The 235,358-nt window shown below is 40.6% G+C and overlaps 6 protein-coding genes and 1 pseudogene across 12 annotated transcripts; 6 read left to right on the top strand and 1 right to left on the bottom strand.

The window, feature by feature from the left end:
* The first annotated feature begins 34,775 nt into the window (after positions 1-34,775).
* SIKE1 (suppressor of IKBKE 1) lies at positions 34,776-45,708 on the top strand. The gene is made up of 5 exons (XM_024570646.4): positions 34,776-35,034; positions 35,246-35,351; positions 36,420-36,562; positions 37,817-37,930; positions 39,993-45,708. Exons 1-5 carry the CDS (start codon positions 34,876-34,878, stop codon positions 40,092-40,094), a joined length of 624 nt encoding a protein of 207 aa, XP_024426414.1. The 5' UTR covers positions 34,776-34,875; the 3' UTR covers positions 40,095-45,708.
* Positions 45,709-49,839: 4,131 nt separating this feature from the next.
* CSDE1 (cold shock domain containing E1) lies at positions 49,840-82,540 on the top strand. 5 transcript variants are annotated; one of them, XM_045203492.2, is made up of 21 exons: positions 49,840-49,969; positions 57,552-57,958; positions 60,526-60,672; positions 62,343-62,541; positions 63,526-63,635; positions 64,037-64,129; positions 64,746-64,843; positions 67,784-67,865; positions 68,439-68,567; positions 68,668-68,793; positions 69,388-69,600; positions 71,106-71,246; positions 71,331-71,495; positions 73,717-73,824; positions 74,406-74,581; positions 75,189-75,301; positions 76,509-76,628; positions 79,001-79,179; positions 79,792-79,955; positions 80,707-80,839; positions 81,227-82,540. In XM_045203492.2, the coding sequence occupies exons 3-21, from the start codon at positions 60,535-60,537 to the stop codon at positions 81,272-81,274; spliced, it is 2,535 nt and encodes an 844-aa protein (XP_045059427.2). In that variant the 5' UTR covers positions 49,840-49,969; positions 57,552-57,958; positions 60,526-60,534; the 3' UTR covers positions 81,275-82,540. The 5 variants fall into 5 exon arrangements, with proteins under 5 accessions (XP_045059427.2, XP_024425757.2, XP_045059428.2 ...); XM_024569989.3 differs by lacking the exon at positions 60,526-60,672; XM_045203493.2 differs by lacking the exon at positions 64,037-64,129.
* Positions 82,541-82,654: 114 nt separating this feature from the next.
* Positions 82,655-93,123, top strand: NRAS (NRAS proto-oncogene, GTPase). The gene is made up of 7 exons (XM_024570311.4): positions 82,655-82,807; positions 83,298-83,425; positions 85,660-85,838; positions 87,940-88,099; positions 88,883-89,006; positions 89,347-89,388; positions 89,495-93,123. Exons 2-5 carry the CDS (start codon positions 83,315-83,317, stop codon positions 89,000-89,002), a joined length of 570 nt encoding a protein of 189 aa, XP_024426079.1. The 5' UTR covers positions 82,655-82,807; positions 83,298-83,314; the 3' UTR covers positions 89,003-89,006; positions 89,347-89,388; positions 89,495-93,123.
* Positions 93,124-100,057: 6,934 nt separating this feature from the next.
* On the top strand, positions 100,058-119,817 carry AMPD1 (adenosine monophosphate deaminase 1). 2 transcript variants are annotated; one of them, XM_024570313.4, is made up of 15 exons: positions 100,058-100,218; positions 104,876-105,056; positions 106,287-106,452; positions 108,816-108,981; positions 111,286-111,505; positions 112,223-112,352; positions 113,333-113,527; positions 113,803-113,934; positions 114,610-114,773; positions 116,130-116,256; positions 116,439-116,602; positions 117,287-117,407; positions 118,588-118,761; positions 118,939-119,049; positions 119,410-119,817. In XM_024570313.4, exons 1-15 carry the CDS (start codon positions 100,197-100,199, stop codon positions 119,566-119,568), a joined length of 2,232 nt encoding a protein of 743 aa, XP_024426081.1. In that variant the 5' UTR covers positions 100,058-100,196; the 3' UTR covers positions 119,569-119,817. The 2 variants fall into 2 exon arrangements, with proteins under 2 accessions (XP_024426081.1, XP_053771226.1); XM_053915251.2 differs by lacking the exon at positions 100,058-100,218 and adding an exon at positions 101,671-101,682.
* A 2,269-nt stretch (positions 119,818-122,086) lies between these two features.
* On the top strand, positions 122,087-194,792 carry DENND2C (DENN domain containing 2C). 2 transcript variants are annotated; one of them, XM_053915820.1, is made up of 19 exons: positions 122,087-122,194; positions 159,720-160,742; positions 161,318-161,454; positions 161,881-161,993; positions 162,608-162,778; positions 166,770-166,866; positions 171,852-171,896; positions 173,723-173,910; positions 177,084-177,193; positions 179,072-179,141; positions 179,633-179,710; positions 180,260-180,400; positions 180,821-180,969; positions 181,449-181,626; positions 186,438-186,479; positions 187,388-187,493; positions 191,318-191,554; positions 191,800-191,886; positions 192,901-194,792. In XM_053915820.1, exons 2-19 carry the CDS (start codon positions 159,910-159,912, stop codon positions 192,930-192,932), a joined length of 2,814 nt encoding a protein of 937 aa, XP_053771795.1. In that variant the 5' UTR covers positions 122,087-122,194; positions 159,720-159,909; the 3' UTR covers positions 192,933-194,792. The 2 variants fall into 2 exon arrangements, with proteins under 2 accessions (XP_053771795.1, XP_053771794.1); XM_053915819.2 differs by having other exon boundaries at positions 191,315-191,554; positions 192,901-194,791.
* LOC139440406 (ferritin heavy chain-like) lies at positions 126,948-127,691 on the bottom strand (annotated as a pseudogene).
* Positions 194,793-197,489: 2,697 nt separating the features above from the next.
* Positions 197,490-209,501, top strand: BCAS2 (BCAS2 pre-mRNA processing factor). The gene is made up of 7 exons (XM_024570599.4): positions 197,490-197,729; positions 197,837-197,929; positions 200,693-200,763; positions 202,887-203,048; positions 207,163-207,213; positions 207,852-207,932; positions 208,992-209,501. The coding sequence occupies exons 1-7, from the start codon at positions 197,637-197,639 to the stop codon at positions 209,116-209,118; spliced, it is 678 nt and encodes a 225-aa protein (XP_024426367.2). The 5' UTR covers positions 197,490-197,636; the 3' UTR covers positions 209,119-209,501.
* The last annotated feature ends 25,857 nt before the right edge of the window (positions 209,502-235,358 follow it).

The raw sequence follows: 235,358 nt of genomic DNA, 5'->3' as shown, positions 1-235,358 counted from the left end.
CTATGCCTCCGTCACTGCTTCCGGAGAGACTAAAAGGATGGACGCGGAGTTGGGTAGACAGGGAAGCGAGGAAAGCGTATTCCTGGCAGAAGGAAGGTAAGCACAGGCGCTGGAATTGTGAGAGAGAGTGGAATTGTCCAAGAGTGAGTGGGTCCAGGAAGCGTGGTGTAGGTTGTGAGGACGAAGTGGGAAATGGCAAGAGATATATGAAGACCTTGCAAAGACTTGGATTTCAGCGCCTAGAGATGGGAATCTTGAAAAATCTTGAGCAAAAAGGGAGTCATGAGCAAGTTCAGGCGAAAATCTGTGGTATGAAAATGGCTCATGAGACTGGAGTTACGGATACAGTTTCAATATGCTGGATGAGGTGTGAGGACCTCAGCCAAGACCGTGGTAATGGAGATGAAGAAGAGATCAAATATGAGAGGTAGGAACTAAAATGAATAGGATCTGATGATTTTTTAATAGCAGCGAAAGAGAAGAGTCTAAGGTGACTGCCTGGTTTCAGGCTTGGAAGACTAAATATAATAAATATTGTGGTGCTAAGTACCACATTTGAGCAATAAGATGAGTTTCATTTTGAACATATTGTGCTTCCTAATGTTCTCCATGTATATAATATAATTGTTCCTTTTCCAAAGGACTTTAGCAATATTTTTAAATAACCCATTTTGTTTTATGTAAATTTAAACTATCAGACACACTAATTTCTGCTAAAATTACAAAAATTTTGAGCTGGAAAGGATGATCAAGTGTTACTCATTTTGCACTTTAAGAAAACTGAGTCTAGGTACCCTAAATAACATAAAATAGTCCCTCCAAGTAATGACACCAAGAATGTGCATGCCCAAGGTACCCCCTGGAGGTAAAACAATAGTGCCACCATAGAATTCCTCACTTTCACATGAAATTTATTTTTAATGAATACCTATCTTATCTTTTTCATCCTCACACGAATGAAAATATTTGTGGAAAGTTTTTAAGAACTTCATTTTTTTCTACACAAGGTGTTGAAAAAAAGTAAAAATATTTTTCTATCAGAATGAGAGAAAATTGTGCTATATTTCCCAATATATGTTAAAATGTTTCAGTGATTTTTCACTTTAATTTTTTCCAGTATCTTGCAATCACAAAGTTTTAAATTTGAGCTTATAAAAGATCTTTTTTAAAGGCATTAAGAAAAGGTAAGAGTTGAACATATCTGTTTTCCTCTTTAATCATAAAATACTATAGCAGGAATGGGTTTTAAATATTAGTTAAATTGGGCATTAATGAGGTTCACAAACTACCTTTACCCTTACTACATTATTTTCAATACATAGCCTTTTTCATGTCTATAAGAAATCCATATATTTTCATTTAATTTTATACTAAATGAAAAAAGTGGTTTTTTCAGGTAAGAACTCTACTTAGCATTATTCCCTTTTGAAGGAAGAAAGCAGTAACAACCATTGCTTCTTTGAAGAGTTGAATCCTGAAATCCTAGATGTCCCTCTAGTGGTAGTACTGAACTCCGCAAAGTTTGATGGTCCCTGATGATGTAAGTCCATTGTATGGTCAAGAAACATTGGTAACATAGCAATGCCGTTCTTGCCTTTCAAATCAGTCGTCCTATAATGATACAGTAGACAATGGAGATTTAGGTATTTTAAGACAAACTGCAATATTCTACAGATTCAGCAATGAGAATATAGATTCCATTTCTCAGAGAGAAAACTAGCCAATTTCAGGTCCTTTGTTTTCCAAATGCTAAGTATTTCTGAACGGCTGTGATTGAGTGTCCTCAGTTCAGTGAGCCTCCTTACTAGACAAGCAAAACGCTGTAGGTCTTCTGGATGATTAATTTTTTAATATTTGTACAAAATTTATAAAATTGGTTCTTGTAAACTGTCCACATGTTGCTTATTTTTAAGACATGGACAAGCTGAAAAAATCATATACTAGAAAATGGTAAAAGGTAATGAATTTTAAACAATGCAGTTTTAAATAATAAACATAGCAAATAGTTACTGAATCCTTAATATACGCCAGAAACTATGCTAAGTAACTTGCAACTATCTATGCAGTATCTTACTTAATCTTCATAATTCTCTATGAAGAGTATTTCTTAACAGTTAGGCTGCATTCATTCGTCCAGTCATTGCGTTGGACACACAGCAGTGAACTTGGCAAAATCTTCTGCCCTCAATGAGCTCATATTCGTGGTCTGGGAGGAATAGAGGAAGAAAGAGACATGTACACATTTTTTAAATAAAAATATGACAATGATAAATGTTATAGAAAAATGAATGAGAATAAGAATATAGGGTAGAGGGGAAGTAGCTATTTTTAAAAAGATAATCAGAAGTAAATGACATTGAACAGAGAGATCCAAGATGGTAAAAGGAGGGAACCATGTAGCTATCTAGGAAAAGAGCTTTCCAAGATTTGTCAAGTACAGTACCTGTGGCAGGAACCTGCTTGAAATTTTCAAAGAACCTATCCACCAAAAGCAGCAGAGGTGGTAGTAGGCAATGACGGAAAGAATATTGGCTTTAATCTGTGTAAAAGAGAAAGCCATTGCAGGGGTGTCCAGCCTGCAGCCCACGGCCACATGTGTCCCAGAATGGCTATGAATGAGGCCTAACACAAACTCGTAAATTTACTTAAAACATTATTAGATTTGTGTGTGTGTGATTAACATGCCGTGATGTATTTAATGTGTGAAAGAAGACACCTCTTCTTCCAGTGTGGCCCAGAGGCCCCAAAAGGTTGGACACCCCTGCAAAGGGTTATAAGCAAAGGAATGATATGACCTGGCTTGTTTTCAAAGAACCACTCTGGTTACTGGATAGAGAATAAACCTAGGGAGTCAAGGGCAGGAATAGGAAAGCAGGTTAGGATAGCAGTTTTGATTTGGGTAGCAGGGACAGAGTAACAGTTCTGGATATATTTTGAGGTGAGAGCCAATAGGATGTGTTGCATATTTAATAGAGGTATAAGAAAAAGATAGAAGTGAAGGATGACCTCAAGAATTTTGGCTTATGCAACTTGAAGGATGCAGATGCCATTGAGCAGAGATGAGAAAGATACAGGATGATCAGAGAGGAGAGCAAGAGTTCACCTTTGGACACATTAGATTTGAAATCTTGAATAGGAGTTTTAATGGAGTTAAGGGAAACAGTCCAGGTTGGTATTTAAAGTTTGGGCATTGTCAGCATGAGATAGGATGAAATTTCAAAGAAAGTGAGTATAAAAGAAAGGAGAACTGAGCCCCAGGACACTCTAACATTTATCAGTGTGGAAGATGAGGATGAATTAACAAAGGAGACCAAAAGAGCAGCTACTAAGGAAGAAAATCAGGAGAGAGTGATACTCTGTAAATCAAGGGGGGGAGGGGCGGGGAGCATGGCAAAGAGGAAGTGATCAACTGAAGCCAAGTAATGAAGGTAAGTGTTTGTTCTAACAAAGAGAGAGTTAGTTATCTGCTCTGTTAAATGCAGCTAATGGGTCAAATATTAGATGAAAAAATGGAGACAACTGTACTTGAACAACAATTAAAAAAAAAAAAAAAGATGAGGACTGAGATATGACCAGTACCATCAGCAATGCCAAATCACTTAAGATCTTCAAAAGTTACAGAGGGTGGAAAGAAAAGCCCAAAATCTGACTGTAATGAGAGGAGTTCGGGAGTGAATGAGAGGAGAGAAATGGAAGCAGGAGTGTAGACAACTCTAAAAAAATTTTAGGAATGTGAGACTAGCTGAAAGGGGGATATGAGGTCAAGAAGCTATTTTTCAAGAGGCAAGAAACTACAGCATGTTTGTAAACTGAAGGGAATACTCTTACAGAAAAGACAATTTTGATGAAACAAGATTGGTACTTTGGCATCAATGAATAATGTAATAACCACAAACTTCATGATTTAATAGCCAAACTTAATCCAGATTTTTACTGCTCAATGGTTTTTACCTGAAAAAAAACACAGTAGTTGCTGCAAGCAGAGCATATTCAGTATTAGTAATATTAAACTCACTCATTCTTCTGTAGAAGTGGAACAGCTGCCAATAAACTCTCAGTAATACCTAAGATTAATATCACATGTAGTTTCATCAGAACATCGTGCAGACTCACATGTATTGCCATTATCATTTTTCCAAAGAATGAAAAAATAAAACGTTATATCTGACCAATCTTTTTCTATCTAATAAATATTTTGTATTGTATGTTGCATCACCAGTCAGCACAGTAGGAGGGACAGCCTTTGTTGCAAAATGTTTCCATAGAATAAATAACACTTCCATCACCACTAGGGTTGTGACAATTCAGTGAGTGATCTGAATCATATGATAATCTCACAGTACCCAGTAAAAGGGAAAAATATAAATTCTGATTTTTAAAAAATCTTTATGTAGATAGTAAAATCAATCTCTCTAAACTCTGTTATATAGAAAATGTTCCCAATGAAAGGTAGCTCTCTAATTTTTATTATTAAAACATAACACTAGATAAATACAAGATAGTTCATATTTTATGTAAAGATTAATTTATAATTTTATAATTTATATTAAAATTAATTATAATTTTATATAAAGACCCTCCAAAAATATTTTTCCATGATGCTATATAATAAAAGTGACATTCTTTAAAAAAATAAAAATTAAAAAAGCAGACGATCAGACGAGATCGGGCGCGTTCAGGGTGTTATGGCCAGAGTCAACTGTAGAGAATAAAGCTTCCTTTTTCACTCATTCAAAAAAAAAAAAAAAAGCAAAAGCTAGACCAATAAATCGGAATACTATAAACAGCTAGTATGAAGTACTTATTCCTACCCTAACTAGTAAAATTAAAATACAATAAGAAAAAATAGTTCAGTATTATAAATTCATTGCTAAATTTAATAGTAATTAGTAACATTAAGATTGAGTTAATTGGTCTTTTTCCTTTCAGAAGCTGATGAAAAGCATTCTTTGTAAAGTTGGGCCGCGTGAAGGAACATCACTTCAGTTTTTGATACCTTCTGTAATGCAGTGTCATCCTCATTTGTCAAATTTTTAAATCCTTTAAGAAAAAAATACATAATTGTTTGAAATAGATAATGAAAAGATAATTTTCAAGTATAGGATTTAACATTTTATGTTATTTGTTTAGTTATGGTGTAAATCTCAAATGTTCCCTTAGAATAATCAAGATATGTAATTTCAAATCTAAATAAAATTTTTGATTCCACACAGCAATATTTTGGGGCACTTTTATCAGAAATGGATAATAATACATTCCTATAGCAAGAGCAAATTAAATATACTTTAGCCTTGAAGAATTTATTTTTACAGTGAGTTATCAGTACATGTAAGTAGATAGCTGAGTTTTAGGCTGTTTTGATTGTTTATATTGCATAGCAAATTTTGTGTTTCATGTTTTACCTAAAAAACAAAAACAATTTATTTCCAAAAATAAAACCTACAACAAGTCACATTAGTTATCTTAAGCATAAGTTATCTTGAAATCATTTGAATAATATTTTTAAATATTTCTCTTAGCATAATGCTCTCTAGTTCCATCCATGCCATTGCAAAAGGTATAGGCTCCTTCTTTCTCTCTGCTGCGTAGAATTCCATTGTGTAAATGTACCATAGCTTTTTGATCCACTCATTTGCTGATGGGCACTTAGGTTGCTTCTAGTACTTGGCTATTGTAAATTGTGCTGCTATGAACATTGGGGTGCATAGGTTCTTTTGGATTGGTGTTTCAGGGTTCTTACAAAATATAACCAGAGACATTGAAGTTAAGAACAATGTAACAATAGCCAGAGGGGAGTGGGGAAGGGATAGTGGGGAGAGGGGTCTATAGGAGCTACTATAAAGGACACAAGGACAAAATGGGGGGGGGGAGGGTAAAGTGGGGGGAGGGAGGTGGGACTGGCTGGGGTGGGGTGGAAGGATGGGGAGAAAATGCAGACAATTGTAACAATAAAAATTTTTAATTTTTAAAAAAAAATTTTAAATATTTATAGTTTACCCACCTGATTGATTAAAGCAAAAAAAATAAACATGTTTTTTGCATTTAGAAGCAGTTTCGAAGGGAAAATAGAGGTTTTTGCTTTCCTAAAACGTCCCCTTCCTTTAAAGCAGGGAACTTTTTAAAATTTGTTAACTTTAATTTTTTTTCCAAAAATAGATTACCTGGAAGTGTCTGGTAAAATCCATTAACCCCTGTATGTGTAGGACTACTGTCTCTGAGAATCACAAAAAGCTCAGTTCAAGATTTGCATATTCCTGTAGCCAGCCAAGAAAAAGAAATAAAACTAATAAAATGTTTATTTTCTTTCAAATAACTATTTAATGTTAAGCTTTTATGCTGTTATTTTCTAACATAATTAATTACACATTATGTTATGCCAGTAATGAACCACATACAGATTTCTTTGTTTCCTCTAAAGGAATTGTGTTTTTTTGATGAGCAGCAACAATGTTATTAATAAGCTGATGTTCCTCTTGAGTTAGTTCCATGCCCTCCTGGATCTATAAGAAAACGTAGTGGGGGGACTATAATGCACAGTTGTTAAACAAGACATCGTCACTAAAGAAACAAGAAATCTTAGAAGAGTCTTGCCACTTTTCCAAAGATAGTGGTGGATGATATAAGCCTGTTGTCTACTCCTTTCTCTTCCTCTTTGACGTCAGAGCAAAAACCATTCTTCTGCTTAAAGTTCTTTCAAAGTTTCTTTGATTTGCATTGAATTTCTGTGAGCAAACCTGTGATATTACAAAATTCATATAAGATGTGTGGGTACAGCAAAAACAATATAGAATTTGATGAAAATTGTCTTATATTGTACACATGTGTGATCACAGACTTGTCTTTTTACAAAGAGCCTTTCTTGATAAGTATGTACATAGCAATTAAATTCACTACATTACTTTCTCCTTTTCTTTCCACAATACCTGTCCACTTAAAGTACATAGTCATCCTAGACTTAATTAGAAATTAATGTTGTATCTCCAAATTATAAATTGAGACCTTCTTATGTTAGGGAAATTTCCACATTAATTATATATTAAAAGCAACACAGAATGTCAAGTGGTAGAGCAGTTGAACAACCTTACCTATGGGCTTTTATCCTTGATTAGCCAAAAGAATATCTGGTGGGTTTTCTTTTTTAATGGGTTAAGTCCATTTTTTCCTTATAAGACAGGACAATGGTATTTTGTTATGGCAGCTGGAGCAGATTAAGACAGGGATACAGTAAAGGATTCAGTCTGGTTGGACAGGATAACCTAAAAATCTTCAACCTTGGAATTTTAAATAACAGAAATCCATTTTGGTAAAGAACTTTGACTGAACAGTTTGGATTTGATTATAATAATCAGTATAACATAAACAGAATAGTGCATTGGGCTTTATTGAATAAGAGTATAACTTAATAAAAATTGAAGATTATTATAGCAGTTGAAAGCAGATTGAACTGAAAAGAAAGAATGGAGAAATGGCCATGAGACTAGTATGACAGTATACACACAAGAGAAGAAGAGCTTGCGCAAGGCTAGATTAGACAGGAAAATATTAATAGTACAGAGAAAAATGAATTTTAAAGTTACCATGAAGTTTTGGGCCTTGGGGAACAGGAGAAACTGAGGAAATAATGCCAAAATCTTCATATTACTACTGTATCAAATGATATCATGTAATTGATTAAGCTAAAAAGACAGTGAATATGGAAGGAACTGAAAAAACTGAGGTACTCTTCTGCCCATTGAGTTGGGTTTTGACCCCTACATGTGAATTGTTAGTAGGCTTTACACACCCAGGTATGATGTAGGCTTCTAGAGATACAAGACTGAAGAAGGGGCACTAATCATGGAAATTCTGCTCCTTCTAGATGCATTACATAACTTAGGTTAAGTACTACAAAAATACAAGGATTTCCTATTCAGAGAATGATTATTACCAATATTAGAGCAATGTAGTATAGAACAGGATTTATGAAAGTAATTACCTGGATTGGTAACTAACTGGCTATCCTAATTTAGCAGATGTTAGAGAAATAGCTTAAACCCAGGCACTGTTACTCCAAAATCACAACTTGAAGAATATATTAAGTTCTCAGTAAGGTGAGATAAACTACTATCTCCCTCAAAAAAAATGCCATTTACATTCTGCCAGTATTCCTACTCCTTACACTTTTCCAGTCCGCACTCTCGACGTTTTCTATGCACATACCTGTCCGTTTCACAGTGGCCACCATTCTTGCAACTACACACTGTATTTTTAGCAATGCTATGGAGACAAAACCTAACAACAAACAAATTTTAATTTTACTATTAGGTACTCAGTTATTTGTTTTTATATACCTTCAAGGTATATACCTTATATACATTATATACCTATTTATATACCTTATATACCTATTATTTCTTAATATATACCTTCAAACCCTGGCCCAGTAGCTCAGTTGGTTAGAGCATCGTCCTGATATGCCAAGATTGCAGGGTTCAATACCCAGTCAGGGCACATACAAGAATCAACCAATGAATGCATAAATAAATGGAACAGCAAATCAATGTTTCTCTCTCTCTCTCTTTCTCTCTCCCCTTCCCTCCCTCCCTCCCTCTCTCCTTTCCTCTCCCTCTCCATCTCCCTAAAATCCATCAATAAAAATATTTAAAAATATATTTTTATATAAAATATATACACACACACACATACCTTCAAGTAGAGTTAAATAATCAAGTTAACTAAATTTTTTCAATGTTTTCCCCCTCAATAAGATTTGATTTAATATACATTTTCCTGGATAATTATTTTAATCCTCTCCTATTTAATATATTCTATGTCAAGTTTGTTCCTGTCAGTAATCACATTGAAAATTAAACTAAATAGCTCCATCACATTAAGACCACTCTATTTCACTATGGTTATAATATATTATCTAAACCCATTTTTTAAACTATGTTGTGCAGACTATCACAATTCCATGAAATGTCTTTCAAGAATGTGTGCTTATGGAAAATAAAACTATAAGGTAAACCTCTTTTTTTCTCTTCTTGCATTTTTACCTCGACCTATGAAGGAAGAGATATTCTCCCAAACATATTCCTCTCTCTCCTCCATTTTAGCACTTCCCCAGGTGAAAGGGTGTCACTAGTTTATTTGACGGAGGTGCGAATGAGCCGTGTTTTGTGTGCTTGTATCTATACAACGGGGCAGGGGTCTACATTCTCTCTTTCACTTCCTGAACCCATGCATAGCATACCTCTTCCCACTTCCTCTTTGATACCTCTTCCCACTTCCTCTTTGACTTTCCAATTTTATGCAGTAATCTCTGCTATCTTCCTCTTACTTCGTGCCCATCAGTGAAGTTGGTAAGTTTAGTCAATGCCCCCTTAGAGACCCAACATACCCTCTTTTTCTGTAGACACATTTGAGAGTAGGAGTTTCATGACTTCGATTCAAAAAAGGGAGTAGAAAACTCAGCTTAGGCTTCCAGAACTATGCCTCATTCTTCAACCTGGTTTTAACAGCAAGGACTTGCCTTTTAAGATTAAGCAAACACTGGCCCAGCTAATTTGTTCATAAAGCTGGAACCTCATTTCCCTTGGTCTTCATCTGGCTCTCTCTTGTGAGGGATGAGTTGCGAGATTCTGACAGTAAAACTTTACCCTGAACTTCTAACAAACATGTTTACCTAGTGCTGTATCCAGGGTGTCCAGCCTTTTGGCACCTCTGCACCACACTGTAAGAAGAGTTGTCTTGGGCCACATATTGAATACATTGCGACACATAATCACCAAAAAAAATCTCATAATGTTTTAAGTAAACTTATGATTTTGTGATGGGCCACATTCACAACCAACCTGCGCTGCATGTGGCCCAAAGGCCACAGGTTGGGCACCTCTGGAAGTTCTTCCTAACATTGCATTTGTGAATAAAAACAATGCAGAAGTGTTTCAAAACCTCAAAACTTCATCGAGGACTATTTCACTCTTTGAAAATTCCATTGTCAATGATTATTTTTACTTGCAGACCTCCCACTAGTTCTCAAAAAAGCATTCAAAAAAATAGATAGAATCTAAGAGGTCATTTAATTCAAATTCCCTCCTAATGCATGAATTATATCAACCACAGGAAAAGATGTAATAGTTAACATTTGGATCTTTTTAAAAGTCATTTTCTATTCCAACATCATGTTCATCTAGGAACATGAAAACTGTTTTCCTGCCATATAAATATATTGAATTTTCTATTTAAATGTAAGTCTTTATCAATAACGAAAAAAACTGAATCAAAGCTTTATGACATTCCATTTTCATGTATTCTACCCCATAGATTGATCAATAGTTCTCCCTACGTTTATTTTTCACACTGTAAAAAGAGTACATACCTCAAATCTTGTGCCTTTTCAGTAAACACTAGGATTTCAGTTTTGCTTTAACTTTATCCTTACCTTTGCAACCTTCACAAGTAAGTGCATTATAATGATATCCTGACGCTTACAAACCATGCAGAGTTCTTCCTGTCCCTCAGTTCGCATGGAAGAATGAGTTAATCTAGACCATTTTATTCCAGGGTATCCATCTTCAGCATCATGGGCAACCACGTAAGTGGATTTATTTAATTCACAGGAACCAAGTCGATACCCCCCACCTCTAAACTGTGGGTCCAAGCAGTCAGTGTTGAAATGACTTTGTAAAGAGGGGACTGTAGAGCTGGAGGAAACTGGGTAGTAGAATACTGGCAATAAGGTGATTCTTGAAAATCAGTGTCATGCAGCTGGTAATCAATTTGTTCTGGCAAAGATCTAGTTTTCTTAACATAAAAAACAAATGGTAAAAAGTCAAAATTTCGTATTGTTTTTAAATTTCAAAGGGTTTTATCTTCAACCAAGTCCAATATGCCCACATCATCTCGGGCCTGCTGCTGCCCAGCACGAGGGGCAGACAGTAAGCTGAACTGCAATGTGTGATAAATGCCGCCATCCAGAGGGAGGCAGAGGTTGCTCAGGGGCTGGGAGAAAGGGTAAGAGTTGCTAATGGCTGACACACCAATCCAGTCTCCTTCCTCCAGTGGAAATGAAAATTTCCCAGTTTGGAACGAAAGGCTTTCCCCATCTTCTGCATTTCCCTTGTTGAGGATACAACTGTTTTCAGTGCCATCTGTTCAGTAAAGAGGTGTGTTAATAAATGATCCCACCCCTCCAGCCAAGAAAAATGAAAATACAATAAAATACATTATTACCAGTTATCTGGTGTTAAAAACCGTAAGCCCAAAATGGAATCACTTGTGCTAAAGCATATGACACCAAATCTAGACTTAATATCTGACCTAACTGCAGTTTCAACCTTCTCCACAAATGTCATCTTAATACGCCTGTCAGAAATATTTTGGTCAGTACCAATGAGGCAATCTCTCTCGTGAGCCCTTTCCATCCTCTGCCCCAAAGGAAACTGAGGAAATCTGTCTGATAAGACCCGTGGCTTCTCCTAAGGAATAATCCTTTCTTTTCTTTTGCTAATAACTTTCTTCTCCCACCTAGTTTCTGCCTATAAAAGCCCTCCAAATTGTACAGCTTCTTGGGCCTTCTCTCTGCTTGCTAGATGAAGAGCTGCCCAATTCATGAATGGCTCAATAAAGCCAATTAGACCTTCAAATTTACTCAATTAAATTTTTGTCCTTTAACAGCGATTATTTCAAGCAAAAAAAAAAAGCCTGTTTGAACTCCCCAAATAATACACCTTAACACCCTCCTTTGCCTCTTGTAGACCTGATTTAAATTACTAGGTTTTTTTTTGTTCTGTTGTCCAGCAATTCTAACTACCAGTTATCTAGAGATAAATTCACATACTTCCCAGGATTACTGTAAGAATGAAATAAAATATCACATGCAAAAGCATATATAAAATATAAAATTATGTTTAATGAATATCATTTTTATTACTTATTACTTTTATATTATTATCAGAAACTCCCAAACATCAACTTACTTTATGCCTCCAGGAGAATTACTGAATCTAAATGTAGAAAACGGGCTCCAGAAGGACCCTGGGATAACTTAGCTGCTCTTTGTAACTAGTAATATCTGTACTTTCCCTGATGCTGACTCAACAGGTGATTAGATTTATTCTTGCCCTCAAAATTCTTCCACGAAGATTGATAAACAGTATAATTTTTATTAATTCACGTGAGTCATTTGCAATCTTAGAGCATCCAATCAATGCAAAGTATTGAATCCATACTAAAGACAGGCTGATGTGAGAAGAAAGATCATTGGTAAAAATAACGTAACTTTGTTTCAAAAAAGAGGGCCCTGCCTGGAGGAGTGTCAAGACTACAGAAAGCTGGGTGATGTGCCCTTTGAGTGGAAACGAGTCCAAACTCTAAAAGAAAGCCAATTGAAAATTAGATTTATACTGCAGCTTTAGTCTTTTGGAGAAAATTCTTATTGTCTCCTGAATTCTGTTTTGTATCTCTTTCCCTTTGATAAAAATCTCATATTAAGATTGAAATTTCAAGTATATCGAATTACCTTTACTAAATTACATGTAAACTAGCTTCAGCTAATCCCTAAAAATAATTTCTATTTGTGTGTTAATTCTATTCTTTAAATTGAATACAACTTTAAACTATTGTGCTTTCTCTTCTTTACATTTAATTCTGGCTTACAACCTTCTAGTATTACTGATTTTTGAAATTAATTGTTTTCTCATATGAAATAATTTAAGTCTGTGCTTTGTTTGTTAATTAAAATAAAAACTGTAATTAACCATAATCCCTCCCAGCCCAAATGTCTTAAATTTCATTAAAATTAGCAGTAAGAGTGGCTATTCAACTGAAATGTTTAATTAAATTTAATAATGTTTACTAACTATTATACTGGTTTTTTTGGTTACATACCATAGTATTGCACTGGTTCAGAAAGACAGTACCCACCAGATGTGGTGACACAAGTGTTTGCCATTCTGTGATCCAATTCTCAACGTCATCGGTGGATGCTGAAATAGAACCTGAAGGAAACAAAAATTGTGTAGACTATTTGAAAGTATAATTTGATAAAAGTAAAATACTATTTTGAAAAAATAAAGAATTTATCAGAATTTATGCATGAAAAATTTATATTTACACTTTAACTAAAATTGATTTTTCATAGGTCTATACACCATCATTTAATTCTGCCCATTTCTTATTGCTCAGCTCTTTACAAATAACTTAACAAATCTTAGTAATAACCATTGCAGCTTTTGAAAGTGTACCAAGCTTTGGAGTTAGGCTTCACACACTGCTCTCTTACCTATTTATGGGTCATTGATTAAATCTCCCTGAACCTTGGTTTCTTCCTTTGTAGAAGAGAAAAATAAAAACCCTCCTAGCAAAGTTGTCGGGAGAGTTGAATTAATGTGTGTAAAATCCAACACAGTTCTTGACTTAACTGATTCTTGTAACTTTTATTCTAATAGTTTCAAGATCTCAGTGTTCTAAATTTAAATAAATTAGGAAGAAAAATTAGACTTTTTTATTAAGGAAAGTCAAGAGTAGGAAAAGAATAGCTTTCATAGCACTTTTTTTTTTATTCCAAGTCCATTGTAAATATTTCTCATTGTAAAGCACTGTGATATGCCAAACTTTAAAACATTAATTTTGGGTGTGCTTGACTAATGAAAATAGTTTGTTGATTACTGAAAAAGTGTTTTATATTTTAATAAAGCCTAAAAATCATAAGCTGTTATGAGAAAAATTATTCAAAATCTAAGACTATTCTTATGGGGAAAACTATTTTTGTTATTTCCTAGGAAGGAACTCTAAAAATAATGCATCTTTGAATAGACTTAAACAGGAAATCACAGTTTAAGAAATTGAAAGTTATTAGAAGAAAATAAAGGTCACTCAAGAGTCATTTTATACAGCTTTATCCTGTCTGTTAGAAGATAAAGACTGTTTTCACCTTTGAAAAGAACCAAAAGAGAAGAAAATGGGTTTAAATCATACCCAAAGATATAAATGACAAGCCTCTGAGATTGTTTTGAAAAATCTTTTATTTATTACTCATGTGATAAGTTTATGGCTAAGGTTTCTATATCCATGAAGGTGATTCAAATGGTAATATCTCTGAAATTTGTCTTCTCTATCATCTAATAGCATTTAGGTTCCTTTAAAAAGTACTAGAATCTGCCCTGGCTGGTGTGGCTCAGTGGATTGAGTGCCAGCCTGCGAACCAAAGAGCCGTGGTTTCAATTCTCACTCAGGACACATGCCCGGGTTTCAGGCCAGGTCCCCAATTGGGGGCATGCAGGAGGCAACATATTGAAGTATCTCTCGCACATTGATATTTCTCTCCCTCATCTTCCTCCCTCCCCTCCCCTCTCTCTAAAAACAAATAAATAAAATATGTTTTTTAAGTACTTGAATCTCCCACTCTTCTAACAGAATAGCAGCAATCGTATAGTGAGGATCTGTACAGAGAGATGAGGAAAAGCTGTGCCCCCAAATAAGTACGACTTCAATATGAAGTTTTCCTTGAAAAGTGAGGACTAAAATCAACAGGATCCACCAGGATATACTTCCGTTTTTCCAATATTACAGCAGATCAACTGGCTCTAACTATAAAAGGAACTCTGAATGCTATCGGTTTAAATTGTGGGATACTTTTTAGCAATAGTCCTGTTTGATTCTTTCCAAACTTCCCTTTTTTTTCCAAATTTCTCTTTTAAGTCTCAATTAGATTCTAGAAAGTTACAAATGCATGTGAAAACTTGAAGTTGTTAATCACCCTTTTTAAAAAATTGCTGCATTTATCATTAGGCTTATAGAATACTAAATGTCTGAAGATGACTGAAAATTAAAAAGCATTTGGTATTGCTTAGATACAGACTTTGCTGAGTGAGAGTTCACTTGAGAAATAATATAGAAGGTGGGACTTCATCAATTAAAAAGCATCTGCATGCCTAAAGAAGACATCAGCAAAAAAAAAAGGGGTACCAACCGTATGGGAAAACATATAATGCCAATGATACCTCAGACAAGGGTCTGATCTCCAAAATATGTAAAGAACTCACACAACTCCACACCAGGAAGACAAAAAACCCAATTAAAAAATAGGCAAAGACCTGAACAGACACTTCTCCAAGGAGGACATACAGAAGGCCCAGAAGCATATGAAAGGATGCTGAACATCACTAGCTGTCAGAGAGATGCAAATTAAAACCACAATGACATACTACTTCACACCTATCAGAATCTCCATCATTAACAAATCAACCAGCAACAAATCCTGGCCAGGATGTGGAGAAAAGGGAACCCTAGTGCACTGTTGGTGGGAATGCAGACTGGTGCAGCCACTGTGAAAAACAGTATGGAGTTTCCTCAAAACACTAAAAATGGAGCTGCCTTTTGACCTGGCAATTCCACTGCTGGGATTAGACCCTAAGAATACTGAAACACCAATTCCAAAGAACCTATGCTCCTCAATGTTCATAGCAGCATTATTTACAATAGCCAAGTGCTGGAAACAGAAATGCCCATCAGTAAATAAATGGATAAAAAAACCGTGGTCCATTTGCACACTGGAATACTATGCAGCAGAAAGAAAGAAGGAGCTCCTACCCTTCACAACAACATGGATAGAACTGGAGAGTATTATGCTAAGTAAAATAAGCCAGGTGGTGAAAGACCAATACCATATGATCTCACCTATAAGGGGAACCTAATCAACAGAATAAGCAAGTGAAATAGAACCAGAGACAAGGAAATAAAGAACAAACTGACAGTGACCAGAGGGGAGGGGAGAGGGGAATCACAGGGGAAAAAAGGGGAAGGGTCATCAAAGAACATGTATAGAGGACCCATGGACAAACACAAGGGTGGGGATTGAAAGTGGGAGGTAGGGGTGCGTAGGGCTGGGGACAGTAATGGGGGGGAAATGGGGACAACTGTAACTGAACAACAATGAAAAAAGGGAAAAAAGAAATGTACTCTAAGGAAGAGAAGCAAAAAAAAAGAAAAAAATAATAATATAGAACAAACCAGAGGTAGCACATTAAATCAAAACTGGTAATATCCTTACAAATACACAACTAAAATAACACCACTGTCAGGGTTTCTATCACAAACAATGCTCTAAAACCAATTCCTTCCAGTACTGACAAATAAATGTCTAAAAATATGTTGTAAAGCAGACCCATTTTTATCAGTTTATGGACTAGTCATATTTCAGGGCATAAAGGGGCAAATAGTAATAGTTACATTATTTTCTATATAACATTTTTCACTAATTATGCTTTTCTTTAGACTTTTAAATGTTTAATAGAAGTATTAAAGTAGGTATGCATAGTAAAAACAAACCTTTCAGAAATAGTGTTCATAAAAATTAGTTTTAGCCCTGACTGGTGTGGTTCAGCAGGTTGGGCATCACCCCTCAAGCCAGAAGGTCACTGATTCGATTCCCAGTCAGGGCACATGCCTGGCTTGTGGGCCAGGGCCTTGGTTGGGGGCGTGAGAGAGGCAACACACCAAGGTTTCTCTCCTTCTCTTTCTCCCTACCTTCCCCTCTCTCCAAGTATAAATAAACAAAATCTTTAAAAATTTTTAGTTTTAAAACATTTAAGTAAATTATTAATGACAGAGAGGTATGTAATCAAAAATGTTCTATCCTGTTAAGGAGAAAAGTTACAATGGGCCTGAAACGATTCTCTTTTGTTATTTTTCCTAGTAAATATTTATTTTAAAAAAATTTAGTTAAGAGAGAAGCTTTTATCAAGAGGATCATTTTAGCACAAGCGAAGTCTATAGTTTTTCTTGAGCATATATAACTTAATAAAAAACCTGTATTTTTTAAGATTATAATAGCTAAATATATTAATAGTTATTCTACTGAAAAGATGCTTAATTGCATAAACAAAATTGCATCTCCTCTACTTTAACCATAAATTGTTTAGTAAGTCTTTATATATCTAGAACTTTAACAGAAAAATAAACATTGATTCCTGAGAACTACATTTATATGTTAAAGAATTCTATAGTTTTTATATTTTTACTATTATAATATCATTTCAATCACAAATAATGCATAGTCAAAATTGATATAATTGAAAAGTAGGTTGCTTCACAAGAAAACACTTTAATGTTCATAAGAGCCTCTACTAAAAAATGAATGACAGTGCTGTATGATACAAAATTATAAAAAGATATTTCATAGGCTTCTATGAGCCAAAATTCGCTGATCTTATTGGAACCAAGGAAAATAAAAAGGCTATATTTGAATAACAACACAAAATTAAGGCTTCTTAATTCCTTAATAAGAATCTATCTTTTAACTTCAGAATATAGGGAAAACTTTACACTGTGAAGTCCTCACAGAGTTTTATTATACAGTTTTATTGGGATGTAATTTATATAACATAAAATTTATTCTTTTAAAGTGTACAATTCTACAGTTTTTAGAATATTCATAAAGTGTGCAACTATCACCACCACGTAATTCCAGAGTATTTTCATCACCTCAAAATGAAATCCCAAAGCCCTAAGCAGTCACTCCGGTTCCCTTCCCTCATCCCCAGTCTCTGGCAACCACTAATAGACTTTCTGTTTCTATGGATTTGCCAACCTAAATAAACATCTTATATAAGTAGAATCGTACAATAGCATGCAGAGTTTTAAATGAAAAACTATTCAATTAATGTTACGTCAAGTTATTTTCACAGCGTAAGAAAGAGAAAAAACATTAAATATTTTTAAAATTCATGACTATGAAATTAACAGTTTATATACTTCAGATGTATAGAAATATATTTTGTGTCTATTTTCATAATTGGGAATAATTTGTATAATTATATCATCATACCATTTTCAATAGAAGTATAAATGTCCAACTACATCTTTATCAGAATATATTTCAACTTGTTTTAAATTTACAATATAACCTGTTATTTCAAAATATGAAATATTGTTAATAAGGGTTTTTTTTAAGATTTTACTTATTTATTTGTAGAGAGAGGGGCAGGGAAGGAGAGAGGGAGAGAAACATCAATGTGTGGTTGCCTCTTGCACATCCCCTACTGGGGACCTGGCCTGCAACCCACGCCTGTGCCCTGATTGGGAATCAAACTGCTGACTCTTTGGTTCACAGCCCACGCTCAATCCACTGAGCTACACCAGCCAGGGATAATAAATTCTTAACTTTAAAAGTTTCATAAACCATAACAATGAATATCATCATTACATCAAATGTCAAGTTCAACTACAGTCCAAAATTATCCTGTCATTCTTTAGGATAGAACCAAATTACCACATAATTAACTTAATTAAATTTCTTATTTTCAAGGAGAAAATGCTTTTTATAGTTTGACTATCATAGTAACAATTGTCTTACTCACTTTGCAAATGTTAAATTAATGATAGAGCAAACTAAAAGTCTCAAAAAATACCCTTTTATTAACATCTTACAGTTTAAAAATAGTTTAAAGTAAATTGCCAACAAAATTAATATTCATAGTTAATTTAGATGTCATAAAATTATGAAATTTTCTTATTTTTGAAAAGACAACATACTCACAGTTAAATGATATTACTGGGAGTTGTCCTTTTGCTCACAGAATGAATATAAATAAATTCGGCAATGACTCAACCTTCCAGAGGGAGCAAAATGGGCCTCTGCCCTGTCTTTCAAGGAGCAGAGGGGGCACTCTGCATAGCCTGGGCTCCAGACACTGCAGAGCAATGCGTCAGCTCCATCTGAGACACACTGCCCACACAGTCCCTCTGGGGTCGAAACAAGGGCAGTCACAAGCTGACATAAATAATAACCAGATCATCAGGGACAGAGGCCTTTGGGACCTTCAGGTTGCACTTTCCCAGAGTTCCTTAGTGTTTATTTAATAAATATTTTGTTTTTTTGATTGAATTTGACATTCTCCCACTTGGTTACAAAACACTGGGCCTCTACAAACTACTAAGCAACATACACAGGAAGAAAGACACCCTCATTAATTCAAGTTCCACTAACACAGGTGCTACAACAATTCGTTTCATTAGCTACAAAAACAGAATTTGTTAACACCAATTACAAGTGTGAATAATAATTTGTAGGTTGGTACAATATGAGATGTGTGGAAGTCTTCTAATCCAATCCTCTCGTTTTTTGGCCAAGAAAAACTGCAGTACAAACAGAAGCTACTCCGCATTCAAGTTCTCACAACTAGTTAGGAGCAGAGATAAACTCAATGAAAATCCAAGCAGTTGAACGGGATATATAAATAACTTCATTATGATTTTTTTAAATGTCACCCACTTACATAAACAAAGTCTGTTGGATGCATAGTCTCATCGCTGTGAGGCATTTCTAAGGAAAGGTTACAAGCACGTCCCTCCACTAAACTCCTGTTCTCCTGGTCCCACCTCCTCTGACCTGATGCCTCTCCTGTTTTTATCTGACTCTCGGTTCTGGTCTCAGTCCTACTTTCACATAACACAGCACAGCTTCAATATACAACTTGACCTTTCCTGACACACCCAGTTTTTGACTTCGCTGAATTCTTCAAAGGTCTGTGTCAACTACAGGGTAGAATTAAGGATAGAATCTGCAAGTCATGTCACATAGAGTTTTGTTTGCTTTTTTAAATAATAGGCCCTGCATCTGTGAATTTTAATCAGTGAACCAAAGAGTAATAATCACAGAATTATAATTCATTTGTTTTAATTCTAAATTATTCCAAAACCGGGCTCCAAATTATGCCTTAAAAGGAGAGACACTCTTTGGAAAGCTTACATTAAAAGATACCACAGCAGACAAATAGTACTTGATATTTTTAAAAAGCAATGCTTAAGTTCTAAATATTTATCAGGAACATTTATTAACAGAACATATTTTTAAAAGAACTTCAGCCCCAAATCCCTGCCAGGTAGCTTAGTTACGTAGAGCATTGTCCTGATATACCAAGGTTTTGGGTTTGACCCCGATTCAAAACACATACAAGAATCACACAATGAATGCATAAATAAGTAGAATAACAAATTGATGTTTTTTCTCTCTCTCTTCCTCTCTCTCTCAAATCAATTTAAAAATTTTTAAATTAAAATTAAAAGAACTTTAGCCCTTTCATTATAGTATACAGGAATAATTTATAAATTAATTTTATTATTGAATAATTCCCAATTTTAACCTCTACTTATAAGCAGAATTATAAGTTTCTGTATTCAAATTGATAGGGAAACTCAAAAGCTAAAGATTTTAGCTTTAGTCATAGTTGGTAGGCTTAAGGGATTAATGCATGTGGAAAGCTGTTATTCCAGGAACTAGAATGCATGACCTATGTCAAAAAGCAATTCAACCTTTATGCCCCCAGGGATCGGTAAGCCATGGAGGTTGTATCTGAGCCACTGTGTTCCAGGGAGGGAAGTCCAGTGACTCAGATACAGAATTGTTGACTATGTTTGTAAGAAGATGGGAATGATCACAGAGAAGAGGGGAGAGACTAATAATGCAGAGAGGAAGGAGAAAGGGTAAGATTCCAAACAGATGATGTACTATGGAATTTTACAACTGAAACCTATATTTTATTAACCAATGTCACCCCAAATAAATTCAATTATAAAGTAAAATAAAATAACACACACACACACAAAAAAAACAGCCCTCAAAATGATTCAATGCCCTAAATGCAGGAGTTAAAACCATAAAAACCTTAGAAAAGAACATATGGGCAAATTGTCATGATCTTGGATTTAGCAATGGTTTCTTAGATATAACACCAAAAGTATGAGTAACAAAAGAAAATATACATTGTTGGACATCATCAAAACTGAACACTTTTGTGCTTCAAAGAACATTACCAAGCAGGCAAAAAGCAAATCTACAGAATGGGAAAAATATTTGCACATCATATATCTGATAATGGTATAGTGTCCAGAATATATAAAGAACACTTATAGCTCAACAACAAAAAGACAAAAAAAAAATCCAGTTAAAAATGGGCAAAGGACTTGAATAGACATTTCTCCAGAGAAGATATACAAATGGCCAACACACACATGAAAAGATGCTGGACATCACTGGCCACCAGTACATGTAAATCGAAACCATGAGATACCACTTTACACCCTTTGGGATAGTTATAATGTTTTTAAAATACACCACAAAACAGAAAATAAGTGTTGACAAGCACGTAGAGAAAACGGAGCCCTCTTACATTGTTTATGGGTATGTAAAATAATTCAGTGTTATGAAAAAGTTTGGTCATTCCTCAAAAAAGTTAAATAGAATTACTATATGACCAAGAATTCTTCTTAAGTACATTACCCACTGAAAACAGATAATCAAACAAATACATATCCATAACAGCACTATTCACTTTAGCCCAAAGATGGATATAATATAAATGTTCATTAATAGATGAATGGATAAACAAATTGTGGCATAAACATTCAATGAAATGTTAAGTCATAACAATGAAATGATGATATATGCTATGATGTGGATGACCCTCAAAAACATTAAATGAAAGGTAGATACAAAAGGTCACATACTGTATGACTCGTTTACATGAAATATTCAGAATAGGAAAATCCATTGAAGGCGGAACACACATTGGTGGTTGCTAGGAGCTGGGGGTGGGTGAATGGGGTGTACTAGCTTAGTGGGCTTGAGCTTTCCTTTTGGAATGATGAGAATGTTTGAGCACTAGACGGAGGCGGTAGTTGTACACCACTGAATGTACCAGGTACCACTGAAACGTTCACTTCAAAATTGTTAATTTTATGTTACATGACTCTCACCTCGTTTCAATAAAATAAAAAGCCAGTCTCCACAGTTGGAGTTTATATTAAGCAACCAAAAAGAATGCCTCTTAAACTAGTACTGATTTTCATTTTATGTTACAATCAAGTGAATTCCACTTTGTGTTTTGGAGCTGCTTCATTGAATTTGAAAACTAAACCAGATGTGGCTTTCAATTCCAAGCAAAGCAGTAAGAAATAAAGTTACAAGATAAATGGTTTAGCTGGGGGGGTGGGGTAAGTGTTTTTAAAATGTCTGAGGTTTTTAATAGTAAGGAAATCACATTTAGTACAGCTGGATCATTTCTACATAATTGGCTTTTCATTCTTGATCTAGTCTTTAAACTGTTTACTCCAGTTTAGCAATTAACCATTATCAGCTTCATTAATGAAGCAGAGACCACCTCCTGTAATCATTTATAAAACTCTTATCAACCAAAATTTAAACAAAGAATAGGATCTGGGCAAAGTAACAGCTTTTAAAAAACTACCGCAAATAATTATGGGAGTATTCTAGTTACTTTGTTATTGTGTTCCATTTATTATGAAAGAATCCCGAAGACCTACAGCATTTTTCTTGGCATCGTTAGCTGAATTCTTTTATACAAGGGTAATTATCTTAACAATACTTTTTAATCCACTGATGTGAAAAGCAGAGTTTACATCTGTTTATGTCTACAACTTATAAAAATCAGATTCCTATTTAATGAAGCCACCTTTAGAAGCATTATTTTTATTCTATTTTTTTTAGTTGACTAAGTGAAAAATAACATGGGAGACAGTATACAATATATTTCTTAGTTTAAAATATACTTAAGAAATTGCACAAGAGTAATTATCAGCTTGTGTTTGCAAAAACAAAATTAAATTTAAAATTTAATTCCAAAAGATTATTCCACTGGTACTTAATGAAAATGCCACAAAGTTTTAAGTGATTTATAAATAAAAAAATGTTTCACTCTTCTAATACTCCCCCCTAAAGACTTCACACTTCATAGAATTGAGAATATTACTAATTTAGAGAAATAAGGCATAAAATTAGAATGATAATTCAAAAATATAAAGACTAATGAGGAGATGTAAGCTTTACATATATAAGTGATGCTAATGGCTGATCATCAATTGAGCATGTTCTTTGAGCTTTTTTCTAGTTCTTCATTCACTTTGCTGGCTAAAGGGGTCAATCTGTAGCTGTAGAGCAGGAAAAGGCCCATAGGGTGATTCAATCCGTGATCTTTTATTCATTATTATTCCACTAGACTCTTGGTCTGCAGCTATCCTCTTCATTTTTGTCCTCCCATAACCGGGCCTGCCTCCTAACAGATGTTCAATAAGTGTATGTGACTGAATGAAGGAAGGACAGCTGCTAGGCTAACCAACTGCGCTAACACCTGAGAGATTCAAAGTAAAGACGTGATAAAGTAACGCCTCTGTCATTCAAGAAAATCAGAATACTTAAAGAGTTTATTACCTTGCATGTTCTGTTTTAAATTCAAGATTGGTTCTTCCTCATTTTATAGAAGGAAAATTGAGCACTAGTAGGTAACACTTTGTTTACACCTCCATTAGTGCTTTATCTCCCGGGGCTATAATTGTTTTCATTCAGATTCATCTAACAAATTAATCATGTATACCTCATAAACAGAGATCATGTTCATTTTTAGTTCCCTGATGCTTAATCAATTGACTTACTTATATGGGTTACTCAATAAAGGGTTGTTGAACCCAAAATGGATGATTTTTCTAAAATATTTTCCTCTCCATTGTTATGTTGTTTGTAGCACAGACCTTTCACAATACAGAAATCTGTAGATAATGTCAGGGATAATTCTACCTATTTGTACCTACTTAATATATTTTGATATTTTATTGATAGCACTGGTTTATGAAGAAACAACTCCAAATATTTATGGCTACTTTTTTTTTCAAATGCAAGAAAAGTTTATTTAGAAAGTCACAGAGGTAGAACCATGGAAGTGAACCACGGAAGACGTGAGCCAGCTGGGCTGTGCGGGCTCAGGAAACAAGTTACGGAGGCAGAAGAAGGGCCCTTGGAGCTTAGAGGAAAGAAAGGCAGAGCGAACACACCTGGGGAAGGGTGGGGGGAAGACACGGGTGTGATCCAGAGAGAGAGAGAGAGAGAGCCTCGAACTTCTAATTAGCATTAAATAATATTTTATAAAGTTTCTTGATTCCACTTTTGCAGAAATTATACATTTTTAAAAGATTTTATTTATTTATTTTTAGAGAGAAGGAAAGGAAGGGAAAGAGAGAGGGAGAGAAATATCAATGTGTGGTTGCCTCTCATGTGCCCCCTACTGGGAACCTTGCCTGCAACCCAGGCACGTGCCCTGACTGGGAATCAAACCGGCGACCCTTTGGTTTGCAGGCCAGCACTCAGTCCACTGAGCCACACCAGCCGGAGAAGAAATTATACATTTTTTTTTAAATCATAATAAAATAACCAATGTGGAAATATAGCAATCTCAATTTCAAGGGCAGGAAAAATTTCTTAAGTATTCTAGTTACAATTTTTCTATTGAGAGAACTTGGAAAATTTTACTGCCTAATATTTCTGCAGAGGAAAATATTACTTTTTTCCCAAAGTGAGAAAGATATGGGAGCACCTGTTGAGGGTCCTTATTTTGAGAGGGAGGAAATCACCTGGCTTAAACAGTCTTTGTGTGAATTAAAGAACTGAATACTATCAGGGAGAATTTGGGAGTCACCATTTATAATACTGACTCCTTACCTGGAAATTTTCCTGTTGGTTTTAGACTGCCAATATTTTGAATAAGCACACCTTAAAATATAGAAGTAAATACTCTAAGACTTCTCTTCATTATGCTGCCCCTCGTCCTTGATCAATATTATGTTTGGCATGATGTTATAGAAGTGCACGTGGTTTGTGCACACTCTTTTTTGTCATCGTCAGTCTGTTTTGCGTAATGGGCACTGACGACCAGCTCAGGCTCTAACAGTAAGGATAAAAAATTACACTTTTAACGTGGTGTTTGCCACTGCCATCTACACTAATGCCTAAGTTAGAATGAATATTTTAAAAATTATCTAGGGAAGAGGATAGCTGCTTTTTCTTGGTTTTTTACTTTCTTGTTGTTAAATTAAGTAATTCTTTATTAGCTGCTCTGCTGAGTGCTGCCAGAATGAACTTGTATCATTTTGACAAGATGCAGAAGTAGCACCAATAGTTATTAAGTGCACGAAAACATTACCCTTTAGCTACCTCATTTTTCACTTGGTACCCACATTTAAGTATTTTATCAAACTGTAGTTCAACACTGGAAATTAGAGCGAACAACTGATCTGTTCTCTTCAGCCTAAAAAATATATATATGAGAGAAAGTAAAGGCATTAGGGGGAAGAGACAGTGTGGATAGTTGTTTTCATGTTAATTAACATACTTCTAATCACTTATGGCTGGTGGAACTAAAGTGTTAGAGAGGGAAGTGTTCTAGAAACATTCACTATAATTATTTAATTTTCAAAATTTCAATATTATAGATTTGATAGTATCAGGACTTGATTTATTAAATATTATATGAGAACTCTATATTGAAGAATTTTCAGATCAGAAAATTTAAGATATCAACCTCTCTAATCACAAATTTAATCAGATCAACTGACAGCCACTCATAGCACACCTTAACAGGAGGTTCTCAACAAGAATGAATGACTACTCCAAACCTCTTGCCACACGACTCAGAGTGAGCACTTCGCTGGCTACTAGAGGAATGCAAAGATGCGTGCAACGTAAGTAACTCTCTTCTAGGTGGTGAGTAGGACTTGCAGTTCAATAACCACCACATGGAGAAAGTGGTAAGTGCTATGTAGACAAAGAATCAGGACGACAAAGCAAAGGAAGAAATAAATAATTAGCATATCCCACAACGAGCATTTGTAGATGACATTTACCATTCGCCCTAGCCACCTGGTATCTGAAACTTTTCACTATGTTTGTAAACTTCCCTCTCCTTATGGTAAGGCAGAGACCTACTTCCACTATGGAAACTAAACGTGGCTTTTTCATCCTCTCTTGTAGCCGAAACATGGGTCCATGACTTAGGCTCAACTGACCGGACATCACCCCCGCCCCCAGCCCAGCTGTGCCCAAGAGCAAAGACCGCACAGAACTCTCTCTGTGGTAGTGGCTGCAATTGCAAGTGAAGTTCCCAGAGCCACTGCCGCGGAGGTGTCCTATCTGCAAGGCAAGCTGGAGCATCTATGGCTGAGGACAGTGGTTGTAATGTCCTCACTGGGCAGGTTCTGCAACATGATTTTGAGTATCACTCCTGGTTGTACAACTGTGAACCCGATTCTTTATTCACCCTAGTGATTTTGAAGGCAACCCAATATCCTTACAATAAATGATTCCCCTTCAAACCAACCAGAATTTGTTTCTACAGCTAGCAATTAAGAACCTTGGTGGGGCGCTCTCTCTCTCTGTATGTAGGAAAGGCCTTGTAAGGACACAACCAGGAAGAAGGCCTTCACCAAGAACCCAAACAAGTTGGCACCCTGATCTCAGACTTCCAGGCTCTAGAACTGTAGAAAATAAATGTTTGTGGTTTAAGCCGCCGCTCCCCAAAAAAGAATCTTCCTGGGCACAGCACTTAATAAATAGCAGCTAGCTTTTCTTCTGTCTAGTTGTACCAACTGACCCAGCCCAGGATATCAATCAGTACACTCCATCCCACACAATGGCCTGACAGCAATGGTCCCCACATCTGGCTAGCCATCAAAATCAAACTGAGGAGCTTTTAAAGGCAAGTTAATTGGAATTTCATCAGGAGAACTGGGTGGCATCATTCATTCATTCCACCATATTCACTGAGTACGTATGTACTTGCTAAGTTTCAGGCACTCTTCAGGTGCTAATGATCAATGGTAACAAAACCAAAATTATTTCTTCTCTCATGGAGACTGCTGTCCTGTGGGGAAGCAGAAAGTACTCTTATAATCATCATCATAAATGACACAAGTGTTTTCAAAGAACACAATTTTATGACAGTATGTGACAAAGAAACCTAACTAAAACTGAGAAGTTTCAGAAGGATGCTTGACCAGCGATCTGAAGGACGAGAGACGTTTGATTTAGGCCTTGAAGGACTTCAAGGCAAAAACGCAAGAATGAAAGTGTCAGATCAGAGATCAGATTAGATGTCTAATCTCCTGGAACTATGAGAAAATTGGAGACCGAGAGAGCAGCCAGCCACCTCTTTTTTTTAAATGGTTCTTCATTGTTATTGTTATGGAGATATAATTGACATACAACACTATATCAATTTCAGGTGTATAACATAATGACTCGATACATATATACATTGCAAAATGATCGCCACAATAATCCAGTCAACATCTATCACCACATATAGTTATAATCTTTTTCTTATGATGAGAATCTTCAAGATCTACTCTCTTAGCAACGTTGAAATATATTAACTATGGTCACCAGGCTGTACACTACATCCTTAGGACTAATTTATTTTATAACTGGTAGTTTGCACCCCTTGACCACCTTCATCCATGTTTGGCCCCCACCCCACCTCTGGCAACCATAATCTATTCCCCCACCAGAACAGTACATTTGGTATAACAAATGAACCTCTCTATTGACACGTCATTGTCACCCAAAGTCCCTACTTCACATTAGGGTTCATTCTTAATGCTGTACATTCTATAGGTTTTGACAAATATATAGTGATATGTATCTGCCATTATAGAATCATGCAAAGTCGTTTCATGCCTTAAAAACTCTCTGTGTTCTGCCCATTCATCCCTACTCCCCAGTTCCCTGGCAACCACTGATCCTTTTACTGTCTCCATAGTTTTGCCTTTTTTGGAATGTCATAGCCTTTTCAGATTGGCTTCTTTCAATATGTAATAATCATTTAAGGTTCCTCCATATTTTTCATGGCTTGATAGCTCATTTCTCTTTATTGTTGAGTAATATTCCACTGCCTGATGTACCACAGTTTATTCATTTGCCTACTAAAATACATCTTGGTTCCTCCCAGGTTTGGGCAATTACAAATCAAGCTGCTGTAAACATGTGTGGACATGTTTTTACCTCCTTTGGGTAAATAGCAAAGAGCTCCGCCCACTGCTCGGTTGCACGGTAGGAGTGTGTTTAGTTTTCTGTCCTTTAAGGGATGCATGAGTGGATAGTTTGAAACCCTTTTGGTCAAGGACGTTGTCTCTGATCTAAACTCATGGAAGTTTAGTAGTTGGTTGGTATAAATGATCTTATGTACAAAAAGAAAACTTTAGAAAGTTTGGGAACACAACAGATACTCTTTACTCTTCTTTATCTCAGAAAATGCTGTGAAGAATAAATGTACTAGTATCTGTAAATCTTAATATATGCCAAAAACATTGAGAGCATTTAATAAATGTACATTATTGTTGTGATTATTAAAGGTGTTTTATTTTTGTTTTTTGCTGAATGTATTTGGTTTAAGTCTTGTTGTTACTTTTATCCTATTTAACAAAGGTTTTCCATTAAATCAAATTTACCAAAGAATATCTATAGCACATTTTAAAGAGAAAAAAATATGTCTAATGGTATCTGAAATTTTCACATTGTTTAGAAATGACATATTACAATCCTACCTTTTTATTAAAACATATACAACCTTATAAGTGGAAAAGCAGAAACCTTGGCATCAGTCCAGCGGAGAAGCCAGCTGCGCAGTCACTAGCAACCCATTTGGGAGTAACAAAGCTAAAGTTACACCCCTGCCAGTACTCCTCACACACACACACACACACACACACACACACACACACCACTCACAACAGAAAGAAGAGGAAAAAATACAGCAAGCCTGCTTATCTAGTCCAACTTTTCAATTTATTAAAAACTGAAGGCACTGTCTTCTTGGGAACTTTGGCTTACATCGTGTGTAAAATGTAAGAAGCTAGTGTATCGCTAGCTTTTGCCCCCACATGCTTTTCCAAGACCCTAGTCTTCCAGTCAAATTCACCCTCATATTTATGGATGTCCTAAAATGCGCATCACGGCCCCACTAAAAGCAGATCTGTTGGGTGCCTTCTACTGGATGGTTCCGCTCCTATCAAGCACCACTGCCCCCGCAGCTGGCTATCACACTGTCCACCAACTACCACCTCCCTAGGCTTACTGCCACCTTCTGCAGCTAGGCATCATTACCAGTCCCCAAAGGCCTCACTCTCTTCCACCTCTAATACTACAATTGGCCCCTAAGAAGCTGAACCATGCTCCAGAAAATTGTAAAACCATGAAATTATGCCACCACAAAAGTATAATTTCCTTTTTTAGCCAGACCCCTAACACCTCTCATTTACCTGTAAGCATCAGTACGTCTCTGTCCATGGTAGATTGCAAAAATTGACACGCATTCTTTCCCTCCCATAAAAAAAAGTGGAATCTATTCCTCCACCCCTTGAACATGGGCTGGCTATATGATGTGCTTTGGCCAATGAGACATTGTAGCATACGTGAAGGAGTAAGCAGAGACTTGAAAAAACACTTGCTCACTGGGGTTTAGAATGAGTTTGAAGTCCCAGAGTCATGTGTACAAGACATGGCTAGTTTACTAGAGGATGAGAGACAGATGACCCAGTCACCCCCATCACTCTAGTTGTCAGTGGGCCTACCACCAGACACATGAGCGAATCCACTCAGGACCAGCTAGACCCCTGCATACCAACTAATCACAAATCAGAATCAGAGCCTGACCCAGACTGGAAGGACTCCCCAGCACAATCTTGAACAAAATAAGTGGTTATTGTTTTAAGCCACTAAGTTTTGGGGTAGTTTATTAGGCAACAATAGATAAATGACATGCCCTCTGATTCATTTCAGTAATTACAAAGGTAATTCCCAACCCTGCAACATTCAATGATCACCCCCACTACCATCCTTAGCACCTGCTTTCACCTCCTTTTTCGGTAAGAACATACTTTACTCCCCAACCTGCCCTAATGCTACACTGTAGCATAGTGGTAAAGAGTACTTGTGGTTTCAGGACCAGGACCATCCATCTTTCTGTCTCCTCAACATTTTGATAATACCTAAAATGCCCATTTCTTGGGCTCTCTTCCATTAATTTGAATGAGATTAGATTCTTTGTTTATTTAAAAATTCCACCACTAGCCCTGGCTGGTGTGGCTCAGTGGATTGAGTGCCCACCTGTGAGCCAAGGGGTCACCGGTTCAATTCCCAGTCAGAGCACATGCCTGGGTTTCTGGCCAGGTCCCCAGCAGGGGGCGTGTGAGAAGCAACCACACATTGATGTTTCTCTCCTTCTCTTTCTCCCTCCCTCCCCCTCTCTCTAAAAATAAATAAATTAAAACAAATTCCCTAGCCACTGCTTTTATTTGTTTTCAATTTTTATACATAAAGGGTAAGAGAACCAATGATGTTCTTGTGATTTAATTTTTAAAAAATTTTTAATCCTTACCCACGGATATGTTTATTGATTTTAGAGAGAGAGGAACATCGATTGGTTGCCTCCCATACATGCCCCAACACAACCTAGGTATGTGCTCTGACTGGAGATTGAAACAGAAACCTTCCGGCACACGGGACAACACTCCAATCAACACAGCCCCTGGCCAGGGTGAGATTTCAATTTTTTTAAAAAACATGTAGGTGTGTATCACTTTCCTAGGACTGTCATACAACAGAAATTTATTCTCTTACAGTTGTTGGGGCCAGAAGTCTGAACTTAAGATTCTGAGGAAACCCGTTCCGTGCCTCTCTCCTAAGTTTGGTGGCTGTAGGCAACCCTTGGTGTTCCTAGGCTTCTAGACACACCCCCAATCTCTGACTTCATCTTCACACACCCTTCTTCCCTGTGTGCCTTTGTGTGTCTTCTCCTTTTCTGTCACTTTTAAGGACACCTGTCATTAGATTTAGGGCTCACCTCAATCTGTGATGATCTCCTCCTGAGATCCTTGTCTTAGTTTCAAACACAAAGACCTTTTTTCCATATTCACAGATACCAGGAATTAAGGCATGGGCATATCTTTTGGGAAACACAATTCAGCCCACTACATAACATATTTAAACCTTTTAGAAAATAAGGATGTCAATTTAAATATTATTACCAGGGCAACAAATTAAGTAAGACAACCAATCAGAATTACAGACTTTTTAGATGTTAAGTTTATTTTCATAGGCTGCAGCAACAATCTCTAAAGTCAGGGTGTCCCTTAATTAGAATTAACAGTTTCAAGGAAAGTGTTGTAATACAAACTATTATCTGCTTTTCTTACTTTCTAGAAGACTAAATAATTCTCCTTATCTTGATGAGATTTCTTTTACCATAATTACGAGCATCTGTGGTTTTTCAAGGCCAAGTTCTAGAAAGCCATTAGTTAACAGCAACAGGAAAAAAAACAGGTCTGAGAGCTCAAAACTTACCATATGGAGAAGGAAAAGGGAGCAAAATAGGCTACTTAATAAATGCAATATGGAACATGTAATGCTGTGCACGTATGCTTCCTAACAGTAGATTCTAAATGTCTATAAAGATTTGCATTTTGAATCATTGCACAATTTTTCCAGAAGTATCAAAAACTTGACATCAGCCAGGTACAGTATAGCTGTGTAGACAACGGGTGAAGGAAGCCGTGGGGGTGCTATGGACCAGGTAAAATTGAGTGACTCTTCCCTGGTCTCTGTTGTGGACCATTGCGTCCACCATCTGCGCCCTGAACTCCTACAGCTCCGAGCAGGGCATCTCAGGTCCAGGGACAAGAGTTAGACTGCTCTCCTTTCTGTGTGGTACAGCTACAGCAATGAGAATGGTATCAGAGAGAGATTTCCAGTGAAATGTCCACGTCTCCTCCTCACTGAAATTCATGTAAGTGTGGCAGGAATACTGCCCTGTGGGTCAGATTTGGCATTTGGATTATTGGAGGAACCCTGGGATAAAGGATATACTCTGAGAGAGTCAGGAGTAAAATTGCTGATAGAGCCATCTGCAAGCTGAGAAAAGAGGTAGAGAGACCCAAAAGTGCCTCATGGCCCAAAGAGTAAGAAAAAGTGGAGCCAAGAAACAGGAGCCAGAAAGAAATTAGGTCAGAATAGAAATAAGTCAGAACAAGCAAAAGACATGTGGGGCAATTTTGTGCTACCCATAAACAACACTAAAGTCGCCTGAGCTTATCTTATTGGCTTACCAATGGGATACACAAGTGTTAGGATGGTCTGAAAATCACAGCTCCCTTCAACTTCACGTTTCTCTACTTAGAATCTATATTTGTACACATTGTTTTTATTTTCCTTCCAATTAAAAAGAATGAAATGTCTCTCATTCATTCAAGTCCAGCATATTCACCTTTGTTCTTAACCCATCGCCCATCATCCTAATCAATATTCAGCAGGTTTATCAAGTAGCTACTATGTCCCTTCTCCTCCTGGTTCTTCCTCCTTCAAAAATCCCCCTATTCTCTTGTATTTCTTTTTCAATTGCATCCTTCCTCTATAAAGCCTATAAACATGCCCAAGATGTGTTCATAAAAGCAAAAGCAAAACAGAAACAAAAACCCTCCATTACTTCTGTATCTTTTAATCACTATTAATATCATAGGACTGGTCAAAGGTTGGAATTCATGCTTGCATTTGTATTTAAGGGAGCAATGTGAATAAATTAGGGATGCTAGAAAGATAATGGTTCAGATTTCTGAACCATTGTAACAGCCCAGTCTGATCAGGGAAAGAATGTCAGACCACTTGAGAAGGGTCTGACAGGTAGGGAGAATATGGATATACTCAGAAATCTAACAGCTGGATGGTCAAACACACAGTAGTGGGAGAAAGGGTCACAAGAACTAGATAGATTGAACCAAATGTTTGCAGCCAAAGAATTAGGTATTAAAGCTTAACATTTCTGATGAGCAACAATTCTTGGTGAACAATCAAGGGTCTGGCTACGGATAGCCAAACTAAACTGAATGTTTCGAGAACTGCTGAGGCCAAAGAAGAATAGAACATTAGATCAATTGTCCACATGAGCATGTGTATCACCCAAGAGGAAAGCCATGAATGGATTAATCAAAAAGACTGTAAGCTCACTCCTGAAGTCTTCTACGAATAAAGGAGAAAACCCAAAGTAGAAGGTCAGTAATTGGAAAGCCCTAAGGAGGGCGAGAACATTCTTCAGCTGGGTGATACAAACGTCAAATAAAGTGAAGGTTTTACACAAGCAAGAGTAATTGTTTGTCAGTGGCGCTGTGGAATTAGTATGACCAGTCTAGTTCTCAGTCCTAATGGGGTGGGGCATAGAAAAATAATTACCTGCCACTGAAAGGGCAGCAAGTGGTTGTGCTATCCTTGAGGGAGAGCTATTAAAGGAGGAGATGACGAGGTAGGCAGAAGAGGTTAGAGGGGGAGATGACAAGGTAGGCAGAAGACGTTAGTGGGGGAGATGACGAGGTAGGGAGAAGACCAGCTGGAAGAGCAGCCTCATCTGAGTGAGAAACAATGATGGCCCTGGCAGTGAAAATACAGAAAAGAAAATATGTTCTAAAGATACAAAAGAGATAGGTTGCTTTGGTAACTGATTAAGTGAAAAATAAAGGATGACTTTCGGGATTCTGTTTGGGGCAGATGGGTGTACGAATGTGCTCTTTACTAAAACAGGAGGAGGAGTGGGTTTAGAAGCCAAGATAATGATGCATTCCCAGACACTAAACTGTTCTTGAAACAAAAGAGGCTCTCCAAAAATATTTACTAAAATAATAAATAACAAAGAACAAAGTTTGACATACAAGATTGACAAGGTAAATTCATAAACCATTGTAAGAAACAGCACAAGTCATTGCTGTTCTGGTTAAATCTATCCTCATGTTATTAACTGAATTAAAATAGAAAAATAGGCAAGCAGAAAATAACAGCTCCATCTCACACCCATTGAGATGGTTATTTAAAAAAAAAAACGAAGATAGCGAGGGTAGAGAAAAATAGAAAATATCAAGGATGTGGAGAAACTGGAACCCGTATGTATTGTTGGTGAAACTGTAAAACAGTACAGCCACTGTGGAGAATGTTATGGTCATTTCTCAAAAATTTAAAAATAGAGCCCTGGCCAGGTAGCTCAGTTGGTTAAAGCAGCATCCTGATATTACAAGGTTGTGGATTTGATTTCCTGATTGGAGCACACATAAGAATCAACCAATGAATGCATCAATAACTGGAACAAATCGATGTTTCTCTCTCTCTAAAATCAATACATTTTTAAAAAATTAAACGTAAAAATAGAATTACCACATGACCCAGCAATTGCACCTCTGGGCATACACCCAAAAGGACTGAAAGCAGGGACTTAAAACAGACTTTTGTAGACCTGTGTTCACAGCAGCATTACTCTCAATAGCCAGAAGGTGGAAGCAACTCAAGTGTCCATCGATGATGAATAAACAAAATATGATTATATATATATAAAATATTTTCAGCCTTAAAAAGAAATTGCTATGTGCATGCATCAGTCCTGAGAGCATTATGCTAAATGAAATAAGCCAGCCACGAAGTGACAGATACAATTTGTATGAGTCCACTTATATGAGGTTCCTGTCTCTAAGAGACAGAAAGAGTGGTGATTGCCAAGGGCTGGGAGGAGGGTAGAAGAAGTAGCTAATGTTTCATGAGTAGAGAGTTTCAGTTTTGCAAGATGAGTTTCGAGGATGTATGGTGGTGATGGTTGCTGAACATTGTGAATTCTCTTAATACTTAATTATACATTTAAAAATGGTTAAGGTGGTGTATTTTACCACAAATTTTAAAAATCTAAAAAAAAAAAGAACGAATAACAATCAACATCAAAGCCAACAGGGAAAGGAGAAACGCAGACGCCCAGCAAAACGCAACTTGCCCACCAGACTGTGGGAACTGAAAGCCAAGGGCGTGCCAAGGGCAAGCCTCCGCCTCTGGGCGGGACAGGACGGCTGGGAAGCCGCGGGTTTGAGCCGGTCTCCCGCGGACTCGGCAGCCACTGCGCAGGCGCAGAGGCAGGCTGTCCAGACGCCTTTTAAGCATACCCGGAAGTGACGTCCGGGACTGAGACAGGTTCAGGGAGCATCAGAGCTACTCGCTTGAGTAAACAGTGCTGGGGAGGTGGTCTGGCGGTAGCTATGAGCTGCACTATCGAAAAGATCCTGACAGACGCTAAGACACTGCTGGAGAGGCTGCGGGAGCACGACGCGGCCGCCGAGTCGCTGGTGGATCAGTCCGCGGCGCTGCACCGGCGGGTGGCCGCTATGCGGGAGGCGGGGACAGCGCTTCCGGAACAGGTCAGGCGGAGGGCAGGGGTCGGTGCCCTCACGTTCTGGGTACTTGACGGGTGGAGGGCGAGGTCAAGTGGGACCTCGGCCTGGAACTTATTCCTGGTCTCAGGGTGCGGCGGTGAGACCTTTCTGCCCTGGAGCCCTGACTCCTGCCTCTTCGAGTTGCGTCCGCGGCTGTTCTGTTTACGGTGCACTTAGTCTGTCTCTGTTCGTCTAGTATCAAGAGGAAGCATCGGATATAAAGGACATGTCCAAATACAAACCTCACATTCTGCTGTCCCAAGAGAATACACAGATTAGAGACTTACAGCAGGAAAACAGAGGTTAGTCAGGCCTTTTTGTGTAGTTTTTATTATTTTTCTCATACTCGGTAATATTTCAAGTTCTTGCAAAACTGCCCAACTGTTCACTAAATTGCATATCCTATATGTATTTCCAGGTCGGCACTTTCAGTAATAGAGTTATCCTCTGCTGGCCCAGTAAACTAAAATTTGTTACATTACCCTTTTCAAAGTTGTCTCCTTGATTTTGTATTTCTAGGCATCTTGTCGAAGCGGTGCTTAGTAGAGTTGAATTATTGCCCGGCTTATTTGGGCATTCCCCAGATGGAGGCTTGCATAACAAGAGTTAATATCCTCAAGGGATTAAAATTTAAAGTTTAAATATTCAAATATACTAAAGTTTAAATATGCATATATCCTAAAGTTAAGATTGAAGTGGAAGAGCTGAAGTTTAGGATATATAGTCTTAAGGTTGCTAAGTACGTTATTAACGATAACAGTATGAACAGTTACTTGTATACCAGTTTACAGAGGGCTTGCACATACAGGGTCTGGCACAGATAACGCCCCTGTTTTATTACAAAATCATAAGCATGTCATTCTGTAACATAATAGTATCTCACTCAAGCACACCATTTGACGTTTTAGGTGAAATGTTTAAATTAAAACTATAAATTATTACATCTGTATTATTACCTTACCAACCACACTCAGACAGGCATTACTTTTGCCGGACCCTGTGTATCATTCCATTGTATTCTTGTGTTTTCACATTAAGGAGCCAGGTAGTGGTTATTACAGTGCAGATAAGAAATAGACTCAGAGAGGTTAAATGATTTGCTTAAGAGTATTAAGCTAGCAACTTGCAAAACTGAACTCAAACCCATGCCTTCTGTTTACAAATCCCACATTTCTACCAAACTATGCTGCCTCTGTCTAGAAAGTTGTTTCACGTTGACCTTAACCACTGTGTTTTGTGACCTTAAACACTAACTTACAAATTTTGAATCACAATATCTCATGGAGTGTCATAAAATTCCAACTATTAGAAGTTTGGCCTTGAGAGCTCTCTCTCAGACATTACTGCCAAGTTATTTTATTTTTTGATAGAGCTATGGATTTCCTTGGAGGAACACCAGGATGCTTTGGAACTCATCATGAGCAAATACCGGAAACAGATGTTACAATTAATGGTTGCTAAAAAAGCAGTGGATGCTGAACCAGTCCTGAAAGCTCACCAGTCTCACTCTGCAGTAAGAGACTTTGATGAATAGATTCTAAATGAACTGAATTGAAATCTTGATATTGTTTTAGCTTGTGTGCCTGTTTTTTTGAAGAAAAGTAACTTTGTTTTCCTTTCATGTTTTTATCACGGTGCTGTTGGTTTTGCTGTAGCTTTGTAAAGATGTGAATAGAAAGAAGGGGTAAGAGGCTGTTAGGTCCTTTAAATTGAGTAGGAGGACTAAGGTTCCTTCCTCTCTTGTCAAGATCTGTTTCCAAAATGCTATTCAATGCTTAGTTCTTCCACCAAATGTAACTCCAGTAAGTGTCAAAGGTGCTCAGTAAATACTTGATTGTTTATTGTACATTTCACTAAATTATATGCTCTTGGTCATAAGGAGTATGAATTCATCTTTTATCCCTAACAGTACTTGGCACATAGCAGGCAGTGAGGAAATGTCTGCTATTAAACTGAACCACATAATGTCATACTCGTTAGGAGAGAGAAGTATGGTTTAATTTATAAATATGTATGTGTATGTATGTATGTATACACACACACACACATATATGGCAGAGTTCTACTGGTTGATTATGATGACCAGTAACGATTCTTATATCTGAGGGAGACCCAGGAATGACTCTTATACCTGAGGAGTACTTGATAGCTTCATTGTACATTCACATGTCCTGGATCATGTAATCCTGGATTAATAAGTTGGTCCCTCACTATTTGCTATGGTGGAACTTATGAAAAATTTCATCTTAGATTCCACTGAAAGCATTTTACTGACTTAACACAAAAGTCTTAAAAGACAGGAGTATTTTAAATATGTGAATGGCTTTCACCTGGAAGAGAAAAATAAACTTTATTTTCTTTAGTCTGGAGAAGAAAGCTTGAACCTTGAAGGAGACAGATTTTAGTTCATGTGAAAAACATGTTGAAAGATAATTCCAAAGGTGGAGTAAGGTAGCTTGGAATGTGGTAAGCTTCTTGCCAATAAAAATATTCAGGTCAAAGTTAATAAGTGCTTAGGGATGTTGTCCAACATCCAGTGAGTGACTAGACTAGAATCAATCTTTGGAAAACAAATTATTTGTGGATATCACAAGATAACTTTATTATGGCTTTACACCTGACGACTCAGGTTATAGTGAAACTCTTGCGTAACCTCTCTAGCATCGATTTAATGAACTTTTTAACATCATAATGTACATGTTCTCATGAACTTTGTGTTTGTAGAAAAGATGACCTTTTCACCTTCTTTGCGTTAATATCTTCACAGGAAATTGAGAGTCAGATTGACAGAATCTGTGAAATGGGAGAAGTGATGAGGAAAGCAGTGCAGGTGGATGATGACCAGTTTTGTAAGGTTCAGGAAAAACTAGCCCAGTTAGAGGTAAGATTGTTGCGATTTTAGGTTCACAGTATTTCAGGGCGCTTTCAGAGTCTGGAAGGTACGCCATTGCTACCCTGTCACTGCAGTGTGTTGTGTTTTCTGTGTGCTGGTGACGTAAAAGTAAAACTCCATGCCCTCTTCAAAAAAGGAACTGTAACCAGCAGCAAACAATGAAAATGCCTACTATGTACTGGCTAGAAATTGAGATATCATCTTATCAGGGGGGCTGAATGTGGAAGGGACAAATTACATGTCAGTTAAAAATCTCTTGGTGGGGAGGGGAGTATAAAAGGGATAAATGGTAATGGAAAAAGTACAGTGGAAAAAAAGGAACATTTGTATGTCCCCATTTTGTTCTTTTGGTTAGTATTTGTTTATACTATATTCAGCAAACTGTTGTACAAAATCATGAAAAACACTCTCTTATCTTTTTTTGTGTATGGATTTTGACCAATATTGTGATGTTGGCTTCTTTGTTAATATGGGTAATACTTTAATACAAGTATTAATTATTGGGAAAAAATAAAAATAAACAATAAAATCTCTCATCTGCCATAAAAGGAAGTCACCTAGATAATGTCTAAAGTTGATGAAAAAAGATAGCAATACAGGCATATTATTTAAAATTATAGAAGTATATACTAAAGAAATAGATAAAAGTATTAAAAGTGGTTGCTTTTGAAAACAAAGCCAAGGGACTACTGTTTATTTTATAAGGCTTGTAGTTTTGATTTTATTTTTTAAAGCTATTTTCATGTACTATTTTGATTAAAATGGAAATAATCCACAAAGACCTGGGGTGTTAGTGCGCCCATAAAATTGTTAGGGAGAAACATTATTCTAGATGGTTGCAATGCTGCGTATCACCAGATGCTATCACAGGCCCTCTGAGAAACACCAGAGAAAAAGAAAGTGAGGATCCCTGCTCAGAGGCTGGGGGAAGGAGTAAGACTAGCACAGCAGGTCCTCGAATGACTTCACTTCATTCACCCTCGTTTCATTCCAGCATTGGTGAGATGCCATAGGAGCTTAACTCTTCTTTGTACTGTTTAGCCTGTGGTGAAATTGGTTTCTTTATACAATGTTTTTGCTTAAAGTCACAGTACCTATTGATGACGTTAAGTGAGAACTTACTGTACTTATATGATATGAAATGGTATATAAATGCTAGGAGAGAGACCCAAAGTACGGGGGAAAGCACTTTATATGGTAGAAGATTTAATGACCGTAGGCTCTGACTTTTCTTGAAGCCTGAACACACTATGGTTTAGCAGAATTTCCTGCAGAGAGAATACGGATGAAGAGTGCTAACTGCCCGATTTGGAAATAAAGGGGGTAATAAGGCCCTAAGGAGGAGTTAGGAGTTAGCTCAAATGATACAACAACTTACGTCATGGAAGCAGTCCTAAGGAAACGTGAGACAAATTTTACTTATTACTTAAAGTGGAAAAACACATGGGCATTGAATCAGCAATACCATATCCCAGTTGTCTGATTTTGGACAAGTTTTTGGACTTTTGTGAGCCACGGTGTCCTCTTAAAGAGATATGATGTAGGAATAATACCTACCCTACAGATGGTTGTGAGATAATATCTGCAGGACACCCGCATGGTACCTGGTTATGTGGCCAATAAGTAGTTTCTTCTCTCTCTTTCTTTCCTTTCTCCAAAACTATGGGCATCTAGGAGAGGAGATTGAGCGCAGTGAAAATATTACCAGGAATTTGAAAAATAGAAGAAACAGTGGTAAAGCTTGGGGAAACTGTGAAGAATATGACAAGCAGTGAATTCCTCCAGTGGAGAGGAATCTTGTTCTTTTGTTTGTCTTTTGTTTTTTGTTGGTTTGTTTTTGTAGTCCTAACAGGTAGCATATAAAAATTGCTCATTAAATATTTTTTCAAAGAGTAAATAAGTAGTAGATTAGGAAATTCTTATTTTGTTTTCTTAAAACTTTAAAAATTAAAATAATACACTTTCTGTTCCTGGACAAAATGATGTGTTCTGATGTAGTTTGAAAGTCAAAATACGTGAAATAAACATACACTTTCTTTTTTTTTTTCAGCTCGAAAATAAGGAACTTCGAGAATTATTGTCCATCAGCAGTGAGTCACTTCAGGTCAGAAAGGAAAACTCAATGGACACTGCTTCTCAAGCCATCAAATAACTTCAGCTGCTGAATGACAGCTGGAGATTGTTTATTAAGGAAAGAAGTTATCTTTCTATTTGAACATTGTCCTTGCCTCAGGCTTGATTTAGTGTTGATTAAAGAAATCAGGTGGCAGTTTAGAATTGGCAGTCAGAGTTGGCTGTCCACAAAATAGTTTTTGGGTGCGTTGGTGAAAATACGCACTGAATTTCACCATTCCCTTCTCTAAGAGACAACGTTTAATTTTCATTTCTGGGACCTCGATTTCTATAAACTGGGTTTTCAGTTCATTTTTGTTTTTTCACATCTCTGAATCTTTGAGCATTGTATTATAAGGCAGTGATTTGATTTTACATAGGATTGTAAATCACATTATGAAAAACTTTAAAGAGATTAACTTTTTAAATCTATTTGGCATAAACCTGGATTATTTTCCATTTGAGAAAAACAAAATTCTGCAGAACTAGATTGGCAAATTCTCTGATTTGTAATGTCATTCACCTTCTATGAAGTTGTAAGTCTCTCTGGTGCTAAGAGTCCGCACTTCATGGCCTGTGTCTTTACTCTTAATTTGAGAGAACCTACTGCTAGTCTCCAGGAAACACTTGAAAATAAGTCAGGTGGCCCTGGCTGGTGTGGCTCAGTTGGTGGGAGCGTTGTCCCATAACCAAAATGTTGTGGGTTCAATTCCCCGTCCAGATGCACAGGGGGCAACCAATCGATGCTTCTCTCTCGCATAGATGTCTCTCTCCCTTCCTCTCTAAAAGCAATGAAAAAATGTCCTCAGGTGAGGATAAAAAAATAGTAAGTCAGCTGCTTTTTTCCAGTGGTAGGATAGTCGTATGTTCAAAGAATGCTGAGAAATTTGTCCTGTGTATGTGGACATACACATGCATATTTAGTTCAAATACTAAAAGCTTTTATTTGTTCTCTTAGATATTCGTAATCAATTTTTTCCTACTAGGAAATCTTAAACTTAGGTGGCTTACCTAATGTGAAGAGCATATAATAGGTTTATTCACAGTTCTCAGGTACTACATTCTACTATTTAATTTACATATAACTTCTGTGTATAATTAAGAACCATCATTTACTTGGAAATCTGTCATTACGAGTACCAATAGCTGGCTTCCATTTTAGATCCATTTTTCACAAGGAAGCAAAGTTTTATCACCTAATGAGAGTTACCACATTCACAGTGCTGTGTAGACAACCAAGCAGTGTTGAGATTCAAATGCTGAGTAGTTGGCCGGGTTCATTCATCAATTCATTCCCCCATCTCAGTTTACTCACGTTACTTCATGTTATACTGTCAATTTAGGTTTGCCCCCCAAAAACTGAAATAATGAATGCTAAACCTGTCAATATTTTCTAATAACATTAAGCATCATAGTGAATGGGAGAAGCACAGTATTAAAGAGTTCTGTGTTACTGTTTTGTGTGATGTAAAATTTCTTTTGTACTGCCATAAAAAATTAATTCCCACTAAAACAACAGGATCTCTCCAAGATACCCTAACAGCATCTGTCCCATTAGTCATACTAATGGACTTTGCTTTCAGTGGTGGGCTTTAATGAATATGTATATGTTCTTTTAGAATTTGTCAAGTTTCTATTCAAAGTCCTACATAGAATTTGAAAAAAAAAACATGTCTACCCTGAGTGTGGGCACCTTTATCTCACTTCCCAAGAGGTAAGTAAACTTTCAGCCCAACCATTTGCCTTGGAGTATACACCCTAAGGCCCACCACATGTCCTACAATTCCAATTTGGAAGGTAGGTACCCTCTGCCATTTGTCAGCTGCTATGGCCAGTTTTCAGTGAAAGTGGTAGTCAAATGGCCCATTGAAGTGAAACATGGTGTTCCTTTATCTGTCTTAGGTTCTTTTAAGTTGCTTTTAAAGTGCTTTACATCAGTGTGTTAACTTTTCCCCTGGCAAATCAAAAGCTTTAAGTACGAGTGAGTCTAGCTCTCAGCACTATACATGATATAAATTCTGGCTGGTGTTAATGCTTTGAAGATAATGTGTCATTAAAATGCAAAGTGAAAGAATGTTTTTTCGCTTTGATTTGCGGGAATATTAGTGTTTCCTTTGTAGTGGATGGAGGGACTGGACTGGTTTGCAAAATCTTAGTACAAACTTATCTTTCTAGTAAAAACCTGATTTAGATAATGTCAGCTAATTTTAGTCAGTAATGAGTGTAATTATTAGGAAGTGCAAAGGTTTATTTTTCATATGGATAGCAACCTGTTAAGTAGACAGCGTTTTCATAAATATTTTGTAATTAGCACAATGTAGGCAGCAGTTAACTCTATGAAGTTGTTTTTGAAATGGTTTTAGAGATTTCCTTGTGATTAGAAATCAAATTATATGATTCCAAATCAAATTATAAAATTGAAATTAATTTGGAAGTATCTTGAAAATGCTTAAATATTACCGATATTTACTTTTATTACCTTGACTTATATCCTTAGACATAATTTGATTCAAACAGTGAAGATCTAGTTCAGTGTTCCTCAAAACGTGGTTCATCGACCTACTGAAATTGAAATTTGGAAGTGGGATCCAGGAATTTTTATTTAATAATCATCCCAGATAACTTCTTTTTTAAAATATGTATATTTTTTATTTATTGACCTTTTGGGGAGAGAGAGAGAGAAACATCAATTTGTTGTTCCATTTATTTATCCATTCATTGGTTAATTCTTGTATGTGCCCTCATGGGGAGTGGAACCCACAACCTTGTTGCATTGGGACAACACTGCAACCAAATATTATACATTTTTAATTTATTGATTTGAGAGAGAGACATTGATTTCTTGGTGCACTTATTTACACATTCATTGGCCGATACTTGTACGTGCCCTGACCAGGGATCAAAGCTGCAACCTTGGTGTATCAGGATGACTCTAACCAACAGCTACCCAGCCAAGGCCCAGATAACTTCGAAGGACACTTAGGATGCTGTACCTTTTGTCACTCTCCAAGAATGCTAAAGAGGCAGAATCTTCAGAGCTTTGATGAAATACAATTCACTCTATAGTTCATATAGCCTCTTAGAAATACATGTGGAATTGACCGAAGTGAATTTCTGCATTTTCCTAATTCTAGGATTCATTTTTATTTCATATTTTAACATCTCTGAAATTGGGATATGTGCTATACACATAGGGGTTGTGGTGTGGTTGATTCTACGCATAGGCAAAGTTGGTTTACATCCCTGGTAGCATGACTGGACAAAGGGCAAGCACTTGGTATTTCGATCAACAAACTAAGAACCATTTGAGGAAGGAATAGAGTTTTAGTAGTTTTCTATGAATTTTCCATTAACACTTTCGTAAGATCAAACGAGTGCCAGCATGAGAACTTGGAGGACAGCTGTATGTTTTCTATTGCTGTATAATAAATCACCACAGATTTAGCAGTTTAAGGCAACATCCATTTATTATTGCGCAGTTCTGTAGGTCAGAAATCCACGCAGGGCTCAACTGGGCTTCTTTCCTCAGGATTTCACAAAGCTGAAATCAAGGTGCCAAACGAGGCTCTGGATCCTCTCAAACTCATGGTTGGCAAAATTCATTTCCCTGCAGGTATTGAACTTGTAAGCCTTCAAGGCCAGCAGGACAGATCACAGGAGAGATCCTACTTCCCTTATCTCCCACCTCCAGACTCCTTCTGAAGAGCTCACCTGACTAGGTTAGGCCTAATCAGAATATTCTCCCTCAGATTAATCCAACTGATTACAGATCTTAAATAAATTTTCAGTAATACCTTTGCCAGAAGGGAGATAAAAGTGATATCCTCAAATATCCACACGTCCAGCCGACGCTCAAGAAGCATGTGCAGCAATTCTGTGATTCCCATGTGAGGTGGGAATCACAGAATTCTGCCTACCACAGTGACTTCAGCAGCTTGGAATAAAATCCTGAAGACAACAATGAGGCACTCTTAGGAAATGCCGCGTTACCCTTATTATTGGTGGGCCAAGAATAATTCTGAAAGGAAAATAACCTGCGCATCCATGAGCCAAAAAGAAATCCACCAATCTATGCTAAAATTAGTGGACTAAAGTCTAAGCAGAAGAGGATATTTGCTTTTTTAGTCTCTGCATTCGTTTCCTAGAGTTGCCATAACAAGTTACCTCAAACTGGATGGCTTAAAACAAATGTATTCATTCTCTCTCAGTTCTGGAGGCTGGAAATCTGAAATCAAAGTGTTGGCAAGGTGGGTTCTTTCAGGAGGCTCTGAGGTAGGATGTTTTCCATCCCCTCTTCCAGCTTCTGGCCATTCTTGGTGCGCCTCCACTTCTAGATGCATCTCTAGCACCTGCCTCAGTCTTCACGCAGCGTTCACCCTGTAGGTCTCTTGTCTGAATCTCCCTCTTCCAAGGGCACCGGTCACTGACTTACGGTCTACCCTAATCCGGCGTGACTTCACTCTAACTTGCTCACATCTGCAAAGACCCAATTTCCAAATAAGGCCACAATTCTGAGGTTCTGAGCAGATGTGAATTTTGAGAGGACACTATTCAAACAAGTATGGTCCTGAAGTGTCCCCCAAATCTATAGTAATTATAAAGGGAAGAATAGTAATTTTACTATGAAGAATCCTGGCAGACATCACTGTACCCAATTGATTAGGTAATGTGACAAAAGTGGGGGGGGGGGGCTCTATGGAAAATAACCTCACATGGTGATGTGATATCATAAATTCCTAACTGGGCATGTCATGGTTGGTAGTCACACCTCAGGCACATACCTTCTTTAGTAAAAGGCCTATCTTTGCCTTAAGCAAGACTTGTCCATTATTTCTGTGCACCTAGGTTAACATGCCGTTGAAATGCCCCATTTCAGACCCTTCCTTCTAAAGCATAACTCACCCTAAGATTAAGTACATAATCTTAACTGTCCAGTAATCAAATCCCCGCCTTGCTTTCTCCCACCTTCATGTAATCCTTACGTTCTCTAATTTCAAGGACATAAAAGAAGCTGCACTCATTCTCTGTCTATTGACATCTTACTTCCAGGCACATCTTCTGTTTGACTTAAATTTTTATAAACTCAACAGGTTTGGACATTCTTATGTCAACAGAAAACATTAATAGGGCATTTCAACATCATACACCCCCTAAGAATGCAATGAGTAGAGTATATCACCTCTGTAATATTCTTTCAAATAATGCATAACCTCAATCTAGTCAGGGAAACATCAGATAAAGCCAAGTTGAGGGACGTTTACAAAACAACTCACCAATATTGTTCCAAAGCTTCCAGGTCCTGAAAGACAAGGAAAGACAGGAATTGTAGGAGGGAGGAGGCTAAGGAGGTAGGATCCTGGATTTGACTGTGGGGGAGAAATGGGTATTAGAAAACTAGTAAAACCTGAATATATGTTGTAGTTGAGTTAATATTGTGTTAAGGTTAATTTTCTAGTTTTGAAAATTGTTCTATGGTTAGGTAAGATTAACACAGGAAACTGACTGGGTCAACGGTTTATGGGAAATTTCCATACTGTTTTTCCAATTGTTTTGTAAGTAACATTATCTCAAATATGCATTCCCCAATTAATGAGGCTGAGCATAATTTCAAATGTTTATTTGTACAGGTTTTTAAAATAGAGACATTTAAGTCATTCCCTCTTTTTTCCTTTTCTTGAACTTACTGATACGTACTAATTTAATATATATTCATGATGCTAATACATTGTCAGTTTTATATGTTACAAATATATATTCTTATAATCTGTTGACTTTTATTTTAGGGTTGCCTCTTAGTGGAATTTTTAAAATATGGTCAGATTTATTAAAATATTCAGAAGAGTTGGACTTTGCAGAGAAATTATAGGGATACCCTAATCCAACTTACTTTGCTTTTTTTTTTTTTTTTACTTTATACACAAGAGAGACACATAAAAAACGCAGATCTAAATAAGTTTAAAAGAGCTCTTAATATAAAAATTCTAAGTAATAAAAATGTCAGTAAAAATGTCAGCATTTTCTTTAAGTCTTTGTCATTTGTTTTCTTTTTTCTTTTATTGTTTATGCTACTACAGTTGTCCCAATTTTCCCCCAACACATTTTCTTCTTGTGGTGCATAAATAATGTTTCATATAATCAATACTGTTTTAGATTTAATTAAGTGTAATTCATGCAATGAATATTTATTAAGCACTTATTATGTCAGTCACTGACCTAGATGTACAGGGTACAATGATGAACCAAACAGAACTGAAGCTTATGCTAATGTTCAGAAGAAGGGCAATAATTAAATTCATAAATGTGTTAATTTTGGATGGCGATACATGTTATGAAGACAATAAAACAAGCTAGTATTTTTTAAAGTGATGATACTAGTAGGTACTTTAGAAAAGATCTTTGTAAGGAAGTAACAGTTGAGCTGAAATCCAACTGAGAAAGTGACAAATACTGTGCGTATTTGATTTGTACAAATACGTACTGTATGATTTGGGGAAAGAGCATTCCAGGCCAAGGCAATAGTAAATGCAAAGGTTCTGAAGTAGAAATGAACTTGCAATGTTCAAGGAACCAAAACAGCAGTGGAATTGAATCACAGTGAATCCGGGGTTACAAACCTAGTTAGGACTAGGTCATTTTGGATATTGTATGCCATAGTAAGAGTATGGATTTTATTCCAAGTGCAATTGGTTTTCACGAAGACCTAATTTAAGGTTACTTAAAAATATTCTTTTGCTTCACCCTTCCCTCTGGCTGATTGCCAGAGCCAAAATCTTAGGGTGGTTACTTTTACCACAGCAGCTTAGCATGTCCAACTAATTCTAACATTAAATGCAACGTTGACATTTTTAGAGGGAAACATTATATAAATCTTTTGCATTCTTAAATTTGAATATTTTATTACATAATCATTATTCTTATGTATTTTAACTGTTTGGAGGCTTGTTAATGAATAAAAAGTTTTGGAGTATTGCCCTGGCTGGTGTGGCTCAGTGGATTGAGCATTGGCCTGTGAACCAAAGGGCATTGGTTTGATTCCCAATCAGGGCACATTGATATTCCTCTCCCTCTCTTTCTCCTCCTCTTCCCCTCTCTAAAAATTAAATAAATAAAATATTTTTTTTAAGTTTTGGAGTATAAGCTTCTAGGACTAAATTTTAATTATATACATTTTTTGGAAGTAATTATTCTTTTTAAAGTTTTTGCTTTAAATTGTTTCCTGTCCTGAAATCTCAAATGTGGATCCTTTTACCTTCTACTATTATCATAATTTCATAAACAAAATTCCCTTTAAATTCCCTAAATAGGAAGGACATTATGTCAGAATAAAAAGTCCTTAAAATCTTAAATGAATGTAGCCTAATTTTTTAAAATCTCTACATTGACCTATTTTTTCTCATGTCACAGAGAACTGACAAAAATCTCATCCATCACTTCTCAAGAAAACCTTGTAAGTGTGTAAAGGATGCTTTTGATTCTCAAATAGATGCCAGAGAAGTGTGTGTATTGAGATTATAGAGGGGAAAAAACAATTTCAATTTCATTGTTGACTTTAGTTTCTCAGAGAAGAAAAGTTATGATAAAAACCAAAAATAATATATGCAATTTTTTTGTTCTGATGGTTATTCTTAATAGACTGAATATCTTTTCCAAATCCATGACTACCCTATTGCATTGGAAATGGTTTCCCAGTAAATTCAAAAGTTTCTGCTTTAACTAACTTCAGTTTTGTTTTGTCTTTTTAAATGTAAAAAGTCCTGATCAGTTTGGCTCAGTTTATTGGGTTATGTTCCACAAAACAAAAGGCTGCCTGTTCAATTTCTGGTCAGGGCACATGCCTCAGCTGCGCGTTCAGTCTCCAGTCCTGGTGCTTTCGAAAAACAACTGATCGATATTTCTCTCTCACATTGAGGTTTCTCTCCCTCTCTTTCTCTCTCCCTTCCCCCCTCTCTAAAAAAATAAATAATTTTTAAATGTAAAAAGATAACTATATTTTGTTTTTACTCAACTTCAAAATTAATCTAGAAAAAAAATATTGCCTTAAATTATACTGATTTTCTAAAAATGAAACCTACCACTCATGGGTAGTACCTGTAAAAAGGATAAATCATTTAAATTAGTGATTTACGTCAAATGACTCTTTTACTTTCTTTTATGCATTGGAAGGTAAAATGTATGCTTCTGGGTTTATGTATATTTGCAACTTGTTAAATGTAAATTGATACAAAGCATGGATCTAAGGGGAATTTAAAGGAAGTTGAGACATTCGGAACAAGGATGATGAAATGGTTATATGATTTAAGGTCTTTAGGAGCCATAAGTAATGGTAGAAATCTAGACTTTATTCTTTCTTATTAATAGGAATTATACTTATAGAATATAGTGAGACTATTATTTTTTACATTTACCGTTGCTGTGATACTTGAGAATGTATGTTCTTAGACCGATTTCTGCTTTTAGCCCAGCTCCGCATGAGCTTTTAGAGCAAGAGCCCAGGGCAGTTTCTCTGTAATATTAGCTTAGAATATTCAGACTAGAGGTATTGCTGGGAAAGAGAGATCTCAGTTTAAAAATCGGACAAAGGAGCCCTGGCTGGTGTGGCTGGCTCAGTGAATTGAGTACCCACTTGCAATCCAAAGGATCCTTGGTTCAATTCCCATTCAGGGCACATGCCTGGCTTGGGGCTAGATGCCCAGTAGAGGGGCCTCAACAGGCAACCACACATTGATGTTTCATCTCTCCCTCCCTTCCCCTCTAAAAACAAATAAAATTTTTAAAAAAAAATTGGACAAAGGAAACAAAACAGCTGCTTTGATATGCTGACATTCTGTATTTCCCCAACAGAACATTCCAATTTCTAACAACTTCTAACCCTGTCGTTCAGTGCTATTCATTCAGCAAGCTTTTGAGAGATGTCTATTGCTAGGCACTGTCAGGAACCAGGGATGCAAACATGAAGGTCACAGGCCCTGTCCCAAAATATCATTAGCTAGTATAGACTAATAATCCCAATGGAGGGAGCTATGAAAGTGTTGAAAGTGAAGCAAATATCTGTGCCTAGGCAAGCGTGGGAAGGCATCAAACAGAAAAAGAGGCAGGCTGGAGGTGGTATCGGATTGGATCAACAGCAACTAAGGTGGTGAGAAAATCTTTGAACATGAGAAGCAAGATACTGCCTCCTCTTAGAACTCAAGATGGTTTGCTCTGATTTCAACCTTTTGGTTACTGATTCAGCCTCTTTGATTACTTGATACACTACAGATCACTAGAAAGGTCAGTTAAAGGAGTCTGTTCCTGTTTTTAATGATTATGCTGCCTTGCCCGTCTGTTGCAAGCAATGTAGTTTCTAGGCGACAAAGGTCTCACCTAAGACTTCAACATTACCTTGTTAAAACCGTGACCTATACTAGTGAAAAGTCCAGTCTAATATAACAGAAAACAGAAAGAAGGTTTGCACTGTGAGGAGAAACTGGGGCTTGGGGGCTTCTGGATCATTGATGGGAAAAGAGAAATCCTTTATATGGCATTGCTGGATATGCCCTCTAAATTATTCGTCCTCAAGGTTTACCCAGGTCTAGCTGCTTCAACCATATTCCGGTTAGCAAAGATCAGAAACACCAAAAAGTCACCTGCCACCCCGTCCCGAGAGTCCCAGCATCGTCAATAAACACCAAGATTGCTTCCCCCAGTTTATTGGGGCGGAAACGTAGTGGAACGCAGCCACCATATTGGTTAAGCAAAGCGTACTAGCGGGCGTCATTCTGTCCTGGTACGCAAGCGTATTAGAAATACGCTCCCCTCCCCTTCCTGTGCACGCGCTTGGAGCCCGCAACTCTCGCGAGAAAAGCGAGATTTATTCCTACGTACCGGGCCGTGCTGCTTATGGCGGCGCTGGAGAGGGGGCGCTGAGCTGTTGGGGTGAGTACGACCCTAGGGTCCAATTGTGGGTAGCAAGAAGCCAGGCTAAGGGCGTATGAGGAGACCAAGATTAACGGGAGAGACTTCTAAGTCAAAGTGGGTCATTCTAAAGCTCCGGGTAGGGAAAATATCACCCTGAGTCTCTGCCTCGGGCTTTTACACCCGGCCCTCGTTCAGCTCTAGGCCTCACGTCAGGCCTCAGAGCCGAAGCGGGAAGTCGAGGCCAGGCGGCCGCGCGTGTTGGCGGTGGCAGTGACTAAAGGGGAGAGAGGAGCGAAAATGGAGGCTCCGACCGCAGCCAAGATGGAGGCGGGGTGCGGGGCTAGGTCGCGGAGGCTGCTGGGAATTGTAGTCTGGCCGCTTCCTCCTCTGCGGTTTGGAGAGGGAAACGGGAACTACAAGTCCCGGCGGGCGGGGCGAGGGGGTGGTGGCGCGGTCCTTTGTGTGAGGCTGGAAGAGCCGGAGGCAGAGGAAAAGGGCCTACCCTAACTCAACCCTATAGATCCCAGCTGTCAACCTGGTTGAGGATCTGACGAGTACCAGAGCGCAGTGCGGCAGTGGCGCCTCCTTTGTGTATGGGCTAAGGCCCCGCTTCATCCCAGTGCCTAAAGACACCTCTTTTCCCCAGCCACGTTTAGCACAGTAGCGCGGCCGAGTTGTCATCCTTATTTCCACTGCACCCTGCCTTCCTCTCTTCGGCTGATCGAGAAAGGGAACCAGCCCCTAATCGTAGGCACATGGCACTCACCCTTCTATTCTGAGGTTAGGGCGTGCTCTGTGAGAGCTTAGTGGAATCCGTCCTCCTCACCATCCACTCTAGCTGGTATGTTGCAAGAGCCAGCCCCACATTGTGCAATGGACGGCTTGGCTTCGTCGTTGTAGAGTTGATTTTTTTAGAGCTGTGATCGGAGACACTTTCTAGGCGTTTACCATCCGGTGTCTTACCAGTACGAAGTCTTAGAGACACGGTTCTTTTGCTTCAAGGTTTTTAGAAACATCCAGATGGTTCCTCTCGTTTGGCTCAGAAGTGAGGCAGGGAACGCCACCTAAAACAGCATCCCAATCTGCAGACACAAAAATCGGAACATTGTTGTGCTAGGCAATTTCCTTGTTTTGCACCTAAAGTGAGTGAAAGCATGTAGTCCTCTTTAAACAGTTGGGAAACAGGGTGGAGGGGAAGGGAGAACAAGGGTAGTTAAATCTCTTTCCTTTGAGAGACTTAGCTTTTTATCAAGACGCTATGAACTGGCAACTCTCTTCCAGAGCTACCGGTCTGTAAGATGTAGGTACTAAATTACAGCTCACTTAATATTAGTTATTCTAGATCAAACTGAGTAATTTTCATTTTGGGTTTCTAGAAGGCACGCATTCTCAGTGCTACATTGAGGGGCAATATACCTTCGTGTTCTTCAGATACTAACCAGTAAAGTAAAGGGTATTCTTGGTGTGGGTAAGCGGGGGGCTTACACACTTGAACAAGCATATGCCTGAGTCATAAAATCCAGATAAATATTCAGCCTTGTTTCTTTTTAGCTCTGGGCCCGAAATAAAAGATGATAGTGGTTTGAGTGGAAATAAAAGAGATGGTAGTGATTTGCAGCTGCTCTGGATGTTTACCATGGAGATGAGTATTTATAGCAGCTGAGTTGAAAAGTAAAGTATTTGAGACTGGAAGATAGGTTTTCTTTTTTTGTAAATAAGTTTCTGACTTAACAAGAATGACCTTTAGAATGTGCTTGAAAATTCTAGTAAATCCTAGCAAATCAAAAATGAGTATGAAAACTGACATGCAGTCATGTTTTATCCTACTCCTGTTTTCCTCTCATTCTACCTAAAGACACACTGTGTGGGCCTATCCAACATTTTTTAAAAATATTTTACTTTATTAAAATAAAAGATTTTAATAAAATAAAATATTTACATGCAATAACCATTTTAACCTTTTAACAGATGTACAGTTCTATGGCATTTATTCACATTGCGAGAGGCATGCTTTTGATGAGGCAGTTGAAACATACAAATGCGTTTGGATAGATTTTTAAGGAGTTGAATTTTGGAGCTATATTAAAATTTTTTTTTTAATATTGTGATCTTGTTAAAGAAATACAAAGAATTGATTTGTCTTTTTAGCTCTCTTTTCAAAAAGCAAGGAAATTACTTGGAGACCTTTGACCCAAATTATCTTACAGATAACTAAAACTTGTAGGACTTTTTTCATAATAATTACAGCTAGAATTATAACTGTATTTTTAAAGACTTAATCGCTGGAATGTCTGCAGTGGTGAAACTGCTGTGCTACGAATGACCTGTTTTCTTGAATCCGATCATCTCTTGTTTTTAAATCCTTTCTGCCAAATCAGGAGTTTTAAAAATTTCTTTATCTTGAGATTAGAATGTTTTCCACTTGAATGTGTGATAACTAGTTAAACAAATCAATACAAAACTTTTTTCTTTTAAGTTTGTACTGCCAAGCCTGAGGAATTCTATTATACTACATTTTTCATTGTGGATACTAAACTGAATATGGTATTCTCTAGGCAGTATTCTGTTCAGAAGTATTGAATGGTAATTTTGGTTTGGGAGCATTTTTATATAGAGTGTGTCCTTTTATTATTCTGAGGTAAAACATGAGTGTGTAGTTGAACGTAAACTGATCAGCAGTTTTCACATTGAACATGCGGGCTATCCACGGGTTTGCAGCTACAGCCAATACACAGTCAGCTAGTTAACGTACTTCTGCTTCTCAGATGTAAGTACAAACTCTTGGCCATGGCCAAGTTTGTTAGGTCTTGTCCGCCTCCTTTTTTTCAGTGGAGGTCTTTGCCTACGGGCCTTATACTTGGTATTGTTTTATTGTGCATGCCAGTGCCTTTTCCTCTTACGAGTCTGTGCTTGCTCTGACCAGTGTGGTGGCTACTAGCCTTGTCTGGCTATTTATGCACTTGAACTGTGCACAATTTTGAATTGGAATGTGCTGTAATTGTAAAATAAATGTCAGATTTCAAGGAATGTAAAACTCATTTTTTTAGATTGATTACATGTGGAAAATGGTAACATTTTGGATATATTTACTTAAATAAGATACATAATTAATTCCACCTGAATAGTTTTACCTGTTTCCACTTCAATAGGATTGCTAAAAATCTTCAAATTACATATATGACTTGCCCTATATTTCTTTTGGACAGTGCTGGTTTACACAATTACCTAATTTTGTGTCTGAAGCATTTCTTCAGCTTTTCCCACACTGGCATTTGTCCTGTTTCAAAGTATTCGTGTATGTGGAAGCAGTTAAGTGATAGATGGATATATAATCCCTAATAATTTAGTAGCTGGTAAGGTACCTAACATACCAGCATCATTATTATTAAGCATGCACAAAAAGGTAGTTGGAGCAATTAGATTTCCTAATTTCCCATCCAACGTGGTGATGACAAAAGTCGTTTGAAGCTGGGTAATTACTTTCCTTAGACGCCACAGTAAATTAAAACCTGTTAAGCACTTCAGTTACACAGATTATAGCAACATGTGATATACTTTAACTTGAGTTAATGCACAAAGATATGGGAACTATAAAGTTAAAATCAAGAATATTATTCATAAAAAATCAGCAATAGAGAGAATCTTTTCATTCCTGTGCTGCCTGTTTGGGTCTTTGCCCTTCTCACAGGAAAAAGGTACTCTGAAAAAAGTGGGTTAGTTGGTGGGACAATTTTGTAGACTTTCATTAACATTCTCCCCAAGTGTGTGCTTGTACAAACTTTGAGGATAACTTACGAAAATGGTAAACTGGGTTATGTGATACATTTTCGATTGATTACTGAGATCACATAAATTGTTTTAGTTCAACATTTATTAATTTGGTGCCCACTGTGCTTGGCTTCTGCTAGACTTTTCATGTAAATTGGCAAATTGAAAGAGCTAGTAAAAAACAAAACAGGTGATGATAAATTTAAGACAGGTGAAATAGGGATTAACTGTTTGTCTTTTCAGTTCAAGAAAAGGGATTAGCTTTAACTCCTGAAACAACATGACATAATAGTTGACAATTAACTAATGGTGATACTGTTTACTTATGGAGCAAAGGAGAAAGGAGTTGATTTCTTAGCAGTCAGGGAGAGGGATCCACATTTAAATTGTTCCTTAGTTTTTTTATTGGTGCTCTGTGAATCACGTGACTTAGGTGCCTAGGTTTTGGAGAGGTAGAACTGATGCACTGAGGTTCAGAGGGCTAAGGCAAAAGTTGTCGTTCGTACCATCCATGAGCGTTAGTGATCTTGGCATGCGTGGATAGCCAATTTTATGAAAATGCCCGACAAATACCTTTATAGTGTTTGAATAAGTGTTAATTTGATTGAAAAGCATTTAGTTAACGATGGAAGTCTCAGCTGGGAAGATACTAATGAAATGAAATTTAGCCACTCTCAATTATTCATGAGTTAGTGGGTTTGTTTGAACTTTGATATATCCTAATAGGCTTTATTAATGCCCAAGACTGGCCCTGCAGTACTTGGGGTTTTAGATTCTGGAAGTGTCTTGTTTCTGTGTTACTAAGTGACAAACCTGGCCGTTCTTAACATAATATTGTACAACACCCTAGACTGGGTTAACTCAGTTCAGGTTTTTCAAGATAAGTTGTTTTTCTTGATTCTTTGTGTCAATACATACAACCTTGTTAGTAGTTTGAAATTCTCATCAGTGTCATCAGATAGCAGTTCTGAGGTCTTTGGGTTCATAAATAGACCTAAGCTTTTGAGGTTAAACCAGTGTTCCAAATCCATATTTTTAAAAAGAAAAGGTTATTTCTTGATTGGGTTGGCCAGAAAGTTCATTTATTTTTGCCGTAAGATGGCTCTAGTAATGCTTAGTTGTCTTTAACTTCATTCAAAACAGTTCGGTTAAGATTGTATTGTGACAGCTGTCATATCAGCGTGCCTTTAAAAAAAACACCAAAATTGGTGATTTTTTTGTGCAGCCATTTTAATATTGAAGATGCAAGAAAATTTGCAATATTTTCTGCATATTTTTTATTTCAATAAAGTAAAAATGCAACTGAAAAGCAGAAAAAGATTTGTGCAGTGTATGGAGAAGGTGCTGTGACTGATCGAATGTGTCAAAAGTGGTTTGTGAAATTTCTTGGTACTATGACCCTGGCCAAATAATTCCTTGCTGTGGGGCTGCCTTATGCATTGGAAGGGGTTTAACTCCCCTGGCCTCTACCCACTAGGAGCCAATAGCAGGAGATAACTGACATACTCAAAATATCCACATAAATAAAGTTATTGGTAAAAATGAAAAATGTACCTTTTATTTTATGGGGGAAAACCATACGAACTTTCTGACCAACCCAGTAGGATAGAGACACCTTGAGTGGTGGTTCTTAAACCCTGGTTGCAATTCAGAGACAGCTTGGGGAAGGGGAATAAAGAACATATACCAATTCCTGGGACCTAACCTTAGTGAAGTTAAATTACAATGTCAGAGTGGGGTTCAGGCTTTGAATTTTTTTAAAGTTACCCAGATGATGGCTGGGTTGGATATGCAGCCAGAATTAAGAATTTTCCATCTAGCCCTGGCCGAGTAGCTCAGTCTGTTAGAGCATCATCCAGATATGCCAATGTTGTGGGTTTGATTCCTTAGTCAAGGCACATAAGAATCAACCAATGAAGGCATAATAATAAAAATTAAAAAAAAAAAAAAACTCCCTATCTAGGGTGCTGGAAAAGGCACTGAGGATTTTGGACAAGGAGATGAGATGAAATTGGAGTTTTAGATCAGTCTGGCACTGTTATTTCGTAGCAAATGGAAGGGATTGACACTGGAAGTTAACAGATGCGTTAGATACCTGGACTAACATGATTTCATTTAGGACAAAAGATGAATATAAAAGATCTTTAAAGACTATTGTTAAGATCCACAACATTGGGTGTGGAAGTAACCTTACTTCAGGCCAGTTCAATTACTCTGTGGAAAGTGGGCATAGGTATACTTTAAAACTTCCCAAGTGACTTGAGAACCCTACATGGAAGAATAAGAAGTAGCTAGTCTGGGTAATAGGAGAAAGATTTAAATAAAATTGTGGCCAGAACAAATGTAATATTTGAAGTAACAATGTAACATCATGGAATGTTAGATACAGTCACCCAAAAAAAATGGCCACAGTGATCCCTTGGCAGCACATACACTAAAATCTGAACGATACAGATAAGAGGGAAAGGCCACAAATCAATTGCTACCCAGTTTTCATTTTGCACATGAAAAACTGAAATTTAGATTAAATAATTTCACTTGTTCCTGGAATTTTGCTAGTAGCAGTGATTAGAATTGAGCTCTGCTAGTTTAAGCTATCTCACCACCTCGGACCTCTCTCCTTATAGTTTTTATTTGTGATGTTTTCCAAGTATTCTATTCATCTTTCTCTGTATCTCAAACCAAATCTTTCTTTTTCTTCTCCCCAGATAAATCATTTTAGTTAACACTCAAGTCTATGTAAAATAATTTTTATAGCTAATACAAGACACAATTCCATAGTTTTATTTAGACATCTATTTCATTTCTCTTTCTGTTTTATCTCATCTTAATTGTTTCTATTCTATAGACATTTTTCATCTGTTTGTGGCAACAGCTCAATAACATTTATGTTTCCTTCACAAAGTCATCTCCCAAAGGATTCAAGACTTAATACTCTTATATCAAGAACTAATACTGTATTTCCTGTTACATCGAGGTGAAAAGCTTAATAATCTGGCTGCACTACACCTGTCACAGCCCATATCCCGTTTCACCTGAACCCAGCCCTCTGTTCTAGCCAGACTGGCCTATTGATTCCTCTGCAGCAACAAGCCACACTTGTTACACAGTCATTCATGCAATCGACTGCCCTGAAGGCTGGGCATAGAAAATCTTGTGAATGGTCCCTGCTCTCAGGGAACTTAGAATTTAGTGGCGTATTAGGCCTTGGCTTATGTGGTATTTAATGCCTAAAATACTCAGCTGTTTTCTTTCTCTTAAAAATATGTCTGTTTCTCCAAATTAACCTCAAATTCTACTTTTTATTAAAAAGCTTCTTTGACTTTTCTCACCATGTTGCTTCGATGCCCATACAGTGGTGATTAAACAATACACACAGTATCTCTACTATGTGACATAATAGGTACCCAGTTATTAGTTGAGCAAATTATTTTTTGACATTTTGTCCTATATTCTGCTTTTTCTCAGCAAGCATGTAACCTCCCCTAGTGGTGTGAATTTCTTTTATATTTTCCACAATACTTAACACAGTGCTAGCTGTTTATAAAAACCTTGTACTAAATATCAGTATTATACTGTGTAACTTAGAGCTTGAAGGGGGTGTCAACAATGACTAAAATTTCTTGTTTTGAGTGCGTGATGCTAAAGGAGGCATGTACTAACATGTGAGAGATGGTTCACATAACAGCAAATGAATATGCTTCCAAGTTCCCTGTGTTACTTGCTTGACCGATGATTCTAAGTTAATGAAATGAGTTTGTCTCTCTGTGCACGCTCTGTCCCAGATTCTTTTATGGAAGTTAAACTTAATGTCTTCATTTTTTATCTCTAGTATGAAGTGTAACAGAACAGACTTTACCACCTGAAACTGCTGCTTCAAGTTCAGATCAGGCAAAGAACAAGCCTTGAAACAACCAACAAGACCAAAGAAGAGTACACTTAAGTTGAAGACACAACACTTGATCTGAAACAAGAAGTTTGTGCCTACTCAACAGCTTCGAAAGAGCACTTCCCAACGCTGCTAGTAGTCTTTGCTTTCTTCAGTGCTGCACTGTGAGATTGCCCGGTGCAGCAGCAGTTGTATTCTTCAGTAGCTTGATAGATCATTTTCTCTTGCTCTTTCTTTCTTTCTTTTTTTTTTTTTTTAAATACTAGCAACTTTCATCCTTTGAAACGTGTGCTGAAAAAGAATACTCAGCAAATACTACTGAAAGTGCAATATTTGATTATCACTGCGAGGTAGGTCTGTAGTTTCCTGTTGGCAACGATCAGTTTATAATTCTGGATTTCCTAATTATTTGGCCAGATACAGAATATTTTTAATTGGTTCTTTTCTGAAAGTATTATGAAAACTATATTCTCAACTGTTTTGTCTGAAAATATCGACCCTAGATTATTTTATTTAATTTGTTGTCTCTTGTTAGATGGGGGCAGTATTTATGGCCTAAACTAAAATTGTTCACATAAGATTGTATTTATTAGCATTGATTTATTGGTCTCTTAGAAAAACTCCATCTGTACTATTTAGAAGTTAGGATTTCAGATTGGAATGCCCACTGTAGTCTTTGATTGGGGCCGGGGGTGGGGGAGTGTTGTAGCCGAGGATAAAGAAAGCCTGCAGAGAAGGGACGTCATTAAGAGGTAGAGTTGGGAAGGTAGCAGTAGAGTCAGAGAAGTGAAAACACATGCGACCAGAGTGGAGAACACAGTTTGTGGGGTGGGTGCATGTTCTGAAAGGGCTCACTATATTTGACTTTATTCTGTAGCAACATTGCCGGGTGTTTTTAAGCAAGGATTTAATGGATTATGCATTTCAAAATTGACATAGCTTAAGATTTTAAAGTAACACATTCAGAAGTATATCTTTAAAAAGAAATGGTGCACTTTCAAGAGTTGGGCTGAGGGTAGAAAGACATGTTAAGAGCAATGGCTAGAGTTTACTAAGAAAGGTAAACGCTAGGGTATAGTCAGGGAGGTAGACACAAGGTGTTCTAATGGTAGAAGTGATAGGACTTGGTGCCCAGTTGAATGTGAAGATGAGCCTGAAGGGAATTGACTTACAGTCTATCCAGTTGTCCAAGCTAGAAACTTGTTTGTAAAAATGGTGAAGTTTAGCTGGGGGTTTCCTGGAATTAAAATAGGTTGTGGAAATTTATTGTGTTCATTAGCTAATAATCCTAAATTGAGAAAATGTGATAGTATGCAATGTTAAACAATGGAAATTTTCAGAATGTAGAACTATAAAGGGCAATTTTCCTTTTTAATCTTTAGTTTCTCAGTTTTCTAAAGTGGATAGAAATAAAGGTTTGGAATTCAGAAAGGAGTTAATCAGTTTATAGTAATAGATGATGAAGTGCCAAAGAAGAGAATGTATTGTACCATTTGCTTTTACTTGTATTTACCTCCTCATCTGGTTTTCTAAAAATCAATTTTGACTGATTAGATAAGATAATGCAAATTGACTAGCATTTTGTCTTTATTCAATAGGGTAAAAGATAAGATTACAAGGTTTCCACTTCATTTCATTGATATAAATTGTAGAAATGGATTTAAAGTGGAAGTGCTTTTTGTTTAGCCTAATCTTTGTATTCTGAATATTAATTTACTGTGTAAGTTTACCTCTTAACAATGCAGAAACTTTCCACCCTCACCAGAAATCGATTTGGATACTTCATACTATCATGAATTAATATCTGAGGGATGAAATACATGTAGTATTGTTTTATTGCTGCTAATGTAAGTCTGTATCATAGTCTTGGTCTTGGCACACTAGTCAGATCTCATTAGATGGTCATTAATTTCACAACGTAGAAGTTAAAGAACTAGTACAAGGATTCAGAGTGTCAGCTTCCATACTCTTTGCCTGTGCTTGCCCTATTAGCATTCCCTTCTGTCTGGAATCTTTTGGGGAAATCTGTTTGTGAGGGCAGTTAGGTTAAACTAGATAGCTATATTTGCATGTCCACTTAATTGGGCAATTATAAACTGAGAGGCTAAAAGGAAGTGAGGGGGCAGGGCTTCATTGTCAACCTCTTTTCTGAGTTTTCCACTCTTCTCTCAAAACCTAGGTAATAAATGTGATGTGTGGTCTGACTTAGCAATCAGCAAGGCCTCTCCTGTAAATACATAATAAATATTTATAAAAGTTAATTTTTATCTCTGGGCAAAAAAATACAGGGTCTGGCAGAAGTGAGGCCTGCCTGAGTGAGTGTGGTGGGTAAGGTAATAATATGGGTGTAATGATTTATAGTTGTCATTTGAACATTTCACCTAAAATGTCATGTGGTGTGCTTGAGTGTGATATCATTAGGTTACAGAATTACATGCTTATGATTTTGTAATGAAGAGGGGCATTATTTGTGCCGGACCCTGTGTGTGTGTGTGTGTGTGTGTGTGTGTGTGTGTGTGTGTGCGCGCGCGCGCGCGCATCCATATCCCTCTTCCCCCTTTGGCCTATCCTGTGTGTACCCGGCTTTAAGGAGACAAATGATTGAGAATATTGGATTCTGTGTAAAGTTGTGGTCCATTGAGAAGAAATTGGACTGAATTGTTTCAGTGTAGCAACCACTAGAGAATCCTTTGGGAATTTTAAAAATTGTAAAACTTACAGATTAGGGAATGTGAAAGAGCTTTAAAAAATACATTCCAGTTTGATGCTGTAACTTATTTCTTTAGTCAACAGAAATCTGATAAATTATATATTGCTAAAGTAACTTTATGGTAAATCTGTAAAGATACACAGGTTGACTGTTGATAATGGATTAATTTGTTATCGCAGTTATAAACATTGTGCTATGTTATCACAGCTGTTTGAGATGGAGAATGTTTTCACTGTGCCATCAGATCCTCCTCCCCCTCCTACAGCCCCTCCTTCACTTTCTGTACCTTCATCTTCATCTTCTACCTCATCTGGGACAAAAAAACAAAAGAGGACCCCCATGTATCAGAGATCTGTAAGTCAGGGAAGCAGTTGTCCCAGCTTGTTTTTGCTTTGTGTTAAGAGCATGGCTTAGGAGGGCCAGTTTGGTTGAAATACCCTGCAGACTCACTTTCTAACTTTCCTAAGCATTTCCTTCACCTTAAATCTTGAAAAATAAGTTTAGTAGTGTAGGGCCTTGTTCCCCAAAGTGTATTCAAGAATCAGAAGCATTGGTATCACTTTTGGAGCTTGTTAGAAGTGGAGAATCTCAAAATCCCCACTGAATCAGATTTTGTATTTTAACCAAATAGCTAGATCTCCAGGTAATTTAAGTTTGAGAACCTGTAGGTGAGTGTCCAGATTGTAGACATAGGCCTTCTTGGTTTGACTACTCTTATCATTTGACTTTGGCAAGTCATTTAGCCTATCTGTGTCTGTTTCCTCATTGTTAAAATGGGGGTAATATTTCTCGTGGGCTTTTGTAAAAATTGAATGAGTTAATGCATGTCAAATAGAACAATATTTAGCGTGAAATAACGAGAACTTAACCACCTACAGATGTGAACTTTGGTTTGCATGATCTGGCCATCCCACACACTGAAGTATTTATACTTGGCTTTATCTTTCTAGAAATTTGGTGATTTTTTTCCTAATGAAAAATATTTTTATTAGTGGTGTTCAACTTCGGACTTAAACAAAAATGCTTACAAACTAAATTTTAATGAAAGGGCTTAAAACTAGTTGTAAAGCTTTGGATATCTTGCAGCCATAGTAAGTGAAATAGAGACCTAAGCTTTGCTATGGATTTTGCCCAATTTTAAGATTCACTTAGTAAAATAATTTATTTTTATGGCTAAATGAAATATCCAATGTGAGGACAGTATTTGATGATCTAAGCAGGTTTTGCTGCATCTAAATAGTTCCTCTTTTCACTAAGGAACGTTTCCTTTGCTTTATCTGATCATAAAAACAAAAAATTTAGAGATTTTATCAGTGTCAGAAACAGGTGAAGACTTCTTAAAAGTCCCTGTGAAGGCATTGAACAATTTTAGAATTGAAGAGTTATTAATTTTCTTGGAATTTTATGTTAGAAAACTCTTGTTTTCTAACTCACTATTTTGGGTTGCTTTCCTTTAAAGGATTTAAGCATGCATTATTCTGATAGTTTTTAGTTTGAAATAAGTATTGCATATAAAGTTTGTTGTTTAATCACTACTAACTTATTGTCTTTAAGATGCATGGCTTACCAAATAGTATTAAAGTTTCTATTTAAATTTCAAAATAGGTGTTAATAAATTTCTTAAGGAATTGTGCTCGTAGTTCGGGTTGCCATCTCTCGAATATTAGTTACCGTTGTTTTGAAATTATTGTTTTAAGTAATTTAAAGTTAAAGTTAGCTTTTACTTATGTAGTTGGTTTACCTTACTACTAGCCTCTGGAAATTCTGTTTGTCTTGTAAGCAAAAATTCTACCATAAATTGGGGCAATTTCCCAAAGTAACTCAATTATTTGCTCTGAAATGTTTTATTACCTAAATTAACATTTCAAAAATAAAAGCCCATAATCTTCCCTTTACCTATTTTACCTTTATTTTCTTTGCCTTTTTATAATATATTAAAATCGTAGTGATTTGTTCATCAGACCTATGCTGTGGAGATAATGTACAGATCTGTATATATTGCATTCTTTTTCTTTTTAAAACAGATGAGCTTTGATCCAAACCTTCTCCACAACAATGGACACAATGGGTACCCCAATGGTACTTCAGCAGCACTGCGTGAAACGGGGGTTATCGAAAAACTGCTAACCTCTTACGGATTTATTCAGTGTTCAGAACGTCAAGCTAGACTTTTCTTCCACTGTTCACAGTATAATGGCAACCTGCAGGACTTAAAAGTAGGAGGTAATCTGCTGATTCTCCTTTATAAAATTAATCACAAATTTCTCTTCCATATCAACTTGCTCCTGAGAGTATTAGTCTTGGTCTTTTAATTCTACCAATTACTACAGTATGTCTATAAAAAACTTAGTGGACTAGCAGAATTTTGATTTCTTTGTAATATTGACTTTTTGAGGGATAAAAGATTAACTGATTAAAATAACTTGAATATTTTTTAAATAAATACTTGGAAGATTTGACTATTATCCCCCCCAATAATGACTCACTATACTGTATTCCATTTTGGGCCCATGAAAATACTAAATTTTATAATGTTAGTTTTGATTTTACTAGATATGATGTTGGTAGTACCTGAAAAAATAACTCTTGCAGTGTCGCCACTTGCACAGGTATGAAAATTCACCTTGGCTAGCACCATAGAAGCCACTTTTACATGTGAAAATGTATGGCTTATTAAAGCACCGAAGTTACCAGGTATCAGTGTGTGTTTCTTGTAAACATCTTTGAGGGGAAAAAAGTCAGAACAGTGGTCAGCATGAGTATTTGGTGTACTACATACTCTAAGCCCAATGAGACTTATTTTGGTGAATTCTCATTTTACCATGAGGTACAGAAGGGTTTAAAAAACTTGCCAAAGGTCATGATTGTTATAATGCCTTATTTGTAGTACGTGTTTATGCCATGAAAACTAAGACATGGCTTGGTCTAAAGCAATGGTTTTGAAACATGAGTGTATATCTGGAAGGTTTGTTAAAACATAGATTGCTGTACTTCGTGCCCAGAGTTTGTCTTTGAGTGGGTCTGGAGTGGGGCCCAGGAATTTGTCTTTCTGCTGAGCTTCCAGGTGACGCTGCTGCTGGTCCAGGAGCCACACTTTGGGGAGTCACTGGTGTAAGGCAGCTCAAATGCTACGTGAAGTTTAGCTTGAAAGTCAGAAACCATTTTACCAAAATTAGTACAACAAACACAGCACTTTCTTTATTTTAGATGATGTTGAATTCGAAGTATCATCTGACCGGCGGACGGGGAAGCCCATTGCTATTAAGCTGGTGAAGATAAAACAAGAAATCGTCCCTGAAGAACGAATGAATGGACAAGTTAGTGACTTTGATGTTTTATGTTTTCTTCGGGCCCTGCATTTGCATACCTTTCACATTAGAAAAGGAAGATATCCCCCATCTCCTCAGCTTGCACGCAAGAGAGCTACAGTATATAAAGATTACTATTTTAAAATTATATCAGAAGCACTGGCATTTCTTGACCTGAAATACAAATATGGTCAAGACTCAATTTGGGTTTTTATAAATAACCCAAAATTTACACTTACAGTCAACCTGTGTACTGTAAGTTTGAAACTTGGCAGCATGACATCCTCTTGTGGATCATACTAAAATGCATCTCTGTTTATAGTATAGAGGATATTAAAATTCATTTTATATTGCACAGTGCCGCTCCTGAAATGATTAGCAATGGAAATTTTTTTTTTTTTGACTGGTAGGTTGTGTGCGCTGTTCCTCACACCTTAGAGAGTAAATCTCCAGCTGCCCCGGGTCAGAGTCCAACAGGGAGTGTATGCTACGAACGTAATGGGGTAAACTTGTGTATTTTTCTTAAACCTTTGCCTGATCCACCATGTGATCTATAAGCGTACTTTAAAATTCAAAATAGAAAACGTAAGCTGCAGTTGATAAAAATCAATTTTAAATTTGGTTTCTAAGGCTTCGAGTGCAGCATAATCAAAAAATTAAAACCAAAATTTATAGGACTTCCAAGTGTCTTAGCTTGCCCAAGTGTGACCTTAGTTAGAACATTAAGGTAAAATGCTCCTTTTTTAACTCACTTTTTGGGGGGTTGTGGGAGATCTTTTTTTCTGGTTCCTTTTAAGCACTAACTCCGGCTTTTTTGTTTGGAATGCCGTATATAAAAATTGGTTTTTGAAATGTAACTACAGTCTTTGGGCAAATGCTTCCACGTGTGTAAGCTTTTTGAAGTTGGATTGCTGCTCAGCTGTGGACTCGCAGAAGTCATCAGCATCATGGAGGGGAAGTGTGTGTTTACGTAATAAAACAGTGTGCTTCTTACAAAGCATTTAATTTTAAGAAATTTGGCTTAAAATGCCAGTTTAAGAGGTATTTAACAAAGTAAGTCACAGTATACAGTAAACGTGCATCCTGCCCATATAGTAACAATAACTCATTAATTTACAGGAAGTGTTTTATCTGACCTACACCCCTGAAGATGTGGAAGGGAATGTTCAGCTGGAAACTGGAGATAAAATAAACTTTGTAATTGATAACAATAAACAGTAAGTTTTTCTACGTAGGTGATTTTTTTTTTTTACAGTATGAAATTTGAAGGGAGTTAAAAACCTAGCTTGTAAGTCTGGATAATTTTTATGACCTTTTAAACTTTTCATTAATCAGCTAATCATTTTGAGGGCCTATTCCATGATGGGCATTGTACAGGGTGTCAGAAATAGGAAGATAATTAAAACAGCTTTCAAGGAGCTAGCTGTTCCAGAGGTCAGTGAAGGTTTTGCAAAAGCAACACTGTTGTAAGTTTTGAGGGAAGGTCAGGTGGGGGGAGCATTCTGGATAGAGAAAATAATTTGAGTTGATTGAATTGACTGGATCATGGGAAGATAAAGCCTAAGCACTATCCCATAATCAGAGAAGTCTTTGAATGATTTTAAGTATGTTAATTTTAGATTGTAGGAAGTGGTGGAGATGGTAAACTTTTGGAGAGTAGGAATATCCTGACTCAAGGCAGTTATATGAGAGTTAATATGAAAGATGAGGGGCCAATACAGGCAGGCCAGGGGTGGTCCAATGGAGAAGTCAGGTCACATTGAGAAGATAAAGTCATCAAGCATTGTAATTGATTCAACAGAAGTGTGTATTGGAATTAAGAGATGTCCCAAGTGCCATTTTTCTTGCTTGGGGTACTGGATGATGATAGCATTGACTGAACTAAGGAGATATAGCAGAGGGAGTATTAAGGTAAGGGTGGGAGAAGAATTCTACTTATTTTGACATTTAGAATTTGAGGTGTTTGTCAGTATTTCTGGATGAGGATACTGAATATGCGGTTACATGTATAGGTCTAAGACAAGCTAGTAATGGGCAGGAAATAGAGCCATCAATTTCCACAGCATAAGCAGTTAAGGAAAGTGTAGTTAGGAAAGCCTAGGATGTTTGTTTATTTTTATTTTGGAATGGGTAAGATGGGAGATACAAGTACAGAAGGAAGTTAAAAATAGGAAGTTGAGAAAGTGCTAAGAAAGGCACTTTATAATGGCAAAAGCCCCAAGTGCATGTGTAGAATTGTTAGCCTTGAACATTGCCTCTTGTAAGACTAGAATGAATTAGATCGAGGTGAAGGGATGGATATTTACAAATTTTCATCTGAATATCTCAGTTTAATCTCAAGTAGGAATCTAGGGGATAGGGATTGAGTTTGAGGAGGGAGCCAGTGAAAGGGCTTTGCTTAACCTTTTTTTTTTAAGTTCTTACATGTGCCAAGCATTGTATTAAATAGCTGTTAATCCTCAGAACAGCCTCACCCAGTAAGTAAATTTCTTCATTTGTAAAATGAAGTATGTTCTCATGAAGTAACTTGCCTACAATTTTTTTTTTAAGATCTTTGGGACTGGGGGGGAAGAGAGGGAGAGAGACATCCATTGGTTGCCTCATATACACCCCCAACTGGGGACCTGGCCCACATCCTAGGCATGTGCCCTGACCAGGAATCGAACCAATGACCTTTTGGTTCACAGGGAGACACTCAATCTACTGAGCCACACCAGTCAGGGCAACTTGCCTAAAATTTTAAATAGCATTTATTTAAATCCCAATCTGACTCTAAAGCCTGGGGTAAGTTGCAAAGGCGGGTGAGATTTTTTTCAGTGTCTTTGTTAGTCTGCTCAATTTTTGAAATAAGTACAATTGTGTTAAAATTTGTTCGTGAAGAATTAAGGAAGTAATTGCTTGGTCTGCAGCTCTTAAGACAACTACATCAATAAATACATTGCATCTTAAATACAGTCTGCCAACTTTAAAACAAAATCATATTTACATTGCTGCTCAAAGATGGGGACAGTATAGCAACATAATGGTGTATCTAACTGGTTTCAGTGAAGGTGAATCATTTTTTAAAGGATAGCAAATTTTTCCTGTAGTTATTGCATTTACTCATATTTCTATTATGGCTGCTTAATCAGAAAAAAATTAATAGGGTAGTTGCTATTGGGTTGGTCAAAAAGTTCGTTCGTTTTTTTCTGTAAGATGGCTCTAGTAGCACTTAGTTGTCTTTAACTTCATTCAGAACAGTTTTGTTAGATTGTATTGTGACAGCTGTCATCAACCTGCATTTTTAAAAAAACATCAAAATTGGTGAGTTTTTGTGCAGCCATTTTAATATTGAAGATGGAAGGAAATACACATTTTCGGTATGTAATGCTTTATTTTTTCAAGAAAGGTAAAAATGCAACTGAAACACAAAGAAAGATTTGTGCAGTAAGAAGTTTCCGTGACTGATCACATGTGTCAAGGTGCTTTGTGAAGTTTCATGCTAGAGATTTCTTGCTGAATGATGCTCCCCAGTCGGGTAGACCAGTTGAAGTTGATAGGGATCAAACAGAGACATTATTTGAGAACAATCAACGTTATATCGCATTGGAGATAGCTGACATACTCAAAATATCCAAATCACTAAGTTATTTGTGAAAATGAAAAATGAGTCTTTTAATTTATGAAAAAAATTAAACAGACTTCTTGGCCAACCAGTAATTCAGTAACTGCAAACAGGGACAGTCTCTTACTCATCTATTTCCAGTACCTTCGCTTGAAGCACATGAAGCCTACTCAAATGTGCGTTTAATGAATGACCTTCCCAAAACGAGCATTCCTTATCTTTGGTTGCATGCAGTTTGTGCCTTTCTTTTGTTTTAATGGAAAAGGAGAATAGAAGATCGTGTTCCCATGGTGTTATTTTAACATGCCAAGAGAAAAATGATCTATATATGCACTTTTCATTTAGAAAGCTAGGGATTTTGAGCAAAACTTTTTTGTATGTGAAGCCATATAAAAAGGGTCATGTGTCATAAACCTTATGTTTTCTTTCAGTGATAGAATTCTTGAGGCCTCAGGAAACTAGTTTATTGTTTCACAAGACTCATCTAACCAATGCATTTGTCACCCCTCTTTGATTCCCCTCCTGCCCCACCCCCCCAACTGCTCCTTTCTAGTACTGGTGCTGTGAGTGCTCGGAACATTATGCTGGTGAAAAAGAAGCAAGCCCGCTGTCAGGGAGTAGTTTGTGCCATGAAGGTATGTGTCATCAAATTTAAGAAACTTGAGTTTTTTCTTTGACTTTTTTAAGTCTTATACTTCAAACCTAAGCCTTTTGTTTTTCTTTATGTTCCCTTTACAAATGTTTCACTGTTAACCTTAAAAGTTACCCTTTAAGATTCTTTGGTTACTTTATGTTTGGTGGGGGTTTTTTTTAAGATTTTATTTATTTTTAGAAAGGGGGAGGAGAGGGAAAGAGATGGAGAAAAGGAAACATCAGTGTGTAAGAGATATACCCATCGGTTGCCTCTCACACTTCCAACTGGGGACCTGGCCTGCAACCCAGGCATGTACCCTGACTGGGAATCGAACCAGTGACAGTCCACTGAGCACACCAGCCAGGGCTAATTCATTATGTTCTTTTTAAAAGGGTTAATTGAGAATATTAGACTTTATCAAATATATCGTTTCCGTGGCAGTATAATTTTTTTTGGTCATCAGCTTATATTTCTTGAGCAGTATAATTGTTTTGAAAAGTCTTAATTGATTGTAAATTGTCATCATACACATATGCTTGATGGTACATAATTTTTGGTTTTTGTTTGGCTTCAGGAGGCATTTGGCTTTATTGAAAGAGGTGATGTTGTAAAAGAGATATTCTTTCACTATAGTGAATTTAAAGGTGACTTAGACACCTTACAGCCTGGAGATGACGTGGAATTCACAATCAAGGACAGAAATGTAAGATAGTTAACTAATTTCATCCTTGACCTTCTAAGATCAGCAGTGAATTAGGAAACACTTAAAATTACAATCCCCACCTCACTCCCTTTTGATTCAGGGTAAAGAGGTTGCAACAGATGTCAGACTACTGCCTCAAGGAACAGTCATTTTTGAAGATATCAGCATTGAACATTTCGAAGGAACTGTAACCAAAGTTATCCCCAAAGTACCCAGTAAAAACCAGGTAAATGTTATTTTTCTAGAGAGTCGTCTTTGCCTCATCAGTAACAGAAATGTTACTCCATTCAATGAATGTAATTATATGGTAGTGGAACAATGAAATACTTTATATGTATACCTAAACTAAGTAAGAAACCATTGACTTATCTGTGAGTGTGGTTTGTTGTTTTGTTGTTTTACTGGTCAATAAGGGGAAAGGGACAAAAGAAATGCTTGCTAAATTGGAAAAAAATACAGTTTGGGGATCCACCACCACCCACCGCACTGCTAGTTTGTTTCTTCTGTGGGGAAATGAGGTGATGAGACTGGGGGCTATTAAGGCTAAGGAAATGCGAAACATAAAAGACTAAAATTCTTTCCTTAAATAAAACCTCTCAGTATCATAATGCAGGATCTTAACTGCCCCGTTGGGATTTTATGGCTGTGTCACATGACCACAGAACACAAAGCTTTCAAAGTGGACTTAGGTTGTCAACCCCTTTTTTCCCTTTAGGAAACTGTCTGTTAAAAATAACATGGGTTTGCTGTGTGTTCTTGTTTGACTTAGCGCTAGAAGGATGGGAAATCTCCAGCTAAAATAGTTTTTCCTTCTCATCAGAATGACCCGTTGCCAGGACGCATTAAAGTTGACTTTATGATTCCTAAAGAATTTCCCTTTGGAGACAAAGATACAAAATCCAAGGTGACCCTGTTGGAAGGCGATCGTGTTAGGTTTAATATTTCAACAGACCGACGTGACAAATTAGAACGAGCAACCAACATAGAAGTTCTATCGAATACATTTCAGTTCACTAATGAAGCCAGAGAAATGGTAAGTGTTAGCTATTATTAGATAAGTATCCAATGGGGGGAGGAGTATTACATTCAGATTTGTAAATACTGTATTGAAAATTCTTTTAAGTTAATGATATTGGGCAGTTACCTTGTTGAGTTAATTAACACGGAGTGTGCGTCTGTCTGGGTGTGGCCTCTGGCTCTGTCACTTGACATAGATGTGAAAAAGTTCTAGAATGGAAGTTGGGACAGGATGATTTCTAAAGTCTTTTGGGAGTCTGATTATCTGGCGCTTAGATTCAAGTCTGTCATTAGAAAGTAGATTTTCCCAAACTGTTTTTGTAAGATATTCAGTGAACACTAGATTAAACAAAGTCAAGTAGGTTTGTTTTTTCTGTTTTTACAGTGAGATTTTGGAAATTCTTTTAGTGGGTAAATGTTGAAGAGTGACATAGACCAGAATTGTTTGGTACAAGCTCGGTTTTCATGAATTAACTTTTTCAAATGTAATTTACATTAGTTCTATTTGGGTTCATAACATCTATAGTATATTTCAGTGGAATTGGAAACATTCAATGAAAGTTGAAGTTTCTTGGTACTTGTTTAACCTTTACCTTTAGAGAACTGATCTTGTTTGACACTTGCAGTGTGCTTTTAACTAAATCTGGAGATCTAAATGTGTGGGGGGTTTAAAAAAAAAAAACTTTCAAGCAGATTTTGTTTCACTTTATAGCATGAAATACATTATTGAGTAGTTTAGCTAACATCAGGATTTAGCAAACATTAAATGTCAATATTTAGGCTATTTTCGAAGCTGGTTATAGCATGATGTCTATAATCTGTAAAAGTATGCATTGTGTAAATCATTGGTAGGTACATAATAATTGTGCTTCAGTATACATTTGAGTACCATTTCCTCTGGGTGTAATGTCCTCACAGAGCTGATAATTTAGTGAAAAGGAAAAAGGAAAGGATTTCTTTTATTTTCGTCTTCAGACCTAAACTAAATCCTTCCTGTGCCTAAACCCATAAAATATTTGAGACACAGAACAGAGAGTTGCCTTTAGTTGACTTTTGAAGCTCTTGAAGTACAGGCCTGTGGATTTTTAACACTTCTGGAAGTTAATGTTGTCATTGAGCTTGGACTGTGTTTGTAATCCTGTTTTCTGCCGTTTATAGCTGTGTGCTTTGAACAAATTGTTTAGCCTCTGTCAGCCTTGTTTTCCTCACCTTGCAAAAACGTGATAATAGTAAGTCTAACAGAATTGAGAATTAAATGGAGTACATTGTATACAGTTGTTTACATTCACATACAACTTTTTCTAGTGCATATTGGTGAGGAGAGTAGCATCTGGTGAGTTTCAGTTGCTTAGAAGTTTATTTACAACGAATTTGTAATTAAATGGAAAAATTACAATGTAGATACAGAATTTGGGTCATTAATACAGAGAATTCCTAATGAATTTAACTTGATCATGTTTGGATGCTTGAATGTTGTTTTGAAAAGCTTCACAGCCAGTGAAAATATTTTTTGGGTTTCAGGGTGTAATTGCTGCCATGAGAGATGGTTTTGGTTTCATCAAGTGTGTGGATCGTGATGCTCGAATGTTCTTCCACTATAGTGAAATTCTGGATGGGAACCAACTCCATATTGCAGATGAAGTAGAGTTTACTGTGGTTCCTGTGAGTAGGTTTTGTGGGGAAAAGGGGGGGTGGTTCTGGATGCTTCCTTTTTCAGTTTAAGTTACTTTTGTTTATCATTTGTAGGATATGCTCTCTGCCCAAAGAAATCATGCTATTAGGATTAAAAAGCTTCCCAAGGGCACGGTTTCATTCCATTCCCATTCAGATCATCGTTTTCTGGGCACTGTAGAAAAAGAAGCCACTTTTCCCAATCCCAAAACCACTAGCCCAAATAAAGGCAAAGAAAAGGTAAGTTTTACATGATCCAGATGACTTCTGTAGCTCTTTATTCCTTTTCTGCCTAAAGGCAGCCGCTGTCCACAATAATACACAATAATGGAGTGTTCTCTCTTTCGGAATTCCCAGTAATACTAACAGTGAACTAATTGAAGGCAAGGTTTTTTAATCTCAGCATTATGGACATTTAGGACTGGATAATTCTTGTGGGGGTGGGGCTATTCTGTGTACTGTGGGGTGTTTAGCTGCATCCCTGTCCTTAACCCACTAGAAGCCAGTATCTTTCTTCTCCCCCTGTGTGACAGCCCAGAGGGTCTCCAGATACTGCCAGACATCCTAAAGTAACCCCCCTGCTAGGAGCTGCTCTTCTAAAATGGTAACTTTCTTCCAAGCAGTTTAAAACTTCTAAATTTGGGTGGATTTACTTCACACATTTGAACTTCATTTATTTAAAAAATCCACTGAACAGGAAGTATAAAGAGTCTAAAATAATGGCTTCTGCTATCAAGTAAATAACACATTGAGACTTTTACAGAAATAAGTAATTCATACAGAATATAAAATATTTCACTCTGGGAAATTCGAAACTGGCAGAATCGGTGGTGGCTTCACTACAGCATTGACATTCCTCACAGAGCGGAGGTACAGAGGGAAACATTCAGCGTTTCCTTAGACAAGAAAGGGTACTTTTTCTTTGGTGTGGGGATAGGTAGGGGAAATTAGGATGAAAAATCAGGAGACTGGTAGATGAGGAGGTGTTAATTGCTACTCTGAAGAGTTTAGACCTTGTTCTGCACTCAAAGATTTCTGCTGGAGAGTGACATCCGGTGTGCAGTTCAGGGAGATCATGGGAATAGTGCGAACCCTAGATGAGGTGGAGAAAGACAAAGGATGGAAAAGGCTTGGTAGGAAATTAACAGTTTAGTTAGTCCTTGAACTGTAGACAGAGATCATGGATGTAGACAAGAAGACGTACATTAGAAAGATACTGGAAAGCAACATGATTCTAGAAATAACTACTTAGCAGAAGGAGCAGGGGCAGCATCTTGATTACCACTTATTTTGTAGCTTGGGAAGTCCCTTTACCCCTGCTTCATTTTTTAAACTTAAAAATATGATTGTGTCCTGTTTGGTTTTTAAAAGCCCTCACAGTGCCTAGTCCGTGGTAGGAATTTCACAAGTGGCAGATGGTGCTATTAATAATAATAAAAATAAAGTTCAATGGGCCTTAGTTTTAACAGCTGTTAGCTTTCAGAATGCCCTGCTTCCCAAATGTCTCTTGCAACACTGGCTTGACCAAGACCGTCTTCGAGTGAGGCTTTTCTTGGCTTTTTATTTTCTTGTTAGGCCAGGACTATGTCCTAGCAAGTCTTTTCTGTCATTGTACTTATTACAGTGTTTTACACTTAACCATTTTACCAATCTGTCTGTTCTACTAGACTGGGCTCTTTGCCAGCAGGGATTGTCTTACTCTATTTAATGTACTTGGTGTTTGCTGTGTTGTCGGACGTTGATTGGCTATTGAGGTTAATGGGTAGAAAGAGTCAGAGCAAACATAAATGCTGAGATTGTGGCTTCGGTTAATTGGTCAAAGAACTGATGCCATTGGAGACAGACCTGAGTTCACTGCCATCACTTCACTTAACCCAAGTCAGATCCTTTCTGGCCTCACTTCTGGTATTTGACAGTGACTTAAGTGTGACGATGAAAACATTGGTGTGTTAGCGACCTGAATATCAAGTGTTCTGAATGGTGCTAGATGGGTACCAAATAAAATTCTCATGCATTGGTAGATATATGGAAACATTATGTACAAAACACTGTGAGTACTATGGGAGATTCAAAGTCAGTGATACAGAAACTTCCTACCCTACAGAATGTCCACCTGTTTGAAAATACACGCCCAGTTTGATTTCTCATTGGTATGAGAAGTATTGAATGGGCATGTAAATGTTCAGTAAGGTGTCCCTCCTTAACAGCAAAAAAAAATAGGTTCTTAAGACTAAGGGACCCAATTACAGCAAACTGAATCTGTTCTGGCTTAAGGCAAGACCACCTTTTATTCATATGAAAAAATTTATTGTTACAGACAATCCTAGATTAGGAGATTCCTACCGCTGTGCCACTTCTTTGGCTCAAGGGTCTGTAAGAACTATAGCTGCTATTATATTGCTTTTGTTGTTGTTGTTGTTGCTGTTCTTGTCTCCTTCCATTATATTCTCTTATTTTTCAGGAGGCTGAGGATGGTATTATTGCTTACGATGATTGTGGGGTGAAATTGACTATTGCTTTTCAAGCCAAGGATGTGGATGGATCTACTTCTCCTCAAATAGGGGATAAGGCAAGATAATTTTGCTTATTTGAGAGAGGGAGGGTTGAAGGCTGTAATCTTAATCATCAATCCTGCATAATGGTTTCTTTAAACTTCATCAAGTTTTGCTCAAAATTTTGTGTGCTTACAAGTTTACTATATGAACAACTTCCTATTTAAAAGTTTATTCAATTACAACAGGGTCTAGCAAGCTCTTTGTTAAGCTTTTTGAGGAGCCAATATTTAAGATATGCCTAAACCAATTAGCTTAGATAAACTTAGTATTGGTAAGAAAGTTAAAACAACCACTAAAACATTAAAGTAAAACCCCACCAATGATTTTACATTGCTGTTCATTTTTCTCATACTCAGTGTGTCTGGTTTCTGAATGTCCTCCTATAGAGAAATAAGAATTTATAAGGAATACATACTGAAGAACAAAACTTGATCCTTTGTGAAAAGTGGGATGGACAGACCAGGGTTAGTTCTGGTGAATATCTGTTTCATCAGAGCATTTACAAAGGATAATTAGAGTGGAAAGCATGGGCTGAGTTAAGGAGCTCGTGTGGAAATGACATGGTGTTAATAATGAGCACCCTTATTTCTCACAGGTTGAGTTCAGTATTAGTGACAAACAGAGGCCTGGACAGCAGATTGCAACCTGTGTGCGACTTTTAGGTCGTAATTCTAACTCCAAGAGGCTCTTGGGTTATGTGGCAACTCTGAAGGATAATTTTGGATTTATTGAAACAGCCAATCATGATAAGGAAATCTTTTTCCATTACAGGTGAGGAATGCCTTTTTAGGAGCTTAGAGCTTACTATTCATTTGGATTTTGGAGTCAAAAACATATAATATTGGGTGGCTACCTATGTTTCAATTCTAAATTTCGGATTGATGAAAAGTTAGTCATCTACCTTTATATAGAGAACATGTGGCCAAAAGACGTAGAAAGGCCTGTACCTGCTTTGAACGTTGGGTGGGAGCCTTTCTGCTTCGATGAAAGGATACTGTTTCACATGTTGCTACCAGAGAGCTGTGCATATGATTTGGTGTGATGAGATAGCATAGAGTTACCTCTTTGGGTTCCTAGAACTAGACAGTTCCTGTCTGAATCCAGGCTCTGCCACTTGCTACCTGTGTAACATTTTTAATCAAGTGAAATTAACCTCCTGATATCTTAGTTTTATTATCTTGAAGCCGGGGATAATGGTACCTTTTCATCGGGTATTTCTGAGGACTAAATAAGTCAGTATGTATAATGTGCTTAAAACAGTATCTATCATAGGTAGGCACACCATGAATGTTTTTGTATGAGAAAGAAAGGCTGCTTGTTACTGTTGTTATTTTGTGGTGGTTGCTTATTGAAATGTCCCTTTCTTTCCCACTTGCAGTGAGTTCTCTGGTGATATCGATAGCCTGGAACTGGGGGACATGGTGGAGTACAGTTTGTCCAAAGGCAAAGGCAACAAAGTCAGTGCAGAAAAAGTCAACAAAACACACTCGGGTAATTTATTCAGTCTATGTCCTGGGTGGGAGAGGGAGCAAAAATCCAGCTGTTCCAGATCAATGGTTCTCCGAGTGTGATCCTCAGATTCAGCGGTATCACCTGGCCACTTTTTAGAAATACAGGTTCTCTGAGCCCACCTCAGACCTCCTGGAACTCTGGGGACGGACAGTCTGTTCTAAGAAATCCTTCAGGTGATTCTGATGTTCTCCTACGCTGAAGTTTGAGAACCACTATTCTATGTATCTTAGGTTATTTGCTTTATTTTCAATTCATTTATCTCCTTTTAAAAAAAATAACCCCAAGATATAAATCTCCATGGTTTGGGGGAGAGGGCCTTTCCTCTAGAAAACCATTTCGGAGAAGATTTAGTCTAAATGTGAAAAGTAATGGGAACTTAAGTAAATCATTGATACTTAGCATCTCCAACTTTTAAAAAACCTGCAAACTTAACTTTTGGCTTTTATCCAAATTCCCCAAATAACACTTTCTCTTAGACTTAGAGAAATGACAGCCAAGAGTGTTCATTTCAATTCAGTAAATATCTTAAGTGCATGCTATATTTTGGGTACTGGAGGCAGAGTGGTGAAGAAAGCAGCAAATCCCTGCCTTTGATGGGGTTTTTTTTTTTCCTGTTTTTGTTAGGTTTTAAGTAGAGAATACAAGTAAACGAGATGAATAAAAATATTGTGTGTAGTATGTTTAGAAAGATAGCAATACATATTATTAAGATAAAATAAATCAGGAAAGAATAAAAGTATTGGGGTTGTCATTTTAGGGACCAGGGAAGGCCTCACTGAAACGATGATATTTGGTCACCTGGAAAAGACAAGAGGGCCAGACATGTTTTATGTTTGAGTGCCATCAGACCTCAGTTGCTGAACAAAAACTTCAGGTCTTGCTTCTCCACACAACAGCCCACAAGCTGATGCCTGTATGATCAGTCACATGTCACTGAGTCAACAAAGGAGATTTGGTTTTTAAACAAAATGCCTCTTGAACAGTTTTCTGGAATGAATTAAGTTTGAGGGCTGAGGCTCCACTGTACTTCTTAATTCCTTATACAAATTAGATTTATTATAAGGGTAGTTTAGAAGTAAATAGCAACCATCTGTTAGCATTTGTTCTGATGATTTTTGCTTTCTTTCCTGTGGGATAGAGTTTAAATAAAATTGTCGAGTGAGGTATGCACACTTGTGTTTTGCAGTGAATGGCATTACTGAAGAAGCTGATCCTACCATCTACTCGGGTAAAGTTATTCGCCCCTTGAGGAGTGTCGATCCAACACAGACTGAGTACCAAGGAATGATTGAGATTGTGGACGAAGGTAAGAGGGTCTCTCTCAGATGGTTTGAAATTTGCCCTAACTCAGATGAGCACTTTGAAGATTTGAAAATACAAAGGTTTTTGTTACAGTTGTTTTCAGATCCCTTAAAAACTTAACCAAGGAAATACATGTCTGTCTTTCCCATGCTTGGTTTTTATTTTTATATCCCTTGGAAAAGAAATCAGCCTGGATTTAAGTAGTGAACAAATGATTACTGGGTGAGTATGAGACTGATAAACACTTGATAAACGTTCACTGTATCTATTCCTTAATAGCTAAGGTTCCAAGGGGATTCTACAAATTACTTGTCTCTAAGCCAACGCTCCCTATGTTTTGCATTTTCTGCTTTTTTTTCCTCCCCATCTTCAGTAACTCCCTGAGTTCTGGTACCCCCTCACCACCAACAGTTAACACTCGAAAGGCCAACTACGCATAAAATAAGTTTGCAATAGAAGTGGTAGTAGGGAAAACTGTATAATTAGGATAGCAAAATTACCATAATAATTGGGTTGAGGAGAGGGTTTGAAATTCCAGGCAATGATGACAGTTTGGCTCACAAACAGAATAAATCTTGTGCTGTCTAGGGGTCAGAGAGAACATAGAATGGGGAAGAGCAGGGTATTTGATGGAAAGCAGTGAACCATTACAACATGTTCCTTTATCTCATGAGGTTCTTAGGAATTTCTGTTTTATGTAGGCCCAGTACCCCACTACACACACCTCTCCAAACATAAGTTAGTTTTATAGCAAACCAGTCTTTCAAACGAGTGCCACAATGACCTCTGAAAGGGCCTTAGGGATACGGCACCTAACTTTAGCTCATGAGGTAATATTAAGTGTCCCCAGTGTCACTGTTACTTCCTTTTGCATTCCCAACCCTTTGGTCCACTTACTCTTCAACCCTGACTATAGGATATAGTCCAGAGTAAGGATTTTGAGGAAAAGGAATCTTTTCTGAAATCTCTTAAGTCTAGAGTTGTCCGAGAATTGGCAGGCCACATTTTCCCACTTGGTGAGACCAGCTCTTTATTTAGGAGTACAGCTGTAACTCAGGATAAGACCATGAGCTTTGGAGTTGGTAGACCTAGATGTGAAAATCAGCTCTTCCACTTGTAGCTGTGTAACTTTGGACAGATTGACTTCAGTCTTCCCTAGCTCAGTTTCCGTCTGCAGACCGGCACTCATCCACTGAGCCACACCAGCCAGGGCTCTAGTATTGAATGTATGGAAGTTCATGTTAACACCGCTCCATCAGACCACCTGTCTAACCCTTCTGCATGACTTAATCTGTTGGAAGTATCTCCTCAAAGTTTGTGGATCCTCTGTGTTTGAAAATTCTTACCTCCAAAATCAACAGAACGGTTAAATGGATTTGCAGTTCTGAAGCTCCCATTTGCACCTGAACTTTTTTCTCCTTTTCTCCACCTTCTTTGGTTCGGTGGATTCAGCATCCAGGTGAATTGATGATAAGCAGCTGAACTCTTTAGCCCGGTTTTTATCTACAACCTGCACAGACCTCCAGCCAACTTTTTACTCTGGAGCAGACATCAGCAAATACGGTGGCTTGCTTTTAGAAAGTTGTTTTGAAACAGCCATGACCACATGTTTACATATGGGGTAGACAAAAATAGGTTTACAGTTGTGAGTGTGCAAAACAGAGCTTATGGTATTACTTATTCGTTACTGTACTATTTTCTATACAGACAACTGTAAGCTTTCTTGTGCCTGCCCCGTGTTGTCTTTGGTTGCTTTCTGACTATAGCAGCACAGTCGAGTAGTTGTGACAAAGACAGGATGGCCTGTAAGCCTAAAATATTTACTGTTCAGCTCTTTAAGGAAAAGTGTGCTGAGCCCTGATTTAGGAGAAAGGTGCCTGTTGGTTTGAGGGAACCACAATCAGAACAAAGAAAGGGAGTGAGAGGGCAAAGAACTGTATTCACATTGTCTTTGCCTGCTCCTGGCTTATTGTTTCATGCCCAGTTGGGTATGGGTCAGAAATATTTTTGGCTGGTGGGCTCATATTGTGAACTTGAGAAAAAGATAATTAGTGAGTCATATTAGCAACCCATAGTGCTTAAAAAGATCAGATACTTAGGTAATGAGATTGTGAGCAATAGTGTTGTTTTTCATTTTGTAAGTATTATTTAAAACTCTTCATTAGCTATTAAGGTAATAATGAGCTACAGGTTCTTGTTGTTCGCTGTAGTATTTAGCATTTAGGATTTCCTTTTAGCTTGAAAGTAGAATGTCTGGGGTGTAAAAATACATATTTTAGGGAAACTTAAGACATTTTTAGCAACTTATTAGGATCATCAAGAGAGGGCTTTCATGAAATACTAGCTTTTAGTCTTTGTACCTATCTCTTCTTACAGGGGATATGAAAGGCGAGGTCTATCCATTTGGCATAGTTGGAATGGCCAACAAAGGGGATTGCCTGCAGAAAGGGGAGAGTGTCAAATTCCAATTGTGTGTCCTGGGCCAAAATGCACAGACTATGGCCTACAACATCACACCTCTGCGTAGGGCCACTGTGGAGTGTGTGAAAGATCAGGTAAGTGGTGGTATCTCTGGGTCTGAATTTGATCCTTTTATAAGTTGGTAATAACCAGATAATAACCAAAACCTGAAATTTTTTCAGCCAAAGTTGGAACTGTCAACCATTTATTTGGTTTTTATTTCCACTTTACCCTTTTTTCAGTGATTTGAGGTGACATATAAAAACATGAAGAACATCAGTGATACAACTAACATTACATGATGGGGCAAATAAACTGAGTTTGCAGACTTGAAAGACTGTAAGACTGTACACTTTAAACCTCAGAGCTGCTTCTGCAGACCACGCTAAGAAAGAAACCATGTGTAAGAGTGTTTGTGAAGCAAGCTTAGGGCGAACAAAGCTATTCCTGGTACTTAGATCTCAAGAAAACCCCTGTGGGTCCTCAGAACATTTTCTTAATGTCAGTACTGTGAATACAGTATTTGTATGGCTGTTTTTTGTAATACCATAAACTGCCTTAATAATTCCAGAAGGGATCAAAACCACACATAGGCTTATGTAACAGTTCCTTAATGATTTTATGTAATTCAAAATTTAGCTCATATAATAGATGAAGGCACAAGGCAACCTTTATTTGTTTCAGCCAGGCTTTTTTTCTTATTCCAGTTTGGTTTCATTAACTATGAAGTAGGAGATAGCAAGAAGCTCTTTTTCCATGTGAAAGAAGTTCAGGATGGCGTTGAGCTACAGGCTGGAGATGAGGTGGAATTCTCAGTGATCCTTAATCAGCGCACTGGCAAGTGCAGCGCGTGTAATGTTTGGCGAGTCTGGTGAGTTTTTGCTGTTGGATTAGCAGTCTCCCTGGGCTGTCTCTTGTGCTCTCGACTTTATCACATTTCTTCACTTTTCCATCTGTGTTTTTTCATCCTCTTCTGCCACTCTGGTTATTGCTTGATACTTCCTGTTTTTTACCTCTAGTCTTCATTGTGTAAACTCTTGGTCTCATAAATCTGGCCCAGTGAAATATTAATCGGGCACTTGCTACATGATATATCCTAAACGTAAAGATTGTGTAGTCCTTGTTCTTAAAAGATTCTGCTTATCTCTTTTTTTATCCCCCCTTTCATTACACCACTTCAAGGTTATATGGTGCTTAAAAGTCTCATTTCGTAGTTCAGCAGTTCTGGCTCTTTGCGTTTTTTGGTTTTTTGACCTAAAAAAATAGTAACATTGTTACTATGCAAGGAGCTGGCAGTCTCTGGAAGTATTTGTGTTTTACCCTTGTAAGGTTTTTCACACCCACTACCTTGTTTTATGTTGTCTGTGGACCAATCTAGGGATGATCCTCACCCAAATGATTCTTCCAGCTCCTGTATAGTAATCAGCCTTGAGTTGGGAATAAAAACACAAACAAACTTGTCTGTCCTGTCTTGCTAGCTAGCTAGCTGGCTAAATGAGGCAAGAGTTGCCCTCTCATTAAAACTGAGTCATTTGGGTAGTTGTGTGGAAAACATGCTCCTGTGAGTAGTTCCTTTCTTCCCACCAAGTGTTGCTGCTTCTCATTTCTTGACTTTGTTACAGTGAGGGCCCCAAGGCGGTTGCAGCTCCGCGGCCTGACAGGCTGGTCAATCGTTTGAAGAACATCACCCTGGATGATGCCAGTGCTCCTCGCCTAATGGTTCTTCGTCAGCCAAGGGGACCAGATAACTCAATGGTATGATGACATACACAGTTTTGGGGGCTGGGAGGGACACTGACAGACCAGCATAATAAATACTTGAGGTCCTAGTTCTACATATCTCAGAGAGCTTAATAAGGAACATCAGTGTTGTTTTATAACCAGTTGGGAGTCCCTACACATTGGTGCAGCCCCCAGCAGAATGGTTGCTTACCTTTAAGAAGCACATTTCTTGGTTTTCATGATACTTTGAACATAGTTTTAGGTAGTAGATCAGGATGGTTTACTATAGATTTCCTCTAGGAAAGAATTGGTAATGGCTAAGATGATTAAAAACAATGCTTTGTAGTGTGTCTTGGACTTGTGAATGAGCTGTGATTATCATGCACTCAGATCATTAACTGCAATTTTACTCTTTCACAGGGATTTGGTGCAGAAAGAAAGATCCGTCAGGCTGGTGTCATTGACTAACCACATCCACAAAGCACATCATTAATCCGCTATGATCAAGCTGGGGGGGTTCTGGTGAAGGGTCTGAATATCTCCCTCTTCATCCCTCCCCAAAATCTGGAGTACTTATTCTATTGAGCTATTACACCAATTTTAACACCTTCCTCGTGTTATGTTTAAAAAAAATAAATAAATTTAAGAAAACCATTTTAAAATTATGCACAGTTGCAGCCTGGAAAACTTAAGGTGGCGCCTTGTAGTATCAATTTTAGGAGCTTTATTTGGTGCATATAACGCAACTGGTAACTGCAAAATCCACTTTGCCCGTGTTAAGTGAAAAATAATAGACTGTTACCTTGTTGGCCCTATGAAATTCTGCACTTGATATTTAGTATATATTCTACCTTCATTACTCTGGCAAGATGTCCTGCCTTAGCACTCGGTTGCATTCTTTATCTTTTCTTTCTTGTTCATTATGCTTTAATTCTGAGGACCATATGAGGGTAGACTATATTAATTGCAAAAATTTGTATCGGCAAACCATTTCCTTAAGTTGATGGCCAAATGTTAAAAGTGTTATTTTTCATATCATTTATAATCTTGTCACAGTCCACTTAATGAAAGTTTTGTTAGATTTCAATGAAAATTATCTTCCAGAGTAGTTTTTTTTTTTTTTTTCCCCCTGGGATGGGGTGGGGAGGGTAAATTTACTACAATTAGTATGTATGGTGCAGAATTTCATGCAAATGAGGTGTGCCAGGAGTGTGATAATTTAAACGTATTTAAACAAAGACGAATGCACAAATTTGCTGCTGCTTAGATCACTGCAGCTTCTAGGACCCAGTTTCTCTTACTGATTTAAAACAAAACAAAACAAAACAAAAAAAATAAAAAAAGTTGTGCCTGAAATGAATCTTGTTTTTTTTATAAGTAACCACCTGGTTCCTGTGTCCTGTAAAATACAGGCACTTGACCCTTGGTGTAGCTTCTATTCGACTTTATATCACGGAAACGGATTGGTCTGATTTCTTGGCCGTCATCTTTAATTGGCCACATACAGGGTCCCTGGCCAGTGGACTGAAGGCTTTGTCTAAGATGACAAGGGTCAGCTCAGGGGATGTGGGGGAGGGCGCTTTTATCTTCCCCGTTGTCGTTTGAGGTTTTGATCTTCTCTGGGTAAAGAGGCCATTTATCTTTGTAAACACAAAACATTTTTGCTTTCTCCAGTTTTCTGTTATTGGCGAAAGAATGGAAGCGAATAAAGTTTTACTGATTTTTGAGACACCAGCACCGAGCGCTTTCATTATTGAAACGTCCTAAGCGGGGAGGGGCGGGTCTGGGTGTGGCCAGCCACTTGCCTCCTGGGTTGGGGCCCACGTGGCCAGGGCGGGGACGCAGCAGGACGCAGCGCTCTGGGCGCCGACTGATTACGTAGCGGGCGGGGCCGGAAGTGCCGCTCCCTGGTGGGGGCTGTTCATGGCGGTTCCGGGGTCTCTAACATTTTTCCGGGTGGTGGTTCTAAATCCGTTCGCAGCGGAGGCGCCAGGGCTGGAGGTAAGGCTCTGGCGTGTGTCGCGTTGGGCTTTGGAGCATACAGGCATCTGGTCGTTGCCGGGAATTGAGCGGAATTTGTGAGCTGGAGACAAAGGCCCCGGGCGGGGGTCCTTCTGTTTGAGTCCTACCACGACCATCTTTGGAGACAGGCGGGGGAACCTGAAGGAGGAGCGGCTTGAAGGCAGCCCTCCAGAGTTGAGAAGCCTGGCGGAAGGAGCAGGAAGGGGGGTTGCCTTTACCTTAGGCCGAGGGCGGGGCCCAAAGACTGCTGAAAAATAGATGAGGGTGGCGGTATCTAGAAGACTAATTAAGAATTCGGAGACCCACGGTAACTTGTGTTTTTGCATTCCTGAATCACTCTGAGAACCAAATGAATAGTCACGTGTATGGCACCGACACCTTTCCAACTCTGGCTTTCCTTACTACTGATGTACTTTGAAGGACTGTAGTGGTGGCTCGCCAGTTAACCGTAATTGCTGCTTTCCCACAGGTTCTTGCTGGTGTGAAATGACTGAGTACAAACTGGTGGTGGTTGGAGCAGGTGGTGTTGGGAAAAGCGCGCTGACAATCCAGCTAATCCAGAACCACTTTGTAGATGAATATGACCCCACCATAGAGGTGAGGCCCAGGGGTAGTCGCTGACCCTGCTTTCTTTCCGTCTACCCTCACCCGTACCCTTTAGCTATTCTTTAGCTGAGAGAAGGCGGAAAGTTATTTTGTGTACTGCATTCATTAATACAGTAAATAAAGTTTTCCATGTTTGTGGAGAAGAGTTCATTTTTATGAGCTGCTGAAGATTTTCTAAAAAGTTCACAGTTTTTAATAGTTCTGTAAAATTTGCAAAGTTAGTGTTGAACTCATTTCGTTTCTTCATACGTGACAGCTCTGTTTTTTAAAAATACACAGTCTATAGGTAGAGCAGCTGTCTGAATAACAAAGGAGGATGGAGAGAAAGGATTCGGAGACCGGGGTGCTCTACAGTTTTAATTTCTTAGCTCTCTGAAGCTGCAGAGACTGTGGGGTTGGAGTAGAGAGAACATGAGATTTTGAGTTGCTGTGCCTAGGATTTCAGTCCCCGTTTTCAGTCTGTTCAGTTATGTGATAGTGGGCAAATCACTTAATTTCTCTGAGCCTTGTTTTCTTCATCTATTAAATTACTGTTAAGAAGCATGTCCTGCCTTCCACACAGGGATGATGTGAAAAATCAAATGTGTTTAAACTTTTTGTGAATGGTAAAGCCCTGGATAAAAAGTACTTATTTAAAGATCCGGTTGTTTTCATGGGAGTTCATGTTACAGATTGACATCAGTGAATGGCAAAAAAACATTAAATAAAAGGCCTTGTCATTTTATCCAGTTTAGAAATGTATAACTATTTATTGATTTATTTTTTTTATTTTTAGAGAGAGAAACATCGATTTGTTGTTCCACTTATTTATGCGTTCATTGATTGAGTCTTGTATGTGCCCTGACCAGGGATTGAACCCACAACCTTGGCGTATCCAGGCTATGCTCTGACCAACTGAGCTACCCAGCCAGGGCCTAGAAATGTGTGACTCTAGAGATTATTTTATTTTAATCCACACCCTGGTCTTCCTACCGCCCAGCCACTGAGCATTTAATGTGAGCTAACTCTAATATAGCCATTATTAAAAATTATTCATTAGTTCTTTGCAAAAATCTTTTATTTCAGGCTTACCAACTTTAGTATTAATAGTTTGAACCCCTTAATCTTTTTTGGCGTTTTAGTTATTGTGGGGTAATTTCCATATAGTAAAATATATAAATGATATATATGCACCTCGGTGACTTTTTAAATTCGTATATACTTACGTAATAACCACCACTCAGATAAAAAATAATACTGTTTCCTCCTATGCCCTAGAGAGTTCTCAGATGCCCTTTCCAGTCAGTAACTCCTTTACCCTGCTGGGAAATAACCACTTCTGACCTCTGTTATAAAACAGTTCGACTAAAACCCATCTTTACAATTTTTATTTTGCTCATCTCCTTAAGTCAGACACTTAACATGCTCTTAAGAAGTTTTGGCGATGTGAGTTCCGTTAGTTGAAAGTACAGCCCCGCAATGGAGTGAGAGGAACTCACTGATCGATGGGCTGGGAAACGAGGCCGAATTCTATTTCTGGAGCCAGATCTTTTACTAAGTGTGATGGGTTGTTTTTTTTATTTGACTCGAATTCCCAGAACACAAGTGTTAAAATATAAGTAAAACTTTTGCCTTCGTGCTAAATCGAAAGTACTTTTTATATGATTGTCCATGTGTCTCTCTGAGGATTTCTTTATGTCTCTACCTTCTTGGTAACCTTTAGGAAATTGATGGAGGGATATTGCCCAAAGGTACAATCTGTGATGATGACAAAAGTATTTTTATATTATGACCTCGTCTGAAATAAAAAGTATTTGTATGTTTAATTGTAAACACAAGTGACACTGTAACCAGGGCCAGGTTATAAATAAAGGAGGTATGTTTAGAATTTCAAATGTACAGAATTTTAAAGTTCAGTTCATACCTCAGTAAAATACACTGTGAGTAATCTCTAGTCCAACTGCAGTACAGCTGCCTTTTGAATTTCTACCTTATTTTCATCTTTTCCAGGAACAGAGTGTTCACATTTTCCTTTCTGCAAGCCTATAGAATTTGGGGCTTCTTTCCTAGGAAGACATGAATGACTTCCTGTTTGTGATTATATATTAGCAGTTTGAGGGACAAACCAGAGAGACAGAAATGGACTGGAGTAGGAGCTTACTTAGCCTTGGCAATAGCATTGCATTCCCTGTGGTTGTTAATAAAAGTGGACTCTCCCCCTCACCCTCCCCACACCCTGCCCCCAGGATTCTTACCGAAAACAGGTGGTTATAGACGGTGAGACCTGCCTGCTGGACATACTGGATACAGCTGGACAAGAGGAGTACAGTGCCATGCGAGACCAGTACATGAGGACAGGCGAAGGCTTCCTCTGTGTATTTGCCATCAATAATAGCAAGTCATTTGCAGATATTAACCTGTACAGGTACCAGGAGTGTTATTTTTTCTGAAAGGATGGTCTTTAAGTGTGTTCTGAGGCTTTGCGGGGCGCGATACCACGCTAGGAAAGGTACAGCTTTTTTAATTTTGAGAGGGGTTGGTTTTAGGTTGTTGAGCATTGAGAATCTGGGGTAATTACTGAAAATTAATGCTGGAATTTATTTTATATAATGTAATATGGCTAGAACGTGGGATAGTGTATCATCAAAGCTTTTTAGTGAGAGTGATTCAGAACTGGAGGGGTTATTGGTCACAAAGGAATTTCAGAGAGGCAGACACCTGAGAACCATTCTTCAGTAGGTCATAGAGATGATGCTAGGAAGGAACAAATTGGGGGGGTTAGATAAAGCGGGAAGAACAACATTCTGATTTTACAGAATCAGAAATAGAGTCGGGAAGGTGGCTCATTAGGTGTCTGGAGTCACGACTGTTGACTAGTAGCAGAGTCAGGACCAAAAATTCGAGGTTCCTTTTCTTGGCTCCATGTTCGTTTAGCAGAATACGGTAATGGTTCAGAATATAGATGCCTGGGTTGAAACTTGGCTCCATCAGCCCCGGTACTTTGGGGCAGACTACTAAATCTCTGTGTCTCAGTTTGCTCATCTATAAAATGGAGATTATAGTACCTACCAAGGATTGTGAAAATCAAGCGAAGTAATGAATATGTAAATCGCTCAGAACAGTGTCCTCCGTCCACATAGTGGAGCCTGTGCTGGTGTTCTGCCGACAGCCCTGGGTCCTGGCTTATGCCCGTCCATGTGAGGAAGTCTGCTCACAAGGCAGACTAGTTCAAAACTGGATTCAGTGTGTGTTTGTTTTTGCCTCTCCTAAACCTGCTCTGCTTTCCACTTCCTCTCTGGAAATAATAGCAGTACTTAATAAAATGCCCAGCACTTGGCAAGCACCTATTTTCTGAATTTCTAGAAATCATTTTTCTTTTTAGGCTGTCTTTTTTTTTTTAAGATTTTATTTATTTACTTTTAGAGAGCAAGGAAGAGAGGGAGAGAAATACCAGTGTGTGGTTGCTTCTCACACGCCCCTTACTGGGGACCTGGCCCACAACCCAGGCATGTGCCCTGAGTGGGAATTGAACCAGCGACCCTTTGGTTCGAAGGCCGGCGCTCAATCCACTGAATCCACTTATAAAGTGAAAAATCTGTTCCTTGGCCATATTAGACACTGACTTCTTCAGTATTTAGTAGCTACAGGTGACTAGTGGATGTCGTTGGGCAGCAGAGATACAGAACATTTCCGTCGCTGTAAGAAGTTCTGTTGGCCAGTGTTGGTCAAGAGAATCTGAGCAGTGTTTTCCAAACTGCTCTGTGGTGTGTCTGAAATGTCACTGAAGGGGGTGCTGTCCCTGTTGAGAGTTCCAGGTACTTTAGACCCCCTTTAATAGAGCAGTTCTGCGGGTTTCTTTTATATCTGGGACTCTCAGCTCTAATTTTGTTTGAAGGAAACACGGGGACCTGCCCACTTCTCTTTACCTAGAGAAGTAGGTAAATACCATCACTCTTAAGGGAAGCTCAGAAAGTCACTTTATTTTTTTTGTACTTTGGACCTTAATCTAGAGCAGGGGTGTCAAACTCATTTTCACCAGGGACCACATCAGCCTCACAGTTGCCTTCAAAGGGCTGAAATAATTTTAGGGCTGTATAAATGTAACTACTCCTTAACTATTAAGGAGTTGAAATTACATTCGGTCCTTTGAAGGCAACTGTGAGGCTGTTGTGGCCCCAGGTGAAAATGAGTTTGACACCCTGATCTAGAGGGTGATTCAGAGTTGCCAGTTAAACTCAGAGCCAAGTTCTTTGGAGAACTAAGGAGCCCGACAGGGGCCTGTTTCAAGGCAGATTAACCATCCGTCTCCACTAGAAGGTGAACTGGGACTTGGCACTCCTGTGGCTGCTGAATCAGTCTAAACCAGCCTTACTATGCATGCAAGGTCTTTTATAAGTAGTAGGGGGAAAAGTGAAACTCCCCAGTAGATGTTAAGAGGACTAGATTAAATTTGCTAGATTCCTTTTTGCCCTAGCTGTTTATTCCTTCTGAAAAGCTTATTCTTATAATATATTCCCCCTTTTTAGGGAACAGATTAAGCGAGTCAAAGACTCAGATGATGTACCTATGGTGCTAGTGGGAAACAAGTGTGATTTGCCGACAAGGACAGTTGACACAAAACAAGCCCATGAACTGGCCAAGAGTTACGGGATTCCATTCATTGAAACCTCAGCCAAGACCAGACAGGTAGAGTACAGCTTCCGGCATCTGGCAAGAGTTTGTTTTAAGGCTGAGAAGTTTGATTGACTGACTCTTTGCTAGAGGTGCGATGCACAGTCTTTGTTGTTAGGGATTTTTAATAGTGTTCTATTTTAATCTTTGGTTTGAACCCAAAATGAACTTGTTCACATTCTGCTGTAGAATTTTTACTCCCCCATTAGCATGCACAGGTATGACTAAATGAAGACCTTGATTAAAGATAAGCATTAGTCTTTTCTCTGTCAACACCAGCCCCTGCGTAGGGTTTAAGTTCTTTGGAATGGAATCGCTAGATCTGGTGGTTCTGTATGACCCACGTTACCAGTTTTCCTTTGCTCGAGTGCTATTTTTGCAAAATGTGCCAGATGTATATCAGCCTGTTAATGTGATTCAAGAGGAATACTAAATTTAGTGTTCTTTCTAAAGTAACCTATTTTTTTTTAATTTTATTTATTTTTAGAGGGAAGGGAGGGAGAAAGAGAGAGAAACATTGATGTGTGAGAGATACATCAATCACTTGGCTCTGGCACGCCCCCAGCTCGGGACCTGGCCTGCAACCCAGGCACGTGCCCTGACTGGGAATAGAACTGGGGACCTTTCAGTTCACGGCTCGGTGCTCAGTCCATTGAGCCACACCAGCCAGGGCTACGCCGCCTTATTTTATCAGCTAACAATTTAATAATTGGAATTCTAAATCCACATAAAGAAGTGAGAGAGCGCTTACAACTTGGATTGTATCTGTTAGGCTATCTTTATCATTTTCTTTCCTAGGGTGTTGAAGATGCCTTTTACACACTGGTAAGAGAAATCCGTCAGTACCGAATGAAAAAACTCAACAGCAGTGATGATGGGACTCAAGGTTGCATGGGGTTGCCTTGTGTGGTGATGTAACAAGGTGAGCACGTGGTCTCCTGACATAATTATAAATCAGGCAATTTGCAGGAGTGTTGCTGTTGTTATCTCTCACGTTGTTGTTTGCCTGAGAATTTCTGCTCACTTACAACGATAAAATGTTTTCCTTCGGGTGCCCTTCCTGAGAGTACTGAGCTCTAAACTATTTTTAAAACATTTAATTACTTCGCAGACATTGTTACATTTTCAATAATATGAGAAATTAGAAGACATTGGTGATGAAACATGTGACTGCCACATTCTTGGCACCGCCCAAGAGTCTGAAGAGGCACTGCGTCAAAACTCGGTGCTGCCGACACGGTGTGTCTTTTTTTTTTTTACAGATACTTTTAAAGTTCTAGCATCAGAAGAGAGCCATTGTCAAGGTAGGACAAGTTTGGAAGTGAACGGATTATCATTCGTGTTGATTTCTTCAGATTGTTTCTCACACTCTCGAAGTGACACTTACACCCACATTCCATCTCCTTTCAGCTGCACTGACACCCTGGTCCCGACTTCCCTGGAGGAGAGAGAAGTATTCCTGTTGCTGTCTTCAGCCTCACAAAGAAGCCCCCGCCGCTTCCCTGACTCTCAGTAGATCAGTACATTATTCTCTGTTTGAGAAGTTCGCGGAATAACTACCTCCTCACTCGGTTGTCTGACCATAGAAATGAACCTCTTGTTACTGCTCCCCAATATTTTTCCACTCTGGGTTCTTCCCAGACACACCTCGGTCACCCCAGGTTTCTCGTCTGATAAGTAATTCACACTCTGAAACAGAACCAAACTGTAGACATTAAATTCTCTAGAAAACAGTGTCTTGAGCTCTAATGTAGCAACCGCTGGAGATTTTTTTTTTTTTCTTTTTTCTGTTGAACTTGGAACTATATTGGTTTTTGGAGAAATGTCATAACTGTTTTGCTGAGAATATAGTTAATGTTGGTTTGGGTTGTTTGTAATGTTACCAGCTATATTCTGCAAGCTGGCCTCCGCTCTGGATTCGTAAGTGCAAAAGTGAATACAGGCTTTTGAGTCTATCCTGGCCTTCGCAACTTTCATGCATTTAAATCTAACTTTCACAGTGAAGTGCCTTTTCCCTAGGAGTGGGTCGTGAACTTCCTTTACAATACTGCAGTGGAGTGGGTGTCTCAAAAACCATTATACGTGACAGTGAATGTCTGAGCTATGAGTAGGACCTGTCTGCCTTTGAGAGAAAGATAATACATACCAATATGATAGCAGGTGCCATTTCTTATATTTGTGAAGTATGCTTTCTGGAGACCTGTTTTTAGGTTCTCCCAAGAGAAAGATGAAACTGGAAATAAGTATAAATAATTTCACTTAATTTTTACCTGTGCTCCACTTTTTTTTTTTTTTTTTTTTTTTTTTTTTTTTTTTTTTTTGTAGGTTACTACCTATCAAATGTATGTAATTTGTTTCTTCTAGCTTCCTGGTAATCTAATGTTCAATGAACTTCCGTTCGTGTTTAAATTTGGGTTATATCAGAAGGCTCTACATTTGCAGGTGTGCGAAATTGTAAAGATTCGATGCAGTTTCATTTAATGTTGTGATCAATGATTTTCAAACAGTATATTGACACACATTTTCAGTGCATATCATGGTATCTTAATGATGTACGTATCCATAATTGCCCTCGGTCCCTCGCCCACTGCAGTTTGATTATTTCACCCAAGTATAAAGCGTGGTGCTAAATGGCCAGATCACCGTTTCAGAACTGGAGTGAGCCAGTTAGCATCACGGAGGGAGAAATCTTCCCCACGTGCTCACTGCACTGGCAACCCCAGCTGGTAGCTTTGTCAGACCTGGGCTGGTAGTCCTGCGGGGAAGGAAGAGGCCAGTTAACACAAGTCCTCCATCATAACTGGGAAAGCTTGGTATCCTGAGGAGGGTCAGCCTAGCGGTCTTATAAATAAACTATCTAGACTCTTTTTAGATAGAAACTAAATGATGCCAATATTTTTTTCTCATGTTTTTGAGGATGAGGGTACCTCAGATCAATTTTTTTTTGAAGTTTTGTTTTTTTAATCCTCACCAGAGATTGTGTTTATTGATTTTTAGAGAGAGGAAGGGGGAAGGGGGTGGAGAATAACATGCATTGGTCACTTCCTATACATGCCCCTGGCTGGAGATGGAACTTGCAACCTTCTGGTGCTCCAACCAACTGAGCCTTCTGGCCAGGGCTCAGATAATTTTTTTTTTTAATTTTCTTTATTCTTAATGTTCTTTAAAGGTTTTAAAACAAGATGTTGATTAATTTGTGCATAAAAGATAACACATGGAAATGCTGAGTTTGTTCAGAACAAGAAGAAGCCTTTGGATTAGAAGGCTTGTTAGTTAGGAGGATTTGGAGGCTTGACTTTGCCACATGCAGATACTATCCTGGTGATTCTAATGAAACATAGATAACTTGGTAAAAGCCTAGCCTAAAACAGCCACTTGCTGTCCTGGTCTGTTAATATGTAAATGCTTACCGAGGTCCTCCACCTTCTAATACAGATTTGCATTTACTGGGCACTCCCCACATTGCCTGGAAGTGAACTCAGAGGAGGGGAAGGTGTCGGGGCTGCGCGCAGAGAGTGATACACACAGAGTTGCACTCCTCGGCCTCGTTCTGAGTCTTCACAGTGCTGCCGGCTCCTGTGGGCAGGGACTCTGCTGCTCTGTCCCTGCTGCTTCCGAGCGTCGCTCCCCCTGATGAGGCTGGATTGAAGCTGGTCACCTCAGCTGTCAGCCTCCTGGTCTTCGTCGTCCTCCTCTTGTCCATGTGACTGACAGTGTGATTTTTTTCCCTAACGTCAGATTCAGGGGGGAAAGTAACCGATGTGGGGTCTGTGCCCCTGCCGGTGTGTGGGTGTGCCTGATCGTTTCCTCCAGTGTGGTCTGAGCACAGGAGTGTCCACAGGGGCCAAAATGCGGGCTTGAGAATGTTCTTTTAATAGAGTCTTGAGAAATTACACTTAGGTGTGAATCCTGGCACAGTGGAGTGACAGAGTGGAATGCTGAATAGCTTCAGCTAGTGCAGTGTCAGAGGTGCTGTTCAGAATATGTTTGAAATTGCTGAAGATAATTCTAGTTTACCTCAAAATCCGAACGTCTCTTTCCCCGAATTAAGTGCCTGGCCAGCTGTCATACATTACACATCACTTTGGCTGTTTGTTTTTCAAAGGTTGTACGTTCAAGAGTGTGAAAGTACGATGTTCTGTCTAACGGCTGCCGTGCCTGATCTGTAAGTGCTGTACTTGCCCCCAACAGCCTTCTGTCGAATGTTACTTGGTAATACGGTATCATACTTGTTACAGTGTTCACTTTAGGAGTGTAATGGGTAAAGTTATTCTCAGTGTATATTTTAGTGGGGCCCATGTGTAGTCGTTCATCATCCTTTAAACTGCTGTGAATTTTTTATCTTGACTTGAAAGCAAGAATAGAGAAACACTTTAAAGAGATACTTTCTTTTTCCCATTCCCGAGCTGGTGAGCATAACCATCTTCTGCTTTACATTTACAGTCCAGAACTCTTCTAAGCTGGCAGCTACGACCAAGAACCAAAACATGGTGCACTCGGCTTCTTGTAATTCATCTCTGCTAATAAATTGCAAGAAACAAGGATAATTAATTAGGGAAAATATTTTATTTGGGTGGATTCCATAAACGAGGGACTGAAGCTCTCATACATTATTTCTCATCTTGGCGCTGTGCCACAAAATTATTTTAAGGTGTTTTGTATTATTGTTTGAAAAGTGTTCTTATCAGAGTAGTTGTAGATATATTTCAGATATAACTGGCAATTTTCAAAAGCCTGAGTACTGACCTCAGAAGCAGTCGTCTGAATTCTGCCCTGGAGGGAAGGGACGATCTCAGTGGACCGTGTGTGACCCTGACGTTGCTGAGCTGTGGAACGGAGGCAGAAGGCTGGCTGGCTGTGCGGTCCTGCTGTTTAAGCGGGAACAGTGGGCCGCCGTGGCCCTACACGGGAGGGCTGAGATTTTAAGTTGCCTACTTTATTGTAAATTGATCCACCCTAATTTTTTAAAAATTGGTTGAATGTTTTTCTTTTTTAAATGTTCAAACAATAAAAACTGGAAGTTCTTGGCTTGCTTATAATTTTTTCCCACTGCAGTGCCTTCATTGAAAAGATTTCAGACTTTGGGATGTGAGTTTCGGGTGGCTTTGGGAGATCTGAGGTCCTCATGTCATCTCAGTATAAAATGTGTCAAAGCCTGCTTTAAATGGTTATTTGGGGGTGATTCATTGCCATGATTCATAGCTCTGTCACGTTCTCTCGCATTAATGCGCAGTGACTGGAGCTGCCCCTGGCAGTCTCCCGTCCTGTCTTCGCGTTACCGCAGGTAGTCTACCCGTCTCGGTCCCGTCGGAAGAGCTTCGGTCTGGGAGCCAGAGGACATGGGTTCCAGCTGTAATTTTCTACTCCAACCCCTGGTTTCCTCACTTGCAGAACAGGGAAGTTGAATTTGGATATATCAGTTTTCCCAACCCTGATTAATGAGACATGTTTATAAAAGAATGATTGCAAACCGAGGCTTCTCCACCTAACACTGGAAAACTGTGATTATGAGGACCTTGGTTTATTCTACCAAGATGTCAATTTTTTTTTTCATCTTATTCCTTAAAAGGGGGAGAATGGAGGGGGGTCATTAATATTTGGCTTAATTAAGCTTAAAGAAATGAAATTTAAGTGACAGATACTGTTTCTACATGGGGCAAAGAAACAATCATGGACTTTGTGTATCTGAAACAAATTTCTCCCTGATAATCAGTCACCATGCTTCGTACCAGATGTTTTATCCTGCTAGTATTTCACCCCTCAGTATCCGAGACAGGGGAAAGGGTGTTTTCCTGAGGATAGCTGCTATTCCCAGCAAAGTGAAGCTGCAGAGAGACAATGAGAAAGTAGCCCAAGAAGCTTGTTTAGTTGGAATACGAGGGAACCGCCTCTGTGTGCTATTAATACTGGTTTCTGTTCTCATTGCAAGCCTTCCTGAAGGTCATTAACGGGCCGGCACAGTTGTGTAAGTTATTTGATACCCAAGAGGCCACACTAGGGATCGTTTTGCAGAGCTGCTCCAGACAACCAGACACTGTCCAGCCCCATGACTTGAGAACACAGAGAATGTCCAGTATCCAAGTGGCAAAGGTGTGGTGGTGGTGCTTTGAAAATAACTCTGGGCAAGGAAATGTCCCATGCCTTAACGAGAGAAAACTGGAACTCTGGGGACATGCAAAATGCAGGTAGCAAAAGCCCTCTGCAGTGCCAAAAGGAACATAAAAGTTTGTGACTCGAGAGCTGAAAGTAGACGTAATGAACTGATGTTCTCACCTGGAGGCTTTTGGTACTCGCGACTTCACACTGGCACCAAAATAGTTTATCTATTGACCTACTGGAGGGTGTGGGGGCTGTGTTATTTTTCACCTTAGAGGAATGATCTTAGTCTCTCCTTAAAACTGGTGTAAGTACAGATTGCCACGAGTTTATAGGAGGCGTATAAAGAGAGCACCTGCTACACCGGGGTTAATATCAACTGTTTCTAAAGATAGAGGCAGCTACATGCCCAACAGTCGCAGTTGGAACGGAGCAGCTGCCTCCCAGAGCTTGCAGATGCGGGAGCCTGAAACATCACCCAGGTTAGGAGAAGCGATCTGGAGTGGCCTCTGTGGACGCAGTAAAACTGGCCCTCGCGGCACATTCCGCGGGAGCTTGAGATACATGAATGATGTGTGATATTTAGGCCTGACAGAACAAGCACGTTATTTTAAAACACTGTTACTAAAAATTCACATTTAGACCTGGATCCCAACATCCCTGATAGGAATGTTGCTGTTGTTTTTTAAATCTGTGGAATGAAGCTGAAAGACATTTTGAAAGTTAGATCAAGAAATCTCAGTTTATGCTCATTTTATAAATCTGAGGGGTTTGACACTTAATATTAAAGTCCCAAATGAAACCAGCACAGCATCTGAACTGGCATCGCCGAGGCCTGAGCCCCTGCCGCCCCATGCGTCTGTAGCTGCTGTGACCTTTGGGCCCCACTGTGAGCAGAGCCACGTGCCCTCGCGAAACGGATGTGTCTCGTCAGCCCGGTGGACTTTCCTTATGGCTTTCCTTCCCCGTTCGGTCAGCAGGTTGTCCCCAAGCACCCACTCCGCGCCCAGGCACCGCGCCGCTGAGGGCACGCAGCAGGGAGTCAGATGGACAGATGTTCCCTATTCATCTTGTGTATTCAGTTGAGAAATCGCCAAAGCAGAATTTTTAAGCTGTGATCCGGTGATTGTTTCAAAGGAGAAGGATGCCGTTTACTCTGAGACATAACTTGGTCAACCCCAGTGTTCCAGCCGCCACCCTCTTCATACTGCCCAGGGTCACCCCTTCCCACTTTTTCTGAGGTTACTCGTTGCCTCATTGCATAAATAGGTGGACTCATCTCATATTTGAACCCAGGTCTCCTGACTTCAGATCCTGTGCTCTTTTTGCTTCCCTGCTTTTCAACCCAAGCTGCTCAAGGCCGCTGGAGAGTCAGAGGGAGGTGTTTGAGAAAGTCTGAGCGGATGAGGCCCTGCTCTTCCCGCCTTGTGCCCACCCCCTCACCGCAGCAGTCCGACTTTCACCAATGAGGCTTCCAGTCCAGATTTCAGTGGAAGATTTCTTAAGTTAAACTTTAAATACCACTTGACTTCAATCAGCTCCTACAACCATATGTCAAGCCGTGAATCACCGTATGGCCTCCTGTCTAGTCCAGAACCCACCCGCCCCCAGGCAGACTCCTGGTCAGTGCCCCACCAGGCCACGGTGAGGCCAAGCGTGGCCCAGCAGTACCAGGACCCCTGGACTCAGAGCCCACCTCTACCACTTACTAGCTGAGACCCCGGGCACATCGACCTGTTGTACCCGCATTTCCTCAACTGTAAAATGGAGATCATAATTCCTCAATTTCTATAACAACAGTTCCTCAAAAAACCACTGATATGAAAATTAAATGATTAACATACTTAAAAACAACAACACCCTTGGAAGAGTGCCCAGCATTGTTACTGCGTCGACCCCATAGCTCGCCTCCCTCTCTGCCCACAGAGCTTGAAGTTTAGATTGTTTTGCTCAAAGCAAATCGCTGAATTTCAGTTCCATTCAAGAGACAGGAAATAAAGTCAGAGTGTCTCATGGAAAAAAGATGAGTCTTATAAATTTGACTTTATTTTTAGGTATGTTTGGGAAACTATTACTGACAGGAAAATGGAGCTGAATCCACAAAAATACCATAAAATTCCGCAGGTTTAGTTACACTCCAGCGTAAACTCTCCTTCCTCGGGCAGAAGATAGACTGTTACACGTCTCTAATGGGGGTGGGGGGAGGAAGAGTCCGTAGCTGCTGCTGGCAAAAGGGATGTATTCCCAAACCAGAAGTTGTAACGAACTTGGACTGCCTCCCACTGCGGCCATGTAACAAAAGTTAATCCTGGAAGTGTGGCAGCCAGGAGCCCCATAGAGCCCTGAGTGACAGGGCGCTGAGGGGGTGGGGTGAAGAGCAGGTTGGCTGGAGGGGAGCCAGGGTCCACGGCAGGGAGGGAGACCTCCTGTGGCCGAATAGAAGGGCTGTCTGGGTAAAAGAAGGCAGGCGGCACTGACCCAGGCACAGCTTGTTTCTGTCAGGGCTCGTCTTCCCACAGAGCCCCAGGTTATGGAATCTCTACCTTGGTGAAAGACAAGAAATCTCCCCTTAAAAAAACATGTTTGTCCCTTGAAACCTATATAATTTTATCAAACAATGTCACCCCAATAAATTAAAATAAAAAAATTTTTTAAACACATTTGTAAATTTGTTATTTGGAACTCTGAATGTTTTCCTTTGGAGTAACATTCTAAACAATGGTTAGGATCCCAGGTTAGCTCCAAAGAATGTAGTCTGTAATACAGCTAAAATAGTCACATTAACAATTTTTTTTAAAGATTTTATTTATTTATTTTTAGAAAGCGGGGAAGGGAGAGAGGAAGAGAGGGAAACACCAATGTGTGGTTGCCTCTTGCACGCCCCCTACTGGGGACCTGGCCCGCAACCCAGGCATGTGCCCTGACCGGGAATCGAACCGGCACCTCATTGGTTTGCAGGCTGGCACTCAGTCCACTGAGCCACACCAGCCAGGGCACATTAACAATTTTTAAAAGGCGCAGGAAATAATACTTTTCTTTTGCTAAAAACTAAGGCAAAAAGTAGAATTGAATGAGACTAGTTTGTGTTAGGTCCTGATGCTTAAAGAAAAGCAAGCTCAGTTACAGGAGGGTGACTAGACAGGCTTGTCCCACTGAAGGAACGTTCTGGGCGAGTTCCCTGAAGGACTGGAATTTCTTTTGTTTTGCTTTGCTTTAAATTCATGTTTTGTTTTGGGTTTGTTTTTTTTTACAATAGAAATAATACTTGTTTGTGGTAGAAAATTCAAATAAATCAAAAGCAAAAAAGATCGCCCTCATCCCATACCCAGATGGAACACTGGTATAAGTCACCTAGGCTCTTTTTATTGTTTATCGTGATATATGAATTAAATGCCTTTCCACCCTTTTTTTTTTTTTAGCAAAACAAGATTATATTGGGTATCCATCTTTGCAATAGGCTTTTTCATTTAATGAAATTGTTGAATGCTTTCCATGTGAAAATATATTCATCCCCTTCATGTTACGGTTGTGTCAGAACTATGACAGATGTGTCAGCTCTGCCTACCTTTATTTTGGCTGTTGTTGTAATGGTTCGGCGACAAGGTTCCTGAAATACATCTTTGAGTACTTGTATAATAATTTCCTTCAGAAGAAGTCATGAAAATTAAATCGTATCAATGGATATGCACATTTTTAATGTTTTTGATAATTATATTGCCAAATTTCCTTCCAGAAAGGCTAAAATCTTAAACGTCTACCAGTCACATATAAGAATGTCTATTTCCCCATATACTAAACATTGAATAGTATCGAGAAACTAAGCCCTGGCTGGTGTAGCTCAGTGGATTGAGCGCAGGCTGCAAACTAAAAGGTTGCCGGTTCGATTCCCGATCAGTGCACATGCCTGGGCTGTGGGCCAGGTCCCCAGTTGGGGCCCTTGCAGGAGGTGGCTGGTTGATATTTGATGTTTCTCTCCCTTCCTTTCCCTCTCTATAGAATCAGTAAAGAAGAAAATAAAATAAATAAAACTTCTGCAACAGTGCGGTGGCCACAGAGGTGGGAAAAGAGGCTTTTAAGTCATTTTTGTCAAACAACTTTGATTTTTTAAATTAAGTTTATTTGAGTAATACTGGCGAATAGCATGCTGGCATGTACTTTCCAGGTGCACAAGATTATAATCTGACATCTGTGTGCTCTATTGCACGCTCCCCACCTGAAGTCTCGCTTCCTCCCAATACCACATATTTGATCCCCTTTACCCCCAGACCCCACCCCCCTGATTACCACCGTCCCGTTGTCTGTATCTAGGAGTTTGTCTTGTCAGATTTTTACTGTTTGTTTTATATCCCACATATGAGTGAAATCATATGATTTTTGTCCTATTCTGTCTGAATTCACTTAACTAATACTTTCAAGATCCATCCACATTGTTGCAAATGATAGTAATTCATCTTCTTTAACAAGTCGTCTGTCCATGGACCCTTCATTGTTTCCGCGGCTCGGCTATTGTCAGCAATGCTGCAATGAATATAGGGGTGCATGTGTCTTCACACATAAATGTTTCCATGTTTGGCGGGGCACACACCCAGGAGAGGCATTGCCGGACCACGTGGTGACTCCAGTCTTAATTTTCTGAGGGGGCCTCCACCCTGCTGAGAAAACAACCATTGAGAAGACAACTAGGTCATCTGCCATGACTAGAATGGGAAAGTTTGGGGGTAACATATAAATATAAGAATCACTGAAGGAGGAGCTGGTTTGGGGAGGAAAATGTCTGGTTTGGATACATCCATTTGTGGATACCATTGAGGAATCCAGGCAGAAATGTCACAGAAAGGAGTTGGGAAGGAACGCCATATGTTGGCTTCATAACACTTTGTGTCCCAGCATTGCTGACTGCAAGGAGATGATGGCCACAAAGCTAAGCAATAAAAGAGTCAGGTTTTGCCAACAAAAAAGCTTGTTCCAATTTTCCATAGTAAGTGGTTAATAAAATAAATAAAAGATCATTTTATTTTGTGCCCATAATGGTTCCAAAGCTGAAGTTCTAACCTGTTGCTACCGTCTTGAACATAAGCTGTTACAATTCATAAATTCTGCTGAGTCTTTCTTTACCTAACAGTAATTATCACACATTTAGCCATAAGGAAGACTGTGTTATTGTGGGAAATCATGATATTTTGGTTTAGAGACCCTTGGCTTTGCCATTTATGAGCAGATGACTTTGGGCAAAACACTTTACTTCTCAGAGCCCTGGCTTTCTTGTCTGGAAAGCAGGAATAAGGTACAAGATTGTAATTAGGATTGAATAAATAATTTTTGCAAAGCAACATATAAACCACAAAATGTGATACAAAAGAAAGGTATTATTCCTTTTATAACAATATATAGAGTAGGGGTAGTTGAGCATTGTAGATGTCACTTGAGTTTCAATAAGATTTCAAGTAAATTACTATTTAACTGGTTAAATAAATTCTGTGGAGTAGACTTCTGCTAAGCCGGGGATATTTCTAATGAAAATGTGTGTGCGTGTGTATGTGTTAAGAGCTTGATGAATAGAGCAGCATGTTCACCAACCACAGAAAGCTGTTCTCATCACTGAAATCCTGAGCACCTCGACTTTCCAGGAGCCTAGAAGATTCTGCTGTATTTCATTAGGGTGAAAAGTAATCTTCAGTGGTCAACTCACGTAAGAAAGCTACCCTTGAAGAGAATTCAATCCGTGGGAAGATTTAGAGAGCACGGAAATGCAAATCCTGGGCTACCGCAGTGCCTTTTCTGAAGTCCCAGAGTGAAGATTTAAAGCTTCACATGTTTTTTGCTGGCTATTGCCTAAACCTATAAATAGGTCTAAAGCTCATCTGTCTCCTTTTAGCAGAGAAGGGTCAGATTACAGGGGCGAAGCAAAAAAAGTAAAATAAAAGTCAGGCTCTTTGATATTGCCAGCCAGTGCCCCCACATTCTCCTCTCTCTTCCTTCCTACTGTGCTACCCTAGAAGCAAGGACCCCAGCAACAATGCCTCTGTTGAAACTTCCAGGTAGGTGTGCAGACGTGTTTGGAGAGCACAATGCTTTTCATAGGCAGCCATGCCCTTGACTCTCACGTCAGATCTGGTGGTCCTTTATTTAGGATTTATAGTAGCCTTAGGAATACATTTCAGGGAGAGGCAAGACACAGTTTTCAAGTTTTGTTTTGGGTTTGGTTTTGTTTTGTTTTGTTTGGGGAGGGAGGTAGTTTTCTAAAACTGTCAGGTGGTAGCAACTTTGATGGTCCCAGTAGAAAACTAAGATATTTAGTATCTATCCTGCTAGACACAAAACCTGTGCTGCCACACTTCCGAGAAGGGTCTGTACAACGTCACTAGCTACAGTATCAGCTGAAAATCAAGAGCATAATGGAAATATTAACCCAAGCAGTGTATTCTGTTGGTTCACAACCCGGGTCTGTACACGGAGTCAGTCTTTTTCATTATAAAGGTAACATATGTTTCACGTGAAATAAAAAGAGAGATTACACTGAAAGACAAAAGTAATAAACACTCATTTAGAGAAACTGGGAAATTTAGGAAAGTAGTAACACCAACAAAAAAGCAACCCCAGTTCCATCATCCAAAGATACCACTTTTAACAAGTAAGTGTTTTTAAAATACTTATTATGTATTGATTTTAGACAGAAAGGGGGACAGAGAGAGTGAGTGACGCCGATTTGTTGTTCCACTTATTGATGCACTCATTGGTTGATTCCTGTACGTGCCCTGCAACCTTGGCATATGGGGACGATGCTCTAACCCACTGAGCTACTCAGCTACAGGCATTAGTGTTTTTCTTTTCAATCTATGTTCTTTGCAAATATAAAGATTTTTTAAACACAATTGTAATATATTACACATCACTTTATATCCTGCCTATTTCTTTTTTTGCTTAACATTATAACTTAGTCATTTATCATGGTCCTCCAAACCCTTTCTAAACACCATTTGAAATGGCTGTATAATATTCTAAGTTTCTTACCTAATCCCTTAGGTTCTTTATAGTTTTTTGTAAGTATAAATATGCTCTGAGAATGATAGTTGCACCTGAAGCTTTTCCCATGTTTAAAGATCATTTTAGTAGCATAGGCTCTCAGGAATGGTTGGTAGATGGTGCTCAGTTATTTACCACGTGAGCTGTTCTAGTTCTCCTGCCACCAGGATCACATAAGACTTTCCATTCCTCTTGAACAGGTGTTGTTTTTTTTTTTAATCAGATTTTTACAGAGTTCCGCTTTATGATTACGAATTTAAAGAGACATGTTAGAAAGGGGGAGATGTATAAGGATGAATATTCCCAGGGTTTTCTAAAGGCAGCAAGGTGTGGGTCAGTGGGAGTGTGAGCTGTAATAACACATCCACCGCGCCCTTTTGTGCCAATTCCAAAGCACTAGTTAATAGCTGCTATGATTTCTGAAAGTTGTTCATATATTTTATCTTGTTTTATTTTACTTGATACAGCTGAAGACAAACGTGAGTATTTTGGACTCTTTTTCCTGCCACTTGCCAAAGTATCCATTTTTAAAGATACTATTCCTTAATTCAGAAACATGAGTGTTTTTCAGCAGTGTTTAGTAAATGATACCATGGAAGGCCAACCAAACTTAATAATAACCACAGACATATGCCATAGCCTAGCAAATGAACTCATGGGTTTTTCAGACTCAAAAAAAAAAATCCGTATTTTTAAAAGAGAATCTCATGGGACATGCATTTGATAATTTGAAATAAAATAATGTTCTTCTTCAGACATAGATTAGCCAGGGGGATCTATGGAGGCTTGCTCTAGTAAACCCTCAACTCCAATGCAAAAACTAATGTGGTGACTTTTTGTGATCAGACAAAATAAAAACCCATTTTAGATAAAACTGTGACTTTAAACATAGGTTCCCCTGCGGCTCGAATTAGACCCGTCCTTCAGCTGAGGGTTCGCAGGCCTGCCTGTGAGTCCGTCCCTGAGACGAGATGTGGGAGGGGAAAGGCCTGCCACCTGTCTTCCCTGCCCAGCACTGCTGAGAAATAAGCATGCTTTTCTGGATCTGCCGGGTGAAGAGCAAGCATGGTATCCCTCTTCTCAAGTCTGCGCTCCTGTGTGAATGATAATAATCACCAACTTCTGGCTAGGAAGGTGTCGTTTTCGCAGTATTTCTCAGTTAATCTTTTTTTTATTGCAGTCTACATTCCATATTATTCTGTTCTTGTTTAATCTCTGTAACGATTCTCTGAAGTTGACATTATCATTATTAACACTCGCCTTTTATGATGATGAATACCGAGGCTCTTAGACGTCACGTGGTTTGCCCAAGGCCACCCGGCTGTCGTGGACAGTTTTCCTCACTCCCCGTCCCGTGTTCCTCCCGCCTCCCCCTCTACTTCTTGTTTCTGTCCTCTTGTCTGCTCTCCATCTAAACGTAGATGGCCTAGCCTCGAGACGGTCCCACGGAGGTGCTCCATCCTCTCAGACCCAGCCTGCAGGAAAAAGCTCGGCGATTAGCTGCACAAGCCCTTGGCGCCATCTCTCCTTTAGTCTGTGCGCTCAGGTTTTCACCAAATCTTACCTACTCATCTTTTGAAATACAAGTTTCCCTCCTTCCTTTCCATAATCGCCACCGCTCCCTGAAGTATTTTTAAAGGCACAGCTCTTGAATTACGAGTCAAATTTCAGCTGCGGTTACACGAAGTCAGAACAACTGGCTGATTCAGTGGAAGGCAATATCAACCATATAATTTCTGGTGGTCACATAAACGACTTCTCGAGAGTAGAGTTTCTTTTCAACTGTTTCTGCTTTAGGAAGACACCACGTTGGTAAAAACAACAATGTTTAAAAATCTGAAACAAATGGATGTGTGCGGCCCCAGATTTAAAAAAAAAAAAAAAAAATGCTTGTTCTGGAAGAGCCAGATCTCAACCAAGTAGGATTTGGTTCCTGGGCATCCATTTCATACGGTCCCTCGTGAGGCCTCCAGCAGCACTGCCACCAACCGGGAGTTGCATCCTCATCCTCATCTTCATCATCATCCTCATAACCAGCTGGCCTACTATCATTTGCCCTTCGTGATGCATGGAGCCTCTCCTAACCCCTGCCTGCCATTCATCCTGGGGACGCATGTGCTTGCTCGTGATGCTCAGGGAGGAATGACCTGGGGGTCAGCTGGCAGAGGGGTGGGGAGGCCTTCTCAGGCCACCAGATGTCCCTACTTAGGTTGTATTTGTTCCTTCATGGGTCATGGTGCTTGCCACAGAGCTACTCACAGCACCCGGGAGGGGCTTGAGTTTCATGGAACAGACAGAGGCATGAAGTTCGGCCAACGCAGTGGCTTCTCTGTTTCTCAGCTGAGACAAGCCAGGTTCTGAAACCCGGCTGGCCGACTGTTAGTGTTGGTGAAGTTCCGAATCAATTACTGTCGTTTCCGACGTGTGCTTCAGCCTATACTAAGTCACATCATTTATCGATTCCTTAGTAGCCCAAAGCTAACCCAAAATACCGATTATGTGTCTGACCAAGGCTCCCAGGTTACATCACTCAGTTTCCTTTGTTTTCCTCCCAGCACTTCCACACACATCGTCTCTCGGTGTCACGACTGCCTTGTGAGGGAGGATCGGTGGGCGTCTGTGTTCTCACTTCACAGATAAGGACCCTGAAACAGAGGAAGGCGAAGGGGCTGGTCAGTGCAGAACAGAGACTGGGACCCATTACACCTAAGTTAGAACTGACAACGCGGCATTTTGGGGACCTGTATGGGCGCGGATGGGCCAGGGTGGGGGGATCTTTCTCTTTGCATGCACCTTGCTTCGCCGTCTTGTGGAGAATGGTTCTGTCTCCGACCGTCGCTCCAAATAGCTGTTTGACGTTTTTTTTATTTGCTACCTGCATTTTGCTGGAAAGAACAAGACACATTTAAAAGTATTAGAGGGAATGACTCTTCAGATGGAAACTGGGTATCTGGAAGACACAGGGGAACGTTTGGTGGCCATTACCACCCTTTCTTATGGCCTGAGAGTCTTGGGAAGAATGGAACAACAAAAGCATGTGAAGTAAAAGTAGCTTTCCAAGGCACGCTCTTTATGAAAGCCACATGTCCACAGAAATGGGACTCCCAGCACTAGGTAGTAAATTTCAGAGGCCCCTCCCCTCCCCACCAGTATATCCCCAAGTTGTCAGGATTTGAAAAAAAATAAGGTGGTGATGTGTGAGAGAAACATAATATCTAACCTATGCTGAAGAAAGGCCCCAAAGAACCCTTTTTTTCAGAAGTACTCAGAGCACTGGTTTTCTTTAGGAGGAAAATCTCCAAGGACCTACAGCCTTATGTACACCGTCAAAACCATCAGATGTGCATATGTACATATGCCGCTGGTTACTGCAGTGTCAAACCCAGCCCTGCCAGAAAAGGCAATCTTACACTAAGTGCTAGTCCTCCAAGAACCCAGGCCCGTCTTTAGGACCCTCCCCAAAGGTGCTCTGAGAATCTGGCCTGTGTTTCTGAGAGTGGGTCTCCAGGCCACCCACACAAAGCCACCGCAGAGAGAGCCGCGGGGGCTCCGCGAGTTTCTGGGACACTGATCAGGGAGAGGGAGCGCGGTGCAAGCGGGGCAGGCCCTGGCGCTGGGCCTTGCCCCGGGCGGCCGAGGGGCTTCCATTCCAACGTGTGACCCCTCTTCTAGAAATCGATGAAGCAATGCGGAGCTTTGCGGAAAAAGTGTTTGCCTCCGAAGTCAAAGATGAGGGGGGCCGTCAAGAGATCTCCCCCTTTGATGTGGACGAGATCTGCCCCATTTCCCACCTCGAGATGCAGGCACACATATTCCGCCTGGAGACCCTGTCCGCCTCCACAGCAGGCAAGAGGTCAGTGCGGCGCGGGGCGCCAGTGCGCGGGCACGCGAGTGGGGGAATGTCAGGGCAGGGGGGGGCCACCGCATCTGAAAGACGCTTCTGCTCGGGGGAAGAACTCTCCCCCGAAATGAAAAACTCTCGCCCACACCCCCTCCATGTACACCAGGGTAAGGTAACGGGGACTACAACGGAAGGAAAACAGGGGTCCTCCTTCCCTCGCTCCCAGCTCCCCAATTCCAAACCCAGGCGGCGGGTGGTCTCCGAGCACACGCTCACCTTGCCCGATGGGTAAGGAGCTGGGACTCGGGGGCTGGTCTCCGCCAGCCTCCTGCGCTGCTACTGCTGTGAATCCCGCCCTCCGGCCAGCTGGGCCCCCTCCTGTGTCCCCCACGGACACAGCCCTCCGTTTCTGCCCTCGGGCCCTGCCCATCGACGCCCATGAGGCAGAATTACTGCCCCGCACCGCCCTTCCTGCTCCCTCTGCACAGATCCCTTCATCTTCCCCTGTTTGAACGACTCTGCTTCTCGGTGTCCGGCATGATTTAGTCCTCATCCCAGATGGGCCACTTACCTGGAACGCCCCTCACAGCAGCCCCCCACCCTCCCACCCCAGCTGCCCAGGAGAATCGTTCTGCTGTCTTTCCCTTGCTTTTCCGTCTTTAAGGAAAGAACAACAACCCACCTTCTTTGACACCCCCCACAGTACCCAACATCCGGCGTGGGTCGAAGTAAAAACTCATTGAGTGCTTGTTGATTTGAAGAAGTAATATTGATTAAGCAACTTAGAAGTGCCAGGTTTTGTGCTAGGCATTTTATGCACGTGAAAGCTTCCAGGGATCCAACGAGGCAGGCGCTATTACATCCTATTTTGGGAACGGGGAGACAGAGGCTCACAGAACTTAAGAAACGCGCCACATGACACAGGTAGAGACTGTCCTAACCTGTGCTTACTGCAGTCCCCGAAAGCCTATTCTGCTGGGAGTGGACGCCTGTGAAGAACATCGGGCCGACAAACTTCTAGCATGTTCCCTGAGGCCCACTAGTCCAGGGAGAAGGGAACCTTGTCACGTGATATCTCCTCCCAATGGCCAGGTCCTGTTTCTAACACCCAACCCACATTTTAATTGTCACTTTTTGTCCTCAGAATGAAATTGTATAGTGAAACATCAATTCAGCACAATGAAATTTCCAAGGATGACAACGATAAATCCTTTTAATTATTTATTTTTATTTCAAACCTAGAAAAAAGCGTTTCTTCGGACGGAAGACTGTTAATCTGTCCGTTCCAGAAAGCGAGACGTCTTCCACCAAAATGTCCCACATTGATGAGTACATCTCTTCCTCTCCGACCTACAAGACGGTGCCAGATTTCCAGAGAGTGCAGATCACCGGGGATTACGCCTCTGGGGTGAGTCCTGCCTTGGCCCCAGGATGCAGCTGCTGGGGTGACAGTCGGGTGGATTGTTTCAGCTTCGTGTCTTCCTCCCCTTCCTTTTGAAGGAGGAGTTAGCTCACCTGCCCTTCGTTGCCCATTATTGCGTTTCAACACCAACACACCAGGACCTATTCCTGTCTTGCTTTCATCATCCCCCATGATTTCTCTTCCTTTATCTCATTTCTTGCACATGGGGAATACGCAGTACTGTGTGTGTGCTACTGTGTATGTAACACAGTGTATGTGTTACAGAATACGGGGGACAGATTTGTGCAAAAGAACCAAAGAGAGCGGCTGCTTTTTCACGGAGCAGGAAAGGGAGCCTGCAGGCGGCTCCTAGGCAACGATGAGTCCAGGGCAGACCTGGAACAGAGAGAAGGGCGGCAGGCAACACCAACCGGTCCAAGGAAACAGATCGAGAGGAAGAAGGGGGGAGAGAAAAGAAAACAGAGGGGCCAGAAAAAAAGAAGGGATATGAGAAAGAGCTGAGAACATTCTAACAGGATTATTGCGTCGTAACCAACTGTCCTCTCCAGTTTCGTAGCAGATGCTTACGTAATAGCATATTGCTTGGGGCAGACTCTAGGACGCCACAGGGAAAGTAACGTCCTGTCACAAACAACTTGACCTGCCTGTTCTGCCCAGAACAGTTGGTCAGTTAATAAATCTCCACCGCCTGGACTTGCAGAATCAGCATCGCATTGGAGAAACTGCTGTGTAGTCATCCGTCTGTGCTCCAAATATAGTTTTCATGACCAGTACTGACCCACTTAGAGTCAGTCCTGAGATATTTAAAAGCGACAGGGCAGCACAATGAAATGAACGCTGTTGTTTAGTCATTTTTTGTACGACAATACAGGTGTTCTGCAAGTGGCAGGGCATTTAGATGCTAAATGACTGAAATAAAATGTTTCGTAGTGACATGGAAAATGAAATTTGGAGAACTGTAGAGTTCAAACAAACATAGAAATGAGGAGATAAACTTGATACCTAAGTGCTTGCTAGGAATGAAACCAGGAAAAAAGGAAGGACATGGGAGGAAGGACAAGGTGCACAGAAATCAGGGAGACTCCTTCCTCCTCCTCTGGAAGCTGGAGAGCACCCGAAACCTCGGCCTGGAGTCTTTGGAGAACCCCGTGTGTCGTTCCACCTGCTGCATGGATGTGGCTGAGCTGCTGAGTGACACTCCCTGAGCATGCCCTGTACCCACATCAGCCTTCACCCTGTGAATGGAACAGAGAGGTAAAGGGCTAAGTTCTCAAGGCCCCCAGTCCCCGATAATGACTGATTCCGTTCAATCACTTCTCACAGAGCACCTACTCTGTGCTAGGTGTCATGTGCTAGGTGCTGAGGACACAAAGGGGAGTGAGATCTAGCTCTTGTCCTTTGGGAGCTGATAGGCTGGTAGACATTAAGTGGCAAAACAGGCACGCCAGTGAAAGCAGGCACTCAGACCTAGCACCTGTGCCGGGCTCTCTTGGCCAAGGTCAGCAAGTCTTTAAAAAGAGTTCAACTGATTAGAATCAATATCTGGACCCCAGATAATTGGGAACAAGCTTACATTGGTCCCGGGAAGTGTCTGGGCTCTGATGATGAGCACGCAATGGCTTCGAGTCATAACTGCTCGGGCACGTCGGGCCCAGCCAGGAGTCAGGGGTGGGGCAGGGGACAGAGACCAGTCTAGGAAATTCCCAGTGGTTCCAGACTTACTCTAGAATCTCTCTACTTTTAGCCACAGATAAAGTTCTCTTTAAAACCACCCAAAAGAATGACTTCTCACAGGATGATGTTCTGATCCATTTAAAGCTATAGAAGGCCCTGTGTGCGTGGTAGGATTTGAGGGATGTGTGACACCCTACTCATCCCAGAATACTCCCTCCCTGACCAGCAAGTGGTTTGAATTCTCAAGTGAGAGCCATATTGTCTTTCAGTTGTGATGTTGTTTTCACATGCCCATCTTTAAAATGTTCATATGTTACCTGGAAGGAAGGAAGGAAAGAAGGGAAGGGGGGAAGATTTTTCACGTTAATGGGTTCTTTTTATCATATTTGCCAGATAATCACTGCTCTCTAGCAAAAACCAAAAACATACACAGGACTGTAAGGCAAGACTTGTCCAACAGGCAAGTTTTGGTAGAAGTGGAAGAGGGAGAAAAACTTCAGGACCTGCTCCGGGAGGGAGACCCGGGGCCCAAGTCAGTTAGGAAGCAACCATGTGGGCAGGTGGGGCTCAGTGTGGGCTACACCCAGGGCAACTGGCAGGTGCCAACGACAAGCTTTGTCCCGGTCTCCGATGTTCACAGGAGCGATTCTGATAGCCTGAAATGTTCTTGGCAGGTCACGGTTGAAGATTTTGAAATTGTTTGTAGGGGTCTGTACCGAGCACTGAGTATACGGGAGAAATACATGCAGAAGTCCTTTCAGAGGTTCCCCAAAACCCCTTCCAAGTACTTGCGGAACATCGAGGGTGAGCCTTGGGTAGCCAATGAGAACTTCTACCCAGGTAGGTAATTTTCTTCTATAATGTATGGAATACATCTTTACATTTAACTACTAACTATAAAACATGCCCCTACATGATAAATAATCCAGGCTAAAAATATCACAGCCACCTTTGGCCCTATTCTTTCCCCTGCCCATGCGTCCAATCACTTCCTTCAGTCTGTCCAATAGCTCTCAAAACTTCCTCTCTCTTTGCCATCCTCCAAACCGAATTAAAGCCTCCTTTCTCCTTGTCCACATTGTCGCAGTGGTGTTCCAACCACCCTGCTAAATTCTAATCTCACCCCCTTTTGGTTCCTCCTCACTTTGGAGCCAGTTATGAAAACTCAGATCGGAGCTCGTCCCTGTCCGACAAGAACCTTGAGCTGCTCCCCACCACCTACAAAGCCGAGCTCCGGTTTTAGCCTAGCGTTCAAGGCTACCACCATCCAGCCTTCCAACTCCGTTTTGTTTACCCATTTCTTTTTGGACTTTAGCACTCCACTTATTTATAAACTCACCCCCTCCATTCCACCTTTGAGCTCTGTTCTGATCGAAGTCCCTCCTGTGTCCCCTTTAGTTGGGCGCTCTCCTGCAGCTATACTGCGGCCATGCTGTTCCCTGTGTCTGCACTGCCCTTCCCTTCACTTTTTCGCCGTGTCTCCAAATACTCATATCCAACCTCATGCTTCCACATGCGGCCCCAATACTCTCACTCCCCACCTGCCTCTGGCCTCTGGACAAAAGTGATCGACATGTTTTGACTTTCTGCGGCCCTTTATTTACACACCTCACGTTTTACTTTCTGCTTTGTATAAAGTCAAGCACATATTTTTAAACAATCCAATTTTAATAATTTCACAGATTTCTGTTGTATAACTGTATCACAATTTATTCAACCAATTCCCATTTTAGGCATTTAGATTTCTGACTTTTAAACCTCATTTCCAACAAGGCTGCAATAAACATCTTTATACCTTTAGGATTATATTTCTAGAATTGAAATTTCACAGGAGACAAATACTAAAGGTTTTTGAACTTTCAAAGTTTTGTATTGTTAAAGATTTCCAGTCCTACAACTTCTTCTCTGTAATTCCTTTTAATATTAAATTATATTAAACATGAGTCCAGATGGGTGACACAAAATTAGTTTGTCTTCTAAAATAATGACATTTAGGATGTTTGACTTGACTTTCTTTCTCCTAATTATACTTTATCTCTCTAGTATGCTTAAGTTAAGGAAAACGGCTATTTGATGTAGCAACGTACTGTGTCACTTCTCTTGTGTTCTTTGCCACCCACTTGTGAATAGAAAAACGCGCAAACGTTTTCTTTCTCTATTTTTCCTCACTCTGGCTATCTTAGTCGTCACTTAGAGACGGGGAGAGTTGCTGCTGCATTGGGAGCGCACTTGTTGAAAGTACAAGGAGGAGCACCTTCAGGGCCGTACCACTGCCCTCTCTGTTTCTGACCCTCTTAGGTTAAAACTGTGGCAGTGGAAAGGAGGAGTCATTTATCCCTGTGATCCTTCCTCAAATCCTTTAGCTTTAAAAGGTGGGAAATATAGCCCTGACTGGTGTGGCTCAGCTGGTTGGGCATCCTCCCGCAAACAAAAGGTCACAAGTTCGATTCCCGGTCAGAGTACATGCCTGGGTTTCCGGCCGAGTCCCAGGTTGAGGTGCACGCAAGAGGCAACTGATCAATGTTTCTCTCCCTCTCTTTCTCCTTCCCTTCCCCTCTCTCTAAAAATAAATAAATAAAATATCTAAAAAATGATGAAAATTACAATAAGAATTATAATTACTATTTCCTGTTTTTTAATTTTAAAATATAATAATCTAAAACTACTCTGATGATTCCATCGATTAAAAAGTAACCACTCTAAATTTAGACTAACAGAGAAGATTGGTTTAAATAAGGAAATGATCCAAACTCTACTTTTTAACTGTAGTTTTACTTTTATTTCTATGCAATTATCTCATAAGCTAATAAAAATGCTCTAAATAGGAAGCCTCTGATAACCAACTGTAGTAAATAATTTAAATTATTGGAAAGTAATATATCAATTATGTAAAGAGTACTTCTGAAGAACGTGACAATTCTTATCACACTAGATAAAGTATTACAGTTATTTCATACCACTAATTAGTCACCTTTAACAACAATGTAAAAACAAAGCTTTAGCTCAGCTCTGGGTAACAAATGACACCCTATCATGTACAGGACTGCCAACAAATGAGATTTTACGGTATTTCATATTTTGCTTATTTTTCTGTGGGCGTTCACCCTCTGTGCTGATATATTACTCTGTGTTTTCCTGAAAAAGTCTTCACTCCTCCTGTCAAGAAGGGAGAAGACCCCTTCCGAACAGACAACCTCCCGGAAAACCTGGGCTATCACCTCAAAATGAAGGACGGTGTCATTTACATCTACCCTGACGACGCGGCAGCCAGCAGAGATGAGCCTAAGCCGCTGCCCTACCCTGACCTGGACTCCTTCTTAGATGACATGAATTTTTTACTTGCTCTGATTGCCCAAGGGCCTGTGTGAGTGTCCAACGAGACCTAACCTACTGTTGCCACTACTGATGGTAAAAACAAGCGTTTACAGCCCTGGCTGCATGGCGCAGTTGATGGGAGCATCATCCTGTACACTAAAAGGTTGAGGATTCTATTCCAGTCAGGGCACATACCTAGGCTGCAGGTTCAATCCCCGGACAGGGTGCGTACGGGAGGCAATCAATCGATGTTTCTCTCTCTCTCTCTCCCTTCCTCTCTCCCTCAAATCAATGAACATATCCTTGAGTGAGGGTTAAAAAAATAAGTATTTATTAAGTGCCTATGATATTTAAATGCTATATTAAACCCTCCATGTACGTGATTTCTTTTAGTCCTCTCAATTATCCTAGTGGGCATTTTTATAATTCCAGTTTTATCAGCTGAGTCTTTGATGGGTCAAGTAATTTGCCCTAAGGCACATAGCTGACTGACTCAGGACTCGAGCCCGAAGCTGCCACCTCCAAAGCCAGGCCTTCACTGTGGGCCACGGAGTCTCCCCTGTCTTGGAAATGCCTTCCCAAGTCCTCTCCTATTATTATGTCGGATGTTGATGAAAACATAAGCCCTTGGAGCCAGAGTACACCAAAATGTTTGTTCTAGTAATTGTTTCCTGTAGTGTGAAGGGTCCTCGTAGTTTTGAAATTGTGACTGTTTTTCTTAAATGTCTGGAATTTTTTTACAATCATGTGATTTAATTTTTCACAGTAAGACCTATACCCACCGGCGCCTGAAGTTCCTGTCCTCCAAGTTCCAGGTCCACGAGATGCTCAATGAGATGGACGAGTTGAAGGAGCTGAAGAACAACCCCCACCGGGATTTTTATAACTGCAGGAAGGTAAGTGTTTCGCTGCTCATTAACCCAATTAGTATTTCTTGAGCAGGACAAGAAAGATACTGTTTTTTTCCTGATTAATGTAAGGTTTCTGCAGATTTAGTGGAATTTAGTGAAAGCAGGCAGATGATGTCTAAAAGGTTATAAGCCTTTGTATGGGTTTTCACAAAGAAAAATTTACCACATTCTTGCCATAAAAAATTGTAATCTTCAGCAATGAAAGTGACAAAAGCAAATAAAACTTCAAAACCCACATTTCTGGGATTTGAAAAATCTTCATTCTAGTCCTTTTTCTTCTACTTCGTGACTGCAAGACACCGGGGGAAGTGATTAATTATTTGTGAGTTCCATATTGCCCATCAGGAAATAGAGCTGCTCAGTGTAACTCACGAAAGGATTGTGGATATGCAGTGAGCTAATGACTGTGGAAAACTCATCAACCAGAAACACTTCCAAGATGTGTCCTGATCGTTTAAGTGGCTGCAAGGAAATAGGAATAGGAAACATATGAGCAGAGATTTGGGACCAAATCCTGCCTCGGCCACCTATATAACCTTGGGCAAATAATCTATCAAAACTTCATCTGATGAAATCGTAATTATAAAAATGTCTAGCCCACGCATGTGTCACTGAGCCCTCGCTTCATCACTTCAATCCTTTCGCTCTTTGGGGCTGAAAACTGTGGTAGCTACTTCACTTCCAGATGTATCTCAGCATAGAGAATGGTGCCCCAAATTTTGTGGGGATCAAATGTAAACTGGAAGTAAATTGGATGTACTGTTACCCAAGAGAAGCAGGCACTATTACTGCATCAGCCTAAACTTTCAGATCCTTGCAGGGACACAGAAAGGTGCGAGGGGTCACAGCCCTGTTGCTGCCCCCGCCCGCCCCCACCACAGAGGGACGTGCAGGCACCATAGCCTCGGACAGAGCGGTGGAATGCAGCTGATCGTGGGCTTTTCTCTCTCTGAATGTGCACACAGGTGGACACCCACATCCATGCCGCTGCTTGCATGAACCAGAAACACCTTCTGCGCTTCATTAAGAAATCCTACCAAGTGGACGCTGACCGAGTGGTCTATAGCACCAAGGAGAAAAAGCTGACCCTAAAGGAACTTTTTGCTACATTAAAAATGCATCCCTACGACCTGACTGTTGATTCTCTGGATGTCCATGCTGTAGGTGGAAAAGATAATGTCGTTTTCACTTGAACACTCCCAACCCCGCGCCTTTCTCCTACAGACTCCACCTTTCAGAGCCTGGGTAGCTGACCATGTTGACTGAAAGCACCACGGGCCATTGTGAGATTCATTCGTCATCTGTCCCAGATTCCACTCTTGGAGCCCAGCCCCTTCACTTGCCACCAGGCCCCTTTCCTCCAAGCCATTCCCAAGCTCTCTGTGTCCAGGCAGCTCTGGTAATGTTACACTTGTGTTCCTGTCTCCTGATTCAGGGGCGCCAGACCTTCCAGCGCTTTGATAAGTTCAATGACAAATACAATCCTGTAGGAGCAAGTGAGCTACGCGACCTCTACCTGAAGACAGACAATTACATTGATGGGGAATATTTTGCCACTATCATCAAGGTGAGAAGGGACCACCAGATCTATGGTTCCTGGCCTGGTTCTTGAAAAGGGGAGAGAAGAGAAGGTGGAAAGGAAGGAGAGAAGAGAAAGAAGGAAGGATGAGAGGGAGGGAGGGAGGGAGGAAGCTTGTTATCCTTGGCACCAAGCACTACACAATTATAAAAATTCCTTCTGAAATGTCCACTGTCAGGATTTTAAAAGACCTCTCTTCCCAGGAGAGAGAAGCTAAAGGTGTGGATTTGGGATTAAGGACCTGGCTCTCTCAGGCTTTGGCAGTTGCAAATTCAGGAAGAGCTGGGATTGGAATCTGCCCTCATCTTCAAGATGCCTGAGCACTAGGAAGCAGGAAGGACGTGTGGAGTTGGCAGCTGTGTGTTTGGGGAGGTGGGGGCATATGAAAAGCTGAATTTCTTTTGCAAGTGCCTTGGAGATCTCATCACACTTAGTCTGATTTTCTCACTCTCTAGATTTCGTGATGTCCTATCAGTCTTTTACCCCCACTTAGGTCCGTTCCCTTCAACTCCGTTCCCTTTGATCTTAACCTGGATTGTTTTCCATCTCTCACATTTCCTCCATTCTTCTTAGCACCCTTCTCCTGTCCAAGACCCCACAGGCTTAGACCCCTGATTCACTTGTGGGAATTCCTGGCTTTGGACTCCTCTCTTGGCTTTGCAGGAGGTGGGTACAGACCTAGTGGAGGCCAAGTACCAGCACGCTGAGCCCCGCCTGTCAATCTACGGCCGCAGTCCTGACGAGTGGAGCAAACTCTCCACCTGGTTCGTCCGCAACCGCATCCACTCCCCCAACATGACGTGGATGATCCAGGTCCCCAGGATCTAGTACGTAGCTGCTCATCAGAAACCCTAAAGCCTCCCCTCCCCTACACAAACGAGGAATGCGCAGCACATCTAGACAGAAACAAGCTTTGTTAAACAGCCCTCAATTCTGGGCACTGGGGCCTGCGGGCCTGGATTCGTTCACTCTGGGTTCAGCACCCCCGACCACAGACAGAAGTTAGGAAGATCATTTCAGTGCCATTTTCCAACCAGATGGTTTTTTGGTTTTTAAAATGCAGGACTTTAGGTAGATCACAAACTAACTTATTGAGAATGATTAAAACTGAGCTAGGATAAGAACTGCATATGTTTTACTATCCATTGTCTTTCTCCCGCTTTTCTTCTCTGTTCACGCTTTCCCATTCTCATCTGTACTGGGACGTAGCTTTCTTGTGTCGGGACGGCTTCCGCCGTCTGCCGATTGTCTCGTCAGCAAGTGCTCCAGTTCTCAGCAATCAATGGGTATTTATCAATGGTGTTACCACCTGCTAATTACTCATGGCCCTCAGAGATGTTCGGTGTCATTGAATGTTTATCTAACTTAAGTGTTTATATATTTTCTGACCACCTACCTTCATATTCTGTGTGCCCTGTGACAATGCAAGAATTGTATCCTGTCTCTTTAGCCAAAAAAGTAACTTTTTGACCAGGATAGTACTTCCCATCTAGCACTATTAAGGCAGAGACGCAGTAGGTGTGGTGGTTAGGGGCATGAACTCTGGGCCCAGACTGGCTGTGCTTGAATCCTGGCCCTACCACTTACTAGCTGTGTGACCTTGGGCAAGTTACATGACCTCTCTGTGCCTTGGTTTTATCATCTTTAAAATGGGGTGATAACAGTACTTAACTTACTGAGTTGTGATGAGGATTAAATTAGCTAATATTTCTGGCCAGTTAGAAGAGCGGCTGCCATATGCTGAGTGCAACTCCAAGAGTTCATTAGATTGCCCTGGCTACAGCACATCAGAGTCGTTCTCGGTAACTGTTCCAGGCTCACCCCTGTACGCCACATGGATGAATGACAGAATCTTTTATGGTATAGAGTCCCTATACTCCTCACCCTCTACTGGGTTTAGCTGTGAAGGTTTGCTTTTCTTACCATCAAAGGATTTGTAGAAGAGATGGGGGCATGTTGTCCACCAAGCAATTGGTAATTCCTACACCCAGCCCCAGCTGAATCCCTCGTTATGAGCAACCAAGAAAAGTGCACCAGCATGGATCTAGGATGAACACATGGGTCCTCTCCTGAACACGGTGTTTGGTCCTCCTGTCCCCTCATCCTGGGCCAACCCGTCCTAACAATCTTCCCGTCCTAACAAGCTTCCCGTCCTCTTAAAGTCTCTTCATTCTTGCCTCCAGTGATGTGTTTCGAGCTAAGAATTTCCTTCCACACTTTGGAAAGATGCTGGAGAATATTTTCATGCCAATATTTGAGGCCACCATCAACCCGCAGGCTCACCCAGACATCAGTGTCTTCCTCAAACACGTAAGCATGGCCCTGACGGCCTTCGTCTGGCTGCCCACGAACCAGCCCGCTGCCCGGCTGTGGTTAATCCTTGCTGCTTGTCTCTGACGTTCGGTCCTCGCCTTTGGGAGCTGAAGGTTTGTCTGAGGGCTGGGACCCTCCAGTTGGACTGAACCCCTTGCTTGGCTCACTTTTCCTGACAGATCACTGGCTTCGACAGTGTGGACGATGAGTCCAAACACAGTGGCCACATGTTTTCCTCCAAGAGCCCCAAGCCCCAGGAGTGGTCGGTGGGCAGTAACCCATCTTACACGTACTACGCCTACTACATGTATGCAAACATCACGGTGCTCAACAGCCTGAGAAAGTGAGTAGACAGAACTGCAGCTGGGAGCGCCCATCTGACGCACCTCTCTCCTCGTGCGCACCGCCCGGGGAGCCTGCACTGCTTTGCTGGGGCGCTCCCCGCTGGCCCCAATCAGAAATTTCTTTCCCCGACTTTTTCTTCAGTTTCTTTAGTTTTATTTATTTAGGGACAGGAATGGACATTTTGGAACCTTCAGTAAAATTCACAGTTCTTTTTCTTCGGGTGTTAACAGTAATTTACAGTAATCTCTGTGCAATTGATCGTAGAACTCCATACATTTTCCCCTTCTTGATAGATCGAAGTAAGAATAGAGGAATATAATTATGGGGCTTTCTGGAAACCTTTACCCCCTGCAGTGTGAGTAGGAGAAATGATGAAATGCTGATGCTGGTGAATTTCCTGTAGAAACTGAAGATGTTTCTGTTCAGGAAATCAAACCCTGGCTTTCCTCTGTACCTTCATATCCTCTGCTGCCTCTTTTTCAAAATTCTGTGTTTAGGGAGAATTGAGGTTAAGATTTGGAATTGCTGGTTTCACCGAATCCTTTGAATGCCTATGTTAACACCCTTCCAGGGAGTTCATTTTCCTGCTGAATTTTCTCGTTGACCACTCTGTGCCCAGAATCGCAGCCAGGCCCTGGTCAGCTGCCTGCCTGCGGCTCCTATAGCAGTTCCATTTCCCTAGGGAGCGAGGCATGAACACGTTTCTGTTCCGACCTCACTGTGGGGAAGCCGGGGCACTCACCCATCTCCTGACGGCTTTCATGACTGCAGACAATATTTCTCACGGCCTGAATTTAAAAAAGGTGCGTCGGAAGCTCTCTTCTCAATAGTCAAGTTTTTAAGCGAACAAACAAATTGAAACACACTCATAGATACAGAGGACAGTCTGATGAATGCCAAAAGGGGAGAGGTCTGGGGGACTGGGTGAAAAAGGTGATGGGATTAAGAAGTACAAATCGGTAGGTATAGAATAGTAAATGTACATACGCGGGAATGTAAAGTACATCATAGGGAATGTAGTCAATGATATTGTAACAATTATGTATGGTGCCAGGTGGGCGCTGAAAATACTGGGAGAGAACACTTTGTAAGGTGTGCGGATGTCTAACCACTATGCTGTATACATGAAACTAATACAAAATAATATTGTGTGTAAACTGTAATTGACAAAGAACATTTTTAAAAATATTTTATTTATTAATTAAAGAGAGGGGGAGGGCAGAGAAAGAGAGGGAGAGAAACATCAATGTGTGGTTGCCCCTCGCATGCCCCCAAATGGGGACCTGGCCCACAACCCAGGCGTGTGCCCTGACTGGGAATCAAACCAGCAACCCTTTGGTTCACAGGCCCGCACTCAATCCACTGAGCCACACCAGCCAGGGCAGACATTGCTTTTTAAAAAGTAACTTTTCACTGGAGCTAGTCACCGGTCATTATCAACAGTGACATCAGAGTAAAGCAGGACAAAAGTGTTTGGGGGGATTGTTCAGTGCCGCTCACTGTACAGAGGCCCAGAGCAGCAAAGGCACTCGCTCAGGATCAGCTGGCTGGCTGGTGGCAGAGACGAGTCAGTGCAGATCCCTGACTTCCACTGGGAACCCTGACAAGGGATCACTCGGAGGCAGCACGGCTCACCTGAAACTAGTTTTTTGCCAGATTTCTTGTTATAGCATGTTTTTAAATGCCTCTCATCACAGTCAGAACTTCCTCGTAGAGAAAAAAAATAAATGTTTCTAGGTGAAGTCTTTTGCCAGAGACAGACCATCTAACTCAATCATCTGCAAATTGATGATCCCAAGTCATTTTATTCTAAATAGTATTTACATGTAAAAAACGTTCCTCTTCTTCACCAGGGAGATTTAAAAAATAGGTGTTCGTTTGTTGAAAGCTAAAGCTTGAGGTAGACCATGGGGCTCTATCATTTCTCGTTTGGATTCCTTTTTCAACATCCTTAAATAATTTTTGTTTCCTTTTCCTTCTCAGAGTCCCGTGTTACAGTACCTGTACTTCTTAGCCCAGATTCCCATCGCCATGTCGCCATTAAGCAACAACAGCTTATTCCTAGAGTACGCTAAAAACCCTTTTTTAGATTTCCTCCAGAAAGGGCTGATGATCTCACTATCTACAGACGACCCAATGCAGTTCCACTTCACCAAGGTAGGCAGCCAATGGAGTGGTGAGCTAGCTGTACACGCCTGTTGGCTGGGCTGCTCTTTCCCACCCTGAACTTAAAAACCAAATCAAGTTATTTCATGACTCTTTTTGCACAAGATGTCATTCTTTTAATGCATTTCTTTTCCTTTCTTTTCATCTCATTTAAATACATAACCGAAGGAGCCCCTAATGGAAGAATACGCCATCGCTGCGCAAGTCTTCAAGCTGAGTACCTGCGACATGTGTGAAGTGGCAAGGAACAGTGTCCTGCAATGTGGAATTTCTCACGAGGTAGACCTGTCTTTGACTGGTTGCCTTTCTAAGTTTAGATCTGGTCACGTGAATATTGAAAAATGACTTGGGGATACACGTGGAAAAGAATGATCCCGCAAATCATAGGCAGTTGCTGTGGACAGGAGCTAGAAAGAATTATCATGTTTCCCCAGCCATGTCTTTTGGGCAAGGGAAGCAAAATGCACTGTGTCTCAGAAAACCATGCACACTGAGGCCGTGGAGAATTGCTTTTAATGGTTTGGTTTTTTCCTTTTGCCAATGGCTAACCTAAGGAAGGAATCTTTGTGGAGGATGTAATTATTGTCTCTATCAGGGTAAAAAGAGACAACAGTCATTCTGCTTACTTTTCTCTTACAGGAGAAAGCCAAGTTTCTGGGCAACAACTACCTTGAGGAAGGCCCTATTGGAAACGATATCCGGAGGACAAATGTAGCCCAAATCCGCATGGCCTACCGCTATGAAACCTGGTGTTATGAACTGAATTTAATTGCTGAAGGCCTTAAATCAGGAGACTAAAATAAATAAACCAAATAATAATATGGGTGAGCTTTTCATTGTAGCATGTGAATAATAGTGGTTACGAGTTACTGAATCCCTACCATAAGCCCAGAATTATATTATCGTTCCACTGACATCATGTCATTGAACTCTTTTCACAACTTCAGGAGGTTGGTATTATTATCTCCACACGGGGAAGATGAGTAACCCAAAGTTAGTGAAGTTAATAACCCGCACCAGGGTACACCTAAGTGAGCAGTAGCAGTGGGGACCTAGGTATGTCTGATTCCAGAATCTCCGTGACTTTCAAGCAAAACAGTTATTGAGGTGGGGAAAAAAATACAAGCAATGACATGTTATTGGGAGAACGTAGGCTTTTGGTTTATAGAATGAAACTTGGTTAAGGCACTTGGCTCATTAAAAAGTTCTTTTGATGGACTATAACTGAAGAGTGGTTTTCTTAGACAAAAATAGAATGGGTGTAAATATAGAAAATCTGTACTTATGGGTTATTATACTTGGTGAAAATTTATCTTACAAAAGGATTCTTAGCTTTCAGGATTTAATTGACAATAAAGTTATAGCCAGTTGTAGTGACACATTTTAAATGACTTTACTTATCAAAATAAGATATAAGGTAACTTTCTAGAAATTGCCTGTTACACAAGCTCAGATGAAATTCCAATTAGCTGGCTATACTTACGCACATACAATTATGTTGCCATCTAGTGGTTGGGCTGATACTTCATTCAAATTATTCAATAAACAATTACTGATCAAATATCAAACGTATCAGGTACTATTCTAGATATCAAAAGTATAAAGAATAAGATTTCATTCCGACTCTTAACTAGTTCACAGTGTGAGGTTATGGGATCAGCGGATGCAAATGTGAAAAAGAGCATTTTGTGAAACATCCCAGAAAGTAATGACGTTTCAAATGGAAAAAAGATAATAGCAAATTCCTGTCTGTTTCCACATTCTGTACAGGTAACCGTAAGCATGGGTGTGATCCCAGAAGCGTGTCTGTACTAGCCCTAGTGAGAGTCCCCTCCCTGGTTTCTGAAGTTGAAGTTCTGTTAGCTGAGTATTTGTAAGTCCTTCAGAGAAGCTCATTTTATTTCACCTTGGCCTTCTTGTTATCAAAATAATACAAACTACTAAAGGAAACATTCCATTCTCAGACTTAAAAAGACATAAAATGGATATATCTCCATTTTACCCATAGAGGGCAGTAGAATACATACATGGTAAGTCGTTTATTACATCTATTGAACCGGTACCAGATTTGATTTCATACTTGGTATATGTACTTACTCTGCCTTATTTTGCCAAATAATCTTACTGAATACAAAGTTCGAACTTTGAAATAAATTTGAATTTTGAAATAAATTTCAAATCCACACTATGCTAGCCCAAAATTTCATCTTAGAGAACAGTTTGGGAAGTTTTCAAAATATGTAAGGACTTGGTGTGTGTAGGGGGGGGCAGTCCGTAAAGATCACTGTTCAAAATTTACTACAAACTATACATTTATTTTCTCGTTTAGTCGTGGTTTTATAACTGTCTCATCATGACTGGTTTTTTTGGTCACAGAAAGTGACTCCTGTTTCATTGTTCACAACTCAGTCTCCCAGCGGTTTGGGATATGCAGCGTTTACTGCTGTGGCTAAATTAGCTTGTGACAGTCATCTGTGATGTGTAACCAAACACCCCTCTTTCTGGCAGTCTTCTATTTTGGTACCTCTACGTGAACAGATGTGGGGAGAGTTTGGTCTGGCGGAGTGGGTGGAATGGGGAGGGACGAGGCGGGTGGGGTGGTTAGCGAGTGCCTGGGGAACAGGCTCAACTCATCCCTGGCTCGCAGCTTTAGTGAAACTGGGCTGCCGCTCGCTGTAGGCACAGCGCCCTACACATACCTGAGCAGGAGCGTGTTGCAGGCGTAGCGCTTCTGCATGGGTGTCACAACAGGGCGTGGGGCCGACCTCAGGCTCTGGGAGAATCAAAGGCACCCCTGCTCTGGGATTTCAAGGCTCGGGTGTTCGGAATGCTATTTGCACCTACGTTTCAAGTTAGCACTACACTGCAATTGCCCGGGAAATGTTTCCCTCTTGAGCTCAACCAAAGAAACGGGGACCCCAGGCCTACTGCGTCCGGTGGCAGGAGACAATTCCATGGTTTCCTTGAGCGGGGTGCCGTTTGGATTCACGGATAGGCGTGAAGTTATGTAAAGTCCAGGTCCGTCGCGGAGGGCCCGTCGGACCCCAGGCAGGGCGAGGACCCTGGTGCTTTTGCTAGAGGCCCCGGCCGGGCGACTGTGGCGACGGTGGCCTGCTGCGGGGGTGCCACTGTCGCGACACCGAGGTCCCGGACTAGGTTCTGGCCGGTGCGCGGACTAGAGCGGGGGTGGTTCCCCTCACTAAGCGTCGGGGCGGTGCCGGGGGCGGGCCCGAGCGTGAGGGGTGGAAACAGCATCCAATAAGAAACTGACTTGGCCGAACCGGGGCGGGGCCTTCGTCCGGGCCTGCAGGGGTGGGACCGAGCCGCCCCTGTGGGGCCGACAAGACCTAGCACCTCGGCGGAGGAACTGACGGGGACCTCGTAGCCCAGCCGCAGCGGCGGCGTCGCGGCCCGCCCGGGGCAGGTAGGAGCGGGGTTGACGCGGGGCGCGATCCGGGGCCGGGGCTTCGGGAGCGGGCTGCGGGGCTGCCGTGAGGGCCAGGCGGGAGCGTGCCGGCGGGGTGTCGGCCCCGGCCCGGCTGTCTCGGCACATCCCGGGCCTCGAGGGACGCGCGGGTGTCCAGTCTCGCGGACGCCCGCCTTGGGGAGCCCCGCCTGTCGCACGCGGCGGTTGTGGCGGAGCCGGAGTGAGAGTTGCCTCGCCGATCTCCTCGGGGGCGCAGGGGCCGTCGACGCGGCGGCGGCCGGGGGCCCTCGGTCCCCCAGGGGGCGAGAGAGGGAGCGCCCGGCGTGTCAGAGGAAACGCGGGGCTTCGGCCAGGATGAGCCAGTTTTACTGTCGACAGGCTGAGATGAGGAACTTTAAAGAACTTTTGGTGTTTGTGTTTTGATTCTTAACAGAATCTGACAAGCACAACGCAGAAAGTCAAGTAGGGTTTTGATTTAAAAATCTGACAATGGAACATCTGAGAGCTTTTGAGTAATTAGGATGGCAGAAGATTAGATGATGAGTCAAGGGCTCGAGTCTTGGCCAGGACCCACGGACAAGCAGTGATACCGCGGTCAAAGTGACTTTTCTGGGCCTCCATCTCCTTAGCTGTAAAATTGGGATGCTCAGGGGTATTTAGAGGGTGGAAGGAGATTAGAGTATTACACAAATATTAAGTATTGTTATTTGATTGTGCACCAGCCTCGTGCACATTAACTAACTGCCAGGCACATAGTAGGAACTCTGTAAACCTTTACCCTAAAACTAGAGATTGACCTAAAGTGTTTTAGGTAAAGTCCTAAGTCTCTGTTTACTGCGAAAGTAAATTCTTTAAGCCCATTTTCCACAAAATCACCATTGTTTGAAGTGTGGTCCACGTTTAACTAATTACTAATGAATTTTTCTAGAACAGCACATGTTATCTGTACGCTGTTACAGAATCGTTTACAATGAAGCAGGCAAATAATCTACTTTGTTTTAGGTATATAGTTGTACTTTAATTTACCTGGTAAAGTAAGCTGGGAGTGTTTCTTCAAATCAAGACTTCCATTTGTTTTTTTAAGACTTAAGTTCTCCAAAACAAAATTAATGTTGCTTTTTCTGTACAGCCTTTATTATAGACATTTGCAGTTTGTAACCAGCAGACTTGTACTGGGGTTACTTTTGGGCGTGTTCTGAATTAGTTTCCCAGGCAGAAACCAGGAAATGTAGTAATTGTGTCTCTTGGCCTTTTATTAATTTTTTTTGTGTTGAACGTGGCAATGGATTTTTTTAATGCAGATATAAAGGAAGAATTTTTTTCTGATGTGACAATAGGTAATTTTCTAAAGCTGGAAATTATATTTACAGATGAGAATTTGAGGTCACTGAATACTGAAATCAAGTTAAATAGAGGAATAAAAGGGAAAGGTCCTAGTGAATATAATTTTGTGTTGCTTTAAACATTTTACATATTTCAAAGGTTCAGCGGGAGATGGATATTTTGAAACTACTTTAAAACCCCAATTTTAAATATGTACTCCACATATAAATGTTGCTGTGATTTATAACTTGTTGATATTGGAAGTCTTAAACCTCACATTTGCAATATTTCCTGAGCACCTGTTATATTCCAAGGCACAGTTTTAGCACTTACATTGTATAGTACTCAGGTATGGGCAGGATATAACTTTTCTACCCTGGAGATTGCACTGTAACCAGTGGGCTAAAATAAGTACCAAGAAAGCTGTTCTTAAAACTGATAACATCCACCAGCATTAATTGGGACCCACTCTGAGCCAGGCAGTGTTCTAAATTCTTTACAGGCATTAGCTTACTGAATCCTCACACGGCACCATGAGGGGTATTATTATTATGAGCTTCTGGCTGAGAGTCAGAGAGGTTGAGTAACTCACCCATATCCAACAGCCTAGGTAGCAGAGCTAGGATTCAAACCAAACATTTGGGCCCCCCCAAAATCCTGATCTTAACCTCTTAACCTCTATATACTGAGATTCAAATTCTCGGAGATACAAATGAAATGAAATGGGTATTTAAAAGAGTTCTGTAAAGAAAGTCTTCAAAAAGAAGGAAAGAGAGAGACACAGGGAGAGAAAAGAAACTGGTATTGCAAGATGTAGATTGAAGGCATGTCCAAGCTACAATTTAATTATGCTTTGTATATAAGAGCATTTTTTTTCCCCTGGTGAATGACATGGGATCCTTTTTGTGTCTAGGTTCTCAGTCACTCAGTCACTACAATTATGGCATTATCTTAATAACATAAGAGATGATTATTTTTCAATAAGTTTAAAATATCTGTTCTTGGACCATGAGTTAAATGTTAGATTGAAGAAATGAAAATGCTTCCCTAACTTCAACAAACTTATAACCAAACATATGAACAAGTCCCTACAATTATAAGGTGAGTAGAGTTGAAACAGAGATACAGGTAGGGTGTAATGGGAACACCGATGAGGGGAAATAATGCTATATATGATAGGGAGGAGGTTAGAGAGAAGATAGCATATTTGAATTTAGCTTTGAAGGATGAGTAGGAGTTTGCGGAGTTGGGGAAGGAACAGAAGACAATAGCTGAAAATCAGGAGTATTACGTGAAAGTATATGGTATGTTTGAGGGATGTGTTGTTGTTCATGGTCCCTAAGGTCGGAGTGTAGAGTGATGAGTGTTGGGCTAAAGGGGACGGTACCCGGAAATGAGCTGGGAAAAGAAGTGGCAGAGCTTGACTGTTCATCGCATTAGGGTCACTGAAAACTGCTAGAAAGTAGATTAAGTGGGGAATCTCAGTGTCTCTCATTTGGAATAGATTTGTCCAGTTTGGCAAAATTTAAAGGTGGTTTTAATGCTTTGAAGTACAGGTTAGCTTGTAAAACAGCATACATTTTAGGTAAATAAAAAGCCATGACTCAGAAAAATAGAAAAAAGAAGTCCGCTGGTGCCATGTGATGAAGAGCTTGTGTATCATGCTAAGGACTTTGGACTTGATTCTAAAAACAATGGAGAGCCAGTGAAGGACTTGAAGTAATTAGGGAAAATAACAAGGTGGTATGGTGTGGAGGCTGGATTGGATGGAAAGAGATAAATTAAGGGCTAGCCTACTGAAATAGATAAGAGGGGATAAGGGCCTAGAGAAGGAAAAGAGTGGAGATGAAGAGGGGAGGACAGCTAATGGACGTGAAGAATTTACAGGGCTTAAAAACTGGTTGCCTTCGAAGGTCAACAGAAAAGTACCCAACCTAGTTTCTAAGTCTGGGAACCTGTGGATAGAGGAACTTGTTTTATTTTTTTAATGTGAGAGGAAGATGACTGTTTCAGCTTTGAGCATGCTGAGTTTGAAGTGTCTGTGGAGCATTCCGGTGGAGATTTCAAGACAGGAAGGGAGGCTGAGACTGGCAATTCAGATTTTGAGTTAGACGGTGGGGGCTAGAATAGATGACATTTCTCAGGGAGTGCATATGGAAGCCAAGGATAAATGATTTACTTCGAATGGAAGGGATTGATTATTTATCTATTATTTATATATTTATGCTAATTTTGTCTTATAAATTATGATTATAAATCAATAAAATGTCTCTTCATGGAAGGTATAACCACTTTTACAAATGAATCCTGTATTTTTTATTTCATTTGAGTATCACTCATTTATTCCAAAAGAGTATTGCCCAAAGTGTTATTGCAGTTTCTCTGTTTAATAAAAAAATAAAATAAAATAAACTTTATAGCAAATTCACAGCCACAGATCAAGAGAGTTGATCTTCCAGTTCTGTTACAGCATCATTTTTCCTCCACTGTGCTTTCTGTTTACCTTGAACCAACGCGCTGAGAGCGCATGGTGGTAGCTCTCAGAAGTCAGAGACAGGGTTTTGTTTTTAAGAAGAAATCTTTGCCTCCCATTAATTTAGATTATCAATAAATGCTTGCTAGTTGATTCATCTTAATGAACAGACTTATTCAATTTTGGCTCCAAATACCTTAGCCATTTCTGAAATTCATTCTCATCTTCAAAGAAGGAAGGTTTGCCACCTCTGGTGCGACTCAAAAGAATGTGTTACGGCTTTGAAGGCGTTTTCAAAAAAGGAGTTTCAAAAATATCTTCCTAATTTGCAGTCTCACTAGAATAAGTGTACGGTCTTCTGAGGCAGGGGCTGGCGAACTTTCTGTGAAGGGCTAGATGGAGAGTATTTTACACTCAGTGGGCCCATACCTGATTCGCCAGAAAAGAGCCGTAGACAGTACTGACATGAATGGTCATGGGTTGTGTTACAATGAAAGTTTACTTGTGGACACTGAAATTTGGATTTCATTCAATCTCCACATGTCACAAAATAATATACTTCCTTGACTATTTTTTTCAATCATTTAAAAATGTAAAAACCTCAGAGGGCGTGCCAAAGCAGGTGGTGGGCCACATCTGGCCTACAGGTAGGCCAGAGCCTGCTGACCCTGTCCTCAGGGGTGTTCTTTGAAGTACTTGAATTTTGTTTTTTAAATCTTCACCTGAGGCCATTTTTTCATTGCTTTTAGATATAGAGTAAGGGAGAGAGAGAAATGTCGATTTGAGAGAGAAGCAATTGGGGGGGGACCAAATTATTTGAAGGAAAGGTACAAATGAAGGACATAAGTGGATGATTTGGTTCAAGTTATAGAAAAGGTAAAGGTAACTCCAATATGCACATACTGCTTTGGTCACCAGGAAGGTCACCATGGCCGTGGGAAGTCAGCCTAGGGCTTAGCTCTCTTTACTGTCTCCCAGAGGGTGCTTGTCAGATATTCTGCCATGCTGGATGCAGGGCTCCCCAACCTGAGCAAGTTGGTTACGTGGTCGCCCTTTCTTTGGTGGATTTCACCTACTCATCCAGTAGTGAGTCTCAGTGAATTCACACAGATGAGGGTCATTTTATTCAGTGGCCAGTTTGTGGAAGTCCAGTAGTGACTGATTCACACTTTTTTCCAAGTGTAATGCATACTCCTTTGCGTTCAGCCCATTCTCCCGGTCATCACGGTCTGGTTTCCTGATATCCTAGCAGGTGTGTCCAACCATTTAGCATCTCTGGGCCACACTGGAAGAAGAGTTGTCTTGGACCACACATTAAATACACAAACACTAACAAAAACTGACAAGCAAAAGAAAAGGTTTTAAGGAAATTTACGATTTTGTGTTGGGCCGCATTCATAGCCATCCTGGGTCACATGTGGCCACCAGGCCATGGGTTGTACACCCCTTAACCTAAAGGAAGATTCGGCCATCTCTTTGGTTCTGCAGCTTCATCAGTTTCTCAACGTGTTCCCTCTCCTTATGAGATTGGAGAAGAAAATATTTGGCAATGATCTTCAAAGCCACATGACCATGATCAAAGTAGTAAGACATGGACGGGTAGACAAAGGAAGCATAGAGCTCCAGGATGATGTGGTGGTTGATGGCAGCCTCCAAGTCCGGGTGGTAGTTCTGGTGCACCTGGCAGGTGGTCGTCATGATGGGTGGCTGAGGACAGGAAGCTTTGTGGTGCTGGAGCAGTGGCAGTGGCCTTGGGGAGGTCCGAGGGTGCTGTGAGGAGGTGGCAGAAGGATGAATCTGGGAGGCTGGCTGGGGTAGGGGTTAAGCGCCGAGTTCTGTTCAAGTACTGTTGAAGCAGGAAACCACGGCGACTCTCTGCAAAGACTGTTGAGAGAGAAGCATTGACTGGTTGCCTCTCCAGAATCAAACCTGCAACCCAGGCATGTGCCCTGACCAGAAATGAACCAGCAACCCTTTGGTTACAGGACGATGCTTCAACAAAGAGTCGCACAGGCCAGGGTTGAAGTACTTGAATTTCTAAGTTTAGGGTTGTTAAACATATTTTATTTATTTATTTTTAGAGAAAGGGAGCAGGGGGAAAGAGAGGAAGAGAAACATTGCTCAGTTGCCTCTCGCATGCTCCCAACCAGGGACTCAGCCCACAACCCAGGCACGTGTCCTGACCAGGAATCAAACTGGCAACCTTTTAGTCCGCAGGCTGGCACTCAATCCACTGAGCCACGGCAGCCAGGGCTCTAAGTTTAGTTTTTAAAAAGTGGTTCTCCAATGTTGTAGCTCCTGTTTCTAAATTCTAGTACTTTCCATAAACACCTGAAAATTTTTCAGTCATTCTCCATTTCTCATATAGAGTAAGTGGAAAATATTTTCCCCACTGATTTGGAACCTGAGATACAGAGAAATATAACTTCTGCAATATCAGAATCAAAAATAGGTTTGAAAATATTTTTCAATATTCAGTACTCCTTACTGAACCAGTAAATCAGTGATTTTTTGCCTCAGTGGAAGTGGGAACATTGAAAGTTGGGCAGACAGGATGAAATCTTTTGTCTTTTTCCTCTCTGACTTGAATAAATAATTTTTATCCTAAGGAAAAGAAAACATGAAGTTTTCTTCCCTTCATAGGCATATAGCAGATTATATTGGAACCAAATGCAAGGTCAGCCGCCTGCCGCTATGGAGCCAATGTTGGATGGCAGGTGCTGATGTAAAGGAAAGTGGTTTGTTTTCAGGTGCTGGCAACTTGGAAGATGGGGGACTCATGTCTCAAAAACCATCTCCACCTCGCAGTGGAAGCAGAAGTTTTCTTAGGAGGGAGAGGGGAGCAGAGCAAAGAGATCAGGGAAGGAGGGTTGAAAAGTTCTCTATGTGCAAACAAGCACAGTCCATTCCAGTAGGGCAGGTGATAGGCTGGTGTATATCATCCTGTAGTCTTCCTGGTTTCCCATGTCATCCCAGTTTCATGTCATCCCAGCTTCATGTCATCCTGGCTCCATGGATGAAGGTCAGCAAATCTCCTGGAGCTGGGATGCCTGAAGGTCAGAGTCTGTATCTTTTGAAGTTAGTTCCTAGGATTCTTATAGAAACATGCCATTCATCTTACAAGCTCCATATTAGTCAGAGTCTGCATTTAGAGAAACAATGTCGAAAGAATGGTGGGGTGGGTTACAGTTTCTCACCATTACAATTTTCCACTGTTACAAATCCCCACATCAATTTGTCCTTCATATCTATGGAAGTTAGAGGTGAGTCAAAACATTTCAGAAAACTAGAAAAATTCAGGACTCAGTTTAGTTCATTTGTGAAAAATAAAATTTTGCAGACAATTCACTGAATTACAATTTAATATTCATAACTGTGTATATAGGTGTTATTGAAACACAATTTCTCCCCTAAAATTACCCTCATTTTTATCAAAGAGACAAATTAAGACCCATTCATTTAATGTATTAACTCCAGTTTCAATTCGGCCTGATTATTTGCATGAAGACAATAAGAATAGCAATTGATCGTATAGGCTCTCTTAAGTCTACTTTGCTGGAATGTTACAAGGAATTTTCAGACTCAACTTTAATTAGCCCCACAGGGTGGAGAAGCCAAGTCACACAGGTGCCATCAGGCTTTGCCTGCGATACGTATAGATTTGGGTAAATTCAAGTTCTTGAGGTCCTCAAAATGTCTTGAGGTTCTTTCCTCTCCATCCTCCAGGAAAACAACCTTAGCTTCTTACCTGGAAAGACTGCCATGAGCCGTATGAATAAACAAGGTACCAGGCCATTTCTCCAAGGGGATTTTATCGACTTTGAAGTCAGTTTTTATTCCTTAAAGCTTTTGCTGACATCCAGAGTCTAGGCATGTCTATTTAGACATGACATTCCAATCAAAGTCTTGGTTAATACATCCACACTTGGATACTGGAAGAAATCAGATTCCTATTGGATCCATGCAAATATACATATTGCCATGAAAATAGTAATACTTATTAAGAGTTTCCAAATTCTGGAGGGATCAAGAAGGGAGAAAAATATAAATCGTTCAATATTGCTACAATTTACCAAGTTCCTCTAAGAAGTCAGGCAATTTTTTTTAAGTTAGGAATATTTTTAACAAAGTCACAAGAACTATAATTATCCTCAGTTTATTCAGTCCTACAATCAATTTTTGTTTATGCTGATTATATGCCAACATTACTATGATCCTAGTGATTGCCCAGGGCCCCCCCAAATCACCATCTATTTCATAGGTATGATCTTAAAATTTATTCTCAGAAATTTATATTTCAGAATAAATCAGAAGATATAACATTTTTGCAAATACACCAGAGTAAAACAATGACTGCCTCTGAATGACAAAAAAAAAACCCTTAAAATGAAGGTTATAGATCAGATTACAATGCAATTGACAAAGGAATTTGCTTTCTTCTTTTTAACAACATTTTAAGATAACAATCAGAATTGCAAATGAAAGTACAGCAGAAATCAATTAATTTGTCCCCATTGTCAATTTTACCTTGGGTTTCTATTGGGAAATAACAATTGGTTTTGGAAAATGAAAGGGAGCTTTGGCATTTTCATTTGTCATTAAAATTATCATTTTGCTTTACCATTTATCTGTGTGACTTTCCTTTTTTTTCTAAGATTGTATTTATTTATTTTTAGAGAGAGTGGAAGGGAAGGAGAAAGAGAGGGAGAGAAACATCAATGTGTGGTTGCCTCTCACAAGTCCCCTACTGGGGACCTGGCCAGCAACCCAGGCATGTGCCCTGACTAGGAATCAAACTGGCAACCCTTTGGTTCACAGGCCGGCACTCAGTCCACTGAGCCACAACAGCCAGGGCTCCTTTTCTTTCTTATTTCTTTTTTATCATTTCCATTTCCTTTATTGAGAATTCTTCCTCTAATGTCCATTCTTCCTGTGTCCCTTTCCTTTGTCCTCTCTCACCTTTTTTCACTTGCTCAATTCCTTCTCTTTTTGCTACTTCCCTCAACACAATCTTTCTTCAACTTGACCAGACCTCTACGACTTATGCAGACCCTCTGCAACTTCCCTTCCTCATAGTTTGTCCTTTTAACTCATCTAGAAATAACCAACCCACTTTCAATTCTATTTCCTTCAAAATATATTGCCATAATTTACACCTTTTATTACCAAAACCATGCATTTTCCCCAACTTAATTAGAATCTTCCATTTTTGTTGGGAAAAAAGTAATTAGCATTCTTTAAGCTGACAAATTTATGAATACATATCAGAATTTTCAGAAACAGTTCCCCTCCCCCATTGGCAAATACACTCGCGTTTTTATTCTTGGTGATTACTGCATTCCTTCAGTGTGCTCAAAAGTGAGTTGTTTCATTATCTAGTGCCCTTGACAATTTTAAGGAGGCTGGAGAAGAGGCAGAGGAGTTATCAGCTTTGGGCTTGTTCCTGAGATCACAGCTCTGGGGACTCGGACTGAAGGAGAATTCAGAGTGTTTAAAAGATGCATTTTTTTCATTTTCTTCCTGAGTTTTATTGTCTGAGAGGGGAGTGAGATCTGTTTTCTTCTGTAAACCATCAATTTAAATCCTTTCTGAGTATAATCCTTATGCTGTAACAACATGAAAGCCTGCAGCACTGAAGGTCTTATCCCATTTACCAGACCTTTGGCAAAACAGTTCGAGATTAAGACCAAGCAGTTCCCGAAGGAAACTGGGACTCAAATCAATGGTGTGGACCAGAAGGAAGAAAGAAACATCCAACCAGAAAAGAATGAAGAAACAAGAACTCGGAAAAATGAGGAGAGGCTTAGGAACCCTTGAAATTTTCCAACATCCGAATTATAAGGGTGCCAGAAGAAGAGGAAGAGCAAGAAATTGAAAACTTATTTTAACAAATAATGAAGGAGAACTTCCCCAATCTGGCAAAGGAAATAGACTTCTGGGAAGTCCAGGAAGCTCAGAGAGTCCCAAAGAAGCTGGACCCAAGGAGGAACTCACCAAGGCACATCATAATTACATTACCCAAAATTAAATGCAAGGACCTACATCCAAGATTACTGTATCCAGCAAAGCTATCATTTAGAATGGAAGGGAAGATAAAGTGCTTCTCAGATAAGGTCAAGTTAAAGAAGTTCATCATCACCAAGCCCTTATTATATGAAATGTTAAAGGGAGTTACCTAAGAAAAAGAAGATCAAAAATAGGAACAGTAAAAATGACAGCAAACTCACAGTTATTAACGACCACACCTAAAACAAAAACAAGAGCAAACTAGGCAAACAACTAGAACAGGAACAGAACCATAGAGATGGAGATCACATGGAGGGTTGTCAATAGGGGAGTGGGAGGGGAAGAGGGGGGGAAAGGTACAGAGAATAAGTAGCATAGATGATAGGTGGAAAATAGACAGGGGGAGGGTAAGAATAGTGTAGGAAATGTAGAAGCCAAAGAACTTATAAGTATGACCCATGGACATGAACTATAGGGGGGAAATGTGGGAGGGAGGGGGTGGGCAGGATGGAGTGGAGTGGGGGGAGGAATGGGACAACTGTAATAGCATAATCAATAAATATATTAAAAAAAAAAAGACCAAGCAGTTCCTTTCAAAGCAGAGACAAAAACAAGATCTAAAGCAAAGGCAAACTTTCAAACAGGTACTCTCAAATGAAATCCTCTAAAAGGAGAGACTGGGAGCTTCCAGTCAAAATAGAGGCACAGGTAGACATGCTTTGCCTCCTTGCACAACCATGAGAAGGATCACAACTAATTTCAAAATGAAAAACACCCAGAACTGCCAGGAATTGAACTGTTCATAAGTCCAACAACCAAGGATTTAAAGATGCTATATTCATCCAGACAGGTATGAGTGGCAGAGCTGAGGAGCCAGGGCAGAGAGGATGCAGTGTGGTGGTGGCTGGTGGAATGGGCGGTCCCACACTCACATGTGGTGGATAAAAATCAGGGGGACACCTTGTGAGCCAGTGATCCCAGCCCCAGGCCAGACCACACAGCCCAGGATTCCAGTGCCAGGAAAAATAAAGCCTCATAATTTCTGTCTGTAAAAGCCAGTGGGGGTTGGGGCAGTGGAAGAAACTACTGGTTTTTCAGGAGAGTCAACCAGGCCAGCAGCTGGAGGGGTGCCAGTTGCATATGGAAGTGGGTGAAGTGACTGGAAACAGGATGAGTGCCAGACAAGCCCCCAGAAGTCACCCAGCAGTGGCAGTCCCCTCTTCGACCCCTCCCTCACACACAGAACCACAAAGCAGTGAAGCAGGCTGCCCACCTTGGCGAATACCCAAGGCTCCGCCCAATACAACTTAACAGGTGCGCTAAGACAGGGAGTCAAAGCAGCTCTACCTAGTACACAGATACAGGGAGGCTGTCAAATGGAGGAAATAAAGAAATGTGGCCCAAATGAAGGAAAAGAACAGAACCCCAGAAAAAGAACTAAGCAATGTGGAGATAGCCAACTATCAGATATAGAATTCAAAACACTGGTGACCAGGGTGCTCAGAGATCTCACTGAGTACGGGAAAAGCATAAGGGAAGAAACGAAGGCTCCACTAAGTGAAATAAAGAAAAATCCACAGGAAACCAGCAGTGACGGGAAGCAAGCCAGGATTCAAATCAACGACTTGGAACATGAGGAAGAAATAAATATTCAACCAAAACAAATCCTCGTTTTGTTTGAATGAAGAAATAAGAATTCAAAAAAACAAGGAGAGTTTAAGAAGACTGAGACATCTCCAAAAGAGCCACCATCCGAATCATGGGGGTGCCAGAAGGAGAAGAGGAAGAGCAAGAAATTGAAAACTTTTTTTGAAAAAGTAATGAATTCCCTAATTTGGCAAAGGAAGTAGACATACAAGTCCAGGAAGCACAGAGAGTCCCAAACAAGTTGGACCCAAAGAGGACCACACCAAAACACATCATAATTAAAATGCCAAAGGTTAAAGATAAAGAGAGAATCTTAAAAGCAGCAAGAGAAAGGCAGAGAGTTACCTACAAAGGAGTTCCTATAAAACTGTCAGCTGATTTCTCAAAAGAAATTTTGCAGTCAAGAAGTATTCAAAGTGATGAAAAGCAAGGACCTACAACCAAGATTACTCTATCCAGCAAAGCCACTATTTAAAATGGAATGGCAGAGAAAGTGCTTCTCAGACAATGTAAAGCTAAAGGAGTTCATCATCACCAAGCCATTATTACATGAAATGTTTAAGGGACTTATTTAAGAAAAAGATCAAAACTATAAACATTAAAATTACAACAAACTCACAACTATTAACAACTGAATCTAAAAAACAAGAACAAAAACAAACTAAGTAAACAACCAGAACAGGAACAGAATCATAGATATGAAGATCATTTGGAGGGTTATCAGCTGGGAGGGAGAAGCGGGGGGCAAAGGGGGAGGGATTTAAAAGCATAGATGGTAGGAACAAAATAGACAGGGGGGAAGTTAAGAACAGTATAGGAAATGGAAGCCAAAGAACTCATATGCACAACCCATGGACATGAACTAAGGGGCGGGGGAATTGCTGGAGGGAAGGGGGTACCAGGCAGAGGGGGGCAAAAGGGGGAAAATTGGGACAACTGTAATAGCATAATCAATAAAAATACTTAAAAAAATAAAAGGAGGAACTGGGACTCTAGCCTTAGACTCTAATCTCACACCAACCGCTACCACACACGGCCCTGACGAGGTCCAGACATGATCTCACACCAAGCGGTACCACGAACGACCTTTACAAGGTCCAAACAGCACAGCCAAAATGGCAGACAGAGATTCCTGGTGTGTACAAAAACAGCAAAGTTCAAACCAAGTCCCCCAAAGATAAGAAAGCAAGCAAAGAATAACTGTACCCAAGACAGAGGAGAGCTCTCAAACTGACTTGCTCCCACGGAGGAACAAAACTGACAATTAAAAAGCAGTATGATTCCCTGCAAATTTCTCTGAACAAAAATATTCCAAATCAAAAACACAACTATTAAGATCGGAGTCAGTCAGCTCCCCAGATTGGAACCTGTGGACTCCCCAGAGACCCGTTTCCTTTCACCAGCAAAGCATTTAAAGGCAGCTGATGCCCAGGGAGGTGGAGCAGGGAGAGTCTCCAAGATAAAGAACTCTCGTCAGCTGCTGGGAAATTCCTGTATTCTTGCCATGGGGCCAGCCTGCCACAAGAGCTGGGATCCCCAGCAGCCTGGCCCCCCCAGGCCTTACCAGGGTACGCATAGTCCATCTGGGGTCACCAAAAGCCTTAACCAAATACAGGTCTCCATGTCTGCCGCTATGAAAGCCAGGACTCCAGAGGCAGGAGCTGATGTAAAGGAAGATGGTTTATTTTCAGGTGCCAGCAACCTGGAAGATGGGCTTATGTCACAAAGCCCGTCTCCTAGAAAGATGGGGGACTCATGTCTCAAAGCCCATCTCTACCTCTCAGTGGAGACAGAGGTTTTTCTAAGGAGGGGGAGGGGAACAGAGCAAAGAGACAAAGGAAAAGGGTTGAAAATTTCTCTACGTGCAGACGAGCACAGTCTATTTCGATAAGGCAGGTGAAGGTCCAATGTGTATCATCCTGGCTTAGTCATCCTGGCTTCACGTCATCCTGGCTCCATGGATGAAGGTCAGCAAATTTCCTGGAGCTCGGATGCCTGAAGGTGAATCTGTATCTTTTGGAAGTAGTTCCTAGGATTCTTATAGAAACATGTTGTTTGTTTACAAGCTGCATTTAGAGTCAGCACTGACAAAAACAATGTCAAAAGAATGGTGTGGTGGTTACAATTTCCCACTGTTACAATTTCCCACTGTTACAATATGATGGAAAGATGAAATAAAGGATGGTGAGATTTAAAAAAATATAAAGGACTTTTTCACCTCTAGCTATCTCAGATACTTCTCTTTGCACCTATTTTTGAGGAAGCAATTCAAGATATTGTTTTCTCTATAAATCTTAAGATTCCTGGTTAGCAGCCTGAAAGTAGCATTTTTAGCATTCAGTTCAGGCAGTATTATTCATTTACATTAGTTAAAGATTATTATTTATGCTCTATTCTTCTAAGATTTTATTTATTTATTTTTAGAGAGAGTGGAAGGGAAGGAGAAAGAGGAGAGAAACACCAATGTGTGGTTGCCTCTCGCATACCCCTTACTGGGGACCTGGCCGGCAATCCAGGCATGTGCCCTGACTGGGAATCGAACCAGCAACCCTTTGGTTCACAGGCTGGCACTCAATCCACTGAGCTACACCAACCAGGACCTATGCTGTATTTTTTAAAGTCAGATTTCTGAACTTCATGGTTTTTTCATAGCAGTAATAAATGTTTACAACAGAGGACGTGGAAGAAAATTATTCATTTTTCTTTGAAATTTAAATTCATAGAAATGGCATATTTGTAGATTTTTTCTGTGTGGATGTTAAAATTTAGGACAGATTGGGGTGGCTATGTGTGTGGGGGTGCATATGTTTTATTCATGATGCTAGTTAAAAGATGTGCATTTCTCTCTCTTTCCCTTGGAGTAAAAAAAAAAAACTCCAGCTGTCTAGGATAGTTTTGAATTTGGTACTTAGCAATGTGAAGCATAATTTTGCATTTAAATATTTATCTGTATTCTCTGATTTAATAAGACAGTCTGAGGGCTGAGGGTAGCGGGGCCTGCTGGAGGAGCTGACACAGTTCGCTCTGCGACAGTATCTGCTGCAAACCCTCTTTTCCCCGGCCCCTGCTTAGACTGTAAGAAGTACCATGAACCAAAGAGGGAAATTAGGTGAATTAGAGTGATGGGCAATTTGATCACGATCATAATGCAGTGATTATTATCACACAGTTAATTTACATTAACCTAAGTTAGGGTCAAGCAAAATGTAGCCCAATTTTATCTGCTGTTGGTAAAAATGGTGAGATACTAGCTAAGCAAGGCTTATTGTTGAACTTTAAATACATTCAAGTGCAATATTATTACAGTAATTGTCGTTTAAATGTAAACTAGATTGATTTGCCCTTTATTGTTTAATTGGAAGACAGCATGAAGTAAAATGAAATACAGAGGCATGTCCCATAGCTGCATCTGGAAGTACAGAAATGTTGAGGGAATATTGGTGAGAAAAAGTATAAGACTTTTAATGAAGATTATTTAAAGTATGAGTTCATCAAATGTGTCGAACCTGACTAAAATGACAGACTCCATGTATTTGTATTAATGTTGCAAATGAAAGTTTAAAATCTTTAAAATTAACAGCGATTCTTTGAAACAGCATGCTGGACTTTCCAATAAGCCCCTTTAAATATGTTCAAAGAAAGAAAAGAATATGAAATTGTTTCAATTTCCTTTTTAGGAAACATAAAAAAATTCATTATTGTCTAGTTGCCTGTTAGTGGCATAAGAGAAAAATGACTGCATATCTCTTGAAAAAAGCAGTTGTCTAGAATGGATGTTATATTTATGATTGTTGATGATAAATTAGCTGAAAATGAAAGACGGCCCACGTAGCAATGACATGCCTCTGTTCTGTGCCATCAAGGGACATTTCAGCAATGCTCCCAAGATGGCTGCAGCCTGGTACAGACTGTACCATCTAAATTGATTACATCACTGATATTATAAGTCGCATCGTGCTTTTAGTTTGTCCGATAGGGTGTCAAGATAATTAACAAGGAGGATTTGCGTGAGTGTGCTGTTTCAATTTAACCACAACGGTATGGGCATTTTACAGAACTGAATTTTTTTTAAGTGTAAGTAATGGAATAGAAAATGGGATTAGAAAACATAGAGAAGTCATTTTAAACATTGTTTGAAGCTGCTGCTAATAGCGCTTCCCCTCTCCCCCGGTCCAAGGCTCTCACTTGTGTTTTATTGGGAGTTTCCTAAAAGCCCCCTTCCAACACTCAGGGAGAGGGAGGGAGGGAGACAGACCGCAGATAACAGCGCGCTACGCCTGGCAGGGTAGGCGTCCGCCTGCTTTCTTCTGCTGTGTATGGGGCAGTGGGACCACTGGTCTCCGGCAGAAACAGTCGGTGTGAGTGAGCACTGCCCACAGGCCGTTGCCGGGCTCTCTTTCCGCTCCGTTTGTTCCAAGGGCTTACAGCGCTCTTTGGCGTTACTGTTTCATGTGTCTCAAGGCTTTGGTATGCAGAGAAAGCCCCCTGGGTCTCATGGATATATTGAAAAATATTGGAAGTTATTAAATACAGGGTCCAGCACAAATAACGACCCTTTTTTATTACCAAATCATAAGCATGTAATTCCGTAACAACAGTATCACTCTCGGGCACACCATATGATATTTTAGGTGAGATGTTCAAATTAAAACTATAAATTATTACACCCATATCATTACCCTACCAACCACACTCAAGCAGGCATTACTTTTGCCGGACCCTGTATATCAGAGGAGACTTGCTGAGTAACCAGGTTTTTAAAATATTTTATTCAGAGGTAATTACACCTGTTTACTGCCACAGCAGAGTTTGAGAGTTAAGAGATAAGGAGCTGAGCAGATTGTGCGAATCTAGAATTTTTCTGGTTTCTGGTTTTTCAAGGCATTCTCACTTGGCAGGTATTTTCCAGTATTTTTGAATAACAAATTTCGCGTGTTTAAATGATATTTTTGGCAATCTGGTGAACTAAATTTGAGAGATCTGTTAAGGGTTCCAAAAAACACTGTGGCAAATAAGGCTTGGACTCTGCCTTTCAAACATCGTTGCCACATCTGGAAGAGAGTATTCTCAGTCAGGAAAATTAGGACAAAATAAACTTCAGCAATACTGTTAAATCTCATTTCTCTGTCTCCAAAGTTTTAACTATTATTTGTCTGAAGAGAAATTTACAACATTAAAAGAAAAGCATTTGGCTAAAAGGTCCGTTTGCCCTGCATCAGTAACTGAGTTCGATGGGTGTTCCAAGAAGAAAATGAATTCTTGCACCTTAGTTCATCATTTATGCTGAAGATTGATTATATGACATTGCTTTTCATTGTTTTATATTCAGACCAAAGAAAGAGTATAATCTCATTGTTACCATTCACAACAGTGTATTGTCTCAACTTGGGTTTTCAGCCCTGACCCAATTTAAAGCGAAGCATTCGAGACTCTGTAGTGACCGTGATAAGTATGCAGCCTTGTCTGTATGTTTTTCAGACTGGAATTAATATATAAACGGGAGGGGTCCCCCATTGCATTACATCAACTCTTCTAATTTTGGGATGTTGAATGTATTTAAATAATGACAAAATAATGTTTGGTACTAACTTTATGTTTTACCTTACATGTAGTGAGGGCCATTATTATTTTGTGGAGTTTCTGTTTCAGGGGTGTGTGCGTGTAGAGGGTGTGTGTGTGTGTGTGTGGTGGAGGTCAGAAGCGCTCCTGAAACACTGGCCTGTAGTGCAGCAGAAACAGGATTTGGTTCAGTAGCTGATCCTTCTCTCCCACGAAGGAGGCTCAAGACCCTTAGAAACTGTGTGTGTTTCTGTATTCCATAAAACCATACCAGCCTACACTTGTGCTGTTACTGCCTATAGGGGAGCCCTCTTTGATGGTCCATTCCTTCCCAATAAAATTACAATGGCTCTTTCCACCTCCTCCCCTGTGGATATTGAGTCCCGGCTTTCCTTGTGCGAACTGTCTCTCTCAAACCCAGTTCCTCCCCACAAGCACGCCTCTCTTCCACCTGGTGCCCTGGACTTCAGTCTTGCCCTCATCATAGCACAAGGCTCCTGGGCCCCACTGATCTTCCCCTCTGCACGCCAAGGGGCAGGGCCATCCCGGGACTGCAGATAACCGCGAGTGTCCCTGTCGCTGGCCCCACTTCACTTTGTTCACTCTGGGCCCAGCTTCAGGAGGGAGAGAAGATCACACAGGCTCTCTGCAGACCATCTGTGTGTCCCGTTTGCCAGCTTCAGTTCCGTGTCCACCACTGATCTCACATGACTCAGCTCACTGGTGAGCGGCCCTTAAAGATTTTACCCTCGAGTGGCCAGGCTCTTTCTCTAAATCTTAGCATGGGATTTTTATTTTCATAGGTTAAGTTTATGCGTCATGGAAAGCTTAGAGGACTTGGTCTGTGTCTTCATCCCACCCACGTATCTTCTCATCTCTCAGTTCCATAAGGACACCCTTCTTTTTTTTTTTTTAAGTCTAAGGGTTTTTTTTAATATATTTATTGATTATGCTATTACAGTTGTCCCATTCCTCCCCCCACTCCATCCTGCCCACCCCCCTCCCTCCCACATTCCCCCCCTATAGTTCATGTCCATGGGTCATACTTATAAGTTCTTTGGCTTCTACATTTCCTACACTATTTTTACCCTCCCCCTGTCTATTTTCCACCTATCATCTATGCTACTTATTCTCTGTACCTTTACCCCCCTCTCCCCCTCCCACTCCCTTATTGACAACCCTCATGTTCTAGTTGTTTGCCTAGTTTGCTCTCATTTTTGTTTTATGTGTGGCCGCTAATAACTGTGAGTTTGCTGTCATTTTTACTGTTCCTATTTTTGATCTTCTTTTTCTTAGGTAACTCCCTTTAACATTTCATATAATAAGGGCTTGGTGATGATGAGCTTCTTTAACTTGACCTTATCTGAGAAGCACTTTATCTTCCCTTCCATTCTAAATGATAGCTTTGCTGGATACAGTAATCTTGGATGTAGGTCCTTGCGTTTAATCTTGGGTAATGTAATTATGATGTGCCTTGGTGTGTTCCTCCTTGCATCCAGCTTCTTTGGGACTCTCTGAGCTTCCTGGACTTCCCGGAAGTCTATTTCCTTTGCCAGATTGGGGAAGTTCTCCTTCACTATTTGTTCAAATAAGTTTTCAATTTTTTGTTCTTCCTCTTCTCCTTCTGGCACCCCTATAATTCGGATGTTGGAACGTTTCAAGGTGAAGGACACCCTTCTTAGACTGCTGCTGATGCTCTTTCTGCCGTGAGACTTAACTTCCCCTCACTCTTCCACGAATTTATTGTATCTTCATTTCTTTGCTATAGTTTGTTTAATATATATGCATGTATATGTATGTATGTTTTCCCCCAACTTTAAAGTGTTGTATTTGAAGTTGCTTCCCTTTTTTTATTTCATTCTTCTCAATGACTTTATTTTTATTTAAGATTCTATTTATTTTTGGAGAGAGGGGAAAGGAGGGAGAAAGAGAGGGAGAGAAACATTGATGTAAGAGAAACACTGGTTGCCTCTCATACGTGCCCCAACCAGGGAACCCACAACCCAGGCATGTGCCCTGGCCGGGAATGGAACTGGCAACCTTTCGCTCTGCAGGATGACCTGACCAACCACTTGCTTTGCAGGTGGTTTGCTTTGCCCAACCACCTGAGCCACACAGACTCCTCTCACTGACTGTAAAATCTCAGTTGTATTCATACTTGCTCCGTTTCCTCACTGTTTTCCTCCTCCCTATGCTTTAGCTGCCTGTTACCTGTCCTCACTGTTCTTTTGACACCATTTATTTAACGCCCTGTTGCCAAACGCAAGGACCCTTTGCCGTATCTCTTTCTTTTCTTCTTAGGACATTTTCTTCCCCTGTTATCTGTGATCTACATTTTCCTGGCTCTGTTACCTCTCACTGGTCTTTTTCCCATTCTTTATCTGAGTCTCTTTTTTCCTTTTCATCTACAGTCCCTAATCATGATTAATGTTCTCCAAAGAGTTAGTCCCTAACTCTTTGCCTTTTTAAAAGTCTCTGCTTATGGACCGTATGTATTCTTGCTGCTGTTTTCTCCATGATGCCCATTTTAAACGTTCTTTACTTTCCTCAAACTTTTGGCTTTTCCACCTCTCACTTAACTCTTAGAGGATAATCAAGCCACCAGAAGGGAAGTCCATCAATGTGCAGCCCCTAAGCCTACAAATGTACCTGCATCTTTGCCTTTCTCTCCTCATTGCCTTCTGTCCCCGTGGAAGAGCTGTCCCTCTTCCAGCCAGATGCCAATGCCTCCCGCTCCAATCAGAGGTCCGACCCTCTCTCCTTCTCCAGATTTCCTCTCTTGGTTCTTCTCTTTTCTCTACTGACTGCTTTCCACCCGTGTTTAAACAAGTCTAGTTCTCTTCTGTTTTTTTAAAGCTCCCCTGGCCCCCCTGTTCCTGTCCTGCTATCACTCTGCCTGTCCACTTGCCTACCTGGGTAACCTCCTTGAAAGGGTGGTCTACAGTTGCCGTTTCCATTCTTTTTCCCCACTGACTTCTCAGTTCACAGCGATTTCCCTTCAGCCTCCTGCATGCCCGAGGACCTGCCCTTGCCCAGGCCCTAAGGACCAACAGACACCCAAGTCCTCACCTTTGATCTGTTGACAGCGCATCTGTCTCTGTGGAGCATTCTTTGCTGTTTGAAAGATTCCCTTCCTGTGGCTCCCGTGATTGCACACACTCCTGGTACTTCTGCCCATCTATTAACTCCTTTCATGCCTTAAATTGCCATCTGTGATAGAAGAGGACTGACCCACAATAGCCTAGAACTGACCCGTTTCAGATTGGTAGCATTTGGAGTTTAGAAAGCTTAGCTCCCACAGAGCACGATGATCTGTGAAGGTCATTTAAAAAGTAAAGTATGATTATATAGTGATAAAGGATGTGTGATTTGGAATGAAAGTAATAAATTTTATTTAATAAAGCTTAACGACTGTCATTGTGATTTTAATTCCCACAGTGTCTTATGTGAAGTGGGTGCTCAGAAAGTATTTGATGAATCTTTTTTAAAAAATGGGTTATTTTTTAAAACAAATACTTTATAGGTGATTTATGTTTTATTTTTTAAATTAGAAAATACAGATTAAACAAAAAGAATCCAATCATAGATCTTCCATCCAGAGATAATCTTTTAACATTCTGGCATATGTACATACTCACTTTTGAAATTTATTTACTCATACAGAATTTTAAATTTTAAATTAACTCATCTGCTCAGTGTCCAATACCATTCTTCTTCTACTTTGAACATGTTATAACTTCATAATATTCCGTTGCATGGATTTACTGTAATACATTTAAGTGCCCCATTAGAAATTTAAAATAAATTATTTAAAAATTTACAATATTCTAAATATATATCTTTGTGAATTTGTGCAATTATTTCCTCAGGATAAATTATTAGAAGTGATATTTCTGCATCATCATATGTGTCCACTCTTTTAAAAAGCATTTATTAAGGTTTTATTTAATATAGAAAATATAAAGAACACAACTTAAAAGACGCTTTATTCCACCATCCACATATATTCTGTTTTAACATTAAAAACAACAACAAAAAATACATAATCCCGGTAATAAGAAGCTCAGGTGTTGTAAAAAGCTGTGAAATGAAGAGTGAAAAACTCGCTCCCTGGCCCCGGGCATTCTCACTGATCCCATTGTTGGCGATTTCTTGTGCATCCACCATAATTCAGTAAGCGGGGTCCGTAAAGTTCAATCTTGTAAAACATTGAGTCATGTTATGCAAGGGTAATAAAAACAATATCTTAAAAATATGGTCTAATCCTGTAAAAAGTACCAGCGTGAATATAACGAAGCATTTCCCAACACAGCCTACCTTATGTGAACTGAGACTGTCCGAATGATTGAACGATCTCAGGGTGATCCCCTCCTGACCTTTGAGGAAGACAGCCCCCACCCTCACCCCCACCCCCACTTCAGAGAGTGGGGTGTGGACGGAGGATAGGAGTCAGTTGTAACATCCCAACCTGCGTTACTGCGAGGTGTGGGTGGCATGGATGTCCTTTTCCAAGTCTATAGAAAAGGAATCTTAACTAGAGAAAAATTTCTTCCTCTTGCTTTTCCTCCACTTTTATTCTGGACATCCTTCCACATCTGCAAATAAATCCCTACTTCGTTCTTTTGAATACTTGCACAGTATTCAGCCAGGGTCCTCTCTTTGACTAGATCGTGTATTACACACAGGTACCCAGCTGGGGGACTGAGATCTGGCTGAGGTCCACTTGTTGATACAATGTGCCAGTCTGCCCCTTCCCACAAGGGTGCTCTCCTCCCCCCACTCTGGCCCTGGCCCTGATAACCCACACCAGGCTGCCCATCAGCCTGGCTACCTGCTTCTTCTGCTCAGCACTCACGTCCCTTCTGGGGTTTCCCCTCCGTGGGGCTGCCCTCTGTACCCTGTTTAGGTCCTGGCAGCCCACGCCGGCAGCTCTCCTATACAGAGGCCCCCCTACTCCTCCTGCTCTGGTGTTCCAATACCCTGCTGGGGGCCCCTGTGGCCCTCAGCTTCAGGTGGGGTTGCTGCCTTACTCTCTTCCACCCAGTGGCTTTAGTCCGTATTGTTCCAGAACAAGACGGGGAGAAGTGTGACGATTTTGATCTTAGTAACAACTTGGATTATTTCTAAGTGATAATGTTGGGCCCGAGGTTAAAAACATGCAGGTTAAAATACATGCAGACCTAATTCTTCATGTGTTTTAAGGGGTGATTTGAGAGTTCAGAGATGTTTAATAACTATGTAAGTGCATTTTAATTCTGTGTTGCTTTTTTATTGTCAGGTGAGGTAAAATACTCAGTGAATGTATAATTTGGAGATGTGATTTGAAAACTTGAGAAATCTGTCTTCTGGCTTTTGGCTTTAGAATGAGATAGGATGTTACATTGTACAGCGGATATGAACATATGTATTTAGGAGAGCCTACTATGTCTTTAGTTTTAAATCCTTGAAAAGTGCATCTTTTTATGTAACACTGAAAAGAAGGCAGGATACAATTACATACACACTGTAATTGCAGCTGTATAAAAATATGCTTGTGAAATAAGACAGGAAGGAAATATACCAAAATATACCAGTGACTATCCCAAACGTGGTAGGCTTACAGATATTTCCCTGTTTTTCTGTATTTTCAATATTTCTGAAATGTAGTATTATTACTGTATGACTTTTGAAGTTTTTTTAAAAATTGCTTCTTTTTAGTTTCTGGAATTTTTTTTCAACCTGGAATTTTTTGAACACTCTAGGAAGTGAGAATCTTGTTGCCTTTATCTTGCAGTGTTTTGCCATGTTTGAGTTTGTGATTTAAAGACTAGGTTACTTTAAAGTTATTTGAAGCTATTTGTAAAGCTGAAAAGTTATGAGTTGGCACAGTTACTTCTTTAGAGGGGGTTTTAAAAGGATAACTAGATTAAAAAGGTTAAGATGAACTTCATTTGGAAGGCATGCAGATGGCCAACGGGTGCATGAAAGATGTTCTATGTCTGTAGTTGTCAGGGAACGCAGATCAAAACCACAACGAGCGAGCCCTCACACCTGTTAGAATGGCTCTCATCAAAAAGACAAGAGATACCAGGTGTTGGCGAGGCTGTGGAGAAAAGGGAACCCTCGTGCACTGTTGGTGGGAATGTAAATTGGTCCCGCCACTATGAAAAATAGTGTGGAGGTTCCTCAAAAAATTAAAAATGGAACTACCATATGATCCAGCAGTTCCACTTTTGGACATTTATCTGAAACAAAAACACTAATTCAAAAAGGTATTTACACCCCACCGTTCACCGCGGCATATTATTTACCATAAGCCAGGGCTTGGAAGCAACTAAGTGACCATGGATGGATGCATGGGTAGTAAATCTGATACATGTATCTTGCCATTTGTGACAACATGGGAGGACCTCAAGGACATTATGCTGTAAGTCAGTGAAAGACAAATATCACATGATCTCACTTATACTCGGAATCTAAAAAAAGACCAAGCTCTTAGACACAGAGGACAGATTGGTGGCTGCGGGGCAGGGGCATGGCAGCAAAATGGGTGAAGGGTCAGAGGCACAGCCTTCCAGCCGCGAGATGAGTAAGCCGTGGACACATTGTGCCCAGCCCAGTGGCTGTGGTTAATAACACTGCATTGCGTGCTCTCAAATTCCTTATGACACGGAAAAGCTGAAACATTTGTGTAACGGTGTATGGTGCCAGATGTTTGGACTTGCTGTGGTGGCCACTTCGCAAAGGTATACAAATATCGAATCATTATATTGTACACCTGAAACAATATACCTCAAAATATACCTCAATTATACCTCAAAAAACTAAACTACATTTAATTGTATAGTTACTAACATTGCATTAATGTAATAAAATTGTACAGTTTCTTGTTAGTAAAGTTAATTTTATATGTAGTTTTCCACATTGTAGCATTTTGTAAGACTTCCTCTTCTACCAGAACATTTCCTTTGACTGTTGTGCCTAAGCAGTCTTTAAAATTTAGCTCTGAGCTAAGTCTTTTTATGCCCCCAGCTGGGGTGCATGCCAGTCCCTGTGTCCCTCCTCCTTCAGGTACAGGCTCAGCACTGCGCATGGTTATCTTGGGGTTCTAGTCCCTGGGCGTGAGGTGGGCAGGAAGTACCTCCTCCTTTTCCTTTGGGAGGTAGGGACACACACACACACACACACACACCACCTAGTTTCTTTAAAGAAGTCCTCTCCATTGTCCCTTGTGATTCTTAACAATTAACCAATTATAATTCTCGTGTAACCTTCATGAGGGTAATGAACTGATGCCCGCAGAGCCGGCTTCCGGCCGCCCCACCTTATAAGCCTTGCATTTCTCTTTAGAATATGAAAGCATTTGACTCCTATTGTTTTGATTTTGGCCTTTGAGGTTCCTGCTGAAACTCAAAGAGGACAGGAAAAGTTGTATTTGACATCCTGTTATATTAGCTGATATTATTGTTATGTCTACCCACAGACAAGTAATACCTACTGGTTAAAAGCACAAGCTTTGGAGAACAGCGCAACTAAGTTTGTGTTACCTTGAGTCACTTAACCAGTTCAGCCTCGGAAAGGAGGTTCTAAGCACAGTGCTTAGAACATGCAACCATTAAATAAACAATAATCATCATTTAAAATGGCACATTACTATGCAAACATACCTCTCCTACACCTCCTGGATTTTTTTCTCTTTACATTTTATTTGCTGAAAATATGTGAATGGTAGTAATTAGGTTCTACTGCAGATCAGAAGTATGTAAGAACTGACCTAGCCTCAGAGGACTGCATAACACTAAATATTCTCTTGTTAAATTATAGCCTTGTTTACGGGAGAGAAACACGGGTGTGGGTAATGGACCAGATCATTTGATTATTTGAAAAATATTTCTTAAACTTTTGGGTTATAATGTTTCATTTTTTGAAAGTATATTTCTAAATTTCTTTTTCTTAGGTAAATTTAATTGACTGTCTTCAAAATGCTGGTATTTGGTAAAACATTACAGGCTAATTGTGTTAAACTATACTTATATTTAGTATAATTATTATGTTTCAGGCCAATGATATGAGTTAGTCAGTGTAGTAATTAGCATATGTGTTATGTATAACAGGGGTTCTACTATAAGAAAATTAGTTTGCATTCCCTTCACAAACATTACTAATACAGTAGCCCCCCTAATCCATGGGGTTTACATTCCAAGCCTCCCAATGGAAGCCTGAAACAATGGGTGATGCTGACCCCTATGTTTTTTCCTGTGCATACATACCTATGATAAAGTTTAATTTATAAATGAGGCACAGTAAGAGATTAACAACAATAACTAACAGTAAAATAGAACAATTATAGCAATATACGAGCAATGAAAATGGGTGAATGTGGTCTCTCTCCCAGAGTATCTGCGGTACTGTACTCACCCTGCTTGCGATGATGTGAGATGACACAGCGACCCTCTGACGAGCCCAGTGAGGCGAATGGCACAGCATGGTGTCATGGTGACGCAGTGCCAAGGCCCCTGTTGACTCGATGATATGTCTGAAGGGGGGTCATCGAGCCAGGAGCAGGTCGTGTCTTCCACCCACAAGTCCAACGCCTTTTCCATCTAAGAACTTACCGCACACTGTGGCCATAGCTTTTGCAGTTTGCGATGCGACAGCAAACGTAGTGAGAATTTCTTTTTCCTTCTTCACAGTTTCACGGATAGAAGCTCTCACCGCAGATCTCAGCAACTGCACCATATGATTTTTGTTCTTTCCTTATTTTAAGTCAAGAACTTTTGCCTTCTCTCTTAAAGGAAGCACTTTACTCTCCGGCCTATCGGAATTGCCACCAGCATGGCTCTTGTGCTCCGGGGCCATTCGGAAGAGAAATGAGGATCTGGTGACCACAGCGCCGTGACGCCACACTTGATCGGATACCTGAGAGGCCCGCTCAGTGACTGGCAGGCGGGTAGGGTGTGCAGCGTGGGCACACTGGACAAAGGGATGATTCACTTTCCAGGCAGGACAGAGAGGGACGGCATGAGATTTTATCTCGCCACTCAGAACAGTGTGCAGTTTAAAACGTTTGACTTGTTTATTTCTGGAATTTTCCATTTCGTATTTTCAGATGACAGTTGACCACAGGCAACTGAAACTGGAAATGAGACCGTGGATAAGGGGTGAATACTTAGCAGGAAACAGGTGATTAAGTTATCAACTGAATGGCCGGAGAAATGAGAACTTTAGAGATTTGAACAATGGGGATCATCATCTGGTGGATCAACTAGACATTCATTGTCTACTTTTGACTGTAAAAGTGCCCACTGCACAAATCAAGCCGTTCTTATCCTCTTTGGCCAGAACAATACGATTTTATATCGGTTTTGCTAACTCTAGCACCCATATCTGTTTTGTTCTGTTTTGCTGCATCCCTGTCTCATCTATTAGTGAAACATTTTTATACATTTCACATCACACAATCGAGTGTGCGTCCCAAAGAAATGGCTAGGTTTATGAAGGAGACATATATGACCAGGCATGAGTTGCTGGGAGCTTGGTCCCTAGATTCTTAATGTAGAAATCAGATAAGAATTTTTAGCACGCCAAGCACTCTCGGCTCCTGTAAACCTAACTTCCAAGTCTGCCTTGGTCTCTATGCTCCAAAGTAACTCTTTGGAAATTAGAATTATCTCCTCAATTCTAAGAGGTATGAGTTAGCTGAAGAGTCTGCTGCCACATGCCTAGGGATTTGGAATTTTTCTATAAATCCTGATAGAAACTTGGCTCACTTAGTGATATAAGAAGCTGGTTTGGGAAGTTAGTTCCTTTCCTACTTTGTTTAAGGCCTGTTTCGCCGGTGACCCATCCAGCCTCTTCGGACTGGTACATTTCTGGGTACGGTACAGTTTATAGTAACCATATCCAGGTTGTCTCTGAGCTAGATTACTAGCTGGAACACTAGTTAAGGTGTGGCTGCACAGAAGCACAGCTACTATTGTGATTTCTCGCCTCCTGCCTATAGTGCATATCTGCCCTTCTCTAGGCTTCCTTTATTATCCCTGTCATTCAGGAGAGCCTGAGGACAGATAGCCGTACGTGACCTGTGTAGGCGTGTACTGGCCTACCTTTCAAAACATAGTTCTTGGTGACTAACTACCAATACTGTTGCTAAGAGGGTAGATCTTAAATGTCCTCACTGCAAAAAAAGTGGTGCTTATGTGACGTGATGAACATATTAACTAACCTTATTGCGGTGATCCTTTCTCGATATACACACGTATCAAATCATTACCTTGTGCACCTTAAAGTGACGCAGTGTCGTATGTCAGTTGTATCCCAATAAGCCGGGGAAAATGGTTGTTGCTTCCGCTGAGTACTCTTTGAATCTCAGAGGAAAGGGTTGTTTACATTTTATATTCATAGAACTTTTGGCCACCTGGTTACTTGAGCAGACCTCTGAATATTCTCAGGTGACCTTTGTGAAGCGGGGCACACTGAAGTTAGTGCGTGTGGAAGTCGGCGTACCTCACCTATACTCGTGGGCTCCTCGGGGCACAAGGTGATTCTTTAGGATGTGAGAAGAGCATTAGAATTGATACTTATATTTGTTTTCACCTAAAAAAGCAATACATTAAGCTTTACTAAATATTTGATATACATTTTGATGCTGGTATCTTCACTTGTCAGATTTCACCTAAGTAATTAATCCCGAGGGGAAAGTGACCATTCCCCCCACAAAGTAACTGACAGTAACATCCTCACTGCAGCAATTGCAACACGTGGCAGCTTATATAAGTAGTTGGATTTACCAATTACATTTTAAACGATAAAGTCATTGTAGTCCTCTGAAAATGAGATGAGCAATAGCTCTGAAAACATTTGTACCTCACAGTAATTCTCTGATTTGTTAAGAAGTATCTTAAAAAGTTGCCAAACTTAAAATGTCACAATTTTTCTTTACAAAAGAAAAGTTCCAATATTGTTGGTTTTCTGTAATAAGTGGTAAGTTGCTGTCTCAAGCAAAAAACAGATTGCTCTTAAAATAGTTGTAATTAATGTTTTAGTGAGAGCAAAGTGGTTATTTTATCCTAATAATCTATATTAAATCAGCCTATTTAATTTTTAACAAGACAAATGTTTAACAAGACAAATAAAATGACATTTTATTATGAGGGTACTAATTCCACTCATGAGGGCTCCCTCTTCATGCCCTAATTACCCCCCAAAGCCCCACCCCAAATACCATAATGTTGGGGATTGACATATGATATTGGAGGAACACAAACATTCAGTGCAAAACACCATGTGGTTGGTCATGGGAATAGCCTGTAGGGTTGCTGAGCTGTGACAAATAAACCCTGCAGTAGTGCCCACTGGAATCCGTGAGCAGCAAAGAGGAACTGCAGTCATTTGCAAGATTTTTAAATAGTGTGGGTTAAAAGTTAGCATCATTCAAAGTCTTTGGCTTGTGCCTCAAAATTCTGAAAATAATCTGCATTAAATCAACTATCATTTTTCTTACTTTCATTTAAAGAAATCCTCAAAAAATTCCCATGACAAATACCTCAACAGAATTGCAGAACTGTTAAAGAATTCAATTTATTTTTTTGAAGAATCATATTTCTTGCTTTGCAGTTAGGCACAGTAACAGCTTGAGAGGTTTATATTGTCTATTATTAGTGATATTAGGGTTTTTAAGTTTCTTGGCTATTTTGGGAACCATTTTTAGGTACCCGTGAGGCTGTTTCCTCTGATAGGAGTGAGATAAAAGGCCAAAGCCCTGTGTGCCCTTGCTTTGAGGATTTGTTATTCAAGGAGCAGTCCGTCCACAAGAGGATAAATTTTGCGAGCTAGAAGCCATTTGACATTTGCTTTCTCTTGTTTGCTTTCTTCCTTTATCATTGCTTTAAAATATTTTTAGCTAAATCCAATGAAGAATTTTATTCAAGATTTATTCCTATGGGTTTTACTGAAAATTTTATCCGGAGGCTTTACAAGTGACATACTACAGTAATATTTTAATTAAATATACTTAATAGAAAATTCAAAAAAACAAATAACGTGAGCAGCTCAAATTTTTACCCATCTTCCTGAGCGGATTTTACTGTTTTCAATTTTTCTCTGACATATCCCTTCTGTAACAAGCCCAGGAGTGACATTCTGAGACTGAGGTGGCTCATTGTAGGTGACAGCATCACAGAAGCATTTGCTCCTCTTGGCTATTAATGCTACTTCTCTTCTCATTCTCATCCCTGAGTGTCTCCTGTTTCTAAGTATACCTAGCAAGCACGACTCCAGAGCACAAAGCTTCCTGAGGTCATGGAAAAGTATACAGGAACATTCATTTTAAGGTGAATTCAAGTTGGGAAACGATTACAGGTGATTGACAGGTGTGACAGGAGCACATAGAAGGAGCGGTGGACTCTGGGGAAAGGGCTAAGGAGGGTGTCACAGGAAAACTTTGAACTGGTCTTGGGTGTACGTTGTGTATTCATGAAGTAATTAGTAGTGGCTGGCATTTATTGACCAGTTGCTCTATGCCCGGAACTGTCTTCAACGCTTTATTGACATCATTTCATATCTATTCTATAAGGTCATTGTGGCGGAGAGTGCTAAGACACCTGTAGGTTATTTAACCTTTCTGCCTTGTTTCTTCATCTGCAAAATGAGAATAGCAACAGTATTTACCTCACGGGCTGTTACCCGAATTGGATGGGTTGATATTGGTAGAGTGAGTAGAGTGGCTCATAGTAAGTGCTCAGTAAGTGCTGTCACAACCAGAGAAGCCCCCGGGGAGGAGCTGTCCCGATCCTGATTGATAGGAATCTTGGCATATGGCAGGCAGGAAGAGTGCTCTTCTCTGGGGTATTTTAAATGGTGTGAATTTGTGTGGCTGATTTCAAGATCTCTAGTCTGCAGGTGACTGCGTTTTGGGGCAGACTGGGATGGAACACCTCCTTGCTTGCAGGGGTGTCCAACCTTTTGGTGTCTCTGCACCACACTGGAAGAAGAAGAGTTGTCTTGGGCCACACGTTAAATACATTGCGACATGTAATCACAAAAAAATCTCATGGTGTTTTAAGTAAATTTACAATTTTGTGTTGGGCCAAGTTCATGGCCATCCTGAGCCCCATGCGCAGTTCGGACTCCCCTCCCACCCTCATCCTCCCCCCCCAGAGGATCTGCACCTGGCTCAAGTATCGGAGAGATGGGACCCAGGAAGTATTCCAGCAAATGCTCATTCTATAGATAAGGATCATCCTATAGATAAGGAAGCAGGAGAAGAAGGATTAAGTAATTTAACCAAGGTTACACAGCCAAGAAACAAGTCTGGTGGTGTTTGAACTCTGTGTAACTCTAATCTAGTTTTACACTGCTAGCTGATGCAAATTATTCCATGTTGGAATGTGGCGTGGGCAAGGCAAGCTGCAGGAGTCCGAGCCGGAGTCCGAGGGTGGACGGCCTTACACGTCGTGTTAGGGAATGTGGGCTTTACCTTGTCGCTGGTACGTCATGAACACATTTTTGCTTTTTTAAAATTTAATCTTTATCGTATTTTCCATAACCATTTAGTCTTCTTAACCCCCCCTCACCCCAGCAATCACAACACTGTTATCCACTGAAACACATTTTTAATTTTATCACTATGCCAGAAACTATTTCAGTAGCAAAATTGCGACCCTGTTTTGTATGTGCACCGTAACAACACAGATCTGTGTGTACCTGTGTCATTTTTTAAAATCTTTAAATCTCTGTGATTGACTTGTCCCAGTTTTTTTCATTAATTTTTTAAACTTTGTTGTTTACACTATTACAAATGTCCCTATTTTTCCCCCTTTGTCCTCCTCCACCCAGCCCTCAACACCCTCTCCCTCAGGCCTTTACTTTTCCCATTAATATTTTTGGTCATATGTTTATTTGTTTTGCCATTTTGTTAGTACTGACTAGCACTACAAATAGTAGCAAGGGTCAAATATTTAAAATATATTTGTAGGGGAAAAACAATAGTGATGAAATTATGTCTACTAATGTAACTCATTTATGCAAACTGATGTGGGGGCATATTCAATTCCGGTAGCAGAAACTTGGTTCGGTGTTGGAAAGCGCATTGTTCTTTGGGAGTACGTTCTTGGAGGAGCACGGAGCATCACTAGAAGTTTTACCTGGTTCGTGACTTGTTCCTGTCTAGGTTTGAGAAATAACATTCCGGCAACAGTTTTGGAAGGGGGTTGGTACTGGAGGTGGGCGGGACGTAGAGGGGGTCATCCTGTGGTAGGTCTAGGAGAAGAGTGATGAGAACAGAAACTCACACTGCTATAATGGGGGGAGAAACGAGAAGGGACCCGGTTAGATGGAAGAAGATGTGTGCCAGCACCCACGCAGCTAAACGGATGGTGACCGTTGTGTCGTAGCCATTATGGGCAGTCACTCTGTACCGGTCGCTGTATATATTATTTCATTTGATCCTTCCAGTGACCCTACTGGTGAGTTTGATTTCCTTGTTATAGATTAAGACTTGGACTGATTAAGAGTCCAAGGCCACACCGCCAAGGAAGTTGCAGGGAATTTAAATCCAGGTGTCTGGCTCCAAAGTCTGAGCTCTTTGTACCATGCGTCATGATGTTTTTCTTATAAACATTGTGGTTTCCACCTACATTTTATAATATATGCATTTGTATGGCTCATCTCATTGATTGCTAAGTTAAAAATGATTTATTCTGTTCATGTAGGAACAACTTTCCTACATTCAGAGAAGCTTCCTGTGTCTTTCCCTCACTCTAAAAAGAAATTTTTAAAAGATTTTTATTAAGGAAGCCGAATGTAAGGAGCATATTCTCTCTCTCCAGAATCTTTCTTTGCATTTTGAACTTAACAACAGCGGTCAGTAAGCAACAAATTGAATTATAGTCGGCAAACCCAGAAGCTAGCTTTAATAAAAAATCAAAGGCTGTTTGTTGCTAAAATATCTGCATGTGTTTTATTCTTCTCTAACTGTAGTTGCCTATTCTGAAAACTTATGTTTTTGCATATTTTCCCAAGGGCTTGTTCGTTTCTATTTTGAATGTAAAAGCCTTTGGGTTTCGCAACAGTTTTATTGCATGAAGTCGATCTTTCCATGGGCTGTCCTCTAAAGATTGGTGTCCTGATAGACATTCTCTGAATTTGTTACTTTTCAAAAATATTTGACCACCCCTCATCATAATAAATATGTTTGCAATCCATTACCGACACACACACACCCCTGAAACAAACATTTTTGAAACAATACTTTCTTTTGCTTACATGCAGTGTATTCTGATTTTTCTCCTATCTACACTATACTATTTCATTAAAAACATTTTAAGACTTCCTGTTCCAGTTATGGTGTATTAAAGAGAAGGACTAGAAAATATTTGTTCCCATAGTAGCAAGAAAATACTGTACAAAATAAAAATCATCTATTTCTCTGGAGCTATTGAATAGCAGTAGATGCAAGGAAACTTTTTTTAATTTACTTTTTTAAATTAACCTTTTTAAAAACAGATTATTTGTTTTATTTTTAGAGAGAGGGAGAAATACAGGGAGAGAATCATCGATGTGAGAGAGAAATATTGATCAGTTGCCTCTCACACGCCCCCATCTGGGGACCTGGCCTGCAGCCAAGGCATGTGCCCCAGCCAGGGATCGAACCAGCGACCTTTTGCCTCTCAGGCCAACACCCAATCCACTGACCCCCACCAGCCAGTGCAGATGCAAGAAAACTTTGGGAATTTAATTCCAATGTGAATTCCTTTGTGAGTGAACAGAGAGCCACAGCAACTTTTATACCTGAGAACAAGCACATGGTCTGGGTACAAGTAACCCTGGTAAAGATGGTGAGACCTAATAGAGGCCAGGGGAAGTTCGCCAAGCTCTAGTTAACTGTACGGGCTTTTGGAATTAGAATGTGAATTGGAATCTGAAAGAATCCCAAATGCAAAAAGAAAAAAAAAAACCAAACCATTTGGCCCAACATTTGTCTGCTGTGTCATGTCTCCCTCTTCCAGTTTTTACTAAGAAAGCAGCATTGTAGAAGGATAAGGGAGGCACAAAGAACTCGTGTAGGTCCTCGAATTTGTGCAGTGATACCCCCGCCGGAGCTGAATCCAAAGGTGAAACAAACAAAAAAAACATCTCAAACCGTAGCCAAGCTCTTTCTAGGTCAAATACCGACAAGATTAGAAATGTAGCTGGTCAAGAGGTTAAAGGTTTAGCTAATCCCAGGTGAATTCCATGTAATAAAGCCTGCCACCCAGCCTCCACTCAGCCTGACTGTAGGAGGAACCTGAAAGATCAGCCCCTCAACCTAACGACCAGAAGGAGGAAAGGCTTGCCGTCTCAGAACCGAGCAAAACAAACAAAAAGTATACCTTTTCCTATACTGTTCTTTTATAGGCAATGTCAAGAATGCAATTAAAAATCACAAGATACTAGAAGGAATAGGAAAAATGTAAACCATACTAAAAAGAAAATGCAGTCAATGCAAGGGAACCTGAAGGTGATCCAGTTGTTGGAGTTCGCCAACAAGGATGTCACGTTAAAGCTCTTAAAGTCTATAATATGTTAAGTAATATACAGGAAAAGTTAATATAATGGGCAAAGACATGGAGTATTTCGGAAGAGAAATACAAATGTTTAAAAAAAAAAAAAAGAACCAAATAGAAAATTTGAAGCTGAAAAATACAGTATCTGAAGTAAAAATTATTAGATGGACTTAAAAGCAAGTTGGACTCTGCTCTGTTGAAGAAATAATTAGTAAACTTGAGACAGATCAATACAATTTATCTGAACTGAAGCAGAGAAAGAAAAAAAAAAGGAAAAAATAAATAAACAGAGTAGGTGGTCTAATATGTATAATTAAAGTCCTAGAAGGGGAGGGGAAAATGGGCAAGGGAGGAAAACTTGGATTTTTTAACTTTATTTTATTCTTTTTTACTTTAAAAATGGAATGTAAAAAATAAATAAATAAAGTTGGATTTGATATAGAACATCAACTCAAAATCTAAGAAGCCCTAAAGACCTCAAGCAATATAAATATAAAGAAAACTACACTTAGGCAAAGATAAAGCAGAGGTAAAGAGGAAATCTTGAAGCACCTAGAGAAAACGGGCGACATTGTGTACAGGGGAACCAAGGTAAGAATGCCTGCAAACTTCTCATTAGAAATGATGCAAACCTCAAGTCAAAGGAATGATAACCTTAATTAAAGAAAAATGTTGTCAACCTAGAATTCTATATGCAGCAAAATTATCCCCCAAAATGAAGTGAATAAACTTATTTTAGATTAATGAAAGAGGAGAAAATTCGCTGGGTCAGCACTATAAGAAATACTAAAGGAAAAACCAAGACAGCAGTGATTCATCACAATTTACAGATGAGAAAACTGAAACCCAGGAAGGTAAAGTGAGTTTCCAAAAGTCACACAGCTAGTAAGTTGCAGGAGTAGGACTTAAGCTCCCATTTCTTCTGATTTCTAGTCCAGTGCTCTTTGTATGAGCAACAGTATAGCGTATTGAGTGGGAAAAGCAAATGACTTTGGAGTAGTCACACTCAGTTCTGAGTCCCTGCTCCACCAGGCGCTGGGACCTTGGACTCTGGAGAAAGTCTCTCACATCTCCACTTTTCAGATGGAGAACATGGCACAGAGAAAAATGCACGGTCCGGCACAAATAATGCCCCTTTTTATTACAAACTCATTTATTACAAAATCATAAGCATATAATTCTGTAACATAACAGTATCACATTCAAGCACACCCTATGACATTTTAGGTGACATTTTCAAATTAAAACCATCCATTTTTACACCCATATTATTACCCTACCAACCACACCCAAGCAGGCATCACAAGAGGACCCTGTGTCTATTTCTTATGGCTGAGAGGGAGGATTGTAACATTTGTTAAAGGACCTTGCATGTTGTAGACATAAAATAAATACTAGTAAATACTAGTTCTCTTCCCCTCTTACTATGCTGCATTTTTTTTTTTAATTCAAAGCTTTCTTTTTGGGGGACGGGGCACGGAGGGGGCTGGTCTTCTTTCCCAGAGATTTCTATCTTTAGTCTTATCTCTTTCCTGAAATAAGTCACCCTTACGACACCAGTAGTAACTCTGCTTCCATTTGGCTACGTTCCTTCGAGTAGCTGCGTATTTGGAATCCTTTCGAGACCTGTTTTCTTCAGGTAAACATTCTAGCACTAAACCTGAAACTGGAATTTTAAAAATAGGAATCTATACCTAAGCCCCCTCTTTTCCCAGAACAAAAGAAGAGCTAGGAGCCTTGGGTAAGTCTGCAATGGACAGTATAGTATCCTTGGGAGCTAAATGCACGATTGAGGAAGAAATCTCAGATTATTTAGATGTTTCAGAGAATGACTGCATGACCACTCGTCTGAGATCTCCTGATTACAATCCGTTGTTCAAAAAGGGTGATATCAGTTCTGCAGATTTAGGCTTGAATACACAGAGTGGTGTTTGTTTAGGATAATTAACATATCTTACCGGCATACACTGACTGTTTCCGAAAGAGCACGGAATTCCTTGGCATCCAGGCAGTAAGCCTTCTGAGAAAATGGAATAGATGGTTTCACTGAAAGTTCATCATATTGTCCCACAAGTGAAATGCACTGTGTTGGGTTTTGGTTACTTTAGTAACAAGTTTATTAACACTGTTGAAGTAAGTGATTGTCACTTCATTATCAGGATGAGAAGACCAATAGTAGCATCTGCTCTCAGGGGCGCTAACTTCACCAGAGGTGACCATTTGTTTCTAACTTTGATATGGGCAGTGTTTTCCCTTAAATTTCCCCTAAAGCATTCAGATTCAGGCAATGAAATCCTCTTGGCGCTCTCTCTCTCTCTCTCTCTCTCTCTCTCTCTCTGTCCCCCCACCCGCTCCATGGGAAACAATTAGCGAGCCAGCTAGCAGCTGGGGCTCTGCAACACCATCACTACACATCATTCACATTTGTGTGTGAATTCCCTAGATGAAGCCATTTGTTGCCAGCAATTTTCAAGCTAAATTTCTCTAAGCCCTAGCAGCTCTCATCTTTGTCTTCTCAGTTTGACCCATTCACAAAACACATTCACAAGAGTAAAGAAAGTATTAACAAGGACTGCCAGAAACCTCTGCTCGACTGCAGGAGAGCGAGAAATACTCCCATCAGGTCCGTAGGGAAGAAAACCTGAGTCTCAGGGACACCCTAAGGGCCTTAGGAATCCTCTGTACACATCAAAGGTGAGAAAACGATTGTCAGAGTTTCAATAATGAGCAATTACTGATTGGGCTGTCAAATTCTATGCATACATATTTTATCAGGAGCTCTGCACACCAGCTTTGCTGTTTGCGAGGTTTGGTTTTGTTTTGTTTCCACTACATGAGTTTAATTTTAAGGGTTTTTACAGTAAGTTTCTTTGCATCAAAGACCTTCGCCAACGTTTGTATGCTGGCAAAGCTGGTTTTCCTATAAGCTGTGGGAACAGCTGAAATGAAGGCTAAGGCAAGTCCCGCCTGGCCTCGAATGCGCTGTGTGGGTCAGCTTTGGGCAGCTGCACTGACAGAGCTGGGCCAGGATGCTTTCCTGCCTGTTAATCAGGGCCACACAGACAGAGCTCAGGGAAGGATGACCCCTGCCTCCGGAAGTTTCGAATCAGTTGCTATTTATATCCCATATACAGTAGAACTTGAGATCGGACCTTTACTCAGTTGGTAGGAAAAGTTCTCTGCCAAATTTTATTTTTGAGGAAACAGTTTATGGGCCTCTGTGAGTGAAGCCTCTATGTGAAAGGAAGGGATGTGATAATGCCTGTGAGTATTTTTGCTGATTTGGGTCAAGGGCGTGGTGACAGAGATGTGGAAATTGCAGACAGTGACATAATAGGTTGTTACATTTTAAAGTAAGTGGTGGTTAATGGCACCTGTCTTTAGCACTGTGTGATGGGATCCTGTGCTGCTAATAATAAAGTTGAAATAAGGTATGTGATGGGCTAATATTGTCTCCTAAAATAGGACACGAGGAGGAAATTAGCTATTGGCGTGCTTCTAGACTAACTGGTTCTTCCTTTGGTTGTATACATAAACTTTGGGTCATCTGACATGTGTTTCTGTATATGTATGCTTTTTATAATACTCTGTAGGTCCTTGCTTCATTAAGAGAAGGTTCCATAAAGAATTGATTTATTAAAATAATATTACCTCCCCCTAAATTTTGTTTTCATGTTAAAGAAATAAATGACTCAACTCTCCCCCCTGCAAAAAATAATAATATCACATACTACTATGTACAGTCTCTTAAAGAACCTCACTCTGCCTATCTGTAGAAGTGAAACATGGCAGAACGATACAGCTGACAATTGGAGAAATACTCAAGTACTATTTTAGGAATATCTTTATGGAGTTCAGTAACTTAATGGATGACAGGTACTTTACAGATTCAGTGCAAATGAATTATTTAGGGATAGCTGGGTAATGTGTTCGTGATGTTTAAATTATAACATTTTTAAATTGGTAACATATTCTTGTCTTCTTTGCACAGGATTGTTTAAAACAAAGTTGCAGCCATTTTCAGCGACGATCAATGAGCAGAATTTTTCTATGAGAAGAAACTTCCGAGTTGAATATGAAAGGAAAATGCTGGAATTCTCTGGATTGTAACTGACAGGACAAAGAGCATGGTGTTGCACAGCTCCCCGTGATGGCCCCCAAGTGAAAGCCGTCTCTCTGGTATGCACCCACCGGGGAACATGGATGGTGGTTTTTCTCGGTCTGCTGTTCAGACACTGTCAAGAAGCCACTGCAAAAACATCAAACAAAAAATTTCCCAGTGGGAAGGAAGGACTAATGGCGTATCTAACCGAGATAAGTGGCACCAAAAGGACTTGGGAGTGAGATACAACGGTCATCAGGGGATGCTTCTCAAGAAAAACCCCGTTGCTGAGGGGAAAGGCCCGAAGTTCGATGTGATCGGCCCAGGGGTCAGCCCAGGGGTCAGCCCGGGTGTCAATGGAGACACTGCAGGCCACACTCGGAGCGAGGGGGGCTGCAAGAAGCCCGAACAGGGCGACTGGCGCATCCCTAAAACGGAATCCGAGTGCAGCTGGGTGTGTTCCCGCGTCAGACAGATCGAAAGCTGGAAGGAAGTTGTTTTGGATCCAGAGACTTCATTACCTCCAGGCAATTTCTATACCTCACAAATACTGTGGAAGAAAATCGAGGCGCTTCCCCCAGATAAAGTCTTAAATTTGGCCCTAGAACGTTGTGTGTCTCCAGAGAAAGAACTGAATTTCAGAGTTCTGGAGAGTTCGTATGGAGTGACCAAGAGCTTGGAAAATATTTACTCCGAGCCCGAGGGACAAGAATGTGCACCTTCTATAAACCCTTTGCCAAAGCCGCGTAGGACATTCAGATACTTATCTGAGTCTGGTGTTATGCCGTGTAAAGAAAGAAACTGTGACGGAAAATACTGTGAAAATAATTCTTGTGCAGAGGCTTCTTCGGCTTCTTCTCGGGAACCTGAACCAAAGAAATGTGGTGGAAAAATCAGAGGAAGATCTAAAAGGTACGCTTTTTTAATCAATAGGTAATGATTTATAAATATTTTTCTTATTGAATCTTGAGCTGCTTTTTCCTTTTCAAACCAATTTCCACTCCCTGGCTCTGATTATGCAGATGTTAATTAGCCCCAGAGGAAATAGTACAAGCGTGGCTAGGATCTGACACAGTCTAGGGACAGAAGAGCCTCGGAAAACACTTCCGTTTTCTCTCTAACACGTGCAAGGAAGCAAGTACATTCTTCCACTGCATGGAGAGCATGCTGGCCTCAGCCTCCCTTTTCGTTAGAGAAAGAATTTAAGAAAGGTACCCAGTAAAGAACATGACTGGAGACTGGCTGAAAGCCTCCAGTTTTCTCAGGGCGCATATAGGGCATTAGCCTACATTTACTTTAACGTATCCGATAAAACACCTTTGTACTTTTTCACACGAGTCCTTTACTTACCGACTTTTGTCTATCATACCAATTTAAAGACTAGAGTTTTAAGAGATACAACCTGAACATATATCTCCTTTCTTTTTTTTTTTTTTTTTAAATATATTTATTGATTATGCTATTACAGTTGTCCCTCCTTTCTTAAGGAAATCCTTTGAATTTGAAGATATTCAGCACTTTCGAAATCGGAACACACAGAAGATGCATGAAGAACTTGGAAGAAATGCTGGCTCAACACTTTACTACACACAATCGGAGGACAATATCTATGAAGATGTCCTGTGTAAGTGTCCGCAAACTTTGCAATTAAATTGAACGAGTATGTATTTGGTGGAGCCGTTAACTATACAGGATGGTATTTTACAATCAGGCACATCTTGCTCTAGATTTGTCTTTTTTGGATATGGAAACCTTTGTTGTATAAGTTCTTTTGTTCTTTAAGGAATTGTACAACCAGTTTAGTGGAGTGCTCAGGTCAGAAGTAGATGTTTATAGCACAGTATTTTGAAACATTTTTTTAGCTTGATTGGATGCCAAGAGTAGTTTACAAGCTCAAAGGGCCTTTGATTTTGAGACCTCCCTCCCTCCCTCCGGCAATGTGGACTAGAAAGCGGAACATATTTAACGAGTTTTGTTTTCCTAGCTGTAGACACTTTGTTTTCATTTAGTTACGTTCCTCTAAACTTATTTTTTTTGTTGTTTTTTCAAGATCCCACCAAAGAAAATCCATACGAAGATATCCCAATGCAGTCCTTTCCCCTGTGGAGACCCCCTTCGGCATGGAGGCTTCCACCACCTAAGAGCGCCTTCCGAGCACCCAAGGTATCACCAGAGAATTGACATAAGGAAACGTTAACTCGCGTTTATAATCCCTATGAAAAGATTACCATGGTTGAACTAGGGCCAAAACTATGAGGCACTGAAATGTGGGGTTTAATTGTTGGTGGTGGTTTTTTTGTTTTTTTGTTTTGTTCGTGGGGGAGACAGCACACAGCTTTTTGTTGCCTTCGGTTGAAGGGGGGGTTTGTTGGTGTTTTAGCTCTTTAAAAAAACTGAATATGACCACCTTTAGACAGGCCGTGACTTTTCAGTTCACTGTAGTTAGTTAACCTCAGCTCGCTGTTAGTCACATCAGCCTGTGGCCTAAACATGTCTGGCCCCTGAAAACATTCACCGCCCCGGAAGCAAAGGCTGCCTTGAGTGAATGAGCACTCTGGGCCGTGGTTTTCTGGAAATTTGGTTGCATTGTAGTGGAAGAACTTTGGATTAGAAGCTGGGGAAACTTCTTTACAAATGAGGAAAAAGAAATGAGGGTATCCTTATATGGGATGATTTTAAAGGAAAGATAAATATTTTGGGGGGGTAGCTTTGGCCTTGAGAACGCAGACGTTAACTAGACGAGCTTACCCTCACCACAACATCTTCTCGTGTTTCAGCTTCCTCCCAAACCTCAGTTCCTGCACCGGAAGACTATGGAACTGAAGAGCTCTCAAGCTTATTTAAGGTCCAAGTTCACGAAGGACACCACTTTGCCCGTCACTTTAACTGAATGGAAGCTTTTCCGAGCCGGAGAAGTTGCAAACAGGAAAAGAAAAAATCTGCCAAGGGTAAGGACTTCAGGTCATTCTTTCTTTGACTCTTATTTAAGCATTTATTCTCATAATGCAAATGAATAGATGAGACTGATATGAATAATAGGTTCGAACTGATCTACTGGAACTAACAGATTTGGAAAGCAGCCTTAAGCTCTAGGTTTTTGCTCATGCAAGAAAAATGCATAAACGGCTTTTGCCGAGGTTCCCTGATGGATTTGGAAAATTGGCTTTGGAGCGAGGGCTTCACTTCAGCTACCTTAGTTCCGACTGCAGGCCACTGCCCGTTTCAAGGACGCTCTAGGATATCATACACAAGAACATTTTATTAAGCTAGCTTCAGTATTCTCACTTGTTTACATAATTACCAAAGTAAATTCAGTTTTATGTGCGAGTTTATAGATTTTTCAGTAATTTCAAAGCATTGGCCATTAGCCCTCACTGGTGTGGCTCAGTTTGTTGGGTGTTGTCCCACAAAGCACCGTCGCTGGTTGATTCCCGTGCAGGGCACATGCCTCGGTTGAGGGTTCAGTCCCCGGTCAGGGCGTGTAAGAGAGGCAGCAAATTGATATTTCTCTCTCGCATTGATGTTTTTCTCCCTCTCTTTCTCATTCCCTTCCCTTCTCTCTAAAAAATAAATAAGTAGATATTCTTTTAAAAGTATATGCCATTAATTAGGGACAAATATTTCCACTCAGAGGAGGAAAACAAGAAATTTGACTACCTATTACTTAAAATTAGAAATTTTCATCAGTTATATTAAATAAATTATTTCTTTCTCAAGGGAGAAAGGCAACAAGTCCGTAATTATCTCAAATAGAGCCATCAAAACCAAAATGAAGAAATTAGAGCGCGCGCGCGCACGTGTGTGTGGTCTGTCCAGAAGGTATCCAGCCATGCAATATGCAAAATAGAGACATTTATTGAAGAAGGTACAAGATACAAGAAACATTGTACATAGGGCAGTGACACCTCAGTCCCCTTCAAAGTAGGCACCTTGGGGCATCACACAGTTCTAATCGCCATCAGCTGCCCTGTCATTATTTTCCTGAATCTCATCGACAGTCAAAGGTGATTTTAGTTTTGGGGAAAAGCCAGAAGATTCAGGGTGCTGCATCTGAGCTATTAGGGGGACTGAGTCACCTGGGTGATTTGATGTTTCATCAAAAAACTCTGCTTGAGACATGATGTGTAAAGGAGCACGTTGTTGTGGCAAAGTTGCCAATTGTCAGTTGCCCATAGCTGTGGCCTTTGGAATCATCTGATTCCGAAGTCTCCACAGAGGAATGTTCAAGCTTAACACAAAATTTGATGCAGATTCGTTGCTCTACTCACTCAGTCATTTTGAATGTGATGGCCGCACAGTACACATGCTCACTCGCCAGCATGTGCCACCCCCACTGACTAGTACGGTGAAGTCGTCATTTTTCACGCATGTGCATTCCAGCCCACTCTCCTTGGCTGCCAGGTTACATGGATGTCACACAGACCATTCTCATTATATTAACAATGGCTGGACTTTTTCTGGACAGACCTCATATCTAGTTTAGGAGAGACGCTTAAGAAGTTATATGAAAATATTTTAAAACTCTTTGTTCAGTAATTCAGAGTGTTTTCAGGATTACTCTTCAGAGATGAAAAATATCAGATCATTTAAATACTGTTGCTTTCCTTAATCCCATCTGAATTCACTGTATGTATTCATTCAGCACGGTTTTTGTTCCTTACTTTAACATTAAACAGCAGTTGCAGCTGTTTCTTGGTTTAGGAACTGATTGGTTCCTTGGGAAATATTCTGTTCCATAATTACTTTAATACTTCTGATCTATTTCCTGCCCCTCCCTCTTTAATATGTGAAAGGTTGAAGACAATTTCTAAAAAGCACTAAACTGATCTCTCTCAGTGAAGAAAAATAAATCGTTAGCTGCTTATTCTCCTGTGGATGGTGAGGCAGAGTTGAAAATCAGAGGTTTAAAGAATTCCCAGGCCTTCAGCAGTCTTTCGCTGCTCTGACAGGTCCTGCTGGCCCAGCTTCCCAGGGGGCCCAGAACCAACCCATCACGCGTTCCCAGGGCCAGAGCACAAACACAGAGATCGCGCTGAAGATGTGCTTGCTGGAATGGCACTAACAAATCCTCAGGAATCGTGGGTTGTGGAGTCCGTGGAGACCTGAGGAGGTTGGCAGTGCTTTAGATTTCATGCCTCAGTATTTTTGGTACTGTGGACCCCCTGAGGGCTTGAAGCTTGTTCTCTTCCTGACCTTAGTGAGCATTGTGGGGTCGGGGGAGGACGCCGATGAACTCTTGTCAGGCACGAAGAGACTGATAGCATTTCTACCTGTGACCCTCCTTGAATTAAATCCTCTTAGGGTGTTCCTTTTGCAATACAAATTGTGGCTTCGGAGCGTCTTTAGGAGCAACATTCCACAGGAAAGCCCTTTGCATTATTCCCCCTTTGGTGACTAGAGCGATCCTGAAAGAGAAACTGCTTTCGTAGTTTGAAAATCACTGATGTAGTCCATATGCGTCTCCCCCACCCTTCCTTTCTCTCCCTGCAGTGGGAGCCTGTGTGTGCTGGGGTGGTTTCCTCATGTTTCATATTGTTCGTGTCAGTGTGTACAACAGCGTGGTTCCTCTCGCTTCTTAGGAGGGCCGTTCTACAGCATTTCCCCCAATTAGAAATAAAAGCGGGCTCTTCTTCCTAGCTCCTACCCAAAATTTAAATTTTATTACTTTATCTCATCTTTCTAGAACAGATTGTTCCCTTTCCTTTATGATAGTTGACTATACTTTGGAGTATACTTTTCAAATACACATTAATATTTGTACTAGTTATGTTCATTTTATAACCAAAAATATATGTTTACTCTCATATCTTTCCTATACCCCCTAACATACCCTTGTACGTTGGATTCTCTTGTTTTTTTTTCAATAATGCTAATATTTAAGAACACTTTTAATTTTTCATTTGAATGCCAGCTACAGAAATCTTTAAAAGAACAAACTCATCCAAAAATGTGGGACTGATCTGCATATTGGAAGCACGTGTCTCTGTCACTTTTTTTTTTTTTTTTTTTTTTTTTTTTTTGCATTGGACTGATTCACTGCCTTCGGGTTTCTGGGATTGCTGGTGAAACAAGGACAAAAGAAAACGAGCACTTTTCTGAAGCAACTCTGTTAGTTATCATCTTATATGTTGTTCCTACCAATTGTAATTCTGAGCATTAATTATGTTAAATCAGGATTAATAGTTAAGAAAAAGCTTGGAATTTTAAGAAAAAGAAAAATATACGTGAAAAGCTAATCAGTTCTTTTTAAAAGTGTCTGTTGCTCAGCTTTAATTCTTTCCTCTTTTTTAAGTCCAGTCTGTGTGTATATCTGTCTCTCTTACACACACCTCCCAGAAGCAAAGAAATCCTTCTAAAGAATAGTGTTTATTAAATGGAGCATAGTTATTGTACTTGAGCATGTTTGAGGGTCTCCTAATTTTCTGACGTGTTTCTAAAGTAAATTGTATTATTAGTGCTCCTAGTAGGGAAGAGATAGATATTCCCTTTGACAAAAACTTTCTAAGCATGATTATCCTCTCTTTGCCAAAAATTCCTGGGAGCAAAAATAACCGAGCCCCACCCTGCCTTCCAAGTGAGTAAGTATCCCACTTCCTACTCTGGGCACGCAAGAACTTGAGTCAGATGGTGAAGGCTTGGCCACCCTATTGAGTGTGGTATCCAGATTTCCGGCGTGTCGTAACATGGAACGACAGGGAATCTCTAGGAGCCTGTGCTCGGTTCCTCTGGAAAGGTTTCTCCTTCTTTTACCCATGTTACATGGACTTTGTGTTAGAACAACATATCACCTTACTAGAGACCATTTTAGATTCAAAATTGAGAAATAAGGTTTTATTTATAAAATGGATCTTTTTCTGAGTGAGAATCACAAATGAATACCATTAGGCTGCAAACTTGTTGGTGTTGGTTTTAGCTTGTACTTTTCTGGTCTTTTTTCAGCTTGTGCTGAGAATAGATGACATATTTGAATCAAAGAGAGGGAAGAAGAGAGTAAAGTTACACCCTTACACTGGAAAAGATGTACCTCCTTCCAAAGGTAAGAGTTGTTCCGGCTCTCCCCAGCTGCCGGCAGATGAGCAGAGAATCATTGTATAACCTAATGTTTGATGTGAGTTATAATTTTCTGTTTACTTTCCTGTCTATCCCACCTAAATATAAAACTTGTTAGGATAAGGTACTTTGTAAAATTCATCCTCAAGCTCCTTTTATTTAATTTTGTACCAAGTAATAACTATTGGATGAAGAAATAGATAAATTAAATAATTATAAACCAGTGAGGCTAATTTTTATAAGTATATTATATCAGTATTTTGTAGTCCAACTTTGATTTATAGTCATTTATCAATATAGACTCTTTCAGTGGAGAAATGAAAATATTATTAGGTATATATAGACTGAAGGTATGTGGTATTAACTTGTAAGTTAATAAGTTCCATAGTTTTATCTTTCAGATGCCTAGATAAAGCTTATATTGTCTTTCAACATCCAGAGTGAATTATTAGAATTTTCTTTAAAACTTATACAAGATTCTTAACTTGAATGTCTGACAAAGAATATGTGAAATTTAGCGGTTTTTCTCTGAGAGGTTCATAAGTGAGAAACAATAGCCAAGTCATACCAGAATCCCAGGCTGACCTTGGCCTGCACCAGCTGGAAAACACCAGAGCCTGCACACCCAGTGGACAGCTACAGAGCATGTCGGAGCACCACCTCCCTGCCCTTCCACAGCTGATTTTTTATGGAGGGGGGAGGTGGGTGGTCAGTGGTCCCAGCCAATCCTTACAGCTGACTGGCCTGAGTAAATCCCTCCTATTGACCTGTCAACACCAATCAAGGCCCAACTACAAGGAGAGGGTGTACTACTCAGCCCACACAAAAGGCACACCTGGAGTACCCAGCTTGGGTGATAGGGGAGGCTGTGCTACTGGATCTTATAGGACACCTACTACATTAGGCCACACAACCAAGACATGGAGTCAAAGCAACTCTACCTAATACATAGAAACAAACACAGGGAGGCTGCCAAAATGAGGAGAAAAAGAAACATGGCCCAAATGAAAGAACAGGTCAAAACTCCAGAAAAAGAACGAAGCAAAATAGAGATAAGCAATCTATCAGATGCAGAGTTCAAAACACTGGTTATAAGGAGGCTCAAGGAACTTAGTGAGGACCTCAGTAGTATGAAAAGATCCAGTCAGAAACAAAGGACACACTAATTGAAATAAAGAACAATTTACAGGGAAACAACAGTAGAGTGGATGAAGCTGAGATATCAAATCAATGATTTAGAACATAAGGAACCAAAAAACAGCCAATCAGAACAACAAGAAGAAAGGAATACAAAAAAAGGAGAATATTGTAAGGAGCCTCTGAGACGACTTCAAGAGTTCCAACATTTGCATCATAGGGATGCCAGAAGGAGAAGAGAAGGAGCAAGAAATTGGAAATCTATCTGAAAAAATAGTGAAAGAAACCTTCCCTGATTTGGTGAAGGAAATAGATATGCGAGTCCCGGAAACACAGAGAATCCCAAACAAGATGGATGGATGCAAAGAGGCCTACTCCAAGATGCATCATAATTAAAAGGCCAAAGGTTAAAGATAAAGAGAAGACCTTAAAAGCAGCAAGAGAAAAGCAGTTAGTTACCAACAAGGGAGTTCCCATAAGACTGTCAGCTTCGTAGGCTAACAACGATTGTCAAGAAATATTCAAAGTCATGAAAAGCAGGGACCTACAGCCAAGACTGCTCTACCCAACAAAGCTATCATTTAGAATTGAAGGGCAGATAAAGAGTTTCCCAGACAAGAAAAAAACTAAAGGAATTCCTCACCACCAAAGTAGTATTATATGAAATAGTAAAGAGATTTATTTAAGAAAAAAAAAGGATCAAAACTACAAACAGTAAAATGGCAAAAAATACATATCTATCAATAATTGAATCTAAAAAACTAAGCAAACAAGAACAGAGGCAGAATCATGGATATGGAGAATGTTTTGATGGTTGCTAGATGGGAGGGGGTAGGGGAGAATGGGTGAAGAGGTGAGGGGATTAAGAAGTACAAATAGGTAGTTACAGAATAGTCATGGGGATGGAGTAGCCAAAGAATTCATACGCACAACCCATGGACATGAACAGTGGTGGGGGGATTGCCTGAGGGAGTGGGGAGTGCTGGGTGGTAGGGGGGCAAAGGGGGAAAAATCAGGATAACTTTAATAGCATAATCAATAAAATATAATAAAAAGAACACAAAAATAAATAAAAGAACATCACCATTTCCCCAGATTAACAGCAGTCCATTGATAAGTATACTCTCCAGGTACAGCACCCTAAATAGGTTAATAGTGATCTCTTCTATGTATGCTTCATGCCTTACGGACTAGGAACATTTTAGTAAGTTTGGCTCTAAGACAAGTTTTTGAAGAACCACATTCTTTTGTCACTGTATCATTATTGAAAAGAAAATAATTCAGCAGGGTGAATTACCAGCTTCTACCACACACACACACCCAACACAGTCCCTAAATTGTAACCCTTCCCTACAAGATTTTTTTGGCTCAAAGAAAACATGCCTTTACCCAGTCTCTGTGACTGACTTCTCCAATGGACCAGAGGAATTCCTCTCGTGCCTGAGGATCTCCTGGCTCCACAGTCACTGTTCTCAGATTTCTGTTTTCCTCCTTTAGCTTTTGTCTGTTTATCAACATGCCTCGTAGAGCCAGATAATTATATTTACCTACTCTGTCAGTACATGCTAAGCTTCACTGAATCTATTCCAACCTCAACATTTCTTACGTTTCAGTCATCAGGCATTACGGAATGATTTAGTACCTTTCTCCAATTTTGTCATTATAATTTTGTGGGTTGAAGTCACATATAAAAAAGGACCAACCTAGTACTTTTTTGATCACTACAGATTCTGAGTAGACTTTCCTGTTGTCTTATAAACCCCTAAACCTTCATTCAGTGTCTCAGAATGCAAGTCACTTAAATGATCTTTTATAAGGTCTTTTCCAGTTATATTACCTTCCCTCCCCTTTCCCTTTCTTTTCTTTCTTTCCAGTCACTTCATATAGGCTCCCAAAAGGTGCCTGGTGCTATAAGGATTCAAATAGGACTCCAGAGCTCACAGCTTTTGTTCCTTCAGACCAAACACTGTGTTATGGCCCCAGGATACTTTTGGTCGTGGTGGTTAATTTGAAGTTACAAAAATGTATAGTACATAATATTTAAATAGCTACTTTTTCTGTGACATCTCTTGTGTACCTTTCCCCCCTAGCTTATGAACAGGCAGTTATTTTTTATAATATTCTCTTATTCCTTATTATAAATTAAAATGAGCACAGCAAGAAGTTATAATATTTTAGAATAACATAAAATGAAAAGCCAGATTTCCCCAAACCTCCTCCTCCTGCTCCCAGAAAATTGTATGCACATGCAAATATTTTTGTCTACCCAAATAGTATAGTTTTATACCAGACTTTGTATGTCTTGCTTTAAAAAAAAAACCATAATTGATATATTTTGGATACACAGAGCTGTACTATATTTCTTTGTAGAGAAGTAAAAGAATTTTATTTAGCTGGTAGACATTTTGGTTGTTTTTAACATTTTAGTTAACCTGTGGATTAATATAACCTGTTTGATTATATGTATATGGAACTTATATATATATTTATATATATATATATTCGTATATATATGGAACTTAAGATATAGATATATCTTAAACATATATATTTATAAATATGTCTGCTCAATATACATCTTTTGCTTATATTTTTGTATATTGGTAAGAACACATCTGTAGAATAAGTTTCTAGCAGTGAGCTTAATTAAGGAATATAAGCTTTTAAAATTTTTATAACTGCTATTAAGTTGTCCCACAAATTGTAACACTTTATGTTTCTGTGAACAGCATTTGAAAATAACTTTCCTCATAATCTTTACTGTGTTTTAGTAAAGCTTCTTATTTTTTGCCACTACCATGATTGAAAATTGTACCTTATTTTAATTTATATTTTTAAAATTATGAATTTGGACAATTATGATGTTTATCAGTACTTATAAATCTTTTTCTATGGATTGCCTCTTTCTACCCTTTATTCATTTTCCTGTTGAGCTATATTTTTCTTATTCATTCGTAACAGTTTTTTTAATATTTAGAAACTTAGCCTCGTGTCTGCATTGTGTGTTACAGAGATTTTCCCAGTTTATTGTTCATCTTTTGAATTACTAGTGATATTTATATTTGACACAAATTTTACATTTTTATATCATCAAACATATTTTTTTAATTTATGACTCCATAAGGCCTTGCTTTTCCTGATACATTTAATTTTTTTCTCTCTACATTTATTTTATTTTGCTTTAACTTTTCAGACTTAATCTTATAATGTTCCATTCATTTCTAAAACACCCCCTCGTAAAAGCATAGCCCCTTATTCTCAAAAAACTTAAAATCTGTTTGGAAAAAATAAGAGCAATCTAAAGCAGTCTGATACTGTAAGAATTCTGAGTAAAGAGTTCAGTTTGGCCTAGAGGTAACTTAGAGGTATTGCAAAGGAGTTACAGTTTGCTTCATAAACTTCTTTGGTAAGTAACCCTCTTAACCCAACATTCCCCATTATCCTAAATTCATGGCTGGTTCTGCATTGGGGGCTTTTGTTCAGCCTTTGACACCTTGTTGGGGAATTGAAAGAGGAGGATATGCATGTAGAAACAGCAGCCACTGGGAACCAGGCTTCGTAAACCTAGGCTGAACTGCTGTGAGCATCTAGGGTTAGAGGAGAGGGGAGTGAGCAGGGAGGAAGCATGTCGGGGGAATGGGGCATAGAGCAGTTCCTCTCCGAGCCCTTTATTCTCTTTTGTGGCTGTCCTGCCCTGACCGCACTGAGTGCTTGGAGGCAGGCTCAGCATCCCTGACTCCAGCCTGCAGGTGTGTGGAGGTTTTCTGTGGTTCTCGCCCTCGCATACTTCCTGCTCTTGGACAGCACAAGTGGAAACTGCTTCTCTCTTTTCAGGTGAAACCAGCGGGAACGAAAGTGATGCCGAGTATCTGCCAAAGAGTGAGTGAGTCAATGGGCTGCTCCCATTCTCGAGATGATCACAGCCATAGGTGGGGTGGCCCCTGTCTTTGTGATTAGGCATGTTTTTCCCACCGCAGTTTCATTCCGTAGGTGATCCTTCACTATAAGAGCCTGTTGAGATTTAGGGGACCAAGCAGCACACTGCCAGGTGTCTGACAGCATTAGACATCTCCCCTGGTGGAGTGAGGCTGGCCCATATGGTTCTTAAGATGGAATGTTCTTAAGGGAGTGGCCGAGCTGCGTGTTCAGACGTATGTGCAGCAATTTCCCAGCAGCCAAAATAGGGGATGTGTGAATCACTCTGAGACAAATACTTGGCATTAAATACCTGATTTTTCATAGTCACTTGAGTGTAATTAAGTAACTTTGATATCTCTTTGACATTGAGACAGAAAACATTGATCTGTTTCTCATTCGTGGGCATTTATATTCCAAATTACTGTGCCATTTACTTTCTGTTAGAATATGGAATATGCCCCGCATTTTTGGCTGTATTTATTCAAACACTTCATGGTGCTCGATACCCTTTCTTTAAAGGGTATTTCCCCAGCAAGTTCTTTAGTTCCTGTTTAACCGGTGGGCATATGAGGCATGGAAAAAGTAGGAGACATGAACAGTCAAAGCTGAGTGCAGAGCAGCTCCACGTCTGGTACTCTGATCTTGTGATTAACAGTCAGGTGCTCCCTCCACTGGCCTGAGTTGCTTCAGGCATTGGATTCTGTAGCCTGACTGAAGGCGAAACCAAAGTCAGCATCAGATTCAGCCCGGACGTGGACAGATGACTAATTTAGTGCTTTGCCACTGAGAACCAGTACCTAAAATTGTCTCAACTTGAACTGAGCCCTTTGGGATAAGTAAAACTTTTTCTAGAGCACCGAATGTACTGGATAATTCTGGGGAACCACTCCTAGATGTGTTTTTGATCCACGGTGTAACTCTTTCGGGGCCGGAATGCATCACATTTCCAAAAACAATTAGTCAGAGGATGAGTCTTTCTGTCATTGGCACAGAATGACACACAGGTGACTCTCTGGGCCCCTGGAACTGTTGCTTCTGCAAGTACCACATCTCCTCTAGTGGGGACTAACCCAGGTTGTTCCTAACTGCAGATAAGTGAGAAGTAAGGATAAATGCTTCCAGTTTTGAGTGGTATTGCTTGTGCTGTTTACATAGTATGCCTCCGTAATTTCATTCTTTCGAGAAGTAGTCTGCTAATGATTTTTCCTTCTACTTCCATTTTTTCCTCTTGCATTTAGCATCATTTATTGTTATAAGCACATGTCCATTATTAGTAATATGTGTCAAGGAGAGAGGGGAAAGAACGGTTTCTTCCATGTGAGGCTAGCTTTGTTTTAAATTTTATCAGACTCGTCCCTTTGTGTCCTTACCCTCTGTCGGACTCAGCTCTTTTCTCAGATCTTCCTCCTGCCTGCCCCTCTGATGTCACCTTCCCAACAGTGGCATCTTTTGTCAGGCCAGTGCTTTTGCCTGACACGTTCTGTGTGTCCTGCTGTTACGCCATCCGAGATGGGATAGCAGAGAGTCATGTGTTGGGACACAGAGTATTGGTTGGGGCACAGAACATCAATCGCAACACAGGGCCCCACGATGCTTGGTGAGAATCTGCACTTGACCCTCAGGCGTATAAAAGCCCTAACAGGCATGTCTACGTGGCAAACATTGGTTAGTCAGCATACACTCAGCAATGACTGGTAAAGGTTAGTCCCGCAGGGGTTGTGACCTCTGGGTGCTAGAGGGAAGCTGGGGCCACCAAGGAAAATCGAGGCTCCACGATGTCATTGCAGATCGCCACAAGCGCTTAGCACAACTGCAGCAGTCTTCCAAGAGGAACCCCCACTACCAGACCTTGGAGCGCGATCTCATTGAGTTCCAGGAGCAGCAGCTGTTTGAGCTTTTTGTGGTAGTGTCGCTACAGAAGAAGCCGTCAGATATAAGCTACGTTCCCCAGGTCATACAGCAGTTCCCGAGCAAGGTGGGTGCCAGCAGGCCCGGAGCTCTCGGGAGCGTTGCTGTGTCTCTGTGTGCACGCACTTCATCCCCTCTGGTGTGTGTGGTTGTCTCGGTCACACTTAGTGGTGTGCCACTTCCTGTAGGGCCTAATACCCGACTCTGCCGACATCTTACGTGGGGCAGGCGCGCAACCAAGGGGGAAAAGGGCTCATTGTCCGAGTGTGGTTTTTTTTATCTTTTGCTGTTTACTAAGTGACCTTTAGCAAGTTACAAAGCCTCAGTTTTCCCATCCTTATTGAGGGGAGTAATCAGTGTGGCAGAACAGGGCAGCGGCTTAGCGCGGGGACCTAAGCCAGCTGCCACATTTGCCACTTACTAGCCCTGTGACTCTGAGCAGTTACTTAGCTGCTCTGTGCCTCAGTTTCCTCATTTGTAAAATGGAGGTAATCATAGGAGAGTCCACCCGTCTGAGTTATAGTGAGGACTGCATGGACTGTCTAAGGCCCTTAGAACCATGTCTAGCATGCAGTAAGCACTACGTAATGTTAGCTGTATTAGTGTGGATTTAACGACATGGTATATGCAGAGAGCACATAGGAAGCTCCTGGTAAGTGCTAGCTATTATTAACAACACTATTTGGTTTGCCCTGCCGTTTTCAAAATGTGATTCGTTCATGCATTTCACCAAATGTTTCTCAAATACCCATGTTGGCCGATAGCAGGTGCTAGGAGTACAAATGAAAAGGCCTCCTTGGCCCCTGCCCGTGCTGAGCTCTGCAGCAGCAGGTGCAAAGTGAGAAAAACAACCCTCACATCCCGGCCTGCACACTGGTGGCCTCTGAGCAAATTGAGCCCACAGACATTTTTTTGGTAGTATTTTTGTAAAAAATAATAATAAATTATTTGTTGCCAGTATTTCAAAATCAACTTTCACATAAAAATCTGTATTTCTACTTTTTCCTGAGAGGCTGGAAAGCCCACCAGCACTCTCCACCCCAGTTCTTCCTTTTGTCTTTGAATCTGTGTTTTGTAAGTGAGGTCTGGTGGGACAAGGACGCATGCGTCTGCTCTTAAATCCTCGATTCAGGCATGCTCTCACCTCTTGCCACCTCCCCAGGATGGTTCTCTACCTGTCCGTCCTCTCCCCTGCCCCTGGTTTCCTGGGCCCTGCCTGACTTCGCCCCTTCTGTCCCCACTCAGTGACTACTGCCACCTTCTGTCCCTGGCAGGGACTGGGACATAGGCATGGAGAGCGTTGGGATTAGGCAAGCATTGCCCCACAGCGTCTCCATACAACAGGGAGTGAGACCCTCCCTGCCCTGATCTGGCAGGGCCCCTCGTGTGCAGTGGGAGCCTTGGAGGGACAGGAACTTCCACCACCCCCAGTCCAAGTAACAAGCACACTGCCATGTGGAGGCTACAACCCCCTAGGGGTTGCCCAGCTGCTGTGGGTCGGAGCAGTGGGCCTGCAAGAAGGTGAGATGCCTGACTTAGCTTCCTCACCTCCAGTCAGGACCCGGTTTCCGTTCTATGTCTGGAAGCCCAGCAGCTGGTGGGCCACTCACGCACCAGAGTGTGGCCAGAGCCCCAGGGCACCCGTGAGGGTCTGCGCTGGAGCCCAGGCTCCTTGAGCCTGCGGGAGCAGGACATTGAACAGCAAATAAAAACCCCATTACAGGGTGAAAGGCCACAGACGAAAAAGTGTTATGTTTTATTTTATGTTTAATTTTTCCTGCTTTTATCTAGGGGCTCATGGTTCGTCTCTCACTGTGCTCTGCAGATGGTGTCGCTGGCCCCAGCGAGGCGTTCTTCCTTTAAACGGGAGCTTTTGCTCACTCTCCACTCCTTTAAGCGCTTCTCTCATTCAGTTACCTGCTCAGCCCTGTTAGGACTTGGCGTTTACAGCCCTGTTACACGTTTCACTAAAAAAGCTAGTGAAGAACAACTGTACTGGAGTCTCAGAGACATTTCCTGCATGGATCCTCATTTTAGAAAGAAACCCTCAACACCACCCTATTACAAGTAAATCAGTTTCATTTTTTGTAAAATTCCTCACTGTATCTGAGAGCATGGTGTCATGGCCCTGCTTAGGAACATAGTCCCACTAGAGTCTAAAATAATGTAATCTCAGTAGTCTTGGGGAATCAGATGTTCCATAAAGAGGAGCTTAGTTTTTCCCCCTAGTTTTGGTCAGTCTTGTATTTGCAGAGAGAAATCTTGAGGTTGAACCTGTTTTCAACACAGCTTGAATGAATGGGCTCAGAACCCAACGTGGCTCCAGTTGCCTCTGGCAGTGACTCAGGGGCGTCTCTGAGCAAGTTACTTAACATCTTCGTTCTACATTGGGCGTCTGTAAGTCAGGGAGGGAAGGCGCTGACCGAGCCCCTCTCCGTCTTACTGTAGGAAACCTTGAATGAAGATGATTATGAGTCATTTAACAGTGTGAAAATAATGGTGTGGGACAACTAAAATTTTCTTAGAATGCTTTTCCATTTCTCAAGAATTTAATATCCAAGTGACCCAGAATGGCTGCATGTTTTGCTTCAGAACTTAAAGGAGAGAGCACTTGTGTTAGTTACATGAAGGCAGTGTGGTAGTTAGGCTTATTATCTGCTCGTTTTTAATACTAACTTTTCCATGTCTTTTGGATTAACTGACCTTAGACCGTCCTTTACCGCACGACACCAGATGTGAACAGAAGGGTCTTCCACGCTGAAATTTTACAGGAAGTTGCAGACCAGTAATTAGGGAGCAAAGATTACATGCTAAGGGAAGTGATTATATATGAGGTAGATTCTAAAAATTCCTTTTCTGAACAGCATTCATCTGCCTTTTCAAAACAGCTCCGATTATTGATCAGAGCGTCAGGAGCTCACTAGGTTTTTGCCATCGGTGCATTATAGAATAGGTTTTTATTTAGTCTGTGCCCATGTGTAGTTATCTCTCTTACCTCAGATTATAGGGTCTCCACAATACCGTTTCTATGTAAAAATAGGGTTTTTCTTCTCAGCAGCGTCGTTCTCAGTGCATCTTCAGTGATTGCCAGTCCTGGCCTTCCCGTTTGGTTAAACTGCACGAGACTCTGTGTGCCGAGATGACTTACAGGGACCTCTTTCCCCAACACCGGGCGCGCTTTTCTATTGCTGCTCCCCACTTACACAGAATGTGAGTCACCTGCATTGTTATCTTTTCCAGGGGGATCATGGCTTTAAGCAATCCAAGGACACTGAGGAGAGGCTCAAAGTTATCCCCAAATTTTGTTTCCCTGATTCCAAGGACTGGGCCCCAACCTCAGAACTGAAGAGGTAAATAGGCTCCTTCATCTGATTTCTGGGTGTTGGGACCGCAAAGGTAAAATCAGCGTGCTTGAGAAATGGGTGGAGCCAGCAGCGAAGCTCTGTGGTCTGTGGCGGGTCAAGGATGCACGGGAGGAAAGGAAAAAACAGAATTAGAACATTTCCTCTGGGGGGCTCAGAAAAGAAAAACACAGAATGATGTCAAAGGGAAAGCAAGTTTCAGTCTCTCCATTTTGCCAGGTCTGCAGGGAAAAGACTTCCACTTTACGTACAGTCAGAAACGCCACCAAGTGGATGGGAAAGGAAAAAAGACTTGGCCTCAGGGACACAAGCAGAGGAAACAGAGCAGTGTCAGCGTCTGGGTTCTCCTTCAAGTTGGCAGAGGAAATTGCAGCCCAGGTTGCCTGGGCCCCCGCGGGACCCGTACAAAGGGGGGCTCCATTTAGGGTGTGGAGTGTATTGAGAGGGGAGGTATAAAGGATTTCTTCCCAGGAGCTAGAGAAAAATAGCATATTCAATTAATAAACCGTCATTGTCTGTGAATCCCGCGTGTAAATCGGTAACTGCTGTGGTCAAAACTGTAATTATTGATCACGCCATTGGGACTGAGCAGTGTGACTATGTGAACCGTATCACATGCGGACGACCTGCTGGGAGACTGTCTCAGTCGTAGCCCAAGGAGCCCTGCCCTTCCACCCTGTGTGGCCTCCAGACTAAGCCTCCCGTAACCAGTTTAGCCTGATCGCCCCGCTCTGTCTGAGCCGTTGGTCCTGTCCTCGGTGTGTCCGCTTCCTTAAAATTGCCCTGGTTGCTCGTGGTTGGCATCCCCCACCCCACCACACCCCACCCCTGCCCAAACAAGTTATGTGTGTTTATTCTAGAATATTCGGAAAGTACAGAGAAGTAAATAAAAAGCAGAATTAGAAATCACTGGCATTCTGGTTACTCAGAGATAATGGCTGTAACTATTTTGGCATATTGTTCAAATTTGGACTTTTTAATTATTTTTTTACCTTCACCTGAGGACATCTTTTCATTGCTTCTAAAGATAGAGGAAGGGAAGGAGGGGAGAGAGAGAGAAACATTGGTCAGTTGCCTTCTCATATACACCCCGGCCCGGGATTGAACCTGCAACCTGGGTATGTACCCTGACCGGGAATCAAACCCACGACCTTTTGGTCCATGGGATGGTGCTCCAACCAACTGAGCCTCACCAGCCAGGGCTGATATGTTTTTTTTAATTCAAACTTATATTTGTAGTTTCTAAAATATTGGTCTGTAGACCATTTTCTTGTTACACAATGAAAACCAAAGGCAAGTAGAATCACTGCCTGGACTTTTTTTATTATTAATGAACTCACTTCTTGGGCACTTTTACGTCTTCTTTTCATAAATTATCTCTGCATATCTTCTGCCTGTGTTCCTAATGAGGAATTGGTGATTTTCCTATTAATTTTTACATATTAAGGATACTATCCTTTGCCTATCGCTGTTCCAGATGACCTCCCAGAACTAAATAGAAGAATTTGGAAGGGAAAAATAGCTTATCACAATCATTTATAGCTTCCCGGTGTGTTTGAGTGAATTGTACATTCAACAAGTGGAAAACAGGCTTGATGAATAGCTAGACTGGACAAGTGAGAAAGTGAGAGGGGGCAGCAGCATCGACCACTCGCCCTGTACCTCCCCTGCCACCCCAGTGCAAGACGAGGCATTCTCCAGGCCTGGGTTCCTCCCTCAGGGGCAGTGTGACTTGCAATAAATGTAATAGTAATGCTTCCTCTTACATCACATGACTGCTGCTAGACTCTATTGTTCCATTTTTTGTTCCACGAGGAATGTCATAAATAGTTGTTTGCATCTCAAACTAGTTCCTGTTTGTTTCAGTGAAACATTCTCCTTTGTCTTAACTGGTGAAGATGGGAGCCGGTGGTTTGGTTACTGTAAGAAGCTTTTGGTAAGTTCCAGACTTGTGCTGCAGGCAGGGTTGGTCAAGGAGCAATAGAGTCACCCCAGGAACTTCAGAAATGCTATCTGCGGATGAGTGTGAGGGCTACTCAGCCATCTGTGTGTGACAGAAGCTGTGTTAGCTTTCACAGTAAGAGCAAGGCGGGGCTTAGTCCCAGAGTATTTTATGTATTTGTTTGTTTGTAATAGAGAAGGAAACCACTGACCTGGTGGCTGCCTCAGTCTGGATGTATCTGAGGAATGGAGTACAAATGAGCCGGTCGAGAGCTCGGAGTTACTCTCTTCTCGCTTGAATGCCTCCACTGCACCTGGAATAATCATGCTATCATTCTTTAGTATGTTCCCATCTCTCAGTGTTCAGTGAGGAAGAGAAACTGGATTTCTACTCTGCATTAAAGAGTAGTAAGAGAGTATTAGTAGACCAAATTAGTAAAAACTTGTGTTGCTTACGTGTTGCTTTATTGGGTTTTTTTCTTTCAGCCAGAAGGCAAAGGAAAGCGGCTCCCTGAGGTTTACTGCATGGTCAGTCGCCTGGGCTGCTTCAACCTCTTTTCAAAGGTGAGTGGAGAGGTGATAGCGGGGTTCTTTCTGAGTCTGGGGGCAGCTAGGTTTCTGATGATGTCACCAGCAACGTTAAGGGGCATAGACTTCAGCGCACTGCTGTAGAAAGGGTTCCCGTGAGGAGGGGAGGGCCACAGGTTTGAAGGCTCACGCTGTGATCTCTGACCCAGATGCCAGTGCCCTACCCCCCTTATTTTGGTTTGTTGGACCTTCCAGCTTAAAGGAGCATGTAGCCTGAAGCTTATCTTGTCTGTCCTTCCCAGACCCCAAACTGCATTGTCACTATCACCTTCTTTGCCCTCCCTTAGTGAGATAAAAGGGGCTCCTTGTCTAAAAATAAGTTAATAACTTTTCTTGGGGATATAAAGATACCCCCAAGAGCTACGGTGCCTTTAATGAACTTTTATTGGTTGCTGAAGCTTCCCTGTCCTAACATCTGTTGGTGTTCCTTTTAAGTTTGCGCACCAAGTCTGGCGGTTCATTGATAGGATTCGTTGACATTTCCGAACTGAGTTCCTAATGAACTAACCTGTTTTGGATGTGCAGATTTTGGATGAAGTCGAGAAGAGGAGAGAGATGTCTCCAGCCCTGGTTCACCCCTTCATGCGAAGCGTCATGGAAGCTCCCTTCCCCGCGCCTGGCCGCACCATCACAGTCAAGAGCTATCTCCCCGGCGCCGGAGATGAGGTCCGTCAGCTCTGGTGGGGAGGTTTGGTGGCTGCCAGAGAGCGGGCCTGACGGCAGGGGGCAGATGGTGGAAGCCTCAGGGCTTAGTGTCCTCTTCTCCGAAAACTGTGCGGGGTGGTTCAGTCCCACAAAGCACTGGGGAAACATCCAGGGTAGCCCCTGTGTAATGACAGTTCAGACATTACGATGAACTGTGATAAATGAAGATTAGACATTCTATTGTCAGGTGAGACAAAGGACTTTCCCAGAAATTGACAAAATTACAGAACTAAGGCTTTCGGTCTCAGGGTCAGGGCAGGCAGCTCCACAAACTCCTTGCAGTTGTCCCTCTTCTTGAATTTTACCTGTAAAAGATGACAGGACCCGTTAGCGTTGTCGTTGGGGTTGCAGCAGCCCCCCGCCCACCTTCTCGCTTTCCAGTCCATCGAACTCTGCCGACCGCTGGACTCCCGACTGGAACACGTGGACTTCGAGTGTCTGTTCAAGTGCCTGAGTGTGTGCCACCTCGTCCGGGTCTGCGCCTCTCTCCTTCTCGAGCGCAGGGTGATCTTTGTCGCCAACAGCCTCAGGTGAGAAATAAGTAAAATATGTCACTTCCTACTGGTGTTTTACGTGTTTTGACTGTTTTTAAATTTGGGCATGTTAAAAAACTGTAGGATCTCCATCAGTTACCTGATGCCCTCGTGACACAGACAATTCCAAATGGTAAATACCCCAAACCTATATGCACGGGGCCACAGCAGGGACTTTTGGGCGTTGCAATTAATTCACCTAAGTGTGTTTTGCTTAAGCTGTTAAAAATTGGTCTTGCCTTTCTAAGTACACGCTGATTTTTAGTGATATAAATTGGAAGGAAGAGCTGGACTGAGATTAAAGATTTTCAGTAAATTAAGTTCAGTTTGAAATGTGAAAAATGTGTGAGCGATTGCAGAATTGTTCATCTGTGATCACTAACCAGCATTAATTGGTAATTCTGTTAACATAACCTCTGAAATGCCTTCCATGTGATGCGCTGTGTGTGACGCTATTTGCTTTCTCCTCTGGCCAGCACCCTGTCAAAATGTGGCCATGCCGTGGTTGCCACGCTGTACCCCTTCACCTGGCAGCACACCTACATCCCTGTCCTGCCAGCATCCATGATCGACATCGTGTGCTCCCCTACGCCGTTCCTCATCGGAATCCTGGCTTGCTCCTTACCACAGCTCCGGGACCTGCCCATCGAGGAGGTGGGGCGTGCACCTGTGGGAAAGACCGGGGCGCTGATGGGTGAACACTGTGGTCTTTGAGAGTGATGAGGTGTTAGTGAATATTAATGCACAATTATTAGTAGTACATTATGCTATCGTATTTCTGTATCTTTTTATTAAGGTTCTACGGTACGCATAATTTATTGTGCACATGTAACTTACTTATAATAGTGGACCGTGGGCTCATTCTTGTGTTATTTTGGTTAGGTTGTCTTGTTTTTTAAGTCAAACATAAAAACTACTCTGGGTTAACTTAAAAAATTGTTTCAAATATGACACGCATAGCCCTGGTGGTGTGGTTCAGTGGATTGAGTGCCAGCCTGTGAACCAAAGGATCGCTGGTTCGATTCCCAGTCAGGGCACATGCCTGGGTTGTGGGCAGGTCCCCAGTAGGGGGTGCATGAGAGGCAACCACACACTGATGTTTCTTTCCCTCTCTTTCTCCCTCCCTTCCCCTCTCTAACAATAAAGAAATAAAGTATGTGTGTGTGTGTGTGTGTGTGTGTGTGAGAGAGAGACACGCATAGGTGAGTGCCCAAGCAAAATGCACAGCTGAGTTATCACAGTGTTGCTCATGTAACCAACACTGAATAGAATGGAAACACACCTGCCCCCAAGAAGTGCCCTTCGTGCCTCCTTTTAGTCACTGTCCCCTTCCCCACCCCCGACCGAAGGTAGTCACTGTCTTGACTTTTATCATGTTTATGTAATTGTTTTACTTTATAGTTGTACATCCTAGGCATGTATCCCCAAACAATATAGCTCAGTTTTGCCTGGTTTTAAGCTTGATATAAGTGGACTTTAAATATATGTAGTATTTTGAATGGCTTCTTTTGATCAACATCAAGTCTGTCAGATTCATCCGTGCCGATGAGTCTAACAATGATTTGATCGTTCCAGTTATGTGCTGTATTCCGTGAATGCATGAATGCACCACAATTCTCTTGTCCATCCCGCAGTTGATGGATATTTGGGTTGTTTCCAAATGGGGCTTATTTTGAATAATGCTACTATAGATACTCTTGTACATGACCCCTGGTACATGTGTGCACACAGTCCTATGGGCGTATACTCGGAAATGGAGTTGCTGGGCCATAGCGTAAGCATATCTTCAGTTCAGTAAGTCAGGTCATACCGTTTTCCAAGATAGCTGTGCCAGGCCAGGCTCCCTCCAGCAGCGTAAAAGAGTTCCTGTTGCTCCACATCCTCACCAGCAGGACTTGTCGCCATCGGTCTGTGTAGCGTAGCCGCGCTGGGGGTGTCTAGTGGTCTTCTCACTGTGGTCTAGTTTGCATTCCTTGACCACTGTTGAGGCTGAGCATCTTCCTATACGTTTATGGGCCATGTGAATTATCATCCTCTATAAAATTTGTTGTCTTTCTGGATTGTTCACCCTCATTGATTTGTAAGAGGCCTTTTCATATTTTACATACCAGCCCCTTTGTGGCATGCCTTTGTATTCTCCAAAACGGTATTTTTTAATTCACAGAAGTTCTTAATTTTAGCATAGTCAGAATTATCAATCTTTTCCTTTTGGTTACAGTTCTTTGTGTATGAACTACTTAAGTTTTTTTTTTTTTTTATATTAACTTCATGGAGATATCCTCCTACATTACCTCCTGGAAGCTTTAGAAGCTGTGTTATTGTGCCTTTAATTTTTGGTCCTGAATCCTAGGACTGGATTTTTTTGTATATGACAGGTGGCAGATGTTGTTTCATTTTTGTCATATGAGTAGCCAACTCTCCTAGTACCGTTGATTGAAAGGACTGTTCTTCCCCATTACTCTGCTGGGGTAATGCCCACCCCCCAGATTTACTGACATGTAATTGACCTACAACACTGTATTAGTTTAAGGTCTACAAAATAATGATTTGATATATGTATACTTTGTGAAATGATTACCACAATAAATCTAGTTAACATTCATCACCTCACATAGTTACACACTTCTTGTGATGAGAACTTTTAAGATCTACTCCCTTAGCAACTTTGAAGAATACAGTACAGTTGTGTTAACTGTTCCAGGACTTAGTTATCTTGTTACTGGAGTCTGTGCCTTTTCACCAACCTCACCCACTTCGCCCATCTCTGGTAACCCCCAGTCTGTGCTTTGTACCTGCGACTTTGTTTTTCTCCGATTCTGCATATAAATGAGACTATACGTTATTCGTCTCTCTCTGCCTGCCTTTCCCTTGGCAAAATGCCCCTCAAGGTCCATCTGTGTTGTCACGAATGGCAGGGTTTCCTTTTTTATGGCTGAGTAATCTTCCATTGTGTGTATGTATATACACACATACTTACAAATACACATATATATTATATATTATATATTATATATTATATATTATATATATAAACATCATCTTTATCTGTTCATCTGTCAGTGGACACTCAGGTTGTTTCCATGTCTTGGCTGTTGTAAATACTGCTGCGATGAATGTGGGAGTTCATGTATCTTTTCAAGATAGTGATTTCATTTTCTTTGGATACATGCCCAAAGTGGAATTACTGGATCATATGGGAGTTCTATTTTTAATTTTTTTAGGAACCTCCATACTATTTTTAATAGTGGTTGCTGCAATTTACATATCCACGAACAGTGCACAAGGGTTCCCTTTTGTCCACATCCTCAGCAGCTTTTCTTTTTTCTTAATAATAGCTATTCTAACAGGTGTGAAGCGATACCTCATTGTGGTCTGATTTACATTTCCGTGATATTTAGTGATGTCGAACATCTTTTCATGTACCTGTTGGCCATTTGTATGTCTTCTTGGGAAAAAAACTTCTATTCAGTTTCTCTGCCCATTTTTTTAATTGGAATGTTTTTGTTTGTATGTTTGTTTGTTTTGCTGTTGAGTTCTGTGAGTTCTTTATATACTTTGGATACTAACCCCTTGTCTGATATATGATTTGCAAATCTTTTCTCCCTCTCTGTAGACTTTCTTTTCATTTTATGGATGGCTTCGTTGCTGTGCACAGTCTTTTTAGTGTGGTGCGGTCCTCACTTGTTTATTTTGCTTTTGATGCCTTTGCCTTTGCTGTCAAATTTAAAAATCATTGCCAGGACGTATGTCAAGATGCCTGCTTCCTGTGTTTCTTTCTAATAGTTTTATGGTTTCAGGTTTTACATTCAGGTCTGTAATCCATTTTTTTAGTTGATTTTTGTGTATAGTGGTATGGTGTAAGATAGGTGTGTGGTTTTGGGTTTGTTTTTTTGTTTGGGGAGGTTTTTATTGCATGTAGCTGTCCAATTTTCCCAATACCATTTATTGAGGAGATTTCCCCATTTGTATAGTCTTGGCTCCTTTGTTGTAAATGAATTGACCGTGCATGAGTTTTTTCTGGTCTCCATTCTGTTCCATGGGTTTGTGTGCCCTTTTTTATGCCAATACCACACTGTTGTGATTACCTTATAGAGTAGTTTGAAATCAGGAAGTGAGATGCCTCCAGCTTCGTTCTTTGTCCTGAAGACAGCTGTGGCTGTTTAGGATCTTCTGTGGCTTTATATGAATTTTAGGGTTGTTTGTTCTATTTCTGTGAAAAATGCCATTGGAATTCTGATAGGTATTGCACTGACTCTGTTGATTGATTGCTTTGAGTAGTGTAGACATTTTAACAATATGAGTTCTTCTAATCCCTGAGCACAGAATATCTTTCCCTCTTGAATTTCTTTCATCAATGTCTAATAGTTTTCAGTGTATGTATCTTTCACCTCCTTGCTTAAATTTATTCTTAGTGTTTTATTTTTTTCGATACAATTAAAATGGGATTGTTTTCTTTATTTTAAATATTTTTATATATTTATTTCCAGACAGAGGAGAAAGGAAGGAGAAAGAGAGGGAGAGAAACATCAGTGTGTGATTGCCTCTCCTCGCACACCTCCCACTGGGGACCAGGCCCACACTGAATCCACTGAGCTACACCAGCCAGGGCTATTTATTTATTTTTATAGAGAGGGAAAGGGAAGGAGAGAAACATCGATCAGTTGCCTCTTGCATGCCTCCAACCAGGGACCTGGCCCGCAACCCAGGCATGTGCCCTGACTGGGAACCAAACCGGTGACCCTACAGTTTGTGGAATAAATGCCCAACCCACTGAGCCACACCAGTCAGGGCCAGATTGTTTTCTTAATTTCTTTTTCAGATAATTTGTTGTTAATGTACAGAAACACAACTGATTTTTATGTTAATCTTTTTAAAACATGTTTTATGATGGAAAATTTTGAACATATGTAAAACTAAACAAAAGAACAAAATAAATCCAGTCACCCAGTTTAATATTTATCAAGTTGTGGCCAATATTTATCCCTACCCATTCCATTCTGTCACATAGTTTGAAGCATATTGTGACATAATTTCATCTCTAAATAATTACAAAATAAATCTCTATAACATAATGGCATTTTAACATAATCACAATACCATTATTACACCTACAAATTTAATATCTTTCTTAATATCAGTAACATTTAGGGATCAAATCTCTAATTATTTCATAAATTTTTAACAGTTCGTTTGAAGCAGGTCCCAGGTAAAGGCCACGCATTGCATTTGGTGGTTATGTTGTTTAGTCTCTTAGTCTATAGGTGTGCCAGGCGTCACTTTTTTCCTTGCAGTTTATTTGTGGGTGTGTTGGCGAGTTAACTTTTAAACGGGTTATAACTTTAATTTTGTTTAAAACTGTTCCCACTGCTTGAAAGAATGAAAACACTCTTTCTGACCTAGCAGTGCCCAGTCTGTCTCTTTGTGAGTGGCTCTGGTTTAACCTGCCTGGCCCCTTTCTCCCACAGGTGCTGATAGTTGATCTCTGTGCAGACAAGTTCTTACAGGAGGTGAGTGACAAAGGAGGTGGTGACATAACATCTGGGGCTGATGAGACAGAAAGCATGTGAAAGTACTTAGAGAAAATGACTCAGACAAGACTTTTCATTCCTGCACATACTTGACTCGACACAGGGCTGCTCGTACAAGGCTGACCTGACCGATGGGCTCGGGGTTAGCCGTGTTTCCCGAAGAAGGAAGGAGGAAGCGGGTAAACGCCACTCAGCCGAGGCAACCCTCCCCTCCCTTCAAGTCCAGAGGGGTTGGCATATGAGCCTGTACTTTAATTCAGCGGAACAAGTGCTGAAAACAGACTATTTCCAGATATTCTGAACCTAAATGTGATTAAGACACAGTTTGAGCCCATAGGCCTTACATTCTAATGGTGGGGAGGGGGTACGGATGTACATAGGAGATTTCAGAGATGGCATAATGGACGTACAAGGTATACTGCTGTAGGGGCCAGAAAGAAGTGGTCGTTTCTCCTGCGTACGGAAGTGGAAGGGGGCGTTAGTAAAGCCCCTTTAGAGCGGCCTTCTCTGTGTAACCGTGTATGAGCTCGTGAGCACTGAAGACAGGCTTGAAAGGATCTTTCCCAGGACTTTGTCGTCTTTCAAAATCACTCAGCGCATCACATTTGAAACGCCATTTGTTTGGGGATGATCTTTGTAACATAGAATGAGACTCATAGATTAGAGATATTTGGTAGAAAGTGCCAGAAAGCTTTATAAGTATATTACTTATTTAAATAGTTACCATGTATACGCTGTAAGCATCATGGATTCTGCCCAGTGTAGACAAGGAAGCTGCAGGCTGACTCTTCAGCCAAAGCACTTGTGGGATTTGGGGGACCTAACAAGTGCGGGTTTGAGACGTTCTCTCTCAAAGCTTATGAAAAATGTCAATTTCTTCTCTTAAGGTATCTGACGAGGATGAAATTTTGCCACCTAAACTCCAAGCTGCCTTAACACAGATTTTGGAAGAACGAAATGAAATTTTGGCTCAGGAGCAGAATCTGTCACAAGGTATGTGACAGGCGGTCGAGGACTTGCGGTCGAGGCACTGATGCCCAGAACCCTGCTGAAGGATACACGGAAGGAGTATGGGATCGCGCCTGTGCCTCAAAAAGCTTATCACTAGCTTCCCTGCTGACTGCCCCTCAGCTGTGCCAGGCCCCCTTCTATTTCGGGACTTTTGCGCTTGCTCAGTCCCATTTATGGGCTGCTGTCCCCAGATAGCCACACGGCTCCTGCTCTTCCACACTCAGGTGTCACTGTCAGCGAGGCCTTTCCTGGCTGGCCTGTCCTGTGGGATTGTAATTAGTGCAAAAGAACAAAATAAATCCAGTCACCCAGTTTAATATTTATCAAGTTGTGGCCAATATTTATCCCTACCCATTCCATTCTGTCACATAGTTTGAAGCATATTGTGACATAATTTCATCTCTAAATAATTACAAAATAAATCTGTGGAAAACAGTGTGGAGGTTCCTCAGAAAATTAAAATTGGAGCTGCCATTCAACCCAGCAATTCTACTTCTGGGTTTTTATCCCAAGAAAACAAAAACACTAAGTCCAAAAGGTATATGCACCCCTATGTTCACTGTAGTATTACTAGTAATAGGCAAGATATGGAAGCAAAGTGGATGTCCATCAGTAGGTGAATATCCATTCAAAGGAGCAGCAAGTGAAGTAGAAGAAAAACCAGGACAGTATGTACAAAAAAAACCCCAGGAGGATGATATTGTAGAAGCTGAGTGAAGAAAGTGTTTCCTGAAGGAAGGAGCAAACAGTTATGTCTAATGCTGCGAAGAGGTCAAGTGAGATGAAGGCCGAGAACTGACGGGTAGATTTGCCAGTGGGAAGGAGAACTTGGTAACAGCAGATTCAGCTAAATGATGAGATGAAAGCAGGATTGGGGGAAGTTCAAGAGACAATTGGACTGACATTCAGCTTTCTGTAAAGTTTTAATAGAAGTCCAAAGGGCCAAGAGTAGCTAAGACACTCCTGAAAAAGAAGAACAAGACTGAAGGGCTTGCCCTACAAAACATCAAGATTAATCACAAAGGAGCAATTCGATCATTTGGTTTCGGTGCAGAACAAACACAGAGCGATGGACGGACAGGGAGGCCTGGTTTGTGTCAGCACCGGTGTTGCCTCTCGGTTGGAGAAGATCTGACCACTCGGCAACTAACCCTGGGGTGCCTGGTTCTCCGTGCGGAAAGAAATGGATATGGCCCTGTGCCTCACGTTATACACAAAATTAACTTCAATAATTAAAGCCTGAAATGTTAAAGAGTAAAACCAAAAATGTGTAGGGAAGAATAGAAGAAAGTAGTTTATGTTTGGGGACGATAATAGATTTCTGAAATATGGCACAAAGAGCACAAACCATAGTGGAAAAGATTGGTTAATTTGACTGTTAAATTTTTTAAATTTCTGTTCATCAAGGAACACATGGAAAAGTAATTTTTAAAAAATCTACAAAGTAGGTGAAGACGTTTTCAGCAAGTGTAACTAACAAAGGAATAGGAGAGGGAACATGGAAGGCCAATGCGTGTAAGAAGGGAGACGTATAGCTCATCACAATCAGGGGACCGGGGATGAGAGCTACAGTGAGCTACCATTTTACACCCACCACACTGGCAAAAATTAGAACGTCTGACAATAGCAAATGTCGGTGAGAATGTGTGCACTCGTTCAACCACTTTGGAAAAACAATCTGGAATCATCTTGAAAAGCTAAAGGTGTATGTACATATCCTACAACCCAGCAATTTGGTGTTTTACACTTACACCCGAGAGAAACTTTTGCACGTGGTAGCTAGGAAACAAGTAGGATAAATTTCATGGTGCTGCTGTATGTGCTAGCAAAAACTAGAAACCACCTAACTGTCCACTGAGAGTGTAACACTAAAAAGGAATCTCAAAAACACCTATTGACTAAAACAGTAAGGTGCAGAAGAACATAATGTTTTATATTATGGTTCAAGACACACAAAACCTAACAGTATGTTGTTGAGGTTGCATATGTGTGTGGTGAAGTTAATGTAAAGCAAGGGAATGATAAACACAAAATTCGGGTCAATTGGCGCCCTCTATTGCAGAGTAAGGGAAGAACACCCTTGAGAGGCTGTCACACAGGAGCTTCAGAGATGCAGGTGATGTTGTTTGAAGCTTTGTCCTGTTCACCTCACTACTGACCTTATGAAAGGTCGGTTTCCTCATGCACTTAAAAGAATACATAAATATACAAAATCTATGCATTAAAACAGAAACAAAGAATGGAAGACAAGTTATAGAAAAACATGATTAAAAAACCCAGAATTGGACATGAGAAAGTGGGTACAGCAGGTATAAACAACAACTCTTCCAAGGAACTTTGCTGCAAAGTGGAAAAAGTGGGATAGTGACTGGAGGGGATGGGAATGTGGGGCAAAAGTGTTGATTATGAAAGCAGTAACGGACCATGGATTCTCAGCTGCACGGGAAAGAGAAGTCTGGCGAACAAAAGATAAAAATCTAGTTAAGATCAGAACGTAGTGCAGGAAGAGACCTTAGAGATCACATCATCAGCCACCTCGTTATGCAGACACAGAAAGAGCAGCTGTGAGAGGCACAGTGCATGGCCCGCCTTTACAGAGCTCCTTCATGGTAGACTGACTAAACCTCGGTTTCGGATTCCTAGTTCGGGGTGGAGCCCCTGGGAAAGAGCAGGAGGTGTTGTGAAGGGGAAAAAACACTATTTGGATATGGAAGAAAGAGGAAGAGTCTGGGTTGAACCCAAGGCTTGAGCCTGGAACCCGGAAGGCAGTACATTGCAGTGTGGTGTACTGGTTAAGAATCACCTGACCCGGGAGTCGGCAGCTTCCCCACTGTCCTAGATGAGGTGACTCCAGAGAGTGCTTGGAGCCTCAGTTTCCTCATCTGTAAAAGAGAAATAATAGTACCTACCTCACTGGATTATTACACTTGTAAAAGCACAGTACAGTGCCTGCCATATCTTACGCACTCAATAAATTATTTATTATGGAATAATCATGGGACATTATAAAATGAGAGAGAAACTGATTTGGTGGAGAAATATAATGAATATGTTTTGGAACATGGTTTATCTAATTCATAGTCTGCCAGTTTCCCAAAAGGACCTAATATGGTTGGTGACTTTTAGACAAATGGAATTTAAGTGCTAATAGGACAGCCAAAAATGATGGTCATCCATAGGTAGTCTGAAACCGTAGAAGGTGAATTTTGGTGAAATTCCAGGGCTGGACATCTGAGGTTCAGAATTACCAACATGGAGACCAGTTCTATCTCTATGCCAAGTAGCTGCTTGAGGAGAGGAATGTTGAGCAGGGGTCTGAGGACCATGCTCAGGACGAGGAAGAAGAGGCAAGAGGAAAGTGTTTGGTCATAAAGGCAGGAGAGGAATCAGGGGATCCGGAGAGCATGTAGTTGTGGGAGACCAGAGGACTGAGGAGGAGGTTAGCACAAATGCAGCATAGAGTTTGAAAGAGGATAAAAAGAGAAAAGCAGATGAAATTCGGTTCTCACTGGTGGCCTTAGAAAGAACAGTTTCAGTGAAATCACAGATATGCAAGCCAGGCTTTGCATATCAAAAATGTAATAGGAGTCGTTGTGTGGGAAGAAAGTGAAGGTAACAATGTCAGCCATTTGCTTTTGCGGGTCACATAGCGTGCAAGAAAGCTGAGAAGGAGTATTCCTATGTTTATTCTCCTTCCTTTGATCTATGATTTCCGAGACACCACTTTCATAACTAGAGCCAGTGTTTCCATAAACGCAAAACTTAGAGGACTGTTTCATTTCTTTCTTTCTTCCGTTTTGCAGCAGATGTGACACTCAACTCTCTGGTGTCCGAAGCATTTGTCCGGTTTTTCGTGGAGCTGGTGGGACATTATTCTCTGAATATGACCGTCACTGAGCGTGGGGAGCGTGTATTCCTAAGGGAGCCATTCCGTAAGTCCCACACCTCCCGAAGTGTTCGCCACTTCCTGGATCTCTTCATGGAAACTCAGATGTTTGCAGGATTCATCCAGGACCGAGAGCTTCGGAAAAGTGGGGTGAAAGGTCGGTTTCCTCTTAAAGCTTTCCCTTTATATTTAGTGAGCACTTGGAAAGTTGGAAAAGAATATAAACAAAAAAGAGCATAAAGTTACCAGAGCTCAAAATCTGAGTTGTTTATTACAGCAAATATTTTTGTAATATTATTTTAACTATAAGGTACATAGTAGTGAGCACAGAGTTTTATTTAATTGACTTTCAGTCTTGAGTGTTGGACAATTTCACCAACATGGAGTGAGTTTTCCTCATAGGTTTGTTTGAGGTCCGGGCGCTGCAGTATTTGGAAACAATTCCTGAGTCTGAGCCCAGTGGGGTGAACAGAATTTTGCGGAGTCTTGGTGAGTTGCTGTATTTTCCTATTAGAAAAACATGACTGAGAAAAGCTTTTGCAGTAAACATGCCCCATCCCAAAAGCTTTATAATCAGATCAATAACATGACCCCAAATAGGCTGACCAGAAACCATGACCTCTAATTCCCAAGTGTTTTAGAGAAAAAGAAGTCTCTTTCTCAGAGGTTGAGATTCTCCACCAGAGGTATCCATGGGACTGTTTTCCTCACTTGAAGCTCCCTTATGATATAAGAATTTGCATATCATGATTATTCATCTTTTCTAGGTCACATTCCTGGGGGAATCTTATAAAAACTGTGGACCTTTTTCCCAGAAAAATATACTTAAAGCATACAAACAAATTTTGCATATAATGTTAGCGTGTTCGTGGACCCCCCCCACCCCGAAGTCCATCCATGGCTTAGAGGGCATCTGAAACAAAAGAGGACTTCCTACAAGACTCTAATTTTACACTTCATAGAGAAATATGGTGACTCATGGTTGTTCAGTTATTGTTGACTTTAGTTACTCAGTATAGATTAACAGTGGTGTGGTAGCCCAAAACAATGAGGAACCTATATCCCATGGCATTTACGTTGGCGTTTGAAATGTATGCCTCTAATGAAGAATAGGCCCTGTCCTTAACTAGCTGAGACCACGAACAGATTATGCCTTGGGCCGTCATTTCATCTTATACCATGGGGTTACATTCGATCAGTGGTTCTCAGCTCTGACTACGATATTATAATCTCTGGGGAGCAGGCCAGGTGATTGTAACCTGTAGACAGGGCTGAAAACCACTGGATTAGATGATGTCTGAGTTCTCTTCTCCTCTACAATTAGACACGTGGGGGTGGCAGGGCGGGGGGCAGAGGCAGTTAGACACATCAACAGGTAGCTTGAGATGCCAGCTTACTCCTGGGCTCCTCTGAATAACTAGGTTGTTAATCCCTCGCCTTAAGTAATGTACGATAAATAAAAATGAACTAATGAGAGTTCACTTTACTTTTTTCTCTCTTTAGGAAGTAAAATGAAATTTCTGCAGAAGAAGTGAAGTCTTCAATTGACTATCTCATCCTAAATAGGACATAAAGTGCCAAAGAAAATATTTTTCCAAGAGTCAGGACGCCCTGAAGTTTTCAACAAGATCCTTGAAAGTTGCAAAGGTTACAGAGCGGGCCTCTTGGAGGAGGACTCGCCTGTTGCTGCTTTGGTAATCACTGGAGAACTGAGGGGAGTCACCGGGGACCACAGCTCTCTTTACTCTGCCTCCAGCTTTTTCTTAAGTGGCCTTATTTGATTCCTGGGCTTATTCCCTGTATTTTGTGGTTAGGCTACGAAGGCACTTGTCTTTCAGAAGGGAAAGACTTGGTGTTGCCTTTTGAAAAACAGCCCAAAGAGGAGCACAATGAGAGAAGTGCAGAGTATAAGGTACTAGGGAGGCATGACAGAAGTAGCGGACACCAGCCCTACACACATAACTCTCATCTCTGAAACACCACGGCAGCTTTAAACCTAGGGGCTGTTGGAGCTGAGCTCAGGAATATTATGTATTCTTTCAGATGCTCCCTTTTTTTGTCTTATGTTCTGTTTAGGGGAAACCCTGTGCATCAGTGCTGTTAATGAGCTTCTTATAAAAGTAGACATCTCGCAGCTCCTCTCCCACATTGGGTGGTGCTTCAGGGGCTTGTCCCTCAAGTGTCAACTGAAACTTTCTGGAATTATAGCTAATAGGAAATGTCCTTTCCAAAGCATGAGAACTACCTTTTATTTTTTAGTGTCTACCACGTGCCGTGCACTGTGGTACACGTACGCATGTCATCCTACTCAGCCATTAAATCAACTGTCTGAGGTATTTGCATCTCCATTTTACTAGTGGAGAAACTGGAATTCAAAGAAGTTACATAACTTGCCCAAAGTTACACAACAGAGCCCAGACTATCGGTTTGTGAGCACAGGGAAAGTCGGTCAGTCCTGCAGAGGGAAATTTGAGCTCCATGGGAATGTAGCTATTGAACAAGCTTTCTTTTAAGGTGAAACGTGGCAGAGCCTGCTCAGCTTGGAGGATGCGGGACTTCAAACTATCGGTGTCTAGATAAGACTCTTTTTTGGTTCCCCTAGAATTGTTTGACTTTTTGCTCTAATTAAATTGGAGTCAGAATATGAACATTTCCTGGGACGCCACCACGTAATCACCCCAACCTTTAACATCTAAAGTAGCAGTAGCGATTGGGAAGAGGAAGCTGTCAGTGATGGTGCAATTTTCTTTGATGTTATTGCAAATGTCAGTTTTCTTCAACTCCTGCTGATGGTTTTAACCGGCGTAAAAATATTTATTCAAACTTAACCCTACAATTTACATGAGGATACAGTTTATTGACTTGTACAGTATTGTTACTACATCCATTCAGGGGTGCATGGATGGATGTGAAGCAGACACCACTTAACAACGGTGCTACATAATTCCTACACATATGGGCCCAGAAAATAGCACTGAGCCTATGTCTTTTTTTTAATGTTAATTAAGCAGCTTACCCCAGTGGGGCCTTTACCAGATATCTCCCAGTTTGGTCTCTTCTGACACTTCAACCCAAGGGAAAAATTAGTGACTGAGAATCAAGTGTTTATAAAACGGGGGTAGGAGGTATTACTGTGGGGGACCCTGGCCATCCCTCTTGAGGAGACCTTTGCTTCAGGGATGGGGGTGCTATTTTATCCCTGGGATCTGAAGCTGCTTCCTTTTCCTAGGTCTGTTTTATTTTGTCTTGTAAAGTTTTATGAATTCTGGACATGTTTGTAAAAGAATTGCTTAAGATTTGTATAAAATGTTGTTTACAGTTCTTCTAATGAATAAATACAAAAATTCCATGGATCTCTTGGAGAATTTTAAATAAAATTGGTTATGATATAAAGATATTTTACTTCACTTAAATCTATAGCTAGCACATTTATCTAATAGGTTAAAAGACAATCTGGTGTCACTTTTTGCGGGTAACATGATTCTATATATAGAAAACCCTAAAGACACCACCAAAAAAACTATTAGAAATAACAAACAAATATAGTAAACTTGCAGGGTACAAAATCAATGCATAAAACCCCACTGCATTCCTATAACTAAGAATAACATTTCAGGAAAAAAAATGAAAATAAAACAATTCCTTTTGCAATTGCAGCAAAAAAAAAAAAAAAGATACCTAGGAATAAACTTAAGGATATGAAGGTGCTCTATCCTGAAAACTACAAAGCATTATTAAACCAGATTGAAAAGGCCACAATGAAATGGGAAGATATACCATGTTCATGGATTGGAAGAATCAACATAGTTAAAATGGCCATACCACCCAAAGCAATCTACAGACTTAATGCAATCCCCCTTAAAATCCCAATGACATTTTTAAAGAAATAGAATAAAATATCATCACATTTGTATGGAATAACAAAAGACCCTGAATAGCCAAAATAATCCTGAGAAAAAAGAACGAAGCCAGAGGTATCACACTACCTGACTTAAAATTATACTACAGAGCTACAATAATCAAAATAGCATGGTATTGGCAGAAAAACACACAAACCAATGGAACAGAATTGAGAGCCCAGAAATAAACCACATGTATGTGGCCAAATAATTTTTGACAAAGAAGCCAGAAACACACAATGGAGAAAAGGCAGCCTCTTCAATAAAAGGTGATGGGAAAATTGGAAAGCCACATGCAAAGAATGAAACCAGACTAGTTTTTCCCCATATACAAAAATTAATTCAAATGGATCAAAGACCTAAATGGAAGATCTGAAACAATAAATTACATAGAAAAAACTGGGTACTAAGCTCATGGACCTCGGTCTTAGAGAAGACTTATATGAATCTGACCCCAAAGGCAAGGGAAGTAAAGGCAAAAATAAATGAATGGAACTGTATCAAACTAAAAACTTCTGCACAGCAAAAGAAACTACCAACAAAAGGCTACCAACTAAATGGGAGATGATATTTACAAACAACAGCTCCAACAAGGGGTTGATATTCAAAATATATAAACAGCTCATACAACCCAACACCAAACAAACAATCCAATTTAAAAATGGGCAGAGGACCTGAACAGACACTTCTCCCAAGAAGACATACAAATGGCCAACAGATATATGAAAAGATGCTCAACTTCACTTGCTATTAGGGAAATGCAAATCAAAACTGCAATAAGATACCTCCTCCCACCTGTTAGAGTGGCTGTTATCAACAAGACAAGTAATAACAAGTGTTGGAGAGGTGGTGGAGATAAAGGAACTCTGATTCAGGGCTGGTGGGAATGCAGACTGGTACAGCCACTATGGGAAACAGTCTGGCAGTTCCTCTGGTCAATTAGGAATACAGTTACCATGTGACCCAGCAATCTCTCTCCCGGGTTATCCACCTGAAAGACTTGAAAACTTTTGTTTGCAAAGATAAATGTAGCCCTGGGTTCATTGCAGCACTATTCACTATGGCCAAGACATGGAAACTACCAAAGTGTCCTTTGATAGGGGACTGGATAAAGGAGATGTAGTGTGTATATTCTAAGGGATGCTACTGAGCCATAAAAAAAAGGTGAAATACTGCCATTGTGACACCATGGATGGACCTTGAAAATATATGGTAAGTGAAATAGGTCAGTCAGGAAAAGCTAAGAACCATATGATTTCGCTCATGTGGGATATAAAACAAACTCAGAGACAACAGTATGGTGGTTACCAGCGGGGAGAGGGGTTGGGGAGTTATAAAGAGAGGCAAATACAAGGTGATGGGAGATGATTTGACTTTGGGTGGTGGGCACGCAACGCAATGTAGAGCTCACATATCACTAAGTCTACAACTGAAACCTATATAATTTTGTTAACCAATGTCACCCCAATAAAGCCAATAAAGTAAAAGCTAACTACCCACCTTTCCCCTCTCTGTAAATTTTTTTAAAACTTTTCTTTAAGATAATCCAAATTGACCCTAGACTAACCAGGCTTAATAACTGTGGCCAAAGTTTCCAGGCTCTTGGCAGACGAAGCCAGAGTTTAGGTTGCACACTGGGCAGAGTATATTCTATTACCAGGTGTCCTAACAAAATGATTGGACTTTTATAAATGCCCTAAAGGCAAAGTGACAGGATTTTTGAAAGCTGGGGTTATCTCGCCCTGGTGTAGAGCAAGGTTCCCTTTGTTAGGCTGCCAATAAGGCTTCTGAATTTCAGCTGGAGACCCGCGCCCACGTCTAGAATCTGGAGAAAAACTGCATTATCCAACGCAGAGAGTGTCAGCGTGCCGACTAGAGTGTGGGTAGAGCACGCCAGGGGAGAGAAGTGGAAACCCAGACGGTGGAAGGTTAGAGGAGTACGCCGAGGTGGGAAACCCGTTTCTCTCTCTCCGCCAAATCCGCGGGCCAGTCCCCTGCAAAAGCTGTAAAAGATTTCGCCCCAGCTTTCAGCGCTCTGGAGGAAATGCAAAGTCCCAGTCCTGCACAAACTACCGCCCGTCGGAAGCAAATCCGTGGTGCGGCGTGGGGGCGGGGCACCGGAAGTTGAGGCGTTCCACTGACGGGACACCACGCCGTGACGTCACGTCCGCCTGCAGCAAAATGGCCTGGCGCTTTCCAGCGAGAGCGTGCCTCCAGAACGGACAACCAGGCGCTCGTCGAAGCCATCGCGCATGCGACGTAAATCGTGGGCGGCGGGCGCAGGCGCCGTGAAACTGACCTGAGCCTGAGCAGACTCGGAAAGCTCGGGCGAACGTAAGCATGGCGGGCACCGGGCTGGTGGCTGGCGAGGTTGTGGTGGATGCGCTGCCGTATTTTGACCAAGGTTATGAAGCGCCTGGTGTGCGGGAAGCGGTGAGTTCGGGGCGTCTACGTAGGGGACTCAGCGCTCTCCGGCCGTAGGGCTGGGAGGAGCCCCTTGCAGTCGCCGCCCCAACACTGGCCCCTGTTCTCGTCCTTAGGCTGCGGCGCTGGTGGAGGAGGAGACTCGCAGATACCGACCCACCAAGAACTACCTGAGCTACCTGACCGCGCCGGACTATTCTGCTTTTGAAGTAAGTGTGGCGGCTGGAGCCCGGCGTCGGGGTCAGGATTCCTGCGAACCTTTATTTTGGATTGAGAGGTTTCCCCGCGTTGAAGTGACTTGCTGAGCTTGCGTAGATACTGTCAGTCCATTGAAAACAGCCAGAAACTGTACTTGAACAATAAAAAAGAAAGAAAACAGCTAGAGAGGTGGGCCTTCTCCGGGGTTCTTACTCCGAGACCCACGGAAGGACTTTCTGAGGCTCCGCGAATCGCTTTACCTAACAGTGCAGAAAATGAGTGTGTGTGTTTTTCTGAGATAGGTTCCTTGCGTGAATTCTCGGTGGGATCCTCTGAGTGAGGTCCGAGGTCCGCTCTAAAACAGGTGATCTAGTGTTTTTAAGTGCGTTTGGGCCTAATTACCTAACTAAGTTCCTGAGAACCACTGGAGGGCGGCCTTTGCATAAAGCCTAAAGAAATGTTTACAGCATGTGAATGACGGAAGGGACCAACCATATCTACGTAAGACACTATTTACAGATTTTTAAAGCCTAGAAGTGCACCCAAGATAATACTTAGGGTCTACTCAGCTAAACTAAATGTAAAGTAGTTTTAAATTAATGGATTCTCTTAAGCATTTTAATAAATACATGGTTGGAGTTTCTCCCCCGCCCCCCATTATAGGTAACCACTTATTTATGAAAGAATTCTGTCATTAAAACACAATACTTACATTGAAGTAACATAAGAAAATATTGGCTAAGTTTTAAGTAGGAGAGAACTGTTCCTATGATGTGCTGTTTTTCTGTGCCTTTTAAAAAATATTGTCACCCAAATATAGATATTACCACATCAAGAACTAAGTACAGTAATGCTTTCTTATTAGACTGATTTCTGAAAGTTTCAGATACTACATTCAATCACAAACTTTTAAACACTTGAACCAGTTTTTTCTTACCTCTCAAATACAACACGCGCTTCCTATCTTTATAATTAGTATACTGATTATTTACTCCTTTTTAATAATAGGAGCTTACGAGTGTACTGGGCTCCTCACTCTCTCAGTCCAGAAAATAGCAGTGTGAACTATATACTTGTTTATTATTCCAGTTTTTTAGATGCGATAACTGGAGCTCAGAGAGACTAACTGGTTTGCTCAAGCCCTTATCCACTCCTCAGACCGGCTTCGAAACTGCTCTTCATCAATTCATGTAACAACTGTTCATAAAGGTCTTTTCTGTGACAGGTAGTGGGGCACAGGATAGACGAGGTCTGTACTCACGGAGGTCACATTCTAGAGTGTGACCACAGACAAATTAGTCAGAAAATTGGATTAGTGATAAAGCTATAGGAAGAATTAAAGTAGTGATGTGATACGGTGACTGGGAACTACTTTAGTTGGTGCAGCTTAGGAAGGCCTGCCTGTCTGAGCTTGAGCGAGAATGCTCCACGGGCAGAGGTCTCTATTGTCTCCTTCACCCACTGTGTCGTCATCACTTAGAGCCGTGCCTGGTGCACAGTAGGCACCCAAATATGTATCCCTTAAAGAGCTTCTAAGGCAGTTTTATTTAATGAATGCTTACTGTGTGCCTGGCATGCCTAGAGTTCTTCTAGCTTAGCCCCATGAGTGCTGGCCCAGTCTTTGGAGAGAGTCAAGTTAAAACTCCAGCTCTGTCATTTACTGGCCATGTGAGTTAAGTAAGGGCTCCTATGTTAATAGCTTGAGATGCTTGTACTGCATTTTTATAGTGTCTCTCCTATCTGATGTTAGTTCTTATTCCTTGTCTGTCACTATGTATAGCCTATAGTTAGAATACCCTAGCTTTCTGTAGGAAATTAGATAACTACATTTTCTTAGAGCTTTGGGTAACTCAGCAGTAGTCCAAAAAAGGGCTTTCTCCTTTGCAATAAGAAATGCTTAATGCAAAACTTTTAAACGAGGAATGTGGGCTTCTGGAAGGGTCTTTTTGCTTACTCTTTAGTCTAATTGTTGAGAAAGTTGAAGCCTTCAAAAAGCTGAAATTACATGGGAAAACTGAGATGCTACTATAAATATTTCACTTAAGCAGTTCTTTATATTCAGGGCTGGAAAGGTGCAGAACAAGGTGGAGTAGGATATTGACCAAAACATTGGACCCCAAAGAAATAGTTATATCACAGTTTTTTTAAACTGGTAAAATTGTTAGACCAGATAGCAGAATCCAGTTCATTTTGCCCATTCCCCATTCTCCATTCTCTGCAAAGAGTAAAGTGGGAAAATAACAACCAGAACCAAAAAAGAAACTGTAGGCTTAGGCTCATATCCCTAAAGTAAATTATTTTAAGCCCAAGCCCTCCCTTCCCCACCCCCAATGAATACTTAAATCCATGGTTCTCAACACTGGTGTTACCTTATAAGCAACTGGTGAGTTAAAAACAAAAATTACAATCCTGTGCAGTCTCCACCTCAGAACAATTAAGTGGGACTGGGGGAAAGGGGTGGGATGTGGCTGAGATTGGAATTCTTTTCAAAGCTCCCAGCTGATTCTCTTGTGCTCCTGGGACTGAGAACCACTTAACGTAGGATTAATCCTTTGCTCTGTGGGCCCCTTTATTTATTAAGTGTGTGCATGTGTTCTCCAGATCCTAGAGAACATTTAACTCAGAGACTTGTGAGAAGGGGAATGATCCATTGTAATGGGTAATGTAGAGTACAGATATTTAAGTAGGTTAGATTCATTGTCTGTTCAGTGGTAGTTGATTTTAATTTGTCTGTATTATTTTGGAAACAATTCTTTCTCCAATTTATACATCAGACAGACATAATGAGAAATGAATTTGAAAGACTGGCTGCCCGACAACCAATTGAATTGCTCAGTATGAAACGGTAAGTCAGTCCTATTTCTCAGTTCAGCTGGGGTAAAATCATTGTTTGCGTTAATCTTAATTTTTTTAGTAAAACTCCGGTAGCCATGCTAAAACAGATGTTGAAAAGGAAAAATCCTTGTCTATTTTTATATATGTTTTTTCATGCTACAGTGTTTCATATCATCTTGTGTTAATGTTCAGAGATATTTGCACCATTACATAAAATGCAAATGTATTGAAATCTAGCCACAGGGGAATGGTAAATCGGGATGAAGTTCATGTTTAAGATCTCCCAGGGAGCCCTGGCTGGTGTGGCTCCTTGGATTGAGCGCTGGCCTGCGAACTGAAAGGTTGCTGGTTCAACTCCCAGTCAGGGCACATGCCTGGGTTTCAGGCCAGGTCCCCAGTTGGGGGCCTGTAAGAGGCAACCGATTGACGTATCTCTCACACATCAATGTTTCTCACCCTCTCTTCCTCCTTTTCCCTCTCTCTACAAATAAATAAAATTTTTAAAAAAGACTTCCCAGGGGAATGTTCCTGATTCGACATCTAGCTCTTCACCGCTAAAATGAGTGTGGTGGCTTCTGATGGCGCCTGCCTCACACGTACGAGGCAGCTTCAGCAAACGCGAGTGCCTGAGGGTGTGGCTGGTCCCACCGCCTCCCCACCTGTGCCCTTTCACTGCAAAACCGTTTCTCCTTCCTCAGGAAAAAACCCGAACGCCCTCTAAGATGGAGAATCGGATTGCTTACCATCTGAGGTCCTCTCAGCTCTAAAATACTGTGGAATAATGAGAACCACAGAGTAATCTGTCAGAGCCAAGTCCTAGGCTAGGGGGCCACGGCGGAGTAGGACTGTCCTCTCAGCGCATGTGTAGGCTGTGGGAGGGGTTTGAGTCTGTCCAGCCAGAGGACCAGGCTTCTTGTGCTCCGTTTCCTGTCTGGCCTGGGCGATAAAGGCAGCACAACTGCCAGGACTCCTCAGGTCTCCCTGTCCTGGTGCTTCCGCTCTAAAGGTGTTCCTGAGAGTAGCTCCTTTGGGCAGTGTGTGTCAGACCACAGGTGATGACCATTAAACAGCAGGTTGTGAAGTAAGACACTGTTTAAAAGAAACAGGATAGAAAATGTCAATGCATTGCATGTAAAGGTAAGTTGTTTTGTGATATGTTGGTTCAGCTATGTATTTGTATAGTGGATCACAGTGTAAAATATTTCTTACTATAGATTATAGTCGTATTTGAAAGTACTATATAAGATATGGATAAAACTTTTTAAATTTGTATTCATTTATTTATTTTTAAAGAGAAGGGGAAAGAGGGAGAAAGAGAGGGAGAGAAACATCGATGTGTGGTTGTCTCTCGCATGCCCCCAACCAGGGGCCTGGCCCGCAACCCAGGCATGTGCCCTGACTGGGAATCCAACCAGCGACCCTTTGGTTCGCAGGCTGATGCTCAATCCACTCAGCCACACCAGCCAGGGCTTAAAGCTATTTTTTTTTTTTAACTGCCTTATTACTTCTGGATCCCAGTTGTATATCCCTGAATTTTTAATGAAAATAATTGGAGTTTTTATAGTATCTAGTAAAAATATTTAAATGAAAATGAAAGCTTAGTTTGTAGGAACTCAGGAATCATGAGCGGATACTTGTGAACAGTGTTTGCCAGCTCTGTTGTCAGTGTTGGAGGCCTGGGCAGTGTGAGGAGAGAACAGAGTGGGGTTCCTGAACCCCTAGAGGGGTGTGGGTGTGCGGGCGGGAAGGTGGATGGACCACAGGTGTGTTTGACAAAAATGATAGCGTAGTTGTGTGTGTGTCCTACTTTTTCCCCTTACTGTTTAAGAAACATTTTAATGTTTTAAGTATTTGTCGGTAACATCACTTAATGTCTAATATAACAGCCCTTTATATGAATGGATTGTAGCTTAGTGAGTCTGTTCACATTGATGTGGACAGTTTTTGTGACTATATAACTTTGCTAAATCTTATTTGTAAATTGATTGTTTTTAGAATAGATTTTTACTATTTCAGGTGTACATCTTCTGGCTTCTCTAGTTGTTAAAATGTGTGTACACCCCTGAGGCATTCTGTTGGGAAGAGAGATAAAGGTTTGGGGGACTGTGTAGTCACATTGTTCTTTCATTTTAGGTATGAACTTCCAGCCCCTTCTTCGGGTCAGAAGAATGACATCACTGCATGGCAGGAATGTGTGAACAACTCCATGGCCCAGTTGGAGCATCAGGCGGTTCGGATTGAGAATCTGGAACTAATGTCACAGCATGGATGCAATGCCTGGAAAGTGTATAATGAGTAAGAAGCTCTGTGCTGTTTCTTTAAAACCCATTCTACCCACAACTTTGGTGTTTTTTTCTGAATGGGGAAAGTAGGGTTGGGGAAGTGGGGTAGAAATAGTAGAGCTGAGCTTTCCCTTGGAACCGTGCCCTAGAACTGCAGCCCTGTGAGGGTCTCTGCTTTGGGACTCACCACAGAGTTTGTGTATGAAGGGGACTCGCCCTGAGTACGTTTGTTGTACAGTGTTGGGTTCTGTACCCGTGGCCTTGAATACTAAGTGAGCAAATACTGTATCTTTTCTCCTGGGGGAAATAGGTACATGCCCATATATGCACATATCACATAGATAATGATCTTAAACCCTGGAAACAACTCATCCTGGCATATTCTATTTTCTTGATTTTTTAAAAGAGAAAACAAAGCTCAGAAGTGTTAAGTAACTTGCCAGAGTTGGAAATTAATGTCCACCCTTTGGTCATCTCTGAGAGACCTCCCACAGGAAGGCAGCGCCTCTCTGTGTTCCACCTCAGCTGGGAACATGCATGTCCACTGTTCACAGTTCTCAGTGCTCGCTGCAAGGATCGGCTTCGAGCTTAGAAGTAAATTTGAGCGGGTAGGCAAGCTCATAAATACAGAATCTGCACATAATAAGAATTCGCTGTAAGTAGAGAACACCAAAAACAAAGTGCCAAAACCAGCCACCGAGCTCCCATTTCTGTCCCACGTAACTAGCTTTAGCTTTAGGTTTTATTGTCTCTGTAGGGTTTAATCTCCTTATTTGTAATATTCGGTAGTTAGATGATTTCAGTGGCCCCCCTGAGCCCTAAAATTCTGAGTGTCTATTAGCACTTTTTTTCTAAAGATTTTATTTATTTTTAGAGAAGGGAAGGGAAGAAGAAAGAGGGGGAGAAACATCAATGTGTGGGTACCTCTCACGCACCCCTTACTGGGGGCCTGGCCTGCAACCCAGGCATGTGCCCTGACTGGGAACCAAACAGACGCCCTTTTGGTTCACAGGCCAGCATTCAGTCCACTGAGCCACACCAGCCAGGTCAGCACTTTAAGGAGAAAAGGCCATTGGACCTCATGACTGCATAAAAGTGTTTATTAATAACATGTTTTAAGAAATAATAAAGTGGACAAAATTATAAATGCCTCTTCTCAAATTTTCAGAATTATGTTTTAAATTTTTATGGCCACATAGGTATCCAGTGGGCAAAATCTAGAATTTGGGAAACTGCAGAACAAATAATTCAGTTCCTATTGTGAATTATGTCGCAGAGAGGATAAATGAGAAATGGGGTCGGGGAGGTTAAGAAATTCAAGGCTTTTTTTTCTTTTTTCTTTTTTTTTTTAATGTTAAAAAGTGGGAAAATGTGATCCTTGCCCTAAGATTGATCTAGTTGAGGACACAAGGCATTGTGAGTCAAATAGCCAGTCACCCTTTTTTGGCAGTGTGTGGGAAGTCCTTCATTGTGCGCTATGGTCTGTAAACTGCAAAGATCAGAGAAGGAACATTAAGAATTGGGGTCATTAAGAAAGGGTGAGATTTGGCCCTGGCTGGTGTGGCTCAGTGAATTGAACCCTGGCCTGTGGAAGGTCGCTGGTTCAATTCCTGGTCGGGGCACATGCCTGGGTTGTGGGCCAGGTCCCCATTTGGAAGCATATGAGAATCAGCCAATCAGTGTTTCTCTCATACATCAATGTTTCTTTCCCTCTCTTCCTCCCTCCTTTCCCCGTCTCTAAAAATAAAATGTTTTAAAAAGAGGGGGATGGTGAGAGATTTGGACATTTAGAGGAAAGGAAGAACAATCCAGGAATGGCAGAGAACATGGATTTGGGACCACTAAAACCCCATTAAATTGAAGAAAACATTACTTTCAACTTGCCTGGAAACCTTTGATAATTTCCTATCTATCACATGCAAAGCAATGTTCAGACTGTTTAACATGGTATTCAGAGCTGTGCCTCAGTTGTAGACTTCTACTCCAGCCAAACTAGTCTCATGAATATCATAAAATCTGCCTCTGAGCCCTTACTCGTCCCTTGCCCCCTCCTGGAACGTCTTTATCTGTTTGACCCAAATCCAGTTGATTTAAGGCTCAACTCCAGTCTGCTTCCTTGCTGGCCAGGTGACTCAGTCGGAGCATCCGCTGTGAACCAAAAGGTCGCGAGTTCAGTTTCCATTCAGGGCATGTACCTAGATTGCGGGTTTGCGCCCCAGTCAGGCATGTAGGGGAGGCAACCGATGTTTCTCTCTCTCTCTCTCCCTCCCGCCCTCTCTCTCTGAAATCAATAAAAAACATATCCTCACATGATGATTAAAAGTAATAATTTTAAAAAGAAAAAATAATCTTCCTTGTCTTACCTGATTGAAATTCTGCCTCTGTCACCCTCTGCCTTTCTGAGTAACTGTTCTAATCACTCTGCACATCACTCGTTTTTCACTTAATCACTTGGTACTCCGTGGTGTTGGCCATTTCCCTGAGCACATTCTGTCTCCTCCGAAGCCAGTGGATGCTGCTCCAGACGAGATGTACTATATCTTTTCAATGTAAATTTTCTTTGTTCACAAAGGATTTAAGGGCATTGAACACACTGGGCAGAAAAGTTTTTAGCTCTAAGTAGGTGTTGGTACAGGACTGCTATAAAAACATGTAGTATTTTGTTAATAAGAAGAGAATTCTGTACTTGCAACTAAAGGGGAACCTTCAGAGTCGGCCTCTGGTTTTACAGGTAAGCAGGCTTAGCCCCCGGGATGTCAAGTGAGTCGTCCAAGGACACACAGCTATTTAGGGCATAGCTGGAGCTAGAACCACCTACTCCTGTGACACAGTGTGGTAGGTTTTAATAGAAGTATTCAGAGTATTTGAGGAGGTACCTGTACTCTTAGAGGGAGAGGGGCCCAGCACCAGCCTGCAAACTGAAAGGTCGCAGATTCAGTTCCCAGTCAGGGAACATACCTGGGTTACAGGCCAGGTCCCCAGTTGGGGGCGTGTGAGAGGCATGCAATTGATGGATCTCGCACATCGATGTCTCTCTTACTCTTTCTCCCTCCAGTCCCGTCTTTCTAAAAATAAATAAAGTCATAAAAAAAAAAAAGTGAGGGAAAACTCCCTGTTAGTAATCAGTTTTCTCTCTAGCTAGCAGTGGACAGGAGGGGGGAATGACAAGGTAAAGAGTAAAGGAGAGTTTAAAAGGGTACACTCATCCAGTGTTTTCCATCTTGTCTGTGAAAAGTAATGACAGTTGAAGAAATGATTTAAGTTCACAAAATCAGAGTATCAGTAAACTGCTTAAAAGACCTGAAATAGGATTCAGCTTTGATACTATGTTACTTAATCTTTCTGAGCCTATTTCCCTCATGTGTGAAATAGGGATAATCATACCTGCCTCAAAGAACTCTTGTGAGAATTAAATTAGCTTAATTTTACGTGGTGTTTGGCATGAGCGCTCAATGAATACTGGGCTGTCCAAAAAGTTCAATTAGTTTTTTCTGTACAGTGGCTCTAGTAGTGCTTAGTTGTATTTAACTTCATTCAAAACAATTTTGTTAGATTATATTGTGACAGCTGTCATATCAGCATACATTTTTTTAAAAACTTACCAAAATTGGTGAATTTTTGTGCAGCCATTTTAATGTTTAACATGGAAGAATATACGCAACATTTTTTGGTGTATTATGCTTTATTATTTCAAGAAATGTGAAAACACAGCTGAAACACAGAAAAGATTTGCGCAGTGTGTGGAGAAGGTGCAGTGACTGACGGAGTGTATCAAAAGTGGTTTGCAAAGCTTCTTCGTACTACTGACACTTCGGCCAAATAATTCTTTGTTGTGGGGCTGTCTTACTCATTGGAAGATGTTCAGAGGCACCCCTGGCCTCTTCCCACTAGGAACCAATAGCAGTGGGAGACAGCTGACATACTCAAAATACCCAAATCAATGAAGTTACTGATGAAAATGAAAAATGTGTCTGTTATGGAAAAAACTGAATGGACTTTTTGGCCACCCCAGTATTAACTGTTTTTAAGCAGGAAAATTTGACCTTCTATCAACTAGATAGTTCACCTTTAGTTGGTACTATTCGATTTTAACATGCCTTAATCTGATTTTTCTTTTTCTTGCCTAGAAATCTAGTTCATATGATTGAACATGCACAGAAAGAACTCCAGAAGTTAAGGTAATTTGTTTCCTCTTATTTCAAAATAAAGTTTAGGTGAGCCCTCAGTAAGTAGAGTGAGAAGGAAAAGGAACCAGTAGGTAATAATCACAGGAGAGTAAGCAGTTGATTTGTGCTGTGTCTGGCGCCTGGTGTTGGGTTTGCCCCGCCTGAGGGGCGGAGAGACAGACCTGAGGTCCAAAAACACCTCTGCTAGGTAACTTCCAATTTATAAGTCTGCAGACATTGGAAGGAACTTCCAGAAGGGAGAAAAGGTGCAGAACAACATGTATATTCTGATTTCTGTTAAAAACAACCAAACTAATCTACCCATGTGCACGTACACGTGTAGGAAAGAGTTTGGAGGACACCCACCCAGAACCAAACGGCGGGAATTGGGGAGAAGCACAAGGGGGAGGACCTTCAGTTTTAACCTGCATTTGTGTGTGTGTGTTTAATTTTCCACAACGAGCATGTATGAAATTTAATTGAAAAATAATAAGAGTTGACTTCTGGAATTAGTCTATGAATTCATATATCTGTTTTTCTCAAGGGATGAAAGATGTTGTATTATATTGACCATAGATTTTTCTTCGGTTGATTGTAGTCAACAGAAAATGTTAAAATATAAGTTAGTTGTATAAATAATGTTTTTACAGGAAACACATTCAAGATTTAAACTGGCAGCGAAAGAACATGCAGCTCACAGCTGGATCTAAATTAAGAGAAATGGAGTCAAAGTGAGTACCTACAATTCCATCATCTTTTAATTGCTTAGCAAATTTAAAATTGAAAGTCAACAGTCTGACTCAAACAGTATTCAAACGGGAAACCACGGTGGTCCGAGAAAGGCTGCGCTTTGGCTCCCACTCTCCATCGCCGGGCCCCTTTCCAAGGTGCGGGCCTGGAGGGCAGTGGAGGAGTTGTCACTGAAACCAAACCAGAATCACAATGGAATCCTGCTGATTGGTCTCTGCTTAGAGCGCCCTGTTTTCAGTCTACTGTTTCTGCTCTGAATGGGATTGTAGCTATTTTTAAAGGGAAAAAAAAAATTAACTACTTTTAGTTTGCAGAAGGGGGATTTAGTACTTTCCACCGCATGTCATATGTTAGACATCTTTTCATGTTTTTTTCCCAAGCAAATATAATCTAAACATACACATGTGTGTTCTAATCAACTCTAGAAATTTCTCCACCATTTTTGAGTATTGCTTCTGCCCTCTTTTCTTGCCTTTTTGGTTAATCCATTTAAAATATTATCTTCCCGGCCCTTGCTGGTGTGGCTCAGTTGTTTGGAGTATTGTCCCATTCACCAAAAGGTTGGGAGTTTCATTCCTGGTCAGGGCATATACCTAGATTACAGGTTCAGTCCCTGGTTGGGGTGCATATGGGAGGCAACTGATTGATGTTTGTCTCTCACATCTATATTCCTCCCTCCCTCCCTCCCTCCCCCGCCTCTTTCTTTCTCTCTCCCTCCCTCCTCCTCTCTCCCTAAAATCAGTAAACATTTTTTTTAAATACTGTCTTCCTTCACACTTTCCTATGTCTTGAATTCTTTTTAATTTTCTTAATAAAACATTTATTTTGAAATAATTATAGAATCACATGCAGTTGTAAAAAATAATGCAGAGAAATCCTGTGAACCCTTTCCTCACTCCCCCCAATTGTGCCTCAGTTTTTTCAAAAGAAAAGTTAAAAGTGAATGTTAGTGTTACAGCCCTGGCTAAAAATGTACATCTGATAAACTATTCAAAGAGAAACTTACAATGAGTAATTTTTCCGTTGTTTTTGTATTGTAGCTGGGTATCCCTGGTCAGTAAGAACTACGAGATTGAAAGGACTATTGTGCAATTAGAAAATGAAGTCTTCCAAATGAAGCAGCAGCATGGAGAGGCCAACAAAGAAAACATCCGACAAGACTTCTGAGAAGACAGATTAATTCAGTGTGGAGAAAGGAAGGCGGGTTGGGCTTTTCCAGATCAGACACTGGTCTGTGAGGGACAACATCATTTTATGGACATCATTTTACGGTGTTTAGAAACCGTAAAAAGTGGACCGTTAATATTCTCTTTGTACATTAGCAAAATAAAAAAGTTCAACTCAGTGGTATTTTTTACCACTAAAAAAAAAAAAAAAAAAAAGTCAGCGTTCCAAAATAATATGACTTTAGAAAAATATAGGATTAATTTTGAGCCACTTGGACCATATTTTGTATCCAAGAGATCTTTGTGGAAAATTTTCAATGTGTACAAGAAGTTGGAAACCTTTGGTTTATGTATTTTTCAAATAAAGAGGTAGTTCTACACAAATTCTTGATTACCAAATAAGACTTAAGAAGTAAAGCGGCTCCGTGTACATCAGCTCTCACCATCCTCCCCATAGGTGACAGCTTCACAAGGCTTAGTATGTGCTTGGCATTACTCTGAGTGCTTTAGGTAGATGACCTAAACTTACATGAACAAAAAAATCATTTGATCCTCAAAAACTTCAGATTTCCTGCCCAATTCAGAAAAAGTATTTGCAATATATCAAAGGATAAATAGTCTTCATGTATAACGATCTTTACAAATCACTGCTACATTCTTTTTATGATGAGGGAACAATTACATTTTAATTTTAACAGGTTTGTTGTTTTTTTTAAAGATGGGCTTGAGCAGCAAATGTAACCTGTAATTTTTTGTAATGATTGCCCCTAGAGTGTTCATGCCACCGTGGCCTAGGCCGATTTGCCCCACCTTCTCAGCCCAAAGAAAGTGTGTTCTGCTCCTCCTTGACTGAGAGGCCAGATTTTAGGCTCTGTGTGATGCTCCCCCAGTCCTCTGTTGCTTTTTACTAGCTAGTACATCCTAGTGTAGTGTGGTGACCAACTCGGAAAGCTCACGTGTTTTTTTGGCCTCAGTGGGCTTGGCATGCTGGGTTCAGAGTGTATCACTACATAGAGAGCAGTAGTTACAATAAATGACAAGTGTCTAACTAAGACTGATCATTCTGTTTCTTTAAAACTGGTCGTGCTCAAAATTCTGTCCCACTCACAGGTTCCTCTCTTGTTCTTAAAACTGCATAGAGTGTGAGGATGGCCCAACACTGCTGCGTGACGATGGATGGGTGCCAGCAAGTTAACCAGCTTTAGCTCTAGACCTTCCCATACGTGAGCCAATTAGTTGTCTGTTTTGCGAGTCACTTTCAGTTGGATTTCTATCACTTGGAACAAACCATTCTAACTTAAGGCTCTCAAGATAAATACCCAGGTTGCTTTTTTCTGAGGAGATTTAAATACGCAGCAAAACACTTGATTTTTACAATGTCTCACAATAGACAATTTGGTTTGGGGTCTCTTCTTTTGCCATCCATCCTACAAGGGAAAAGACTGGGCAGAGATACGAGTGAAAACCTTAACCTGTTACCTTCAGAAATTGAGCTTTCTGCCCTGGCTGGTGTGACTCAGTGGATTGAGTGCCGGCCTGTGAACCAAAAGGTCACCCATTCAGTTCCCAGTCAGGGCACCTGTCTGGGTTGCAGGCCAGGTCCCCAGGCAACCACACATTGATGTTTCCCTCTCTTCCCCTCTTAACAAAATAGTCGGTTTTTTTTAATTGAATTTCTAACCCATATGAAGGAAATCTTTCAGTAACCATCAAATTCACTGGCATAGTTATAATTTAAATAATCGTATTACCACTTGTAACTTTTTTTAATTTATTTTAATTTTTATAAAATACATGTGCTTTCTCTTCCTCTGCCCCTCCTACCCCTTTCTTCTACCCTTCTGTTCCAATCCAGTATTACTGACACCCCCAGACTTAGTGGTGTAAAACAGTAACAAGCATGTATTATTATTTCTCACGGTTCTGGGGATTTGCTGTGCTCAGGGAATACTCAGGGCTTCTTTTACAGTACTTTTGACGGATGTGGCTGGGCTAGTGTCCTTTTGATGGATGCTTCCCTCATATCTGCCACCTGGGCCGCAGACACAACTGGGCTCCAAAGACATACGTCGGAGTGTAGTCGAAGCTGTTTCACCTTCCGTGACGTGGCCCTAGAAGTCACACAGTTATTTCTGCCCCATCCTATTAGAAGCAAGTAAGTGAGGCCAACCCACGTTCAAGGGGAGAGAAATTAGATTCTACTTTAAAGGATTTCTGGACATTTGTTTGTTTTAAAACTTGGACGCTTTGACCCTGGCAAGTGTGACTCAGTGGACTGAGTGCCAGCCTGCAAACTGAAAGCTCATTGGTTCAATTCCAGGCCAAGTTGTGGCTTCTCAGCACAGTGATGTTTCTGCCCCACCTTTCCCCTCTCTCTAAAAAAAAGCCTTTTTTAAAAAAGAAAGAGAGCATGGCCTTGCTGACACCTTGACTTCAGAGTTATAGCCTCCAGGTTTGTGAGACAATAAGTTCCATTGTCTTGAGCCACCCAGGTTGCAGTAGTTTGTTTTGGCAGCCCCAGGAAACGGATACTGACACAATAAGACAGCGGTGAGAGCCCGTGGCTCTGTGTGGCGAACAGGGATTATGTAAATAGATGCATATAAGGCTGTGATCCATCCCTCCACCCCCTATCCTCTGCCCTCAGCAGGACTTTGAAAGTCTCTTCTGAGAATAGCCCAAGAGAAAAGGCCTTGAATTGTTGGAATTGAGGGCCTACCAATAAATGACCCAGCCAGGTCACTCGGAAGTGAGGTCCTACAACCCCTTCCCACCACCAACACGCAGAGCTTCTAAGCTGTGTTGTAGCTCCCACTCTTAAATACGAACAGACAGTTGATCACCAGATTGGTAGCTGAGACATCATCATGAATGACAAATACAGCAACTGTAATAGCATAATTAATAAAATATATTTAAAGACAAATGGGAAACTGGAAAAAACAGTGCAAGAAGAAAATCTACTTTGTTTTGTAATAAATACATCCTAAAAAAAATAATACATCCTCAGAGAAGTAAGAAGATATTATAGCCATAAAATAAGATGCTATTTTATTAAGGAACATTCAGAGAACAACACAGCTCTTAGAAATTAAAAAGCATGGTAGCAAAAATTAAAACTCAGTAGAAGTTAGGAATTAAAGTTGATAAACTCTCCCAGAAGTGGAGCCAAAAGGCAAAAATGGAAAATAGAAGAAAGAAAAAAAGAGGACTAGTCCAGAATGTCAAATAATTTGAGATCTAAAAAAGAATCAGAACAGAAGGGAAGAAATCTTCAACAAAATATTTCAGAATTTTCTAGAACTGAAGGATTCCAAAGTTTCCAGATTCCAAAGCCCCAACACAATGGGCAAAAAGAGACCAACTCCAGAGCACATTGTGAAATTTTGGAACACCAAAGACAAAAAGACGATTCTACAAGATCTGGGGAAGGGGAGTTTGTTACATATTAAAAAAAAAAAAAAATCAAGAACCGAAATCTTTAGGTTTCTCCATGCCAACTCCTATAGCTAGAAAGAACATAATGGAGCAGTGCCTTCAGAATTGTTATGAAAAATTCCCAACCTAGGACTCTACATAGTCGGATTACACTTAAATGTAAGGATAGAATAAAGATATTATCAGCCATGTAGGATTTCAAAAATATTTCCTTCCTGAGTATCTTCTTCTTTTTATTTATTTTTTTCTTTTTTATTGATTCCAGAGAGAGGGGAAGGGAAGAAGAATGAAAGAAACAAAAGGAGAGAAACATCACCTCTCGTATGTGCCCTGACTGGGGACAGAACCTGCAACCTAGTCGCCTGCCCTGCCCAAGAATCAAACCCATGATTTTCCCATTTGTGAGACAACACTCGACTAACTGAGCCACACCAACCTGGGCCTAACTAAGTGTCTTTTCTTAAAGAACTCCTGGGGGACGTCCTGAGCCAACACAGGGACAAGGGAAAGGTACTCTCCCGAGGGGAAAGGGGCTCCCAGGATGATATCCGTACACTCAGTGGAGGGCAGCCCGATCATATTGGAATGGTGTGACGCCAGACACAAACATGTTGAGAGCAGTCTTCACAAAGGCACTCATCACCATTGTCCCAGCTTTTTACCCCGATGCCCAGGGGACCGTGTCCCACATCTGGCTTGCTCTGTGTCCTGATGAAATTCCTGTTCTCCCCTCCCTTCGGGGCTGGGACTGTTTCACAGGAGTTTGTCCCCCAAACTAATCCCCGCCCAATATGCAGCATGAGCCTGCCTGCATTCCAGCCTCGCCGGAGACCCCAGAACGAGCACTTGTGGGTGTCAGGAAAGCTGGAGCCAGGCCGTGGCCCAGAGATTGTTCAGCTTACTATTTCCCAGGGACCTCGTCCAATCGCTGAAATACTGCCTTCTGCTGTGGACTGAATATCTGTGTCCCCTGCAATTTCATATGTTGAAACAGTCCCCAGTGTGACGGTATTTGGAGGCAGGGCCTTTTTGGGTGGTGACTAGGTTATGAGAGCAGGGTTCTCATGAACGTGATTAGTGCCCTGGAGAAAAAAGGCCCCAGTTTCTTACCCTCTTCTGCCAGGCGAGGCCAGAGAGCGAAGACGGCCGTCTAGGTTCCAGGAAGTGGGCTCCCATCAGATGCCAGGTCAGCTGACCTTGGTCTGGGACTCAGAAGCCTCCAGAACAACGGTGAGAAATCAGTTTGTGGTTTAATCCACCTCGTCTGGTATTTTTGTGACAGCGTGCAAATGGACTAAGGTATCTTCTCTTCTCGGTTTTGATATTAACATGTTATATATGTTTATATTAATCACTTTTCACATTCGTTTCCATGTAGACAGTTGTGGTATCCTGAATATGGCCCCCGAGATGTTCATCCAGGTCCTCATCCCTTGGATTTGGCAGATGTGATTGAGTTATGGCTGATGAGATGGGGAGGTGATCCTGGATTACCCGGGCAGCCCAGTGTGTTCCCAAGCAACTTTACAGGGAGGAAGTTGGAGTCAGGAGGAGAGAGGATGCTAAACTGCTGGCTTTAAAGATGAATTCAGCCCTGGCTGGTGCAGCTCAGTGGATTGAGTGCCAGCCTGCGAACCAAAGGGTCCTGGGTTCGATTCCTAGTCAGGGCACACACCTGGGTTGCAGGCCAGGTCCCTAGTAGGGGGTGTGTGAGAGGCAACCACACATTGATGTTTCTCTCCCCCTCTTTCTACCTCCCTTCCCCTCTGTCTAAAAATAAATAAATAAAATCTTTTAAAAAAAAAAAGATGAAAGAAGGTGGCCAGGAGCCAGGGATAGGCAGCTCCTTGAAACTGGAAAAGGCAAGAAAACAAATCTCACCTAGAATGTTCTTCTGCCAAAGAAATAGCAGATCTGTTTTAGACTTCTGCCCTCCAGAACTGTAAAATCATAAATTTGTTGTGCTTTAAGCCACTAAATTGGTGATAATTTGCTACAACACCAATAGGTGTTGTATGATAATAAATAATAATAACTGATTAAAATAGTAAACATGCTTATTGTGTAAGCAATTGCTTATTATAGGCAATTCAGGCAATGTAGACAAAAAAGAAGAAAATAAAAACTATTCATAAGCTAACTTCTCAAAGATGGCCACTGTGTGTATCAGAAGGTACCATTTATATTTAATTCCAGAAAAGCACATAGTCATAGCAGAAACCCCACATTTCATTTAATTTTAACACAAATTTGTTGGATACCATGGAATCAAAAATGAATAAGATAAGCTAATGGGACCCCTGACCAGGTAGCTCAGTTGGTTAGAGCATCGTCCTGATACACCAAGGTTGTGAGTTCGATCTCCTGTCAGGGCACATGCAAGAAGCAACCAGTAAATGCATCAATAAGTGGAACAGCAAATCGATCTCTCTCTCTGTCTCTCATCAATGAATAAAATTAAAAAAAAACAAACATGACCTAATGGGACACTTTGAAAACTTATTTATGAGTGGAAGTTTATAATTCTGTTCTACTTTGCATTAATTACCCTGCGGACTAGCATTAATTACATTTGATCCTCTTTGCTTCTTTCATCCTTAGAATGTAGTTCTGCATAGTGGAACTATATTTGTGAGTGACAGAAAGCTAACTAAAACAGTGTTAAGCAATCAAAAGCTGCTTATTTGTTCGTTTAACTAGTAAGGACAGAGGTGGAGTTGGCCGCAGGGTCAACTAAATCCAAGAATTCTATGTCATTTTAATTGTTTTTCATCTCTCTTTTTCTGTCTCTGCTTTTCTGGCCTATTTTCTCCTCCAACAGAAAGATTCCTGTGTACAACAGGAGCCAAAGGCACAGGAGCTTGAAATTTACATCACCCCACGTTAGCCATCTCAGAGGAAAGCAGGCATATCAGATTATACCAGCACAGTTCAAGAGAAGGATTCGGACTGAGCTGATCTGGGCTCCTGTTCAGTGTTTCGGCCAGGCCCAGGTCACATGCCTGTGGTCTTGGTGGTAGAGTACTATAGCGGGCAGTTGAGTGGATTTGAGTGATAATTCCCCAAAGTAAGGTGGAGATGGGGATTCCACAGCCGAAGGAGGGAAGCTGTGCAGATAGAAATAGCATATCTATTACATGTCAGATGTTCTCTAGGTTAAGAGATAACCCCTTGCACTTAGCTGGCCCAGTATGATAAGCAGTTCATCCACCTACTCTCCATGATGTTTTTCTTTTTCTTTCTTTTTTTTAAAAAAGATTCTATTTATCTTAGAGAGGAGATGGGAGGGAGAAAGAGAGGGAGAGAAACATTAATGTGTGGTTGCCTCTCTCACATGGCCCCTACTGGGCACCTGGCCCACAACCCAGGCATGTGCCATGACTGGGAATCGAACCAGTGACCCTTTGGTTCGCAGGCTGGTACTCAGTCCACTGAGCCACACCAGCCAGGGCCATGATGTTTTTCTTTATAGAGTAAAGTGTAATAGACATGTTATATTTATTATGATGTAATTTTGGTATTGGAGAGTTGGGAGGTTTTTACTGGTCTTTTACATCATTAGGCTGGGAAATAGCCATAAAAGTCAACAGCTCCTAACTTTGCTGTAGTGATTTGTTGAGAGATCAAAGATAAGTAATTTATTATTAACAGTAGGTCAAGATCTGAATTTTTTACTAACTGTCTTTTAAGTTACATTGTATACATTCAAGATTACCTCTTTCATGACTATCTCACTTGGTTGGATTCGTACATGTTTTTTGAGAGGGAAAGGGTTAAACCCGGAGCTTACTCTCTCATTGACTTATTGTAGCAGAAACTACTTCATGTTCTTGTAATATATGCTATTGTCTTCCATAATAATAGAAGTTTTAGCCGGGCATGTGACGGCTCAGCTAAAAACTAATGCCCTCGTTTCCCACCCAGTCCTGTGCGTACACCACGTGAGCAGGCTCTGCCCAGTGAGCTGGGAACTGAAGTGACGTGTGCAGGCGGCAAGTCATGCCCTTAGTTTCCACATTTCACCAGCCAGGAATCTTGCACCTGGGTAGTGATGACTTACTTAGCATCACACCATAAATTACTGTCAAGCTAACGTTAGGAGATAAGGTGACATATGGACCAAAAAAAGAAAAAAAGGATACTGTGCTGATAATGATATGAACAATATGCTTAGCATTTATTTTACTTAAATGATTAAATAGTCTGTCTGTTCACAGTGGCAGTTAATTTCCATTTTAATGAGATCTGGATACAACATAGCAATTTATAGTCATTAAAATGAGATTTTACTGTACAGTAAAAACCATTAACACCAACTGCAATGTTTTGTGTTACCTTAAGTTAAACTTTTTTTTCCTCAAACCTGATTTTCACCATCATAAAAATAATTAATTACAAGAGAATGGCAAATCAGTTGAAGAGAATATTAAAAAGGACACTAGTAATATTAATTTATATATAATTTGCTACAGATAGAAAGGCTTTTAAAATAGACATCAACATTTTGTGATAACCAAATTCAGCTCATGTGAATACATAGTCCCGATCTGCAGAAACCAGGAATGAAATGCAAGGTACCGCAAATGTTCTGTTATATTTCAGTAAGTGAAAAGGCGTGCCTTACATACAATAGGAAAAGGAGGGGTGTTAATACAAACTTTTCCTTTTCTAGATCTTAAAAGATTTTGGTGAAGTCGTTTGGTATGGATTCTAAGGTTATATAATTCAGGACGGTGAAACGCTCCCCTCCATCCGACCTCGGTGTTCCCCTCTTCTCCCATACCATGCAGTCGGATCCTTTCAAGGGATAAACATGTACACAGCCTAGAAAATAGCTTTCTTTATTTTTTTACTAGCTGTTATTATTATTATTATTATTATTATTATTATTATTATTATTAGAGCTGGTATCTCTTGTATTTGCTTTTTTATTTTTTAAATTTTATTAAATTTATTGGGTTGACACTGATTAATAAAATCACATAGGTTTCAAGTATACAATTCTATAAGATGTCATCTGTATATTGCATCGTGGAAAATAACTTTCTTACAATGAATTCTTCTTATGATCATGTATGTTTGGCTTTTGCTTATAATTATAATTAGATCCTTTTTTAAAGAGATTTTGTTTACTTATTTTTAGAGAGAGGGGAAGGGAGGGAGAAAGAGAGGGAGAGAAACATTGATCAGCTGCCTCTTGTATGCCCTCAGTTGGGGACCTGGCCCACCCCCAGGCTTGTGCCCTGACCTGGGATTGACCAGCAACCTTTTGCTCTGCGAGACAACGCTAAACCCACTGAGCCACACAAATCAGGGCAATTACAATTAACTCTTAAACACTCAATCAATTGACCCTACGAATATCTACTTAGCCACATTTAAATGTTTTTGCCTTGCTTTATGTCTTGTACTTTTCACACTAAGTTTGAAGTTCTTCCTTCAATCACATTCTGCTATGCTCTCCTACTTCTAAGAGAACTGCTTACTTCTTGCAGTATGTTTGTTTGACCATAGAGGGCACAAGGTCACTAAAAAGTTAAAGAAATTAACTCAACGCAGCAATTCATAGTACCTGTCTGCTGTTCAGACCACGACTTCAGAAAATGGGGGTGATTCATCTATTCTGGTGTTTCACACATTGAAGGATCTTTCTGGGTTTTTTTTTTTTTTTTCAGAGTTTAAATTCAGTCTCACAAAGACTTCACTTTCATTGTTAAAAATATAAAGGGCACCTAACTCACCAGAAGAGTGTAAGATGATCAACTTGTCCTGCTACCAGGAGTGTCTGAATGCGGCCCAACACTAAATCATAGATTTACTTAAAACATTATGAGATTTTTGTTTGTTTGTTTTTGTTAGTGTTTGTATATTTAATGTGTGGCCCAAGATGACTCTTCTCCTTCTGGTGTGGCCCAGAGACACCAAAAAGTTAGGTACCCCTGTAAGTGTCCAATTCACACTTTGGAGATATGGAAAGAAGCAGAGTTCTACCTCACACAGAATAGCAATTACCTCTCCACCTATATTTCTCCATAAAACCTCAATTTCTTTCGTCTCAGTTTCTAACAAGAAATAAGCGATAGTGGATACTGATGTGTTCCACTTGTTACAGTTTTTTTGCATTATTTTGTTCTATTAAAAAAATGCACACACCTGAAACTAAAACAAAATAATGTTGAATGTAAATTGTAATTTTACAATTGTTTAAAATACAGACAGTATTCCAATAGCACAGGAAAAACAGAAAATGAGAAACCATAACAGCATAAAACAGTTAAAAATGGTAGCACAACTAGATAAAATTTCATCATGGGTAAAAATACAAATTTCCAGTATTCTTCCACATTCACTGAATTTAATCAATTATAAAAAGGGGTTTTGAAGAAGAGCCAGGTATCTTAAGACATTAGAGCTTTCTGGTGGAGTAAGAAAGTATAATAAAATGAGCACATCTTTTTATGTTAATACCAACTAATCAATTGTAATTGGCGTAATTGCTACTTTGCTATTTTCTCCTAGTATTCATTATTGCTGAATACATAATTACAGCACAGGATATAATTTATTCTTTGGCAATATGTCAATTACAGACCCAGCTTTCGATACATTTCCCTTTACAGAGTTTGTATGTGTTGGAAAGAGTGCCACGTAAGCGCCTCCGACTCAGGGTTCAAAACTCGTCATCTCAGTGAGCTCTGGGTGTTGCTTGTTTCCACTACGTCTATTCCTCTTGTTGAGGAAAGGACATTTTGAGAAACAAAACATCATAAAGACACAGCAGTGACATAGGCCACCGGCAATACAGATGGCCAATCTCTCCAGTCCCTTTTCCATACCACTCTCTTCCCTCAGAAAGCTGCCAGTCGAGTCATTAGCTTAGCAAGGTAGTTTGCAGGGGTACTTGGAGGCGGCCATTCTAACAGCGCTAACCACCTTACGGGCGATTTTAGAATGACAATGCTTTGTTGCCTATTTTTATGCCAAGCTTTAAATTTCTGGATTATATTCATGATGCTTTCAAACAGAAGGAGAGTAATGTGCTTAGCTGAAAGCCATCTGGTAGCGTAATGGTTGGTGATTTTAAAAAAATGGTGCTGAGTGCGAAACATAAAAATAAGATATTTTGGACAACTGGAAAACAAAACAAAACAAAAACAAATGGTGGCACAGTTTCTCTGTGACCTGAAGCAGCACTCTGTGAAATGCCCAGCTATGGGGTCACCTCTGCAGAGCACCTGGGACCTGCACGTGTGTTATTGTACGAGGCACCCGGCAACTGCTCCATTAGGCCAAGGGCACACCCTGCCAAGACAGGGCTACCACCAGCCAACCCCATTATCTCCTTTTGGTTGGTGTTCATTAGTTATACTTGGCTGTTTGTGGCTACACTCTCTTCATACCTGACCTGGTGAGCTCAGATCCTGTGGGTTTTATAAAAGGTTATGTTGATGTTCGAAACTGCCAAAGTCAAAGAGACATTTGCTTTGAGAGCAACTGCTCAAAGCAAAATCTGCGCTCACCAAATTTTCTGCAATTAAGTTGTTCAGGAACAGAGAGGAAAAGTTGAGTGAAGATAAAATTAGCAGGCGTGTTGCAGTTGGGCGCTCCAGGAAAAACCCTCTGAGGTGGAAATTAGCATACAGGAAGTTTGTTAGGGAGCATTCCCCGATTCACACCTGCGGGGGAGTGCAGGAAGAAGGCCTGGGCTGGAGGAGAACCCGGGCAAACCGGGATGCAGTTGCAACAAAGGCCTCAGCCATCGCTCCTGGGAGTTCTGCTGCTGGGATGTCATTTCTGAGTCCTTCTGCTCACTCAGTTGGGTTGGCTGGGCCTCTGTGAACACCATCGACCAGTGACTGACTGTGCCCTGCTCCTGCTGCGGTGGTATGACTTTGACCAAGGCAGCTCTCTCTGGTCAGGGGCGAATTCCAGAGAGGGACTGAGCTGAAAGTTTCCAAGCTGTTACTTGCTTAGAAGCTGGAGTGCTTGAGACCTAGGCAGGAGTGACCTGGGCAGCACACCACATAATTCCCTACGGTGTGAGATTGGCAATGGGAAAAAGTGTCATAGCAATGAACATTTTGGGCAGTAAAGATGGCTGCGATCAAATTACCTGTGTTCTGCTCTGGCTGGTGTGGTTCAGTGGAGTGAGTGCCAGCCTGTGAACCTAAAGGTCGCTCCTTTGATTCCTAGTCGGGGCACACGCCTGGGTTGCAGGCTGGGTCCTCCTTTGGGGGCGTGCGAGAGGCAACTGATCCATGTATCTCTCTCACACTGATGTTTCTCTCCCTCTCTTTCTCCCCCCCTTCCCCCTCTCTAAAAATAAATAAATATATTTTTAAAAATTGACCCGTATCCTGTACTTTATGTACCGTATATCACAAACCTGCCCAAGAATCTACAGTAACTCTACTGCTTCCATGTGACTTCTACACTCCATCCTCTGGTGTATAAGAACCACCATAATCTGCCTTACCCTACGCAGCAAAACCCCATTTCCCATGAATCTCTAACCTAGACCTCAAAGTTCAGCCAGGTAAGTGGACTTGCATCTTTATTCCTCTTCTCTAGTTAAACCCAGCCTATCACCACTCTCTCTGTCCCGTAAGCTTCTACACACATATTACTGTGCTCTCCGTCTCTGCATGTGCAGCCGTAGGCTATGCCGCAAAATTCTCCCCTTAGTTAGGGAGCATCTCTGTCTCCAGTGGTGGTGTGAGTGTGTGTAAGCGAGGGTCCCAGTAGATTGAAAGCTCCTCCAGAGCAGGGGTTGTACCTTGTGCCTTCCCACGTAGGGGGCAGGTGATAGGCATTAAATAGATGCAGAGGTTTAGAGACAAAAGAGACTGCAGGGACCACTTAGTCCAACCTAATTTCACAGACGACTTAACAGAGGCTCAGGAAGCTTAAATTGTAATCTGCCTCCAACTCCCACATTTCTTTGTTTGTACTTCTTTTGTGGTATTTATTGCTTTCTATTTTTATGTTTCTTATTTTCCTACCTGTTTTACCCGTTGTTATCTGTCCTTTTGTAAAGTACTTCTCTCCTTCTGCCTATTGCTTCCACTCAGTGTTCCCGAAGGCATCCATTCCCTCAGGCCACAATTACCCCCAAGGAACGGGGTGACTCACTAATCTGTTGTGTTAGCCCAGGGCAGTCCCCAGGCACCTCTACCTGGGTGTTTTCCCAGATTCTCAGACTCAACCTGTTTTTACCACCTCCCTAATCCTTACATTCAACTGGCCACCTAACCCTATTTGTTTACTTTGGAGATGTCACACTAATCCTGAGATCCCTGTTTTCATTGCCTCTTGTCAAGAATTCAGGCCCTCCTCATCTCTAAACCTCAGGAGTAGCTCCTTCCCTGTTCTCCTCGTAAACACTCTTTTCCTACTACTTCTTCCTCAGAGCTGCTCCCAAACTAATAGTCTCCCTAAAGTTAACCTATTAATGCATTCCTTTCTTTAAAAATCTTTATTGGCTCTTTGTTACCTATCGTTAAAATCTAAACTTGCTCTGGCGGGTGTGGCTCAGTTGGTTGGAGCATCTTCCTATAAACCGAAAGGTTTTGGGTTCAATTCCTGGTCAGGGCGTGTGTGAGAGGCAAGCAATCAATGTTTCTCACATTGAAGTTTCTCTCCCTCTCTTTCTCCCTGCCTTCCCCTCTCCTTGGGTGAGGATTTAAAAAAAATAAAAATAAATTTTAAAAAATTGTTTTAAACAGCAAAACTTACTACCATGGCATACAAAGCTTTTCAGAGAAGCAGATAGTGAACCTACCTCTTGTCAAACTTCCAGGGTGAGAGCAGGTAGGCTCCGTGACCGCAGGCAAATTTATTTATTCTTTGTGCCTGTTCCCCATGTGAAAACACGTGCACAAACATTGAACCTGTCTAATAGGGTGTTGTCAGGAGTGCATGAATTAATACACACCCAGTGCCTAAAACAGCGACTGGCATGGGTTAAGTTCTGCTACTATTTCTACGTCTAAGGCAAGTTTTCTTTTAAGTCTTATCTACCAATTCAAGAAGTAGTGACATTTTCGTTATTCTCCAAACCCACCCTGACATACTCTTTTATAATTTTGTCCCTTTCCATATGTTTTTTTTCTCTTCTTAGAATACCTCCCCCACTTGGCTGCTGATGAATTTATGTTCATCCTTCAAAGAACAGGTAAGGGGCAGAGCCTCGCTGCAGCCTTCCTTGCCACCCTCCTCCACGAAGTACTTACATTCCTCTCCATCTATGTTCTTCTTTTTTATTTTTTAAAGATTTTTATTTATTTATTTTCAGATAGAAAAGGGAGGGAGAGAGAGAGGAAGAGAGACATCAATTGGTCGCCTCTTGTTCGCCCCCAAATGGGGACCCAGCCCGTAACCCTGGCATGTGCCCTGACTGGGAATCAAACCAGTGACCTTTCAGTTTCACAGGCCAGTGCTTAATCCATTGAGCCACACCAGCCAGGGCCGGAAGAGTTTTAAGTGCAAAGCATGCAACTGTCCTCCACGTGGAGTTGTCCAGATAACACTCCTCAGCAATGTGTGCCCTTGACATGGAGCACCGCCAACCAGCGCAGTTCACCCGTGCCTTGGAGTCCGGAATTTTCATGGGGCTCAGTCACGTAAACATGATTGACTGTCTGCAAGGCTGGGCCTTAGTCTCCAGCTCCCCTGGAGGTTGAGCTGATGCTGTATGGTCTGACCCTCACCTTCTCCCCATAAATCCCATTGTTAGCATAGATCGTCTGGCATGGTACCCAAGGCCCCTGGGTAAACAAGACTCCCTTATCAGGCAGGACATTCCAAGGGCTTGGAGATGACCTCCCAGGAGCTGGGGACAAAGATCAGACCTCTCTTTGAGAAGGGTTAACCCTTCACTGCACAGAGAGGATGCCAGGAGGTGAGGACCACCGGGTGTGTCTTCAAGCCTGCCTACCATGCCCACCACTTAGAAAACTTCCCCGCAGGAGTTCCTGATCACATTTTTAAGTGCCTTGTTCTTTTTCTCTTCTTGAGGGCCTCATTCTAGTCTCCAATAAAGAGAAAGGCCAAAACAAACCACGAGGAAAGAATTAGCTATATTTTATAACTAACAGAAACAGACAATTCAGGTAATAAAATGAAACTAAACTAAATTTAAAAAAAACGAACAAGCCCTGACCGGTGTGGCTCAGTGGGTTGAGTGTCATCCCACAAACGTCTCACAAAACGAAAGGTCGCTGGTTCAATTCCCAGTCAGGGCACATGCCTGGGTTGTAGGCCAGGTTCCTGGTCCCAGCGTGTGAGAAGCAACCAATCAGTGTTTCTCTCTCATATCGATGTTTCTCTCCCTCTCTCCCTCCCTTTCCTTCTCTCTCTAAAAAAAAAAAAAAAACACCAAACAAAGCAAACCCTACAATAGTACCTCAGAGATGAAATATTGCACCCACAAATCAAGAGAAGCAGAAAAGATAAGAAAGAGAAGCAGAAAAGATAAGAAAAAGCAGAAAAGATAAGAAAGAGCCCTCACCTCTGAGGTTAAAACATGATAGATGAGCTAAAATTTAAAAACGTGATAAAACTGTGGGGGGTTGGGGAGGGGAAATGCGTGTGTTTTGGTGTGCGTTGAAGGAGGTGGGGTATGTTAGCTAAATCCTCATCATCCAAAGTTAGTAGTAAATCAGTAGTAAACTGGTGGACTTGGGTTTTGTAGGGCCAGAAACTTACATGATTTGAGAGGTGCCTTTTAAGAAAAGTAATGCAAAATTACATATTCAAAGTTAAAGATGAGACCTTGGAAAAGGCTTGTGAAAGAGAGGGACTCTGAGACTGGAGCTTTATTAGCTTCACAATAACTCTCCCTCTAGAGTCAATGGAAAACATATAAAATTGGAAAATCGAGAAAAAAGAGTTTTAAAACTTTAGAAATACAAGATAAGTACCAAAAGAAACATCTGAAAGAGCGGCATGTAGTAGACGTAATAATGGACCCTAACAGATGTCCATGAACAAACCCCTGGGGCTGGTGCATGTGTTACATATCATATGGAATATGTCATATTGCCAAGGGACTCAAAGTTGCTAGTCAGCAGACATTAAAATAGAGACATTCTCTTGGATTATCCGGGTGAGCCCAGTGTAATTCACAAGAATTTTTTTTTTAAAGATTTTATTTATTTATTTTTAGAGAGAGGGAGAGAGAGAAGGGAGAAACAGCAGTGTGGGAGAGAGACACCAGTGGGACCTGGCCTGCAACCCAGGCACGTGGCCTGACCAGGAATCAAACCAGCCACCTTTCAGTGCACAGGCTGATGCTCAGTCCACTGAGCCACACCATCCAGGGCACAGGACTTTTTTAAATGTGGAAGAAAGAGGAAAAAAGGTCAGAGTCAGAGAGAGATTTGAAAACGTTCTACTGTTGCCTTGAATATGGAGGAAGGGGCAACGTGCCAAGGAGTACAGGCGGCCTCTAGAAGCTGGAAAAGGAAGGAAATAAATTCTCCGCTAGAGTTTCCATGAAGAAGCCAGCCCTGCTGACACCTTCATTTTAGCCAAGTGAGACCCATGTCAGACTTCGGACCTCCAGAACTGCGAAAGGACACATCTGTGTTGCTCCTGTCACCGAGTGTGTGGACACTCGTCACAGGGGCAGGAGGAAACTGTTACAGGCAGTAAATATTTTCATACTATATATTACTTGAGATATAAATCACACTTAGATTTTAGAAGATTTTAAGCAAAAGTCAAAACAGTAAGAATATTGCGGTTTTTCCTGAGTTATTAAGAAAACTCAGTTATCAAATACCGTATTTCTTAAGCCCTGTAATGAATTAGGTTTGTGCTGAACTCTAAAGAAAGCAGGTGTAGCAATATTTTTAAAAATCACTTTCTTAATTTTTTATATCACTTTTTATCATTATTCTATTACAGTTATCCCAATTTTTTCCCCTTGGCACTCTTCCATCTACCCCACACCCCGCTCCTACAGTCCATTCCCACGCTGTTGTCCATGTCCGTGGGTCATTCATATACGTTCTTCGACTAGTCCCTTCCCCTTCTTTCCACCATTATCCCCCTCCCCCTCTTCTCTGACCACTGTCAGTCTGCCCCATGTTTCCATGCCTCTGGTTCTATTTTGCTCATTAGGATTTTTTGTTCATTAGATTCCTCTTATAGGCGAGAGCATATGGTATTTGTCTTTCACCGACTGCCTTATTTCATTTAGCATGATATTCTCCAGTTCCATCCATGTTGTCACAAAATGTAGGAATTTTTATTTCATCCTGTTTGTATTTTGGATCCTAGTATCTGATGTTCTTAATTCTCTATCTTTCTCTCTAAAATTTCCCATGGCAGACACAATTGAATTTATTTACTAAACCAGTTCATTTTCCTCATGAGCATCTGAATAGAGTACATTTCCTGGTGGATCTTTCCGCTAAGTGGGGCCATGTGACTAGTTCTGCTCACCTGCTTCCCCCTTCTCAGTGGTCTTAAATGTGTGGGTGGCTACCATATGAAATCAGCCCGAATGCGTCCCTGCCCCCAAATCCTACATGGCTGCCCTGCATGGGACTGGGATCTGAAAGAGGGGAAGTACATTTTTATTTATTTGGGCTCAAACTGAGATTTTTGGGATTGTTACAGCAGTTAGCCTGCTCTAATGTATATTCCAAACTTTTTAGCCTTTAAAAATATAGTACACACATATACATCTATATGTATATGTCTTTGACTTATGATTTCTATATTAGTTAAAACTACATTTAGCTATGAGTTACGAGAAAACTTTCTTAAACAAGAAAGAGGTTTATGTGTTTATTGTTTATAGTCCAGGGCGGTGTTGGGACTTTAAAGATGACATCAAAGAAGCAGTCTCTCCCTGGCTGGTGTGGCTCAGTGGATCGAGTGGAGGCCTGCAAACCAAAGGGTCACCAGTTCGATTCCCATTCAGGACACATGCCTGGGTTGAGGGCCAGGTCCCCAGTTGGGGGCACATGAGAGGCAACCACATGTTGATGTTTCTGTCCTTCTCTTTCTCCCTCCCTTCCCCTCTCTCTAAAAAAATAAATAAATAACAAATAAGTCTTTTTTTAAAAAGTATACTTAAAAAAAAAAAAAGCAGCAGTCTCCTTCTGTCTTCCTGTTCTGCTGTCTTGCTAGTGGGTGCTGTGCATCAGATATCCCATACATTGCAAGCAGGCTGTGCAAGACGGAGGGAAAGGAAGCAGCAGCCAACTTCCACTTAAATCTCATTAGCCAGAAATTGGTCCCATGGCCACACCTCACAGCACGAGGGGCAGGGAAGCCTCTGTGTTAGACCAAGGCAAACAGAATAAGGGTTTGCAATGGAGGCTCCTACGTATCTGCCACTACTTCCCTTTTATTTTTATATTTTAAAAACTTCTTGTTGGATTTTTTCCATTACCATTCAGTCCCCTCAGACTCCCCTCCCTCTGACTACTTCCCTTATATGTGAATGGACAAGAAACTAAAGAGCTAGCAACAGCATTTTTCAAAATTATTAAAATAGTTACAATAAAAGCAGCCTGTTTGTGAAACAGAAGCCAGGCCAGAAGAAATTCAGTGGACTGTGTTGTACTGTGAAATGGCTATCCGTAAAAATTACTGCGCCGCGCACCTCTCCATGTTCCTCAGATCAGCAACAGCTCTCTCTCTAGCTCGGAAGCTGTCTGGTTCGTGCTGCGATGTAGTCCGGTTTACAACCACTAACATACGAAGTCAGTTAGAACTGTTTTCCCCACGAGCACGGCAAACCACACAGTATATAAACAGGGTGACTCTGTGGCCTGGTTTCCCCAGGACAATAGAAGTGTGATTATTAATAGCATCCCCTTCCATTCTCCAGTGCTTGGCTTAGATGATAAGTGGGACGCTTTCCCTTATAGCTAAAGAAGGTGGGCAAATTAGTTGGTCCAGGTGGAGCTGTTAGTAATGACCTGGAAGGGACCAGTAAAGACTTTACTTTCTGGAGAGGAGTAAATCACACTCATGTTTCATTGGAAGCCCACTAGGATTCCCTTGTGCCAACACAGAAGATCAGAGGGCGTTTTCCAGTTCCGACATTCCCGATAGGCGTAGAAAAAGCCACAATTTCTATAGACTGGGAAATTCCCGTTCCTCTCTTCTCCTTTCTTCCTCTCATTCAACTTTGATACTACCTTTTTTTGTTTTTTAATTAAGAACAGCTGACAGAATTTCCTGCAATTTAGGCATAGTTGGGGGTGGAGGGCAGTGAATGAGCGTGTAATAATATAGACATTACAGCAGAAGGGAAATCTCAGAACTCCATAAATTTGGAAAGCATTGCACCAATCTCTTTTATTAAACTCCAAGCCACAATTACTCCGCTGTTCTCTGAACCATATGTGTATTATTCAACAATGCTACAACAAATATTCTATCTCTGAGCCCTCTTAGAAATTATTTATTTCCTTAGAAATCCCAGTGCTATTTGTTTTCTGAAATTAAACCACCATATATATTAATTGTAATGTACAATGACAATTTGTTGTACCTCTTAACTTACAGAATATGGAAACACATTTTTTCCTCATGTCTTTGTATTCAGTACAACACTGAATAATATCTTCTGGGACCATGTGATCTGGGACAAATTATATCACATTTTATTTGTATAATTTTTTGATTACCAGTGCACCTTAAACATTTTTATACACTTAATGGCCATTTATGTTTATTCTTCTATAATTGGTTAGTCAGGCTTTTTATCTGTTTTTTTATTGAATGCATCTTTTTCCCTAATTTTGAAGAGTTCTTCCCATACCAGTCTAACCAGTATGATGGGCTCCGCAAACTCAAGGTACAAATGTGGTCAGTTACAGCTGTTAATTTTCTCTGTAAGAGTTGGTGCTTCCCACTCGTCCTATGAGAAGTGTAGTTTTTCCCATCGTGGGTTTTCCTTCTCTCCACTGATTGCCCAAGAATCTTGAGGAAGCTTAGTTAGCCCAAAGGGCAAGAGAGTCCTTTTCTAAATGCCAAATCCAGAGAGTACTGAAACTGGTGTTTATTCAATTCTCCTTTGCCACTGGGCCTTTGCACATCCACATAAAGTCTCAGCTTCAGATCTTGGTGACCAGAAACTGGGGTCTACGTTCCCTCTTTCCTGTAAGATAGTAGGTTCCTAAGGCAAAGTGGCCCACCTCCTCCCCGACGGCCGGCTGTGCAATACTGAGGGTGAGGCAGGTTTTCTAATTCGGAAGGACACACACACACACACACACACACACACACAGTTTTGTTAGAGCCTCTGGCAGGACAGTGGGTGCCTTCACCAGTTATATTTGCACAACTAAGACAGCCGCTCACCTCACTCTGCACAGAACAAAGACCATCCTCATCTGATGAAATGTTTAAAATAAACAAACAAAAATACTCATGTTAAGACCTACAATCCTAATTCTTTATAATGTATGCTGTATGTATGTCTTTGCATTTGTGGGTTGCTTTTTAGTCTTGCTTATTTTTTAATTAAAAATATTTTGGAGGAGGGAATGTTATACCTGTTTTTCATTTTTTATGTAGTCAGATGTACAGCCTCAACTTTTATTTCTTTTTTAATTTTTTTAAAAGATTTTATTTATTTATTTTTAAAGAGAGAGGAAGGGAAGGATAAAGAGAGGGAGAGAAACATTGATGTGTGAGAGAAACATCAACAGGTTGCCTCCTGCAGGCCCCCAACTGGGGACCTGGCCCGCAATCCAGACATGTTCTCTGACCAGGAGTCGAATTGGTGACCTTTTGGTTTGTGGGATGATGCCCGACCCACTGAGCCACCCTAGTCAGGACTCGAATCTAATTTTCCTTCTGCTGCAGATGACTAGCCAGTTGCACAAACATCACATTAGGAATGTAACTCCCTCCCAGGCAGGAAAAGCTAAAGGAATTTATCACAAGAAATGTTAATGGGACTTCTTTAAAAAGAAGAAAAAAAGGTAAAAAGTATGAATAATAAAATGGCAATAACCACCTATCTGTCAACAAATACTCTAAATGGAGATGGATTAAATGCCCCAATCACCACACACAAGGTGGCTGAATGGACAAGAAAACAAGACCCGTGCGCGTGCCGCCTATGGGAGGCACTGGCGAGTGAAAGACACACACGGACTGAAAGTAGAGGGATGGAAAAAGATATTTCATGAAAATGGAAGCAAAAAAAAGAGGAAGAAAAGCTGGTGTAGTAACAATTATACTAGGCAAAATAGATTTTCAAACAAAGGCTGTAACAAGAGACAAAGGACCCAGCAACTCCACTTCTGGGTAATTATCTGAAGAAAGCCAAAACACTAATTTGAAGACATTTGCACCTCCCTGTCCATTGCAGTGGTACTTACAATACCCAAGGCATGGAAGCAGCCTGAGTGTCCACTAATAGATGAAGGGATCAAGAAGACGTGGTACATCGCCCCGGCTGATGTGGCTCAATTGGTTGTAGCATCCACCTGTAAACCAAAATGTCGAGTGATGGATTCCCAGTCAGGGCACATGCCTAGGTTGTGGATTTGGTCCCCGGGGGTCAGGGTGAGTGTGGGAGGCAGCCGACTGATGTTTCTTTCCCTCTTGCCCTCCTTTCCCTTGTCTCTAAAATCAATGCACATATCCTCCGGTGAGGGTTTAAAAAAAAAAGAAGTGGCATGTATAAATGATGGAATATTACTCAGCTATAAAAAAGAAGGAACCTTGCCATCTGCAGCCACATGAATGGACCTGGAGGCTGTAAGTAAGACAGAGAATGACAAATGCCTTTTGATTTCACTTATACATGGAATCTAAAAAACAAAATAAATGAACAAACAAAACAGAAAGAAACTCATAGATTCAGAGAACATTTTGATGGTTGCCAGATGGGAGGGGGGTTGGGGACTGGGTGAAAAAGGGGAAGGGATTAAGAAGTACTAATGCGTAGTTACAGAATAGCCATGAGGATGTAAAATACAGCCTTAGAAATACAGTCAATAGTACTGTAATAACTATGTACGGTGCCAGACTAGATTTATTGAGGTGATCACTTTGTAAACTGTGCAAGCGTCTAATGACTATGTTGTTTAACTGAAACTAATACAATATTGCATGTCAACTGTAATTTTAAAGTAAAAAATTATTCGAAAAACAATCTAACTCTTCACCAAGATTTGAACTATCCCTTTGTTACATTCAGGCAGTTCCCACGGCAATTATTCCAAAACTTTGCGGCTGTTTTAGCCCCTATAAGCCACTTTTCCATCTCTTTCAGCAGAGCACTCTTCAAGAATAATTAACTCTGTCAAAAACCCCTGTAACTTTTGCCACACCTCCATTCTTCACAGGCATGCAGACCAGCGATTTTCAATCATTTTCATCTCACGGCACACGTGAACTAATTACTAAAATTCTGCGGCACACCAAAAAATATATTTTTTGCAGGTCTGACAAAAACGCTTAGGTGTAATCTTGATCCAGTCACACTGGACGGCTATGGTTGTGTTGGCTGTTGTTGTTATTTATTTATTTATCTATTGATTTGAGAGCGAGAGAGACATCAATCTTCGTTGTTCCATTTATTTAGGCACTCACTGGTTGACTCCTGGCATATCAGGATGATGCTGTAACCAACGGAGCTACCGGGCCAGAGCTGTTGTCCTTTTCTTATTTGACAATCTGAGGGAAAGAGGGCCACTGTCCCTGACTTCACAGTCGGGTATTGCACGCTTTAAAACTCCGTCGGCCCCCGAGTGCAGTGGCACACTGGCTGAGAATCGCTGACACGGACCCGTCGCCTGCCTCAGGACCGGGGTCTGGCCAACATCTTCTGTACAGGGACAGAGAGCAAATATTTCGGACTTTGAAGGCCAAGAAGCAAAATCAAGGATATCATATAAAAGATATACCGTGAGAAGAATGGATTTTTTTTTTTAAGGAATAACATTTCACTCAATTGGGGCCCAAGTCACTTACTTGCAAGTATTCATCTACTAAAACCATCTTCCCTGCTAGGGCCATGCAAAAAGCAGGCCAGATGTGGCTCTTGACCTTGAACATCCTCCCTCAGTCCATTAAACAGATAAGAACTGCCCCACAGCCGCCCCTCCTACTCCCCAAGGCCAGTTGTCAATTCTTCCCTGCTCTTCAGTGACACTGGCCATGCGTGTACTTAGGGGTTCTGTTCCAATCCCAGAACAGCTTCCAGTGATTCATTTGTGTATTCGCATAATGAAGAGATTCCATGATAAGGCGCAGAAAATATGAAAGTAATTTAAAATAGGTAGTAATTCCTGTTTGACCATAGTATATCTACAGCTAAAGGAAGTTATGAAGAACAGCCTCTAGTAAATGTACACATTCCTCTGACAAATATAATACAAAGTATCAAACACATTAAAAAATCATTTGTAGTTAGTTTTAGTATCCAAACACATTTTTTGGCCATCACACTTGCTTTCCTATTTTTATTCTCATTTCCTTGTTGTTGACTCACAGCTGTCTTTCCTGAGGACACGTTTCTGCAGCATGGTGACTCACACACAGTAACGAGCTAGGTACTTAGAAAAAGCCAACACTTAACAAGTAAAGCCCCATGTATCCAAAATACAAACTACCAGTGGAGTATTTATTATGTTAACATTGCATCGCCTATATTGGAAAGTGTTCCAGATTGTAATCCCGGAGACCTGTCCTGAAATTCTGATGCTAAAAATAATTCAGAATTCATTTTTATCAACGGTTTAACAGATGACTGCATTTATTTTTTATTTTACCTTGAAAACGTTTTTGGAAATAATCTCAAGCGTACTGAAGTGATAAGTACAGCGCAAAGCATGTTTTTCCCTAGCTCACTTGAGAGCAAACAGCAGATACGATGCCCCATCATTCCCAAACATTTCCATGTATTTTCTACAAACAATGAGATTCTCCGAAGTAACTACAGCACAGCCAGCAAAGTCAGGATACTGACATTCATACATTTCTACTGCCTCAGACCCCATTCAAGTTCTACCAATTATTCCAGAAACGTCCTTTGTATCAAAGCACGTTTACCATTTTAACTATTTTTTTTTAAATAGCTTTAAAAATTTTTATTTATTTATTTTTAGAGAGGGGAAGGGGGGGAAGAGAGGGAAGAGGAATGAATGTGTGGTTGCCTCTCAAGCGTCCGCTACTGGGGACCTGGCCTGCAACCCAGGCATGTGCCCTGACTGGGAATAGAACCCATGATCCTTTAGTTCTCAGGTCAGCACTCAATCCACTGAGCCACACCAGCCAGGGCCATTTTAACTATTTTTCAGTGTACAGTTCGGTGGCATTGTACATTCACACTGTGGTGCGACCATCGCCACCATGCATCTTCAAAACTTCCACCTTTCCAAAACGAAACTTCATACCCGTGAAACAATAACTCGCCGTTTTCCCCTTGGCCCAGTCCCTGGCAAACACCATTCTGTTTCCTGTCTCGATGAATTTGACTACTTGAGGTACTTCCCATGAGCAGAAACATGCAATATTTGTCCTTTCGCGTGTGGCTTATTTAATTTAGCACAATGCCTTGAAGTTTCATCCATTTCGTTGCACGTGTCAGAATGTCCTTTCTCCTTAAGGCTGAATAATATAGCACTTTGTGTTCATGCATTCATCAATCAACGGACACTTGAGTTGTTTCCAGCTCTTAGATGTTGTGCGTGAAGGGGTTCAGGACAGGTCTCCTCAAGATGGGCCACTTAAAAAAAAAAGACTTGATCGATTGATTGATTGATTTTTAGAGAGATGGGGAGGGAAGGAGAAAGAGAGAGGGAGAGACATCAATGTGCAAGAGAAACATCGATCCATTGATTCTCGAACACCCCCAACTGGGGACCCGGCCTGCAACCAAGGCATGTGCCCTGACCAGGAATCAAACCGGTGACCTTTTGGTTCTCAGGCTTGTGCTCAGTCCACGGAGCCACACCAGCCAGGGCAAGATGTGCCACTTTGGCATAAGGATTATATTGAGCTAAAAACAATCTTGTTCCTGCAAGCTCAAGAAAAACTTTACCTCTCCGTTAAAGAATTTAAATGGAGGGCCTTGCCCGTAATTAGAATTATTGCCAGATATAAATTTTTGTGACCTATATATAGGGCAGGACAAACATCTAATTACTGAGTATCTGCTCTTCTTATCATCCTGTGAATTACCCTCTTTCCTGGCTGGAGCCTCAGGCCCCTGTCCCATTCCTTGGCTCAAGATAACATATAGATCTCATTTTGCCTTCTGTCTTCACACCTCTCATGTATGTGGGGTTCCCATATGTATGAAGTTAAATTTGTTTTTCTTCTGTTAATCTGTCTCAGGTTGATTTGATTATTAGACCAGCTGAAAGAACCTTTGTTTGGTAGAGTAAAATTTTTTCTCCCTGACACGAAAAATGCTGCCGTCAACATTGGTGTATAAATACCTGTTTGAGTTCCTGCTTTCGATTTGTTTTGGTATACACCAGGGTGGTATTGCTGGATCACATAGTAATTTTCAGTTTAATTTTTGGAGGAACTGCCATACTGTTTTCCAGAGCAGCTGCACCAATTTACCCTTCTACCAGCAATGCACGAGGGTTTCTACTGATACTTCATCGCAACAGTACTTCTTTTCTTTTTTTAAAAATGATAGTCATCTCCCTTGGCTGGTGTGGCTCAGTGGATTGAGTGCCAGCTTGCAAACCACACAGTCACTGGTTCGGTTCCTAGTCAGGGCTCATGCCTGTGCGGTGAGCTAGGCTCCCTGGTGCAGGGCACTGGGTCACGTGAGAGGCAACCACACATTGATGTTTCTTCCCTTCTCTTTCTCCCTCCCATCTTCTCTCTCTAAAAGTAAACAAATAAAATCATAAAAAATATATTAAAAAAATGATAGTCATCTTAGATGTGAAGTGGAATCTCATTGCGGTTTTGATTTGCATTTTGTCATTTCTTTTTAATCTCCTTCAGTCTGGAACAGTTTCTCAGTTTTTCCTTGACATTTATGACCTTGATTTTTTTGGAGGGTTCCCTCAAAAGAATAGTGGCTCAAGCAGAAGTTTTGTTATCACACCCATAAATTCCCAAATCGATGTTCCTGATTGGTAGGTGGTGGGTGACTCAGCAGCCCAGTCTTGCAGCTTTGCCATCCTCATACATGGTTTCCAAATGACCTTGAAACTTTTGAGGATTAGAAATATGTAATTTTGTAGAATATCTCTCAGTTTGGTTCTGTGTGATGTTTCCTCACAACTAGATGCAGGTTATACAATTTTAGCAGGAGTGTAAAAGAAATGATTCTGTGTTCTCATGCCATCCTAACACGGTTTTAATTTGTCTCGTTACTGGTGACTTCCATTTGATTTCTTAGCCCTGGCTGGGCAGCTCAGTTGGTTAGAGGAACGTCCTGATACGCCACGACTGCGGATTTGATCTCTGGTCAGGGCACGTAAAGCAGCAACCAACGAATGCATCAATAAATGGAATAACAAATCGATGTTGCTCCCTCTCAGAAAATCAATACATTTTTAAAGAGTTAAAAAATTCAATTCCTTGATTAAGGCAGTGTCTGCTGGGCTTCTCTACTGTAAAGTTCACTCCTTTTCCCTTTGCAATTAGGAAATATTTTGTGAGCAATACTTCGACACACATGTAAGTATGTACATGAGATAGAAAATCATACAAATATATAAATGTTGAAGCTATGTGAATAAAATTTCCTCAAAAAACTTTTAATTTATTCACTTATTTTTATTAGTTCGTATTCATAGTATTGTAGTCAGTGGGTTATAATCTACTACTATCTTTATTTACTATGAT

Source organism: Desmodus rotundus, chromosome 12 (genome assembly GCF_022682495.2).
Source record: "Desmodus rotundus isolate HL8 chromosome 12, HLdesRot8A.1, whole genome shotgun sequence".
Lineage (NCBI taxonomy): Eukaryota > Metazoa > Chordata > Mammalia > Chiroptera > Phyllostomidae > Desmodus > Desmodus rotundus.
Note: the sequence above shows the minus strand (reverse complement) of the source record. Positions and strands in the feature narration are given on the sequence as shown.

Coding starts and splice junctions, on each gene's coding strand:
- SIKE1 (XM_024570646.4), top strand. CDS start 34,876: ATGAGCTGCACTATCGAAAAGATCCTGACAGACGCTAAGACACTGCTG. Junction 35,035..35,245: donor GGACAGCGCTTCCGGAACAG/GTCAGGCGGAGG, acceptor CTGTTCGTCTAG/TATCAAGAGGAAGCATCGGA. Junction 36,563..37,816: donor CTCACCAGTCTCACTCTGCA/GTAAGAGACTTT, acceptor ATATCTTCACAG/GAAATTGAGAGTCAGATTGA.
- CSDE1 (XM_045203492.2), top strand. CDS start 60,535: ATGGAGAATGTTTTCACTGTGCCATCAGATCCTCCTCCCCCTCCTACA. Junction 75,302..76,508: donor AGTCAACAAAACACACTCGG/GTAATTTATTCA, acceptor TGTGTTTTGCAG/TGAATGGCATTACTGAAGAA. Junction 80,840..81,226: donor GGGGACCAGATAACTCAATG/GTATGATGACAT, acceptor ACTCTTTCACAG/GGATTTGGTGCAGAAAGAAA.
- NRAS (XM_024570311.4), top strand. CDS start 83,315: ATGACTGAGTACAAACTGGTGGTGGTTGGAGCAGGTGGTGTTGGGAAA. Junction 83,426..85,659: donor AATATGACCCCACCATAGAG/GTGAGGCCCAGG, acceptor CCCTGCCCCCAG/GATTCTTACCGAAAACAGGT. Junction 88,100..88,882: donor CCTCAGCCAAGACCAGACAG/GTAGAGTACAGC, acceptor TTTCTTTCCTAG/GGTGTTGAAGATGCCTTTTA.
- AMPD1 (XM_024570313.4), top strand. CDS start 100,197: ATGCCTCTGTTGAAACTTCCAG. Junction 100,219..104,875: donor GCCTCTGTTGAAACTTCCAG/GTAGGTGTGCAG, acceptor CCCCTCTTCTAG/AAATCGATGAAGCAATGCGG. Junction 111,506..112,222: donor CTGATTGCCCAAGGGCCTGT/GTGAGTGTCCAA, acceptor AATTTTTCACAG/TAAGACCTATACCCACCGGC.
- DENND2C (XM_053915819.2), top strand. CDS start 159,910: ATGCACCCACCGGGGAACATGGATGGTGGTTTTTCTCGGTCTGCTGTT. Junction 177,194..179,071: donor CCAACCTCAGAACTGAAGAG/GTAAATAGGCTC, acceptor TGTTTGTTTCAG/TGAAACATTCTCCTTTGTCT. Junction 187,494..191,314: donor GGAGCAGAATCTGTCACAAG/GTATGTGACAGG, acceptor TCCGTTTTGCAG/CAGATGTGACACTCAACTCT.
- BCAS2 (XM_024570599.4), top strand. CDS start 197,637: ATGGCGGGCACCGGGCTGGTGGCTGGCGAGGTTGTGGTGGATGCGCTG. Junction 197,730..197,836: donor CGCCTGGTGTGCGGGAAGCG/GTGAGTTCGGGG, acceptor TCTCGTCCTTAG/GCTGCGGCGCTGGTGGAGGA. Junction 197,930..200,692: donor CGGACTATTCTGCTTTTGAA/GTAAGTGTGGCG, acceptor TTTATACATCAG/ACAGACATAATGAGAAATGA.